The 288,358-nt window shown below is 43.5% G+C and overlaps 2 protein-coding genes across 10 annotated transcripts in view; both read left to right on the forward strand.

Annotated features, from left to right (window-relative positions):
* Positions 1-39,723: 39,723 nt before the first annotated feature.
* tlk2 (tousled-like kinase 2) lies at positions 39,724-176,159 on the forward strand. Of its 8 annotated transcripts, none has more exons than XM_052038450.1 (21): positions 39,724-39,738; positions 68,318-68,400; positions 84,721-84,789; positions 85,607-85,679; positions 87,344-87,387; positions 96,206-96,305; positions 97,232-97,326; positions 101,964-102,056; positions 115,243-115,353; positions 126,690-126,826; positions 128,311-128,463; positions 132,605-132,671; positions 133,852-133,949; positions 135,190-135,271; positions 136,408-136,499; positions 141,605-141,694; positions 143,619-143,788; positions 147,049-147,187; positions 156,214-156,325; positions 157,418-157,525; positions 169,426-176,159. In XM_052038450.1, exons 2-21 carry the CDS (start codon positions 68,320-68,322, stop codon positions 169,591-169,593), a joined length of 2,082 nt encoding a protein of 693 aa, XP_051894410.1. In that variant the 5' UTR covers positions 39,724-39,738; positions 68,318-68,319; the 3' UTR covers positions 169,594-176,159. The 8 variants fall into 8 exon arrangements, with proteins under 8 accessions (XP_051894410.1, XP_051894408.1, XP_051894407.1 ...); XM_052038448.1 differs by having other exon boundaries at positions 39,729-39,738; positions 68,315-68,400; XM_052038447.1 differs by lacking the exon at positions 39,724-39,738 and adding an exon at positions 39,950-40,117 and having other exon boundaries at positions 68,315-68,400.
* Positions 176,160-183,493: 7,334 nt separating this feature from the next.
* mrc2 (mannose receptor, C type 2) overlaps positions 183,494-288,358 on the forward strand; it is a 197,902-nt gene continuing 93,037 nt past the window's right edge. Inside the window, exons 1-12 of one of the 2 annotated variants that reach the window (XM_052038770.1) lie at positions 183,625-183,732; positions 218,017-218,092; positions 236,702-237,073; positions 245,761-245,934; positions 246,916-247,080; positions 252,206-252,319; positions 258,536-258,676; positions 260,725-260,913; positions 265,808-265,962; positions 268,212-268,328; positions 282,935-283,050; positions 285,171-285,316. In XM_052038770.1, coding sequence (XP_051894730.1) covers positions 218,065-218,092; positions 236,702-237,073; positions 245,761-245,934; positions 246,916-247,080; positions 252,206-252,319; positions 258,536-258,676; positions 260,725-260,913; positions 265,808-265,962; positions 268,212-268,328; positions 282,935-283,050; positions 285,171-285,316 — 1,717 coding nt within the window. In that variant the 5' untranslated portion in view covers positions 183,625-183,732; positions 218,017-218,064. Of the gene's footprint in view, positions 183,733-218,016; positions 218,093-236,701; positions 237,074-245,760; positions 245,935-246,915; positions 247,081-252,205; positions 252,320-258,535; positions 258,677-260,724; positions 260,914-265,807; positions 265,963-268,211; positions 268,329-282,934; positions 283,051-285,170; positions 285,317-288,358 lie in introns of both variants that reach the window. The other variant, XM_052038769.1, reaches the window with a different exon arrangement.

Raw genomic sequence — 288,358 nt, forward strand, 5'->3', positions numbered from 1 at the left:
CCTCTCACCTCCCAGCCTCAATTTCTACTTCCATTCCTCTGTCTGCCTATCACCCCTCCTCTCCTGGATCCACCTATCGCCTGCCAGCTCTTGCTTCACCCCTTCCCCTCACCTCTATACTGGCCATCTCCCCTCTATCTTTCAGTCCAGATGAAGGGTCTCGACCCGAGACATCAACTGTCCATTTCCCTCCACAGATGCTGCCCGACCCATTGAGTTTCTCCAGCAGTTTGCTTTTTGCAACATCTCCAACAATACCTGAAGCTCAACAGCAGTTCGGACTGGTGGCACAGTAACTGCCATATGAATGCACCTTCTACATATGGGTTACAATGATGCAAGCAAGATAGCTCACCAACACCCTCAGAGTACTGGGCAATAAATTCCATGTTGCCAGTGGCAACCAGATCTAGGGAATGAGTAATATAATGTGGTATTTTCATTAAATATAAAACATAGAATATGTTATATAGAACATAGAACAGTACAGCACAGAACAAGCCCTTCGGCCCACAATGTTGTGCTGACATAGCTATTCCCTCCTACCTACAGAGTGCCCATATCCCTCTATTTTCCTCTCATTCATGTGCCCATCCAAGCCCTCCTTGAAAGCCCCCAGTGAGTTTGCCTCCACCATCCTATCAGGCAACGCATTCCAGGCATCCACCACTCAGTAAAAAAAATGTACCCCTCACGTCTGTTCTGAACCAACCCCCTCTCACCTTAAATGCATATATTAGTGTGTATAATGCTCTTGCTCTATATCAAACGGTGTTACTCTGTAAAGTACTCTGTTAGAACATTACAGCACAGTACAGGCCCTTCATTGTTATGCCAATATTTTATCCTGCTCTAAAATCTATCTAACCCTTCCCTCCCACATAGCCGCCCATTTCTCTATCATTCATCTGTTTATCTAAGAGTCTCTTAAATGTCCCTAATGTATCTGCCCCCACAACATCTGCCGGCAGTGCATCTCACGCACCCACCGCTCTGTGTAAAAGAACTTACCCCTGACATCCCCCTTATATCTTCCTCCAATCACCTTAAAGTTATGTCCCCTTGCATTTGCCATTGTCGCCATGGGAAGAAGTCTCTGAATGTCCACTCGATCTATGCCTCTTATCATCTTGTACACCTCTATCAAGTCACCTCTCATCCTCCTTTTCTAAAGAGAAAAGCCCTAGCTCACTCAACCTATCCTCATAAGACATGCTCTCCAATCCAGGCAGCATCCTGGTAAATCTCCTCTGCACCCTCTCCAAAACTTCCACATCCTTCCTATAATGAAGTGACCAGAACTGAACACAATACTCCAAATGGGGTCTAACCAGAGTTCTATAGAGCTGCAACATTAACTCAGGGCTCTTGAACTCAATACCCCAACTAATGAAGGCCAACATACCATACGCCTTCTTAACAACACTGTGTTAAGACCTGTGCGGAAACCTTGAGGGATCTATGGACGTGGACCCCAAGATCCTTCTGTTCCTCCACACTGCTAAGAGTGCTGCCATTAACCTTGTATTCTGCCTTCAAATTCGATCTCCCGAAGAATATCACTTCATATTTTTCCAGGTTGAACTCCATCTGCCACTTCTCAGCCCAGCTCTACATCCTATCAACATCCTGTTGTAATCTGCAGCAACCTTTGTATCATCAGCAAACTTACTAACCCACCCTTCCACATCCTAATCCAAGTCATTTATAAAAATCACAAAGAGCGGGGGTCCAAGAACAGATCCGTACGGAACACCACTGGTCACCGACCTCCAGGCAGGATATGTTCCATCTAATACCACCATCTGTCTTCTATGGGTGAGCCAATTCTGAATCCACACAGCCAAGTTTCCCTGGATCCCGTGCCTCCTGACTTTCTGAATGAGCCTTCCATGAGGAACCTTATCAAATGCCTTACTAAAATCCATGTACACCACATCCACTGGTCTACCTTCATCAATGTGCTTTGTCACATCCTCAAAGAATTCAATCAGGCTCGTGAGGCATGACCTGCCCCTCACAAAGCCATGCTGACTGTCCCTAATCGGCCTATGCTTCTCCAAATGCCCATAAATCCTGTCTCTAAGAATCTTCTCCAGTAATTTGCCCACCACTGAAGTAAGACTCACTGGCCTGTAATTCCCAGGGTTATCCCTACTCCCTTTCCTAAACAAAGGAATAACATTTGCCAACCTCCAATCATCTGGCACTACTCTTGTGGCCAGTGAGGATGCAAAGATCATCACCAAAGGCACAGCAATCTCTTCCCTCGCTTCCTGTAATAGCGTTGGATATATCCCGTCCGGCCCTGGTGACTTATCTATCCTAATGTTTTTCAAAAATTCCAGCACATCCTCTGTCCTCACGTCGACATGCCCTAGCATATCAGCCTGTCGTACACCATCCTCACAAACACCAAGGTCTCTCTCTCTGGTGAATACTGAAGCAAAGTATTCATTAAGGACCTCCCCTACCTCTTCTGACTCCAGGCACGTTTCCTCTTTTACCGCTGATTGGTCCAACACTCACTCTAGTCATGATCCTATTCTTCACATAGGTGTAGAGTGCCTTGGGGTTTTCCTTGATCCTACTCGCCAAGGACTTCTCATGCCCCCTTCTAGCTCTGGATGCATCACAGCTTGGTATGGCAACTGCTTTGCCCAGGACCAGAAGAAACTGCAGAGAGTTGTGGACACAGCCCAGCACATCATGGACACCAGCCTCCCCTCCTTGAACTCTGTCTGTACCTCTCGCAGCCTTGGTGAAGCAGCCAGCATAATCAAAGACCCCACCCACCAGGGACATTCTCTCTTCTCTCCTCTCCCATCATGCAGAAGGTACAGGACCCTGAGGGCATGTACCACCAGGCTCAAGGACAGCTTCTATCCCATTGTGATAAGACTATTGAACGGTTCCCTTATACGATGAGATGGACTCTGACCTCACAACCTACCTTGTTGTGACCTTGCACCTTATTGTCTACCTGCACTGCACTTTCTCTGTAGCTGTGACACTTTATTCTGTACTGTTATTGTTTTTACCTGTACTACCTCAATGCACTCTGTACTAATGCAATGTAACTGCACTGTGTAATGAATTGACCTGTATGATCAGTATGCAAGACAAGTTTTTCACTGTACCTCAGTACAAATGACAATAATAAACCAATACCAATTCTAATAAGTTAGTTCTTAAGCTCCCTCCTGGCTATCTTGTAACTCTCCAGAGCCCTGTCTGATCCATGCTTTCTAAACCTCAGGTAGGCTTCTTTCTTCCTCTTGACAAGATATTCTACATCTCTTGTCAACCACGGTTCCTTCACTGTACCATCTTCACAAACCTATCCAGAACCCCATGCAAACAACCACATTTCCGCTGTGCACTTCCCCAAGAACATCTGTTCCCACTTTATGCTCCCAAGTTCCTGCCTAATAGCATCCTAATTCCCCCTCCCCCAGTTAGATACTTTCCGAGATCGTCTGCTCCTATCCCTCTCCAAGGCTATGGTAAAGGTCAAGGAATTATGGTCACATCTCTAAAATGCTCTCCCACTGAGAGATCTGAAACCTGATCAGGCTCATTGCCTAGTGCCAGTTCCAGTATGGCCTCCCCTCTAGTCGGTCTGTCCACATACTGTGTCAGGAATCCTTCCTGGACACACCTGACAAACTCCACCCCATCTATCCCCTTTACACTAAGGACCTGCCAATCAATGTTAGGGAAGTTGAAATCACCCATGACAACAACCCTGTTATTTTTGCCCCTTTCCAAAATCTGCCTCCTGATCTGCTCCTCAGTGTCTCTACCGCTACTGAGGGGTCTGTAGAATACTCCCAATAGAGTGATCACTCCCTTCCTGTTTCTGACTTCCACCCACACTGACTCAGTGGATGATCCCTCCAGGACATCCTCCCTTTCTACAGCTGAGACACCGTCCTTGATCAGCAAAGCTACTCCCCCATCTCTTTTACCTCCGTCCCTGTCCCTTTTGAAACATCTAAATCCCGGAATATCCAGCAGCCATTCCTGCCCTTGCGACATCCAAGTGTCTGTAATGGCCACCACATCATAGTTCCACGTACTTACCCATGTAAGCTCTATTATATAGATCATATTGTTAGTGAACATTTTGCACATGTAAAATAACATGATTTTCTATATCACATTATTTACTAAGAATAAATATCAGGATTCAGAGTCTGCTTGGGAATGGATAGGAAGCTGGTGAAAATAAGGAGACAATTGTTAGAGGCCCCCGATAAATAAACTGGAGATGCTGGAAATCTGAAATAAAATCAGAAAATGCTAAACATGTCACCTGTGGAAAGAGAAACAGTTAATGTTTCATTAATGGAGCCCTTCATTAGAACAGGGAAAGACAGAAAACAAGTTAGTTTTAGGTAGGGGAATGGCTGGGTACAACAAAGGGAATATCTCTGATAGGGTGAGACCAGAAGACTTAAAGTGGCAGCTTATGCGTTATTGTCTCTGTAATGTGTTGCTAATGGTACAGCTGTGGGACATGCCCAGCAGGCTAGACAATACGAAAATGTAAAACAGACCTAAAATGATGATAGGCAGAAAGAAAGGCCAAGTTTCTGAAACTTCTTGAACTCAATATTGAGTCCTGCAGGCTGCAACATGCCCAGACAGAAGATGAGGTGCTGTTCCTCAAGCTTGCAATGGGTCTAATTGTGACAGTGCAGGAGGCCACAGACTGATAGGTCAGTGTGGGAGTGGAGTGATGAATTAGAGTGGCAAGCGATGGCAAGTTCAAAGTTGTCCCTGTGGGTTGAATGCAGATGCTCTGCAAAGTGGTCACCCAATCTGTGTTTGGTTTCTCCAGTGTAGGGGAGGCCACGTTGTGAACACTGAGTGCAGGATACTGGATTGGAAGAAGTACAATAAATCGCTGCTTCATATGGAAAGACTGTTGGGGCCCTGGATGGTGGGAAGGGAAGAAGCCAAAGGACAGGTATTGCACGTATTGCAGTTGGAGGATCCCTGTCGGGCTGATGGTAAGTCTAGAGCTAAAGGCTAAGACCCTATTGACACCCCCGTTGGGTTCATTGCAACTCTAATTTTAATCAATTACTTCAATTCAAAAATTTGAAATGAATCATATTAAGTTTCTGAATCCAAGTAATTCAAGGTTATATTGCATCTGTCAAGCCAATGACAGTGAAAGATCAGTATATATTTCCAAATCCAAGACATGTTTTGACAGGTTTCTATTCAAAATTATGACAAGTCTTGACAAAGTTAGGAAAGAGAATTTGAAAATAAAAATATGAAGTGCTGGAAACACTCAGCAGCCCAGGCAGCATCTGTGGAAAGAGAAACAGTTAACGCTTCAGGTCACAGATCCCTTGACAGACCGGAAAAGAGAAAAAATGATAATTTTAAGGAGATGCTTCCTATCGGCAGAAGGAAGTGCACCAGAGGGGGCAGATTCCAGGTGACTGACAGAAGGACTGGAGTGACTTGAGGAAAACTCCCTCATGTGGTGAGAGGCGGTGGTCTCGAGCTCTCTGTCTGGGAGGGTGGGCAAAGCAGATTACATCCTTGCTAATAGAATGGGGATTAGATAGATGTGTGAGGAAGAAATAACTTCAGGGCTGTGACAGAATGCTGGCGATAAGGACTGGTGGACTCTGTGGGCCAAGTTGCCTTCCAGCTGTGCAGATTCTCTGATCCTAAGCCAGGATGGTGCGTCACTTGGACGGGAACAAATGGAATATCTGAAAGGATGAGACCAGATTGGGACCCATGTCTGCTGCCCTTGTCCTCTTGGATGTAGTTTTGGGAAGTTAATGTGTGTAGTACAGGTGATGGTGCACTGATGCTGGGTGTCTTAGGGAGATGGACTAATCAGGAGCTGCTTTGTCCTGGATGGTGTGGAGCTTCCAGAGCGTTGTAGCTTTTCCTATCGAGACAATCAGAGACTGTACCATCCCACTCCTTGATGGAAAGTCTGTATTTATTCTAATTTGTTACTGTGTTTAAACCAATCTGGGCAAAACAAAGTGATATGAACGGCTGTGTGAGAACTTGTTCTGGGTGTTACTTGAGGCACAGATATTGGGTCGGGTACCAGGGGAACACTGGTGCTTTACATCATGGTGCAATGGGATTTTTACTTAGCTATCTTTCCCTGAGCACCACTGTGCTGCCCTAATACAGTAAAATTCCAATAATCTGCTCACCAACTATTCGGAAATCATAGAATCGTACAGCACAGAAACAGGCTCTTCGGCCCACCAATCCATGCCGACCCTTCTGCCGATCTGCACCATTTGCCTGCATTAGGACGGTATCCTTCTGTGCCTTCCCTTTTTAAGTGTCTGTCTAAATGCCTCTTAAACCTAGTAACCGTATCTGATTCCACCGTCTCCTTGGGCTGCATGTTCCAGGTATCAACCACCCTCTGTGTAAAACACCTGCCCCTCGGATCCTCTTTAGAACTCCTTCCTCTCACCTTAAACCTATGCCCTCTTGTTTTTGATACCCCTACCATTGGAAATAGATTTTGGCTACCCACCCTATCTATGCCGCTCATAATCTTACATACTTCTATCAGGTCACCCCTCAGCCTCCTTCGCTCCAGGGAAAACAAACCCAGCCTATTCAATCTCTCCTCAGACCTAAAGACCTCCAATCCAGGTGACACCCTGGTGAATCTCACCTCTCCAGTGCGACCACATCATACAACCAGAACTGGACCCACTCCAAGTGTGGCCTGACCAACGTTTTTAAAGTTGCAACACCCCAACTCTTATTTGCTACACCCGACCTATGAAGGCATGCATGTCCATGTACCTTCTTCACCACATGTGTGGCCACTTTCAGGGAGCTATGAACGTGGACCCCGAGGTCCCTCTGTTCACCCACATTCATTTATGCCCTACCATTTACTGCACACAGCCTACCCCAAATTTAACTTTCCAAAATGTATTACGTCACACTTGTTGGGATTAAATTCCACCTGCCACCGCTTCGTCCAACTTTCCATCTGATCTGCGTCCTGCTGTGGACTCAGAAAACCCTTCTTGCTAACCACAGCACCACCTTTTCATGCGTAGCGGTTAGCACGACGCTATTGCAGCACCAGAAATCGGGGTTCAATCGCCGTCGCTGTCTGTAAGGAGTTTGTACGTTCTCCGCATGTCTGCATGGGTTTCCTCCGGGTGCTCCGGTTTCCTCCCACATTGCAAAGACGTAAGGGTAGGTTAACATGGGTTTAAATGGGAGGTGTGGACTCATTGAGCCAGAAGGGCCTGTTACCGTGCTTTATAAATAAAGTCTAAAGTACCTCCTACACTCACACTCAAGTCAACAACATGTTTCAGAAATAACAAAGGTCCCAGCACTAATCCGTGCAGTACATCACAAGTCAAAGGCATCCAATCAAAAAACCACCCTTCCACCACCGCTGTCTGCCTCCTATTACCAAGCCAACTGTGGGTCCAATTAGCCAGTTTGCCTTGAATCCCACATGCCTTAACCTTCTGGACCAGCCACCATGTGAGACGTTGTCAGATGCCCTACTAAAGTCCATAAAGACAATATCCACCAGCCTGCCATCATCAATCTCCATTTCACAAGAATAATTTTCTTGTGAACACAATTTTCACAAGAATACACAATTAGAGCAAGAAAAAAGTTCATTTCAGTGCAAAGTGGTTGGTGTTGCTAAACTCTAGTGATGAGGGTTGTGCCGGTTGGTTCAAGAACCAAATGGTTGAAGGGAAGTAGCTGTTCTTGAACCTGATGGTGTGGGACTTCAGGCTTCTGTACCTCCTTCCCGATGGTGGCTACGAGAAGCTGGCATGGGTCAGATGGTGGGGATCTTTGATGATGGACGTTGCCTTCTTGAGGCAGCGCCTCCTGTAGATACTCCCGATGGTGGGGAGGGACGTGCCCGTGATGTATTGGGCTGAGTCCACTACTCTTTGCAGCTTCTTATGTTCCTGCACATTCGAATTGCCGTCCCAGACCATGATGCAACCAGTCAGGATACTTTCAGCAGTTCGCCAGTTCAAGACCTTAACTTGCAGACCACTTCATATTGTTGTTCCACAACTACTTTGAAACTTACAGAATTGTGGTCACTGTTCCCAAAGTGCTCCCCCACCAACACTTCCACCACCTGTCTGGTTTTGTTTCCTAAGATAAGGTCAAGTTGCAACCCCTTCTCCGGTCGCACTCCCTACATACTGTCTCAAAAAACTATCTTGAACGCACCTCACAAGTTCTGCCCCATCTAACCTACTTGCGAACTTGTCAATGTTTGTCATCTGGCTCACCGGGTGCCAATTCTCCCGCTCCCTTTCCCACACCGAGGCCCCAGTTCCCACATCCCTTTCCCCTCACCAGGACCCCAGTTCCAATGTTCCCTTTCAACTTATTTTGGCTTTGTCTCCCCACATTCTCGTTAAACATATCGGGTTTGCTGGAATATTTATTATTCTACTATGCGGCATCTAAATAAAAAAGTGATTTAAAGTTGTATTGTTAATAGGAATAACATCCAATAGTCCAGAAAATCTGCTAGTCCATCACAACAGAAGTCCCGAGCATGGCAGATTAACGGAATTGTACTGTAGCTGTCTACAGAGGAGGTGTGTCCTGGGTTGCTGAGGGAGCTGAGGATGAAGGTTGCAGAGGGCTTGCTGTAATCTTCCACCCTCAATGCACACAGGCAAGGTGCCAGAGCACTGGATGACATCTATAAACAACTTTGTTCAAGTTGCAGTTGGTAGTGCTCCTGCTTCACAACTCCAGCAGCTTGGGTTCGATCCTGACCTCCGCTGCTGTCTGTGTGGAGTTTGCACGTTCTCCCTGTGATCACATGGGTTTCCACCTGGTGCTCTGGTTTCCCCCCACATCCTAGAGGCATGTGGTTGGTAGTACATTGACCCTCGTGTGCAGGTGACTGGTAGAATCTGGAATGAATTGATAGGAATGCAGGCAGAATAAAATGAGATTAGTGTAAATGGGAGCTGGATGGCCGGCACAGACTAAATGGGCCAAAGGGTCTGTTTCAGTGCTGTATGACTGTATGAAATTTGTACAGACGTACGGTGGAGATTATTCTGACTGGTTGCATCACCGCCTGGTATGGAGGCTCCAATGCACAGGATCAAAAGAGGCTGCAGAGGGTTGTAGACTCAGCCAGCTCCGTCATGGGCACAACCCTCCCCACCATCGAGGACATCTTCAAGAGGCGGTGCCTCAGGAAGGCAGCATCCATCATTCTCACCACCCGGGAGATGCCCTCTTCATGTTACTACCATCGGGGAGAAGGTACAGGAGACTGAAGACCCACACTCAATGTTTCAGAAACAGTTTCTTCCCCTCCGCCATCATATTTCTGAACGGTCCATGAATCCATGAACACTGCCTCGTTATTCCTCTTTTGCACTGTCTATTTATTTTTGTAACTTATAGTAATTTTACATCTATGTCTTACACTGTACTGTTGCCACAAAACAATAAATTTCAGACATATGTCAGTGATAATAAACCTGATTCTGATTCTGAACAAGGGAAGAACAAAATAATGTAGTTCTGAGCTGACAAAGGAAAGCCAGCATGGATTTGGTAAAGGCAAGTTGTGTTCGACTTCTCTGATTGGACCTGTTGATAAGGTAGTGAAGAAGGTTGATGAAGGATATGTAGTAGATGTTATCTACATGGATTTTCAAAAGGTGTTTGACAAAATCTGAAAATGAGGCCCATGGAATAGAGAGGTCAGTGGCAACATAGATAAAAATAATCAAATCACATTCAGCAAGCAGAGAGAAGTGACATGAGATTGTTTTTCAGACTGGTGAATGTTTGGCAATGCTGTCCATGAAGGGTTAATGCTGGGATCACAGGTTTTATTAATATAACTTAATGATAGATGTAGGTGCTGTGATGTACAATTTTGACGTTTGCAGACACCGAGCTTGGAAGTGTGGTAAGCAGTAAAGAGGAGTAAACTGCAAGAGGACATGGATAAGCTGGCTGAATGGCAGACAAGAGGCAGCTGAAATTCATTTGAGAGATGTGTGCCCATAGTGTGGAATAAGTCATAAAAACAGGAAATCAAAAACACTCAACAGATCAGGCAGTATCTGTGGAAGGAGAAACCGTTGGCATTTCAGACTGAAGACCTTTTGTGAGGTCTTCAGGTTCCCAGCATCTGCAGTTTTTTAATTTTCATTTATTCTGGAATAAGTTCACCATCACATATTTCTTCAATATGTTTCGATATGTCTCTCACTGCCGTACCAGAACATGTTGAAGAAATGTGTAATGGTGAACCTTTCTGACCTTTCCTCCAATTGCAGCAGGGTATTATTTGGTGCTGCACTCTGACTGCCCCACCAAGAGCCCACCTCTGCTTGCCATACTTGTTCATTGACCTTCATACTCTGGCTTTCTCATGCGGCCTGAACTGCTTCTCTTTGCCTCTCCCCAGTGAGCTGTTGGGATGCCAATCATAATTTTGGTTTTGTTTCAACTGCCACCCCTCCACCCTCTCCTCTGAGCTGGGCTGGAGTGAACGAGTGCATTTGAAGTCTGCCTCACATCAACAGTTAGGATGTGGGATTGTTCAGCTCTCGAATGGAAAATTAGCAAAACAATGATTCATGGTTAAACTTGAACAACCTTGGAAAATTTGTCTGATGTTTCCTTTAGAATGTCTGCAGACCTTGGCAGCACCATTAAGAGCTACACAAGACAGAGGAATCAACGAATGCTTGATACTATTTCACCTTGTGAAGTGTTCAGACATGGAACATGGGTCGAGATCTGTTCTCCAAAACCAATTTTTCAGGAATACCTGTTTTGCAAAAGTCAATCTGGGGCCCCTCAGTTGTACATTCCATTGATGTATATAATCCCACACATCGAACTTCAATTAGAATGACTATCACGAAGGACGATAAAGTTATTATTGCTTTAGTGACGAAAAGCAATCAAACTCTCTGAAGTAGTCTTGTCAACAATTTCTATATCCTTAGGGATGTCTGTGATAGCCTTGTCTGCTCAGTATGCATTGACACAAAAACCTTCAAGATCTTTGACAGTACCTGACCATTGTATGAAGCTTCAGGCATTAGCTTTCATGTTTACAATGCTGTGTTCAAAGTGCATTTCTTCTAAGGTCTGCCTTGTCAAGACAGCGGGGAAGACTGTTCCATACCCCCTCTTCAGACCTTGTTGCTCAGAAGACATTTTAAATCATCAGTTGTAAAACAGTTGCATATCCACATTTGTAAAGTTAGCTGATTGGTCTAATGCTTGAGTGTACATATGGACTCATTTCAGGAATATGTTCTTCTGTGTTGTATCAGTGATTTCTGAAAGATGTCGTCCACTGCAGGGTAAAAGAAAAACATGTTCCCGTACACCAAAATCATTGTCATGGAAACAGACCAACTAGTACCCACTTATACCAATCCTACTCTAATCCCACATTATTCTCCCCACATTTCCATCAACTCCCCCTAGATTCTTCTGCTCACCTACACAATAGGGGCAATATACAGCAGCCAGTTAACATACCAACCTGCACGTCTGTGGGATGTGGGATGCCCAGAGAAAACCCATGCATAGTGTGAACATACAAACTCCACACAGGCAGTGCTTGAGGGCAGAATTGAACTCTGATCGCTGGAGCTGTAGGGCAGAAGCTCTACACACTGCTTCACTGTACCACAGTTTGTGTGTTAGCCTGGATTAAGCAACTGCATGAACCGTAAATTCACCTGCCCAATCAGTCTCCAGTTATCTTTCACTCTGCTTGCCCAATAACATTAGCACTCTGTGAGGTCAGCTATGACTACTGATGATCCTAATGGTTGGCTGTTATAATGCACGGTGCATTGTATGATGGTTTGTATTTGACCCGGTACACTCAGAACTGCACCAGAGTATGTCTTGAAATTAACTGTACTTCCTGTCAAAGGTGGGTGTAGGAACCTCTACCCGTCATAGAACAATCTTGAAGGCATTAGAGGGCATATATTTAAGGTGAGAGGGGATAGATTTAAAGGGAACCTGAGGGGCAACTTTCTCACACAGATGGTGATGGGTATGTGGACCAAGCTGCCGGAGGTGAGTACAATTACAGCGTTTAAAAGACATTTGGTATTGGTATTGGTTTATTATTGTCACTTGTACCGAGGTACAGTGAAAAACTTATCTTGCATACCGATCGTACAGGTCAATTCATTACACAGTGCAGTTACATTGGGTTAGTACAGATTGCATTGATGTAGTACAGGTAAAAACAATAACAGTACAGAGTAAAGTGTCACGGCTACAGAGAAAGTGCAGTGCAATAAGGTGCAAGGTCACCATAAGGTAGATCGTGAGGTCATAGTCCATCTCATCGTATAAGGGAACGGTTCAATAGTCTTATCACAGTGGGGTAGAAGCTGTCCTTAAGTCTGGGTGTACATGGCCTCAGGCTCCTGTATCTTCTACCCAATGGAAGAGGAGAGAAGAGAGAATGACCCGGGTGGGTGGGGCCTTTGATTATGCTGGCTGCTTCACCAAGATAACGAAAGGTAAAGACAGAGTCCAAGGAGGGGAGGCTGGTTTCCGTGATGCACTGGGCTGTGTCCACAACTCTCTGCAGTTTCTTGCGGTCCTGGGCAGAGCAGTTGCCGTACCAAGCCGTGATACATCCAGATAGGATGCTTTCTATGGTGCATCGGTAAAAGTTGGTGAGAGTCAAAGAGGACAAACCAAATTTCTTTAGCCTCCTGAGGAAGTAGAGGCACCAATGAGCTTTCTTGGCCGTGGCATCTACGTGATTTGACCAGAACAAGCTGTTGGTGATGTTCACTCCCAGGAACTTGGAGGTCTCAACCCGCTCGACCTCAGCACAGTTGATGTAGACAGGTGTATGTACACCGCCCCCTTTCCTGAAGTCAATGACCAGCTCTTACATGGATAGGAAAGGTTTAGAGGGATATGGGTCAATGAAGGCAAATGGTAGTAACTCAGGTAGGCACCTTGGTCTGCATGGATGAGTTGGGCCAAAGGGCCTCTTTCCGTGCTGTATAGTTCTATGACTCTATGACAATGATTCAATCTGCTGCTATAACTATATCATCTGTATGCATTTCTACTGACTGATCTGTACTTTTAACTTGAAACCTTGCTGCCTCTTCCACCAGTGGTGTAGAAGCTATACAAGTTTATGTCCACTCTGTCCCAATCACCCTCAGTGTTAAGAAAACTCCCTCTCTGTATTTTCTTGTTGAATAAATTTCCTCTCTGTGAAGGGGTGGTGTTGGCAGCTTCTCTGGTCAGTTGTTTTGGATTTGGATTTACCTGCCATTGCAATCTTTCCCTTTTTCTGACGCGTACAACACTTTGGAGACACAAGAGGCTGCAGATGCTGGAATCTGGGGCAACAAACAATCTGCTGGAGGAACTCAGCGGGTCGAGCAGCATCTGTGGGAGGAAAGAAACTGTCGGCGTTTTGAAATGAAACCCTGCATCAGGACTAATCAGGAAGAAACCTGCGTGCATCTTTCCGGAACGCACTCTTACTGCTGATTCTGACTCGAAGTTACCGCCGTGTTTGTGCCTAGTGTTGGATGAAATTCCCTGCCATTCCCATTGAGGCTGCGAGCTTGCAATCTAGGTCAAAAATAAGATGCTGCATGTCTAACAGTCTGGGCCGAATCTGTTTTTAATTTAAGCCACACACAAACTAATCTCACAGTGCAAGGTTTGGGAATTCACCAACTTTGCAATTTGTGGATAAATCCTTTAATGCTGCAATGTAGTTGCTGACTAATTCTTCCAATCTTTGACTCCACTTGTTGTCTGAGATGACTGGTGGTTGGACTAATCCTTACAATCTCTGCACTACTGTGAATGGCTTTCTGTGGGGCTACCAGTTTTGTAAGCATGCAATGTCTCAGAGTCAATCTGTGTCAAAAGAATTGCCTTCCTACTTCTTGATTGTACATACTCAGTTGCCCACACACCCTGTCTGCAATTCAGCAGCCATTTTGTACCTTTTCCAGTGCAGCACTGCTGGACTTCAGGTCGAGTCTCCTGCTGTTGGTATCTTTGTGCCCTTCACAGTATCACTCACTCAGCCTCTGCCTGAGCACTAGACTCACTGTGCACCCTAAACCCTGGGACTCTCTACCCAACAGCAATGTGTGAGCAACTTCACCAGAAGGACGGCATCACCACCTCCTCAGTTAGGGATGGGCGATGAATGCTGGAAGTGGTCCAACAGCTACTTTTGTAGAACTGCTGAGTAATGCCCTGAATAATCTCAGGAGACTCCAGGAGTTGGTACAGACTAACAACAACTACCACGAGGGGATATAATTTTAAGGTGATTGGAGGAAGGTATAAGGGGGATGTCAGAGAGTGGTGGGTGCGTGGAACGCACTGCCAGCAGAGGTTGTGGGGGCAGATACATTAGGGACATTTAAGAGACTCTTAGATAGACACATGAATGATAGAGAAATGGGCGACTATGTGGGAGGGAAGGGTTAGATAGATCTTAGAGCAGGATAAAAGGTCGGCACAACATTGTGGGCCAAAAGGCCTGTATTGTGCTGTAGTGTTCTATGTGTTTATGTTACTCATATAATGCCATACCAATGTCACGCAGATAATGTCATTACATCACATACATGCTTGACTAGTTTACATATTTACTTCAAGATAAGCTCCTTCCATTTCCCCCTCCTTTCCTGATCCTGCAGTAGAACAGAATAGCCAATTGAAGGTGAAGAAGTTTGATTGGTTCCAGGGTACGGTGTTGGTCCGACTGCCACAAATTGGTAATTGGTTTATTATTGTCACATGTACCGAGGTACAGTGAAAAACATTTTGCATGCCATCCATACAGATTATTTCACAATACAGTACACTGAGGTAGTACAAATGAAAAGCAAGAACAGAATGCAGAATATAGTGTTACAGTTAAAGAGAAAGTGCAGTGCGGGTAGACAATAAGGTGCAATGGCCACGACAAGGTAAATTGTGAGGTCAAGAGTTCATCTTTATTGTACGAGAGGTCTGTTCAAGAGTCTTATGACGCTTTCCATTATGAAATAGGACCTGTTTTAGCTTTAGATGGAGACAGTGAATGAAGAAGTCAAATTTCCATGGTTGGGTTAACATTATAAAGACTTTCCAAAATAGAACTGACTACAGAATTACACTGATTTCATCACGTTCTACGTAGCTCCAGCAAGCATTCGTTGCAGTGCCTGGGGAGAGCTGCATTATCAGAAGTGCCCTTTCAGGTGAATTCAAAAGCTCTCAGCAGAGAATTTGAAGAAGATCAAGGGAGGGTTTCTACCAGTATCCCAACCAATGTTTATACTTTGGTCTAAATCACCAGCATACCTTACCCAGCCACTGTCATTGCCGTTTGCGAGAATGAGTGTAATTTGAGTGCCCATTATAACAGTGACAATACCTTGAAATACTTCCATAGCTGGGTACCATTTGGAACATCCCGAGAAACAAATTCTTTTCCTACATGTTCCCCATCTCTCCCCAACGCTCTCACTCTTTCTGAGCGTCCTTTGTCAGGAAGCACACACATTTGGTACCTTAGAAACAAAATGGTGACTACCAACCGAAACAGCAACAAAGTTAGCTCAACGTTGTCTTCACCCCAGTGGTTTTAATTATTGCCCGTTTTGGCCTTTTAAAAGGGCCCAAGTTGGATAACTGCCAGGAACTCTCTTCCAACTATCATTTCCATTGATGGCAACGTCGGGGGAGATGTGGAAGGACAAACTGATTGACATCGTCCATTTTACATGATTGCCCAGTTAAATTGGTAATTGGTTTATTGTTGTCACGTGAGCCGAGGTACAATGAAAAACTTTGCTTTGCGTGCCATCCATACAGATCATTTCATCACATCAGTACATTGAGGTAGCACAAGGTAAAGCAATAACAGAATGCAGAACATAGTGTTACAGTTACAGAGGAAGTGCAGTGCAGGCAGACAGTAAGGTGTAAGGTCATGATGAGGTAGATTGTGAGGTCAAGAGTCCATCTTATCGTAAAAGAGGTCTGTTCAATAGTCTTATAACAGCTGGATAGAAGCTGTCCTTGAGCCTGGTGGCACGTGCTTTCAGGCTCTTGTATCTTCTGCCTGATGGAAGGGGGGAGAAGAGAGAATGTCTGGGGTGGGAGGGGTCTTTGATTATGTTGGCTGCTTTACCGAGGCAGCAAGAAGTGTAGACAGAGTCCATGGATGGGAGGCTGGTTTTCATGATGGACTGGGCTGTGTCCACAACTCTCTGCAGTTTTTTGCGGTCCTGGGCAGAGCAGCTGCCGTACCGAGTCGTGATACACCCGGATAGAATGCGGATAAGATGCTTTCCATCATTACCCCATACAGGTATCAGCACGAGTCGATGGACAATGGATAGTGATCAGGTGCAAGAACCTTAATGGATTCTACCCGTGCTTCCACCATCCTAGAGCAATGAAGATCACTGGAGCTGAAACAAATGTCAGTCTGCCCTCGGAACTCCTCATGCAGGAGGTACAAAGTTAGGCATTCATCTGACTCAGTGAATCGACCAAAGGTTTGTGCATACTCGACTTGCAGCTGTGTTAGAACTCCTTTTGTTGATTTGCTGTTTCTTTTAATTATTGGAAGAAATAATTTGGGATAGAAGACAATATTTACAAAATATTTTTGCGGGGAGCACAGAACCTAGGATTGCTGGTGACGCACATTTCCAATTGCTGACCAGTTGCCAGACAGAGATGGTGAAAGGTTGCATCTGGGGCAAATAGTGGAGGGAGTGTGGGGAGGGAGGAGATCGGGCGGTGGGTTTGCTTTGAGTAGTTGGGGAAGCTCTGCTGCACCTCCCAGCACAAGGTAGTGATCTAAAAACATCCACCTGCATGAGCTACCTGCTCCTTTCTCTCATTAGTTCCCAGGTCTTTCTCTGTAACTGTAACACTTAATTCTCCATTCTATTTTCCTTTTTGCTACCTCGATATACTTATGGATTGAATGATCTATCTGGATAGCATGCAAACGAAAGCTTTTCTCTGTATTTTGGTACACATGACAACAATAAACTAATACCAATACACTGGGAAATTCATACAGACAATTTAGCTTGGAATGACAGCCTAGAGCTGAACATATCTCTTCATATCTAATTGCAGACTTGTCTCTACGTAATGGGTTACTCCGACTTCCCCATTGAAATTAAGCTGGAAGTTTGTCATTTCTAGCTTCTCCTACCCACTACATGGGAAGGGTTAAAATTTCATCCAATCTGTTCTGCTCAATGTAGCCAACCAAAGAGATTAAGGGCCACTGACAAAGGGAGTGAATGCTGAAAGTTAGATAACCTCTCTGCAAAACCCACTCCCCTGTAATGAGCGTTACACATAATTGAACACAAATGTCAACCAAATCTACATCCCATTTTGGCAGTGTGAAGTCTACATGTGGATTGCATTAAGTACACTTGTAAGAGAGTCTTCATCTAATGCCATGTTATGGAGTTATTTTTCCCCAAATCCCACATCTCCTGCCAGTTGGCCAGCTTCCTATTTTGTCGGTTGACTCCTGTGTGATTACATTTGACTGCAAAGCCTTGTCTGATAATTTTATCCATATTCTGGACCCTACGTACGAGATGCAGACTGTTCATGGTACTGTTAAGCCGCAAGGGAATCCATGATTCAGATATCATCATTGTTGTTTCTACACCCATCCACCCGCCTCAACACTCATGCCTCCCTTGTTGCCTCAATGGTACTGTGACTTTCCAAAGTGCTACTGAGTTGATCAGAGCAGAGAGATATTAAGTTTGATCCCAGGTCTGTGCCAAGTTAGCTTAGCTCAGAGTGGGCAACTACAATTGGTCTCCTGAACATTACTCAGGGGCATCGCTACTAGTCACAGGCCAGGGGCCAGCCAGAGAAGAACTGGAGTGAGGATAGTATTGATATCAACTGCGTTGTCCCACATGGTGGTCAGATGGATTATTTGGGTCCTTCTTTTGGATTCCTGCCATTTTTGAGCCTAGTCCAGTAACAATGTGAAGAGTTTTAAATAAACAGAAGGTGCAACATGAGAGGAGGCAACCGAGGTGGGGCCCACCATTCAGTGTAATGGAGCAGACAATGTGGAGCGGAGTTCTACCATTGGAGCAGTCAGTGTGAGTGAGACCAACTGTTAAGAGTGACAGGTAATGCAATAGTCAGTGTGAGTGAGAAATGGAGCAGTCAAAGTGAGTGGGGCCACTCTTCATCTACATGTAGTGGTCAATGTCAGTAGGCCAACTCTTCAGAGTATTGGACTGAATAAGGATGGTTCACAATCTCTTTGTTCTCCATCTCTCACTTTGCTCTTTTTATTCAATTTAAGAGATATGGATTCCACAGAACTGAAGTCCCCAATCCCTGGAATAAATAAAAGTCTTCTGCACCCTCTCTGTAAAGCCTTTACACCTTCCCTAAAATGTGGCACACAGAACTGGGCGCGCTCCTCCAGTTGTGGCCAGGCCGGTGTGTCACGAAGGTTCACCATGGCTTCCTTGCTCATGTACACTGTGCCTCATTTTATAAGGCTCAGGATCCCATATGCTTTCATAAAACTACTTTTTCAACCTGTACTTCCATTCGACAAACTAAGCACATTTACAAGCAGCCCCCGGGTTATGGAAGGGTTCCATTCCCGAAGATTGTGTAAGCCAATTTATCTGCAAGTCAGAAATGTCCATTGTCTATCTCTACCCATATTGTGTCACCTCTACTTACGCTTCCCATGTTTTCATTTCATTGAATAATCATTGAATAACACTACCCATAATTAAACTAATGGAATATCTACTGTATCCCATCATTAATGAATACCATGAAACATTTTATTATTATTACTACTGGCTTGGAAAATGCTTTAAAAATATGTGAGAGAATTCACATGAAGTCAGATTTCCATAAGTCAGGTCATGAATAATCCGGGGAGCCCCTGTACCCTCTGTTCTTGTACCCCATTCAGAACTGTGCCATCCCATTTATATTCCTTCTTCTCTTTCCTCCTGTTACGAGTCAGGTTGCTATTTGGTGAATGTCCCTTTAAGGCACCTGGACAGTAGAGTAGTAGTGTGTGTGTGTGTGTGTGTGTGTGTGTGTGTGTGTGTGTGTGTGTGTGTGTGTGTGTGTGTGTGGTGTCGTCACGACAGCAAGAAGATAACAACATGCTGATAGTTTTGCTCAGTGAATCGAAGTGAGTCGAGGAGAGAGAGAGAGAGAGAGACTGACTGCTGGTCTCCGAAACAATGGATGAAGAACAATAGCTGTGTCTGTCACTACAATCCATGTATGGATTTTTGGAGCAAACAAGTGGAGTCCACTTTGTCGTTAACCTGTAGTGGGAAACAGGTATCTCTGTGGGCAGCCACGTATCGAATGCCTTCGGGGTGGCAGATACTTCAGAACAAAGCAATGGAGATCATCGGAGATTGAGGTGTCGTATGGGTTCCATCGTGGAACATGTGGATTTCGTAATTTCTCTCTATATTCTCTCTACGTTTTGTCTTCAGTCAGTGGTGGTTTTGCAAAAGCCTTTGCTCACGTTTCACCTTATGACTTGCTGAACTGAACTTTGAGAACTATTCCTGGAGTTAGAGTTTGGGAATTTGCCACACACACACACTTTGAGTTTATTAGTTTTGGAGATTATGTTTGATATCTAACGTTTTTACTTTTCTTATTATTACAAGGCGTTATTAATAAAATAGTTTTTAACACGTACATGACTCGGTGTGTTTCTGTTGTTGCTGGTACGTAACACTCCCTACCAAAAACATAACATTTTACATTGCTCAGACTTAACTTCATTTGACAATGGACCCCACGTGGATGAACAACAAGGGCAGGGCAGGTGTTTAGCTCAAGGTAAGGCCGACCGGCATTCAGTGGTGGAAATGGATGAATCTTCTGGAGTTTTGCCTAATTACCTCTGTGCATTAGGGACTCTAATGCAGAACTCTCCCCTGGGAGATGAGCTAGGTGGGCTATGGTCCATAATGTGATAGATTGAAGATGTTTTGATGCACGGTGAGATCGTTGCCCCCCTTCATTCCCCACTTCCTATCAATGGCCTTCTGGAAGTCCAAATATACCTTCTATTAATAATTTCCTCCTGAAAGAATTCTAGTGGATTTGTGAGGCAAATGCAGAAACTTCCATTCCATTCCCCATGGCACCTGTGCCTTTTCGGTGAGTTTATTAGCATGTGTTGGCCTCAGGAGCTTTCAGTAGGAAGGTTCCTCCCCTGAGTATATATTGTTAGACAGAAGAAGATAATTATGAGGCGGATCAATGTTGTAGCTATTCAAGTTACAACAGCAACAACCACCTGTCTTTATAAAGTGCCTTTAATGTAGCAAAATGTAAAGTTGCTTCACAAGAGTGTTAATAAACAACGTATTGATATCCAACCACTTAAGGAGATATTAAGACAGTCAAAGAGAAGTTTTAAGGTCGACCTTAAATGAGGAGAGAAACAAAGGACCGCAGATGCTGGAATCCAGATGAAAAACACAATGATGCTGGAGGAACTCAGCAGGCCAGGCAGCATCCGTGGAGAAAAGCAGGCGGTCAACGTTTCGGGTCAGGACCCTTCTTCAGGACTGAAGATAGGAAGAGGGGAAGCCCGATATATAGGAGGGAAAAGCAGAGCAGCGATAGGTGGACAAAAGAGGGGAGGCGGGGTGGGCACAGGGTGGTGATAGGTCGATGCAGGTAAGAGACAGTGATGGGCAGGTGCGGGGGAGGAGGGGAGAGCAGATCCACCGGCGGATGGGTCAAAACAATTCTTCTCATCTCCACTGTCTCCTTGTTCTTCAGCCACTTGCTGCCGAGGCTTCACCTGTTGGAACGGAAGAAGAAATGTGCAATTGTGAGGTTGTAGTGAGGTGAACGCAGGAAAAAATGAGCAGTACGTGCTTCCTCCATCTGTAGCTTTGGCGTCAGAAGAGGTCATGGGATGAGGACAAGGTTGGGTATGAGAGGTAGAGCTAGCTATGAGGAGGCCACAATCTTTGAAAGTTTCAGTCCCACTCACTAATGACTGCCAGCACCTCCTTCTCTGTGGTGTAGGTGCATCTCTCCCACTAGGGGGCATCTCCTGCTACTTACAGTTGTGCACCACCTTGTCCTGCAAGGGAGAGGAATGTGCATCGGACATTTGAGTGATGTACTGTCATGATGGAATAACCAACGGTATGGGCAGGCAATGAGATATGGGTATGATGTTTGTGTTAAGTGCGTACAAATACAGGGGAGAATGTTTGGTATGAATCCTGATTGATTGAAATTATTGCTATGTGAATAATGAGAGGTGAATTGTGCAGTGTTGAGGTTTGGTTGGTAAGAGTTGGCATCAAAGATGCAATCACTGACCTTGACCACTCTCATGTCATTGGATTTAGAATGCATCCAGGTCAGGTCCTTGAGACCAAGTTCTTCCCATTTACTCCCACTGCCTTTTGAGCATGTGTCTCAAGGGTTTCCCGGTCAACTTCTCTTGCTTCTCACTTCCAGAGCTTCACAGGCTAAATTACGACTTGAGATTTCACAAATTTCTGCCGAATAGTTCAATTTAATCGAACGTGAGGAAGTGATTTGATCAATGTTTTCACTGTGTTAAGGGGAACTGATAGCTTCACTTTATCTACCCTATTTCTATTGGCTGGGACATCTGGACCAAGGAGCAGTCTACATTTCAGACCAGTCCTTTCAGAAGTGAAGTTAGGACTCCCTTTTAGACCCAAAAGGGCAGGAGTTTGGAATGCTCTTCTAAAAATGGCAGCTGATGTGAGGACATTTGTTTATTTTAAATCTAAGATTGAAAAGTTTTTGTTAATTCTGGGTATTAAGAGATATGGAGGCAAAGGTACTTAGATCACAGTTCAGCCGTAGTGTCACTGAATGCAGGAACAGCCTTAAATAGTTAAACAGCTCACTTCTGCTCCTGTGTCGTCCCTCCTGCCAGGCTCTGATGTACTGGAGCTTGCATTCTTATTGTTTTCATGTGAGGTTCACTCCCCGCCTGACAGCCAAGACCTGCTGCTACCACAATGCACCTTCCAAGGTGCAGGCCAGCTTTAGGAAGTGCAGCCTGGATTCATCCGGTGCAGCAAACGATGCTTCTCGCAGCCTTCTGTAGCCATCAACAGCACGGTTCACCCTGGCTAGACACACAAGTCATTATAATGAGCAGACAGTATGCTGCTTTCATGCTTTGTGTTATTGGGGGTATCAGATTTGGACTCACTAGACTCTCTCCTCAGTTATTGGAGGTCTGCAAGTGGTGAGTGTGTTTTTATACATCTGTCTACTTTGGGGTTGCTCTAAGGTACAATCATTTGGAAGATCAAGGTCACATCTTTTGGACTTACCTTTCATTTAGTACTGGATATTATAGAATTATAGTGCCATGCAACCCTTGGGCCCACTATGTCTATGCTAACCATCAAGCCTTCATCTACACTAAACCCTTGTGTTGGGCACTCCTACCATATTTTTGCTTTTCACATTTAAACAATGCCACATCCTCTCTGCACTGCAGGGCCTCTACTGAAGCAGGCATCCATTCCCTGGATGTACAAAAATAATTCCAATTGTACCATTTAAAAATCTTATTTCCAGCTCCTAGGTGGGCAATCTCAGAGCAAGGTAGAAAAGTAATCTCATAGGAAGTGAGCTCCAGGGATGAGCTGTTTGTTTTAATTTTTTTCTATCTTTGTCTTCCTCTCCCTGGACGTTTAATTTCTGTTGCTTTGGCTGATTTCTTTTCCTTTCTTACATCATCTGCTGTTCTGGTGCCCAGGGGACAGCTTGTTGTGAAACTCCGAAAAATACCCTGTTTGTGCCCTTCAATACAGCTTGGTGTAAATTGATTTTTTAGTTACCTTCATTTTGTGCTGAAAACATTTGCTTCAATTGGAAAAGATGAAATATTCAGAAGATATATCCCCACATTTACTTCAACATTACATTTGTTTGTCCAACATCCTTTAGAAAGAGTGTCGTGTTTACCCATGACACAAGAAATTCTGCAGATGCTGGAATCTGGAGCAATACACAAAAAGTGCTGGAGGAACTCAGCAGGTCAGGCAGCATCCACGGAGGGAAATAAACAGTTGACGTTTCGGGCCGAGACCGTTCATCAGGACTGGGAGGACAGAAGCCAAAATAAGAAGGTGGGGGGACGGGGAGGAGCACGCGCAGGCGGGAGAGAGGTGAGTTCAGGTGATGGGCGAGTCCAGGTGAGAGGGGGAAGGTAGGTGGGTGGGGGAGGGGGAGAAGATGTAATAAGCTGAGAAGTGGTAGGTTTACCCATGTTATCCTATATGTGACTCCAGACTCATGCCATGTGATTGACTCTCAGCCGTCTCGTGAAACAGTTTGGCCAGCCATTAAGGATAAATGCTGACCTTAGCAGTGAAGACTAAAGAAAAGCTTTTATTTTGAAGTCCCGATAATTTAGTGATTGAAGGCACATAGTGATGTCACACAAAGTCATAGAGAATAGGATGTCCTATATATAATCACCAGGTCCAGAAGTGTGGTAGCTATGGAACGTGGGGGTTGGTGGAAACCGTTAGAATATTTTGTGATTACATATCCAGTAAGTGTCTGCAGCTCAAGGAACTTCATCTCAGAGTTGATGAGCTTGAGTCTGAGATTCGGGCACAGCATTGCATCGGGAAGGGGGAAAGTTACCTGCGTATGGTCCTGTTCCAAGAGGCAATCACACTCCTCTGATTTCTTTGATGCATTTATTCAAGGACATAGATGAGCCAGCGTTTAATAGTCCGTCCCTAGTTGCCCTTGAGAAGGCGGTGGTGAGCTGCCTTCTTGAACCATGGCAGGACTGTAAAATTGGTCAGTCAGTCAGGAGGGACAGGAGGATGTGTCTACAGGTGAGATAAGCATGGGGATTCAGAAGCATTATTTGGAGCATTGACCAACATGTATGAAGTTCTAGTGGCCTGTGTGATGAGAGCAGAAACCACAGGGCAGCACAGTGAGTTCACCTACGCGATGTGTCCAAGGACAGGGTTACTTAACCATGAACAAGTAACTCACCGACGCTCAGGACTGATGTGGTAGGCGCAGTGCAGATGGAGTGGTGAAATCCTACCAGAATTCATGATCCTTGTGCCAATCCAGTGGGTGTTAGTGAAGACAGGATTGTGCCCACTGTGTGTTACCATAGCCACAAAGCCCGTGGGTGTTCGCAATCTTAGATCACAGATCAGATGAGGAACTGGACAGATGCCTGCAACCAGCAGCCACAATGCAGCTTGAATCAGCGATTGAAAGTAAAAGTCAAGGTCAATAAAGGTATGTGGGAAACTACTTTGTAATAAGTCATTTAATAAATAAAGCAGAGTGAGTTTATGGAATGAAAAATCCTTATTCTGTTGATAAGGTACCCTCGATTACCCTTGATAAGATATCCTTAGAACAAACACAATTGCTTCACTCACCACCATCTGCTATTCAATATTAATTCCACTGATGATGTCCTGAGGTACTCATCATTGAAGAAAATATGCAATGGTTATTAATGTCTTGGCACAGTGGTATCACTCTACACAAAGCCAACAATCAGTGGGTTCCAGATGCATTCAGTACCGGGCTGACATCTCAGTGAAGTTCTATGCTGTCCTGCACTGATGCAGGTGCTATCTTTTGGATGAAAGATTAGAAAGTGGTTAGTCATATGATTCTTTTGTAGGAAAGCCTCTATTTAGTGCTATCTGACAGCATAATTGGGAAGCAATCGATCAATCCTAAAGACCATTCTTGGCAATGATTACATTTTCCCACCAATTAATCGGCTGTGCAGTGATTCCTTGGGAAAATGATGCTCTGTAGATTAGAACATTTTGATTAGTGGATTCACTACAATGCAGCTCTCACAGATACAGGTTCCAGCTGGGCCACGACAAGAGATGAAGGTCAACAACACTCATGACGCATCGTTCACTACGTAAACACGCTCTGGAAAGGGTGGCATTAATAGACAGCCCCTGCTGTGCTTTAAGGATAATGTCACCTTCATTGTGACCTTTCTGGTGGATGAGACGTTAGTAAAGTGGAAGAATTCCCAGTGAATCGTCATATATTGGGTCTTACATAGTTGAACACTGCTATTGACCATCAATGGGAATGTCTTCAGAGAACCTTGACGAATAGACCACACGTTGGAATGCAGCAGTCTGAAGCCCCCTTCATGGTTCGAAGGTTGGGGACAGCACAACGGCACAGCCGGTAGAGCTGCTGCCTCACAGCTCCAGTGACCTGGGTTCAATCCTGACCTCCGGAGCTGTCTACATGGAGTTTGCACGTTCTCCCTATGACGGCGTGGGTTGTCTCTGGTTTCCTTCCACATCCCAAGGACGTGCGGGTTGGAGGGTTAGTTGGCTGCTGTAAATTGTCCCCAGTGTGCAGGTGAGTGGTAGGAAACAGGGGGAGTTGATTAGGATAGGATTAGTGTAAAAGCAAAGGGTGCATGAAGGTTGTTGAGGGCTCAGTGGATCAAAGAGCCTGTTCCCATGCTGTAAGTCTCTGTGACTCAAGAGCAGATTGATATTGTTACCGTGCAAATGTATTTCCAAATTACATCCCACCATTCTACAACAATATAAACATGAACAACCAGTGATCAATCATGAGGATACCTCCAATAGCAATATTTCTCAGCAACAACTGGTCAGCAGCATGAGTACAAATAGTCGTCACATAATTCATAGAGTCCACCAGGATATGACCTACGATGATCAGTTATAGGGGCTTCCATCACAGAGGTTACTAGGAATGGTTGATTCTTCTGCAAGACAGGAGCATTTGTCTCTTTAATTTTTTATATTAATAAGGGAATGCGGCACCAGACCCCCCCCCCCCCTTTCTGTAATCTAGGATGAAAATCGAAACAAAAACTGCAGATACTAGAAATCTGAAATCAAAGACCAAAATGCCAGAAACACTCAGCAGGTCAGGCAGCATCTGTGGAAAGAGAAATAGAGTCAATGTTTCAGGTTAGAGAGCCTTTGACAGTCATCTAGTGTTAATCTTTTTATTGAAGGAAATATCTCAACAAACGGAGAACATGTTTTTCTGGGGTGCTGCTGGATAATGTCCTGGTTACCATATCATTACTGTGAACAAAACCTTCCTAGCCTTATCTAAGTAGAATAAAAGCAATATAATTTTTAATTAGCATGACAATAAACATTGGAGATGGAAAGGAAGTTTTCTGAGTGTACAGTATTTGTTAATTTACAATCTAGTGCCTGCCCTGTGTGAGTGCCCCACAGCTTAGCCAGCACTCTCTACCACCCCTCTCCTCTTGCCGACACTCACACAGATGGTTGCAGCCAGGTTGCTGGTGGACTACCTCTTCCCTTCACTTGGACGGGTCTGTAATGTTCAAGACAGATGATCAGGATTACCTGTTGTCCGTGATGACATCAGACTGCAATAGTATGCTACATGGAACCACAGTCTGGATGTCTGGCTGTATGCTGAGAGTAAGCCAAGGGTGTAAGTAAACTGCAATGGGCTGTGGTGGTCTATCCATTAAACAGAGATGGAAGCGTTCAGTAGAAATGCATGAACTGGTATGACTGTACTGGTTTGAAATTTATGTTATGTTCATCCCTGGAGTGTGCATATTGCCTGAGAGCCAGTGGAGGGAGGAGCAAATCTAAATTCCTGAGGGATGAGAGAATTGTCAAGCTCCACAACGCCAACAGACCTCTCAGGGGATTGCGGAGACAATACTGTTCTGATCTGCTTTGATCCAAAATGCACTCCGATCATTTCACCCTCCGGACTTGGCCAGGTCTGACTAACATGTCCCACATCCCAGCTGTCTGCTGCCTGATATTTTTTCTTCAGAATACTCCTGTGAGTCAGCTCCCTGCTTCAGCTAAACAGCAAATTGCTTCCAATGGAGACCAGCCACACCCTAGGGGAATGGGCAAGAGAGATGAATTCACAGGTGGCGTCTCTCTGTTCTGGAGAACAGCAAACTGCTCGCAGCTTTACTTGGGTCAGCCTGGCACTGGGACTCCAGATGGGATCCATCTGTGCCTCCATACCAATTTACTGCATAGCCTCCGTGTAATGGGATTACTGCCGGATCTTTGCAAGTAATGGTGTGTCAGCTCCAGAGTGGAAGACTGCTCCTTGGTCCTGCGCAACCTCATGAGAGGAGGGAGGTGGATACATCCACACTCCTTGCCATCTCCTACACTCAGTCAGACCGGTCTGTCAAGGCATTGACCACATCAGACCATGACCCGGCAGCCTTCTCATAAATGCTTTTTGCTGCTGCCACCTCACACCTCCGAGCCTCTGTCACTATCTCCACTCCCCCCTCCTCCACCTGCCCATCACCCCTCCTCACCTGGATCCACCTATCGCTTGCCAGCTCTTGTTCCAGCCCCTCCCCTCCCCTCCCCTATACCTACTATCTCCCCTCTATCTTTCAGTCCAGATGAAGGGTCTCGACCTGAAATGCAAACTGTCCATCCCCCCCCCCCCCGCCCCACTGATGCTGCCTGACCTGCTGAGTTCCTCCATCATTTTGTTTGTTCCTCCAAATTCCAGCATTTGCAGTCTCTTGCGCCTCCCTTTGGTAGTCCCCCTCTGTCTCCTCTGAAGCAGCACATATGTAAGCACTCCTCCACGGAGTGGCCACATCAGATTCCCTGACTTCTCCTGAGGACAGCCCACTGGAGCCAGGTCTCTCTTCCCATCCATCACGCCCCCTAAACGAAGTAGCTCTTAGTGCCGGCAACTTCTTTCTAACTTTTTTCTAGTTCTGATGAAAAATCATCAGCCTGAAACATTAACTCTGTTTTCCTCCCCTAGATGCTGCCTGAACTGCTGAGTATTCAGTGCTTTTAGACCAGAACTGAAAGGTGGTGCCGACTGACGTCAGGTGCATCGTACAAGTCAAGTCAAGTTTATTGTCATTTGCACAAGTACGGTGAGGTACAGGTACAATGAAAAACTTACTTGAAGCAGCATCGCAGTCAGTAGGGTTGTGCAGGTTCAGACAACAGTGTACTCTTTCACCACTTCATTATCAATGATGTCATCCCATTCCTTCTGCTTGAGGTACGGTAGTGTAGCAGTTAGCATGACACTATTACAGCGCCAGCGACCCGGGTTCAATTCCGGCCGTTGTCTGTAAAGAGTTTCTACATTCTCCCCGTGTCGCGTGGGTTTCCTCCAGATGCTCCGGTTTCCTCCCACATTCCAAAACCATACGGGTTAGGAAGTTGTGGGCGTGCTATGTTGGCGCCAAAAGCGTGGCGACACTTATGGGCTGCCCCCCAGAACGCTCTACGCAAAAGATACATTTCACTGTGTGTTTCGATGTACATGTGACTAATAAAGATATCTTATTCTCTTCCTGTGCCAGTGAGTGAACTCGGAGTGGGGTCACAGATCTTAGGATATACTGAAAATGAGAAATAACTTGAGAGGCAGAGGGAAGCTATGTGCACTGTGCAGCTGCAGGAGTCCACGACACGTGCACTGATAAAGATTGATTGGGGTCCTCCATATGAAGAAGGCATATAAAAGACTTGTTTTACCAGAGAGCTTTGTAGCCTCCTCAGCCTAGGCTTGGGCTGCCCTTACATCTGTGAAGCAGAGGATGCTGTCTGCAGTTTATGAGATGCAGTTTCCCTGACCTGGAACTGAAAGGCATCCATTTATTGTGAGCAATTACAGATCCAGATCAATGGCTGCATGTTTGGGGTTTGGTGGGGGGAGATGTGGCGTTGACTGAGTTGGGGGGGGTGTTGTGGGTCAATAACAGTGGAGGAGGGGGTGACTGTGGGTGGGAGTGATGTGATAAGATAAGATAAGATAAGATCAGATCAGATCTTTATTGGTCACATGTACATTGAAGCACACAGTGAAATGCATCTTTTGCGCAGTGTTCTGGGGGCAGCCCGCAAGTGTCACCACGCTTCCGGCGCCAACGTAGCATGCCCACAACTTCCTAATCCATACGTCTTTGGAATGTGGGAGGAATCCCGGAGGAAACCCACGCAGTTATGGGGAGAACATAGAAACTCCTTACAGACCAGCCAGAATTGAACCCAGGTCGCTGGTGCTGTAACAGCGTTACACTAACCGCTACACTACTGCGCCTGTGATGAGTGGGTCAGTAATTGTGGGGGTGATAGGTGGGTTAATATGGGTGACTGAGAGGGTACATGGGGCTTTAACCATGAGGGAGGGGCTGGTGGGGGTATGTGGATCGGGACGGAGGAGTGTAGGGAGGGGAAGGTGCTGAAGGCAACTTCTTTGAGGAGGAGATGCTGAAACTTTCACCTTTACATATGAGGTCACAGTTTTTTCCCAACCTTGCTCCATATCCCTCAGCCTGTCGCTCCTGGAGCTCGGAATTTCAGCCAGCTCCTCGATGACTGCCATTGAGTGTCCCCTGCACACAAGGACCCCCTCTGACTGTGTATCTCATCTATTAATGTCTGCTTATCCCTGTCTGTAAAACAGGGATGGGGGGCAGGGCCAGTGTAAGAAGCTCCCCTGCCTCTCTCCCCTCTCTGCTGGATGTTGGTGCTGCTCGCAAGTGTGTCCCTTTAAGGTCTGAAGCCCGACATGTTTATTGCACAGCTAACTACTGGCAGCTGCTGCGACGTCGGTGTTAAGACCATTGCACTGCTCTGCTCAGAAGTGTTGCTTTGGTGAAACGCATTGTATATTTGTACAACGATCATGGTCCATTCAGTGTGGTAAAACCACAATTATTTAGTTCTGACATGTTTTCTAGGCATTGATTTCTTAAACTCAGAATAACAGAGTTTTTAAAAGCATCATTGCTACAGCTGAGCCAAGGCTAACTCTTCATAAGTTGCCAAAGCACCAGCTGTTTTCTACCAGTTACAGCCTGCTTCTCTTGTACTGTTGCTGGTTTTACATTTGCAAACCGACCACGCAGATTCTGTTTTGGACTCCCACATGGTTATAAAAAGAGAATTTCCATTTATATAGAGTCTTTCATAAATCAGAAATAAAAGCAGAAGAATGCTGGAAATAATCAGCAGGTCAGGCTGCATCTGTGGAAAAAAACTGACAACATCTCAGGTCGAAGTCCTTTCATCAGTTTGATCCAAAATTTGCTCACAGTGTTACGTACCAGCAACAACAGAAACATGAGCCAGGTTTCCACGTTAAAATCTATTTATTAATAACTACTTATAATAATCAGAGAAAATAAAAACGTTAGATATCAGACATTGGCCCCAAAATAACCCGAAGTGTGTGTGTGGCGAGTTCCCAAACCCCAAGTCTAAGAACAGTTCTCAAAGTTCAGTTCAGCAAGTCATGAAGCAAAACGATGAGCAAAGGCTTTTGAAAACCACATTAGGATGTAGAGAGAATGTAGAGAGAAGGTGTTTACGAATTCCACAAGTTCCACGATGGAACCAATACGACGCCTCAATCACCGATGATCTCTATTGTTTAGCTCCGAAGTATCTGCCACACCGAGGGCACTCGATACGTGGCCGCCCACAGATATACCTACTTTCCATTACAGGTTAACGACAAAGTGGACTCCACAGCTTACTCCAAAAATCCGTACATGGATTTTAAAGTGACAGTTGCAACGATTGTTCTTCATCCATAGATACAGAGACTGGCAGTCAGTGCTACCATCTCTCTCTCTCTCTCTCTCTCTCTCTCTCTCTCTCTCTCACAGTAGTCAGATAAAGCCACACATCTTAAGTCATCTTAAAGGGACACTCATCAGGTAGCAACCTGGGCTCATAACAACAGCATTATTCTACAAATAACCATGTGGATAATGTGTTTCCTTTGTTATTGGTGAGAGACTTCAGAGGAGAATTCTCTTGCTTTTCTTCAAAAATTTCTATAAGGGATCTTAAAGTGGGAGTGAAAGTAGATAAGATGGGTATGCAGGATTCTTGAAGACATAAGAGACAGCAGACGCTGGAATGTGTAGCAACAAACAAGGTGCTGGAGGACCTCAGTGGGTGAGGCAGCATCTGTGGAGGGAAATAGATAGTTGATGTTGTGGGTCGCGACACTCCAATTGGACTGGTTTTAAAAGGATCATCGAATGTTTATGATTTGTGGTTGAGATGTAGCTGGGCATAGTGTAGATTTTTAGGCACGTTGCTAGAGGGAAGATATTACAGCCAAGGAAACAGTGCAATAAATACCAGTTCTAAGATGTTTTGAAATCCTCAAAAAATGTATTCCTCCCACCCCAATGGAAGAACATACCTTTCATGTAAAACCAGTTCATGTTTTTATCTCAGTCATCACAATCAGTCCTTAATCAGAGCATAGAACCATAGAACAATACAGCACAATACAGGTCCTTCGGCCCACCATGTTGTGCCGACCTTTAAACCTCACCTAAGACTATCTAACCCCTTCCTCCCACATATCCCTCTATTTTAAATTCCTCCATATGCTTCTCTAGCAATCTCTTGAATTTGACCAATGTACCTGCCTCCACCACCGCCCCGGGCAGCGCATTCCATGCCCCAACCACTCTCTGGGTAAAAAACCTCCCTCTGATATTTCCCTTGAACTTCCCACTTTAAAGCCATGCCCTCTTGTTTTGAGCATTGGTGCCCTGGGAAAGAGGCGCTGGCTGTCCACTCTATCTATTCCTCTTAATATTTTGTACACCTCTATCATGTCTCCCCTCATCCTCCTTCTCTCCAAAGGGTAAAGCCCTAGCTCCCTTAGTCTCTCCTCATAATGCATACTCTCTAAACCAGGCAGCATCCACAGATCCAATGGGAAGCACTGTATTTTGGATATCAAATCTCATCAGAGATATATTTGGGTTGCTTGAGTCACACAGCACAGAAACAAGCCCGTTGGCCCAATGAATCCAATGAGCCCAAGACCCAATAAGCCGATGCCAATCATCCGGCTCTCAGGTGCATAAATCTTAATTACTCCCATTTTATTCCCCCCAGATGCTCCCACTCACCTGTGGCCACCAACCTGCACATCTTTGGGATGTGGGAGGAAACCAGAGCACCCTGGGGGGAAACCCGCACGGTCACAGAGAGAACGTGCAAACTCCACACAGGCAGCACCAGAGGTCAGGACTGAACCTGGGCTGCTGGAGCTGTGAGGCAGCAGCTCTACCAGCTGCATCACAGAGACTTATCAGAATGGAACAGAGCTAAAATGGTTAATTCATCTTGCGCAGGTTGCACACATTTGGCCACATTTAACAATCGACAAAGATATTTAAAGGATTAAGAGGAATTGACAAGGTGGGTAACAAGCAAGTAAAAATGAGGGGCATAAACAAAATCAGGAGGCAACTTTTTACAAAAAGGATCATAGAAATCTGGAGCTCTCCCTCCCTAAGGACTGTGTTAATCAGATGTTTTAAGGTAGGTAGATTTTTATAAGATAAGGGGGCTCAAAGGTTTTAGAGTTGAATCAGTCAAGGATTAAATCAAATGGTAGAGCGGACAAGATGGACTGTGTGGCCTACTATTATTCCTTTGACCCCCCCCCCCCCCCCACCCCCGTCATTGCTTCATCAACCTTTGAGAACAATGCTTTGGTGCCATTGCCGTGACAATAAAACTCAATATTAGCAATTCTCTGTTAATGTTATGGAGCACTTGCCTTCACCAGTTATCTAAATGTATTGTAGAACCATTATCAGTTGCTGCACACACTTGCTTAACAACAACATTGACTGCAAGTAAAAGAGGAATTTTAGAAAAGGACCACAATACCCAAATCACTATGACAATGTTTACATTCTAACAAGTAGCTTGGTCAATGTCAAATACAATGGGATCCACTTTTTGAAAGACACCCTTTCTTCTGTCCTTTGTTCACTGGTCTTCCAGAGCAAGGTCTTGAACAAGTGCTACAAGCTGTCACGTCCTAAGACAGGCGTTGAAGATGGTGTGGCCACTCCAAAGCCTTCACGGCGAAGGGCCACAGTTTAAGGCCCTCCTGCCATTGCATGGTAAGTAGGTGGAATCTGTGTTAATCTCCAGGATATTTGCTCAACTGTTGTATATAAATGATAACTGATGTCATACTAACCTTAAGTGATCAGAATAACATGACTTGTGATGAAAATGTTGATTTGAATGTTCTGTATTATATACATTAGACATTTTTATGAATAAAGCATTCTTGAAATAAAGAAAAGACAGGGTCAATAGAGGATGTTTATGTGGGTCACACACATTGATGTGAAACCAAACCATTGTGCAGCTGAGGTGCAATGCATTCAAGCTTCAGATCTTTCCTTTGGGTTTCTCAACTAAAGACATTGGCTGCAAACTGTCAATAACAACAACTTACATTATATTTTTAGTGTAGTAGAACATCCAAAGGGGCTTCAAAGGAGTCTTTCCACACAACAGTTAACATTGAACCACTTAAGGGAATGTTAGGCTCGCTATCTATAAGCTTTGCCAAGCAGGTAGATTTTAAGCAGCACTTTAAATGAGATAAGAGGAAGAGAGGTTTAGAGAGGGAACACCAAAGCGTAAGAACTTGACAATTGAAGGCACAGCTGCCAATGATTAAATTCAAGGATCTATAAGGTCAGAATTGCTGGAAGACTGGTATCAGAAAGCTGCAGTGCCGGAGCAGGATGGAGAAAGGGAGGGGTGAGATCATGAAGGACTTTGATAACACAGGACTGAATCTTACAACTGTAGTTGTGTTTGACAGTAGGGATAATGGTGAAACATGCATGGTGGCCATTCGATGAGGGGCAGCAGTGTTGGATGGTCATGGATGCACAGAAGCTGGGTGTCTGAGTTATCAACAAAAAGGACGCTGGAGGAACTCAGCAGGTCAGGCAGCATCTGTGGAGGAAAATGGACAGTCAGCGTTTTGGGTTGGGACCCTTCATGTGGACTGCAGAGTTATCATTATTAGGTTAACACATGCATGGATGAGGGGTTTTAGTAGCAGATGAGATGAAATGTGGTTTGTTCTGGAGGTGGATGCAGTCAGTAATGGACTCTATACAGAGTCAGAAGCTCATTGCAGGGTCAAATCTCAAATTGTAGACTCCCTGGTTCAGCCAGGGAGAAGGATAGATTGGTGGCTAAGAAACAGTTAACGTCAGGGATTGAGAATAGTAGTATCAGTCTTCCAGTGATTACTAAACTTCTGCTCATCCAGTACTGGATGTCAGACAAACAACAGGCTAACTTGGAGAGAGGGGAAAGGTGGAAATATTGAGAGAGGTGGTGGTGAGGTCGAACTGCTTGGAAACCAACATTGCAGTTTTACTTGTCACCAAGGGGCAGTGTTTAGATGAGAAATAGAAGGTGCCAAGGAGAGATCCTTGAGTTGAACTGGAGACAATGGGGCAGGTGCGGGAAGAGAAGCCACTGCAGAGGATTCTCTGGCTATGACCGATGACCAGGTAAATAAGGATGGACCCAAGTGAATGCAGTCTCACTCAACTGAATGACAATAGGCTGCAGAGTGGCACAGCCAGCAGAGCTGCTGCCCCACAGCTCCTGCAATCTGCATTCAATCCTGACTTCAGGTGATGTCTATGTGGAGTTTGCATGTTCTCCCTGTGACCACATGGGTTTTCCCTGGCTGCTCTGGTTTCCTCACACATCCCAAAGACGTGTTGGTTAATGGGTTAATTGGCTGCTGTAAATTGCCTCCAGTGTGCAGGCGAGTGGTCGAATCTGGGGGAGTTGATAAGATTGAAAAGTGGAATTAATGTAGGATCAGTGTAAATGGGTGTTTGATGGTTGGCACGGACTCGTTTGGCCGAAGCGCCCGTTTTCATTCTGTACCGCTCTACAACTATAAGCGGTGTATGACAGACCACAGTAAAGTAGATCCAGGATATGACAGGATGGATTACCACTCTCAGAGTCACAGAGGATGTAATTCATGACTTGTGGGAAGAGTCATTTTGACCCATTGGCCAGGATAAAAACAGGACCAGTGGGATTCAATCATGGCATTCTGAGGAAAATGAACAATGTTTTGAGAGGCAACAAGCACATTCAAGGGCATTGGAGAAGAAAGAGAGGATGTTACTTGTGTGGTAATTTTTCTGGACATTTTATATAAAAACATAAAATGCTGTAAGTACTCAGCAAGTTAGACATCATCTGTGGAAATAAAAAACAGAGTAATGCTTCAGGTCGGAGACTCTTTTTCAGAACTGTTTTTGAGGAGGGGGTGATGGTGACATTTTAGGGGTGGCAGTTAAGGAAGAAGTGCTTATAGGGTTCCAGGAAGGGTCAGAGTGGGTCAGAGGCTTGGTGGGAACAGGGTCAAGGGGAAAAATGGGTGTTATGGACAAGATATGTTCAGAGAGATCGTGAGGAAATTTACCATTCATGAATCTCCAGTGCACAAAGGGAGTTATGACTGATCGCTGCATTCATGTCTGACAAGGTTAGAGGATGGCGGGAAAATTGAATCCTGAGATATGTCAGAGAGTTTTTAAAACTATTCCTTTATCTATTTTTTTTCAGGATCTGGGCATCATTGTCAAGATCAGCATTCACTAATTGTCCTTGAGAAGGTGATGTGAGCCACCCTCTTGAACCATTGCAGTCCTTCTGATGAAGGTGCTCCCATGGCACAGCTGCGTAGGGAGTTGCAGGACTTAGGCCCAGTAGTATGAAGGACTGGTAATATAATTCTAGGTCAGGTTAGTATTTGACTTGGAGAGGAACCTGCATTCTTCCTTCTTGGTGGTAGAAGTTGTGGGTTTGGGAGGTGCTGTTGGAATAGCCTGGGTGTGTAACTACAGCGAATTTTGTGGGTAGTGTACACTGCAACCACTGTGCTCCCGTGGTGGAGGGAATGAATCTCTAGGGTGGTGGATGGGCTACCAGTCAAGTGGGGTGATTTGTCCTGGATGGTGTTGACCTTCTTGAGAGTTGTTGGAACTGAACTCGTTCAGGCAAGTGGAGAGTATTCCATTACATACCTGACTTGTGTCTTGTAAATGGAAGAAAGTCTGTGGGGTGTCAGGTGAGTCACTACCCAATGGGATGCTCAGCCTTTGACCTGCTCCCGCAGTCCCAGTATTTATGTGGTTGGTTCAGGTTAATTTCTGATCAATGGTGACCCCAGAACGTTGATAATGGGGGACTTGGTAATGCCATGCCATCGAATAACAGGGGTAAATTGGAAATGGTCATTGCCTGGCACTTTTGTAGCTTATTTACTTGCTACTTATCAGCTCACGCTTGAATGTTATCTAAGTCCTGCTGAATGTGCGTATGGACTGGTTCATTTGCTTAGAAGTTGCATAGGTAATTGATCATTGTGTAATCAACAGTGAATATATGCACTTCTGACCTTACGATGGAAGGAAAGTCAACGATGAAGCAGTTTAAGATCACTGAGACCAGGACACCATCCTGAGAAATTCCCACAGTGATATCCTGGGATTGGGATGATTCACCTCCAACAAGCACAACCATCTCTTCCTTTGTACAAGGCATGACTCCAGTTGCTGGTCTGTTTCCCCCTTGACGTGGTAGTGAGATGAAGACTGTTGCAAATGAATATCTAAGGCAAACCCAATGGACATGCGCAGGGTGTACCAAGAAGGGCACAGTCACTCCCACATGAAGGACACACGCATTTGATTATTTATCTGTAACATTTAAAGCGCCCTTCTGAAAGCGGTCAAATTTAAATGCCTGTGAATGCGCCTGAAATGGGTTGCAGTCCATTAATGGCATCTTCAATGACGACAGTGCTTTGCTATCCAGTCCTTTCCCTGTCATCTCCATAGGGTTGAAGATGATTGACCATGCTATCTTCCATCAGCACCTTCAGTAAATAGGGCCTTGGTTTTAGTAATTTTGCAATCAAATTTTTGGATAACCTGTTAAATGGTTTAATGTCTTCTTAGGTGAATGCTAAAGATCCTAAGGCATGAGTCGGCTAAGAGGAGGGGAGTTCTCTCTTATATTCAAGCCAACATTTACCCTCAACCAATATCACGAAAGCAGGTGTTATGATTATTTGTCTCACTGCTGTTGGTTTTCCTTAACTAGTTGTTAAGCACTTTTGGGCATCCTGCGATCCTAAAAGGTACCATATATAAGTTTATATATAAGTTTTCTCTTTGAATTATCGAGTAATTCACAGCAGTAAAAAAATGCTGGAAATATTCAGCAAGTCAGGCAGCATTTGTGGAGAGAGAAACAAAATTTATGTGTCAGGTTAAAGACCTTTCTTTAGACCTTTCATTTAGATCATTGGTTGGAAACATTGACTCTGTTCCTCTCTCCAGAGATGCTATCTGACTTGCTGAGTATTTCAGTATTTTTTTGTTACTATTTCAGATACCCAACGTCTGCAATTTTTTTTGTCTTCAGGTTCTATATATCAAAAATTATATGAACAACCATGTTATTGCATAGTGTATTCTATTCAATTATTTGGCCCTACATTCAGTTACTGTATGAAATATTAGTAATCTTTGACAATGCTATATTCAGCATATAAGACAATAGAATGTCTCCAATCACTGTACTGTCCAAAACCAAATGGCCAATGGGAAGGATTGGGTTTGAGGATCTGATTAAGATTTGAGTCATTTTTTCTCTGTTTTCTGGTCAAAACGCCATTAAAGATCATAACACCCAGAGCTTTTAAATCTTAAGCATGCATAGTAGAAAATTCCACTGGAAAACCAGTCAATCCTGTTCAAAACCATATGGGTGTCTTTCCAAGCTTTATATCGGAGCTAGCTCGTACTTAGGCACATGAGGCTGCTAAACAAGAACTCATGGTGTTAGAGGCAAGGTACCAGCATAGATAGACAACTGCCTGACTGGCAGAAGGCAGAAAGTGGGGATAAAGGGGTCCTTTTCAGGATCGCTGCTGGTATCTCGTGGAGTTCTGCAGGGGTCAGCGTTGGGACTGTAACCTTTCACTTTATACATTAATGATCTGGATGAAGGAACTGACAGCATTGTAGCTAAGTTTGCACAGGGTACAAAGGTAGGTGGAGGGACAGGTAGTGTTGCGGGGGCAGGGAATCTACAGAAGGACTTGGACAGGTTAGGAGAGTGGGCAAAGAATTGGCAGATGGAATACAGCACAGGGAAGTGTGGGGTCATGCACTTTGGTAGGAAGAATAAAGGTGTAGACTATTTTCTAAATGGGGAGAGAATTCAGAAATCGGAGGTGCAAAGGGACTTGGGAGTCCTAGTTCAGGATTCCCTTAAGGTTAACACAGGTTGAGTCAGAAGTAAGGAAGGCAAATGCAATGTTAGCATTCATTTTGAGAGGACTAGAATATGTGAGCAAGGATGTAATGCTGAGGCTTTATAAGGCATTGGTCGAAGCGCATTTGGAATATTGTGAGCAATTTTGTGCTCTGTATCTAAGGAAAGATGTGCTGGCCCTGGAGAGGGTCCAGAGGAGGTTCACAAGAATATTCGCGGGAATGAAAGGTTTAATGTATGAGAAGCATTTGATGGCTCTGGGTCTGCACTCGATGGAGTTCAGAGGATGAGGAGGGATCTCACTGAAACTTTCTGAATACTGAAAGGCCTGGATAGAGTGGACGTGGAGAGGATAGGATCTGAGGGCACAGCCTCTGAATAAAGGGATGCCCTTTTAAACCTGAGATAAGGGGGAATTTCTTCAGCCAGGGGGTGGTGAATCTGTGGAATTCCTTGCCACAGAGGGCTGCAGAGGCCAAATCATTGGGTGTATTTAAGGCAGAGATTGGTAGGTTCTTGATTGGTAAAGGGGTTAAGGGTTACGGAAAGAAGGCAGGAGAATGGGGTTGAAAAAATCAGCCATGATTGAATGGTGGAGCAGAATCGATGGGCCGAATGGTCTAATTCTGCTCCTATATCTCATGATATTTGGCTTATTTCAAATTATTCATCAAGCCTACGTAACGTAAACTACTGAGAACACTGCAGAAGTATCTCAATTTGCTGTCACAGACATATTTCATTAGTGAGAAAGGGGTTTGAGAACGACATTTGCTCTTGATAAAGACCCATTGAGATGTTCATATCCAAGATTCCTCCTGGAGATTTTAAACTGAGACCCTGACCGCAGTCTGAGGGTTATAAATATCCCATGGGAATACTTGAAAGAACAGATTTTTGCCCAGTATTTATCCTTCAACCTATATCAGTGAAGAATGTTATCTGGTCTTTTTAACATCAGCTTTTGGAAGACCTTGCTGCATATAAATATGCGTTTTCCGCACTCCCAACACCAAACAAATATAGACTTTAATGGCTGCTTGGTCCTTGAGGATGTTCTAAGTTTATGGAAGGTGCTGTCTAAATCAAACCTTCCCTTTTAAGGTGGAGAGAGTGGAGGGAGATTCTCAAAAACCAAAAGACATTGCGTCTGGTTTGTTCACTTCACCCCCCCCCCCCCCCCCCCACCACACACACACACACACACACACACAGATGAAAATTAAGCTGCCTTAAAACCACTTGGGTGGCAACCCTGATACCAAGTCTGAGTTGAAGTGTTCATGTAGTTGCTGAGGCTCATTGACCCCCCCCCAAACCCATGCTGGAAACAGAACCCGAAACAGCCTCACTTCCCTGGCGGTGGAGGAAATCAATTGCAGTAAGTTGTTAATTTGTGCACACAGGGAGCAGATGGCCGAGCAGTGTGTGGGTGAGTGGGGCTGCTCCCCGGGTCAGGGCTCCCGAGGGAGGGGAGGTGGAGGGGAGGTGGAGGGGAGGGGAGGTGGGGGGGGGGGGGGCTGCTGCTGCCTGTGATCTCGCGAGAGGACACACTCGGCTTTATTGTTGATTAACTTTTAATCGGCTCGGCGGCCCCCTCTCCCGGGCCGGGACATCCTCGCTTTAAGAGCCAGGGCTGTTGGGGAGAGGGGGGGGGGGGTACCGCTCCGCTCCGCTCCGGGGGCAGCTTCAGGCCGGATGCGGCGCCGCTCACCCCCCGTAACTCCCGCCGCCCGGGGCTGAGCCTCCTGTCATCAGCCCAGGCCCGCCGCCGTGTGTGGGAGCCGAGCGGGGCCGCCAGCCGGCACCAGGTGAGCGGGGCGGCGAACAGGCCTCGGGGTGGGGGGACGGGGGGTGCCGTGCGGCCGGCCGGCCGGCGGGGCGGCAGCAGGTGTCTGCGGCCGGGTCGGGCCCGTCTCCCCCGGACTCTGAGTGGAAACACCGCCGCCTCCCTGAGGTAACCCTCGGCTCCAGGCCTGAGGCCTGGGGGGGGGGGCTCGGCCGGAGAGGCGGCCGGGGGTTGCGGGCGGTGGGACGGGTGAGGCGGGAGGTGGAGGGGGGGTGATGTTTTATTCCCCCCCCCCCCCGGGACTCGGTCCTTATTTAACCCCCCCCCCCGTTCCCTCCGCTGCCAAATAGTGTCCGCCGACCATGGCAGCGCGCATGCGCTGCCGTCGGGCGGCTGGGGTTCCCGGGAACTGCGCCTGCGCATCGCCGCCTGGCCGAGCGCTGACCGCTCGCCGCATGCGCAGCCGCCTGGCGTGGGGACTGCGCCTGCGCACGAGTCGCAGTGGCAGAACCCTTGCGAAATAGTGAGTTGAATGGGACCTGCTGCTGGGGGCCGGGGCCGGGCCGGGCCGGGCCGGGAGCGGGGCGGGGGCCCGGGGCACAAGCCCTCGGTACAGGAGGCACACTGACTGCGGGGATGCTGTCTGTCCAAACCCTCCCCGAAACTTGTCAAACCCACCCCCCCCCCTCTGTCCCCACCCCCACCTTCTCTCTCCCCTCCCTCCAGTCTGGCTCTACAAAGTAATTTTATCTTTAACGACATCATTATAGATGTAAAGTCTGGCCTACGTGTTGTTAGAGATTCAGTCTTTTTGCGCTTCTATACTTTGTTTGAGTAGGGAAGCCTGGGTTGGACATATCCAGCTTGTTTAAAGTGCACTGTAGATTATGCACAGCCTTGTTTTTTTTAAAATGGAATTAAATGATGAAAGCTGTGCCAACCTTTCAAGGCATACTTTCTCTGTACACTATTTTTAGCTTTCATAATTTGAAGCTTTTAAATGTTGTATAGTAATTAGATGTGGGTATACATTCTGTTTTCATGATTGGTAAGGTGGAGGATTTGATCTGAACATTGCGTGAGCTGCGTGTATATTTTTTTTCAAAAATTCCTTTTGAAATGTTTAAAATTTTGAATTGCTGAATGTAAATTTTTCATATTTCTCGGCTGATTTCACTGATTCAGACCTTGAGATGAATCTTATGCATTTATGAAGGGTTCACCAACTGCTTGTCAGTTACACTGTTAGTTGTGACTTTAATTCTACCAGCAGAAAAGATGGAAGGAAGTCTTAATGCCGATGATGAAAATATGCACAGGGCTAGTTCACAGATATTAATGTCTATAGTCTTAACATTTTTCAGAAGGTGGAAGAGAATAATGAATCAATGCATTTGATATAATTGGTCCAGTGAACTCTATAGGGTATTTGCAGAAATTCATTCAGCATTGGCTTGTGCTTGAATGAATGGGAAATGATTTTCATGTGGAGCTGGAACAGAGTAGCTGATTCAAGCCTTAGAAAGTCGAGATACTAGTCTATTTTTCTCTCCCTTCATTGTCTCATAAAGATATCAGATCTTGTATCTACCTGAGCTATGATATGTTCTGCATGCCTTTTACAATATAGAATGACTCTGACCATAAACGGACTTAATTTTCTATCTATGAGCATTCTTTTAATTCTCTAGATATTTAATATTTTTATGATTTTTTTTGAGCTGCTAAATATTACTCATTCAGGCTTCATATTGTCTGGGTTTTTAACATAATTAATGTGAGGAATCAAATGATTTTTCATAAGTCATTTGCCAAGTGGTATAGAAATTGAATTGAATGGTCTTTTATTATGCTTGGCATGGTCTTGTAATCTTGTTCCTTTTTTTTGTTGAAAGTAAACCAGAATATATTTGGAGCACTTGCTTGTTCATTGGCGTATAAGTTAAGTTTGTTATTTCTTAAGGAACAACTGCTGTTGTGTTCTCTCTCTCTCCTTGTCAAACTTTTCCGAAAATATTGTTTTGACATTTGAAACAAGATGAAGGCTGTTTTATTAAATGGAATAGGTGGAAACGGAGTGAAGAAGTGAATTTTAATCTTGGAGGTTGTGCTTCATATTTTGTCGTGCATTGAGTCAATATATTAAATCTATAATCCAGATTCATCCTGCACCAAAAGTAATCTATAATACAAGTTTTAAACTAATACTTTAGGATATATTTGCTAGTGTTGATTGACATATTGGACTTTGGTATTGAGGTTAGTTATGGTGCATATTTGGAAAGTGTCAAATTTGACTACTTGTTGTTTTGGGTGCACAAAGGAGCTGATGTAATAGAGGATCGTTAATGGGTTTTGACAGATCTTTAGTCCGAACTTGGGCCATGCATTTCAGTGTTATGAGTTGATGTGGGGCTTGCCAAAGATGGTTTCAGGGCTCCAGAGTATGTTCCGAGGCACACAAATGACCCAATGTCTTTGCAAATATTTTCTTCTGAGATGGGGAGATATTGTGTTTTAATTGCATCAAATCCTACTAGTATTAATAATTACAGATTGCTCGATCCTGCTGCTAGAAGGCTTTAGAGAAGTGATGATGTGATAAATATTGGTAAAAGCCTTGTCAAAACTTGCATGTGTTGGTACCTTGAGTCATGTGATCAGGCAGGAAGTTCTAGCAACCCTTGTGGGCATGAATTAAGTGTGTGAAGTATTTTGAATTTTTGTTTTCATCTTTTCCTATAAAGCTGCAAACTGCATTTTCAGAAATATTGCATGTGCTGTTTAAGAGCTTGAAGCTTGTAACCTTAGAGTTCCTGTTATATATGCAGATTAAATACTTTAAAATTTGGGTTAGTGCAGATGTACTATTTTCAAATATAACTTTTGCAACAAAAACTTTCATAGGCTGGAATTTTCTAGTGTTAGAGACTTCAGTGAAGGACCAAAGCCCACTGTTCAAGGCAATGTCAAGGTTGTGGAGATAGGAGAAGGAACATAATGTCCCTTCCTCTCATAGATCGGGTGGAGGGGGAGTGACGTTCTTGACCAAATTACCATGAATGGAGCAAGCTTGATGGCTTGAAAGGCTTTTTTTCCTTCTTAATCAGGATTGTCTGATGTTGCTAAGCGAAGTGTGAATGAAAGTATATAAGGGATCAATACTGTAGGGCAAAATATAATCTTAGCCATTATATTGCAATCCAGTGAAAAATTGAGACCAGTAGGCACCTGGACTTATTCCATTTTTTAAAATATTTATATTTTGGAATCCTACCAGCTTGGACTATAATAGCGCAAAATGTCAAATTTCTAGGATGTGACAGAAGATGAGGCTAGTATCCTAGGATTTTGAAGGTATCTATTGCTGGGAGAGAGGGAAAGTCCTTGTAATTATAGACTGGTCTCCAGAATATCATTAATGGGTAAATCTTTAGAGACCATGATGCTTTTGGACCATGACCAAAAGCTGATGTATGTGAAGCAGAGTATGTTCAATGGAGTTTCTTATTGGGTACAGTATATTGACAAAGAAAATGTGTTGGCTGTGTGAGTATAGATTTTCCGTGATGCGTATATGGGTTGTGATGATGTATTGCTGCATAGGAGGATTGGTGATACCACCAAGGAATGGCAAGTAGGTTAAAATACTGGACAGAATAATGGTTAATAAATGTTTCAGACAGGAGGTGCAGACGTCAGTGTCAGGAACACTGTTCATCACAATGACCTGCACTTAGTTTTAAGGGCATAAGATTAAACTACACAGATGCCACAGAAAAACATAGCTAGCAGAAAGGGTGTCTGAAATACTTGGGTAGGTATCTGATGAAAGGAGAAATGTGTGCGGATGTTGAATGAGGCGACGTGCCCTAACTGACAAAACTTTTTATTTTAAAAAAATTGTTGTGGAGTTGAGGGACAGAAAACAAAAATGTATAAATAAATTGATCATTTGTTGTAATAGAGTTAAGCATTTGGGGTTACTACTAATAGCAGGTTTAAATGAAAAGAGCAGAGAGATGGATCAATCCAAATTATTGGTTAGGCCACAGTTAGAATGTGATGTCTAGCTTTGTGCACATTGTAAAAGGAATCATGTCAAGACCACAGGGGAGGAAATACAGAAGAGATGTTCTAAATGACACCAGGAATGAGGATTTTGCTGCATATGTAAAGAAAATGTTCATCACAAGAGATCTGAGGTGAATATTCCAATTTGAAGGGGTTTTTATGGCGGTAATCCTTTTAATAAAATTGTTTCCACAGTTTAACAAATTGGTAACGGAAGGCAATAGACTTCTTACTTTTGTAAGAACAAAGAGGTATGTAGGAAATTTTTTTTGCTCAGTAGGATTGCGAAGATGCAGAATAACTGACTGTAAACTGGAGCAAGCAGGATTTATAACATCTCTTTTAAGAGAAGTAGATAAATATTTAATAAAGGGAAATTTTAAAGGAGAGTAGGAGAAAAGATCAAAGGAACAGGATTTGGTGGACAGCTCTTTCTTAGTAGGCCCAGCAGCTTCATTCTCTGCTGTAAAATTCTCTGTGATTCTCCTTGGCAATGTTCTATGACAGTGCAGACAGGAAGTGTGTGTCGTCTTAAGATGAAGTAGGGCTCGACAGTGAAGGATGGTTAGACCAGGGCATGAGGTATTATTCAGTCCCTATTTTTTAAATTATCCTTTAACTTTTGAAATGTCTTTGTTTTTCTCCCTCATCACCCTGAGGTTGAATCAATCAGTGCAGACCTGCAGCTAAAACAAATGTTTTTTTTCTCCCCCTTCCATTTTCCCCTCCCCCACCCCACCCTTAGTGTCTTTTAAGGGATAATGCTTTGAACCAGGTTTTGTGTACGTACATGGAATGCAGACCATTAAACCATTCTAACAATCTAATATGAATCTCTGCATCACATCTTTACAAACCGGATGGGAAATGAGTTTTCTTTTTAAACAAAAAATTCAGTGCTCAAAATATGTATCTGATAAATGATTTGAATGATTGTCCTTGGACGGAATATATTCGCATAAAGGCAGATCCACAGCCCCTTTTATAAAATGCTACTTGGGAGTAAGGCTGAAGAGCCTGTTCATTATAAGGTGAGCCTGCTTTGGTTCATAATTCTGAGCTCCACTGTCTTGTTTCTCAAAACTGTACATGTCATTTCTAAAGTCTCCATTTTGGTTAAAGTTGAAGGTCTATTCAATACACAGTGTATACAGGATTGGATGCTTGTCATGGCCATATGCCGTTCTAATGTGTGTATTCAAAGGAACTATTTGCTGTAAGTATGGTGCTTATCTCATGAGAAATAGTGATGTGCATTCCACAGATCATTAGAAGCCCATCTTCACACTGTGGTACTTTGTATGTTTGATACCTGCAAGTTCTGTTTGCAATTCTGTACTATTTTTTATTCTTTTGAAATGTCTCTGCTTCAAATTTGTTATTGTTTTCGAAGTGTTTGGTTACTTTTGAAAATTTGTGGTTTCAAACAAAAGTCTAATTGCTATACCATCTCTGTTTGAAGACCCCAATGGTCAGGCATTGGGTAACAAGTAATTAGTATCTTGTGTTTAATTTTTTTTAATTAGTTTAAGTTGGCATATTTCAAAGTTTGTTATTATTTCCTTCTTGCTTTTGTGTTTCGCCTGAAACCTTTAAGTTACCACCTTTCCTTGTTCCACTTTTGTAGCTGACAGTATTTCTACAATCTTAAGTAACTAAATGAGAACAGAGGCTTTCAGCTGTGCACTGGTGCAAGTTAGTTTGAGTTGTTCCCTTGAGGTAAAAAATCCCAAGTGCATTTTTATTAATTTTAGTGATTTGCATTGTATTATCTTTGAACCCTAACTCCACTCATATCCTGGAGTAAAATTTCATCTAAACTTTTGTGCTGTGCAGGTGTTTTTTTTAAATAATGGTTGTGACATTAGTGCAAATGTCCTTGTTCTCTTTTCCCGTGATGCAAAAGTCTCTAGTGTGTTCATTACATTGAAATTTGTTGCTATTTGTGTGCTTGCTTGTATGCTTAACTACTGCTTTATCCAACCTTAATTTTAGGAAGTGCTTTAGCATTAGATCTGCGTGAGTCTTAATTTTTAAATTGCAATCTACCCAAACAATGGGCTTTTTCTAGTAATGAATTTCCTTGAATCTTCCTCGAATGCTAAACTTTGTGTGTGCGCATTTAATTTTGTTCCATTTTGCTCAATTGTTTAGAATGCTTTTAAATCAACGGCTTCTTTGTCTGGACTTGGGATCCTCGTGGCTTTTTGTGATTTGCAGCAGTGAGCACACTGTTTCTTACTATTTGGAAAGGGTGGATGGTGAGGGTCTTGTTTCCTTCGGGAAAGATGAGCTGCCCAGGTATGAATAGTACAGGAATTGAGGATAAAACTGGGGTTTTGTTAGCTGATGCTCGAACAGCTCCATTCAGGATAAAATAAACCTGGAATGAAAATACAAGCTGCTGTTATTTATTTATTCCATCTTGAAGATGCTCTTCAGTTTGTTGAGATGGTTTTTTTTTTCTTCAATTATGTTTGATACCCTGATGTCGGACTGGGTTAAAGCTGCTCCTGTGAATGCATTTTGTTGATTTGCCTCATTATTCTGTGACTGGAAAACAAACTGGATGCAGCAATTTTAGGTTTAATACAACAGAAAGTCACCATGTCTGGTGTGCTCTGAGAAAGCGACATCTTTAACTGGTCTGTATGCTTTAATAATGACAAAGGACGTGTTGTGTCTTTAATTAGCAAGCAGGGCACACTCCTTGGGTTTGAGTGTATGACCCAACCCAGCTGAAAAAAGTAGTTCCAGAAATGCAACCTGAGCAGATTTTTTTTTGTTGGAAAACTGCAAAGGAAGGGGCTGGAGGAAAAACAAACAGTCTAGCTTCAGAGATTTGAAGTGGGTTGTGTTGGGGTGTGGTGAGAAATCTAGAATAAAAGGCCTAATTGTAGGATGAATGTAATATATATCAAATGTTTAAAAATATAATTGAGTCCAAATGTTAGGATAGAATGAAATTCTGTTCCACTCAGCATGCAGTACATGTGCATTATGTTAAATGTGTAATGTAATACATTTGCTCCATGCCAAAAATTGAGATTCTGTTTTAGAAAGTTCAGTATTCTGCCATTTGATTTTTGAGTTAATACTATAATCCAGTCCTTCGAACATAACACCATCTTATTCTGTGTTTTCTCTGTGTACGTGTAGTGTATCTGATGCCCACTTGTTCTCACTTTTCCTCATACTCCTTCCTGAGTAGACTTGCTTAACCAAGCAAATGCTGTACTAAATGCAGATATTTTGTTTCTTGCTTTTCAATACAGGATCTTAGTTGGGGGATAATTATTTGTATTACACATGATTTTCTCTCCCTTGTGGCAATGTCCATATTTCACAGAAATGAGAGTCCTTTGCAGGACAGTGGCATCAGCTGAATCATTCTACAGTCTTCTCATTTTACACCAAATATTTTGGATGATTCATTGTCTGTTTTTAGATTAAAAGCCATACTCTAGGATGTCCTTGCAGAAACAATGCTGGTATCCTAGTGAATCTCTGAGGGCTGTGCTTATGAATATTCGATGAATGGGGAGAGAAAAGATGTGACATAATCTTGGAAGAGCAGTGCCATCATTCAAGCATATTTTTAGATTACAGCACCACTGAAGATGGGCCTTGAAATATCCCTTTCAGAGCCCTCGGATCCTCCTAATGGTATTCCGAGAGGCATTGCCCACATGGAGAAAAATAAGGTGATCATCTTGAAGTCTGGAACTGCTTGCACGTCCCTTGATAGACACGGATGAGGGCAGCATCTTTCAAAAAAGGCCAGTCTCATCTACATAAAACACTTGTTTAGGAGAGTAGCCATCTTCTGCAGTGAATGGTGGGTTTGTCATTGCCGCTCAACTTTGAAATGGTGTGCTGCAGATAGTAGGCCTCGAGCATAGCAATAACATCCTGCTGCACGGGTTATAACAATGAAGTGGTATTGGGGAATAGCAAGGTACCTGGATTTATTGGATAGTTATCCTCTGATTTGGTGCCTTTTGAAACGCTTTCTGCTGCCATGGCATCTGCTCGTGCTCTCTATCTTAATAGACAAGTATTAAGCAGGGTAACATAATTCTTGAAATGTTCAAATCTTGAAGGTATCAGCACCTTCAGAAGGTAGATCATCTGCCTCTTGTTTTTTCTTGTCCTGTCATAGGATCTCACTTTTTCCTGGATCATCGTCAAAATTGAGAGCGCATGTCATTTGATTCTGATATTCTAACCAAACACAATCCTTTTTCCATTCTCTCCATTAACATATGTCTACCTTTTAAACAGTAATACTCCTCATGTCAGTGGTTTGGTACTAACTGTTATTTTGTCAGCAACATTGGGGATTGTTTGTACTGTCAGTGCAAGATTTAACAATTGGTAAATGTACAATAAACGTTCACCTTTTTCCCTGGTTAATTATATCCAGCTTCATATTAATAGTTATAGCTTGCCGTGATTTCTTGGAGGAGGTGCAGTCCTCAACTGCTAGGGCATTTTGAAGGATACACAAAATGTGGTGAATCATAATAACATGCGGAACACTGCGAACTCGACACAGATGAAATGGCTTGGGAGGAGGTGCAAAATGTATTATGGATGGAGATCAGCAATCTTTTTTGTTATAGCAAAGCTCCATTAATCAAGGATCCGTACCCTAAAGAGCCAATGGTGTTATAGTGAAAATTTGTAAATCCAGGATACCTGCATTCGCAGTTTCCCTGGGTTTGAAACTGCAACCTTTTGACTCTGCAACAAGATTGCTATCAAATTAACATTCTTCCTGTTCACGAGAGACTTTATAGAATGCCTTGCAGTAAATATAAAAGATCACATGGGATTATTTTGCAGAAGAACAGAGGAGTTCTCCTTGCATCCTGGCTGGTATTTATTTTTGTGGTTATCTTGTTGAGCTTCCTTTGTTCCATTTGGTTGCCAAGTTTTCCAGATTACTGTAACTAAACTTCTTAAAGAAGCACCTGTTTAGCTGTAAAAATACTTTGGGGCATTCTGGAATCATGAATATAAACTTCATTTGTAATAATCTGATACCTGCTTTCCTCCAGGATAGTTTAGGTATGGCAAAACATTTGTTAATTTTATGGCGTGAGGGTTTACCTGGGGAGGACAGCATGTACTGCCCTTGCACGAGTAATTAGCTGCCACTTAAAACCACTTCCATGCATCACTAACTCCCACAGCCCAGGTTTTGACCCAACCACAATGAGGGATTATCAATATATTTTCATGTTCTAGGTTCTCTGTTTCTTGACGAACCTGCACCTATAGTTCCTGAACCTGCTGCCTTGTTCTTTGATTTAGAAGGTTCTGTAAAGTTGCCCTGATGCGTAACTGCACAGCATTTTTTACCTGATGCACACTGCAGCAATGGTGTGCTGATGGTAGAGGGAATAAATGATTAACGTGGTAAGTTGCTTTGTTCCTGCAGGAGTATCTTTGAGGCCGTGACAACTGGCCACTAATAACATCAACATTCATCGTTTGTGTGAATTATGCCTCCGCTCAGTGGTTTTCCCCTCAATATCCATTGACTTCGGTTTTACCAGGGCTCCTTGCTACCACACTCAACCAAATACTACCTTGATGCCAAATCAGCCTCTTTCTCTTGCCTCCCCTCTGGAATTCAACCCTTTGTCCATGATTGGACCACAGCTATGAAGAGGTCTGCAGCTGAGAGGTCCTAATGTAAACCTAAACTAGGCACAGATGAGCAGATTATTGTTTGGTAACACTTTTGGTACAATCTTTCTTTAGAAGTGGGTTGTTATGGCAATAATTAGGTTATCCCAGTGTGCTGTAGGTTTTATGGGCATGACATATTTGGACAATTTTCTACTGTGCCAGTAGATGCCAGTGTTGGAACCAAACTGGAACAGTATAGTCAGAGGTGCAGATAATTATAGAGACCAAGTCTTCTCTATTGTAGCCTGTGTCTTCAGCACTCTAGGCCATTTCTTTATTGCATAAAGTGAATTAAATTACGTGGACTGGTTTCTGAGAGAGCAGGAGCTTTTGAAGATGCTGAAATGGATCGTATACTTGAAATTTCTGGTTGAAGTTTGTTTCAAATGCTGCAGCCTTGGCTTAGCTCCTCTGCTATTGTTGAGGACAGAAATGTCCTTGGAGCCTCCTCCACCTCGTGTTAGTTGTTTAATGTCAACCACCACGCCAGAATGTTTGACAGGGCTGAAGAACTTTCATCAGATATGAGCATCTTTGGATCACCTAGCTCTGTGTATGGTATGTTATTTAGCACATGTGTACTCCTGTGTTCTCCAGGCTGGAAGTTTGGTTTTGGGTATATCTTGTATAGCAGCTGGCATGTACATCTACTCATTAAATCAGGTTTGAACGTGCACCTTATGATACATCCTAAGCTGTAGGATATCATTGAAACCTTTACATGGGCAGAGATCAAGTTCTGAATGTTTGTTTTCAAAAAAAAGCATGGCATCTCAATTTATTTTCAACAATAACATTTGCATTTTTAATATTGTATCAAGAGAGTCATTTTTTTTCCATTGTAGTGCAGCTTGAACCATGACATCAGAGCCAAATTAGTGAGGGAGCAGAGCCATTATTTTCCCTCTGAAAAATCATTAAGGCCTGGCGTCTGTATTGCTGACAGTCCCAAATCTATTTTAAAAGGGTTGGATCTGGTTGATATCGTCCTTTCACAGTACATCAACTGCAACTTGCAAGTGTAGTAATTTTATGTTTTAACAAAATTTGCTGCATGTAGATTTCTGCGCAGATGCGACTTTTGTATATAATGACTGTTTTAAGACTTGTGATCCAGGTCATTTAGTTTTCCACCTCGTACATACTTGATATACTGCAGGATACAGTTCCTCTTGTTAAGTGGTAACCATGTGATATTGGTCAGCTCCATTTGCCTGACATAGTCAACTGCTTTTGATAAGTCATGGTGCCTACACGCATGCAATTCTATGTCTACTATTTTGAGAGAAAGAACAATTCTTTGAAACTGCAAGTAATTTCCCTCAGCATGTTTTGGATTCCACATGCTAATTTTGGTCCTGTAATTTTGAAAAAAGGGATTTTGTGAAGTAAATGTGATGCATTCACTCATGAGAAGTGCTTGAGGGTTTGAAATGTTGAAAGGGTTGGTGGTCTTTTTTTAAGAAAGAGACTTGCTGTGTTTTGAACATTACAAAACTTAACCAAGAGATCTTTTCTGAGGTGCTACACATTTTTTAAAAAAAAATCTGTGCTGTCATCAAAATTTGGACAAAAGGATTTCTTTTACACTTAATAAAAACCTATAATTAGTGATACATTCCCAACTGCTGAGTGCAACAGGTAAACATATGTGGTATCTTGTGCTAGATGGTGATATTTAATTCTAAAACTCCATGCTGTTAATTTTGAACCATAATAGTCATCACTCTGTTTAATGTATAGGTGCTTAATCCTTTAATTTAGAGACTGACTGCTTTTAGTAGTCCTACTTTTAAAAGGGCTGTGCCCTAGTAAGCAGTTGACTGTTGAGATCCTAAAGATCTCTTGATGTTTTTCAACCTATGTAACCTTTTTCTCCTGTCTGGTTTGTCTTTTGTATCATTCATATCCTTCAGCTATGAGAGTTGGTGAATGTCCCATTTCAGGCTTTGATCCAGCCTGCGTGGCATGCGTGGTTTTATCTGGAGTATGAAAATTCTTGGTCACCAGTCAATCTCCCTCCCCTTCTTTTGGGAAAGCTTTCCCCTAGTTTCTATTGGGTGTGAGTGCCAATACCATGCTGTAGGGAGAAGTTCTATTTAAGCTAAATTTACAGGCTTATTGTGATGTTCAACTGACTTTGTTTTTTTTAAGATCAGTTTTTTTTTCTGGTGGTCATCTTTGTTACAACTTAATGTGAAGGCTGGTATGAGAAAGGAAATTTGTCTGGCGATGCCATACCTCTCCTGCAACCTATTGTGTTAAGAATAGGCAGTGGAGAGCAATTATAGGTAAGGCAATGTACTTAAATTTGCAAGAACCTTGTCTGTGGCAATTTGAGTTATTAGTGTGGCATTGTTAATTTACATTGTCAACAGCAACACTTCACTCTAATGTTCCAAAGCTCGGTGATCTCTCCAGACACAGCTTAAAGATGTATTCATACTTTGGTTTAATTGTTGGAGGTGTCTCATCCAGTGTCATCCTCAAGCTCCTATCTTGGAAGTGTCGCTGGCCTCCTTACAGAGCAAGTTCTGGGTTTCATTGTGCCGCAGTGCTGAATGAAGATTAGATGTACTTTCCCAACACCCCTCCCCCTAACAGGAAGAGCAAGATTATGCTATTCTAAAGTGTTTCACTTACTGCTGGGATAATTGTCTCTAAATTGCACTTTCTGGAAACCTTGAGAGCAAGAAAAGGAAAGGGAATGCATCTAAAAGCCAGCTCGGCCAGTGCTCCACAGCCAGGAAGTATGGTCGTGATGCAGTTACACAAACCTTTTGTGAGACTGCACCAGAAATACTTGTTTCGGTACCCAAAGAAAGTGCGTACTTGCCGTGGAGTCGGTGCCATGCAGGGTCATGGCGTTGATTCTAAAGGTGAGGGGTTGTCTATTAGGCAGAGAGAGTAAAATTGGCCAGCACTAACTGTTGAAAAATGAGAGCTGATCTTATTGAAGCACAAGATTATTTTTGGGGTTTTTGGACTGGATTCCTTAAGTTGCAGAATCTAGAACTAGAGGGCATACTGTTGGTCAAAGGGAGCAGCCATATAGACGTGAGGAAGAAAAATTCTTTAAATCTTTGGATTCCTCTGTTAGATAGGGCTGTGGATGCTTGGTCATTGAGTATATTCAAGATGAGAGTTTTTTTTGCAGACTGGGAATCAAGGGATCTGGAGGAAATGTGGTTGATGAAGAGGATCAGTCATGATCTTGAGGAGCTGTATTGCCTTCTATTTATAGAGTTATAGAGTCGCACAGCATAGAACGAGGCCATTTGGTGATGTTCTTAAGTCATAAATGGAAAAAGATGACAACCTGGCCCCCTAACTACATGCGTGTTGTTGACAATGTGTCCTGATCATTCGATTATCGAGAACCTTATCTCCACTTAGACACTTGTTTCTGAAGGTGCTTTGAAGCAAATTTTGTATAGCTGGATATTTATTGTAACTGAAGAATGTTCCTATCATGCCAGTATGTTTCACCATGTGATTGGTGCTGTACTCATCGTCCATTGAGACTGCCAATTAACAGTTAATCATAGAAACATTTTTAATCCATTTAACAGATCCAAAAAATTTCTGAATTGTGACTGAATTTCATTAGAAGCTTTAACTTTTAAACACTCTTAAAAGTTGCGAAGGAACGTGGATTGGATTAATTAATATCGGGCAGGGATTTTCCTAATAGTGTTCAATTAGCTTCTGGTTTAAGTCAATCAAAGGCTGGATGACCATCATAAAATGAGAAGTGACTGCACTTCAAAGGTTATTTGGCCAGACATCCTAGTCACTTATCATTTTTTTGTGGTGTCGTGCAGTGCTTTGAGAGCTGAATGGCTGAAATGGTCTGTTTTCAGCGATAGTGATTTGAAGATGTATGTTGGCAGCACACTAGTAATTACATTTATTTAAATAGTTCCATGGATGTTGTTTGAGGCAGTACTGGCCTTCTAATCTTTAGTGCAAATGAAGCATCATCAGCTTCCAAACCTGTCAATATCTCCTTATCCCTAGTATACTCCTGCAGAGACTACAATCTCAATTAACATATAACCTTTGCTTGTAAAATGCACTACATCATGACCCCCCCCCCCCCCCCATGCTTGCCATTGGAGACCCACAAATTCTAGTCCACTCAGTGCCTCAGTTTAAAATCCATTTGTTGGTTTGCGGTTCATCTGTATAACTGCTATATCTCCAGTATCCTGAACCTACCATTGCTCTGGTTTTAGCCAATGATGCATTTTGTTCCTTTTTCATTGGCAGCCACACCTTCAGCTGTGAGGGGTTCCATGCTCAGGATCTTCACCTGAAACTCCTCCACTTCTCCATCTCACCATTGGAGCCATTTCTTTGTCTTTTGATGACCTATGATATTTGTTGGCTCAGTTCTTTCTTCCCATTGTTTCCATGTTTGCATCGTGACTGCCTTTCAATTTAAACGCACGTAGGTGGCTCTCGTTCTTTGGTTGTGCCATTGAACCAGAAAATGAAAATTCAGTTTAATGCATTGTCAGAAGGTATTACTACAGGCAATACAGCTCTCCCTCAGTATTGCATTGATTGGGGAATTGTGATCTTGTAATCAAATTACAGGGCAACAATGCTGCCAATGAGCAAAATGACAGTATTTTCTTTGATCACCCAAATTAAAGATTTCTGTTCTCTGCTAATTTTCTCCTTGATATTGGTTTATTATTGTCACTTGTACTAAGGTACAGTGAAAAACTTGTCTTGCATACCAATCGTACAGGTCAATTCATTACACAGTGCAGTTACATTGAGTTAGTACAGAATCCATTGATGTAGTACAGGTAAAAACAATAACAGTACAGACATTAAAGTGTCACAGCTACAGAGAAAGTGCAGTGCAATAAGGTGCAAGGTCACAACAAGTTAGATCATGAGGTCATAGTCAATCTCATCGTATAAGCTGACCTTTCAATAGTCTTATCACAGTAGGAGAGAAGCTGTCCTTAAGTCTGGTGGTACGTGCCCTCAGGCTCCTGTATCTTCTACCCGATGGAAGAGGAGAGAAGAGAGAGTGACCCCGGTGGGTGGGGTCTTTGATTATGCTGGCTGCTTCACCAAGACAACGAGAGGTAAAGACAGTCCAAGGAGGGGAGGCTGGTGTTCGTGATGCGCTGGGCTGTGTCCACACTTCTGCAGTTTCTTGTGGTCCTGGGCAGAGCAGTTGCCTTACCACGCCGTGGTACATCCAGATAGGATGCTTTCTATGGTGCATTGATAAAAGTTGATGCGTGTCAAAGGGGACAAACTGAATTTCTTTAGCCTCCTGAGGAAGTAGAGGCACTGGTGAGCTTTCTTGGCCATGGCATCTATGTGATTTGACCAGGACAGGCTGTTGGTGATGTTCACTCCCAGGAACTTGAAGCTCTCAACCCTCTCGACCTCAGCACCATTGATGTAGACAGGTGCATGTACACCGCCCCCTTTCCTGAAGTCAATGACCAGCTCTTTTGTTGACATTGAGGGAAAGGTTGTTGTCATGACACCATTCCACTAAGCTCTCTATCTCCTTCCTGTACTGTGACTCATCGTTATTTGAGATACTGCCTACAACGGTGGTATCATCTGCAGACTTGTAGATGGAGTTAGACCAGAATCTGGCCACACAGTCATGAGTGTATAGGGAGTAGAGGTAGAGGGCTGAGTACACAGCCTTGTGGGGCACCAGTGTTGAGAATAATCGTGCCAGAGGTATTGCTGCCTATCCTCACTGATTGTGGTCTGTTGGTTAGAAAGTCAAGGATCCAGTTACAGAGGGAGGTTTTGAGTCCTAGGTCTTGGAGTTTAGTGACAAGCTGGCTTGGGATTATTGTATATGAAAGCAGAGCTGTAGTCAATAAACAATAGTCTAATGTAGGTGTCTTTACTGTCCAGATGCTCCAGAGCTGAGTGTAGGGCCAGGGAGATGGCGTCCGCTGTAAACCTGTTTTGGCGATAGGCAAATTGCAGTGGGTCAAGATTGTCTGGGAGGCTGGAGTTGATGCATGCCACGACCAACCTCTCAAAGCACTTCATGATGGGGGATGTCAGAGCCACTGGTCAGTAGTCATAAAGGCATGAATATGGGGTATTGTTCCATGTGTTCTTGTTTCTTAAGGCAGTCTCTTGGGTTGGATTATGATGCCTCCACTCAAATTTTCTGGGTTCTGAGATTGCTAATGAGGCTGACTGCAGAACTGTTGACTCTCCCCACAGATGGGGCAGGACATGGCTGAAGGAGTGAGCTGGTGGGTAGTTTGGGAGGTATTCTGTTACTTGTGCTGCTTCCGGAGGGCTTCTCTATGCTCCTGGTGCATAACCATTAGGTTCTCAAAACCATCCCGATTGATCCTTCTCCACTTTAAGTTGTCATGAGGTTCCTAAGACAAAATGGGGATGTTGCACTTCAAGGAAGCTTTGAGCATATCCTTGAATCTTTTCTCCATACACCTGATGGTTTCCTCCCAATGCAGCCTGGAATAGTATGTCTGTTTTAGGAGTCGATTCTGGGAATGCAACCAATGTGGTCTGTCCAACAAACATGACTGAGAGTTAATGGGGCCTCAGTGCTGTGGATGTTGGCAGGGAGGGGATGCTGATGCTGGTTTGCTTATCCTTTCACTGAATTTGGAGGATTTTGTAGAGATAGTGTTGGTGGTATTTTTCCAATGTCTTGAGATGTCTGCTGTGGGTAATCCAGGTCTCTGTGAGCTTTTGGGAGGGCAGGGATCACTACTTTTGTGTAGATAATGAGTTTTGTACCAGATCTGAGGACTTGAACTTGAAATACCCCTTCCCTCAATTGACCAAAGGTTGCGTTGTCATTTTGAATGTGGTGGTGAATTTCTTCATTGATTTTTTTTTTCATTTGCTAAGAGGTGGCTCCCAAGATATGGGTAGTAGTCCACTTTTTCCATGGTCTCCTCGTGAATTTTTTATTGTCAACCTGCCCCCAGTGCACCCCATTACCCTTTGACAATAACGTTCCACGTGTACTAATAATTTGGTCATTCTTCACGTGCAAGCTTGGGAGAGAATGTTGGAAAGTTATTGAACTGTTTAAAAAAAACTGTGATTTGCACATAATATTATTTACACTACTGCTTTCAAACAAGTCTTCCATGAACACTGACACAGATTTTCACATCTTCAGTACTAAAATTGGCTGTTAACAGCGTTAAATGTCAGTTGTTCATGGCATCAGTGACTGGAAACTAAAGAGTATTTAAAAATAGCCTTGACTAGTAGGGATGCAGGTTTCTGTTGGTCTGAAATGAGGTGTTAATTTTCAAATCTGCATCATCAGAAATGCTGGAAAGTTTTTCCTTTCCTTATTATCTTGGTCCCTCAAAACTTTAATTGAGGATTTTTTTGTTTACCAAGGGCACGAATATAACATATTATCATAGGTCTAAGCTGTTTAGTGACCTGATTAAGGATACAAAATTTGCAGGTCACCAAATCCACTCTCACCTGGAACTGTGCAAACTGCTGCATAGAAGCTGGCTCCAGATTGATTGACTAAAGTCCTGATCATCACAGGGCATCACAGTTGTTCCACTGAGATGTTCAGAGAACTATGTCACAGTTTAAACTGTCAAAAAGCTTTAAGGATTGTGAAGCTTTATTTGAAAACTAAATATGCTATTAAAAAGGTGAAAGCATAAAGACAAGCAAGGACAAATTAGTGAAATAGTTAAATTAATTAACATATCTTTCAAAAGAAAGCAAATTGCTTTTTATTTTCTTCCCCCTAGCGTTCATCTCCATTTAGATGAATGGATTGGCTGTTCCTGTGCCAGTTTGAAAGGTACCATTTTACCCATTTTAAGTGCTAGGAAATCTGTGGAGGTTTATTCTCCACAACATGACTCCAAAGACACTAAACGAAAAGTGTAATTGTGAATCTCATCAGTCAGTTCTAAGGAAGTTTAGGACTTTAAATTTGTTCCAAGGGTCCTGAAATATGCACAGTGGCATATTAAAAGTAGACTATTCCATGTGGAACTGCTGACTTATCAGAAATTTCAGGCCCATGTGTTTTTTTTTACCCCTACTCTGATGTTCACTCGATCAAATCCCTGTTGTGTGTATGGACTGTTTGGGTCTGGTTTTGGAGTAGTTCCACCCATCCACTTTTCACTTTATCTTTATCAAAGATTGCTCTCCAGGTTTAACCGGCAGTTGCTGTTGTCTCTGTTGAACTGACAGCAAACCAGGAGACTGCATCTTTTATTTGCTGAATGAAATGCAGTGATATTATCAATTATGTGTTGTCAGGATGTTCTGTTTTCTTTTGGGGGGAGGGTCTATATAAAGTGTGCATCTTTGTAAGAGTACAGTAAGTACATTTCTGCCTGGTCCCCACCACTCCCAAAGGGCCGTGTATTTATGGATGAGTTGAATGACCTTGCCCCACCTGCAGCTTATGTTTTAAGTACTTCTTGTACCCGTATGAAAATGATGGATTGTCCCCTCTAGTTCACTGGAAAGAACCCAAGTGTAAAAGCAAGTGTGTGATATGGGAATCTGCCACAGATCTGCAGAGAGAAATTTTCCAAAATGCATAGTTGTAAAAGGAAGCCCCACATTTCTATAATAACAGCAGCAAAATTCCTAACCTGGCTTGACTAATATTGCTTTTAAATGTTTTGAGAGCATGTATGTGAACCAAATCCTGATGCTGTTTCTGCCGCAGGATGCCTTCATCCCAATTATTATTCAGATGAATTTGCAGCCACGCCTTGAGTTTGTCCCAACATCAAAAGTTGTAAGAAATGATGTTACAGAGCTTATAGTTTCTGTTTTAAGTTGGCTCAGAATATCTTTGTGGGGGTGAAGCCCAAACAGTAATAAGGGATTTAAAGTTGGGATAGAAAATTTGACCTTCTTTGATTTTGCCCCTTTTGATTTGCAAAAGTCTGAGTCTTCAGTATTTGATTGAAGTGAGGAAAAATTGCTTCTCTTGCAATTGCAGTACCTGGGGGTAAGTTTGAGTTTCGGATTATGAAGTTGTGGTTTCTTTGTCCTCTCAACTCTAAACTAGATTTCTGACCTCCTGATCATTGTAGCCTGGTTAAATAAAACAAATGCAAGTTTTCTAAAAGAATGCCACACCCATTATTACTCTTCTAGGTGAAGCAAAGATTCACATTCACCTCCAACCTCATCTACAGCATTGGGTGCTCCTGATGTGGACTCTTCTATATTGGGAGACCAAGCACAATGGCTGTCCCAGGCTGCTGGTTGGGAATGCAACTCTGCCTTCAATGCTATCCCAAGCAAACTTGTCACCAAACTCCGAGACCTAAGACTCAACTCCTCCCTCTGTAACTGGATCCTTGACTTTCTAACCAACAGACTGCAATCAGTGAGGATAGGCAGCAATACCTCCGGCACGATTATTCTCAACACTGGTGCCCTACAAGGCTGCGTCCTCAGCCCTCTACTCCCTATACACTCATGACTGTGTGTCCAGATTCTGCTCTAACTCCATCTACAAGTTTGCAGATGATACCACCGTTGTAGGCGGTATTTCAAACAGTGAGTCGGAGTACAGGAAGGAGATAGAGAGCTTAGTGGAATGGTGTCACGACAACAACCTTTCTCTCAATGTCAACAAAACGAAAGAGCTGGTCATTGACTTCAGGAAAGGGGGCGGTGTACATGCACCTGTCTACATCAATAGTGCTGAGGTCAAGAGCTTCCAGTTCCTGGGAGTGAACATCACCAACAGCCTGTCCTGGTCAAATCACATAGATGCCATGGCCAAGAAAGCTCACCAGTGCCTCTACTTCCTCAGGAGGCTAAAGAAATTCAGTTTGTCCCCTTTGACACGCATCAACTTTTATCGATGCACCATAGAAAGCATCCTATCTGGATGCATCACGGCTTGGTATGGCAGCTTCTCTGCCCAGGACCGCAAGAAACTGCAGAGTGTTGTGGACACAGCCCAGCACATCACGAACACCAGCCTCCCCTCCTTGGACTCTGTCTTTACCTCTCACTGTCTTGGTGAAGCAGCCAGCATAATCAAAGGCCCCACCCACCCGGGTCATTCTGTCTTCTATTCCATCGGGTAGAAGATACAGGATCCTGAGGGCATGTACCACCAGACTTAAGGACAGCTTCTACCCCACTGTGATAAGACTATTGAATGGTCCCCTTATAGGATGAGATGAACTATGACCTCACGATCTCCTTGTTGTGACCTTGCACCTTATTGCACTGCACTTTCTCTGTAGCTGTGACACTTTACCCTGTACTGTTATTGTTCTTACCTGTACTACATCAATGCACACTGTACTAACCCAATGTAACTGCACTGTGTAATGAATTGACCAGTATGATCAGTATGCAAGACAAGTTTTTCACTGTACCTCGGTACAAGTGACAATAATATACCAATACCTTCCCATTCCCATACTGCCCTGCCTTCTCCACTGACAGGGTGAAGCCCAACACAAACTAGAGAAACAACACCACCTATTCCACCTGCATCCTGACCCGAAACAATGACAATTCCTTTCCCTCCACAGATGCTGCTTGACCCACTGAGTTCCTCCAGCAGATTGTTGCTCCAGATTCCGGCATCTGCAGTCTCTTGTGTCTCCACGCCCATTATTGATGCTGATGAGCTGAGTTGAATTAACATTAACAATGCCGTTTTGGATGTCTCAACTAAAATAAGCTTAGTGTTCCCCTCCATGTTACTGAAGTCCCCAGCTGAGAATACAAATTTTCTGTAACAGTTTTCAATGCCTGAAGCATTTTCTTAAATTAGCTGAATTGATTAAGCCATTGTTTCTCAAAATCTGCAAAGTTCTAGGTTTTTAAAGCTGCATGTCCAATGTTGCATCTCTTGTCCAATGTTAAATCTCTTCCACTGTTTATTTAGATCATGTGGTGATCTGAATGATAAATAAACCTACCACCTTGGTTCTGTAACCCTTAATATTATGGGAGATTGTTCCGGAGTTCTGGAATCCTTTGGAGAAGGAGTGATTCCTAATATCGTGATTTGAATAAGTTAGCTCTTATTCAGAGATCTTCCCCCACCCCAGAAACTTGTTTATCAAATCCTTGAATTAATTATATCATCCTTTTTATCTATAATCAAAGGAACCTGTCATTTTTATTCTTGTTGTTTTGTTGATAGTGTTCCATTTTAATTAGCAGCATCTGGAAAATTAGTTTAGATTCTTTATCTGGGGCAGAGAAAGATATGGTTGTCATTTTTGCAGCTCATTGAGCACAGTTTCTCAATGTGGGATCTGTAAAGGCAATATAAATCATTTTATAACCATCTCCTATTCAAATGCATTGTTGCCTTTGGTCCATTGAAAGAACCAGGCTTGATGCTGCCTCCACTGCCAACTCCCACAAGGTTGGTTCTCATGAGGTGTGGAGTTGAGTTCCAACACTGAGAATGAGTTTAAGGTTTTATTCATGTATGGGAGAGGATCTGAAGTCTCTCTGGTGAAATTGCATAGCTAAATACATAAAATGAGACTCAGTTAACATAGGGGATAGAAAGAGTAAGGGCCACAAGGAGCAAATCGCTCTAACTATAAATTTAGTTGTATGTTATTCAATGGAAAATTGTCTTGTTTTGTATGAGGAGAAAGTTCTTAGTAACCTGGTTTGCAGCTGAAACCTGTGTATTTGGCAAAGTCTGCTTTTGCTGATTTCTGATGTGTGCAAAACTGTGTCCCCTTCACCCATGACAGTTGTTTGCTGACCTGAATTGGCTTCTGATTGAACACATCCCAGTTTTAAAATACAAATTTCAAATTCCTCCAGTATTCTGATTGTACCTAACTGTGGAATCTTTTCCAGACCTATGATGCTTTGAGCTAATTGCAATTCTCCAGCTTGGGAAGCTTTTGTATTTGTTCCTTTTTGTAATGAGTCCTTTTGTCTGCTGCGGATTAAAGAACTGAAACTGTAAACTCTCAAGTTCTCTCCGTATAGCGTTCTGATTCTGTATCTTTCCTCCTCTTAGTATTTCTTAACCTTCTTTGGCTAAGTTTCTGTTACATTTCCTTGTGTAAAATCTTATTAAAAAAGCTCCCTTTGGCTGTTTCATCATTTGCATTGATGTAGCTGTGATTTGTTAGCTCTAAGTATAGAACTAAATAATATTATGAAATCTTAAACAAAAAAACCCTTTCATCTTGACCCAGAGTGCAGGCCATTTGTGTGCCTTCATTTTGACTATTGACCAGCATGGAAATACTCCAGCTCAGCCAGAATCTGCTTGATATATCTTCCAGCAGCAGTCACAATGGAAATTTTGGCTAAATTTTCTTTTGTCTTGCTTCTGGCTTCGAGGCTCGATGTAGCATTGCATCTCATCCATCTGAGATTTGTCTCTAGGTTTGCCTCTGGACAATGTATTTACAAACTAAGCACAATTCTGAGTCAAAGTTCATTCCTGAACAGCACGGCAGCTGATGTGATCTGTGTTGTAGGTTAGGCTAATAATTAATTTCACTCTTATCAGACCTCTACAATTTATACTTCCTGATTATTTTCTGTGCTGAGATCAAAATGACTAAATGTTTTTGGTGAAATTTGTACAATAATACCTCAAGTATTGGAAAAGTGATTCAGTCTGAAAGGCTTTCAGGTGTTTAAAAGCTAGCTGTATGTAATTCATGGGTTTATTAAATGGAATCATAAGCAAACATCTAATTTTGCAAGAGCAAGGACCAATCCCACAATCAAATTAAAGGAGTAAATAAAAAAAAAATCGGATGTGATTAATTTAATGTTCCTTTTTGGGCAATGTAAACACTCCCATTGAATACATCCCTTTTGAGGTACACCTCCCAGGAGATGCTAATCTGCACCTGAATTTTTTTTATTTGGGGTCAAGCAAAGCAGAGTTGAGCACTGATGTGCACTGGGAATTTCATTGTTTTCCATGAAGCATGTTTCTGTACTATAACCCACTGGCAGCAAGACCCTCGTCTTCATTTAAAAAAAATAAAAACCAGATTCAGATTTTGCTAGAAAATAATCTAGGCTAATGTGAGAGGTTAAATTGAAAGCTTCTGTATATGGTAGGTTGGCATTTAAATGGGTTATGGTGCATGGGGTTACTAAATTAACTAGTGAATGAATTGCAGCTTAGTGAAGTTTAGTTATTGGATTTTAAGTTATCATTTTGTTTTCTGAACTGTGCACTTACTCTAGTCCATCGAGGATTCAGTATGCCAGAGTATTGTTTCTCTTTCAGCAATTCAGAAATCCCACTAGTGGCTTTTTTTTTTGCATTATATTTTTGCTTTGAGTTGATTTAACAAAGCCAATGTTCATTATTTACAGTTGCTATCATTTTGGGATTCTTTTTAAAAGGGAAAAAATAAACTAGGATATCTGCCATGAGAGGTTGTTGAGTTGATAACTTCAAAGGTAATTAGGCAATGATCAATAACTTCACGTTGCTGAGTTTGAAGCTGGGTAATTTATTTGAGGCTTTTGTTTTTATTGCCGGTCAATTTAATTGCTTTTGGTGCAAATGTGATTTTTATGATTTTTTTTTAAACCAAGTATTGCCAGAAGTAGAAATGTCTTTTGAGGGTGTGTTTTTTCCCAGTAGTCATCAAGTTGCCAAGATCAGATCAAAACTGCATATGCTCTGTTCTGTGCTTGAGGTCATTCTCTGTGTGAGAGTAGGAAGGTTAGTTAGTGTTGGCTTCATCCAAATTTTTTTACTGATCTCTCTCGTCTAGGTATCACCTGAAGATGTTTTGACTGCAGGGGTGGGTATGCTTTAACATTGTGGATGAGCAGCTTGTAGCACAGTTGCGGTGATCTAAGTGACACTAGATCTTTTATTTTAAGGTCACAGATCAAACAATTCCTTGGAGTGTTGTCATTAGACATGCTTGTAATTGCGGCTGCCTGTGAAATCCCAAAGTCGGTTGGGGTTGGGAGGGTTGTAACTATAGGTTTCAGATTGTGGGTTAATGAGTAGTTTTTTTCCCCCACACAAGGTTATCTGCAGAAGCATGATAGCCATACAGCATTTTCAATACAGTTTCCCTTTTAATGTACTTGTGGTTGGTTTCTTGCGCACCACTTGTTACATTTGCCAAAGAATGCTTTCTTTAAAGTCTGGAACCCCAAATGACAACTGTGTTGTGAACACTATCTACTATGAATGAGTTAGATAGTCATTGACAAGTTGGTTGGATAGTTCATTTGTATACTCTAGATTGTAAGTAGAAGCTGTTTCCCACCCTGGTCACTTCTCCCTCTGATATGATCCTATCTTCACCTGAACTGAATTTAGCCATCCATCACTGGATTTTAGGACAATCGTCAAACTGTCCTGCTGAAACCATTCACTACTAGATCTTCCATCAGAGGAAAAATGATCTGTGATTCCATCTCTGGTTAACCTGTTCTTTTTAGACACTCCACTCAGATGTTTTTCGTTTATCCCATGTGTTTCCCCCCTCTTGCCCTGAATCTTAATCTCTCATACCATCTCTTCCCTCTTTTTGCCCTGCTCTGCAATTTTTCTTCCCTGGGTTTTCTTGTCCATTAGACTTTTTTTTCCTATAACTTGCAACTTATCCAATTCTGTTTGCTGGTCTTCATGCTAATTGATATTGAACGACTGTAGATTTATTTTCATTTAATGTTCCTCCTAAGTGTGTCAATACTCCAAAAAGGCAGCTTCAGTTGCTCCATCTTTCCAAACTATGACCCTCCACTGCAAGATGCAGCTTCTCTTTTCTCTTGCATGTTTTGACTTGTTTTCTGTTTCTTCCTTAATTTTGTGACCCATTTTCCAACAGATCTCTACTTCAACTTTTATAATCTCTGGTTGTTGCTCATGCCATTCCACCTTCCTACGTCAAAAAAAAAGCTGTAATCAAAATCAGTAAGGAGGTTCTGTGCAATAACCAGATGCCTGCACTGCAAATCTAAGCGTTTGCAAATTCGTATCCCGACATGCAATATGAACATTTGAATTCATCAGTAAATTAAGAAGATAACTTTAGTTATGTTGGTGAATGTGAAGGTGTTGTCTCTTTTACCCATGTTCTCCATCATAACAATTGTCCATTTCCACCTCTAACTTCCACCCAGTAAACTGTCAGGTTTGTGTACATATCTACTTTCTGAGTGCAGTTGCTTCCTCCAGAATGGACAAGTAGTCATGCTTTAATACTGCTTGGTTGGGTCGTGCTGCTGGTGTTCCTCAATATGCTTAATTTGGTACTTATTGCCTCTTTTGCTTTTTGCCGTTGTGTTCCACTTGCTATTTCTCATAAGTACCACTCTGCGGTTGTCTCCTTCATTGTTATATCCCCTGTAAACAATTTGGATACTACTTCATTGAACACATGGTTAATTTATCAAGGTTTTCTTTTGTTCCTCCATTCCCAAGCCTCTAAATAGATCAGAATGATTTGAAAAGAGGAAGTAGGGGAAAACAGCATTTGAATCTGAACCCAGTGATGATTTTTTTGAGTGAAGATTGTAAGGAAAGAGAAACGTACAGAGTTTAAATAGTGGGAATTCACACTTATGGGAAATAGCAAAGAAATAAAAAAGGCAAAGGAACAATGTTTATTTGGTAAATCAAGATTTATTTTGGTTTTTGTAATTGTGCAAAGGTCAACATTCAGGAGGAAACCCCTTGGAATTATTGCTGCTTCAATATTTGTTTGTCCATAAAATTTGCATTACTTGCAATCATTTTGTGGAAACATTTTCTTGAATTTCCTGGTGGATTATGTCAAATTGAGGATGGTGTTCTTTTTGCAGATTTGATTCCAAAGCAGTAGTGCGGTACTTCATTTGGTAGATGGAAAGTAAGGACATGTTTTAGTACTTTCACATGGAACCCATAACCTACTACCAGTTTTCATTTTGATCCTGCAAAACCTCTCAGCCACAGACATCACTAAAACTTTGCTCTGAACACAGCTACAAGAACTGAATTACCAAGAGTTGAGTAACTTTTAACATCAGGGCAGCATTTGAATTTGTGGTATGGAGCCCCAGTAAAATTGAAGTTGAAAACTTGTCAATATCTTGAGTCATACCTAGTAGAAAAGTATGTGGTTATTTAAGGCAAGTCAGCCCAATCCTAGGGCAGTAATGTAGGAATTCCACAAACGATGTCCTAAATCCAACTATTTTCAGTTGTTTTATCAATTATTGTCCTTCTAGTACAAGATGGAAAATGGGTTGTTCACTAATCGTAGTGTTCAATTCTGTTGGCAATTCCTCTAGTCTGTGCCCGTATGCAGCAAAACCTGAAGTACATTTGGGCTAGGTCCACAAGAGGTATAACCATCATCAACGTCTCCATCTCAAACCATCTTGTCATGGCATTCAATGACTTTCGTGCTAAACCTTTCTCCATCAAAAGCTGGTGGTCAATATTCTTCTGAAACTTGAAAGGATTAGCCACATGCACATGCATAGATACTGTGGTTGCAAGAGCATGTTAAAACATAGGTGTGACATGCTTCCTAATTTACCAGTGTCTTGCCACCACTGCATTGCGCGAGTCAGGAATGTGATGGAATGCTTTCCATTTGCCAGGACAAATGCAGCTCCAGCAAGATTTGTGAAACTCGGTACCTTCCAGCACAAAATAGCCCAGTTGATTGGGTCTGAATCCAGCACCCTTAACTTTTAGTCCCTCCCCTGCCCTTCACTCTGGAAACATGCTGGTCCTAAACTCTCCCTCTCTCACTTTTAAGAACCTCCCACTTGCCAGGCATACCTCGGCATACTGCTAAAAGCGTAACTTTCTAGCTAATGCATCAAGATTATCCTTGCTCCAACTTAGGACTTGTTAATGGATCATCTTCACTGTGAAGGCATTGTTTGCTTTAGGTAGAGTCTTGTCCAAATGACACAAAACAACACAACACTTCCTTGATGCTGCACTGTGTACAAATGGAGATGCCAATTTGTTATTGCATTATCATCATACTGGGTGGGTACTTGGTTTTGATATTGATCTTTTATGTTGAGCTCAAAGTATGAGGAAGATCTTACTACAGTCACATTAGTCAAATTCTTGCGGGTGATCCTTGGTATTCTCCTTCTTTTAGGCCTACTTTACATACATCATCTGCTTTTGGTGATCGCAACTATAGTTGAGTTACCTTTCAGTATCTGCAGTTTCCAAGGTACGAGTGCCCTCCTGATATTGATGTACAACTATCCTCATCCTCTACCCCCATTCTCTTTCGTCAGCTTACAATTTTTATTTGGCTACACCCTCCACATCCTTTTAGATTGTCACTTAGCAACATGGAACTCAGTTCTTTGCTCCATTTGTATTGATGCAGTTGTTGCCTGCAATGGTGCTTCTTCCTGCCGTGCCATTCCTTCTGATCCCACCCCCCCCCTTCTATTTCTACATCCGATGCCTTTAGCTACTGTTATATGGAGGAGTGTTCTTTCAGCTGAAAGAGGATGAGGTTTTGTTGCCACTGACTTGACCTGTTGAATTTTCTTTGGGTCTGGAGTCAATGATGTGGATGCCTGGGCTACTTTAGGTTTCTGGTTTTCACAACTGCTCTGTCACCTCTATCCTGCCAGCGTCGGATGGTGATGGAGGAGTCTGGGATGTTAGCTATAAGCTGTCATTCTATGATTAGAAGTGTGACAGGCTGTTGTTCGACTGGACCTGTGGATCAGCTTATCCCATTTTGATGTTCATGAGGAGAACGTTGCAGGACGTGGCTTGGTTATGCCTGGGTTGATGTTGGGTAGTCTGTCTTTAATTTATTGTGTTTTGTCTTTTGATTTGAAGCTGAGTAGTTTGCTAAGCTATTTGAGAGGGAAGTATTGCTGTATCTGATTGCATATAGGCTCGTCTGGTTAAGGGTGGCGGGTCTTGCTTCATTTTAAAAACCCATCTGGTTCACTAATGTCCTCTTTTGACAATTTAGCCATCTCATTGTTGCTTTTACTGATGCTGGCTTGCATTTCAGATTGTTTAATTATATGTATTTAAATTACCCAGCTGCTGTGGTGAGATTTGAACTCTGGGAATAATTAATTCAGTAGTTTGACCACTGGCCTTACTTTGAACTTGCTTTGTTGTTTTATGTACTTTGAGGGGGGGTGGGGGTGGAATTGCAAATAAAGTAGGTTGAGAGTTTCTGCATTCACTGCTCACCTGAGATGCAAAAGTCAGATGCTGGTTCTTGCAACAGGTGTGAAGATGTTATTATGTGTTTACATGGGCACTTTCCATTTTGTTACAAATGTGATGAAGGGAGCTGACTGCAGGAAGTAAGTTCTTGTATTATAGAAGTGAATACTGACAAGGTTTACACTGTAATGTTCATTCCTATTTTTGTAGCCATTTTCCTTATGACGCTAAGTGTTTTCTGTAAGAGTACATATCAACTGAAGTCTTGTGTTCATTCCTCTTCAGTAGAAATGATGGAAGAACTGCACAGTCTCGACCCAAGGCGGCAGGAGCTTCTTGAAGCGAGGTTTACTGGGATGGGAGTCACTAAGGTAAGAGACGGTACCCAGCACTTGAGATTTTGATTAAATGTTGTACTTAAGGAACAGTTTAGAAAATGAGGTAGAATTCCTGGACTGCTGCGTAACACCAAGACTACAGCAGGAGATGAGGTCTAGTAGTACACATCTCCTGTTGAAATTCTTTCTCGTTTATACCTGCTGGTTGTGTTGTTGATTGTTTCAGCTTTTGGGAAGAGCAATGTGAAAGATTCCAATACATTTGCTCCTAAGCCATTACAAGTGCCTTGTAGCTTGGCTGTATTGACTCGAAATTCCATGTTTGTACAGCATTAACTGAGCTTTGCTAGCATGTCAGTCATGATGGTAGGGTTGGCTCTATTTCTCCTCCCTCGGTTCCAGGAAGATTGGTTGATTTAATGTTCCCACCAGCTTTCTTACAATACCTACTCAAAATTGATGTTGGGAGAGTTGTCATCTGCCATCAACAACCAAAATCAGCTCTTTTACTTGAAGCAAAGGGAATGTGCTTTTATTGTGCCATTCACAACATACAGATATCTCAAAGTCAATTAAGAACTTTTGAACTTGAATTGGTGTTTAATAAAGGAAATTAGATGCTACTTATGGTCACCATTTGACACTTATGGTCTCAAAGTAAGCAGCAAATAAAAAGCCTGCAATTTGCTTTGATGAAGATAGAGAAATAATCTCTGTTAAGACACAGGGGATGACTCCACCAAGATAGTGCTGTGGTTTCTTTTTATTCACCTGAAAGGGCTGATTGGTCCTCTCCCTCTGAAAGATTCTGCTTCTGACAATAGTTCTCAGTACAGAACTTCATTATAGCCCCTTGTATACACCAGGTATCAGAGGTTCCTTACCGTATACCCTTGCAAGATTTACCAGCTGCCAGATTACCATTGGCAAGGATGGCATTCAGGAGCTGGTTTCCTGGCCTTGACTGAGGATGACTGTTGTGAAGCTGAGGCAGTTGGAAGGATGTCCAGTAGCTGGGTAAAGCAGCCAGGACTATGCACTAGTTATATTTTGTGAGGCGAGCTACCTGGAAATAAGACTCTTTACTGCTGCTGGGTTTGGCGCAAGGAAAGTTGACTGATGCTGCTGACTCAGCTGGGCTTTCGCCCTACCTAGTGACTACCTTTAGACTGCCTGAGAAGAAGATAAGTACCAGGGTTAGAAAAGGATGGGTGAAGCCTGCCAGACTTGGCCCTACTATTTTCATATGGGGCTGATGAATTTTCTGATGGTGTTTGCCCTCTGGAACTGACACTGAGGGCCAACAGCAGCAATTGCTACCCTGACTGGATGCCAAACTGTTGGAGAATACCAAAGCCTTGTACGACATGACACAATTTCTCTGCTGTGCCTATTAGAAATGGGCTGCATGCTTTCAGGGTTTGGTGGCTTGAGTATATATGAATTGGGATCAGGAGTGGACCACTGCTGACGCTACTGTCTGTATGGAAACACTTGGAGCCAATGGTGGCAGGATCCAGGCTAGAGGACTGTGACAGCAGAGTAATCCTCATGATTAGCTTTGGTGGGTGCAATGCATCTTTAAATGCCTATGAGTGGTGTGTATTAATGGTTTTGGCGTAAGCCTTGTGTGGTTTGTCTTTTGTACAATGACAACCTGAACATTGGTTGTCACTCATTTCTAACTCTTTCATGATTTCCAAGACATGGTGCACGTCTAAAAATGAGACAGACTATGTTCTTGGGTTTTCCCACCACTCCTTTCTCCACCACCCTCCCCTTGCCCCATCCCAAGCTTTTGGCTTTTAAAGGTCAAGGACAATACCTTGGAATGAGTAGAACACCTCAATTGCAAATTGTGACCAATATACCTTGTAACAAAGTAAATACACCCTTTACTAATGGCCCACATCTACAGAACTGCTAATGTCATTGCACAGATAAATATGTTCCTGATTTCTATACCTGTGCATTTGCAACACATGTCAGTAACCCACTGATGCATCTGTCTTTCTGCTCCACCATTGGACCCATTGCAGGGTCTGGGTGCAGAGTTCAGTTGTGTTGAGCCGAGGGGCTAGATGTATTTACATCCTGGCCCATCACTAAATGCTAGGCAAGACCAGCTTATGTAGAATGATCCCCTTCACTTGGACCTGGATTTTAAAAAGATAAGTGGTTCATTTGTTAACAAATCACTTAAATGTGTTTCTTTTGGTAAATTTACTAATACCTTTCTGTTGACTTGTGCAACTTGATTTTTTTTTTGTCCCAGCAGTACCTTGCTAGGTTTGTAATTTTTTTTGGTTTTATTATAACATTGAAACATTTTTTTGTAATGTTGCCAGACTACAACTGTGGTGAGACCAAGGGTTTGCCTTTGAGCCTTGATGTCAGGTAGTGGGAGGAGGAGCTCCAAAAGCATCCTCTATCTCTGTGATGGGGCCCACCATGTGGATGCCAAAGATAAGACTGAAGCATTTGCCACCACGTTCAATCGGAGGTGTTGAGTGAAAGATCCTTCTTGGCTTTCTTCCCAAGATCCCCATTGTTAGAGGAGTCATTCTACAGCCAATGTGATATCGAGCAACAATTGAGAGAACTACAGTAAAAGTGATTATAAGTAGACAACGTCCTAGTTGTTGTACTGAAGGCTTGCACTCCGTAGCAGCTGCATTTCTAGTCAAGGTGCTTTGTAGCTCCACCACTCTCATCAGCCCAACACTGAGCAATTGCACAGGTATGTCTGGTCCACTAAAAGCAAGTCAAATCCAGTCTGGCTAATTACTGCCAAATTGGCTGCTGATAATAATCTGTTAGTGACGGGCAATGTCACTTATTCATCAATTACGTGCTCACTAATGACCAGTTTAGGCTTTATCAGAATCACTTAGCTGCATAGCAATATCAACCTTGGTTCAAGCCAAATTCTAGAAATAAGATGACAGCAACTGTTGCTGACATCAAGGCAGTGTCTGGCTGAGTATGGCATTAGGAACCCCAGTCAAACTGCAGTTGATGGTGGTTGAGGGGAAAAATGGTTGGGATCATAATTGTCTCAAAAGAGGATGGTTTTGGTCATCATCCCAACACCAAGATACACCGCAAGAGTTCCTCAGCTATAGCCTGGTCCCAACCATCTTCAGCTGCCTTATCAATGGCCTTCCATGTATTACGAGGTCAGAAATGGGACTGTTGTGCCAAAGTAAAACAGGATTGTTCGCAGATCTGATAAGAATAAGCCTTGCACACGCAATGCTGCACACAACACACTTTATTGCTAAGTTATAATAAATGATACTTATTTCAGACGCATGCCTGAGCCCATTTAACTACAGCACCCCGTTCCAATCGGTCCGCAGCGTCAGTCGCGACCTCACCTGTGGTGAGCCCAAATATAAGAGACCTCCCCACCAGTGCGCTCACCATGGTCACTTCTCTCCATCCCTACCTGGGTCGATCCTTTGTCCTGGTCGACCCATCACATGACCATTGCCTCGAGCACTGCAAGCTCATGTCTGTAGAGACAGTACCTTGGTTACCTAGCACCCAGGTCACTCTTCCGCCCCCACCCCCCCAAGTACGCTTACATTTGATCACAGTAATTGTTCCTTGCGCTCTCTGGCCGACATTCCAGGATTCTTACTACAGGATGTTTGTTGGTTGTTTCATGTGAGCTCCCATCGTTGGGAAATTAAGCAGGCCATGCAGGCAGAAGAACCAGGCAATATTTAGCCATAGACTGACAAGTGGCCAATAACAATAGCACAAATGCTAGGCAATGACCATCTCCAACAAGAGTGAGTGTAACCCCCTAAGCTTGACAATCAATCTGGAGGTTACTGTTTACCAAAAGCTCAACTGCCACACACATACAATATCTACAAGACAAGGTTAAGAAGCTGGTCATGCCTCATTGAGTCGCTCGCCTCCTGACATCAACTTGCCTGGATAAGTAGAGCTGCTGCTGCTGCCTCACTGCTCCAACAACCCAGGTTCCACCCTGACCTCTGCTGCTGTGTGTCCGAAACCTATATATTCAATATGGGTTTCCCCTGGGTATTCTGGTTTCTTCCCACATCCCAGTGACGTGTGGGTTGGTAGGTTAATTCACCACTGTAAATTTTCTCTTGTTTGCAGTTGAGTGATAGAATCTGGAGAGAACTGATGGGAATATGGAGAGAATAAAATGGGATTAGCATAGAATTAGTATAGCTGGATTGTTGGTGCAGACTCAGTTTCCCTGCTGTTTAACTCTATGACAAGATACTCAACAGCAACCAACAATGCAGCCTACTAGTTGATATCCCACTTACTTTTATAACTATTACTCCTTCCCCAACCAGTGCACCATGGGTGCAGAATGTAATATTCATAAAATGACACTGCAGTTACTTGCCTCTCTTCACTGTGTCCTTATTCACCCTAAGTCCTGTTGACCTTTCAATCCAATGCCTCTGGCCTATGTTGTCAATTGTGCCTCCACTTTAAATTTCTCATCCTAATATCCAGATCCCTCCGTAACTTTTCTCCCAATCTCCTATCTTATACCCTTAGGATATATATTGTTAATTCTGGCTTCTTAAGTATCTTAATAATATTGACCAGAAATACACACATCACTCCAGGTGTGATCTCACCAAGGCCCTGTATAATTGTGATAAGACATCCTTGCTCCTGTGCTTAACCTTTTGCTATGTGCTTAACTGCTTGCTGTACCTACTGTTTGCTTTCCATGACTGTATGAGGACACTTGCTCCAGTACTTAACATTTTGTAATGAAGATCAACATTTCCCAACCTAACACGATTTACGCATACCCTGCCTTTCTGCTTTCCTACCCAAGTGAATTACTTCACATTTATCCATGTGATACTGCATCTGCCATGTATTTCGCCCACTCACTCACCATCTAAATCGCCTTGAAATCACCTTTTTGCAATCTCCTCACAACTAAATCCCACTGTTTTTGTATCATTGGCAAATTTAGAAATGTTTCAGTTTCCTCAGTCAGGTCATTGATATTGCAAATAACAGGGATTGAAGTACTGACTGCTGCAGTCACTGCCTGCCACCCTGAAAAGAGACCATTTGATTCCTGCACAGTTTCCTGTCTGAACCAATTTTCAATTTATTGCCAATATGTTGCCCCTTGTAGCACATTTCAGTTTTGCTCACTAACTTCTCATGTGGGACTTTACCAAAGACCTTTTTCTGAAATCCATTTCTTTGGATTTTAATCTCAAACAACTCCAGTAGGTTTGTCCCTTTCATAAACTCATATCCACTTTGTATTATTCCCATGGTATTTTCTAAGTGCCTTTTCGACACTTGGCATCACTCTCTGGCATTTTCTCTTTTATTGATCACAGGCTGACCAGTCTGTATATCCCTGTTTTCTCTCTCTGTCTTTTTATTCAAATAGTGGGGTTATGGCCTTAATGTCCAGGAGTGAAGGTGACTAAAGGGCATCAGTACTGTTACATCATTAGAGTTCACCTTTAGCTTCTTGTTGGGGTCCTGAGGTGTGCTGCATCTTGGGAATGTTGATTTCAGTAAAGCTGCACCCATTTTGTTTTGGCCTTCATTGCTAATTTTGTATTTGTACTTTGCAGTCTGGTTAGTCTGGATATGCATAGTTTCTCCATGGTTCCAAGAGGGTGAATGGTTCTGATCTGGCTTGATGCTTCAATTGGAGTGGTGTTTTGGCTTCAGTCCTTATTGTGAAGGAAATTTGGTTGCTGTCCAGCAACATAATGGTCATTGTGACATAGTTGAATGTTGAGTGGACAGAGGTTGGATGTACAGTAGACATGATGCCCTCTTGTACAATTGCCTGACATTCAAGTGAGATTAGCACTTAAAGTGCAACCATTGGATAAGATGTTGGAGATTGTAAGCTATTTGCACTTGGCAGCTTTTAAAGTCTTTGGGGAGGTGGATTGATGAGAGTGAAAAATTGCTGATGTTGCAATTTTGGTCGTCTTTTATGTTCTCCCAAAAATTGTGAGTGTCGTAAGCAAGGCCATCCTTGAAGCGGATGGCACCTGCTTTGAGCATGGAAGTTTTGTGAAGGTACTCCCACAATGCTGTTCTACAGGTAGGACTAGGGCAACAAAGAAATGACCATCTGTTTCTAAGCCAGGACAGCATGGGACTTGAAGGGGAACTTGCAAATTGTTAGGGAGGTCTTGATGAAGAAGCTTTAGTGAGCTGCAGTTTGAAATGCATTTTGTAGATTCTGACCATGTGCTGATGTGGAGTGTTAATGTTTAAGGTGATAGAGGCTAATCCGGCAGACTGCTATATCCTAGTATTCACAGTGGGTTTTTCAGCATCTGCCAAGTAAACACAGCCCATGCTGGCCAGGCCTTGGCAGCCCAACCCCCATCAACACCACGTACACCCTGATCCAACCATTCTTCAGCCTCTCGTCTTGTTCAGGAATCTCTATCTCTCTCCCAGTTTAAGTTGTTGCCAAGCACCTGGAACGTTGTTGGGGCTGCATCCATAAGAGTTTTCCCCCTCACTCCTAACACGTGCATTAGGAAGCCAGCATTTGAGTCAATAAGTTCTGCAGTACTGCTTGGTGTAACCACACTGAACAGAGGAATTTGATAACTTGTAGCCTGAGGCTGCTGTTGGCAATAACAACACTATTGAACCACTAATGTTAAATTTCTCCATGCCAAAATCAAAATGCACGAGTCATCCAGCATTGCAGGCAGCATCTGTTTAAATATGCAACTACTGCAGTGTGTTTGAGTATTTTTAAGGTAGAAATAGATCCTTGATCAGCAAGGGGTGAAAGGTTACTGCAGATGGAACGGAATGCCAAAGTAAGGTTGCAGTCAAAACAGTCGTCATCTTAATAAATGATGGAGCATGCTTGAGGGGCAGTGTTCTGAATTCATATGTTTATATTGGTGAAATTGTGCTTTTGAACTTGGAACCTTGCGCAACATCAGATGTTGCGCTGCCAGGTACTATGTGTGGTCCAGTAACGTTTTCTGGCACTAATTATGCATGTGAATAGGAATTATTCCTCTTCCAAGCCCTGGTCTCTGATATACTGTTCAGCTGCCATTGTTTTCAGGTGATTCCCAATTACAATTACAGAGCTCACATTATTTTGAATGGTTTTGCTTTGGGTGGGTTGGTGGGAGATGCTGTGGAGAGTGGTTACTCACTAGTGAAGGTCTGGATTGCTGTTGGCTGGATTTTCTCTTCTGATGCTGACAAACCAAGTATTCCTGTTATCCAGAATTATTTTTTGGCTTTTTATCACTCAAAACGGTGGCTCAATGCTCCTGTTCACCTTCTGGTGATCAACTGAAATGTAGCAGTATCTTGGTTCCTTGCTTACCTGAAGGTGTTGTGGAAAGAAGATTAGGATTAGCTATAACTAATTTATCTTTGATTCTGAATCTATTGCACTCATTTGGTGGTTTGTAAGCAACAGATATCCCATGTTAAAAGAAGTATTACACACAGGACGCTTCCACTCAGTAGGAAATGTCATGACTCCTGTGGACAGCCCCAACAGTGACAGACCTGAACATTGCTCCATAGCCTGGGAATTTGGATGCTTTGCATTAATATTGCTGCCCCGAGTGAGGCATGATGATCATGAGATGGCCAATTAGAGGAACAAGTTAGTGGACTCTCCAACTCCTGGGGAAGCAAACCAGAATAGGATTGCCATCTTTATGGGCTGGGGTTTGCCAACAAGAATGAGCTGGCCTAGCATCTTGATATCTCGGCAACTTCCTCTGTGAGGTAAATGAGCATCTTATGACACACTGGCTCTCTTATGAAGAACTAGCAGGCTGTGGTCATTAGCGCATGGGTCCTTATCCTTGAAGCTAAGGATGTCTTCTACTCTGATCTAGGATGAACCCTGGCCTGCCTCTCAGAGGGAGATGAACTGGTCCTCGTGGATGACATCAATGTTGGGGACTGAAAAACCTCCTGGAAGGCAAGAAGGGAGTAGGGAAAGAGTCATCCTCCTGGCAAAATACTTGGAAGGTGGTCTTGTCAAAACCAATACCCTGTTTTGTCTCAGAATTGAGTCTAAGACCGCTGATTCAGACATTGGCGTCCATTAGATTTATAAGCAATACATCAAAGGGTTATCTGCACCATGATAGGAGCCACTGATTGTTGCACCTGACCACTGCTTAATCCATTCTATTATCTCCTTCAGCCTGGGTCTGAAGCAACTGCTGCAAGAAGGTGAATGTTCAAGATTTCAAGGACTCCAAAGAGAGCTGCTCTCAGACAGCACCTCACACACACAGCCTGAGGACCTTTAATCAATGCTGTTTGGATTGCCATGATGTTTGCCATAATTAACAATTCAAGAGACCTCTTGGATCCTCTACAAGAAAACACCAGGACTGGTTTGATGGAAAAATTGTGGAAAGGTTTGATTGGAAAAAAAGCATAATTTGATTTTTTCCATGAGATCCAGGACTATTTAACCTCAAATGCCAGGCATCTTGGATTGGAACGATGCCTCAAGGTAAAATAAATGGCACTACGGGCACCTGATGATGGAGATTCAACAGAAAACTTATGATCTAAAGAACAGACAATGGGTGGAAAGGGCACAAGAAGAGTCCAGCAACTTGCTGATAACCATGATATGTGTGGATTCCTCAACACCATCTACAGCCCAAACACCCAAGGGTCCAACCAGCTGAGAACCAAGAACGTAAGAGAGTTTATCAAGGATGGAGCAGCATTTAGCATCTGTTGGAAGAAGCACCTCCAAGAACTCCCAACTGACACGAGCATCCTTCACTGTCCCAAAGTAAACTATCCAAGCTAGTCCTGCTGTTTTGCCAGACTGCCAAAAAGCTAAAAAGGTCATAGTCCAACTGCAAAGCCACAAGGCCTTGGGGCCAGGTGTATCTTTTCTGAAGTTCTAAAACCTGATGGAGTAGAACCCAAATTCACAACCTCAATCACACATCTCTGGGAAGAGGACATGCCAGGGGACCTCTCGTGACCATCTTCAAGAGATAAATGCAATTATCATAAGAGGGATTTCCCTCTTGTGTACCCTTCCCAAATTTGTCTGGACTCGAATTCATTTGTATCTTGCATCTCTTACACGAAAGCCTGTAAGCAGTTATCTTAACCAGCAGATCTGCAACAGACCCCATCTCGGCAAGGCTGTATGGTTAGCCCAATGCTTTTCTTGGTTTTTCTCGGTGCATTGCTGTACCTTGCCTGCAGCAAGCTTCCTGCTAGAGTGGAGCTGAGCTACAAGGCCAGTGGAAAACTGTTCAACCTCATCACCTCTGCACTATAACCAAGGGCACTCCTACCGTATTCATCCGGCTGCAGTTCACAGACTGTACTTGCATATGCACACTTTGCAAGTCATTGTTGACTTGTTCACTAGAGTGTACAAGAAAATGGAACTTGCATGACCCTTTTTTCTTTTGCAAATGGTAAGAATATCAACCTGTACTTCACTTCTACAGCAATCTGCCAAAAATATCAAAGGTCTGAGGTGAGAAGACCCTTTCTTAAAAAAAATGAACTGCTTCTCGTATATCCAGAGCCACCTCTTGCCAAAGGAACATAACGATGAAACCTGCCATTGCCTGTGGGGTGACAGCTGAGCCTTTAACTGACTGAGGAGAAGAAGGTTTGAAGCTATGTCATGATGAGATTGCCACATGTTGGAGGAAAGGATTCTGAAAGGGTATTCTGAAAACCTATAAAGAGCATCTCTGGACCACGACTGCTTGGAATGGGAGAAGAACTTCTGGGTTGGTGTTGGGGATCTCGACTCAGTACATTAGAGTCATAGAGCAATGCAGCATGGATACAGGCCCTTCGGCCCAACGAGTCCATGCTGACCATGGTGCCCACCCAGCTAGTTCCAATTTCCTGCGTTCATCCCATATCCCTCCAAGCCTCACCCCTCCATGTACCTATCCAAGTGCTTCTTAAATGATACTATTGTACCTGCCTCAACCACTTCTTCTGGCAGCTCATTCCACCCTCTGCATGAAAATGTTGCCCCTCAGATCCCTTTTAAATCTTTCCCCTCTCACCCTAAACCTATGCCCTCTATTTTTGGACTGCCCTACCCTGGGGAAAAGACTGTTAGCATCCACCTTATCTATGCCTTTCATAATTTTAAACACTTCTCTAAGGTCGCCCCTCATTCTCCTACATTCCGAGGAATGAAGACTTAGCCTGGCCAACCTTTCCTTATAACTCAGGCCCTCTAGTCCTGGCAGCATCCTTGTAAATCTCTGCACTCTTTCCAGTGTAACCACATCTTTTCTATAACAGGGTGACCAAAACTGTGCATAGTACTCCAACTGTGGCCTCACCGGTGACTTGTACAACTGCAACATAATGTCCCAACTCTATGCCCTGACTGATAAAGGTCAGCATGCTAAATGCCTTTTTAATCACCCTGTCTACCTGTGAGGCCACTTTCAATGAACTATGCACTTGTACTCCAAGATCCCTCTGTTCCATTACACTCCCTGGTGCCCTACCATTCATAGTACAAGTCCTACGCTGCTTTGACTTTCCAAAATGCATCTCACACTTACCTGTATTGAAATCCATTTGCCACTCCTCTAACTGATCAAGATCCCCCTGTAATCTGCCATAACCTTCACTATCAACAACACCTAATTTTGTGTCATCTTCAAACTTACTGAGCAAGCCTTGTGCATTCGCATTCAAATCATTTATATAAATAATGAATAACGAGGGTCCCAACACCGACCCCTGCAGCACACCACTAGTCACTGGTGTCCTTTCAGAGAAACAGCCTCCAACCACCACCCTCTGCTTCCTACCTCCTGAGCCAATTTTGAAACCACCTAACTAACTCTCCCTGGATTCCATGGGACCTAACCTAAAATTGAGAGCACACAAGCCCAATGTAAATGGCAGAAGGAGCACACCATTTCCCAAATTATCCACCTGCCTGACCCATCTGTGGCAAAGTCTGCTGATGCCACATGAGCCTCATCAGTCATCTCAAGAACCCAGAGACTTGGAGTGGAAGCAAGTTGTCCTTTACCCTGAATCACAGGGAAAGAAGGAAAAAAGAATTGCTTTCTAATGACAAGTTGCCTTTTGAAAAGGATTGCCAAATATCCACCAAGGATTCCATCTCTCATACAACTATTCAGCAAAACTAACACATTTTGTGGTGATATTCTTTCAGAAAGTTGTTGCAACCCCAGAACAAAAGGGTCTTTTAACTTGAGATGTGGAAATAGTGGTTGTTTATCTGTATTTAAAATTTAGTTTGTGCAATTAAAGTAGGTGATCTACTCTTGTGGAGAAGCAAAGTGATGAGATACTCCATGAAAGGAAGTGACTGCAGTAACAAATTTCAGTTGGTGTTATGCTTATGACTGTAGATTTGTTTTGACTGTTATATAAATATTTTTGACAGCATTTGGACTCTGAAAATGATGGTATTATTCATCCATGGGGAAAAATAAGGTACAGGAAGCTGGAAGATCTCTACATAGGCTTTTTAAAATCTTTTGGCAACTCTGCACAAACTCATCTCCCACAGTCTCGAGGGGGTGGAGGGCTTTCCAAAAGGCTTTGGAGCTTCCCATCATACACCAAATGTTGGTACCTCCAATCGGTGAATGAGAAAAATTGTCCAGGAATCCCGCTTATGAATGTTTAATGATTTTTGAATGGGATTTGTACCTCTTTTTGTGGAGTGGGATGTTGCCAAAGCCCCCATTTTATGTAAATTTCAAAAGGGGTACCTGATCCTTTGAATCAGAATGATACAGAACCTTACAAATCTAGAGCAAGTGGCCTGTAGCTTGGTAAGTTAATGTGAATATCATTAGCTTGCAATCGTAATTTTCTCAAAATCATTCACAGTTTAAAAATTACTCGTGTTCCCTTTGAATTGATTCTTCATGAAGTGAAGAGTCGTAGAGCGATACATCATGGAAACAGGCCTTTCAGCCCATCAAATCTGCACCGGCCATCAACCACCCACATTCTCATCAACCCCACCCCAGGATTCTACTGCTCACCTACACATTAGGGGAAACTTGCTTACCAACTCACACAGCTATGTCTGGAACGTTTGGAGGAAATCTGGACAGTCACAGGGAGATTGTGCAAACTCCACACAGCGACTGAGATCAGGATGGAACCTGGGTATCTGGTGCTGTGAGCCAGTAGCTCTATTAGCTGTGCCACTTTGGAATACTGGAATATTAAAAGTTTCACAGTAGAAGGCTACAAACTGCAAAATGGTAAAATGTACTAAGGGCAACTTTGTACATCATCTGAAGTTCTTGCTATTCAGCCCAAGAGTCTGTGATTCAGAGTTTCTTGTATTAAGAGAAATTGTAACACCTGAACCAAATGTGGCACATTTCCGGTTCACAGAGTCTAAAAATAGCCTAGCAGTAAAATGACAGAGCTTGTAAGAAAATTCTGCCTCAATGAGGCTATTTTGTTCCATTGAGCTGGTGTGCTGTTCTTGGCCCATGTGCCTGGATAGGTAGGCATCCTGCCGCAGTGGAGATGCAAATAACTGGCAGGACTTTTGGTGGGGGGGTGAGGGGTGTTACATCTGTGATTATTAGCACCTTCAGTTTTGGGGGAACGGCCAGCTTTGATTGGTGTCTTCTCCACTACAGCCAACTCCTCAATTTCCTCCTAACTCTACCTCCCGTCCTGAATCCATTTTAGACTGGAATCATTTCTTTCTCAGACATTTGCGGATCTGATCCGTGCACGTTTCAGCAGAATGGAGGCAGTGGCTGGAAGTGGGGTGGTCATGATGCTTAATATGAAAAATCACTGATGGATCGTACGTCAGGGTATGTCCAGGGACTCTGTCCTCTGTAGAAGGGAGGAGATCTCATCAGAACATACAACAATCTTAAAGGACGTAAAAGGTTAGATGCTGGGAAGACATTTTCCTCTGAGAAATCTAGGACCATGAGGCATGGTTTCAGAATAAAGGATAGGGCATTTAGGACTGAGATGGGAGAAATTTCTCCACTTAGAGGTGAATCTTTTGAAATTCCTTACCCCAGAGAGCTGTGGACATTGTCCAGAAATCTGTGTTTTCAATGAATAGACATCAAGGGAGTCAAGGGTTGTGGTGTGAGTGCTGGAAGATAACACTGAGGTAGAATATCAGTAATGATCTTAAAGCTTGAAGGGCTGAATAGCATACTCCTATTTCCTACAAATACAGCCCTGGTGGGATTTTATTCATGGGATTTGAGCATCGCTGGAAAGACCACCATTGCCCAATGCCAGTTGCCTTTTGAGAAGATGGTAGTGAATTGCTGTCTTGAACCACCAAAGTCTGTGATGGTACTTCCATCGGCAGCTTATAATAAAGGACTGGTGATTATACTATGCCAAGATGTACAACTGGTAAGGGAGCTTACAGATGGTATTTCCATATTTTTGCTGTCATTCTCTTTTAGGCATTTCATGACTTGGGAGACACTGATGAAGCATCAGCATGTTGCTGCCGTGCATTTTATCAGTGGTGTACTCTGTAGCCATGGTTTACAGGTTGGTGGTATTGCATGTTTAAGGTGATGAATGTCTGGCAATTAAGCAGGCTCCCTTGGTTGGATGATAACTTTTGAGTGTTGGGGCTACATCTGAAAGGTGCCTTGTAGATGGAGTTGAGTGAATAATATGCTGCTGAATACCCAACCTTTCGACCTGTTCTTGTAGCTTCACCATTTATGTGATTTGTTCCAATTAACTTTCTGGTTGGTGTTATCACCAACACCTCTTCCTCCCCACCCCACAACTCCCCAAAAGAATTGATGGTGGAATACTAAGTGATGGTAAACCTATTGAACCTCGGATGTGGTTACAACCGATGAAGCATACCTTATAGCATAGTAATGTAAGAAATATGGCATTTTTTACACAGCAAGCTCTGACAATGTGTTAACGTTCTAAATAATTTGTTTTAAGTGTTGGTTGGTGGATAAAATTAAGGGCCAATTTGCCTGATTTTCTTTGAAATTGTGCCAAGCAATCTTTTACATCCACTTGAGAAAGTGGTTGATTTGAAAAATGAAACTTTTACTAGTGTAGCGCTGCCTCATTATTGCACTGAAGGGCGAGCCAGGATTTCTGTGTTTAAATCCTTGGACTGAGACTTTAACCCACAACCTTCAGATTCAACAGTGTAAGTCCAACTCGGTGAGTTACAGCTCACCATGCAGCACCCAACATGTTGTTCAGGTGTTGTTGCATAGGCTACTTCATAAGTTTGAGTAACTGTGAATGGAACTGAAGTCTACAATCATCAAAAAATTATCATGTCTGACTTTATTCTGGAGCAAAGGTCATTGATGAACAAAGGTAGTTAGTTGTATTTAGGAATCCTGGAACTGAGATGTCTAGACTCCCCAAAAATTACAACCATCTTCCTCCTTGTGCTGTTTTTCCTCCAGACAGTGAAATTCCTCTTAATTCCAATTACTACTTGCTGCTCCTGGCATATTTTCATGCGTACAAGTCTAGGGTTGGTTCTTGGTAGCGTGGGCAATGTCTGGCGTGAAGTTACAGATTGTGGTTGAATAGAATTCATCAGTACCTTGTGGATACTTTGATTTGAGTTGCTAGATTTATTGTGAATTGCTCCCATTTAGCCTTTGGGGGATGGGGGTTTTTGGGGTGAGGTGGTGCTATGCTCCTCTGTGGGATGGGGGGGAGAGATTGCTACAGAGCTCGGTCTCCTGCATGTAGAAACGTGATTTTTGTCTCCACAAGCACTGTGTAATAGTCATTACTTCACCATTTATAAAGAAATGATATGCTCTGACGTGTATATTGGTGAGGATCGGTTCAAGTAGATTTTTCCTTTTGGGTTGGTTCTCTCAGTGTCCGGTCAAATGAATTTGTCCTTCAGGACTTAACCAGCTTGTTTAGTTATTGTGATGTCTTAATGGAAAAATACACTGTCTGCTTTGCAACTGTGCCTCTTTCAAGTTGTGTTCAATGTGGAGGAATACTGGTTCATCAGGTGAAGGTAGCATGTGGTAATTAGTAGAATGTTCTCTTCATTTTGACATGTTGTCATGGGATCAAGGCCAGTCCCTCTCAACGATATCTTGCTGTGCCTCCACCTCTAGTGTCACCTGGTGCAGGGACAGATCTGGCATAACTGGCGGATGATAATGCTGCATTGCTGTGGGGTGTTAGCTGATGGGTACGATTCCATCAGTGTGCCTGAGAGGCCTTTACCAGAGTAATCTGTGGATCAGTCCTCCCAGATTTTGGCATATGTTCTGTTATGTATGTCTGGAAGCTTGGGCAGGATTGACTGGGCCAAAGGATTATCTGTTGCATCTGGAGCCTGCCTGGTTGTATTCTCACAATACATTTTTCTTGGGTCTTTACAGTTGACTGAAATGCTAGATAATTTCGGAGAGCACTCACGAGTCAACTGCTATGAATCTGCAGTTTTCTTTTTAAATAAGTAAAACTGGATAAGATGAAAAAGGTTTTTTTTCCCCACCATGGGCATTGGGTGCATTGATGCTGTTGAATAATATCTTAATGGCCTCTTCATTTGATCATGTCACGTGGTATTTTGTCGTATTGACATTGTGGAGACCAGCTATAGACAGAATAGCAGACATCTTGTGTGCGTTTGTGTTTTTACTCATGGGTTCCTGTTTTCAGTTTTTGATATGGTTGCAAAGTGTGTTCATAAGAACAAAAAGGAGCAGGAGCAAGCCATCGGGCCCTTCATGCCTGCTGCATCGTTCATTTGATATTTTGGCTCCGTGTCACTTTCCTGCACTGACCCCTTTATCCCTCAACTCCTTTAATATCTAAAGTTCGATCATTCTTTGCCTCCAATGTACTCAGCACCTGGGCCTCCACAGTACTCCTGGGTAGAAAGTTTCAAAGACTCACTACTTCCAGTTAAAGTTGTTACTCTCTGTCTCTGTCCTGAATGACCAACTGCTTATTTTGAGGTAAATATAGAAAATGCTGGAAATACTTGGCAGGTCAGCATCTGTGGAAAGGGAAAGAGTTAACATTTCAGGTCTGAGACCCTTTATTGGAATCCTGAGTGAGAATGAAAAGGGGTCAGGTTCTTTCACCTTTCTAAAAGTAGTGTATTGAAAAGTCTTTAGTGTGAATTTGGACTGGCTGTTAGTTAATTTTCCTATAGTTAATTATTTTATTGCAATTAATATTTCTCATGAACAACATGCATTTGCAACATAATTATTGTAAAATTTTGATTAGCGTTAGATGCACATCGTAATAATGATTATTAAGGGAAGAGAAGAAAAATCGCCATTTTTCTGTTCTTTATTGTAGATGCCAGTAAATGAGTCATCCAACCAGAGCTTGTGTAGCTTGGGATCGCTAAGTGACAAAGAATCAGAGGTTAGTATTGGTACACCGTGGATGATTTATATATGTATTGATTCTTATGTACTAGACAAGCAAAAGGTGCTTAATCTTTGCGACTCTCATTCTCAACAGACTCCAAGAGCACATATTGAATTCTCACATTGCCAAGAAACCAGAGCATATTTCTTGTATACAAATTCAAATTTAAATGGTGATTCCTTTCACTCCAGTGTGATATTGAAATCTCCTGGTCTTATAAATTAAAAGAATCTTGCATGAGTACAATCGAATCCCATCAAGCACAAGGATATCTGTGTGGTGGCTGTGAACTGCAGCTGATATCTGCCTCTCTCTTTTTGGTGCCGTGTGGCTTCTTTTGAAATCTGTTCAGTCAATTTCACCTTAAGGCTGACTGCGGAGCCATTATCTGAAAGGACAGTTGGTGCCAGAGTGAAAAGCATGAGATATGTCCAGCTTCTTCCAGCAGTGGAATGAACTGTTTCTTTCAATGTCTGGCCTCCTTTAACAGAATGAAGCTGTGTTGCATTAGCACTAGCAGATGCTCCTTTGAGAGCAAGTTTCACCCTAAAAATGATTTTTTTTTTCTTCTTAATTATTGATCAGTTGACACTTTTTGGATTCATCCTTGGGAGCTCGATTCAGCTTGTATGTTGAAAGAAAGCAAATCATATGCTGAATTATCTCTTTGTGGTAGTGTTTCCTCTTAACTCTCTTTTCCTTTCTCCAAGAATTTGTGGGATGGCTATCTTTTCTAAAAGCTCATGTAGCTCATTGAAGTTTACAGAACAGGAAAACTTAAGTTTCAAGCATTTTTGTTTTCTTCTCCTAGACACCAGAGAAAAAGCAAAGTGAGCAACGAGGAAGGAAGAGAAAGGCAGATTCTTACAATGATGCCAATCAAGGTCAGTTATTTTACTGCTGGAAGCATTCCTTTAGATATGGCAGTACTCTACTGTTGGAGCTCACTGAGAATGTGCTTCATTTGGAAAATAGTATGGTTCCTGTGAAAGGGATATCAGACATGCATTTTTTTTTGAAGGTGTGTTTGCAATTGGCTGCTCTAAAGCATCCTTCTGCTTGCATTTAAACCACTTTAATTTCTGATCACTATTTAATTGGGATACATTTTTTACATGGGGGCAAAAGCATTTCAGGTGCTGCTTGTTTACATTCATAATTTGTATTTACATACTACTTTTTAAACCGTAAAGAAAATCCAAATGTTCTTCACAGAACTGTGATGAAACAAATATTTAGGGTGCTACCATCTTCAAGACAACTGGGGGAAACCTTTTTAAATACAAGTGGTTATTTAAGTACAGGGAAGGTAATTAGTCAGCCCACTGTGCCTCAGTTGCTGAATGGAGCTAACCAATTAATCCCAGTGTTCTGCTGTTTCCTTACAAAAATCCGAGAACAGTCTTTACCAATGATGTACAGAAATCTTAGCTGTTGAGATTCTTCATGTTACACTGTCCCTTCCTGCAGCCAAAATCTCCACTTAGCAACAAAAGTTGCTCCTGCATTGTCCCTTCTGGAGACTATTAGGTTTGCAATGTCATTTATCAAAAAACTTAGAAGGCTGTGTCTGTCAAGAACAGTACGTGATGTGGATGACCCATGTTTTAACAACATGAACAGAAAGTGAGTCCATCTCCTTAGATGCATTGTATTTTACCTCTCCCCTTCAGTGCTATCCATCATAATGACCATGTGTTGTTCTCATTCCCCAGATCAGAAGGAAAGGAGCTTTAAAGAGTTAAGCACGGGAAATGGGTCCCACAGATGTAGTCCCGTGCCCGATGTGTTGTTAGCAGTATTGAATATCATGATGAGTGGAAACGGGATGCTTCAAACTGCCATCAATTGTGTAATTGAGAGCCCAGTTTTAAAACTGACCACTTCTATGTGGTTTTCCTAATTGTCAGATAATGAAGTCAGACCTGTTGGTTCCATAAGACGATTACTATTTACAGTACTCCTTATGGTCCAGTAGCACTGGCATCTTTCTCAATCCTGGAAAGTAACATTTCAGCTTCTGCCAGTCCCAATACCCAGCTGAATTTGATGGGCCTACTGAGGCCCCTACCTTGAATGTCTTCAGCCTGCCCTCCCTATTACGTTTTCTGCTGTAGACGAGTGCATTTATAATAAACTGCAGTGAAACTCTTATCTGGCACATTTGGGACTTTGAACTGAGAAATTTTCCAAACTATTGGATGTTATTTCTCTTTGTACCCCAACACAATTTTAATTCACTTTTCTGGACATTAGGCAATATTGTATTAAACTTTCCAGAGAATCGGTTATGTTTAAAAGGAGCACAGGAACCAGGGACCCATTGAGTAGAAAGGGAGTGTAACAAATATTACTTAGTGAGCTAGATGCCAAACCAGTGAAATTTCCAAATAGTCGGATAGTGGATTATTGGAGTTTTACTATATCAAGTTATAGCACATTTGTGCAGAGTTTTTTTTTTGTTTCATATTGAGAAGAGTGGAAAATAGATCTTCAACTTTAGGGCATTCTTTTAAATCGTTGCTAATACTTCGTTCTTCCTTTGTAGGCAAAGGCAATCCAAGGGGACATAAAATTAGCGATTACTTTGAGGTAAGCCGCAGAGTTTATTACACCAGGTATATCATTATATTACACTCATTGCTGTATTGGTCACTTGTCAGTATCAGGTTATGATCTGTGTGATCTGCATAAGGCTCATTTATTTCCTGTAACTTGAGCAAGACACTGTATGCAGAGGTAAGACATTCAGGACATAACCTGTTTTAAGGCAAATGCAAAGGATAGGACCATGTGAAAATTTTTATTTGCATGTTAGTGTTTAACTAGTATGAATTAACAATATATATTTTAAAAAATCAGTACAGAATTTTAACCCTTGTGCTGTTGCCAGGTGTGAGGAGACTTCATTCTGTCCAGATTAGTTACCAACTTGTACACTACCTGTGCATCAGGTATTAAAGGTATCCTGTTGTGATTGGTTGATTATTTGGAGTAACTCATTTTAAAGTTGCTCCTTGCATTTGAATAGTGTGTCTGTAAGAACCTCCTACAGCTAAATACCCTCCTTTGTCCAAGATAGTATTTATATAATTTAGTACAGCACATCTATTCTGTACCATTCTTTAATGAGAGAAAACTTTGTTCTCATGACCTCTGTCCAGAGGGTCAACAACTGCCCATTTTGCATTTGAAGCCCATAAGGGACATTTTTCCCCTCCAGTAGGATTTCTGAAGACAAAAGTTTTGAGGTTTTGGAGTAGTTCTGTCCAAGGTTGTCCTTTGTCATCAAAAGTTCACATGATAATACTTGATAATCAAATATCACATTAATCTCAGTATGCTTATGTACAAAAACTACTGAGTAATTTTCCAAAGAGCAAAGGTTTGTTCTCAAAAAAGGAAGTGCACTGCTGATTTGTGTGGTATAGTCAGCTTTCTTCAAATGCAAAACTCTTTCTTTGATCTAAAAGGAATGTGAACTTTAAACATCTCCTCTATGCTCTGAGGAGAGGATGCAGCAGTTTGACTTGGATAAAGGGGCTGAGTGTATTGCAGCCTGATTTATTAATGATACCAATATACAGTGGCATGCAAAAGTTTGGGCCCCCTGGTCAAAATTTCTGTTACTGTGAATAGCTAAGCGAGTAAAAGATGACCTGTTTTCCAAAAGGCATCAAGTTAAAGATGACACATTTCTTTAATATTTTAAGCAAGATTACTTTTTTATTTCCATCTTTTACAGTTTCAAAATAACAAAAAAGGAAAAGGGCCCGAAGCAAAAGTTTGGGCACCCTGCATAGTCAGTACTTAGTAACACCCCCTTTGGCAAGTATCACAGCTTGTAAATACTTTCTGTAGCCAGCTAAGAGTCTTTCAATTCTTGTTTGGGGGATTTTTGCCCATTCTTCCTTGCAAAAGGCTTCTAGTTCTGTGAGACTCTTGGGCCGTCTTGCATGCACTGCTCTTTTGAGGTCTATCCACAGATTTTCAATGATCGGGGGACTGTGAGGGCCATGGCAAAACCTTCAGCTTGTGCCTCTTGAGGTCGTCCATTGTGATTTTTGTGGTGTGTTTAGGATCGTTATCCTGTTGTAGAAGCCATCCTCTTTTCATCTTCAGCTCTTTTACAGACGGTGTGATGTTTGCTTCCAGAATTTGCTGGTATTTAATTGAATTCATTCTTCTCTCTACCAGCGAAATGTTCCCCGTGCCATTGGCTGCAACACAAGTCCAAAGCATGATCGATCCACCCCCGTGCTTAACAGTTGGAGCGGTGTTCCTTTCATGAAATTCTGCACCCTTTTTTCTCCAAACATACCTTTTCTCATTGCAGCCAGAAAGTTCTATTTTAATTTCATCAGTCCACAGGACTTGTTTCCAAAATGTATCAGGCTTGTTTAGATGTTCCTTTGCAAACTTCTGACGCTGAATTTTGTGGTGAGGACGCAGGAAAGTTTGGAGAAAAAAGGGTGCAGAATTTCATGAAGGGAACACCTCTCCAACTGTTAAGCACAGGGGTGGATCGATCATGCTTTGGGCTTGTGTTGCAGCCAATGGCACGGGGAACATTTCACTGGTAGAAGGAAGAATGAATTCAATTAAATACCAGCAAATTCTGGAAGCAAACGTCACACCATCTGTAACAAAAAAAAAGGCTGAAGATGAAAAGAGGATGGCTTCTACAACAGGATAACGATCCTAAACACCTCAAAAATCACAATGGACTACCTCAAGAGGCACAAGCTGAAGGTTTTGCCGTAGCCCTCACAGTCCCCCAACCTAAACATCATCGAAAATCTGTGGATAGACCTCAAAAGAGCAGTGCGTGCAAGACGGCCCAAGAATCTCTCTGAACTAGAAGCCTTCTGCAAGGAAGAATGGGTGAAAATCCCCCAAACAAGAATTGAAAGACTTAGCTGGCCGCAGAAAGCGTTTACAAGCTGTGATACTTGCCAAAGGGGGTGTTACTAAACTTTTGCAGGGTACCCAAAATTTTGCTTCTGGCCCTTTTTCCTTTTTTATTTTGAAACTGTAAAAGACGGAAATAAAAACTAATCGAAAAATATTAAAGAAATGTGTCATCTTTAACTTGATGCCTTTTGGAAATCAGGTCATCTTTTACTCGCTTAGCTATTCACAGTAACAGAAATTTTGACCAGGGGTGCCCAAACTTTTGCATGCCACTGTAGGTGGGAATGCAAGTTGTGAGGAGGGGACACAGGCTGCAAAGAGATTAGTTGAACTAAATGAGTGGGCAAAAATTTGGTAGGTGGAGTATGATGTTGTTACGAAACAGATTCGGGGTCTCGAGGCAAGGACTCTGAACAGTCTTAGAGATTTATTTACAAACGACAAACATGGGGAAAGGGTAACGGGAATAACACGCGCACAGTTTATAGCGGGTGTGGGAAAATCGCAATGGGGTAAAATACACACCCCAACCTAGGTAGGTACAGACAATCAAGGAAAAACAATACGATACCCGCCACCCCTTGACTCAATGCAGGCACTAGGGACATTAAAATGTGCCCAATCATTTTAACAGTGCACACCTCACCAACGATTTCTCCAGTGCCATTTCACAGTGCTCGGCCTGGAGTGAAGCAGGGTGATCCCTCGGAGCAGACAAAGAGAACGAGCCGAGCACATGTGGCACTCTTTGTCTCTTTGTAGTGCTAGAGGCCTGGGGGTGGGGGGTGGTGGCGGGGTGGTCCAGCCCAAGTAATTTAAAAAGGCCAGTGGCCTGGTACCAGCAAGGACTAATCAATTACAAAGTCCAATGGTCAGGTGTGCGCTGATGGGGGCGGGGGGGTGCAAACCTTGATTGGCTGTGGTGTGTCTTCCGACCAGGTAGGGACAGTACTGTTATGTGACAGCCATGACCCTCCACGATACAATCCACCCCTTGGAAGTCACACCACTTGCCAATCATTAAAGGAATACAGTGAAAAGAAAACCCATATATCATTAATAGAAGTCTTACCCTTAACAGACTGATAAATCATGATAACAATTATTTCTAAACTTAAAGCTTTAGCTTAATATACAGCACTAATAAAAGGCAGATGTGCTCTTGATAATCTGGCAAGCACAACATAATATACAGGCAGGAATAACAACAAGAATGAGAGCAGTTTCCCACCATCCCCCCAGAGACCCAAAGAGCCACCAGTTTCCCCATGAGGTGTCGTGCTGGAGGAGCTGGTCCCTTGCTTTTTGAATTTTAGCCACCGAGTCCCAAATGTGAGCAGCCAAGTGGCTGATGTTCCTTGACTCATCAGGGATAAATGTGCAGTACTCCTTACCAATCACTGCACAGGTACCACCATCAGCAACGAGGAAGTAATCCAGGGCCATTCGATTCTGCATGGCGACCATCCTGACAGCCGTCAGCTCTGCCGTCGCTCGAGTCAGGGTGACTTCGGTGTGTTGCAGTGCCACTGCCATTTCGTTGGCCAGTGTCTCGAGCACACTGGTCATCTGGATGACCTCACAGGACAATCGGGCCGTGCCATACTTGGGAAAGGCTATCATCCAAAACCTCTCCGCCTCCATAATGGCCCTTTTGTCCCGGTGGCTGCTGTATGCTGGGTGCTCCCCAAGGTCGTCTAGGGTGTGGATGTAGGGCACCATGAATGCTGGAAAGCAGCAACCGTACCAGCTCGCAGGGAGCCACGGGTAGGCACAGTGGCTGCAAATCCAGTAGGTCCCATTCAAAGTCCAGGGAGCCCCCAGTTTAGCGGCACCATCGGCAGTGGTCACTGGGGCACCCGGGTACCAGTCTTGCCCGCAATCGCTGAGAACCGACTGAAAGGGTGGAACAGTGCTCATTCGGGAGCCTGCACCAGCATTCCTCAGGTCTGCTCACTGACTGTGGAATGACCCTGAGAGTCGGGACTCGGGTGGAGGTCAAATTGTAGGGAGGGAAATACCAGTTCCTGAAACACCCACCCCATCAGGGATCACTGGAGGAAATGTTATGTAGTGGTGGGGTACTGCCATTCGGGATTCCAACCACCGCCCCCCAAACAGATACACCAAAACCCACAGGAGCGAAAAGTTCATTTGAAAATCGTCCAGCGGGATCGGCGTAAGTGGCAAAGCTTTGGGCAGAGACTTGGTCCAGAAACCGAGTGGGACTCTGCATCCTTGGGTCTTCTGCCAGAGGCTCCATTTGGCGACCGTCTCACTGGCCGAGACCTGTAATTCAAAAAGGACACCTGCCTGGTGGGGAGCAGGTGGCAGTGCTTGTTCAACAGCTTGCTTTGCTGTTTCAAAAGCAGCCTGTTGTTCAGGTCCCCATAAGAATGTGGCTTTCTTACAGGAGATTAAACCGTGGCAGATAGTGGGGTTAAGAATACCTAAATCCACCACTGCATACCAAGGCTTGTCTGGGTGGTCCACAGTATCCTCCCCTAGAGTGATTATGTCGGGCACAGCGGCAGCGAGGGGAGGGGGGCAGACTTGTTGAGGTGTCTGTAGTCCACAGTCATGAGCCACGTCCCATTCTTTTTGCAGATGGGACTGTTGAAGGGAGAGGCTGCAGGTCTAACGATGCCCTCCCGCAGTAGGGCTTGGATGGCCTCGGTGATATCTTGGTGTCCCCCTGCACTCTACTGTCAGCTACAGATGACCTTGGAGGGAGGGAGGACAACAACTGTTTCCCATTTGGCTGCCCCAACTACGACTTTAGCCCACGTGGCCCCGAACATAAACTTGCCCCTGTTAGTATTGGAGGGACTGTCCCTTTAAAACATTGATTCCTACATTGCATTCAGGCGAAGCCGCTATCAAAACTGTTACAGGTCAATGAGGTTGGTTCCTGATAGCTGTGCAGATCGTGACTTCCCTCGCAGGTAAGGGGGAACCCCCTAACCCCTCTATTTGCATCTGTGTCCCTTTCCACCCAGTGGGATCGCCCAGGATGATGGTGTGTTGGGCACCCGTGTCGACGAGTGCCATCCACCTCTGTGTGTGTTCCCCCTTCCCCAATGTATAGCTACGGGTATATGTGGTCTCAGGTCTCCCGGATGGGAGAGGGCGATGGAACAAATGCACCAGGGGCCCTGGCCTTCATCCTGTGGGAGGGGGGTGGACGCCTGCCACCCCGTAGGTGAAGGTTCCTGCTGGCGGAGATGGGACATTTCCCGTCTCAGCAGGTCCTGGGGCAGGAGAGACTTTCGAGTGGGGGAGGGACAGAAGCAGTGTTGGCGGGGACAGCCCACGTGGTCCGGAGGTTGGGGGGGCGCCCCCTGTGTTGAGCTTGATCCCAGGGTGGTTGTGGGTTTTCCCCTGGCCAGATTCCTTACTCCCCCCCCCCCCCCCGCGCAAAGCTCTTGCCACAGCACGTAAATGGCGGAGGTCGGGATCCCATCTGTGCTGGCGTGGTACGCCCCTGTGCGCAGCAGGTCCAAGAATAGCCTTTTGCACATAAAACGAGGGGTTGTGTCTTCAGCCCTTGTCTTTACCCTAAGACCTGGGTGGGTGCCCCCTGCTGCAATGTGATGGCATCCCGCATGGTCTTCCCATTAGCCAGTTCCATAAGGAGCAGGACCACCGGCCTCAACTCGGGGCGCGCGGTGGTGACCAGGAATCCCACTAGTGTGCTGGTCACCCTGGTATTTTCTAAAAATGTTGCGATCGCGGGCTCCCTTGTAAATGCCGTCACCAGTGCCCACTCCCTAATGACCCTGGTGCCCTCACTGTGCTCCATTGCGGTCACCCGTATAAATTCCACTCGAAGGGTAGGGTACTGGACCCTCATAGCGGCCACTACCCCATCCCACAGGGTAATGCTGACCCTGATCCCTTCCTGTGGCGCCCGTAGGGTATTGTTGACACACTGCTGGTCGGATAGGCTCCCCAGGGCACTCGCTTCCTGGTGAGAGAGGCTCACGTTGGGGACATCCTCGTCCCACAGTCAGAGCAGCCATGCGGCCAGGTGCTCGCCCAGCCACTGGTGGTACTGATCCGTCAGCTGGGTCAGCTCCTTGGCTGAGAAATCTTTGGTGTCCCTAGTCTTAGACAGACCGTGGACATTTACCCCTGCGGGGGGCCTCATCCTGACTCTCCTCCCTTCTGTGGCGAAACTGGGACCACGTGGTGACAGGTCGAGCATGCAGGGGTTCAGGTGGGTAGGGTGGAGAGCGGGTATGATGGGACCCAGGCTCCTCGGGCACCCCCTCCTCATCATTATCCATCCACATATCCCCATCCCCCAGCCATGCGTCCAGCTTGTTGCCGCGCCGAGCCAGGTCTCGAATTTTGAGTGGGTCTGGCTGCCAGCCAGACCAGCGGGCTGCCTGCGCCTGCTGCATTTGGATCAGCCTTGCAGGTGACCTCGGTACCTCTGGCTTCAAGGTCGTTGGCTCGGGTCTGGGCAGCCTGGACTGCCTCCTGCAGCATACAGCAGTGCTGCTGGAGCACATCTCCTTGTCTTTTTGGAGACACATATCCTGTACCTGGCCAGTAATCCTGACCTGGCGTCTCAGGAGGGAAGCAAACAGCCAGAAGGCACCCCTTTGACTCCCCTTAGCCTTGGGCAACCCTGACCTCTGGAGGAGGGCGACCACGTGGTGCCCCAGTTTCTCACCAGAGGGGGTCTAATGGTTTGCCGTGGTCCGCCAGCATGCTGGCCAAGCTCCCAAATCCCTCGCTCTCATCGGTCCACCCGGGAATCCTATCCTCGGTGCCTGCACTGGCTTTCTTGCCCCCGTTCCAGAACATCCCTCCCCATGCCTGTGTTCAGCCAAGACCTTTTGGGACCCTGCTCGCAGCGCCAATTGTTGTGAAACAGGTTCGGGGTCTCGGGCAAGGACTCTGAACATAGTCTTAGAGATAAATGATTTATTTACGAAAGACAAACGCAGGGAAAGGGTAACGGGAATAACAAACACCCACGCGCACAGTTCATAGCGGGCGTGGGAAAATCGCAACAGGTAAAATACAGACACCCAGACACACGAAACGAGCTAGGTACAGACAATCAAGGAAAAACAATACGATACCCGCCACCCCTTGACTCAGTGCAGGTAAGACTCTGTGCTATTAGGGACACTAACTAAAATGCTCCCTACCCTTTTAACAGTGCACACCTCACCAACAATTCCTCCAGCACCGTTTCACTGTGCTCAGCCTGGAGCGAAGCAGGGTCATCCCTCGGAGCAGACAGAGAGCGAGCCGAGCACATGTGGCACTCTTTATAGTGCTGGGGGGTCCTGTGTGCATCCCTCAAGCACTTGCGTGGAAACAGTTCAGAAAAATTTTAAAGTCTAATCTTGAGATGAATGGATTACTTTAAGAAGGAAGGTTGAGCATATAAAAAATTTAAAAGAATGAGAGGTAGTCTTGAAATGTATGAGATTCTGAAGGGGTTTGATAGGATAGTTGCTGAGAGGATGTTTCCTCTCATTCAGGAATCTAGAACCAGTCAGCTTTGTTTCAGAATACAAGGTTGCCGATTTAATATAAAATTTCTTCCATCAGAGGGTCGCAGATCTTGGAACTCCTCCCGGAACACTATGAAGGGTGTGTCATTGGATGTACTCAAGGCTGAGATAAATTCTCAGACCACAGGGGAGTTGAACATTATGGGATTGGGTAGAAAATTGGTGTGAAGGCCAAGATCAGATTGGCAGTGATCTAAGTGAATGGCAGAGCAGGTTCAATGGGCGTATGACCTCCTGCTTCCATTTCTTATGTTCTTAAATTTTGTAATGAGAAAGAATTCTTGTTACACTTTGGTTAAAAACGATACTTTAGAGGCTGAATAAAATTATCCTAGGTGAACATGTTTCAGACAAAATGAAACTTAAAATTGAAAATTGCCCAAACCTGTTGTTAGCAGGTTCCCAGATCTGCACCCTGCAACATTTAGTAGGACAGACAATAGGCCCATGGAAGCAACACTTGAAGTTCTCCAAGTCGCACTTCACCCTGACACAGGCACATTTTACTGTTCTTTTATCATTGCCAGATTAAATTCTAGAACTTCCTAATTAACAGCACCAATGTAATATTTTAAGGCAGATAATGTTGTTTGAACATCTCATCATTGCTGCAAGCACAGCTAAAGACAGGGAGTAAACGGCAGTGGTCACATATTTGAAACACATTTTTAAATATGTGATTAAATCCAGTAGTGAGCAATGGGTTTCAACAATTCCCTTGGCAATGCTGAGTTTGAAAAGTGATTCAACGTTTCTTGGTGAAGTTGAGAGACCAGCATGTTCTGCACTGATTCAGTGATATTTTATTTCAATTTGTACGGGCAGGTGGACCATAGTTTGTTCATCCCATAATTTGTTTGTTTGTACAGAAAGCAATGGCTGCTACTTTGGTTACTCTGAACCAGCTTGCATTATCTGGTGCCTTGTTGTATCCTAACCAACTATTACCTGTGTTTCAGTTTGCTGGTGGGAATGTCACAGGCACAAGTCCGGGCCGGAGTGTGCCACCTGTAGCTCGATCGTCCCCACAACATTCCTTATCGTATTCGTCACCATCTGTGAGTATTATCTGCTTTATGGGAACTATCTTTAAATTACAACACTGCTCATCTATTAATTTAATGAAACAGCATTTCAACACCATTTAGATAATTGTCCTCTGATTACGACTTAGCATGGTTGCCTTGGGTAGATTTGATATCGAGTAGCTCAAGTTTAAATTAGGAATTACTCACTGGGCTTCCAAGTCTTGTGTGCTGTTTTCCTACTATTAATATTTTCTTACTGAGAAATTGAAATAAAACGAGCAGTGTAAGAACTGGCTGGAGTGCCAAGGAAATGATCCAAAGGAAGGTGCATGGTTAGTAGGAACAGTCAAGTGCCCGGTTTGAGGAAGGGCACTTGTTTGGTGAAACAAGCCGATGTACTGGTTTGTGATTTCACCTCATTAATTGAAATGTTTACTTTCTGGCTAGAGTGTTGTTCATATTCCAGTGGATTTGTGCTCTGGTATAGGAGAGGGAGGAAGTATTGGCAGATGGACAGGAGATCTAAGAGAAAGATGATAACCTGGGGCATAGGATGGATGAAGTAATGAGAGGAGAGAGAGTCAGGGGAGTGAAGTGAGAGGGAAGAGTTGCTGCTGAGCAAAGGAGAGGTGCTTAGATGGTGTAGAGCTTTTATGGAGTAAATGTGCTTTGGAAATTTTCTACCATTTTGGCCAGCACGTGGTAAAGATTAGCTAAGGGTTGTTGATCATCAGAGACCTCGGCTTCTTGGGCACAGGGTTGTTTTTTAGCTTGGTGGAAAGGTGAGATCCACGGGGCAAGGTGCTTTAGGCCCGAGTCCAAAACGAGTCACTATCAATGTAGTAAGCAGTATCTTTTGCTGAAACAAACCCAATTTTCAATCCGCAGTTGAGGGTATTGAAGCTAAAAGGTTTAAGATTTGAAATGATGCATGTTCCTTGTTTTTAACTCCGAGGTTTCAGCATGGCAGCCCGTCATCAGTGGGATCGGCCAACACCGAGCATTCCTGTAATTCACAAAAGATCATTAATGTACAGCATAAGCAATCTCAGGTATGATTTGCATGAAAATTACAAAATCAGAACTGAATTTAGTTTCAGCTCTAAGCTTATCAGTTATATTAAAAATGGAAATGGAATTGTCAAAGGTGCAATGGGATCCAAAGGGGAGGGGTAAAATTGGGTTTGGCTCAGCTCCACCTGTCCATTATTCTCCCCCTCCCACTCTTGTCTGGTTCCACCCATCACCCACCAGTTTCTGTCTCGCCCCTCCTTCATATTTCTACATCCTAACTATTTTCCCTCCTATGCTCTCACTTCTGATGCTGGATCTCAACCTGAAATGTTGACCATTGTTTTGCTTCCACAGGTGCTGCTTAACCCGCTGAGTTCCACAGCCATTTGTTTCTAGCTTAGATACCTTGTTTCAATTTTTAAGAAAGCAAGGGTTATTGGGGATGAGATTAATTTTTGATTTTGCTCATGAGCAGGATGAGCGAGCAAAGGAAACCATCAAAAATTGGCTAAGCTAAAGGCCGACAAATTGCCAGAATCTGACTGGATTCATTTGAGAATGCTGGGGAGAATAGAGGGGACCTGAGAAAATTCTTAGTTCACTTTTTTTTTTTGAGTAAAGGTGTTTGCTGGAGAACACAAGAATGGCCAATGCAATAACTATTATCAAGATGGGTCACAACTGAGGTAATTACAGGATTTGGGGATGGCACAATGTATAAGTTACTAGATCAGTAATCCAAAAACTCCAATTCAAATGCTGCCATAGCAAATTCGGAATTTTAATTTGGGTTATAATCAGTAATTCTAAGAAAAACACAAATCTTACGAATGACCTTCACAAAGCTACCAGATTGTAATTTAAATCCATCTGGTTCACTGATGTCCTTCTGGGAAGGATGTCTGCTGTCCTTGCCCTGCCTGATTCCAGGTCCACAAATAGCAGCTGAGTAATGTTTTCTAAAGGAGCCTCTTGTGCCACTTGGGGACAATTGCGAATGGGCCCAAATCTTGAAAAATTGACTTCTTTAAAATTGATGCAAAATCAGGTAGTAGAGGACATAATTAGAAGCAGCCAACACGGTTCAAAAAGGAAAATTATTTGATAAACAACAGATTTCCTCGAATGTGCATGAAGCTTAAATGTCAAATTGGGAAAAAAATATTGGAGAAAATCATGGGTATGGAATGGTGATGGGTGGGCAAGTTAAGAGAAATTCGTGGTAAACTTAAGAAAACAATATCTTGAAGAGAAGTAGAAGAACAGGGATTAAGGTTAGTTCTCGGATCTAAGTGAATGTGGATTGCAGTGTTCTACAGTAGTCTGTTCAGAGATCATCGCGGAGCTGAAATAGCCTTCAGTGTTGTAAGGAAATATGAAATACAATATGATTGAGTTCAATTTAGTGATCAAAAGAGATAAACTAACATTCTAGTCTACTGAAGTACCTAAAACTCTAGTTCTACTAGGTTTGGATAATACAATGCAATACAGATTGTCCACAGTAACTGAGCAGACTTGAAACACGGGTGAGAAGACAATATATCAGTCAAGAAAAGAATCTGATGTGATACAGAACCAATTTTATAGTCTAAGCTGTAAACGTAGTCTGGCGGTAGGGTGGGGAGAAGATTATGAAAAGCAAAATTTTGTTCAGATTCTGGCAGCTGGGAGAGATGCAATGGAATAGCAAAAGAGAAGGCAAGTACTATTTCCTACTAAAAGAGCATGGAAGCAATCTTACAGGGCTCATCAAAATCAGCCCATAGTTTAGAAATACATTTTGGAAAAAAATATGACCAAGACAGTGTGGGTCTCCTGGAAACCAGTTAACAGTGATCGTGTAAATGAAAATAAGGAAGTGGCAGACACAAGTGAGTTATTATGGAGAATGATCTGTTGAATGTGGAGGCTGGTGGGGTGGAAGGTGAGGACCAGGGAAACTCTGTCCTTATTCTGTCCTGGAGGAAAGGGTTGCAAACTGAGGTGCGGGAAATGGGTGAGATATGGTCAAAGTCTTTGTTAACAATAGTAGAGGGGAAGCCACAGTTTCAGGAAGAAGGAAGATATTTCAGAGGCAAGTCTCATTGGGAGCAAATATAACAGAGATGAAGGAGCTGGAGGATGGAATAGAGTCCTTTCAGGTGGCAGGGTAGGACGAAGAGTCGTCAAGATAGCTGTGGGACTTGGTAGGCTTGTAATCGATGTTAGTAGCTAGCCTATTTCTGGAGATGGAGACAGATCTAGAAAAGGATGAGAAGAATTGGCGATTGACCATGTGAAGCTGAGGGTGGAGTAGAACTTGGCAGCAAAAGTAATGAAATTGTTGAGTTCTGCATGAGTTCTGGAGGCAGCACCATTGCAGTCATCGATGTACCAGGGGAAAAAAAAGTTGGAGTGGGCCTGGGTAAGACTGAAACAACGACTTTTCCACATATCCTACAAAAAAATGGCCATGGCTTGAGTTCATACCTACAGGCTTTTGATCTGAACAAAGTGAGTTCAACTTGAAGAAAAGTTGTTCAACATGAGAACAAGTTCAGGGGGTAATTGGGTATGTTGCTGCAGGGAAACTGGTTGTGCCTCTGCTCCAGGAAGAAGTGGAGGGCCCTCACATCATCCTGATGTGGATAGAGCTGTAAAGGGATTGTACGTCCATGGTAAAGATGAGTCTGTTGGGACCAGGGAATGGGAAACGTCAGTGGTTGAAGGGCGTTAAAGGTGTCATGGATGAATGGGAAGGAACTGGACCAGAGGAGAGAGGATAGAGTGAAGGTAGGAAGAAACAAGTTTGTGGGGCAAGAGCAGGCTGAAACATTAGGTCTGGAAGGACGGTTCTGCTGTATATTTTGGACAGAGATGAAGTGGCTATGTGAGGTTGGGCCACTTTCAGGCTGGAAGCTGCAGAGAAGATCTCCTGGGAAATGAGTTTCCAAGATTGTTTTGTGAGACTGTCCAATGGTGGGGTCGTGATTCAAGAGAGATGAGCAGGTGTCTGAGCACTGATGTCTGGTCTCTGCCTGAAAGGAGTCTGTTCACTAGACCACAACAGCACCACCCTTGTCAGCAGGTTAGATGACTATATCAGGGTTGGTTCTTAGTGAATGGAGTTCTAGAAGTTCAAAGAGGGTAGGTTACTGTGTGAGAGAGGAGTAGAAAAGTCAAGATGGTTAATGTCACATCAGCATATAGCAATGAATAGATCTGGAGAGGGTAAATGGCTAGAGGGAGGTGTCCGGTGGATCAGGAGTACTGAGCTAGGTGAAAAGGTCCACCGTTTGGAGTGATGGACATGAAGGAACGAGCACAGAGCTGGAGATGGTGGCAGAAGGGTTCAGTGTCACGTTGAATTAATTGAAATGGGAACGTAAATGTTTCACTTGGGTGTTGAGTTGTTACTTCATATTAATATTTATATTGGAGAACTACATTAGCATCCAGGGCATCTCAAGGAACTTTGAAAGATATGCATATTTCAGAGAACCTTTGACTAAGGTAATACTATTAAGTAAAATGGCTCTAAATGTTTGTTAAAAAATTGCTGGGTTTGTAATTAAGGATAAAGTGATGGAATACTTCAGCAAATTGCAGAGCCAACAGGGAGATATAATGATGAGGTCATTCCTGACAACATATTTTGTCTAAAGCAGTAAATTTATTTATTTGTCCTTCTAGAGAGCATGATTAAAGTCCTGCATATTTTGTTATATGTAACAAATCACATGAATTGAAATCAGATCATAGACCTTGATAGGAAATTGGCTGCATGCCATGTGAGGGAACTGGGATAGTGGTCAGGCATTTGGAGGGCAACGTGTGACTAATGGTGGTCAGCAAGAATCTTTGTTGATGAAACAATTCACTGTTTACTGATGCTGCAGATGCAGGGATTATAAAACCAGGTATCAATATTTGCTGGTGATTCAGAGATGGGTTAATTGTGAGGAATAAGGACTGAAGCATTCCCATACAGAGGGGAAATGAGGTTAAGCAAAAGGGTTAAAACTGGGCAAATAGATTTCTGCAATGGCAATACAAGGTCCAAAAATTACTGGATAGAGTACTACTATAATGCTTAAAAAGGTAGAAAGTGATGTCAACATGGTCATCAAATGTCATGGAAATATTTAAGCAGTCTAATGGAATGCTTTTATCAAGACGATGGGAGTGTAAGGGCATAGAAATCATGTTACAATTAAGTCCAGGTCTGACCACATCTGGAGTACCGCAAGGGTTTCTGAGTACCGCAAGGGTTTCTGAGTACCGCAAGGGTTTCTGAGTACCACGCCTTGGGGAGATTGGCTTAACCTTGGAGGGATTGCATAGTGTTACCTGAAATGCTGAGTGTCACATTACAGGGAGATATTACACAGACTGGAGTAGCCTTTACTGGAATTTACAAGCTGGAGTGGTGTTTTGATTGAAGTTTTCAAGATAATGTAGGGAACCGATAAGATAAATGGAATTGCTGCCAGGAGGGTTAAGGGGCATGGTCTAAAATAGTATTCGGATATCGTAGGAAAAATTATGAGATTTTTCTAGATAGATAAAATTTTGGAACTCTAACTAAAAGTTGTTGATACTGATTTAGATCATTTTAAATCCGAAATAAATGAATTTTTGTCAACTAGAAGTATAAAATCTTATTAAAGGAAATGGTTTGGTGTGTTTGCAGACAGACTTCACGTTGGAAAAGCTCACTGCCTTGGAAAGCAGCAAAAATTCTGACCTGGAAAAAAAGGAAGGCCGGATTGATGATTTACTACGGGTAAAAGTTTCTTTCAACTAAGCCTGGGTGTTTTGATGTATGAAGATGCAAAGGTGCAGCTTAATATCACGTAACACCTTAGCACAGTACTCACAGCTAACACAAAGGAAATGGTGTCCAAAGAGTCAAAGTAGTTTTTTCATTTTTCACCTTTAATCTGTTTGACCTAATCTAGATCTGTTTATCACGCCTCTTTTGCAAAGTGTTTATGGAGTCTGCACCTTAAGAAGGGCATCATTTGAGGGATTGCATAGATTTACTAATTCTGCTAAATTACTAACACTGATGTAATGGGCTTGAGCATTTAACTACATGAATTTTAAAGTTGTATCCAGTAGTAGTTATAAAGCTAATACACCTTCAAAAACCATGCACTGTGGGTAACACTACAAATGTCCCCCAGGTGCTATAGAAACTGACCTAAAATAGTACCAAAAAAAACCCAATTTTCTACAAAATCACAAGAAACAAACTTCCTTTTGATCCCCCTTCACATTTCTCCATTGGATGGTACTTCAAACCACTCTCATGCCAAGCATGGACGCTGGATTAGATCTAGATTCTGCCTGGTTCATATGCCCCAATGGTCTGCCAAATGGGCCATTTAAAGTGCAGCAGTTTGATTTCTAAGACTGTATTAGGGTACAATCTGATATCTGCCTGTAGAGAGAGCAGTTTATAAATATGCAAAAATGCCATTGAGGTGTAATGCTTGAATACATGAGGTAGGAGATGGCAGTAAATGCACAGATTATTGTCCAATACAGCAGAACTGTGAATGTGCCCTTTGCCTTGTACCCTAATGCAACTTTAGATGTCCAAGAAGGCATGTCATTGAGCCACACGTATCAGCCAGATTTAGATTTGATCCAGAGTTCGTGCTTGGCCTGAGCACATTTGGAAATTCAGTCCAACGGAGAAATATGAAGTTTGTGCAACTAATCAAATGAATGTAATGTCAAAATAATTCATTTCATTTTAAATGTTTGCTGATCAAACTGGATCTGGTTAATTAACCATTTGTATCACAAACTCCACCTATTGATTGTACGGCAATGAATGATTTACACCACCTACTTCACAGAACTATCAGAGTGCCAAGCAAGAGTCTTACCAGCATGCTGCTTGGTATTTTTTTGAGGGAGTTGCTTCACTGAATCTCTTTTTTAACCTCAGTACTGTGCAAGTAATGCTGTTGAATTATGTGTCGCATTTCATGTGTTAATCTAAATAATGTGTGAGAGTACCTGATGCCTCCACTGCCTCATGGAATGTGTTCCAGATTTCAACCATCCTTTGAAATTTTTTCCCCAAATCCCCTCTAACTCTCTTGCCCCTTCCCCTTTCTTGATTTTAGATCCCTCTGCTAAGGGGAAAAGCATCTCCATATCTACCCTATCAATTGTCTTCATAATTTTTAGTGCTTCAGTCTCCTCTCCAAAGAAAATAAACCCAGCCTCTCCTCTTCATTGCAGGCAGTATCCTGATGAATCCCCTCTGCATCCCCTATACTGCAGCCACATCCTTCCTATAACATGATGACCAAAGCTGTACCCAGTACCCCTGCTGTGGCCCAACTATAATGTTTTGTGTAGTTGCACCGTAACCTTTTCGCTCTTAAATTCTGCCTGGGCTAATGAAGGCATGTGTCCCATATGCTTCAATCACTTTGCACTGGTGTCTTTGGGGATCCTTGGACATGTACACGAAGCTTCCTCTGTTCCTTGGTAGTACTTAGTGCTACTGTTCATTGTACTTATTCTAGCTTTATTAAAAGCATGACCTCAGATTATTCAGATGTAAAGTCCATCTGCCACTTCACTGCCCTCCTTAGCAACTGATCAATATCAGTCTGTAGAAAAAGACTACTCACCTCAATATTAAAAACAAGACTCGTCTTTGTGCCCTCTGTGAACTTGATAATCATGCCTTCTACATTTGCAACCAGTTGATTGATGTATATAATAAACGGCAAAGTCCCAGCTCCTATCCCCGTGGTACACCGCTGGTCACAGGCTTCCAATCTTAACTCCTGCTGCAGCAGGATCCAACCTGCATTTCAGGTAATTTTCGTTCTCCATCTTGAAGGTGGTAGACAGGGCAATTATGATTTCATAGCTGACTGCCTGTTCACTGAGTGGCAAAGGAAAGTCCACATAGGCCTGCGAGGGTTCTCAGAGGGATTGCTTTAATGTTGCCTAGTCTCTGATGCTGAAGCCAAATTGACCTGACTATGCTGAAGGTAAACATGCTATCAGAATCTCTTTTAACCCCTGATGTGACTTTCCACTGTTGGAAATGTGAGGATTGCACAAGAGCTTTGATGCTGAGAAACTGATTTGTCCTTGTACTTAATTATTCATTATTCAGTTTGCAAATCTGTGATTGCCAACTCAGATTTCTGGCTCTACTTCAGACAGCAGTGGCCTTTTAGGGGAATTATTGAATTTAGTTGAATTTTGCATCAATCTAGCATGGTCATTAGATATAAAAGCAGGGAGGTTATAGTACAGTTTCATAGAACATTGGTCAGACCACAGCTTGGAGTACTGCTTACAGTTCTGGTCACCACATTAATGGGATGATGTGATTGCACTGGCAGAGAAAATTTCCAAGATTTTGCCTGGAGTGTTTCACTTATGAGGAGAGAACTGCATAAGCTGGGTTTGTTTTCCCTGGAGCGGTGGACTCTAAGAGGGCACCTGATAGAGGCATAGAAAATTGAGGTGCATAGATAGGGCAGATGATGGGAAACCTATCCCCAGAGCAGAGCTATCTAAAATTAGGGGGCTGAGATTTAGGGTCAGGGTAAGAAGTTTAGAGGGGATCTGAGAACTTTGTAACTGAGAGGGTAGTTGAAAGCTGAAATGCACTGCCTGAGTGAACGGTGGAGACAGGTACTCTTTAAAACACTTCAGAAGTATCTAGACCAGAACTTGAATCGCCAATGCATGTAAGGCTATGGACCAAGTGCTGTTGCGATGAGGGCTCGATGACATTTCCAACTCTGGAAGCTATGCGGCTTGGAGGGGAGCTTGCAGTTGATGGTGTCCCTTTGTACTGGTTAGCCTTGCAGCTCAAGGGGTGTTAGATTTGGAAGGTGTTGCTGCGGTGGATTTGCATTCTGAAGTCATGATGCAGTAGTGGTGGAAAAAGTGAGCATTTGAGGAGGAGGATGGGTTCTAGGTGGGATCCAGATGGTTAAATATTGTAGCTGCAGTTCTCTGGGCCATTGGATCATATTCCAGCTTACTCTAGACTTGCCTTGTAGATATGGGGGTCCAAATACAAGTCAGTCTCTTGCTGTAGAACTTTCAGCCTTCAAGTTGCTCTTGTAACTGTTATATGTATATTAAGTTTCTACCCAGTGGTGATTGGGGATTTAGCAACGGTAGCTGATGACAAAGGAAGTTGGCTGGACTTTTTCTTGGTGGAAACAAGTGTGGAAAATAGAGGGCAATAATAGTAGGGTTTCAGTTACCTGGATCCAACTAGTGTAAAAGGGTACAAAGTTCCTAAATTGCATTTGAGAACTTTTACAGCCAGGTTTGTAGGAAGTCCAACAGAACTCTGGATTTAGTTTCAGGGAAGAAGCTGGAAGGGGGTATCAACGAGAGAGAATTCTTGCAGTAATGATAGTAATTCAGCCCTATTTAGCACAGTTCTAGGAACTGGTTTGATTGAGTCCAAGGTAAAAGTTATTTTTTTCACGGGTTAATTCTCTTGCCATCTATTGCAAGCTCAGTCTAGCATGTGTGTCCTACAGGATGCCATCGGCTTAACCACTACCAGTGCTACTGAGGCATTTCTTAGTTATGGTCATCGATGTCCCATACCCAGAATATATTCTGTGCTCCATGTGCCGTTCAACATGGAGGAGTACTGTGGGAGGTCAGCAAGTTTCCTTGCACATATTTGTCCTGATGCTACAAGACTTCAGAGTCAAAACTAAGGATTCCAAGCCAACCCTCCTCCTGAATCAATCTGTCCTACCATTGGGACGAGGCATAAATTAGGAACGGTGATGGAAGAATCTTGGATCTTGAGTTTTGGATTTGCATCTGTTGATTGACTAGTCTATACCCCTTTATATTTTTGGCACATACCCAGATGACTGTGAAGAGGACTAGGCAGGGGTTGTATTGTTTTTGTCAATTCTGGTACCTAATTTGATGTGGGGTAATCTGTCAAATTTTACACTCTTTGTAATGGTGTATAGGAATGAACCACATCGTTGTTGGTCTGGTATCACAAAGAAGCCAGACTGGGATGTTAATTTGCATCTCAGAATGACGTCAGTGACAATAACAACAATCCAGTAATCTCTTGTTATTATTGATTCTAGATTTTATTCCAGAGTTTTGTTTTATTTTATTTGACTTGCTTGAAACTCTGAGGAGGCTGAGAAGAGACCTGATAGAAGTTTATAAAATTATGAGAGGCAGAGATAGAGTAGACGGCCAGTATCTTTTTACCCCAAGATCAAAATCTCTAATAATAGAGGGCATGCATTTAGGTGAGGGGGAAAGTTCAAAGCAGATGTGCGGGCCAAGTTTATTTTTTTTTACATAGGGTGTTTGGCTGCATGTAATGCACTGCTGGGAGTGTTGGAGTCAAATACAATAGAGGCATTTAAGAAGCTCTTAGATGGGTACATGAATATGCAGAGAATGGAGGGATATGGCCCATGTGCAGGCAGAAGGGATTAGGTGTTATTAGCTTCATTAATCCTGCATAACATAGTGGGCTGAAGGGCCTGTTCCTTTGCTGTATAGCTCTGATTCAGGCCTCTGGATTTCTAGTGCAGTAACTTCAACCGCTGACAAACCATAAATTAAAATCAAAAAATGTTGGAATTGCTGTGTTTATGTCCATATGTGAAGGGTAAAATTGAGCTGTATGGTGGTTTGTGGCATTATTGTAGGGCAATTATATTTAATACACTCTGGCTGTTCCATTCAAAAATTTGTATTTATTAATAAAACAGACTATCTTAGAAATATTCAGCAAATGAGGCAGCTCTGGGGATGGGAAGAGAAGAGTTAACATTAGGTTCATGACCTTTCAAAACCAGAAAGTTGGAAATAAATTTTAAAAGGGCAAGGTTTTTGGAGGGGTGGAGTCTGAGTGAGATTGAATGACACATGGTGGCAAAGGTGCCTCATTATCAATTCAGGAGAAGAATCTTGGTTAATTGAATATATAAGAGTATGCCAAGGAGCAGCACCCAAGCTAGTGAAGTTGCAGCAGGGGTCTTGCATAAACAATATGCCAGCCAGTGGTGAAGGAAATGAGGAGGGAAGTAATCTGAAATTGTATTTGACTTTGAGTTTAGTGGATTGGAAACTGAGGTGATGTTTCGTCAAGCTGGCATTTAACTTTCTTGGAGACACTCAGACACACAGATGAGAGTTAAAGTGACAGGCATCCAGAAGCTCAGGGTCACTTCTGTGGGCTGAATGAAGGTGTTTTGCTAAGTTGTCATCTAAAAATGCACAGGATTTCCCTAATGTAGGTGAAACCACATCACGATCATCGAAAGCAGGATTCTTTGGAAAGGAAAGGAAGGGAAGAGATCAAAGGGCAAGTGTGGTAGCTCCTGTAGTTGCATGGGAAGGGGAGTAGAGATGGAAGTGTGGGCCAGAGCATCACAGTCAAAACCTTTTGGAATGATGAAAAGGGAGGGAAAACTCTCATCCTGGGACCCAAGCAAATCCTTCCAGATGAACAAGTGATTTGCTTGTGCTTTGTCAGATTTGATGTTTCATTCAGTGCTTGCATCCAGAAACAAATATAGATTAAGTGACCATTTTCTTCGCATCTGTTCAACCCTTAAGGGTGATGCAGACCTTGCAATTACTACAACTTGCTCTCCTTCTGACCTGTGTCTTTAGCCTCGTACACTATCTAAGAGTTCAAAGTGAGCTTGAGAACAGCAGCTCATCTTCTGACTTGCTACATTACAGCCATCTGGACTCGTATAATTTATATTCTGTACAACACCAAGTTCTACAGGACAGTGAAGAGGAATAAAAAAACATACAAGTCCATGGTAGTGTAAGAGGTGGTCTGTAGTGTTCCACTGCTGAGGTAGGGTTAGGGTTGTGCAGGTCAGTTCAAGAACCCGATGGTTGTAGGAAAATTGCTGTGCCTGAACCTCGTGGAGTGGGACTTCAGTCTTTTGTACATCCTACCTGATAATTACAGAGAGAAGACTAGCGTGACCCAGATGGTGGGATCCTTGGTGGATGCCACCACCTTGAGGCAGTACCTCCTGTTGATACTGTCAATTGTGAGGAAGGCTGTGCCTGTGATGGCCTGGGCTGTGTCCATTTCTCTCTGCAGCCTCCTGTGTTCCGATGTGTTGAAATTGCTGTACCAGGCCATGATATAACCAGTCAGGATACTTCCAACAGTGCATTTGTAGAGGTTTGTTAGAGTATTTGGTGACATGCCAAATCTGAGCTTCTGAGTAAGAATAGGTGCTGATGTGTCACATTCATGATTACATCTATGTGCTGGGCCCAGGACAGGTCATCTGATATTAACACCCAGGAATTTGAAGCAACTTACACTCTTCCCCCTCTGACTCAATAAGAACTGGCACATGGTCTCTTGACTTCCCCTTTCTGAAGTCTTGAATCCAGCAGTTTTAGATAATCCACATTTCATATTCTGTATTCTCACATTAATTTTTTTCCTCCTTTTCTGGTATTTCATGTTTAAATTGCTGCCTCATTTCTGTAACCTTGTATTTGGACATCATCCAGACAGCCCATTACTACCCTGCTACTGCAAGTGCCAATGTCATTTGTCATTCTCTCCTGGTCTGCAGCCTATCAGACCTTTTCCTTTTGTTCTCTCATTGCTTTTTGTTGCAACTTGAAGCTTTTGCCAGTTCTGATGAAAGTCATCAACTCAAAAAGTCAACTGTTTCTCTCAAGATGCTGTCTGATCTCCGATGTGTAACCATCATTTTCTGATTTAACATTTCCAGCATTTTGCTTTGAGATTGTTATATTCATTATTTCCATCAGATGGCACTAGAGTCAGGGCTATTCACCACCGAGTGCCATTAAAATCATTGTGGGACAAAGTGTTCTATGAAACTTGGCAGAAGATGAAAGATCACATGACCAGAAAGAATCTGTTGGAATTTTGGTTTTAGTGGCAGGATGACAACATTTTTTAAATTTCATAGTTGGATAGATGGCATTTTCCATGAATTCCAGTTGAATGAAACCTGAATTGATAAACTTGTTCCTTTGCAAGTTAGTGCACCATGGTTAACTATTTATCATTAATCATGTCTGTGGTTCACTGAAGCTTGCATGTGGTACTTCCCATATTCCTTCATCCCTACTAGAGGTGAAATAATAGACATGTTTGTACAGGTGAATCTCCCTAGTTGGATTTTGTTGTTGAATATAACAAGCAAACACTGGTTAGAGCTGGTACAAGGTCTGTAGGTGTCTTGCACTTCTGACATAACAGAAGGAAGCCATTTAGCCTATGCCAGCTCCCAGGAGAGCAATCCCATTACCCCCTCATTTCCCTGTGCCCCTGCAACTCACGTATCCCCATCAGTAGCCAGTTAACCAAATAGCATGTCTTTGGAACCTGGGAGGAAACCAGAGAACCAAGAAGCCCACACAGTCATGGAGAGTGTGCAGACTCATACAGACAACACCACTAACTGCTGTGCCATCATGCTGCCTTGTAAGGAATATCTTTGAAAAGGATCTAGGATTCATTGTCAAGTAGTATAAGGCATTTCAATTTTTTTAAAAGGTGAGCAAGCAGATGATTTTTTAAATCAGAAACATTCATCTGTTGGTGAACCATTGGAATAAATTTCACAGTCAAAATAATTGTGGATCTTGGTTAATAACTTCATTGGTGTAGCCTCCAGCTGTTCTTTGCTACCAATTTCACATGGTGCATCTCCCCTCCATCTCCAGGGATATCCCTTAAAAGCCTCCAACCACTATCTTGACTGCATCACTGCCTACTCTGCTTCCTGAAAGGGCTCCATTCTCTCTGCCTGAGGTATCTGCACATCAGTGCTGAGTGGTATGGCTTTTTCTTCAGCTGTCATATCCCCTCCACCATTTTTTTTAAACTGTCCTCTCCTGTACACATCCTTTTATCCTTGTTTCCATTTTCCAATCTCTATTAAACAGATCCTCTAATTTCTGCCAACTTCAATATTGCCACCACCATATGCCTTCCCTTCTCAAAGGGACTGTTCTATCTGCCATTCCCAATTTGCTCTTGTTTACACCAATAACTACTTGTCACCCTATGAAATATTTCTGTGCAGTCATGAAAGAGGCAACACCTACCCTTCCACCATCTAGGGATTCAAGCACTCCTTTTGGGTAAAGCAGCAATTCACTTGTCTTACTTCCAATACACTGTACTGCATTTGGTATTCAAAGTCATGTCCTCTGCATTGGGAGAAACAAAACACAGATTGGGTGACCACATTGCAGAACATCTCTGCTCTGTCTGCCAGAGGCTCCAAGCTTCTAGTTGCCTGTCACTTTTTCTCCATCTCACTCTACCCTTGGAACAGAGTAAGCTCAAGGGACAGGACTGTGTCTTTTGACTGGGCATATTACAGCCAACAGGGCTCAACATTGATTACACCAATTTAAGATAACCAGACTTCCCTGGTTCTGAAATGAAATGTTAACATTGCAGGTCAATAATTCACTTTTCTTTCTCCACAGACTGGTTATTTCCAATATTCTTATTAGATTTCCAGCAACTTCATTGTTTGTATCTCAGCTCCAGTATTATTTTCTTTTCCCGTCCTCATTCATTTCCTATTTACATCTCTCCTGACAAATCACCTATTTAATAACCCTTCATTATCCTCAGACCTGGCACCAAGTTGTCATTGTTTCTCAGATTGCTTTCTCTCTCCATGCTTTCCTCTTTTCTGCAACTTAGTGTGTAATGTCCACCTTTCCCTCCCCCATTCCCCCTTCCCCAAACACTGCTCTAGCACTGAATATTTCCAGCATTCCCCCCCCCCCTAGATTTCCAGCATCTGCAGTTTCCTTTTCTGCTTTTCAGCAATTACCTTGATCCATGCTTTTGTCTGAACTAGAAGCCAGCAATAAGCAGTGGCCTCATGCCACTTTTCAGTAAAGAAAAAGTGAAAACATTGAGTCAATTTGGCTTACTGATGGTCTGTGGCTACAGCCAGCTACTTGCTGTTTATGCCTCAATGTCTCAGACTTTCACACAAATCCAAGATCAGACACCAGCCCAGACACTTGTTGAAGAGATGTGGATGCACTTCACATTCAGCCCTTTGGATTCATTTGAAAAATGTCACTGACTCTGTGGGAAAAGGCATTTTCTCAATTTTTTTTTAAAACTGCCTTTGGGCTGTCAAGCATTCTGGTCACTGGATCTTGGGATATAAATTGTTGAGACTTTCACAGTTTGGATATCATAGACTCTCTGCACCCAGACAATTGGGTACAACCAACCAGAAACTGTGGTCCTTCTGTCTGTGCAGCAATCTGGGTCTGTGGTGGTCTGGCCTAGTCTGGTCCAGTCCTCAGGTGGTGAATTGGCCTTTCCCTTTCCAGTTATATTGTTCAGTGTGATGGAATTGGGAGGGGGAAAAAAAAAATCAACCAATTCCTGTATTGATGGTTAAGTGGAAAGCTATAAACACCAGTGCAGGCTCTCTGCAAGGGTATTGAGTTTAGCACCAATAATTGTCAACACCTTGGCTGCTAGGTCAAAATCATGGACAGCAGACAGGATTGAGGTGCTGTGATTGGTGTTGAACAATAGCAAATGGCAGTCCAAGGAGAGAGTTTTGAAAACAATCCTCTTTGCAGAATACTTAAGTGGTGTTAGTTTCAGCATTGCCTCTAAATGTACAGTGGCATGCAAAAGTTTGGGCACCCCAGTCAAGATTTCTGTTACTGCAAATAGCTAAGTAGAAGATGGCCTGATTTCCAAAAGGCAAAGTTAAAGATGACATTTCTTTAATACTTTAAGCAAGGCTACTTTTATTTCCATCTTTTACAGTTTCAAAATAACAAAGGAAAAGGGCCCAAAGCAAAAGTTTGGGCACCCTATGTGGTCAGTACTTAGTAACACCCCCTTTGGCAAGTATCACAGCTTGTAAACACTTTCTGCAGTCAGCTAAGAGTCTTTCAATTGTTTGGGAGATTTTGCTGGTATTTAATTGAATGCATTCTTCCCTCTACCAGTGAAATGTTCCCTGTGCCACTGGCTGCAACACAAGCCTAAAGCATGATCGATCATCAGTTGTTTCCAAAATGCATCAGGTTTGTTTAGATGTTCCTTTGCAAACTTCTGACACCGAATTTTGTGGTGAGGACACAGGAAAGTTAGGAGAAAAAAGGGCGCAGAATTTCACGAAAAGAACACCTCTCCAACTATTAAAACAGTTAAATACCAGCAAATTCTGGAAGCAAACATCACACTGTTTAAACAAAAAAGCTGACAAAGCTGACTACAGAAAGCGTTTACAAGCTGTGATACTTGCCAAAGGGGATGTTATTAAGTACTGACCATGCAGGGTGCCCAAACTTTTGCTTCAGGCCCTTTTCTTTTTATTTTGAAACTGTAAAGATGGAAATAAAAGTAATCTTAAAATATTAAAGAAATGTGTCATCTTTAACTTTGCCTTTTGGAAATCAGGTCATCTTTTACTCACTTAGCTATTCACAGTAACAAATTTTGATCAGGGGTGCCCAAACCTTTGCATGCCGCTGTATGTGTCTATTTCAAAGGCCTGTCAGTACATATATCAGACTTTGGTTAAGGTGGAGTGGTTCTCTGGCAAATGTGAAATGTGAGCAGCATTACACATGCTAAAGGAAAGTTTAAGGATGAGTTAACCTAGTTGTAACATAACTAAAGACTCCTGCTAATTTGGCGTGGATGCAGGTTTCACTCTGGATCTAGGATTTAAAGTTCACTGCTGGTGTTCTGTAGGTCCAAGGGAGGTGTGCGCCTACACGTGTACTCTGGAATTGAGGAAACAAGGTTAGTCGGGCAATCTATGCTTTGCAGAGTTGTCAGCTTATCATGCCAGAAATCCATGAGCACAAAAGAGAAAGTAGTGGTGTAACTTCAACAGCCACAGGTCCAGAAACAAAACCAAGCTTGTCGTGCAGCCCGAACCTGATGTGTTGTACTTTTGAAAGGAGTCCTTTTAAACATGGAATGAGATTCAATTCAAAGGGTGATTTGTTGTGGGCTGAAAGGCAGTAGCCAGGAATATGTAAAGTTCCACTAGTGATACAGGATTACAGATGTACTTCCTAGCACCTTCAGTGACACATGATCTTGACAACCACAGTGTATGTACTAACTTATGGAAAAGGAGCACAGTCTGAAGTTTGGGCAGATGCAAGGCCAGTAACAGTTGGAGAATTGAATGTGCACATGAATTGTGAACAGCCTGACTGTTCTAAGCAACTTGAACTCTGACCATGAACTGTTGCATCTGAGTTACCGAGACCTGGTTCTTCATCACTAATCCTGTTACAATCAAAGTACCAAACAGTGACATGGGTGTGTACTGTTCATGTAAAAATGCTGGTGTTGGGTATCTGCTTTAAGTAAAATGTAAACTTGGATTCATTTAGTACACAAGTTTTAACCACTTTTTTGGGCATGGATACTTTGGGTATATTTTTCTGGTTAAGATCCCTAGGATGTTATGTCACAAACTAAGGTGTGGCAATATCTGTATGGTGGTTACCATTCTGTACATGATGCATGGCATTGAAGTCTTGTTTGTAAAAAAAAACTTAGTTGTAATTAGGAAGGGATATAATGGATGTTTGTCAGAATGCTTATTAGGGCAAGTGCTGTTTACATTTGGAAAATTTTTTCTTTGTTTGGAAGTAGGAAATGTTTTCATTTTTACAAGTATTTCGTAGTATTTTCTAATAAAATTTATCTTAAAGCAAGGAATGTTGATGCTTGAATTTGAATGATTGTAATTATTCTCAATCAGCTAGTAGTATCACCTTTTGATAAATGAGCACCTAGTCTGTCCTGTGCAGAATGTAGTGTGTCATAGTACACTGCTCCAAATTAATGTGATGGGCTACTTCATAATTGGAAAGCAAAGGCATTTATGGAGGAAAGATTCATGTTACTTTTTCAGTAGGTGTCTCTCAGCTGCAAGTCTTCCACAAGTGGCCTCTGTCAGCTCTGTGCCAGTAATTGACAGCTTTTCTGATGAACAGGATTAATGCTATGGACTAGTCATGAGTTCAATTGTGCAGGCTGCATGATTTTTCAGATGTTCAATATGCTGCAGGCACAGAATCAGACTGATGTACTATCATTGATTGGCAGGATACTTTGAGCAGCATGGTGGTGCAGCACATTAGCACTGAACACAGGTTCATGGAGATTGTCTGTGTGGAGTTTGTTCTCCCAGTGACTGGGTTTTTGCCAGGTGCTCTGATTTCCTCCCATGTCTCAAAGATGAGCTGGTTGGGCACTGCATTACCCCAACATAAGTGGCAAAAGGGGAATTGATGGGCATCTGAAAGAGCAAGTTGCAGAGCCACAGGGAAGTGAAGGGGGGAATGGGGTTGCACTGTGGGGAGTGGTGACGACCTGTGTCATGATCAGTAAGTGTGACCTGTCTTTTGCCTGCCTGTCACTAATTTCTTGCTTCTCATTTTGCACCAGTGAATCTCAGCACAAGTTCAAGAAATATCAGCTTGCCATTTAACCAAGCACTTTACAACCTTCTGGACACCTTGGTTCAAGAATTTCAGATGATGATTCTTCTGCCCCCAGACCTTTTAGTTTTTCTTTTATTTGCCCATCCCCACTTTTTTGGGTATTGACTAATGTGTGTAAAAAAAAAAATAGGTTAAGGCTAGATTTAAAGTAAAAATACTGTCCAAAAAAGTTGTGGTGTCTACATTTAAGTCCTTTTTTAGTAGCAGAGTTTACCCAAGAGTTAGGGACCTCTAATCTAATATTGAAAGGCAGCAGTTTTTCCTGCTGCCTTTTCAGCAATAAGATATGTTGCACCTTTTAATGCAGTGAATCATTATGACTTTGCTATTGTTTTGTCATTAACTTTCAGGATAGCGGTTGATGCTGTTTTTTTTGTAACTGTAGCAGTGGCTCATTGATTTTCTTTGTGTTTCAGGCAAATTGTGACTTAAGACGACAAATAGATGAACAGCAGAAAATGCTTGAAAGATACAAAGAACGGTTAAATAAATGCGTGACAATGAGTAAAAAGCTGCTAATAGAAAAGGTACGATGAGCCTTTTATACAAGACTTTTCACATGAAGGTACTGGTCTGTGGGGGAATAATGGAGGAAAATTCTCACATTTACCAACTGTCCTTGACCCATTTTGAAGTAAATGGGGAGAATTTTGATAGTTTGAGATGAATCTGTTTTCTCACCAGCATGGAGGTTGGTTAGGGACACACTGGGGTATGTGGCATCATTTGTTTGCATTAAACCAACCATTTCTATTCTCTCAAAATGGGTAGTGGCAAGTTAAGCTGGTGGGATGCAAAAAAAATACTTGTTTAACAAAGGAGCTGGGTATGTCAACCTGATATCCTAGGAATTAATCACTCACTGAAGTGATTTTTGACCTGTTTTCAGTTAATGTTTGTGGAGCATTGTAACAGTGCTGTCACTTCAAAAGAATTTAGCTGTAAAGTGCTTTGGGGTAAATGGTTGTGGAAGATGCTATGTTGTTAAGTACAAGTATTTCTTGCTTCAGACTTGCACTTATACAGTCTACTACACCCTGAAAGTATTCAAAAAGTGCTTTGTCAATTAATTCTTTACAACAGTGGTCATTGTAATGAAGGAGCTATAGTAGCAGACTCCCACAAACATCAGTGTGATAATGATTAGATAACATTTTTAGTTTGTTGTTTGAGATAAATATTAACCAGAACAGCTAGGTGAACTCTTTTTGCCTTAAGTCATGTCATGGAATACTTTGTATTCCCCCACAGTCAAATGGAACATTGGTCCAATGTCAAATCTAAAAGAGTGCATCTGTCACTGTAGCTTTCCCTCATCATTGCTCTAGGATGGGCAGGCTAAATTTTGCTCAAGACATGGAAGGAAAGTTGAATCTAAAGCCATTGGACCAGAGAGAGATACTGACTTAAATGCTACCTGAATCATGTGGCCACAGATCACTCTCCAAGAAATCCAAAATAATTTTCTGATTCATTGTTTGGGTGATATGGGAACATACAACATTGTGGGCCAAAGGGCTGTAATGATCTGCTGACCTGTTAACCTACTCTAAGATCAATCCATCCATTCCCTCCCACATACCCCTGCATTTTTATATCATCCATGTGCCTATCTAAGTGTCTCTTAAATGTCCCTAAAGTATCTGCCTCTACCAGCACCCCGGCAGTGCATTCCATTGCACCCACCATTGCAGAAAGAAAACTTTTGATATCCCCCTGTACCTTCCCCCAATCACCTTAAATTATGCCCCTTCACGTTAGCCATTTCCACCCTGGGAAAAGGTCTCTAGCTGTCCACTCAATCTCTGCCTCATCATCTTGTACACCTATCAAGTCACCTCTCATCCTCCTCCACTCCAAAGAGAAAAGCCCTCACTTGCTCAACCTATCCTCATAAGATATGCTCTCCAATCCAGGCAGTATCCTGGATAATCTCCTCTGCACCTAGTCTAAAGCTTCCACATCCTTCCTATAATGAGGCAACCAGAACTGAAGACAATATTCCAAGTGTGGTCTAACCAGGGTTTTATAGAGCTGTAATGTTACCTTGCAGCTCTTGAACTCAATCCCCCAACTAATGAAGGCCAACACACCATATGCTTTCCTCAACAACCCTATCAACTTGCCTGACAACCTTGAGGGATCTGTGGACTCAGACCAAGATCCCTCTGTTCCTTCACACTGCTAAGAATCCTGCCATTAACCCTGTATTCTGCCTTCAAATTCAATCTTCCAAAGTGAATCACTTGACACTTTTCCAGGTTGAACTCCATCTGCCACTTCACAGCCCAGCTTTGCATCTTATCAATGTCCTGTTATAATCCTCGACAACCTTAAACACTATCCACAACACCACCAACCTTCATGTCACCTGCAAACTTACTAACCCACCCTTCCACTTCCTCATCCAAGTCATATTTAAAAAGATCAGAGCAAGGATCCCAGAACAGATCCCTGCAGATCACCACTGGTCACTGACCTCCAGGCAGAAATGCTCCATGTACAACCACCCCATTTTATGGGTAAGCCTATTCTGAATCCACACAGCAAAGTTTCCCTGGATCCCATGCCTCCTGACCTTCTGAATGAACTTTCCATGGGGAACCTTGTCAAACACCTTACTAAAGTCCATATACACCACATCCACTATTCTACCCTTAGTGTTTTGTCACATCCTCAAAGAATTCAATCAGGCTTGAGGCATGAACTTCCCCTCAAAGCTATGCTGACTATTGTTAATCAGCCTATGTTTCTCCAAATGCTCAAATCCTGTCCCTAAAAATTTTCCCCAATAACTTGCCCATCACTGAAATAAGAATCACTGGTCTACAATTCCCAGGGTTATCCCTACTCCCTTTCTTGAAAGAAGGAATAACATTTGCCACCCTCCGATCATCTGGTACTACTGCTATGGCCAATGAGGACACAGATCATTGCCAAGGGCTCGTCTCTTCCCTCGCTTCCCATGGTATCCTGGGATATATCCCATCCAGTCCTGGGGACTTGTCTAACCTAATGTTCTTCTAAAATTTCAGCACATCCTCCTTAACATTGACATGTTCTAGCTTATCGGCCTGTTTTATGCTGTCCTTGCAAATGTCAAGGTGTCTCAGGTGAATATTGAAGCAAAGTATTCATTAAGGACCTCCCCTACCTCCTCCAACTCCAGGCACATGTTTGCTCCTGTGTCCTTAATCAGTCCTACCTTCACTCTAGTCATCCTCCTGTTCTTCACATGAAGAGAACATCCTGGGGTTTTCCTTAATCCTACTCACCAAGGCCTCCTTATGCCCCCTTCTAGCTCTCCAAGTCCATTCTTAAGCACCTTCCTGGCTACCTTGTAACTGTCAAGCTCTGTCTGATCCTTGCTCCCCAAAACCTTGAGCAAGCTTCTTTCTTCCTCTTCACTAGATATTCCACATCTCTTGTCAACCATGGTTCCTTCACCCTACCATCCTTTTCCTCCTGCACTGGGATAAACCTATCCAGAACCATATACAAGTGATCTCTAAACAACCTGCACTTTTCCATTGTGTATTTCAGTACATCTGCTCCCAATTTACACTCCCAAGTTCCTACCTAATAGAATCATAATTCCCCCTCCACCAAATACTTTCCCATACATCTACTCCGCTCCTTCTCCAAGGCAAGGGTAAAAGTTGGAGTTGGTCAGTCTCGAATGTTCATCCACAGAGATCTGACACCTGACCAGGTTCATTGCCTAGTACCAGATCAGCCTCTCCTCTAGTCAGCCTGTCTATATATTGTCAGGAATCCTTCCTGGATACACCCAACAAATTCCACCCCATCCAAACCTTTTACACTGAGGTGCCAATCAATTAGCAAAGTTAAATACACATGATACCACCACCGTTGTTATTAAATTTTTTTTATTTACAGCATGGTAACAGGCCCTTCCGGCCCAATGAGTCCGCACTGCCCATTTTAAACCCAAATTAACCTACCCATACATCTTTGCAATGTGGGAGGAAACCAGAGCACCCGGAGGAAACCCACGCAGACACAGGAGAGCATACAAACTCCTTACAGACAGCGATGGGAATTGAACCCCGATTGCTGGCACTGTAATAACATCACGCTAACCGCTACGCTACTGTGCAGTTTTTGCACCTTTCCAAAATCTGCCTCCCAATCTGTCATTACTGGACGGTCTATAGAATACTCCCAATAGTGTGATTGCTCCCTTCCTATTTCTGACCTCTACCCACACTGACTCAGTAGAGAATCCCTCCAGGACATCTTCCCTTTCTGCAGCTGTGATACTATCCCTAATTAGCAATGCCACTACCCCACCTCTTACCTCTCTCCCTATCCCTTTTGAAACATCTAAACCCCAGAACATCCAGCAGCCATCCCTGCCCTTGAGACAGCCAACTTTCTGTAATGGCCACATACTGATCTGTGCTCCAAGTTCATCACCCTTGTTCCTGTCCCTTGCATTAGAATAGACACTTCAACCCATCCAACTAACTGCAATTTTACCTTGTCAACTGCCAATCCTTAGTCTCTCTACAAACTGCCATCAACCTGTACACCAACTGCCCCATCCTCTGACTTGCCCTGTACTACCTCAATACACTAATGAATTGATCTGTATGAGCAGTATGCAAGACAAGTTTTTCACTGTACCTTGGTACAAGTGACAATAATAAACAAATACCATCCCCTACCAAACTAGTTCAAATCCTCCATAACAGCTCTAGCAACCCTGCCTACAGGGATATTGGTCCCCCTCCAGTTAAGGTGTAACTATTTTTTTGTACAGGTCATACCTTTCCCAGAATAGATCCCAATGATCCATAAATCTGAAACCCTGTCTCCGGCACCAATTTCTCAGCTATGCAGACATCTGCCAAATCAATTTATTCTTACCCTCTCTGGTGCATGGCACAGGCAGCAATCCAGAGATTACTACCCTTGAGGTCCTGCTTTTCAGCTTCCTACCTAGTTCCCCATATTCACTTTTCAGGACCTCACCTTTTTTCATACCTACATCATTGATACCAACATGTACCACAACTTCTGCCCACTCACCCTCCCCCTTTTAGAATGCTATGGGCCCTATCTGAGATGTCCCTGACCCTGGCACCTGGGAGGCAACATACCATCTGGGAGTCTCTTTCACATCCAGAATCTCTTGTCTGCTTCCCTAACTTTAGAGTCCCCTATCACTATTGCACTATCTGCCTATTCCCTTCCTCTCTCCTGACAGTCCATCTACCTGCCTCCTGCAACTTTGAACTTAGCTGTAGCTACCTCCCTGTAGCTTTTATCTATCACCCCCCTCGTTCTCCTGTATGAGCTGAAGGTCATCCAGCTACAGCTCCAGTTCCAGTTGCCTAACACTGTCTGTGAGGAGTTGCAGCTGGCTGAATCTCCTGCAGATGTAGCTATCAGGGAGATTTGAGATTTCCCACATCTGGCTGGAAGAACACACCACTGACCTTAGATCCATTGTCACCACTTCAGCTAGGCACTAAGAAACAAAGAAAAGAATTAATAGAAACTTACCTTAGCCTCTTGAGTCAAGGCTTCAGCTTCCCCACTCCAACACTGGCTACTCCAAAAATGACTCCTCCACTTGTCCCAACCTTTTTATTGGTTGTTGCCAATTGGCTAATTTCCCATTCAATTATCACCTAACAATTCGCAGCTGTGCCTCTTGTATTGTCTGGAAATGCCTGGAAAAGAACTGGGTCCTGACACTCACGTCTTTATATGGCTCCCGCTTCTCGCTCCAAGTCATGGCCCTCGCTACCTAGAAAAGCGGAAGCTCGGCTTTTGGTCCTCTCAAAAGTAAGTCTGGGGAATTAATAATGGAAAACAAGATGGCAAATGAGTTAAATGGGTATTTTGCATCAGGCTTCTCCATGGAGAATATACCTATTTTTTTTAAAAAAAAGAGAATGTAGTAGTGTTGGAAGCAGTCCAAAGGAGATTCACCAGGCTCATTCCTAGGATGAGAGGGTTGCACTATCAAGAGAGGCAAGACACGAGGACGTAAGGAAATAGGTGCAAAAGTGGGCCACCAGGCTCTTCGTACCTGTACAGCCATTCCAAAATGATCGTAGCTGATCTATGCTGGATTCGATTCCCCTTCTTTGCCAGTTCCCCATAACTGTCAATTCCTTGATCTTTCAAACACTTATCTATCTCCACCTTAAATATATCTGATGATCTAGCCTCGACCGACCTCGGGTGGGGATGGTGCAGAGAATTCCAGTGATTCACTGCCCTCTGAGAGAAGAAACTTCTACACACCTTTATTTTAAATGGCTGCCCCCTTATTTTATGGCTGTGTCCCCTTGTTTGTGACTCTTCCATTAATGTCAACATCTCAACATCTAGCCTCTCTTGATAGGACAACCCTCTCATCCCTGGGGAATTACCCTGGTGAATCTCCTTTGGGCTCTTTCCAATGTTACTATATCCTTTCTTAGCTGAGGGCCAAAACTGTGTGCAGTATTCCAGGTGTGGCCTCACCAATGCCCTGTACAACTGTAACATAACCTTCCTATTCTTAAACTGTATCTCCTTCGCAATAAGGCCAACATGTTGTTTCCTGCCTGAACTACTTGTTGGACCTGCCTGCTGGCTTTGTGTTTCATTCACTAGAACACCAAGATCTCTCTGAACTTCACTCACTCTCTCCACTTTAGATGATCTGCCTTTCGTTTACTCTTACCAAAGTACGTGACCTCGCACTTCCCCACTTTTAAACTCCATTTGCCAGATTTTCACTCCAACCTATCTATATCCCATTGCAGAATCACAATATCCTCATCACAACGTGCCTTCCACCTATTATCATATCATCGGCAGATTTGGAAACCTTGCGTACCCTTCCTTCCTCCAGGTCATTAATGTAAATAGTAAACAATTGAGGGCCAAGAACCGATCCCTGGGGTACTCCAGCAGTTACATCCCTCCAGCTGGAAAATGACACATTTATGCCAACTGTTTTCTATGTGACGGCCAGTTTTTAATCCATGCTAAGACGCTTCCTCCAGTACCTTGGGCGCTTAATTTATGTGCCAGCCCCTTAAGCGGCACCTTGTCAAATACCTTTAGGAAACCTAAATACACTACATCTCCAGGTATTCCTCTATCGATTCTCCTTGTTACATGCAAAGAATTCAAGCAAAGTTGTCAAACATCATTTACCTTTCTTAAAACCATGTTGACCAGATTTGATTATTTCAGCTCTCCTAAATGATTAGTTATTTCCTTTTTGATTATTGACTCTAGCACCTTGCCAACAATCAATGTTAAACGAACTGGCCTATAATTTCCTGCCTTTTGCCTTCCTTCTTGAACAATGAAGTCACATTGGCTGTTTTCCAATCTTCTGGTACCCTTCCGGATTTTAACAAATTTTGCAAAATTTCAACAATGGGTCCACTATCTCTGCAGCCACTCCCTTTAAAACCCTTGGGTGCAGGTCTTTGGGTCATGGTGATTTGTTCACCTTTAGCCCTGTGGGTTTCTCTACTACTTGATCCCTTGTCTTTGGGATTGTCGTTTTACAAGTTCTGCATTATTACTTGAAGTTAGCTTATCTGTAACCTTCGGGATACTTGCAATGTTCTCAATGGCGAAGACTGATGCAAACAAAACATTAATTTAACAAATCTGCCATTTCTTTGTTTCCTGTTATTAATTTCCCAGCCTCATTCTCTAGAGGTCCCACAGCTACCTTAGTTGTCACCTTCCTATTCGTACATCCCTAGAAACACTTGCTGTTTGTTTTGATGTGGCACACAAGTTCCACTCAAAATCAATTTTCTCCCTTATTGGTTTTTTAGTCTTTCGCTGCTGAGTTCTAAAATCTTCCCAGTCCTCTGGCTACCACTTTTCAATTTAACCTTATCCTTGACCTCCTTTGTTAACCCCAGATTATGCCTTTCTCATGGAATCCCTCTTTTTAAACGGGATAAATTCCTGCTGAGTGTGATGGACCAGCTGTTTAAATATATCACTGTTCATCTACTGGCCTCATTTTACCATATTTTCACAGTCCACCTTTGAAAAATCTATCTTCATACCCCCATTATAATTGTCCTTCATTAAATTGGAGACGGTGGTTTTGGTCCTGTGGTATTCACACTCAAACTGCATTTGGAATTCTGTTTATATCGTGGACACTACCTTGTAGGGAATCTATAACCACAAGATCTCCTGTTAAAGAAACAAAGGACTGCAGATGCTGGAATCTAGATGAAAAACACTATGAAGCTGGAGGAACTCAGCAGGCCAGGCAGCATCCGTGGAGAAAAGCAGGCGGTCAACGTTTCGGGTCAGGACCCTTCTTCAGGACCGGAGATAGGAAAAGGGGAAGCCCATCCCATTGAAACCGCTCTCTCCTTCCCCAGTACTGGTGTCAGTGTCCCATGAATCGGAACCCATCTCTCTCACACCAAGCTTCAAGCCACACGTTTACCTCCCTAATCCTATTTACCCTTTGCCAATTTGCAAATCGCTCGGGTATCTTTCCTCAAGCTCCTCTTACTCCCTCAGCAGGACCTTCTTCCTAGTCCAACCTGTGTCTTTACTACCTACATGGATCCTCCCACTCCAGGTTCTTGGCTAGAGAAGAGATGTCCCTAACCCTAGCACCAGGCAGGCAACATACCTATTGGGACTGTCTGTCTTTACAGCAGAGAACGGGGTCAGTTCCCCTGTGACTACTTTTCTCTTTTCTTGCTGCCAACCCCACCCCTACCCCTGAATGGTTCCCTGTCCCACAATTCTATGGGCAGTTTGCATATCCTCCCTGCAGTCCCCACCATCGTCCACGCAGAGCAAGAAACTTGTACCTGTTGGACAAGGGTAAGGGCTGAGGCTCCTCTGGATTCCTCTACTGGCCTCTTCTGCAATCACACCATCTTGTCCCTGACAATTTGCCAGTTTAGAGGTGGTTAATCTGAAGGGAGTTACTGCCTCCTCTAATACAGTGTGCAGGTAATTCTCCCCCTCCCCGTTCTGTTGCAGTGATTGGACCTCAGATTCCAGCTCATCGATCCTGAGCCGACATTTCTTGAGCAGCCAACGGTCTTTGCAGATAAGGTCACTATTTACCACAGTGGGGTCCACCAGTTCCCACATGTTGCAACACCTTCCCAGCCTTCTTATGAATTAATTGTATTTATTAGTTTAATTAGTTTGTATTAATATTTCACTACTTTAAACATGCAGAACTTTCTTGTTGCACTGATGTGCCCTGATTTGAAACACTTGACCAATCAGAATAGGAGGAGAGAAAAAAAATACTAATCACCTACTTTCTGTCCTGTGACCTCGCACAGAGGCACTCGCAATCAGGAAGGGCCCTGAGTGGTGTTTCTCATATAGACTGAGCAGGTTAGACAATTTGGGTCTGTATTCCTTGGATTTTAGGAGAATGAAGGGTGACCTTATTCAAACACACAAGATCCTAAGGGAGCTCAACAGGGTAAATATTCAGATGTTTCCTCTAGTTGGAGAATTATGAACAAGGGGGAATAGCTACAAATTAAAAAATTATTCTCTCAGAGGCAGTGAATCTCTGGAGTTCTCTCACCCTGAGGGTGATGGAGGCCAGATCATTATATATAATCTTAGGTGAAGATAGATAGATATTTGAAAAATCGAGGAATTGAGGGTTATGGGGAACTGGCACAGAAGAGGCCAGCATATATCAACCATGATCACACTGAATGGGAGGGCAAGCATGAGGGGCCTGGGGGCCTCCTATTGCTCCTATTTTCTTGAATTCTTATAAGTAACATCCCATCAATAGCTGCAGATAGAGAATTGGAAGGAAGGAACTGGGGAAAACTGAAATCATGAGAGAAATAGTACAGAGCAAATGTGGGATCACAAGTCCAGAGATCCTGATGGACTTCATCCTTGGGCCCAAAATAAGTAGCTAGTGTGAATTGATGCATTGGTTTTAAATTCAAAATTCCCTCTATTCAGGGAAGGTTTCATTAGACTGGAAAACAGCAAATATAATTTCTTAATTTAAAAAGATAGAGAGCTGGAGAGCAGCAATCTACAGGATAGGTTAACGTTTGTCATTAGTAAAATGTTAGAAGCTATTTTTAAGGATGGCAGGACATTAAAAAAAAATTCTAAGTAATTGGATAATGCCAGTGCGCTTTTGTGAAAGGGGGCTTATGTTTGATCAATTTATTGGAGTTCTTTGAAAAAGTAACCTGTCTGTGGCTAGAGGATGTACTAAGATTTCTAGAAAGTATTTGATAAGGTGCCATATTAAAGGTTACTGAAGAAAATAGAAGCTCATGATGTACATTGGCCGGTTAACAGGACACAGTAGGTATAAATAGTCAGCAAGAGTGGTGTGCCAAATGTAACCCATGTGCTAGGACTTTAACCTGTTACAGTTTATATAAATGACTTGAATGAAGGAACAGAAAGTATAGTTGCTACATTTTCTGAAGACAAAGATGCGTAGGAAAGTTAGTTGTGAAGAGGGTATATGGAGCCTACACATGGATAGAGATAGGTGAAGTGAATGGGCAAAGGTCTGAATAATGTGGGAAAATGTGAATCAAATCATTTTGGCAGGAGCAGTAAAGCAGCATGTAATCTAAATGGTGAGAAATTGCAAATCTTTGAGAAACGGAGGCACTGAGTGTCCGAGTGCATGATTTGGCAAAAGGCCAGAATGCAGGTACATCAAGTAATTAGGAAAACTAGCAATCTTATTGTTTATTGATAGAGGAATTGAATCTAAAATTAGGGAGGTTGTGCTTCAGTTACATAGGGCATTGGCAGGACCACCTCTGGAGTACTGTGTACGGTATTGGCCTCATTTAAGGAAGGATGTTGGTGTGCAGAAAGCAATTCGAAGAAGGTCTATGGATTATTACCTGGATTGGGAGGGTTGTTTTATGAAGACTGGTTGGATAGGCTGGCTTGTATTCGCTGGAGTTTAGAGTGAGACATTGCTTCCTAAGGGGTCTTGAAAAGAAGGATGTAGAGACAATATTTCCTCTTGTGGAAGAATCTAGAACTAGGAATTGCTACTTAAAGATAGTCACCCATTAAAAGTAGAGATGAGGTCAAAGTTTCTCTCTGGGAGTTGTATGTCTTCGGAACTCTCTTCCTCAAATATCAGTAGAAGCAAAGTCTTTGTGTATTTTTAAGGCAGACAGGTAAATTATTTATAAGCAAAGGGGTCGGAAGGTTATCGTAGATTAAAATGTGGAGTCAAAGTTGCAATCAGATCATCCAAGATCTTATTCAATGGCAGAGCAGTTTTGAGAGGCCATGTGGCCACCTACCGCTCCAAGTTTGTACACTTTTATGTCCGTATGTTTTGAAGTCATTCTCCAAGGAGTTACACAAGACCCAGAGGGTACTCCCAATCTGTCCTGGAGGAAAGAACGTTGTAGATGAGTGATCTTTGACAGAGTGGGGTCCATCATACTGATTCACAAATTAGTTAAATGACGTCATTGAGTTCTTTTTTTGCATGTAGTCTTCTCAAATAAGAGAACATGCCTCCTGTCACTTCCTCTACCTTGTGCCTCTGGCATGGAGGAAATCTGGAAAATGTGCTCCTGGAAAGACGCTTCCTGCACCTCCTGGTGGACAGTGGCAGAAGCAGCAGCAATTCTTGTCCGTCACAATGAGTCACCAAATCTTGGGGTCGGTTTGGAGACAAAAGGAGAGGGAAGAGATCAAATGTAAATAATTGGCAGGTGTTCAGAATTTGAGTTCATCAGTCTTTCCTTCTCTGTAGCCCAGGGACGTCATTCATTCTGAACAGTAAAGTACAAGGAATGGGAATTTAAATGGTTAGTATTTTTGTTAATTCGTGTTTATTCCCACTCAGTCTAAACAAGAGAAGCTTGCCTGTCGAGACAAAAGTATGCAGGATCGACTGCGACTAGGTCACTTCACTACGGTCCGGCACGGAGCCTCCTTCACTGAGCAATGGACAGATGGTTACGCATTTCAGAACCTTATTAAGTAAGTGTTAGCTGTTGGGAGTTGTGACCAATGGATAGTGTGAATTAAATCATGCTCTTCACTTGTAGCACAATCGCAGTTTCATTTTACCAACTTGGTGGAGTGGATGGCTCCCCTAATTTTAATCATATTGGCGTAGCAGGTGGTACTGCTGCCTCTCATTTCTAGGTACCCGGGTTTGATCTTGACCTTGGGTACTGTCTGTGTACAGTTGGCACATTCTCCCCCATCCCAAAGACATGCCGGTAGGTTAATTGGCTACTGTAAATTTTCCCTTGGTGTATGTAAGTGACAAAAGAGTCAAAGTGAAGTTAATGGCGATGTGAGAGAGAACAAGTTGAAGGGATGCAAGGGATGAGGAGAGCGGGAAAGGGGTTGCTCTGCTGTAAGCTGGCATGGACCTGATGGACCACATGACCACCACCTATCATGATAAGCAAGCAAGCAGCAGTTATAGACTAGTTAAGGTCTTCCCTTAATTATTTCTTTGGCAAAATGTTCATTTTCTTTCATGTTATTTTGTTTCATGCCACATTTAACCCAGTGCTTTTGTTGTTCTGGGTTTTTTTTCACCACTATCAGGCCAATGACCTGTGCAATCAGCAGACAAATGGGATTGGTCTTCATTAGTCTCATGACTGCATTCAGCCTTCTGAAATCAAACTGTAAACTCTGTATGGTTGATTGTCGCAGTTTTATTGATTTTAAAACTTTTTCCACATAGTTTTTTTTGCTTTTTATCTGTTTATCACCAAAATAAAATCAATCCCTAATAATAATCCAATGGGGAAAACACCAAACTATAGAAGGCAAGTTATAGAAATGCCGATTTAAGGAGGAAGATGGGAAAATAGTAAATCTTGAAAATTATCATTCAGTAAAAGAGCATTTAGTTAATGGAAGAAGAATAAAGCAACTAGTGAAAAGTAACTGCAAGGATGAGGAGATGATGGCAAACCTTTTAGGGGATGAAAACCAAAAAGAGCAATTGTAGGTAGAAACCATGCTCCTGCCCCACTTTACAACCTTCAGTTACGTTAACTGAAATAGAGTTAAGGCAAGCATCCTCTGCTGATTTTATATTATGTGGATTTTCAAGTATTTGATGGAAGCTCAGACCTGTCTAATGGATAGTGATGTGTGCAGGGGATGGGGTTGAGAGAAGGAGGAGGAGGCATGGTGTGGTATTGTGTATTGGTGTTCAGTAGTGTTGAGAGTGTGCAGGGTCATTGTATGAATGCCATGTATGTGCGGGAGTTGCTTGTAGTCACGTGTATATGGCATGTTATTGCATTTTTAAAGTTGTTGCATTTCATGCATCTAATCTTAAAACATACATGCTCTTTTGTGTACCTGTTTCATTCTAACCTATTAACACGGTTGGATTTGTACAGTAACCCTCACCCACACGTTCTTCCTCTCCCATGGAGTACTCTCACAGTATCAAGTACACCCCTTTTCAAAGCTTTGTAATTTTTGAACAGACAGCAAGAGAGGATAAATACCCAGCGTGAGGAAATTGAGCGACAGAGGAAGCTACTAGCAAAACGAAAGCCAGCAGCCATGTGTCAAATGCCACCTACAAATAATGAACAGAAACAGAGGAAAAACAAAGCAAATGGAGCAGAAAATGAAACGTGAGTCAGGTTGCAAGCAAACTGATTTTTAAAATGACTTTTCAGCTGTGCAGTCAGTCGATCCCAGGCTTCTGTATTTTTATTGACTTCTATTAATATTAGCATCGCTCCATTTGCCTTTTTATATTCATTCATTGGATGTGACCATCATTGGCATGGCCAGCATTTGTTGCCCATCCCGAATTTGCCCCCCCCCCCCCCCCCGAACTGAGTAGCCCAGTAAGCCATTTCAGAGGGCAGTAGTTGACCATGTCGATGAATCCGGAGTGGCATTTATGTTGGAACAGGTAAGGATGCAATATATAAAAAAGGATATTTGTGAAGCAGTTGGATTTCTTTTACAATAGCCTAATAATTCCATGTTCACTGTTATTGATACAGTCTTTTGATTCCAGATTTGTTTAATTACTTGAATTCAAATTCCCCTGCTGTTATAATGCGATTCAAACTTGTGTCAGAATTAGTAGACCAGTGCTTTGATTACTACTACAGTCTGCTGTCATGGTTACTCCACCCACAACATACAGTGCTCTAGCTACATTCAGAGTCTGAACTCTATCCTGACACTTCCGTGAATAAGCCAGACTATGAGGATCCGTGTTGAATGCAGTAAGTTCTAGTAAGCAGGCAGCAGCCTCTAGAGAATATTAACTATATATTCCATCCACTGTTGATGCCTTGGGACATTGTTGGTTTAGAAGTTTTGTTTTATAAATTTTATTGATGCATGGCATTGCACCCAAAATTTTATGGCATGAAAGAATAATTGAAAGTAGCACATTCCCTAAAGGAGGACAGCTTAACTTTATGACATGTCAAATGCAAGATCTAGAGTACAATACCACTGATAAAAGCTGGTGCAGTGCAGATAGACACCAACTTTTGTCAGTGCCATTGTATTCTAGGTCTTGCATTTGACATGTCATAAAGTTAAGCTGTCTTCCTTCAGGGAATGTGCTACTTTAAAACTGACGTTTGGTCCCACTTGCTGTCGTGTTACCTGATCAAGATTTAGACAGTGAGCAAGGTTTTCTGTTAATATATTTACTTAAATCAAATGGTTTTCAATTTAGTTGATGGCTCAGGAAATCTTCCTCCTTTTCCTCCCTCCTCCCTCGCACTTATCAAATCGATGCCGACTGCATTGATGTACCAAACATCTCTGGTGCTTTGTTGTTGGTATTGTGTTGACAGTACACGTGCAGGTTTAAATTTACTGTTTTGATTTTTGGGGAGGGTTTTTATGCATTTGGAAGATAAAGGCATTGTTGCCAATGGCAGCATTTATCGCCCATCTCAAATAGCTCTTGATGGGCAATAGTGAGCTGTGCTTTTGGGCCACTGCAATCCTTCTAGTGAAGATATTCCCTTAGTTGTATAGGATAAGGAATTCCCAGGTTTAGTCCCAATGATAATGAATGAGTAGCAATATATTTCCAAGTCTGGTTGCTATGTGACTTGTCGGGGAACTTGCTGGTGGTGATCTGGCTTTGTACCTGCTGCCCTCCTTCTAAATGGTTGGGGTTGTGAGTTGGGAGGTTCTGTGGAACTACCTCTGTCAAATAACTGCAGTGTATTTTTGATGATTAGCATCACAGCCACGTTGTGCCAATGATAGCAGGGGGATTTTTGTGGGTTTTGTTTGGATTCTAGTTAAGCAGACTGCCTTATCGTGAATGGTGTCAAACTTGAGTGTTGTTGAAACTGCATCCAGGCAATTGCAGGGTATTCCATTACCTGACTGATGAAAAGGCTTTGAGGAGTCGGCCTCTGGGTCTCCGGCTGCAGGAGACCCAGAGGCTGGGCCTACTCTCGCAGTTGCATATTTTGTGGCTGGTGTGACAACAGGATTGTTATTGAAGATCCACCTGGCTCACCAATGTCCTTCAGAGAGGAAATCCTCCACCGTCACTGAGGTGTCTCCAGACCTACCAATGTGTCTGTCTCCTATGTGCAGCCTCTGTTCAGGGGCAGTCAGGGATTTATATTAAATGCTGGCATTACCCATCCTGTGAACAAATGCATTCAATATTTGCCTTGGTTAGACCCTCCACCCCTGGGGGTATTGATGGTAGAGAGGGGCATGTACTAAGTTGGATTAAAAAAATAATTAGATAGCAAAGAGGATTCTGGTTTTACTAATTTGGCACTCTCGTGTTTCTATGTCTGGAGACACAGTATGCTCGTATCTTGTTGTCTGAACCTGTAACATGCAGAAATAAATCTTAAGAGCAGTAACTTACATTGGAGCATTAATTCATAGCATCTCTGAGGTATTTTCCTCACTGAAACAATTGGGCTTTCTTTCCTTGAGGAAGAGGAACAAAAGTAACAACATATTTAAGTATTTGTGAAATAAAATGATTTTGCCCTGAAATTCCTACAGCTTAGATGGAAAGAAATGATGGTGCATTATGATAGAGCCCTATCCCTCTTTTAATGTTGTATAGCACAGAAATGGGCCTTTCGGTGCAGCTCATCCATGTCAACTGTGATACTTAATCCCATTTGCCTGCATTAGGCCCATATCCCTTTACTCCTTTTCTATCCAAGTACCTGTTCAAATGCCTCTTAAATGTTGTAACTGTATTTGCCTCCACCGCTTCCTCCTCCAGCTCATTCCATGTACTCTCCACCCTCAGTGTGAAAAACCTGCCCCTCAGCTCCCATTTAAATTTCTCACTTTAAACCTGTGCCATCTACTTCTAGACTCCCCCAACCTAGGACAAAGAATCTATGTACCCTATCTATGCCTCTCTATGAGATCACCCCTCAGCCTCCTACGTTCCAGTGAAAAAACTCAGCCTATCCAATTTCTCCTTATAAGTAAAGCACTCCATTCTAGGCCACATCCTGGTGAATCTCTTCTGCACTCTCTCTATTGTTACCACATCCTTCCTGTAGTGTGGCGACCAGAATTGTACCTGATACTCCAAGTACAACCTGACCAGTGTTTTGTACAGCTAATCCAATTTCTCCTTATAAGTAAAGCACTCCATTCTAGGCCACATCCTGGTGAATCTCTTCTGCACTCTCTCTATTGCTACCACATCCTTCCTGTAGTGTGGCGACCAGAATTGTACCTGATACTCCAAGTACAACCTGACCAGTGTTTTGTACAGCTACAACATGACCTTCCAACTCATGTACTCAGTGCCTCGGATTATGAAGCCAAGGATACCAGATGCTGCCTTCAATACCTTATCCACCTGTATCACCATTTTCAGGGAGCTATAAACTTGCGCCCCAAGGTCCCTCTGTATATCAATGCTTCTGAGCTCCCTGCCATTTACTCTGTATGTCTTGTTAGTGGTTAACTGCCTACATATTGCCAACACTATTTGCCCTACCTCTGCTCCTTGAGCTTCTAATCGCCCCCTCCCCACAACCACACCCCCACAACCCCCCCCCCCCCCCCCCGCCTGCTCCTGCTCTTCACAATGGACTCATGGCTCCTAGCATAGATTTCCCCAAAATTGGTAATAGAATTCAAAAGCTACAATAATTATTTCAAAGTTTGAATTGTTAGTTTTGATGCTTCTACCTATTCTCAGTTGACTTCAATTGAAAACTTTGTTCTTTCTAAATGTACCCGTGCAATTAATTTAGAAAAATTATACACCTTTTGTTTTTTTTCTAGTAATGCCTAAGAAAGGGTATTTGCCTCATCAAAAATAACCACATTTTCTAACTTGGACTTTGCTTGCACTTGTGGTTATTATCTATGTCAAAGAAGTACAGAAATCGTAGATTTAAATAAAACTGTATTCATTTGGGAAAATAGACGTGTGTGGAATTAGTTTGATTCATTTTTAAAATGATAAATGTGTTCCTATGTAATTTTATTATTGGGATTAAGCTGTCTTTTTCTGTTTGCAATAACTGCTGTCTGAGCAACTCCTGCATGCTTTACTTGAGCTCTTCCATCTGCTAGTTTATTTTTAATGGATCTTTGAGCAAGTTGCAATGCGCATCACTGAACCTGTGAAGGTCGTGAAATGGATTCCTCTGAATGTTTTTAAACCTTAAGCTAGAAGGCGAATTAAGCATTCAATTCAAGACACTCAAGGTTGTGCCCTAATCACTGATGCATAGTTAATCTTAGCACAAATGTGATCATCTGTTTGCTTTTTTTCTGCAGGTTAACTTTAGCAGAATATCATGAACAAGAAGAAATCTTCAAACTAAGATTAGGACATTTAAAAAAGGTTTGTTTAGTCATCGTCCTGTGCCGGAGGTTCATGATGTCTCAAACCAGGATACATAAGGGAATTTCTGCTTGCAAGTTGGATTCAGACAGTTATTTGTGGAGAGACAAACAAGGTTAATGTCTCGGGTCAATGACCTTTCGTCGTTAACACTGTTTCAGTCTCCACAGATGCTGCCTGACTGAGTATTTCCAGCATTTTCTGTTTTATTTTGGATTTCCAGCAACTGCAGTATTTTGCTTTTCAACCAGTTTGTGTTCTTATAGAGAATTATAATCCTTCACTCTCTTTCTATACTAAAGATGCAAACCCTTACCAGAGCATAGATTTATTCCCACTGACAGTACCTCCGGCACCTGAGCCTCAATGATGATTGTAATAGGCATAAGTCCTGTCCACTATGCACATTTTCCAAAGCACCTGAGAACTGCAGCACTGCTAATAGAGCTTGAGAGCTAATGTTGACGTTGGAGGGGAGGGGCGATAGGGGACTACACAGATCTGTTTGGCTCAGTGCTGTGTTTCATCTTAAGCTTAAAATGGGTGACAGCCAGCCTTTGTGGTCTGAGACAGGCTTGTTGGGCAGGTTGATCTTCCCTGCCCGACAGTTTAATGTTTGTGTATAAACAAGCCATTTACTATGTTACTGCAGGCAGAGTATTTTTAACGACACATTAATTAGAAGGAATAGGCTATGTTACCCTTCAGTCGGCTCCCCTATTCAGTAATATCAACTAAGCCTCTGAATCATTTTTCCGTTCTATCCCCAAGGTCCTTGATTCTCTTGCTGCCCTAAAGTTTATTCATCTGTCTTGAATATACACATTAATAGAACATTAAAAAAAATTCTTTGCAACTGTTATTCTGAAGGATACCTAATAGTCACCCATTAAAATCTTCAATTATGTCTGATTCAGTTGTCTTTGAGTGATTAGCAGTCATTGATTTGTAAAATGTATCTGGCTGTATCTTGCATTTAAAGAAAAGAATCTACAATCTCGTTCAAATTATTAGTAAATTTTAAACTGCAATGATTTCAATACTATCTTACTCTTGTTGGGGACTACAGTTGCCTTAAATACTGGCTCCTTTGCCTTAAGTTCAGTTTTCATTGTTCAAAAGGCAATGAGTTGTTTGCTTAAACTGCATTTGCCGTTTATTGAATTTTTCCTTTCTGCAGGAAGAGGCCGAGATACAGGCAGAGCTAGAGCGATTAGAAAGAGTACGCAATTTACACATTAGGGAACTTAAGAGGATACATAATGAAGATAATTCACAGTAAGTTACCAGTATTTCCCTGGCTTTATATGTATGTCTTTCTGTAAAGTACAACTTTACTTGATACAAGTTGTGAGAAATGAACTGATTAGGTTGACAAGAGTTTTGTATCTCCGTATTGAAGTTTTTAAAATTTGAGTGAAATTTCTGTTTAAACTATATCGTGTTTTTTTTTACTCCAAACATACAAAAATACCTCCCACCTTAAGTTCCTTCTCTTTAAGTGTAAAGCATCAAAATGCCATCCATGCCCCTCAAAACTTGTCAGTTGTGAGGAATTGGCCATGTGGGAACATCCACCCTAATGCGGTGTGAAGATTTTAAGGGTTACAGTTGGCTGCTGAGAAATCAGTGCATAATCTCAACAGATAATAATGTGTCCTCTCCATGAATGAAGTGTGTAATTAGAGATTCATAGAAACATTTACTGCACAGTCAAATCCCATGCTAGCCGTGTGAATGTGAAGAGATCATAGCTAATTGGTGGTGGATCATGGAGCAACACACAAAGCTAGAGGAACTCAATTGGGTCATGCAGCATCTGTGGAGGGAAATGGACAGTCAACATTTTGGATTGAGACCCTTAAGTAGGACTGGAAAGAGGGGAGATAGTCAGGGGTGGGGTGGGGGGAAGGGGTAGTGCAAGAGCTGGCAGGTGATCATGGCCAGCATATTTGCTTTTGTTAGGAGTTCTGTCTAAATGACCTTAAACCCAGGAAGCTCGGCACAGTAGCTGTTAGTGTAACGCTATTACAGCACCAATGACCCGGTTCAATTCCCGCCGCTGTCTGTAAGGAGTTTGTATGTTCTCCCCGTGTCTGCGTGGATTTCCTCCGGGTGCTCCGGTTTCCTCCCACATTCCAAAGACGTACGGGTTAGGAGCTGTGGGCGTGCTATGTTGGCGCCGGATGAGTGGCGACACTTGCGGGCTGCCCGCAGCACATTCTCCATAATGCAAAAAGACGCATTTCACTGTGTGTTTCGATGTACATGTGACGAATAAATATCTTAATATCTTCTGAGAATTTGATGCTTGATGCCAGTGTAATTTGGGTATAACCATGATATCCTATTGGTTAACCAAAGATCAAAGTTCATGTTAACTCCAGATTACCAAGCCAGCGGCCATTTGAACCTTGCTGAATGCATATTTATTTAGCATGTCACAAGAAAATATTTGTTCATATGACTTCACCTTCAAATATCTTTAAGATAAATGTCTGAAAATGTTCTCTTGCAGATTTAAAGACCACCCCACGTTAAATGACAGATATTTGCTGCTACATCTTTTGGGAAGAGGAGGTTTTAGTGAAGTGTATAAGGTATGTGCTTCCAGTAAATAAAGTATGAGAAAATTGGTACAGCAAGATTTCACTAAAAAAAATGCACAAAATGTGGAATATTGTTTGGGAGGGAGGAGGGAAGAAATGCTTTCAATTTCAAACAACTGCACAACACGTGTTGAATTCTTTAAATGGGCATGTCAGATTGGAGGCAGACTTCTGCTGTAGACTTACTCAACTATAGACTTGACTCAAACACATTTCACAAGTCCTTTTAGCCAGCAGAGAGGAAACTTGCATCCTTTCATTCTGGGCTGGAATTTTTGTATATTTATCATTTTTATTTTATCTGTTTTGCCACAATTTTAACTTTTACAACCAGTTTCCTCTTTTCATAAATAGCTGAGTGTTGGTTTCATTTTGAAAACAGGTTTGTAGCGCGTTGGAGTGCAAAACCTGTTATCACTGCCCCAGTACCACTGATTTTGCTTTAAGTAGTGAGATGAGACTCTTGATATCGATGGAATTTGTTTTTTTTTAAATTAAGCTTGCAATCTAGCAAGCTATCCTAGTCATAATAGCCATGCTCCATAACAAGAAATATAAAATGTGTAGCTTTACATTAACATCTCTCTATTAGATAGAGGAGTATTGAATGAATTTTATTCTGCATCACTGGTGGTCAAGCAAGAGCTAAGTTGGTGGAATTTTTTAGTTTTTGGGATGTTAAGAGGGGTTAATTTTCAGTCATTTAAATCTATTTTAAAGAAAAAGTAGAAGCAAGTAATTGGGGATAGAAATCAGTTTTCTGATCCTTTTAAACTACACTTAGAACAGATGCCTCCACTCAAAGCTCTCATGGCCTGACCTGTAGTGTCTGTACACTAGATGGGTTTAAGGTACTGCTAGATGCACCAGAGATATAGGAAGAGGGCACTTGATCCAGGTTGCTTACAAACACATTTAAGACTGAGTACAAGATGATCAGTCTAAGAACCAAGAGCCAAGCCCTAATAAGTTCTTGCATAGGTACGTGTATTGACTATGTAGTGAGAATTTTAAAGTGCCTTATGCACTGCATGAAGATGCTTGCTATTAGTTGTTGATGTCATTTATTCAAGTTTTTCCAGTTTAAAAATGGGAAAAAAACCTCTGCTTTAAACCTTTTTCAATAGGCATTCGATTTGCAAGAACAGAGATACGTAGCAGTGAAAATACATCAGTTAAATAAAACCTGGAGGGAGGAAAAGAAAGAGAATTACCACAAGTAAGTACAAGGTTTCTGCCTGAGTATACGTCAGAATTCTGATGGTATCCAAACTTCATCAAATGTAAAACAGCATTGGTATTTCTAATAATACTTTGCCAAGGGCTGTAGTGTATGAGCTTATTTGATGGCGTGTTTGCTGATCCCAGAGATGTGGTTGGTAGTTTAACTGCCCACTGTAGATTCCACCTAGAGTATAATTGAGTAGTCGAATCTAAGGGGAGTTAATGGGAGTGTGGGAAGAATAAAATGGGATTAGTGTAAATGGGTGCTTGATGGGCATGTGGACTTGGTCGGCTGAAGGGCCTGTTTCTGTGTTCTGTCTCTCTGATATTTCTAAAATGGAGTAATGGGATCTCCCCAGTTCCCCTTGTGTGGCGAGCTTGTTGTACTGGAAATCTGTTGTGCTGGAAGTTGTTCACAAAAATAAGACCCTTTTCCAACATAGCTCCAGAAAGCTTCCACAAGCAGCAATGCGACGCAAACAGGTCATCTGTTTTAGAATATTGGCTGAGTGATTCTGAGTACGTTGAGGAGAGCCATCACTACAATAAATCATTCACATCCATGAGCAGGCAGATGGGCTGTTGGTTTCATCTCTCATCTGAAAGCCATTTCTGATTGTACAGCAGTGTCGGTATTCCAGTACTGCACTGGATTATCTCTGATTATGTGCATAAGTTTCTGGAGTGGGACCTGAAACCCACAATCTTTTCACTCTGGCATGAATGTTGCTATTGAGCAACTGAAGAAGGGAATAAAAATGACAAGGCACGCCCCACTAAAAGTTATAGATTGTATGGTTTTGATTGTAGTCCTTTCACTTGCTGTGTATTTACAGCCAAAGATGCTTGAAAGGGTAACTTTTTGGCTCTAAATCCAATAAGAGACCTTTGAAAAACATTATGGTTCATTATACAAAAACCCTTCAATAAAAAAGTTTAGTTGATTCCTTGTTGCTACCTCAGGGTGCCCGAATTGTATTATAACCAGTTACAATTTTAAGTAATTTGTGTTGATTCCATGGAATTGCTTGGTGACAGACTCTCTTTGCTCTCTTCCCACTTTCATAATTAAAAGAGAGCGTGAGAGTTAGACTTTCAGATGTAGAATACTTTTCACAATCTCAGGGTGTTCCAAAGTCAACGAATCACTTTTTTTTAAGGATACCCGCTGTTGTACTTGCTTTCAATATTTATTGGAAATGTGCTCCTTTTTCAAAAATAAATTACAAGATTACATTATGCTGCTTGGAAAGAAATTCAGGCTTTTGACATTCTGAATGCATTGGTTTATTCTCAGTCAAAGTGGGAGCTGATTTTTGGTACAGGCAACCCCCGCATTAGGGTTGTTTGGTAACGGGAATTCACCCCTGCAGAATTCACAAATCGCTATGCTAAAATTTGAGATATGGACTAAAATTCGTGCTCACGGAAATTGTGATTTTAAAAAGTGATTTTTTTTCCCCAACTCTGGTTCCTTGATGCATGTGCAGGTGACACAGCGTTGCGTTACGGAAAATTGTGATATGGAACATTTTCTAGGAACGCAACCCCTCCCCCATAACACGAGGGTTACGTGTGATCGACTAGTGGTTTCTAGAAAATGAGTGTATCTTAACAAATTTAAACATCTTGGCATGTGTCTGCTGCATTGTGATGTACTTTACAGTTTAATTTCTACAACATAGCTGTATTCCCCCAGGCCCAGACAATTAAATTCAAAGCTGTTTTGTTTTACGAGCTGGCAGCTTCTAAAGGATGGAATAATTGCTCAAGCATACTTTCTGAGCTGTTGCTTGAGCAAAAAATGTCTATATTTTTACTTACAAAGGTTTGTAATGTCTTCGATTCTGCATTGGTTTACAACTCACAAAAAAGTTTTTTGGTTCAGAGCTAAGAGGCACATTAAGTCCTTGAATTATTACCAATTACCAGCGGTTAACCTATCATGAACAGCTAAAGAAATTAGATCCATGTGCTTTGGAGTTTCGAAGAACGAGGGGTAATCTTTCTAGAGTCGTAGACCTATACAGCAGGGAAACCAAGCCATTTGGCCCATATCTTTCTAAACCCTTCCTATCCATGTACCTGTCCAAATGCCTTTTTAACTGTCATTGTACCCGCCTCTACAGCTTCCTCTGGCAGCTGTTTCTATATAGGTGCCACCCTCTATATGCAAAAAGTTGCCCCTTGGATCCCCTTTAAATCTTTACCCTCTCACTGTAAGCCAATGGGCTTTAGTTCTGGACTCCCCAACCCTTATGAAAACACTGTGGCTATTGAAACATACGAGATCCTGAGGGGTCTTGACAAGGTGAATGTAGAGATGTTTCCACCAGTGGGATAATCTCAAATAGGTGGACATAAGTACAAGAATAAGGAGCAGTCATTTAAAACTGAGGTGTGTAAGAACTTCTCACAGAAAGTGGTGAATTTTATGAATCTTCTGCCCTCACAGGTTGTGGAGATTAGATCATTGGGGGTATTTGAAGAAGTAGATAAATTTTTGAAAGATCAGGGAATTGAGGGCAGTGAGGAACTGGCACAGAAGAGGGGCTGGGGCAGATGTTGAATGATGGGGCAGTCTTGAGGACTGAGTGGCCTACTATTTTCTTGTCTAGTTCTTTGTTTGACAAGTAGTGGGTTGGGGAAAATTTCATTTAAATGTGCATTTAAATCACCACACAAATTTGCAAAAACTCAGCCAATCTGAGGAAGGGTCCCTGACCCAAAGCGTTGACTGGTTTCTCTTTCCACAGATGCTGCCTGACTGGCTGAGTTCTTCCAGCATTTCTGTTTTGTTTCAGATTCCAGCAACTGCATTTTTAATTGTTTTCTGTGCAGTGAATTCTGGTGTGTGGACAGATAGAGCCTTATTAAAGCCTTATTACATACAGCTGGTGATTAGAGCAATACTTAGAGGATCATATTGATTATTTTCTTGTTTTGCTACCCATATATTCCCCTCTCCCTCTAAACTCCACCCCTGGGAAAATATAACCTTGATTATATATACGAATATTACCAACATGTTCACATTTCCAACTATCCAGTCTCTGGTCTAATATCCATCATTATTTCCAAGCTAACAGTCTGCTAAACCACACCCTCTCCTTTGATGCCTTGATTATATTCCCATCTTCCCTGCTGCCCTGGTTCTGAAAGCAACCTTTACCCAGTTCAACCTTAATGCTAGTTCTAACCCATGTTATGTCTTGTTCTTTAAAAGCCCTGTGTTCATGAGACCTGCTTCCTGTTCTCTTGCTCCTAATTTAACCAAGGTTTTGACCAGCCTGTTTCCCTACGTGAGCCACCATTTTAGTTGGTGCCGCTGATGGTTCCCTTTCCTCTGTTATTGTATTCTCCATTTTTTTCAAAAGCCCAAAGTCTGGTTACCATTTTGGTCTGTAATGGACCCCACTGTTTGTTATGCTCTTTTCTTATCACATATTCATAAAACAATTATGGGTTTTCCTTGCCTACCAATAATTTTACATACACCTTCTTTGCCTTCTCAGTTCCTTTTATAACCACCTTTCAACATAAGCTGTCATAAGCTTCCGACCCTGTGTGTTCCTTAATAACCAAGATGATCTAGATTGGGAATGCTCCCTTTTGAAAGATCTTTAGACCAAACAACCACTTCTCTTCCTTCAACACTTCTCATGGTTCTGACACTGATTTACCTTCATGTAACTGGTTACAATGCACTTTTGCTCGATTGCACTGCAACCTAGTAAAATTGGCTGTAGACGATGTAGAACTTTTGGTACTGGTCTGTCAATGTCCTTTGCATAAATTTGCTGAATCTAACCAAACTATGGTCACTGCTTTCAAATTGCTGTCCGGCAGCCACGCTTTCGACTCGCTCATGCTCATTCTTTCAATCTTTTGGTGTCAGCTTCTTGTTGGGTTTGTTGTATAATAATGAACTGAGTTCTCTTGAATATATTTTAAGAACACCTTTCAAACCTTTTACACTGTCACAGTCACCATTAACGTTTATGTAACTGAAATCATCTACAATTATGGCCTTGTTATTTTTGGATCTCAGAACTTTAGTTGCAAGTTGTTCAATCTCCCTGTGGTAGTTAGTGGTTCTGTAATATGTATTATGGTCCATCCACGGTTTTTATCTAGACCCGGAACAGAAGATTTTGTTACTAAGGAATGTTTTCTGTGGTCATTTATAATTATTTCCACCCCACTCTTTCTGCGCTCCTCTACCCCTTCTCAACTGTTCTATTACACAAGGGATCATGATTAAGGAGAGTTCCTTTATCTTGCATGCGATAATATAATCATCATAACCACATTCAAGCACACAATCTGAAAATAGTGCAAAAAAACTGAGAATAAATTCCACCACTATGCACATATTGGTGGTAATTTGTCCCCTCACACTTAATGTTTTTTTCAGAGAAAGTTGACTCTTTGAACTGCCCTGAAATTAGCTTTTTTGAACAATCATTTGTAAGCTGTTTGGACAATAATCTGTAAACTGTTTGAAAAGAAACCCATCTCCATTTGTGTATTCTAGAATTATTGTAGGGATTCTTGCACAAGATTTCTCAAGCCAGGTCAAAAGGACACACTGCACATTCATTGGTCTAAATACCACAGCTGTTCACATCTGGAGAGCCTATGGAAGCCAACTCTCATCATGTAGTACATCCTTCAATGAATGTTTCTCATAGATGTGCATGTTCCATTTGTTTGGAAAGTTTTGTCGAATAGGTTCATGTGTGCTAACAGTTATATTAACTTTTATTTTCCAGAAAACAATTTTATACCACTTAAAATTTAAGCAACTCAGCCATTGCAATTATTTTGGTAAATCTAAGCAATGTTAAACCTGTACAATTTGCATTATTTTACCATCCATCTAAGATTTCTCATTTTTTTTTGGTTACATTTTGGGTTTGTCAGTGCAGCTTATGGAAGGATGAAATCATGGAGTTTACTTCCTGTTTCTTGATGCATAAAATATCTTAACAATGCAGTTCTGAAAAGGTTAATGGCCATATTATTGGATTGGTTAGATTTTACTACAATAGTCTGAGCAGGTTGCACATTGTCTAATGTTGCTGATTTTGTTTGCAGACATGCCTGCAGAGAGTATAGGATTCACAAGGAGTTGGATCACCCCAGGATAGTCCGACTCTACGATTATTTCTCATTAGATACAGACTCGTAAGTTTCTGTCTTCATTTGTACTGCGTCTTTGTAGAGCTGAAATTGGTAAGGTGTTGCCTTTGGTTAATGTTGTCTTTACCCCTTCCACTGAGGCAATAGCCATGTCAAATTTGTGCAATGTTATGCTTTCTATTTAAAACAAAAAGACATGAATAATTCCCCTGTTGGGTCATCCTGTTGGCATGATTTACTGACAGTGTTCAAGAATGGTCTCATTTTGTACTTCTGAATGCAATGAGTTCTCTGGCCTATGCACACTACAGTATATGAGAGAGGGAAATGTGCGTCCTGTAGCGGTTAGTGTTACTACCTCAGCTTCAGCCCAGGCTTGATCTTGACCTCGCGTGTTGAACCTTCTCTCCATGCTCACAAGAGTTTCCTCTGGATGCTCTGGTTACCTTCCACATCCCAAAGATGTGCTAGTAGGTAAATGGCAACGGTAAATTATTCCTCAGTGTGTGTCAATAGAATCAAAGGGGGGGCGGGGGGGGGGAGGCGGTTGATAGGCATGTGAGAGAGAGAAAGGAATGGGACCAATGGGATTGGTCTTTTGGAGGTCGGCATGAACCCAATTGGCTGATTGATGGCTTCCTGCATCATTTGTAAGCATAAGAAATTAAAAATGTGTCGATACAAGTACAAATGCATCAAGCAGAATTGTAATAGAAATATCATTCCCCCTATTGAAAGTTTTTGAACAAATTACTCTTGCCAAGACGATCTGATCCAACAGATATTTTCATGATATAGTTACTGGCGTTTCAGCTGCCTTGAGCTCAGACTATTTTATTTACGTGCAGTGAGGTATACACATGGGTTAAAAGCATTCCTTAACCTAAATAATGCTTACCTAAGATGTGATTAACTTGCTGGCTCCTTTAATGGATCTTTAAACAAAGCTTACTGTTGGGGAATCTGTTGGAAGGAATAGATCCGACAGCAGATTGATTCCAGCATCTGCAGTCTCTTGTGACTCCATTGAATATTCCAAATTAGTTTAGAATTCCATAATGTTTAACACACTTCATTATTCAGAAAAATGTATGACCCTTGATAAGAGCATGTGAAAAATATTGTGCTGACACCATTTTTTAAACAGCTGTGAAATCTTCATTGCCTTGGTAACTCTCACAGATACAGGAGGACAAATTGCCTTACTTATTTGTCAAAGTTTAAGCAATCTGCTTTAAGGTTCCTTGTTGAATTGACAGAAGTTGCAGAGTTAGTTGCACTTCAGAAGTGCCAGATTATATTAAGTATTCCCTGAAAAGGGGGCTGAGGAAGCCATCCAGATGTAGAGTGAGTACAAAGCAATTTTTGTTGAACCAGCTTCTGCTTAATAGCAATGGGGCAGTTTAATTTGTATGAAAAAATTTCCATAGCTCCTCCAGCAACATGACTTTTCAGCCTTGATAGATATGCCTTCCCAATCTTGCTGAGGTTTGCAATGTTTCTCACTCCCTAGAGATATTTCAAAGATCACCAAGCCAGGCATTGATTACTCATTTCAGTTGAGAAGCAAAGCTTGTGTGAGGAGAGAGAAAACTGGTTGAGGATGACTATATCGTAATTCCATAGCTGTACTGTTTGCTTGAATGTTTAAGTCGCGCACTATCCAGACCGTCAAATGTTTAATGAATCCAACCGTGGGACACAATCTATTGCTTGTCATAATATCTCTAGCTGATCACAGTGGGCAATGAGCAATTTGATAAATGTGTTATCCTGGTGGATAAGGTCAGATTTACAGGTATGGGAAAAGATGGAAAATTTGTTGTGACTGCCCATGCCAAGTAATGCATTTTGTCTTCTATACATAGTGAGATCCAGCTGATTCCAAATGGAAAAAGCAGACAGTTATTTTCAGTGTGTTTAAAAAGAAAGATTTGTGTTGAAGTAATATACTGATCTTATTCCTCAGGTTTTGTACTGTGTTAGAGTACTGTGAAGGCAACGACCTAGATTTCTATCTAAAACAGCACAAGTTAATGTCTGAAAAGGAAGGCCGCTCCATCATCATGCAGGTAGTCAACGCTCTGAAATATCTGAATGAGATCAAACCCCCCATCATCCACTATGACCTCAAGCCAGGTGTGTATTTCTGCTGAAGGTTAATATTGGTAATTGGCATCAAAGTAGTGTATGACTGGGGCATTAGCTTCATAACTGTTTAGTCTAAACACTTTTAAGTTAATTTGTTCCATTTAAATGGCAATATTGCAGCAATTTGTGTAATTATTGTAAAAGGTTCCTAATGTTTGAATAAAATCATTTCTATTGAGCTCTTTGGAAATAAGTGTTGGAAAAAGTTAATATAATTTTTACAAAGATTGTTTTCTATAATTAATCTTTATTTAGATTCCCTGCTGATACAATTTCAAAAATAAGCCCGAGTTGTACTTGCCAGATGCTGCATTTCCAATCTGTTTTATCCATATTTTGTACCCCTTGATTTCCAGTGCAAATGACTATAAAAGTTAGATGAAGACTTCAAATGGAACAGTTTCATCCTGGTGTTGTAGTCATTCCAAGACTCAGGGAAAGACTAGTGTTATGTACCAGCAACAATAGAAACACACTGGGTCATGTATAAGTGTTAGAAACTATTTCATTAATAACTACTTATGATAATAAGAAAGAAAAGTAAAAATGTTAGATATTAAACATTAACCCCAAAACTAAACTTGAAGTGTGTGTGTGTGGCAAATTCCCAAACTCCAAGTCCAGGAATAGTTCACTTCAGCAAGTCATAAGGTGAAATGTGAGCAAAGGCTTTTGCAAAACCACCATTGACTGAAGACAAAATGTAGAGAGAATATAGAGAGAAATTACAAAATCCAAATGTTCCATGATGGAACTCAAACGACACCTCAATCACTGATGATCTCCATTGCTTTGTTCCGAAGTATCTGCCACCCCAAAAGGCATTCAAGATGTGGCCACCCACACAACTACCTGTTTCCCTATACAGGTTAACGACAAAGTGGACTCCACTTGTTTGCTCCAAAAATCCATACATGGATTGTAGTGACACACACAGCTGTTGTTCTTCATCCACTGTTACGGAGACCAGCAGTCAGTCAGTCAGTCAGTCAGTCTCTCTCTCTCTCTCTCTCTCTCTCTCTCTCTCTCTCTCTCTCTCTCTCTCTCTCTCTCTCTCTCTCCCTCTCCCTCCCTCCCTCCCTCCCTCCCTCCCTCCCTCCCTCCCCCTCTCTCCCCCTCTCTCCCCCTCTCTCTCTCTCTCTCTCTCTCTCTCTATCTCTATCTCTCTCTCTCTCTCTCTCTCCGACTCACTGAGCAAAAGCATCAGCATGTTGTAATCTTCCTGCTGTCGTGATGACACCACACACACACACACACACACACACACACTATACTGTACTACGTTTTAAAGGGACATTCACCAAATAGCAACCTGATCGGTAACACTAGGCTGGTGAGGGAAGTTGATAGGATGGGGTGTAGGACCACTTGGATAAACTTCAAAGCACATGCACAAGTCAAATGGTTTTCTATGCTCTACAATTCAGATTGCCCTGGAGCCGTTTCTGATGGGTGTTTGAGCTATCTAATGCTGATAATTTTAATAGGGTGGGTTATGGTGTTTTGGGAAGATGTGCTGGAAATTGCTTGTTCCTGTGATGGAGGAGTTATCTTGTAGGGAAAAGCTGAACAGGATGGGTCTATAATCATTGGAATTCAAAAGAACAAGAGAGAACCTTATTGGAACCTTTGTGCTTTATGAACATGCAAATAAGGAGCAGGATTCCTGATTCAGAATGTTACCTTTATCGAGAAAATTGGAAGTGGTTGAGAGGAGGTGCAAGATGCTGAGGAGTCCAACTACGTGTGGAAAGGATGCTTGAAGAACACAAGACTGGGCTCTTTGTTTGAAAATAAGGGGTTGCCCATTTGAGGCAGTTTTTTTCTCTCAGAGTTGTGAGTCTTTCAGCCCTCTTCAAAGGGTGATGGAAGCAGAGATTTTGAATATTTCTAAGGCAGAGGTAGCTAGATTCTTGAGGAGCACGCGGGTGAGAAGCTACTGTGGGTAGACAAGAACACGAGTTAAAGTTGCAATAGGTCAGCCATGGTCTTGTTAAATTGGGGGTAGGCTCGAGGGGCCAAGAGCCCGCCTCCTGCTCTTTATTTGTATGTTCATACAGCCCTGAGTTTATCTCTTGTTCTTTTCAACTCCAGTGAGTATAGGCCCAGCCTGCTCAGCTTTTCCTTAAATCATTCATGAATATCTTCCAAACTGCTTCCAATGCAAGTCCAGCCTTCCAAACCCAATTGCAGTATGGTCTCACCAGTGCCCTATAAACTTGTATAAATAGGGAAGCTTTGCTATATTCCATTCCCATTGTAATAAATGATCAACATTCCATTACCTTTCTAGTTATTTGGTGTACCTACATGCTGGCCTTCTCTGTTGAAATTCAAATAAATAATTTGAAACATACTGCACCATCCAATTCCTTGTCACCTGCCTTCTGTTACCACAGGGAATCAGAATCATATTTGTTATCTTGCTATAAATTAGAAAATAAATAAATAGTGCAAAAAAAAAGGGAATAGTGAAGTGGTGTTCATGGATCATTCAGAAATCTGATGGCGGAGGGGAAGAAGCTGTCCTTAAATCGTTGAGTGTGGGTCTTCCAGGCTCCTCCTCGATGGTAGTAATGAGAAGAGAGCATGTCCCGAACGGTGAGGGTCCTTAGTGATGGATGCCTCCCTCTTTAGGCACCACCTCTTGAGATGTCCATGAATTTGTAGCCAAGCAAATGGAATGGTCCAAACGTAAGGTACATTTGTGAATAATGAATTTCCTTGCCACTTCAAAATTCAAGGGTTTTTGCCCTATAAAATGTGAATGAAAATGAGCTCTGTCAAAGGGATCATTGAACCTTTACAAGTTGGAATGACATGATGCGTATAAATATTTCATGTGTGGAGAAATGCTGTCATTGAACTTATTAATCTGAACACCTTTGACCCATTTTTCTGAGTTTAAAATTTAAGGACAATCTTTGGCTTATCAAATGCATTTGCCATTTTTCAGATGATGTTGTAGACCTAAAAGAAAAGGTTTAAAATTTCTTCTGGAGGAATGGGTTTGTATGATGTATGAATGGAGTGTGCCAGCACGGTTATCCGTTATGCCTCCTGTGAAGTATTGTGTGCCAGTTTTTTTAGTGGGTGTACTCAATATAGAGTGCACAATAAATAAGAATGTTTTGGAACTTGAAATGTGCGTTGCAGTTGCATGAGCTAGCAGTCACTGTTGGTGCTGCAGCTTTATTATGACATGGGAAACAATTCTTGATCATGTGTGGGATTTTATGCTTTCACAGGTAACATTCTGCTGGTGAACGGGACAGCATGTGGAGAAATAAAAATCACAGATTTTGGATTATCTAAAATCATGGACGATGACAGCTACAATTCAGTGGATGGAATGGAGCTCACGTCACAGGGAGCAGGCACATACTGGTGAGATTCCATGGGGCTGCCTGCTGGCTCATTTCACACAAGCTCAGGTGTTTCCATCTGAAGCCTATTAGACTGAAATCCAATATAAATTGCTTGTAATTTTTTGTTGAACTTGAAATGTCACTTGCAGGTTGCAACTACCCTTCATGTGGTACTGTCTGTAGCAGCATGAACCATGACATCAGGTATCAAAGGGTACAATGGCAAGCTGAAGCCTGAAGAAATCAAACTAAATTATCATCAAGAGGATTAATTGACTTCATGTTGACCTCCTTTTGATTTTTAAAAAAAATTGAAAAACATGTAAATATTTCGTTAGGCATGATTTGAGGTGAGATGCACAGTATCAGTATGGGCTGTAATTTTTAGCAACAGAGTGCGCCAGTCACATGTGACACCGGCTTAGGCTGGAGACTCCTCGCATTCGACTTCTGTGTTCATTTGGTGCCAGGTGCTTCCAAAAAGCTGAACGTGGTACTGAAGGCACTCAAAGGAGTAGCTGAAAGCAAGTCAAATTTTGAGGTTAGGATTTTCACACCCAAGTATACGGTGTACTTAAAGAGAAGTAACTCCTGAGCAAGCTCAAAGGAAGTGTGTTTTGAACCTTAAATCCTGCACTTCCGCAATAAACCTTGTTAGTTATTTAGCAGAAAACATGTTTTGTTTCTAGTTTTGCTGCTTTTTATGCTTAAATCTTTGTAGTTATTTATACTTTTCTCCATGTGGTGTGGCCAATTTTATCCTCCATTTTGGTACTTGAGTGCTGGCAATGATTGCCTCTATTGCCTTAGAAGAGAGGATGGATGCTATGTGATGTTATATGATGCTATGTGCCTTTGATGCTGCTGCAAGTAAGTTTTTCGTTGCACCTGTGCACACATGCACTTGTGCATATGACAATAAGCTTGCCTTTGACTTTGATGTACATGGATGACACCGTCTGTAATTGATGTCATCTAAACAGAGTCACCATAGCCACAGAAGGTTATCCTGCCACCATTTTACTTACCTCCATTTGCTGTATTGGAGTTTTGCTGGACAGCTGCGGTTGTCCACCCTTACTAGTCTTGAAAAGCTGCAAAGGAACGATCTTCTTGAAGTCCATCTTCTATCGCAGTGCTTTTGCTAGGTTATACCGGATTTTGACCCAGTGCTTGTGAAAGAACTGGGATATATGTCCAAGTCAGGATAATGTGGAGTAGAACGTACGTTTTTAATTCTCTTGTCAGGACGTGGGTATCGCAGGCAGGGTCAGCATTTATTGCCCATTCCTAATTGCCCTTGAGGAGGTAGTGATTAGCAGCAGCTTGAACTGCAGCAGTCTTTCTGGTGAAGGTAGCCTCACACTGCTGTAGAGTAGAATTCTAGATTTAGACCCAGTAATGATGTTGGAATAGCAATATTTTGCTGAGTCAAGGTGGTACATGAAGTGGAGGTTAATCTGCAGGTGCTGGTGTACCGAAGCACCTGCTGCTCTTGTCTATCTTGGTGGCAGAGATCAGGGGTTTGGGATGTGTTGTCAGAGTAGTCCAGGCGAGTAACCACAGTCTGCTTTGTAGATGATGCTCGTTGCAACCACTGCAGGCAGTGGTAGGACTGAATAGTGAACAGGTTGCCAAGCAAGCAGGCTACAGAGGTTAGTGGCTTAGTATCCTACAGTGAGTGTCTCACCTCCTGACCATAAACACCTCACAGTTAATTGGCTACTTGTCCACCCCGACCCAAAGTACAGTAACAAACTATTCTATGACCTTCTCTCTTGCAAGTCCATTTATAGTCTTATTTAAAAATCAGTCTTGTGCAATTCAACATTAATACAGTTCAACTTTTTTGTAGGACTGAAAGTGATCTTGTGAAGTATGAACGTTTAAGCTCTGTATGAAATTGTTCAAATGTTTGAGGGTCCATTCCTCTGCATGTGGTATCCGTGCTTATTTTATTTTTTAAAGTTGCACTTCCATCAATGATTTTTGCCATGCCACAGGCCAGAGTAAAGCAGCACATATCTTTGAAAGGACCATGTTGCATCCAGTTCACTACTGATTTGTCTCCCTGCTGTACCTTGGGAAAGGTTTCTGGCTTAAGAACTTCTGTGAGATTATGGCTCTGAAGTTAGCAACTTCCGGAATGCTGCACATGTATATTGGTGACTGCTGTGCAGAACAAGCGCGACTCCAAGCTTCCAGTTGTCTATCACTTTAATTCTCCATCCCACTTCCATTCTAACCTCTGTCTTTGGCCTCGTACACTGCTCCAGTGAAGCCAACATAAGTTCAAGATCTTCCATCTTGGCACTTTGCATTCCTCAGGACTTGATACTGAATTCAACAATTTCAAATCATCAGACTTTACCTTTTGCGCTAGAACTGGCCATTTCAGATGCAAGGTCATCTACCTGTAACATTAACTCAGTTCTATTCTCTCACTCATGCTGCCTAATCAGCTGAGTTTTTACAGCATTCTTTTTAATTTCACATAGCAGCGACTGTGTTTTGCTCTCTCAGTTCCAGCATTTTTTCCTCCCACTCGCTCTCATTCATCTTCCTCTCTTTACAGTCCTTCAGACAAATAAGCTATGGTTAAACGGGTGTCATTTCCCTCTCCTGGACTGTGCCAGAACCAACTGTGACATGGACAGTCTCAGTCTCCACCCTATCGCAGACGTTCCCTTTGTTTGCTTAGTTGAGCAGACAGTCCACAGTGTATGTTCGTGTTTTTGATTCCAGTAGGTGGAGTGAGCATGTTTTGTGCAGTGTGTAGGATTTAAGCAGCTGTTGTGTACATGCGTATGGATACAGTGGACAGCATGTAGGTGTGTGTGTAATAAGTACAGTGCACTTGTCCATTGATTGCTTTGAGTAAAACACATAGTTTGTGTACAATATATGCAGAGGTACAATGGAGAGTTAATGGGTAGTGTCACAAACCAGCAACAAAAGAAACACACTGAGCATGATTCAGTGTTAAAGACTATTTTATTAATCACTACTTATGATAATACGTAAAATAAAAGTAAAAATGTTAGTATGTTAGAATTCAAAAATGTTAAACCTCGAACGTTAACCCCAAAACTAAACTCTTCGTGTGTGTGTGTGTGGCAAAGTCCAAAACTCCCAGTTCCGGAATGGTTCTTAAAGTTCAGTTCCGCAAGCCATAAGGTGAAACATGAGCAAGGGCTTCTTCAACAACCACCGTTGTCTGAAGATAAGATGTTGATGTAGAAAAACATAGAGAGTACATACGAAATCCAAATGTTCCACGATGGAACCCAAACGACACTTCAGTGTTTACTCGGTAGTGACTTCCTCACCCCGAAAAGCATCCGAACCGTGGTCGTCCACACACAAATACCTGTTTCCTTCTACAGGTCAGCAACAAAGTGAACTCCACCGGATTTCTTCCAACTTCCATACATGGATTTCAGTGGCAAACACAGTTATTGTTTCTCATCCATCGATAGAGAAAACAAGCAGGCTGGTGTCTCTCTCCCTTCTCTCTCTCTCTTTCTCCTTCTTCTAACTTCTTCAACAACGTCATTACGTCCTTTATCTTCTATTGACGTAAGCACGCCCCACACACACATACACACACACTCTCTCTCTTAAAGGGACTTTCACTGAGTCCGTAACACCTCCCACCTAAAAAAAAATTTTCCCAAGAAAATTTTAACCGCGCATACAGTTAGTAATGTTAATAATTATCATGCTACACAACTACAGACTATCAGATTAGTACAGATACATGTTTCCCATTTAACATCAGGAAAGACAATCAGCAATCACATTATCTTTGCCTTTAATGTGAGTTATCATGAGATCAAACTCTTGCAAAATTAAACTCCAGTTTAACAGCCTTCTGTTCTTGTTTTTGACTCGGCTCAGAAACACCAATGGGTTATGATCTGTATACACAGTCAATGGTTTCTGAGCGGTGCAAACATATACACTGAAATGTTGCAAGGCTAAAACAAGCGACAGTAATTCTTTCTCTATGGTGGAATAATTCTTTTGATGCTCATTAAATTTCTTTGAAAAGTAAGCTACAGGATGGTCAATATCATCAAGGTCACCCTTCTGCAACAACACAGCTCCTGCAGCTTCATCACTGGCATCTACTGCTAATGAAAATGGCTTTTCAAAGTCAGGTGTTTTGAGCACAGGATGGTAGCATAAAATGGCTTTCAGCTTATCAAATGCTTCTTGACAAGAATCTGTCCAAACAAACTTTACTCCCTTCTTCAGAAGATTAGTTAGGGGAAGAGCAATATCAGCAAAATTTTTACAAAATTTTCGGTAATATCCAACCATTCCCAAAAATCTTCTAACAGTCCTCGTACCTGTGGGAATAGGGAACTCAGATATTGCTTGAACTTTTGCCTGAACAGGAGCTTGCTTGCCTTGACCTACAACATAACCAAGATACGTCACAGTGGCATGGCCAAATTCACTTTTAGCCAAGTTAACTGTAAGGTTAGCCTTGGAAAGTCTTTCAAACAACCTTTCTAACGCAGAGATGTGATCTTCCCAAGTATCATTCCCAGTCACTAAGTCGTCAATGTAGGCATCTGTATGTTTTAACCCATGAATCACTGAATTAATCATTCTTTGAAATGTTGCCGGAGCATTTTTCATTCCAAATGGCAAAACATTGTATTCATACAATCCAGAAGGGGTTACGAAGGCTGAAATCTCCCTTCCTCTATCTGTTAATGGGACACACCAGTACCCTTTTAATAGGTCAATCTTTGTAAGAAATTTTGCCTTTCCCACTCTATCTATGCAATCATCCACCCTGGGAATAGGGTAAGCATCTGACTTCGTTACAGCATTCACTTTCCTGTAATCTGTGCAAAATCTAACAGTTCCATCAGGTTTGGGTACAATAACACAGGGCGAACTCCAATTTGAAGTAGAATATCTAATAATATCATTTTCCAACATGTATTTTATTTCCTGATCAACAAGTTTACTTTTTTCCACATTCATTCGATATGGGTGTTGTTTGATTGGTTTTGCATCCCCAACATCAACATCATGGGTAATTATCGATGTTCTGTTTGGAACATCTGGGAACAGATTTTTAAATTTTTAAATTTTAAAATTAATTCTCTCATCTGTTGTTTTTGTGAAACTTGTAAATGGTCCAACTTCGTTTCAAGGTTCTCCAGGATATTTTGGTTTTTTAGTTTTGATGGAACAATATTTGGTCTAAATTGGCCTTCCTCAACATCAACATCAGGCATTCTAGAAACAACCTTTACATCATCCACCAAGGCCACAACTGAATCCCTCTCATAATAAGGCTTTAGCATGTTTACATGACAGAGTTGTGTTTTCTTGCATCTATCTGGTGTTTTGATTATATATGTTAGATCAGTCACTCGAGATTCAATAACATAGGGTCCAGAAAAACGAGATTGCAAGGGATTATTTTGGCTAGGGAAAAATACCAACACCTTTTGCCCCACTGCGAATGTCCTAGGCCGAGCACGTCTATCAAAATATGTCTTCATTCTTATCTGGCTTGTTTTCAGATTCTCTCTCGCTAGCTGGCAGACTCTCTCCAACCGAGTTTTAAATTTTTGGACATGGGGAGGTCTCCATTTCCTCATTAACACTCCATTTTTGACATAGTATCCAATTGGCACTTTTTTAATCTCCTCACATGAGAGTGCTTTTTCTTTCAATTCTGTTAACTCAGGGTCCTTTGTCTGTTCCACCATAAAATCCTTCCTTGACAAAGACAAATCTTTAAATTCAGGCTCACTATAAGGATGTTGATCCTCCAGTGAAGACAGAAAAGTCTCAGATAAGGCATCATAATTTTCTTCCTGTTTAGGACTGTCACAAGGAACCACATCAGACTGCACCGGACTGTCTGTCTTGGCTAATTCTCTAGCTCTAGCTCGAGTCACCGCACATGATGGGTAAACATCTGGATCATTCTCAGACTCATCAATCCTTGGTTTGGTTGTTAACCGTACCACAGGAACAATTTCTCCATCTGCAAGGTCATTTCCCAATAACAAAGAAACTCCTTCCACTGGCAACCTAGGTCTTATCCCTATCTCGACTGGTCCTTCTACGAACTTTGACTTTAAAATCACCCTGTGAAAAGGGACAGACGTGGTCTCACCTGTAACGCCTCGTACTAGATTTACTTCACCAGTGTCACTTTCTTCACCAAAATTTAAAACACTGTCCAGCAAGAGAGATTGATTAGCCCCAGTATCTCTAAGAATTTTCACTGGCACCTGGGGTGACTCATCATTCAGTGAAACAAAACCCTCTGATACATACGAACGGAATTCCTTTCTCACCTCTTCCAACTTTTCCGCTTTTACCTCTTGCAAGGACTGATCTTTAACAGCATCTCCTAAACCTTTTTGATTTTTAATTGCCTGAAAGCAAGCATTGGGCCCAGCTTCCTTTTTCTTCAAAAGGGCACAATTAGATATCACGTGGCCAGGTTTCCTACAGTAATAACAAGTACGCTCAACAGGTTTCTCCAGCCCTGGCTTCTTTTCATCTTTTCCTTTTTGATTACCTCCCAATTTAATCTCTGGTTTACCTGGATTGTCCTTGTAACTCTTTTGAAAGGTTTTAGGTTGTCCCCATTTGGATTTATGGGTTAAAGCATAATCATCTGCCAACCTAGCAGTTTCTTGTAAAGTTTCCACTGCCTTTTCATTTAAATATGTTGTTAATTCAGCTGGAACACATCTTTTAAAGTCCTCCACCAGTATCAATTCTTTCAATTTATCATAATCCCCATCTACATTTTTAGCCAGGCACCATCGTTCAAAACATATTTTCTTTCCATTGGCAAATTCCATATAAGTCTGATCTGTAGATTTCCTCAAGTCTCTGAATTTTTGTCTATAAGCCTCAGGGACCAATTCATAGGCCTTCAAAATAGCTTGTTTTACCTTGGTATAATCAGCTGCATCCTCAGCAGACAAAGCAGAATAAGCTTTTTGAGCTTTACCTTTAATCACACTCTGTACCATAAGAGCCCATCCTTTCCTTGGCCAAGTTGAACTCACAGCAACCTTTTCAAAATGTTGGAAATACTGATCAACCTGATCTTCCTCAAAAGGAGGGACTAATCGAACCTCCCTGCTGGCTAAAAACCCATCATCAGAATCAGATTCCAAACTCTTTCGCTTCATTTTTAACTCATGCTGCCTCTGTTTTTCCTTCTCCTCTCTATCCAGCTCCATCCTCCTCAATTCCATCTGCTTCATTGCTAGATCAGCCTCTATCTTCATCCGAGTTAGCTCTCGTTCAGCCTCTAATTTCTTTTGTTCTCGTTCAGCCTCTATCTTTAACTGGGTTTGTTCTCGTTCAGCCTCTATCTTTGCCAGCTGCACCTGTGCCTCAGAAATTGCTATTTCACTTCCAGGAAACTGTTTTAACACTTCCTCCTCAAACACCTTCTTTTCCACATAATGGCCAGCTATCAGTCTCTGAATATCTGCCTTCCTCATAGACTGCTTTACTTCTGTAAGGTTTAGCCTTGTAGCAATCTTTATCAAATCATCCTTTTTCGCCACCTCCAATCCCTTTTGGCTTGGTGACTCCAAAAATGCCTTAATATCCATTGCTGCTGGTTTCCACACACACAAGCCAATTAAAAAGAATTTATCAGACCTCCCTCAAAAATCTTTGGATTGAATCCCGAACAAATCTCGTCAATCTGGGGTACAATCCCAGACGACACTCGTTAACCTTGGGAACTATCCCGGACGAATCTTGTTAACCTTGGGAACGATCCCGGACGAGCCCCCAATTTTGTCACAAACCAGCAACAAAAGAAACACACTGAGCATGATTCAGTGTTAAAAACTATTTTATTAATCACTACTTATGATAATACGTAAAATAAAAGTAAAAATGTTAGTATGTTAGAATTCAAAAATGTTAAACCTCGAACGTTAATCCCAAAACTAAACTCTTCGTGTGTGTGTGGCAAAGTCCAAAACTCCCAGTTCCGGAATGGTTCTTAAAGTTCAGTTCCGCAAGCCATAAGGTGAAACATGAGCAAGGGCTTCTTCAACAACCACCGTTGTCTGAAGATAAGATGTTGATGTAGAAAAACATAGAGAGTACATACGAAATCCAAATGTTCCACGATGGAACCCAAACGACACTTCAGTGTTTACTCGGTAGTGACTTCCTCACCCCGAAAAGCATCCGAACCGTGGTCGTCCACACACAAATACCTGTTTCCTTCTACAGGTCAGCAACAAAGTGAACTCCACCGGATTTCTTCCAACTTCCATACATGGATTTCAGTGGCAAACACAGTTATTGTTTCTCATCCATCGATAGAGAAAACAAGCAGGCTGGTGTCTCTCTCCCTTCTCTCTCTCTTTCTCCTTCTTCTTCTTCTAACTTCTTCAACAACGTCATTACGTCCTTTATCTTCTATTGACGTAAGCACGCCCCACACACACATACACACACACTCTCTCTCTTAAAGGGACTTTCACTGAGTCCGTAACAATAGCTTTTAAATAGGTGTGTAACAGACAAAGTGTGTATAGTTTGTAAGTGTAGGAATGTATTTGGAGATGAGGGTGTGTTAGTGTGTTGACCACTTTGTATCCACATACTTCATATGCACAATGAGCAGTTTATAAAAAATGTTAAGTGCAGATGCTTTTATTTTTGGTTTTGCATTTATAGGGATACGTTACGATGGGGCATTTAGACTTTCCCCTTCTATGTCACCAGCAATTACTGATCTTTAATGATTTTTTTGAGGATGGATTACTTTGAAGCTAGCTGAAAATTGGGACACAGTGAATTTTGCTTTTGATTGACCTTTTTCCCATAACACCCTGAAGTCTTTTTTTTATCCCAGTTGATCTTTTGTTGAAAGACTAGTGTCAACTGGTAGAAGTATTCAAGTTTTATTTTGTGTTCTTCTATGGTAGTCATTTAGCACATTGAGCTTGTCTAATGTTTGTATCACTGAAGCAGGAATTGTAGTTCAAAGTACTCTAACATTTCTCTCATTAGGTATTTGCCTCCTGAATGCTTTGTGGTTGGGAAAGAGCCTCCTAAGATATCCAATAAGGTAGATGTTTGGTCTGTGGGAGTTATCTTCTATCAATGTCTGTATGGACGCAAGGTAACTTCTAGTTGTATGTTTTTTGCTTTAAAAATGTTTCACAGAACAAATTTTCAGTTCCATTGTTGTTTTGTATACTTGACATCACCTTGTGGGTCAAGATAAAAACTAACCTTGAAATCTGGGACTGTCACAAACTAATCTGTCACAAACTAATTGAAATCTGTCACAAACTAATTCTTTTTACATTAATCAGGAAAAAAGATTGGGCTTCTTTGCATACATGAAATGCAACATGGCTAAATCCTGAAGATGAGGCATTGCATAAATACAATCTTCATTCTTTTCCTCTTTTTCCTTTCCTTCATTCCTTCCCCTGCCTTTGCTTCCCCAGTACCTCCCAATACTGTACCCCTGTGATCATATGATTATGGACTTGTGGCAGCTAGTACACCTTTGTTATACACAGACCTGTGCCCATGAATACTATATCACAGTGTTATACACTGCCAAACCAGTATCTATCAGTAGTGTGCCCTGGTCTTAGTAACAGAAAAGCACTATGACTGCCAGTATAGTTTTCATTGCCTAGGGCTGATGTGGCTCTGGAATTGGCCCTGAAGACCAACGTGTGTCCCTGGTCCCAGAAGTCCTGGTGCCAGGTCAGAATTTGTTGGGCTCTGGGCAGTGGTGGATGCTGGGGGGTTGGAGGGGTGCGTGGTGGAGTAGGGAGGGAGAAGGTCAATTCCAGCTGCAGTCTCCTTGGTGCTTCTGGTCATTTGCACTTATACTCCCTGTGATCTGCCTGGTGATATCGTCAGCCATTCCTTTTAAGGTGTCAGGGCTGACCTGGGAACTCATGGGTATGTCCCATAACCTCTTGGTTTTATGGGAAAATTGCTACTTTGTATTAAAGTTCAATGGGTCAGCTGATTTTCTACTTGGATGAAGGAAGTCCCATGCCATTCAGAACTGTTGGCAACTTTAAGTTCCCTCAATAGGGCGTTTTTTTTCCCCCCAATATCTCAATCAAGAATGAGGAAGAAGGGTACATTAAGAATTCCCTAACTTTCAAACTTGTAGTCCATAGACTGAAATATACCATCTGCTGTTTTGATCTCCGGTGCTCACCTTTTCTTCTCCATTCCACAGCCATTTGGTCACAACCAGTCCCAACAGGACATTCTACAGGAAAACACAATTTTGAAAGCCACAGAGGTGCAGTTCCCTCAGAAGCCGGTGAACAGCGCAGAAGCTAAGGTGAGGTTATGCAGCTAAAGGCATGTGGCAACTAGTAACAATGTTGGTTTCAAGCCACCTGTTCCTTGCATTTTATTTTATTCACTAAATAACCAATTTTAAATTCAACCAACAGTTTTGTTGCAGTTGCTGGAAGTATCTTCAGCCTTGATGTCATGGGATGTGTGTGTTTGTGATCTTCTAGGCAATGACCCTTTTTTTCCCTACAAAGCAGAATCAGTTGTGTGCATCTCCTGCACCACCCTCAATAGCTGGGTGTAGGATTGACATTTTTTTTTAAAAAACTGACAGTGGCTGTTCCCTGATGAGGGGAGAGAAGAAGATGTCTGGTGGTGGGTGAAGAGAAAGGCTTCTCTGCAGAGACTCTATTTTCCCGATATTTGCCTCCAAGAAAAATGTCAGTCTTGTTATCTAGCTGTTACGCAAGGCCAAGTAGTTAATCGGGCATTTAACTTTTGGACATATGTAACTGAAACTGCAAATCTACCTTGAATTCGGTTGCTGCCTCATCTCTGGTTCAGGTTCCCTAAAGTTCCTGTTGAAATCATTGATTTACCACACAGATTGCAGCAATTCAAGTAGGCCCAGTGTCAACACAATGGCAACTAGAAGTGGCCAGTAAAAGGCCATTTCTAGCCAGGATAAATTTATCACTTATCTCCAAGATAAATTTAGAAAATGTCAGAATTGTAGCTTTCGTAAATATTTCATTGCAAGTTGTGATTATTCAGTTGGAGGCATCATCTTTCACGTGTCTTAGTAGATCTTATTTATTGACACTCAGGCATATTCATTTCCAGAAGGAAGCACAGAATAACAATCCAGTCAGGAGATGCAGTAGCAGGTAAAGAGAGTTAGTTGAAGGGATGACCTTTGTGGTTTTTAGTTGAATATTGGCATCCCTGTGTGTTCTAGCTGATCATTTGGGTATGTCTGCTATGGCAATGGGGAGTCTGTGGTGTAAGTGAAATAACCATAAAATGTTTTCTCTCAGTTTGTCAGCTTCCAAGGTGTATTCCTGCAGTATTTGGTTTTCCCTAATAAAGTGTTAATATCTTTGTATGCTCATTCCACTCTTACCTTTAAAACACTAACTGATCAACTTTATTGAACAATCTGGTTTCATTTTAATTGAAAGGGAAAAATTTCCTGTAGGTAGCCGTTTATATATGCTTAGCCCAATCCTCAGTCCTGTCCTTGTGCTAGAGGCATCAGTTAGCAAGATTCAAAGTATTGGTATTGGTTTATTATTGTCACTTGTACCCAGGTACAGTGGAAAAACTTATCTTGCATACCGATCGTACAGGTCAATTCATTACACAGTGCAGTTACATTGGGTTAGTACAGAGTGCATTGATGTAGTACAGGGAAAAACAATAACAGTACTGAGTAAAGTGTCACAGCTACAGAGAAAGTGCAGTGCAATAAGGTGCAAGGTCACCATAAGGCAGATCATGAGGTCATAGTCCATCTCATCCTATAAGGCAACCATTCAATAGTCCTATCACCATGGGATAGAAGCTGTCTTTAAGTCTGGTGGTATGTGCCCTCAGGCTCCTGTATCTTCTACCTGATGGAAGAGGGGAAAAGAGAGAATGTCCCGGGTGGGTGGGATCTTTGATTATGCTGGCTGCTTCACCAAGACAACGAAAGGTAAAGACAGTCCAAGGAGGGGAGGCTGGTGTCCGTGATGCGCTGGGCTGCATCCACAACTCTCTGCAGTCTCTTGTGGTCCTGGGCAGAGCAGTTGCTGTACCAAGCCGTGATACGTCCAGATAGGATGCTCTCTGTGGTGCATCGATAAAAGTTGATGAGTGTCAAAGGGGACAAAGCGAATTTCTTTAGCCTCCTGAGGAAGTAGAGGCACTGGTGAGCTTTCTTGGCTGTGGCATCTACGTGATTTGACCAGGACAGGCTGTTGGTGATATTCACTCCCAGGAACTTGAAGCTCTCAACCCTCTCGACCTCAGCACCATTTATGTAGACAGGTGCATGTACACTGCCCCCTTTCCTGAAGTCAATGACCAGCTCTTTTGTTTTGTTGACATTGAGGGAAAGGTTGTTGTCATGACACCATTCCACTAAGCTCTCTATCTCCTTCCTGTACTGTGACTCATTGCTGTTTGAGATACGGCCTACAACGGTGGTGTCATCTGCAAACTTGTAGATGGAGTTAGAGCAGAATCTGGCCACAGAGTCATGAGTGTATAGGGAGTAGAGTAGAGGGCTGAGGACGCAGCCTTGTGGGGCACCAGTGTTGAGAATAGTCGTGCCGGAGGTATTGCTGCCTATCCTCACTGATTGCAGTCTGTTGGTTAGAAAGTCAAGGATCCAGATACAGAGGGAGGTGTTGAGTCCTAGGTCTCAGAGTTTGGTGACAAGTTTGCTTGGCATTACTGTATTGAAGGCAGAGCTGTAGTCAATAAACAATAGTCTAAGGTAGGTGTCTTTACTGTCCAGATGCTCCAGAGCTGAGTGTAGGGCCAGGGAGATGGCATCCGCTGTAGACCTGTTTTGGCGATAGGTGAATTGCAGTGGGTCGAGATTGTCTGGGAGGCTGGAGTTGATGTGTGCCACGACCAGCCTCTCAAAGCACTTCATGATGGTGGATGTCAGAGCCACTGGTCGGTAGTCAGTGAGGCATGTTACCTTGCTTTTCTTCGGTACTGGGATGATAGTGGTCTTCTTAAAACAAATGGGAACATGAGATTGAAGCAGGGAGAGGTTAAGTATGTCCGCAAGTACTTCTGCCAGCTGATCAGCACAAGATCTGAGCACACGGCCAGGGACACCATCTGGGCCAGATGCTTTCCTCGTGTTCACTCTCCGGAAGACTGATCTTACATCCTCAACAGTGACTACGGGCTCAGTTGCATTGGAGGCTGTCAGGGTGGGTGGTGACAATCCACTTCCCTTCTGTTCAAAATGCACATAGAATGCGTTAGAAGGGCCGAATGGCCTGTTTTCTGTGCTGTAGTTTTCTATGGTTTCATCAGGAAGGGATGCGCTGTTGTTAACTATGCAGCCCGACTTCGTCTTGTAGCCTGTTATGGCATGTAAACCCTGCCATAACTGACGGCTGGTCTGGGATTCTATTTTGAGTCGGTATTGCCTCTTGGCATCCCTGATAGCTTTCCAAAGGTCATATCTCAATTTCTTGTACAGATCAGGATCACCAGATTTGTGTGCAGCAGTCCTCGACTTCAGTAGGGAGTGGATCTCCTGGTTCATCCATGGTTTCCTGTTTGGGAACACCCATATTGACCTCTTTGGTACACAGTCCTCAACACACTTGCTGATAAAGTCTGTGATGGTGGTGGCATACTCATCAAGGCTGGCAGCTGAGTCTTTGAACATGGACCAGTCCACTGTCTCAAAGCAGTCACGTAGGAGCTCATCTGCTTCCTCAGACCAGCACTGCACGACTCTCTGTACCGGATCCTCCCGTTTCAGTTTCTCTTTGTATGTAGGGAGAAGGAGCACAGCCTGGTGCTCTGATTTCCCAAAGTGAGGAAGAGGGGTCAACGTCATTTAGGCAAGGTTCAAATTCCTCCTTATATTCGTGGGTCCCAATGGTGATGGTGAGGAAGTTTATATTTATGGAATGAACAAAAGATCATTTGAGATCAATATAATTGAATTTCAAGAATCATTTCAAAACACTTTGCTTGCGTCCTGATCAACAATGCAGATACAATTACAAGATATAAATGGCATTTGGACAGGTACTTGGATAGGAAGTGAGTAGAGGGAATCGAGCCTAATGCGGGCATATGGGATTAGTGTAAACGGGCATCACCGTTGGCATGGATGAGTTGGGCCGAAGGGCCTCCCTCTGTGCTGTGCAACTCTTGACTCAAATGCCAGTAGTGTAGAGTAAACTGAGAACAGTTTGGGGAAGCAGCAATGGATGAGCAAACATTGATAATGAGTGAAAAGGAAGAATATACATTAGTGTGGGACATGCATTAAAATAAAATGAGCTTTTTTCAACGGTATAAAAAATATACAATGAGCCTACAGCTAAACTTACCAGTTTAGAAGGCAAATGTTTTGATGCCCTTAATTACAAATGGGTTGAAGTACAAGAGTAAGTTTTTTTCTGCATTTGTATAGGGCTTTATAACCACATCTGGAGCCTTTGTACCAAAGGAAGGCTATATGGTGCAGTGTTAATGCACTAGATTGGATCCTAAGATTAATTGGTTACTCTGAGGGGTAATTGAGTAATGTTGCCCTATACTCACTGGAGTTCAAAGGATAAGAGAGATCTCATTGAAAAAGAGTAAATGTTGATGGACTGTTTCCCCAGGCTGTGGAGTGTTAAACTAGGGAGTAATGTCTCAGGATTAAGGTTCAGATTTAGGAATGAGAAGAGAAGAATCTCTGTTTTATTCAATAGGTCTTTGGAATTCTCTGTGGATCTCAGTTGCTGAATATGTTTAGTACATTGATAAGAGTCTTGTAAATTAAGAGAATCAAATGATGTGTTAGGTGGCAGCAAAGTAAACCTGAGCTACAGGATCAGTCATGACATTGGCAGAACAAAGTACAAGGTCACAAAGCCCACTGCCATTTCATTATATTCTAAATTTGCACATTAACTTTTTTTTGATGTTGTCTTCAACATGGTTGGGTTATACTAATCATCTCGAAGATTAACTATGGGTTGGTTTGTTACATGGTCTTGATCGATTTTTACTGTTTTGCGAGATCCCGCTGTTATAATATTGTACTCTGGTCAGGTAGTTAAGATCAGATAAGATCTTTATTAGTCATGTGTACATCGAAACACACAGTGAAGTACATCTTTTGCGTAGTGATTTTTGGGGGGGCAGCCCGCAAGTGTCGCCGCGCTTCCGGCGCCAACATAGCATGCCCATAACCTCCTAACCTGTATGTCTTTGGAATGTGGGAGGAAACCGGAGAACCCGGAGGAAACCCACACAGACACTGGGAGAACATACAAACTCCTTACAGACAGTGGCCGGATTTGAACCCGGGTCACTGGCACTGTAAAGCATTATGCTAACCACTATGCTACCGTGCCTGCCAGTTCAAATGCCACATCTGAAATTGTACAGATTTCTGCAAAGTTTCACTGCATAAATCTGTGCCAAAATTTCTGCAGCGTGATATTTATTTATCTCTTTAGTACTTTTTGATGCATTATTCTAGTTGGAACCCAGACATAACTAATCCAGGCAGTTTTTTGGGAATTAAATCTTGCATAGACTTATTAAAAGACTATGTGTGGCAAACCACATTAAGTATAATCCACTCTACCTGTTTATAATGCTCTAGGGTATCTGGATCAGTATACACAATAGTTCTTTTTTTGACATAATAATTGTTTTTTATAAATTTTAACCATACTGAGATGAGGTGAATGTGATGATGGGTTTGAAGGTTAGACCTGGATTAGTAGAGATAAAACTGGCTGGTTGTGTAATGTGTAACAATAGTTTTGGTGATTTGTATGGGTTATGGTCCAGGATTCAGTAATTTATTCTTCCTCCATGAAAGTGATTAGGGCATAAGTGAATTTAAACATTGAAATTTATTGGACAGAAGAAAGCAATTTGGTCCAATTTTTTTTCTTTTTTTTCCCAGCATGTGTTTGTTTTAAATTAAAATCTGCGAGGAAAGGAGCAGATTCTCATAACATATCAGTTATGTTTGGGCAGAGTGACGATTCAAATAAAATATTGATGGTAGCTCTGTACAAAGAAGGGCCAATATCTGGTCCTTCTGCAGCTTGGCACTGACAAATGTTTCCATAGCAAGATTTTTTCAGAATTGGTGCTGGCACCAGAAAGATTTGTCATGGCATAAAAGATGCAAAGAGCAATAACCTATGCCCTTTAAAGCTGGATCATCTGAACAATGATAGCTTGGTGCCTTATTTGAACTTGGAAAGGTTAGCGCTGCATTGACCCACAAAAATCATTGGTTTATATGTGCTGCATATAAACTGGTCATTCTTATTTCGACTTTATCTACGTTACATAAGTTGGCTGGAATGCATGTCCTTTTTTTGTATAAATAAAGGATCTTGGTGCAAGTTCAACTGGGTTTTCTGTAGAGTTTATCTTTTGTGGAGTAAAACAGATTAGGGAACTGAACCAAAAGCTGTCTTGCCGAGAACCATCATGTTCCTCTTTGGTGAAATTCAATGAGTGCATATAGAACTGCAGGTCATGAGACAGTTTTGCACTGGGAAGTACAGGACAGTGGGAGACTATTGTCGTTTCTTGAAGCAAACAGCTGAGCAGACCTCCAGAGAGCAACTGATTAAACTCAACCCTGGAGACACCTACAACAGAAACAGATTGGTAATGGTGGACCTGTCCTGGCTTGTTCTCTTTAGATCATCAGGTTGTCCAGGTTCTATTCACAGAGGTTCAATGGAAATACTGCCCAACAAAATCTTTAATGGGATGAAAGCCTAGACGATGTACTGTGGTGCTAGCATTGGCTACCTGGTATTTCTGATCAAGGTTTTGTGAATGAAGGTGTTTTAATGGATTTTATCAGCCAACTTGCACTGAAGAGAGAGTGGTTGACATAACTGCTACAGAATTGGCCTTGGTTTTTTAAAAATATGTAAATTCATAAAAGATTTCCTAAGCAAACTTTAAATTGTAGTAAACTAATTGATAATTGGACAATAAAGAAAACCGAAAAGCTGTAAAGGAAGTACAACAGATATGCAAAAGCCACAAATAAGAAATTGTTACAAGATGAAATTGGTTAATTTCATCTTTAACTTGGGAAATGGTAGGACCACTCAAGGATAAAGGAGGGAACATGCGCTTGGAGGTGGAGGATGTCTGGAGGGGTATGGGCTGGGGGCAGGTAGATGGGACTAGCAGAATAATGTTTCGGCACAGACTAGAAGGGCCGAATGGCCTGTTTTCTGTGCTGTAGTTTTCTATGGTTCTATGTGGGCAAGGTCCTAAGTGAATACTTTGTGTCGGTATTTACCAAGGAGAAGGTAGTGGAGGATAGTGAGATCATTGTGGAGCGTACTAATACGCTAGGGCATTTTGAGATGAAGGAAGAGGTGGTGTTGGGTCTCTTGAAGCACATTAAAGTGGATAAATACCCAGGGTCTGATGGAATATACCCCAAGTTATTGAGAGAGGCAAGAGATAAGATTTCTGGAGCCTTGGCCAAGATCTTTGTGTCCTCTCTAGCTACAGACAAGTAGCTAATGTTCCGTTGTTTAAGAAGGGAAATAGGGCTAATCCTGGAAATTATAGACCGGTGAGTCTCACATCAGTAGTAGGGAAGTTATTGGAGAGGACTCTTAGGGATAAGATTTATGAGCATTTGGAGATATAGCTTGATTAGGGACAGTCAGCATGGCTTTGTGGGGCAAGTCTTGTCTTACTAACTTGATTATTTTTGAGGAGGTGACAAAAGTGATTGAGGGTAGAGCTGTGGATGTTGTCTACATGGATTGTAAGGCTCATCCAGAAGATTGAGATGCGTGGGATCCACGGTGACTTGGCTGTTTGGATTCTGAATTGACTTGCCCATAGAAGAAAGAGGGTAGTGGTCATTGGGACTTATTCTAGCTGGAGGTCTGTGACTACTGGTGTTCTGCAGTGATCCACACTATGACCTCTGCTGTTTGTGATGTATATAAATGACTTAAATGAAAACATGGGTGGGTTAGTAAGTTACAGATGATACAAAGATCGGTGGCATTGTGGATAGTGTAGAAGACTGCCAAAGGATACGGTGGGATTAAATCAGTTGCAGATACAAGATATGGGCAGAGAAGTGGCTGGTGGAGTTTAATCTGGCCAAGTGGGAGTTGTTGCACTTTGGGACATCAAATGTAAAGGGACAGGACACAGTTAATGGAAGGACTCTTAACAGTGTTGATGTACAGAGGGATCTTGGGGTCCAAGTCCATAGCTCCCTGAAAGTGGATGCAGGGTAGTAAAGAAGGCATATCGCATGCTTGCCTTTATTAGTCAAGGTATTGAGTTTGAGTCAGGAAGTTGCGTTGCAGCTTTATAAAACTCTGATGTGGCCGTATCTGGAGTATTCAGTTCTGGTCGCCTCATTAGAGGAGGGATGTGGAGGTTTTGGAGAGGGTGCAGAAGAGGTTTACCAGGATGCTGCCTGGATTAGAGGGAAGGTACTATGAGGAGAGTTTGGACAAACTTGCGTTGTTTTCTCTGGAGCAGCGGAAGCTGAGGGGAGACTGAATAGAAGTTTATAAGAATATGTGAGGCATAGACAGAGTAGGCAGCCAGTATCTTCCCAGGATTGAAATGCCTGATACTAGAGGGCATGCATGCATTTAAGGTGAGAGGGGGTAAGTTCAAAGGAGATGTGTGGGGCAAGTTTTGTCCCCAGAGAGTGGTGGGCGCTTGGAATGTGCTACCAGGGGTGGTAATGGAGGCAAATACGATAGAGGCATTTAAGAGGCTCTTAGGTAGGCACATGAATGTGCAGAGAATGGAAGGGATATGGACCATTTGCAGGCAGAAGGGACTAGTTTGGTAGGCTTTTAATTACTAGTTTAATTAGCTCGGTACAACATCGTGGGCCAAAGGCCCTGATCCTATGTTGTACTGTTCTATGTTTAATGCATGATTTTCAGAACGTAATTATAAATAATGGACAGTCCACAACATCGTTTTTTAATCTATATATTAAACATCTTGAATGTGTCCTGTCAATTTAATCGCTGCCAGTAAAGAACCTGACAACTTCTACAGTGACAAAATGGGACAATCACTGTTTTCAAGTGTCAAAATCTGCCTCCCCTCGTAGCCACTGTTCCTTTGCTGCAATGGCTGGTTCAACCATCTGTCCTCAGTGTCCAGACCCTGCTTCTCCAAAGACATTACATTTCTAAAACCCCTTGAGCACAAATTGCACCTGCCACAGAACAGACACACAGCAGGCAGTCTTCACGGTGGGGAGGCAGGTACTGTTTTGTCCGTGAGATGGAGACTGTGGGGGGAATAAAGCTGTGACAGTCATACAAGGATCAGTGTTAAATCTACATTAACACTTGTGTAACCAGTTCACTCCCCTTCCTTCCTCTTGTACCCTGCCACAGCTCCTTGCCTCCAAATTCTCCTGTGCAGCCTCTAATTGACACTCAATTATGCTTTCCTTGGCCTGACTTCACACTTGGTCTTGATTGTGGCGCCAACTCCCTTGTTACCGCTCGAGCTTCTGCGTGCTCTTTCTCCATTCAAGCCCTGCACGTGTAATCTCCCTCTCCAGTTTGAACCATGCTTGCACACTCCCCTCCTCCTACCCCCTCCCTTGAGCTCTGTGCATATACTCACCCTCCCTCTAGTACCGTATACCCTGCATTACTACAGTTCGGGTAACGGAAATTCGCTCTTGCAGAATTCACAAATCACTACCAAAAATCTGAGATACAGAATAAAAATTGGCTCTAACAGAATTTAAGTGGGGGGAAAAATAACTAAATACAGAATGTGAAAGAAACACATTTTTACCAACTTTTGTCGAGGGTTCGCATTATGGAAAATTACAATATGGACAGTTTTCTAAGAATGCATAATGCAGGGATGCACTGTAGTTTTTTACTTTTATCAATTTTTCCTATTGTCTCTCTTTATTTGCAGACTTTATCTTCTTATTTAATAAATCACCTTTGTTCTTCCTCAGTCCTGTCCTTCTAATAATCCCACTCTCTATCCTTAATCCCTGCGTTTCTGGATTTACCATACTGAAAATTTATTTAAACTATGACATGTTCTATATTTCTTTAATGCATTTTATTGCCTAATTAGCTGTAAGCAATATGAGAGATCTACTTGTATAAATGACTTGAAGCAACCACGGTTGAGAAAGGATTTGGTCAGGGATGGAGGTGGGACAAAGTGATAATTTTCAGAGAGCTGCTGATGGGCAATGATTATCTCCCTATCTACAGGAGGAGGGTGGCATTTTTAACAAATATTTCTTCTCGGTGTTTACTGAGGAGAAGATCATGTTTGCTCAAGAGATAAAGGAAACAAGTGGAGATGTTTAGGAGGGAATTCATATTACCAGGGAGGAGGTATGTGCAGCCTTGCAGCACATTTGGGTGGATAAATCCCTAGGGCCTGACCGAGTGCATCCTCGGACTTTGTGGGAGGCTAGAGGAGAAATTGCAGAGGCCCTTGTGGAGATATTTACTTCATCGTTAGCCACTGGTGAAGTTCCCAAAGAATGGAAAGTGGCTAATGTTCCATTATTTAAGAAGGGTAACAAGGACAAACCAGGGAATTATAGGCTGGTCAGCCTGACATTAGTGGTGGGGAAGTTACTGGAAGGAATTCTGAGGGACAAGATCTACCAGCATTTAAAGTCTGATTAGGAGGAGTCAGCATGGCTTTATGCGTGGAAAGTCATGCTTGACGAACCTTTTAGAGTTTTTTTTTGAAGAGGTAACCAAAAAGGTGGATGAGGGGTGGGCAGTGGATGTTGTCTATTTGGACTTTAGCAAGGCCTTCGACAAGGTCCCACATGATAGGCTGGTCTGGAAGGTTAGGTCCCATGGAATCCAGGGAGAGCTAGTTAGGTGGATTCAAAATTGGCTCGGAGGTAGGAAGCAGAGGATGGTGATTGAGGGTTGTTTCTCTGAATGGAGGCCGATGACTAGTGGTGTGCCGCAGGGGTCGACGTTGGGACCCTTGTTATTCGTTACTCATATAAGTGATTTGGATGCGAATGCACAAGGCTTGATCAGTAAGTTTGTGGATGACACGGAATTAGGAGGTGTTGATAGTGAAGAAGATTACGGGGGATTCTTGATCAGTTGGGGAAGTGGCTGAGGAGTGGCAAATGGATTTCAATACAGATAGGTGTGAGATAATGCATTTTGGAAAGTCAAACCAGCGTAGGACTTGTACTATGAATGGTAGGGCACTAGGGAGTGTAATGGAACAGAGGGACCAAGGAGTACTAGTGTATAGTTTGCTGAAAGCAGCGTCACAGGTAGACAGGGTGGTGAAAAAGGCATTTGGCACACTGATCTTCATCAGTCAGGGCACTGAGTATAGGAACTGGGACGTTATGTTCTAGTTGTATAAGTCATTGGTGAGACCACATTTGGAGTATACAGTTTTGGTCACCCTGTTACAGAAAAGTCATGGTTAAATTGGAAAGAGTGCAGAGATTTACGAGGATGTTGCCAGGACTAGAGGGCCTGAATTAGAGGAAGAAGTTGCCCAGGCAAGGTCTTCCTTGGAATGCAGGAGAATGAGGGGGGCGACCTTTATAGAAGTGTTTAAAATTATGAGAGGCATAGATAAAGTGGATGGTAACAGTCTTTTCCTAAGGGTAGGGGGGGTCCAAGACTAGGGGGCATAGATTTAGGGTGAGGGGGGAAAGGTTTAAAAGGGACCTGAGGGGCAACTTTTTCATGCAGCATATGGATCGAGCTGCCAGAGGAAGTGGTTGAGGCAGGTACAATAGCATCATTTAACAAGCACTTGGATAGGTACCTGGAGGGGCGGGGCTTAGAGGGATATGGGCTGAATGCAGGAAATTGGGACTAGCTGGGTGGCTAACTTGGTCGGCATGGACTCGTTGGGCTGAAGGGCCTGTATCCGTGCTGTATTACTCTATGCCTCTAATAGCCACTTTCTGCAGAGTGACATTCAGGTTTCATGAGCAGTATTTCCTTGCTTTTCAACAATCCCAAATGATTGGCTCTTCATCTAGTTGTTCAAGTTACTATAAGTTTATTTAGTTCCTTGGCACTAAACTCGATACTTCAAAAAAAAATATTGTTAGCCATTTTTGACGTACATTCCTGCCAGTATTACATTCACCAGGTACTCGTATGGAGACAATTCTGTACTTTTATTGCATTTGCAGAAACTAATCGTTCCCTTATTCTGCTGCAGGCATTTATCCGTCGCTGTCTGGCATATCGTAAGGAGGACCGGATAGATGTTCAACAACTTGCCAGTGACCCATACTTGATGCCTCATATTAGGAAGTCAGTGTCCAGTACCAGTCCAGGTGTAGTCGCATCAACATCTGGATCATCAAGTAACAGCACTTCAAACTGAGCATGCAGACTATCCACGTGATAGTACGTTGAAGAAAAGGAGTACAGAATCCGTGCTGGTGATGATTTGTACCAGGTGTTTTCTCCGTATGTCCACCTGTGGGGAAGAACGTCCTCGCGGATTCTCCGAAGAGAGATGGACAGAGACTGCGTTGATCCAGGCAGAAAGCAAGGAGGCGATGTCAGAGGCTACGAATCACGGACCATAACTGGTGGCTGCTAATGAAAAGGACAATGATGAGAATCTGCATCCCGCTCCCATGTCCCTTGGCAGTAGCACAACCTTGAACTGAAAGTGGCTTTGTGCTGGAAGAGAGTGAACAAGATGGAGGGGGGGGGGGGGGGGTTTACTTTTTAAATGTCCTTCCTCTACACCCACTCCCATCCCATCCCCCACATCCACCCATCACCTACCCAATTCCCCACACCAAATAATACAAATTGGGAAAGGGGACTTCGGGTTGAGCATAAGCGACACACTGGGGATTGGACTGCTCCACAGTTTTTGAGACTGCCTGTTGGTGGCAGTGGTGTTCTTTGAGTTTGTTATTGAATACAGTTCTATTGGTCTTTTTAAAAAAAACCTTTTCTCTTTCTCCCTTGCCCACTGCTCCCTCCCATCTCACTCGCGCGCGCACACACACACACACACACACACACACACACCTCTCTCCATTTCCTTTCAGTTCTAGTTTCCGACGCTTTTTCTATGCTGCTTTTTCTTCCACTGTTCTTCCTGTGGTACTTTATTTTCTGCTTGGGTGGATATAGTTGAGACACAAACAACACTAAGACTTTGAAGGATCTGCAGCAAAATAAATACTTTGCCGTGCAGACATCTGCTTTTTCAGTTTTTCTCTTTTACATCTTTGCAGTGTTTTTTAATATCCCTCTTGTTCACCCATGCCCTTCTCCAGTTTTTGCTGATCTTTCTTTCAGAAGATGCATATGTTGGTTCCCAACTTGTTTAGTGCGTTCAGTACAGGAGAGGAGCACACTCTTTGTGGTCAAGCATTGGTTTTCACCTGAATTATTTATATTTGGGGGGCGGGGGGGGTGGGGTGGGGGAAAGTAACTGAGGAAAAGCAGATGTCTGACTTTAACAAGACTAGTTGTATTACCTTTTTAAGTAGTAAGCCTTTCAGGGTTTGTTTGTTAATGGTTCAAGATTAGTGGATATTTTTTAAAATAAAATGCTGAGTGGTCTAACTCTGAACAACAAATGCTAATTTATTAATTGGCAGCATAGTATCCTTTCCCACAAATGCATTGACCAGTTGTTGAGTAACCAAATAACAGTTAAACTGATAACTACATAGCTCTGAGTTGTTGGTCAGAGTTTGGTGAAATCTTATCAGACCCCATACTGGGGCAATGGTTGAATGTAATTGGTCAGATGTATTTAAAATCCTTGCCTCCTATCCACAATAGTCTGACAATACATTTCTGAGTATATTCCACAATATAATGCTGAATATTTCTTTTTACTCTGAACTTGAGGAAGGGGAACCAAAAGTGTGAATCTCTGATTTTAAAAAAATAACTTGCAGCATAAAATTAAAATGTGGCAACAGCTACTCTGAATGTTACAGCTCAGAGGGAACACATTTGGCTTGTGTTGTGATGCCCAGTCTTTTATTTGAGTAGTTTCTAAATTTAAAAAAAATTCTTTGTCTTTGCTTTTAGTAAAGTATACTTTATTGAAGTATAAGCACGATCAGGGTGTTGGTGTATTATATACACTGAGCCCAGGGCTCAAACTCAGTGCCCCACCAGTTACATGTTATTGGCCAGATAGTCCCGATCCTCATCATCATTGGGCTTCACCCAAAGATATTTCAGCTTCCTATATTTAACAGTCAAATCCTCTAATCCAAGTCCAGTATAAACAAAAGATACGGAGACTAGCGGGGACATCTTAAAATCTTAAACTTAATAATGGAGAAGGGGATCTGGACTTCCAATGTAGGTACTCCATGACCTCCATCCTGTATCCTTGCATAAAATATCCCATTATTAACACAGCTCGAAGACTTTTTAAAAAGAATACTCCTCACACTGCTAGTGGTTTCATCCATCTTGAGGGTGTTTTGGGAGGCTTCATTTAAAATTAGGGAGTAATAAAAATGAAGGATCACAAGTACTGTTTAAAAAAAAAATTCCAATTTTTGAATCGACCTTAATCTTGCCTTCATAACATTTTGTGACCACAGCAAGTTTATTAAACCAATACTACCCAGAACATCTGATTCAGGGGTTGATCTTCACACCTAAATATTTCTGTAGCTCTCTGGGTAGAGGGCATGTTTGCAAAATACACTAAATCATACTTTATTTACTGTACAGTGCAAACACTGTACAGCAGTGAGCAAATTGTGCACTTGTATGTAGGAGGTGTTGATCCTGAGTGGGGCTGGAGGGAAGAGCTATATTCCACTCCTCCCTCCCCCTCTCCCTCTCTCTTTCTTGCTCTCTTTCTCTTTTCCTTGCTCACTTGCACACTCCCTTTCTTGCTCTCTTTTGCTCCCTCATCGCTCTCGAGCCTCATCTCTAGCTCTCTTGTCATGCCTATCCATCTTTCTTTAATTTGCAATTCACTTGCCTTCGTGCTTTTTCCCTCTGACTGCCTGTGTTGTTCGTTACATTGCAAGTGTGCTGTTTGTCCCTTTTCTCAAGTAGTACATTATTGTTCATCCTGCACCCCCACTAGAACATTTGATTAATAAATTTGTGGAGCTCATGAACTAACCAGTGGGTTGCCAAGCACAAAATGTGTCTTCATCACCTGGTATCATTTTGCTCTTTCCCCTCCCATTTCCTTATGGAGCCTCCTTTTATCAATATGGTGGATTTGACCAAAATGATAAAAGATCAAGAATGCAAAACAAAACATTACTTCTAATATTTTGTTTTGCATTCTTGATCTTTTATTAAAACTGCGTGATTTCATGATGTTTTCAGAATGAGTTAAAGTGAGAAGGTTGCACTTTCTGAGTTGGCTTTGATTTCAGTTGAGAAAAGAAGCAAATGTTGATGAAACTGTGGTTCAGTAGCAAAACTAAATTGCAGCTAACTCTGGAAAATGTGCAGGGAATTCAGATAGTGATCTGACAAAACAGTGTGGTAGCATCTGCTTCATGATATAGGTGCGGGGGAAGTGCAGTTTTTCAAAAACTCGGCAGAGTAGCCCGGTACCTCGCGTGAAAGGATTTTGCATCAAGTGATATTTCCTCCTATTGAGCAGTCCTGAAAAGAAAGCAGAATGTTAACATTGCAAATGATCAGATATTGAAACTGGTCAACGCCTTTTAGGGATTCATCTCGTATGCACTTTTTTCCAAAAATAGTAAATAATTGCTTGTGAGTACTAGACTTAAGATTCACTGGAAAACAAAGTTTTAATATCCGAGAGCATCTTCTCAATTTTAAGGAAATTCTTGAAATGTCATCGCTAACAGCTGTTGAAAAGTCTTTATTTAACCGGTGGAATTAGGTTAAATTAATTTGGATCAATTAATGAAATGTGCTCCTATTTCTGCACCTCCTCTCCCCAAAAGTTCTAGTACCACAGAAGTGTATTTTTTTTTATTTTCGTCCGTCTAGAAATTGGGATATTTTGTCATTAGGTGCTGTCCTTTCAAAGGCAATGATCCCATAATATCAAGGATGAGAAAAGCAATGGGGGTTGAAGTGTTACTTGCAAATTGGCTGAGTAAAACAAAATAGAAAATGTTATCAGTAAGTCTAAAGCTAGCTTCAGATTTAGAAGCAGTATTCTTGTGCGTAACCATTATTTGGTCTCTGAATGGAAGGAAAATGCAGTCAATCAGTTGTTGATGTGCAGTAACCAGCCCAAAATTTACAACTGACTTAAAGTGTCTTGAATTAACAACTGACTTAAAGTGTCTTGAATTAACAACACTGGAGTTGTTGTGTGTGCTGTTTCTTAAATTTGGCTTTTATACTGATTTTTGTTGAAGGATTGTTGCAAGTTCTCGTACTTCAATGCCAGTGGTATGCAATTTGATGACCTGCTTTAATCGTTTCAAAAAACTGATTAAATTGCTCAGGTTTCCTTTTTTCAAATGGTTGTCTGAGTTTGTACTGAAACAAAAGTAGAAAATAGTAAATGAAAATCAAAAAAAGCTGCAGATTCTGGAAATCCTGAAATAAAAACAAAATGCTGGAAACACTCAGCAGGTCAGGCAATGTCTTCGCTAATTGGCTCCAGTATTTTCTGCTTTTATTTCAAATATCAGAGTACATACGGGTTATGTTATGGTTGGAAATGTTGTTACCCTGAAGGAGAGGCTGTGAAAATCAGTAGCAAGTTTGGTAGTATGCAGCCAGAGGGACTATTTTGCACAGAGCACTGTGTTCGCAGTTGACAGTGGTGTCTTGAAGCAGCAGCCCCTTCCAGGAGGAGTAATTTGTAACTGCGGTCATTGGTCTGAGTCTCATGGGGCTGCATTTTAATTTCTCAAGTTTAGAAGTGGTTCTGCCTATTGGGGTTGGGGCATTCTGAAGAGTCTGTGTACTGACCTTTAGTCGAAAGACCAAGTGAAGGTGTGTTATCTTGACTCCTTGTCCAAAGACCAAGAGAGTGCAGCGCAAGCTGTAAGAGTTGCTTTCTTTATCCAGTGCATCGATGAACTGCTTGGGGAAATTTGTTCTGCCCGGTGACCACTAATCCAACGGGCAATGCAGGTTTTGTCAGTATGAATAATGAGCACCAACAGTTCATAACAAACGACGTGTGTTTTTTTTCTCCCAGAAGGAATGGCACTGCAAATATTAATGCTCAAAAGGGAGAGTTGCCTTAGAGTGATCTGGCTGGGAGTGATGTCTGTATTGAACATCTGCAGTATTTTTCTTGCGTTGAACAACATTATATGGACATTTTAACGAAGCGAGTAACAGTTTTGATCATCAGTGTATCTGACAATTAATACAACATCAGAAATGGAAAATAGCATAAGTTTGCAAGCTGCTCCTTTTCTGAGGCTGGACGAAGGAGGGAACAGGTGATATTGTGAGAGAGTTGGGGAGAGGTGGTGTCACATGCTGTCACTGAGAAATCTTCACACATACTAAATACAGATTAGTTAACTGTGTTCATAGTTTGGCCAGTGATCTTTGTCAGCCTTTGAGTTTCATCAGATAAGTCTTGCTCTGGGGGTGATCGGCAGAACAGAACAGCAGCCACCTTGCTAGCCCAGGTTAGGATTATTCATACTTTACCTCACGTGTAAGATTTTTCTTTCTGACCCCCCACCCCAAACTATAAAGGTGTGTAATCCATTCCAAGCCTTGAAATCATCGCTCACCTAAACGTTAGAGAAAGTTGCTATTTAGCATATTTCTGATGAATCCTTAAGTGGTATGCAGTTGTTGCAATTCAAGCATTTAAACAAATCTTCAGAAAAAACATTATCTTGTACCTTTTTGAATGTGCAAATCAGAGCTTATTTTCAAAGGGAGGAGATCTCCATAGTAACAACAGTTCTGCTTGTTCATGTGCCAATAAATATCAAAAGTGTTAGATGTTCTTTCAATTCATGACTTTTGTAGTGAATTTCATTGCAGCTTGAGAACTCTTTAGCAGGTTGTAAAAGTTGATCCATTTCATGTATCAATTGTGATATTTGGATTAGCTGCACTCTGTGACAGCTCCATAACACTGAGTTTTTGGTGCGTTTCAGTTGCTCTCCAGCAAGTTGGATCAGATGGATTTTTTCCCTTAAATGCTTTTACAAAAAAAGTGACCTAGTGTACATTTTGATAAATCAGTTTTTTTGAACCCCACAGTTTTCCAATGCAGATCAATTTATTGAAAAACCTGTTTGGTTAATTCCTTTAAACGTGCGAGTTAGTTTTTCCATTTGGAATTTTGTTGATCCCAGTTAGTGTGCTGCACACAAGCAATCTTTGGGCAATTTCTCCTTTCCATGTTGCCCTTCTCCCCCTCCCCCCTCCAACCACTACATCCCACAGCTAAATCACTCGGTGGCATCCCTCTGTGGCCGAGTGTCATTCAGCAGTTCCGCGTGCAGGAATTTGAGTTTTAGTGTTCCTTTCAGTTTCTTTCATTGCAGCTAGTTAAAACACTGTGAATAACTCCTGGTTTGGTAAACGTTCAGACCAGCTTATTTCTCCCTGTGGTTCCTCTTTCCAACAGTTCTGTTTTTTTTAAAAAAGAAAGAAATTTGTACAAATGCCTCTATTTAACTGTATACTGTAGTGGTATGATGACAAATCTGATTTCAACTGTGTGAGCCTCTTCTAGACAACAGCTTTACTTTAATGTACAAAAGAAATGAAATAAAATGAAGGGGTGAAGTTAAACCGGTACGGATATTTTCTTTTGAATCAAAAGGAAGGTACCGCGGAGCCCCTGTAAGTATGTGTCACTGTGAAATACATGCTTGGCTAATAACCCAGTCTGTTGACAAGGGTTGCTGTGTATATTTCAATAAATTGTATTGCTTTGTGCAGATACCAAACTGCTAGATGTCCATTGATAGCTGCTGAAGTGTAGAAATTGTTTCTTTTATTCATCTGCTAATAAATTGAATCTCATAAAAAAAAAGATTAATGTCCTGGAAAATATTATTTTCTTGTCTCTGAAATACAATTGTAGCCTGGAGGGCCTTGGGTCCTTTTGCTTTGACTGGGAATTGGGTAACATAGCAGTTAAAATATGACTGTTCTAGGTACGTGTCCAAGCAAAGCCCAAATATTCCAATGTGGTTATTGGGGAATGTAAACCGAAACAACAGCATGGCCAAGCTCTTTATGGATGGACTTGCCATGTGGTCTGTGCATTCAGTGTGTCGCCATGCAAGAAGGTAACTTGGGGCTCACTTGCTAGTTAAATAAAATACAACAAAAAAAAATTGGTTCAAAAAACGTGAAGAAAACGCTAATTTTTGAAGATTGTGAATTTGTATCAGTCCACCACCCCTCATGTTTTACTTGACCTTGAAACCTCATTGGACTTTATAGCCAACGTTACTTTCTCTTTGCTTAGTTCTGTTGAAGGAAACATGGCACTCAGTCTGTGTACAGCAGAGTCCGATGCACAGCAATGACCAAATAATCTGCTGCTTATGTTGCTTGAGGGATGAATATTGGCCAGAACACACACAACTGATCTCATGACTGAGACTGGTTGTAACAAAGCCAAAAAGCTACTTGACATGCATTTGTTTTCAACAAACATGAGCCTGTTTCCATTTCAGGTACCAGTGCAAGGTATCAGGTATTTCAGGTATCAGGGCAAGGTTTGGCCCAGTGGAATATCATAGCTCCCCCACACCAGCAATTTGCTTCGTGTCTAACTGCACCAAGAACGAAAGAAATGGGAGCAAGAGTTGGCCATTTGGCCCTTTGCTCCTGCTTGGCTATTCAATATTCACTCCACAACCATTCACGTGCTCCACCACAAGACACAGCAGCAGCAGTTTGCACCATCTGCAGGATACACTGCAGCAACTCGCCATGACTCCTTAGACAGCACCTTCCAAACCCATGACCTCTACCAGCTAGAAGGCCAAGCACAGCAAAAGCATAGGGAACACCACAGTCTGGAAGTTGCCCTCCAAGCCACACACCATCCTGACTTGGAAATATTTATCGTCGCTGGGTCAAAATCCTGTAACTCTCTCCTTAACAGCATTGTGGGTATACCGACACTGCAAGGACTGCAATGGTTCAAGAAGGCAGCTCACCACCGCCTTCCCGAGGGTAACTAGGGATGAACAATTAAATGCTGGCTCGGCCCGTGAAGCCCACATTTCTTGAATGAATATATTTTTTTAAAAAATATGATCATGGCTGATCTTTTACCTTGGAGCAACTTTTCTGCGCAAACCCCATACATATCCCTTGATTCTCTTAATATCCAAAGACCCACCAATGTAGATTTATTTCAAATTTCCTACACTTGCCTTCCTGTGGCCTCTAATGTGTTTGGTGATTATTGCTAAACTAGGGACATCTTTGCTGAACCCACACCATGGATTGTGATTGCCCCAGTTTATGTCACTTGGGACCTTCGTAACCAACAAAGACGACTTCTTTTCCATCAGTGAGGACTGTATTCAAACCCATGTTCCAAAACTGAAAGATGATTTTTGCTTTTGATTGATGCAGTTACCCCTGCAGTAAATTATGAAGCTGTAAACTTTGCACACTCAGCACATTCCTGTGGCCTGATGGTTTGGCCGTCGAAGCCTGTAATGTGGTCTAATAAAGTCCTTATGTTCTATAATCACTTACTAACAATGAAATTTCAGACTCAAGTTCCTAAGCAACAACACCAGAATCTGTGATATCAATATTCTGAGAAGTGATGGGATGGATTTGAAATCTGCACGTGTCCCAAGGCTAAGTGGTTAGCATCAATGGGTCTCCAAAAGACAAAAGGTTTGGATATCCCTGATCATAAGAGTAACATCAAGTATCAACAACCTGCTTCTGTCCCTGAATAACTTTTTTTGGCTCATTTTCTTTCATTTATGTCTGCAAGTTAATTCAGTTGTTTAGATTTGAGACATGTAATAGCGTATTTGGCAAGAAACCAGAGGATCCATAGGAAAGCAAAGGCAAACACGAACCTCTGTGTTTATTTTCTGATGTGTCCTAATCCACGTTATTTATCAAATTTTTTAAAAATGAATTTCTTCAACTGAGCCTCCCATCTTAATCATTATATTTTCAGCTTTACAAGCAGTTATTTATTGAATCAGAATTATCATCTCATGTTGAACATTTATGTTTTGGTAATGATTTTCCACATGAATTGCAGCAATTGCTTGTAGATATTTTAAACGTTACTAAACAGATTTGGCGTGTTTTCTTTGTGTATTAATAGGTACCAGGTTACCAAGGGCACTTTGATTATCCCACTGCACATTGGAGTGCACATAATCTAGTGCAGTCTCACTCATCCTGACTGATTTCCATCCCCTACTTGCTTCTTTCTGGGTATCCTATTCCACTTTAGATACATTAGGGCCGACTTTCTGTCCTTTTGTATTGCTGAGACCTCCTAAGACCTCCGGAGAAAGTCATAGTTCACACATTGGTCACAGCTGAGATCTGAACTCCGGGCTGCAGCCAGTGTGTCACGTTAATGTTAGTCACTGGCTTCTGGCTTTGTCTCTGTTTCCTTTCCATGAATTGAACCCAACCTTTGACTTTGTGTTTATCAGACATCAAGTCCTGGCTGGATCTGTTCTTGCTGCCAACCAGTCCAACTGGTGATCTCCCTAGGAAAGGGAATATCTCCTCCTTCATAAACAGTGAACCTGTTTGCCCTGCTATCCTGCCGTGTACCGTTACAGTTCTGCGTTCACATTCTTATGAAAGCCTAGAAATCTTCAGTTGTATCTCTGAGGCATAAGCTCCTGCTTCAATACTTAGCACTTTTCTCTACCCTCCTGTAGATTGTACATATAGTGGAAAACCTGTGTAACCCTTCCACATACAACTGGTGTCATTTTGCCAGCATCAAAACTGAACAAAGGACACCTGAGAGTCAAGTTAGAAGAGTGCCATAACATTTCTGACCTTTGATCTTTTAGATGAAAATGAATTTAAACATCTCCAGTGCTAAAATTCCCAACATTCTACATCAGAGTAATTGGTGGAAAGAATTAAAGGAGAGAATGGGTTAAGCTGTGCTGTGTATCTGAGGGTTCTTGATGAGACTAATCACTGGACTTCAAATGGGTTACTGGTTCAGTTATTTTTACAAAGACAACCCCAGTAACTGTAGCCCCATTTATAATGGCATTAGTAATGGTGCAGAATGAGTGAATGGTCAGGGATACACTGCATGACTATTTGGAGAGTCCATCTGCAGTATATACAGTTACAGAAAAGATTGTCTTTTTAAAGCAATTTTAAGTTAGTGTAGTGGTTAGCGTAACGCTATCACAGCACCAGCAACCCAGGTTCAATTCCAGCCACTATCTGTAAGGAATCTGTACGTTCTCCCCGTGTCTGCGTGGGTTTCCTCCGGGTGCTCCGGTTTCCTCCCACATTCCAAAGACGTACGGGTTAGGAAGTTGTGGGCATGCTGTGTTGGCGCCGGAAGCGTGGCGACACTTGCGGGCTGCCCCCAGAACGCCCTAGGCAAAAAGATGTATTTTACTGTGTGTTTTGATGTACATGTGACTAATAAAGATATCTTAAATTAATAGATTAGGCTAAACTCTCCTCCCTGAATGATTGGAGGGGTTTTGAAAAGATCCCGAATAAAGAGCTTCTCTACAAGCTGGGATTAGTGGAATCAGCACCTGCTTCTGGCAACCTGTTCCAAAGATGGATTGCCCTGTGAAAGAAAGAAATGTTCTTGGCCACCCAATGTAGGTTGAAGGTTACATAGAACATAAATATATCCCTTTATGGTGTCTGGTCGCAAACACAACCTTGATTCTGTTGTATTTTACCGATTATAATAGAATTAAAGAAAAAGAGACCCTTGGTATTCAGAAACAAAGTGCAGTGCTCCTGCAATGGGAAAGTAGAAATGACCTCTTCAAAGGTCTGTGTTACGGCATTGTGGACTGTTCTGAAATATCTTGCTGTGTCAGAAGAAGTTTGTCAGAAAGCAGAGCAGGTCATACAGACTCTTAACTGGCAGGGAGAGTTATAATGCAGCAATGACCAGGAATCCCACATCACAGACCGTTTAATTCTCTGCCCACGCTGATTTATCTGTCCTTTGTCTTCTCCATAGTCCCAATTTTCAAGCACTTTATTTTTCCGTTTAGCACTTTACAGCTTTCCAAATTTAATTCTGAGTTCAACAACTTCAGATTATAACCACCAGTCGCACTACTTCCCATCGATAGCTTTCGGTTATGAGTCCTATCTTTTGTCTCTTTACTGGATCCATAGAATCCCACTTCCTTGTTCCATCGTTGCTAATGGCATGTCACCTCCACTTCCTCCGACCACCAACCTTCCCTTCAGAATCACTGACCGATATGTCATGAAATTTGTTGTTTTGCGGCAGCAGTACGGTGCAGAGACATAAAATTACTATAAATTACAAAATAATGGGGAAAAATGAAATAACAAAGTAGTGTTCATGGACTGTTCAGAAATCTGATGGCAGAGGGGAAGAAGCTGTTCCTATATCATGAGTGTGGGTCTTCAGGCTCCTGTACCTCCTCCCCAACGGTAGTGGTGAGAAGAGGGCATGTACCGGATGGTGAGGGTCCTTAGTGATGGATGCCGCCTTCTTGAGGCTCCGCCTCTTGAAGATGTCCTCGATGGTGGGGAGGGTTGTGCCCGTGATGGAGCTGGCTGAGTCAAAAACCGTCTGCAGCCTCTTGTGATCCTGTGCATTGGAGCCTCCATATCAGGCAGCGATGCAACCAGTCAGAATGCTCTCCACCGGACATCTATAGAAACCTGCAAGAATCTTTGGTGACGTACCAAATCTCATCAAACTGATGTGCCTTCTTCATGATTGCATCAATGTGTTAGGCCCAGGATAGATCGTCTGAGATGTTGACATCCAGGAACATGAAGCTGCTCACCCTTTCCACCGCTGACCCGTCAATGAGGACTGGTGAGTGTTCTTCTGACTTCCCCTTCCTGAAGTCCACAATCAACTCTTTGGTCTTGCTGATGCCGAGTGCGAGGTTGTTGTTGCAACACCACTCAACCAACCGATCTATCTCACTCCTGTACACCTCCTCGTCGTCTTTTTGCACTTTCCTCTTCCCAGCTACCCGCTACATGTTTTCCTGTTCTTCCCAATCTTTCCCAGTTCTGCTGGAAGGTCATCAACCAAAAACTAAATTCTGTTCCTTTCTCCAAAGATGCTGTCGAACCTGCTGAATACTTCCAACATTTTTGGATATATAGGGAGTTAATAGTAACCTAAAGCTTGATGGAAGAGTTAGTTTTAATAAGGATTTAAAAGGAATGAGACAGGAAGCTAATTATTAGGAGTTAGGGGCCTTGGCACTGGTGAGAATCAGGGACAAGAGACACAGGGAGTACAGACATCTCCAGGAGGTGGGGGGTGGGGGGGTGGTGTTAAAGGAGGTTTCAAGACTGCACATGGAGGTCATGAAAATCAGAATTAGAAGTTATATCTAATATTTTCCAGATTGGAAGCCAGGCTAGGTCAGTCAGTGCAGGAGTGATGGGTGAATGGGACTTGGGGGAGACCTGGTACAGGGGCAGCAGAGTTTTGGATGGACTTCAAATAAATTGGAATAACTGTCTCTAGGAGCAGCAAAGGCACAGGTGAGGGGATTAGCAACAGATGAACCGAGGCAGGGGCAGGAGACGGGAGTAGGTAGTTCCCGTCGTGAAGAGCTCATCAGTCGGATGCACGTGTCTGGGACAGAGGAACAGGAAAGTGGTTGGGAGGAGAAGGGACAGAACGATGGGTGGTTGGGAGGGAGAGACGAGATGGTATGAAGAGATAGGGAGAGCAAGTGGGGGGCACGAGTGGGTGGAGGAGATGAGACAGAGGTACAACTGAGGACAAACAATGGGAAAAGCAGGAAAGAGTTATTTTAGTAATTTTAAAGACTGTCCCAGAAACCAACAGGCAGTATCAGCTAGTGGAGACACACGAGACTGCAGATGCCGGAACCTGGAGCAACAATCTGCTGGAGGAACTCAGGGGGTCGAACAGCATCTGTGGGAGGAAAGGAATTGCCAACATTTTGGGTTGAAACCCTGCATCAGGACTGAGAGTGGAGAGGTGACGTGGCCGGTGTAAAGAGGAGAGGGGAGTATCAGCAAGTTCGTGGCCTGTGGTGTTATTTCAGTATTTTTGCTGAAACACACTTTGTTTTGAGGTGTGATACACTGTCTGCCATCAGTTGCCACAGTCACCAGGACAATTGGCACACTTTGTCATCAGTCTCACTGAAGTGAGAGCTTGGTGCCAACCTGTGTCTGTCTCAGGAGATACTGCACTTGCACTCAACTTCAACACACCTGTTGAGGGCTGGTGTTTAGGGCCCTGAAATGGCACTGAGCATTGGTAGCTCAGAACGGGCACAGTTGAAATCAGGTAGTAAAGTGGTGAAAGGTCTTCGACCTGAAATATTGACTCTGTTTCCTTTCCATAGATGCTGCCTGACCTGTTGAGCGTTTCCTGCATTTTTCTTTTGTTTTTGTTTCAGATTTGCAACATCTGAGCTCTTTTCCAGGTAGTAAATTGTTCTTGGAGGTTTTTATTACCTATTTAAATATTTTGTTTTCTATGTATCTCTCCCTCTCAATGCAATATTTGCTCTTGTCACTTCTCATTGGGTACCTCTTGTATCTAGTTTGACTGTAATTCCTGCAGAAATTATACGACCCGGTGAGCGTGGAGAAGAATTAAACTCTCGGCGTCTGCCACAAGGTGTCCTGCTCCGATTAATTCTGGCTCCTGGTTTCTGCCCAGTACAAACTCCCATGTCTTTGTGGTTCATCTTTGCAGATACACCGTGGGTTCCAGAAACACGTTACCCCACCAATGGCCAGCACTTCAGTAAAGTCTGAACTCTGCTGAGATAAAACTTTTCCATGGCCATAGTGTTAAGAAATGTTGTCTTCCCGCCTGTCTAATGCAGGTGAAGCTGTGGCTCTGACCTGGGCGTTTTATCCGAGTGGGAAGCCCCTCCCTAGCTGACCACACAAGTGACTACAAGAAAGAGAGAGCGGGAGGGTGCACATTTCCCCCAGTCACCCCAATGCTATCAAACACAGCGGATGCAACGTGTGGGATAATTTGTTGCCAGTGCTGGGACATTTTGACTCCCATCTCACACAGCTGATGGACGTGAATTGCCATTATTTCCTATTGAAAACAGATTTTGCAATTTTTATTTAGGGGGGGGGGAATTTGCAAGGCAAGTTTTTATAAAAAAAATTGTTGTGAAAAGAATCTGCCTAGGTGCCTGCAGTGTGAGTGGGCTGAGGAGCGGCGCACTGCTGCTGCTGACGCACGCCGCTCCTCTCCGCTCCGCTCTCAGCCCGCAGTCAGTCGGAGCCCCGCACCGGACCCGCACCCCAGCTCCCCCGCCAGCCATGGGCACCCGGCCCCGCTGCCACCCCCCGCTCGCCGCTCTCTGCCTGCTGCTGGTCGCGGGGTCGCGCTCGGCGACTTCAGGTAAGGGGGAGGGAAGGGAAGGGTGTGTGTGGGGTAGGGGGGCAAAGTTTCCATTCAGACTGCGGACCGTCCGCCGCCCGGCTAACGGGGAGCGGGGGCACAGGGCTGGCTGCAGCCCGCTGGCGGGAGGCGTCCCTCACCCCCCCCCCCCATCTCCCGGGGTGGAGGGTCTGGTCCCCCACAGCCGCATTTCGGAACCTTTGGTCCTTATTTTTCTGCGGGATGAGGTCGGTTTAATGGCTGTAAACGCCGCAGAAGGAATTCCTGAACTGAATGAAAACAGATGTTTTTTTGTGTGTGACGAGGGGGGAAGGGAAGAGATACTTTTTGGGGGGTGATTTACTGAGGGAGTCTTGCAGAAGGTGCTTTGTGTAACCCCCCCCCCCCCGTCCTTCATTCAGCCTCTGGTGGTGCACCCCCCCCCTCCTTTAAAGGGGAGGGAGGGGGTGAAGTCGGAGGGCAGTAATGATTGGGCGGCATTGTGTGTCCTGTACAACTGGGTTCTTCCCATTCCCGGAGGTGGGGACCACCACCCCCCCCCCCCCACTTTGGTGGGGGGGGGTGGTTTAGTGGAATCTTGGTGCCCGTTGATCTAAAACTTCTCTGGTCTTTTGCCGTGTCAAGGGGGACACTGCTGTCTAGCTCAAAACTGGCAATGCTCGGATTATTTAAGGTGACGGGATGCAAACTGCCAGCACTCTTTATTTCCATTTTCTGGATATAAATCAGCTGGTACGTCTTGTGAGTGTCCAGCTGGAAATCCCAAACCCAAGTAGGAAATGCTGGAGATACTCAGCAGGTCAGGCAGCATCCGTGGAGAGAGAGAAACAAGAGTTGCCGTTTCAGGTCAACAACCTTTCATCAGGACCTGAATTCTGGTGAAGGGTTTCCCAGGTAAGTGCAAAGCCTTGCCCTTTGCAGGATGTAGATTGCATTCTGTTGTGGGGTCAACCACCTGACAGGGAGTCAATAAAGACAAGAGAAACTGTGTATGTTTATACAGCGCCCTTCCTTGGGATGCCCCAGCGCGTATTCAGCCAATGCTTTAGGTTTGTAGTTACTATTGCAATGTAGGAAACAGCAGCCAAATGGTGCAGAGCAAGCTTCCACACACAGCAGTGTGATAGTGACCAGATAATATATTTCTTTAGTCATGTCAATGAGGAACAAATATTGGCCAGGACAACAGCTCAAACTCCCTGCTTCTCTTTGAATTCACTTGAGGGAGTAGTCAGAGGCCTGAGTTTAACTGTTTTCCCAAACTTTTTTTGTTTTTACACCCAGCTTCAGTGTGTGTTTATCTTTTACTCTCTTTCCCTGCCCCCCCACCCCCACAATTCTTCACCAATTATAAACATTGCATTCATTTGTATAATAATGCCCCATCCCTGCTACTTGGGGCAAAAGAACTTTCCTACAGTCTTTCCGAAGACCTACAGTCTAGAGCGTTTTGAAGCCAGGATCCTGTCACAATAGTTTACTTCCACTGGGATGAGGAATGGTTGCTGATCAGGCTGTGGTCTCGGTGGATCTTGCCAGCTGAGGATTGAAGCAGTGTTGCACATAGTGTGATTGTCATCTCGTCAGTTGTGACGGGGGTAATTGCAGATGAGGAGATCTTTTGGCCCACTTGTTGTTGCATAAAATGCTGCACTCTTGCAGGCATGTGTGCACACAGAGTACCCACGTGTGTGCCCACACACACGTATCCCATGTGCATGCACACTCTTACTCATTAGAAGTTGAAGCAGAAATGGGTATTGCAACCCCATTCCAACTGCCTTATCCTTGGTTCCTCCAAGTTCCAAAAAGCTATTGGCACCTTAAATACACCCAGTGACTGCGCCCCCACAGACCTCTGGGGAGAGGATTCCAAAGGTTCACTTCTTTCCTTGACTGTCGATCATTGTCCTAGTTTTAATCTAGTTCCGTCTTCTATCTCAGCTTGCCTGTCGCACCTTTCTAACGGGCTTGAAATTTAAGGTTCCAGCTTTTGGGTTGGAGAATGTCGCCATTGGATACAATAGGAAATTTGTCAGATTATGATCACTTTTTCCCAATGAATCCTTGACCATGAGATTACTAATTAACCCTGTCTTGTCACATGAGGCAAGATTTTTAAAAAAAACCTGTTCCCTGGTTGGTTAAGTATAAGTGAACCTCTTGAAGCCCCATTTATGAATTTGAGCTCTCCACTCCCCTCGCCAGCTCAGGAGTTACTGGACAAGGTCATTCCATTCAGTTGGATAACATCTGATTCTGGTCACTTCATTCCATGCCCCCTCAATTTTCTTATCCAGCAGACATCTGTCAATTTTTGCTCTAAGTTGGAATTGGTTTATTATTGTCACTTGTACTGAGGTACGGTGAAAAACTTGTCTTGCATACTGTCCATACAGGTCAATTCATTACATAGTGCATTGAGGTAGTGCAACATGCAGAATAAAGTGTAACAGTTATGGACAAAGTGCAGTGCAGGTAGACAATAAGATGCAAGATCATAACGAGGTAGATTGAGAGGTCAAGAGTCTGTCTTATTGTACTAGGGAACTGTTCAATAGTCTTATAACAGTGGGATAGAAGTTGGGCCCTGGCATTGATAGCATTTTGGGAAGAGAGGTCCAGATGATTTTGAAGATGAGTGTTCAAGATTTCCCACTGATTGTGATTCCAGGAATTGGGCTCCCAGTTCTTTGATTTGGCAACTAAAAATTTGCTCTTTAAAGGAAGATTTGACCTCCGTAGCTGGCTCTTGCAATACTTTGTGTTTAACGGTAATTTGTCTTGAGTGTAACTGAGGGCACACACAAAACTTGCAGTCTGACAAGAGGGGTGTGTACATGCTATGGCGTGAAAGGGGTGTGTGTGCTTATGGTGAGGAGTGTGGGGGAGGCCACGTAACCAAGGCGCAGAGCACAAGTAGTTCTGTGGAACGGGACGGGTAACCTGAGATACCAACAGCTGGTTAACAAGTTACTAGTGACCTAGTTTGACGGCTACTTCAGTCTAGATCACAGACTCAGGGCAACTCCTATGGGGTTTTAATGTCCCCTCAGGAGGTAAATAGTTAAATTTATTTTATATCAGAAACAAATTCAGGTGAAAACAAATCACTTTGACTTTTGGCCCTTGGAATGGTTCTGCCGTTCTCTGAGATTAAAATCTTCACTCCCTCAGCTTGCCTTGTTTCTCCGGCACTTTGTACTGCTGCCAACCAAAAATCTATCGATCTCAGTTCTGGAACCTGCACTCCCCTCAGCTATAACACTTCTCAGGGATGGGAGAGTTGAAGACTTTCAGTATCCTTTAAGATTTAAAAAAAAGTGCTTTTGGCTTCTCTGTTCTTTCATTGATATAAACTCCGTTAAGCCATCCTGAAACTTCACTTAGAACAATACAAGTCTAGATGACCTGATAGAGGTATATAAGATCAGGAAGGGCCTAAACAGGGTGAAAGGACATAGTCTTTTTCCCAGGGAGGGGGTGCTAAAAACAAGAGGGCATAGGTTTAAGATCAGAGGCAAGGGATTTAAAAGGGACGTCGGGGGCAGCTTCTTCACGCAAAGGGTGGTGCGTATTTGGAATGAGCTGCCAAAAATAGTGGTTGAGGCGGGCACTTTAGCAACATTTAAAAGCCATTTTGATAAGTACATGGATAGGAGAGGTTTAGAGGGCTGTGGGCCAAATGCGGGCAGATGGGACTAGCTTGCTGGGCAACATAGTCAACGTGGACTAGTTGAGCCAAAGGACTGTTTTCATGCTGTATGATTGTATGATGCAATCTTCCTTGTAAGTTAGCAGTTTTAGCCAGCGTAAGATGCTGGAAGCAAGTGCTCTCTCGACATTTGATGAGTATCCAGATGAGCACTTGAATCGGCAACACATATGGGCCAAGAGTTGGTAAATGGAATCAGTATACTAGGTACGTGGTGACCAAAAAAGATACGGTGATTCAAAAGACCTTTGAGATACTGATTGCTTTGGCCTGCACCGTTTCCAGGACCAACAATCCACCCATATGCGGGGAGTCTTGATCAGGACATTGGCATCTGGACATCAACTAAGCTCTGTAGAACATGCCACCCTGTTGAGATGAAGGTTAATGTCCCCTTTGCTTTCTAACTTCCTATTATACCCGTGCTTCAGTTTTTAATGAGTTCTGCACTTGTGCTTCACATCTCTCTTCCTGCACCGTTCCAGTTTCTTCACCATTTTGTATGTATTTTGCTCTGCCTGCCTCGAGTTCAAAGGTGAAGAAGTCACATATTCACACTTTCCCACATTGAACACCATCTGCCACATTTTTACACACTGATGTAATCTATCCATGTTGGAATTGTATCCTATTAAAGATGGAAGTAAATTTCTGATGAAACTAAGTATAAACTCAAAATTGTACAGGATTAAAATCATCTGGTTGACTAAACCAGAACTAATTGATTTCCATGGTCTTTGGACAGATGTTTGGAACTGCCCAAAGCTGTAAGGCTTCTCCTTAACACGTGTACATCAGATCATTTAGAGACGCCTACAATTTTCACTGGAAGGCCTGGGTGGAAAATAGCACTGAGTTTCCCGCCAACACAGAAAACAGATCATGGTAGTAAGATATTTATTTTCCTGCTGGAGGTGTGGAGCAGGAGTGGTCTACTGGACCCCATGAGGAAAGCTTGAGAACTCCCTCAGACCACCTAGAGTTAAAACTCAACCCTGGTCTCCATGTTGGAGCAGTGAGCTGCACAGACAGTGGTTTTTTTTGAACATAATGGGAGGAGAATGCGGGTGGTCAGACCTAAATTTAGAAGTTGCCTACGTCACAGGCTCAAACTAAAAAAAAACAATTAAAAATTCTTCCACAGACTTTAAAACTAAGCCTCTAGTCCCAATGGTAGGCTAAAGCCCAAGTCTTCTGTAGTGACCCACTCTGGGCAGTGCCTGCTGCTGGTGATATCTGTCACCATCTCACAATCCATGTCTACAATGACCACCTGTACCCAGAAAATGAGCTGCTAAAACTGATGTGATTCCTATTGGTGATGGAGTAGGCCATTTAGTCCCCTGAATCTCTACCAACATTCAATAAGTTTGAGGGTTTTCAGTGACCAAAGTCTCTCCCCTGGCCTTTACTCAATATCCCTTTATATATAAATAAAAAGATCTGTCGGTCTTCCATTTAAAATAAATGAACAACTCGGCATCATCTGCAGAAGAGAGTTCTGAACTTTTACCACCTTTGCACAGTATTTGCTGAGAAATTTGACTCTTAACTCCTGGGCTGTTTCCTTACATTCCATCCCATCTCCTCCCTGTCATCCCCTGGTCCTGGGCAAAAACTCATCCAGTAGAATTAGTGTTCTGTATCTACTTTATCCATTCCCTTTAACCAAATCAAATCACCCCATAACCTTACAAATTGTACGGAATACAGCCCTGTTTTGGGTCGAGTCATTTTACCATTGGAATCAACTATCTGGTAAATCTGCGCAGCACTCTCTCTCCAAAGGTAATGCGTATCCTCTCCTGAGGTACGTGTAGCCCAGGTGTGATCAAACTCTGACCTTGTAGTAGTCCTGCTGCCACCTTGTATTCTACTATTCTGGATACGTTGATCAGATCTCCAAAGTATTTTGGTTATTTTCTGCTCTCAAACTTGATATTTTAGGAATCAGTGCGCGTGGACGCTTTTCACCATTTAGACGCTCCTCTGATTTATTGGTTTTGGGTCCAAAGCTGGTTACCTCACACTTGTTCATGTATTAAAGTCAAATTGCCATAGTTTAGTCCATTCACTTAGTCAATTAGTTTCTTTAATTCTTACTTCCATCTATTACTACTTGCAATACCTTTCTTGTTTGTAATTTCAGCAAACTTGGAAATGTGGCTGTTATTCCAATTATCCAATGCACATCCTCTTACTGCAGGCCCAACACAGATTATTGTGACCCACCAGGAGCTTCCTACCCTATGAGTACCTGTCCATCCTATTCTCTCTGTTGTTGTGCAGCCAGTTTGCGGACCACGCTATGACGTGCCTTCAGTTCCACGAGCAACTTGCAAGAGCCTCTGAATGCCCTGATAGACATAAATATTCCCCTTTCAAGTACTTTAGTCGCTTAATGAAAGCCAACATAGGTCCCCAGCAGTCAGAACCTGGAATAAAGAAATAGCAAAACAATTAATGGAACGTTTCGGGTCTGCCTTCACAAAGGAGAACACAAAAATCCCCTTCCAAAAATGTGAGGGGAGACAAGGGTGCAGAGTGAGTGAGGGAGAGATTGAATAAGGACGTGGTGTGAGGGAAATTAATTGAGTTATATGCAGATAAATTCCCAGAGTCTGACAGTCTACATGACAGAGTACTGGAGGAAGTCATCTTCCAAAATTCCTAGACTCTAGAGCAATTCCTACAGATTGTAAGCAGAGGGAAAAAAAAACAGGAAATTACAGACCAATAAGCCAAAACATCAGCTATAAATGATGCAATAACAGAGCAGTTGGAAAGCACTTGGTTAGCATGGTTAACCAATCTACTGGAGGCTTGAAAGATGTAGCTCCTTAAATCTGTGCACTGATGACAGAGGGGATGGAAGAAAACAGGCCAGAAGTTGGAGTCAAATCTCTCAGCAAACACTGTGCCGAAGTGGTAAAAGCTCAGAACTCCCTTCTGCAGTTGATGCTGAGTTGTTCATTTAATTTAAATGGGAGACCGACAGATCTTTATTAACCAAAGATATGAATGGATATTGGGTGAAGATGAGGGAGGACGAGAGGATGTGGTGTATTTGGATGTGCAGAAAGCTTTTCACACGAGGCTAGTGTGCAAAGTAAAAGCACGCGGGGTTTGGGGTGATATACTGGCAAGAGTTGAGTATTGGTTGACAGGAATGGAAAAATAGGAATAAATAATAGGTTCATTTTCTGGGAGGGAGATGATGACCAGTCTGTTGCTGCAGAGGTCAGTGTTTGAGGCCCCTGTTGTTCACAACTCACTGATCTGGGTGGGGGGACTAAATGTAACACCTCAAAGTTTGCAGACAGTGCAGAGCTGGTGGTGGGAGGAGTATGAGCTGTGAGGATGCAAAAAGACTCCAATGTAATTTGGACAAGTAGACAAACACAGGGCAGATGTATAAATGCAAGGTCATCCACTTTAAATCTTAACAACAGAAAGCCAGATTATACCAGAGTGGTGATGGATTGGGTGAAGGGAGGATGCAACCAGACCTGGGTGTCCTTTTATATCAGTCGCTGAAAGCAAGCGTTCAGGTGCAGCAAGCATCCAGGAAGGTAAATGGTGCATTGGCCTTCATTGCAAAAGGATGTCTGTGCAGAAGCACAAATGTCTTGCTGCAACTGTAACGGTCTTTAGTAGGACCCCATCTGGACTTCTGTGTCCAGTTTTGGTCTTGTTATCTGAGGAAGAATGTTGATGGCCCTGGAAGGAACACAGCAAAGGGTTCACTAGACTGGTTCCTGGGATGGCAAGCTGATCCACGAGGAGGTATTGGATCGGTTCACTAGAGTGTAACTCGTAGAGATTTAAAGGGACTCGGCCGACTAGGTACAAAGATGTTCCCAATGGCTGTAGAGTCTAGATCCAGAGGTCACAACCTTAGGATGAGGAGTATGCCATTTAGAATCAAGATCGGGCAAAATTTCTTCACCCATAGGGTGATGACTCTGTGGAATTCTCCACTGACAGAAAGCAGTGAAGTGCATGTTATTAAACATATTCAAGCAGGAGGTGGATATGTTAATGCCTTCAGGATCAAGCGACATGGGGAAGAGGCAGGAACGAGGTACTGGACGGTATGACCAGTCACAATGGGGTTAAGTGTCGGAGCAGGGTGAATGGTTGAATGTGCCTGCACCTGTTCTCTGGGTATGTACTTTCTGGAAATTCAATCTGTTTCATCAACATGCTGGAGGCTTTACAAATTCCATGCTGGCCCCCTCCGATCAGCTGAGGTTTCTGGAGCCATTCAGTCACTCTGCCCTTGATTATATTGTCTCGAAGTTTCCCAACTACAGATGTGGGATGAGCTGGTTTATAATCCTTCCGTTCCCTCTTTAGCCTTTCCTCAATGGCAGAAAAATGTGCAGTTTTCCAAACTAAAGGCATCGTGATGAGATCATTGTGAGAATTATAGTTTATGCATCTGCTGTATTGTCACCTGATTCCTTTTAAACTGTGGTATGGAAGTCAACTCACCTTGGGAATTTATCACTCTTAAATCCCATTATTTTTGTCATTGATAATATTTGGCATAATCTAATTTTCCTTTGTCCCTTTCTGATTTTGCATTGGTTTCCTTGTGTTGATTCAATAATGAGGCAAAGTAATAAATCAGCATGCTCGCTAAGTCCTTCCTTTCATTGATAAATCACTCTCACCATTTTTCAAAGGGACCTCCTTGCTCCTAAAAAAAAATTTAATTTTTCAACTGAGTTTTTTTTTGAGGGGGTGACTAAGAAGGCAGTGCAGTAGACATGGTTTACATGGACTTCAGTAAGGTTTTTGACAAAGTCCTGCATGGTAGGTTGGGCCAGAAAATTAAGGCACAAGGAATCCAGTTGGCAAGCTGGACGCAAAGTTAGTTGGCTGATAGGCAGAGGGTAGTGGTGTACTGCAGGAGTCAGTGATGGGACCTCTGTTGTTTGTAATTGTGTATATTAATGGCTTGGATGAGAATGTAGGTGGTCTGATGAGTAAGTTTGTGGGCAATAGGAGAATGCTGGAGTTGTAGATAGTGAAAAAGGTTGTGCAAGGATACAAAGGGACAGGGATCAGTTGGAAGGTCGGGTGCAGCGATAGTGAATGGAATTTAATCCAGACAAGTGTGAAGTAATTACAGTTAGCGAAGTCAAATTCTGGTAGGGCACGCAGAGTAGTGGCAGTGACGTGGCAGTGGCAGGGACAGAGTAGTGGTGCGGATGGAGCCATTCATCCCAATAGTCCATGCTAGCTCAGTGCAGGAGCAGTCCAGCGAGACCTGCTCTCCCATCGTCTCTCCATTGCACCAAACTCAAACATATGTTGCAGTTGAAGCTGTGTCCACAGCCTCCCTGCAAACCCTCCACAACTCCAGTTGCTTTTTTTACAAATTACGTTCATCTTTCATCTTCTCGAGTAGGGCAGTGACCTTAGCATTGAGGTACAGCAGGACCTTGTGGTGCAATCCATAGCTCTCTGAAAGTGATGATATAGGTGGATAGGGCAATGAAAAAGGCATTTGGTACGCTTGCCTTCATAGGCCGAGGCTTTGAATATAGAAGTTGGGCGGTTCTGTTGCAGCGGTATTAAACGTTGGTTAGACAGCATTTCAAGTATTGTGTGTGGTTCTGTTTGTAACGTTACAGGGAGGATGTGGTAGCAATAGAGGGAGTGCAGAACTGATTCACCAAGATGTTGCCTGAAATAGAGAACTAGTTGTAAGGAGAGATTGGATAGGCTGGGATTGGAATTGGTTTATTATTGTCACATGTACTGAGGTACAGTGAAAAATTTGTCTTGCATACTGTTCATACAGATGAATTCATTACACAGTGCATCGAGATGTATAAGATAAGATATCTTTATTAGTCACATGTATATTGAAACACACAGTAAAATGGATCTTTGCGTAGTGTTCTGGGGGCAGCCCGCAAGTGTCGCCATGCTTCCGGCGCCAACATAGCATGCCCGCAACTTCCTAACCCATGTGTCTTTGGAATGTGGGAGGAAACCGGAGCACCCGGAGGAAACCCACGCAAACACGTACAAACTCCTTACAGACAGTGGCCGGAATTGAAGCCGGGTCCCTAGCACTGTAATAGCGTTATGTTAACTGCTATATTACCGTGCCTGCCCTGGTAAAACAATAAACGATAAGGTAAAACAATAACAGAATGCAGAGTAAAGTGTCACAGCTACAGGGAAAGTGCAGACAGACAATAAGGTCAGGATGGACAAGTTGAGCCGAAAGAGCCTATTTCTGTGCTGTATGAACTATGATTCTATGATCCCTATCAGGCTTTTTGTAGTTCACACACACGAGACAGCAGATGCTGGAATCTGGAGCAACAAACAATCTGCTGGAGGAACTCAGCGGGTCGGGCAGTGTTTGTTGGTGGGGGGGGGGGGGGGGGTGCCGGGGGAGTAAGGAATTGTTGGTGTTTCGGGTTGAAACCCTGCATTAGGTCCTGGTGCATGATTTCAACCTGAAACGTCGACAATTCCTTGCCCCACTCCCCCCCCCCCCCCCCCCCCGCCCCCCTACAGATGCTGCTTGACCCGCTGAGTTCCTCCAGCAGATTGTTTGGTGCTTTTTGTAGTTTCCCTTCTCATAGCTTTACTGTGTCAGCTTCGCAGAATGACAAAGGGCTACAGCACGGATGGAGCCATTCATCCCAATAGTCCATGCTAGCTCAGTGCAGGAGCAGTCCAGCGAGACCTGCTCTCCCATCATCTCTCCATTGCACCAAACTCAAACATATGTTGCAGTTGAAGCTGTGTCCACAGCCTTCCTGCAAACCCTCCACAACTCCAGTTGCTTTTTTACTAATCACATTCATCTTTCATCTTCTAGTTTTTGATCTTCTACCAGTGGCAACAGTCTCTCTGTCTACTCTTGGAACCTTAGAACTCCTGGTTGATAAAGAGCAATGTGTCGTTATTGTCTACTAGCCCCCTCCATGTCATGGCTTTTAAAGTAAAAATCCAAGTACTTTTTCATGTGATGAGATCTCTGCCTCCATCATCCTTTCAGGCAGTGAGGTTGACACCCCCACTATCATCTGCTGGAAGTTTTTCTGCAATGTCCTTCTACTTTTAACAATTGCTTTGCCTTATGGTTTTTGAGCCTTCTACTGAGGGCAATAGGGCCTTCCTAGTAACCATAAACACCTCCACTGCCTCTGAAAGTAGAAAGCAACCCCAGTGCATCCAACCTTTCCTCATCGCTCGCCTTGCCCTGGCACCATCCTTGGAACTTTCCAATGGAATCAAATCTTCACTTAATCTGCTGACTGGCCTGCAGTTCTCCAGCTGTGCTCCGTTTGTGTCTTGTGTAGTTTGAGCAGAACCTCCCTGATGTTATATTCTGTGGCATGGCTGATAAACGAAATCACCCCTTGTACTTTCTTAACCACCTCTTTAATCTGTGTTGCTTTATTTCAGGATCTGTGGACATAATTTCCAAGGTCCTTCTGTTGCTCTACACCACTCAGCATCCTCCCAGTTATTGTATCTTCTCTGGTCTTGTTGCACCTCTCCAGTACGTTAGCTTCTCTGGATTAAATTCCATTTGCCACTTTTCTGACCAACTGACCAGACTACCTGTACCTTCCTACAATCTGAAGCTTTCCTTCTCATTGTTAACCATGCCAACCTACCAATTCTTTTATACCCACTATATTTAAGTCTAAATTATTAATTAGAAAGAAAGGGGCAGAGTACTGAGCTCTGGAGTCCCAGCAGTAACAACCTTTCCGTCTCAAAACTCCCAACAGCCTTTACCCCTGCAGGAAGTGAAGGGTACAAAAACAGCTCACTGCAGGAAGTGGTTTTTGTTCCCATTTGTCCCTCTGACCCCAAGGAGTTTAACTTTTCTGACCAGCCTGCCATGTGTGACCTTGTCAAAAACCTTGCTAAAATCCACGCAGATCACATCAAATGCATCTCTGCTGTTTCTAGACCTTTCATGATTTGAAGTACCTCTTGATCTTCTCTAGTCCCCCTGAGGGCACGTACCACCAGACTTAAGGACAGCTTCTACCCCACTGTGATAAGACTATTGAACGGTTCTCTTATACGATGAGATGGACTCCGACCTCACGATTTACCTTGTTGTGACCTTGCACCTTATTGCACTGCACTTTCTCTGTAGCTGTGACACTTTACTCTGTACTGTTATTGTTTTTACCTGTACTACCTCAATGCACTCTGTACTAACTCAATGTAACTGCACTGTGTAATGAATTGCCCTGTACGATCGGTTTGCAAGACAAGTCTTTCACTGTACCTCAGTACAAGTGACAATAATAAACCAATACCAATACCAAGTAACTGCAGCTTCTGCAGTCTTTCTGCAGAGCTGAAGTCCCTCACCGCTACCATCATTCTGCACCCTCTCCGGGGCCTTGACATCTTTTGAAAAGTTTGGGGCCAGGAGCTGGACACAATACTCCAACCAAACTATTGTTTCATAAAAAAAAGTCGACCACAATTTTATTCTTCTTCTTCTGTGTTCCCCTATAAAATTCAGTGCCAAGATCCTGTATGTTTTCTTGCCCTGTCACAGTCAACTGGATAGATTGATGTGCCCCCAGAGTGGCATTTTTTGAATTGCAATACAAAATAATGGATGCCTCTTCTCTCTTCCTGTTGATCTGTCTTACTGGATTCTCACGTGTTATCTACTGGACATCTGTCATAAGGACTTTTTCTTGGTTTACTTTACTCTTGACCTCTTTGGCCATCCAAGGACCTCTGCCTTTAATTGTCCTATCTTTCTCCCTTGAGGGAATGTACCTTGGCTGTATCTGAATCATCTCCTCAAAGGCTGACCATTGCTCAATTTTTGTTGTTCTTTATATCCTAGTCATTAGAATCTAGCTAACTTTTGCATGCTTTCTCTTTTAGTTTCATGTTGTTGTTTACCTCTTTAGTTGGAGACACGCGGGACTTCAGATGCTGGAAATCTGGAGCAACGCACACAAACTGCTGGAGATACTCAGCAGGTCAGGCAGCATCCGTGGAGGGAAATGAACAGTCGACGTTTCAGGCCAAGACCCTTCATCCTGATGCTGCGTGACCTGCTGAGTTCCTCCACCATTTTGTGTGTGCTGCTACCTCTTTAGTTGACTGTGGCTGTCTCTTTCATGTGACGTAGAACTCTTGCACCTTTTGGATTCTAGATTGATTCAGTATCAAGCTCTATTAAACTTTAAATATTGAACTTTTTTTGAAAACCTGCCATTCTTCTTTTGTCATTTTCCTAGTTTTCTAAGGACCATGGAAATAAAAAAAAACTGCAGATGCTGGAAACTTAAAATAAAAACAGAAAATTCTGGAAACACTCAGTAGCATAGGCAGCATCCATGGAGAGAAATAGTCAACGTTTCGGGTCTTCACACTCAAATCTAGAATTTTGGTTATTTCATCTTTTTCTGTTTCAAATACAATATTGAACCTGATCATTTAATAATCAATACGAGATAAATGTTCAAGGCAATTAACTAAGGCTAGTGCAGTGCTTATTATTAACTGTCAAACATGTGATTACAGAAAACATGGCAAAGAAAGTTGTGACCTTGCTGAAACAACTTGGATATGAAAATAATAAAATTCAATCAAACCTACAGTGTCCTTGCTTCATGGATGGCTAATCTCTCTATGTTTATGTACTCTGCTTCAAGAAGCCATTACTGAGCCCTGATGAAGGGTCACGACCCACAATGTCAACTGTTTATTTCCCTCCATAGATGCTGCCTGACCTGCTGAGTTCCTCCAGCATTTTGTGTGTGTTGTTCCAGATTCCAGTGTCCACAGAATCTCTTGTGAAGCTATTACTTGGTTTGGCCTTTCTTCAAACCTGGTTCTGAACCTTGTGCATCAGCACGCTACTGTGGGGTGGGGTCTCAGATTTAGAACCCGCTGTATGGTGCCTCGCGTGAGAATGCTAACACTTGTGTCGATAATGGGTTTATCAAGCAGGAGGACGTGTAACTGTATTGCATGCTGATCATTGTCAGCACAGACATTCACACAACACCCTATACTTTCAATGATGTACAGGTTCTCCCTGGGTTGCAAACACCCGACTTATGGACCTCTCATGCGAGCATTTGGATGGGGATAGACTTGCTGGCTGCTGCGTGGCTGCAGGCATCTTCTGCCGGGCGGGACCACTCAGGGGCTAGGTGGAGTCGAGCAGAGCTGGGAGCACTGAGCAGACTTGCTCACTCACTGTCAGTGGGGCCGGCTCCCTTCCTGTTATAGAGTGGCCGGCTTGTCTTTCAGTTGTCTTGCCCTGTGTTCGTGTTGACAACCACCCCCTGTGCAAAGAAATACTTTCTACCTGGTGCCAGCCCCGAACCTGCCCCTCTGACCTTCTGTCACGCCATCCCGTTCCTGCCCAAAGAAAACCTGGAAGTCCTTGACTAGTCATTGAATGGTCAGAGTCTGCGAGGTGCCCGTCTTTCTCATACCCTGTTGCACTCTTCCCCTCCTCCCTCTTGTCTCCTCACTTCTATCCTTCCCCCTCCACACTCCCTTCACTCTGTTTACTCACTCCCTTGCCCCAGTGTCCCCTTCGGCTGCCTCGCCCAACCCTCTCTCCATGTTCCCTTGGGTTGTGTGCAGACTCCGGAGAGAACAGGGATGCGATGGCTGGTTTAACATTTCAGCGGATACATTCCTGTTCACCTTTATACCTGTTCACACCGAGTCCCAGCATGAGTTAGCTGCCTGTCCCACAAAGCTTTTGGCACTCGCTGTCTTCAAAACGGATAAAAAATATGCCTTTCCAGCCACATCACTGTGTATCAGTGCGACCGCAACATCCTGTGTAATATCCGGAACTAATGCATCTTTTGGATCTCATCTGTGTGAGTTGAGTGACAACTGGCCAATTGCTCCACCGTGTATTTCTCCCAAGAATTTCAATGGAAGTAAACTCTGGAGGAGATGCAGGTGATAATGACCTCTTTTACACTGCCACCTGTAGTCTGAGACCAAGGCTGTGAGCATGTGGTGCGTACACTTGCCTGAAGCTGGCATACTAGTTTGAAATGAAACGTTTATGAAGAACGTTATCTCCACCGGTGATGGGATGAGTGGGATATTTTGCAGTGATCACACCCACAGGGCAGGTGGTCAGCCTGGGTGAAATAGTGTCAGCTCAGTGTATGTGTCACCCTAACCTCGGCTTGGAGTATGTCTGCAACACCTGACATCTGCCTGACAGGCCTTCTGGGCTAATCCAACAGAGCGCTCTTGGATTATCTAGTCACTGACATTTCACAGACGTTGCTGGACCCAGGAGCAGCCACAACTGGAATGCAGCTGTACAATTTCTCCCTTGAAACCTGAATGCTGTACACTTCACGTTATATGTTTCCTAATGTTGTTTGGGCCATCGTTGTGGCTGAATTCATAGCAGGCTACGTGGAACTGAGTACTGCAAATCAGAAAGATCCATCTTTGACGTCTGGCTGCTATTGAGCGTGTTAATTGTGTCTGACAGTGTTGCACGCAGTTACTATCCACGTTGGCAAGTGGAAGACTGTGTTTGTAGTGTGAGCCTGCTCCAGTACTTCTCTCTCTTGCACGCATTTAATGTGATAAAAGGATCGGGAGGAAATATTTTCTCTCTGAAGTCCAGAACTAGGTCAAATAAACATGAATTTAGAGCCATTTTGGAATAATGTAGGCAAGTATTTTATCCCCCACGTGGTATAGTGGAAAACTGGAACTGCGAACATTTTAAATTGAGGCCAGTAGTGTTTTAGGTGAGGGTTCCAAGCATCATGGAATAAAGCTGGTTAAGTGTTATTGAGGTACAGATTAGGAGGAACTTCCTAATAGAGGAGCATCCCTATCCTTGACCATGGTGGAACCCAGCACAGAGATGCCAAAGACTAAAGCATCTACGACCAGGTGCCAGTGGATGATCCATCTTGTCATTTTCTGGTGATCTCCATCATCAGAGCAGTCAGTCGACACACACTTGATCCATGTGTTATAAAGTAATAGGTGAGAGCATTGAATGCAGCAAAGGTTGAGGGACTAGATAACATCCCATCTGTAGTACTGAAAGCCTGAACTCCACAGCCAACAGCACTTCTAGCCAAGCTTTCTGACTACAGTTATAATGCTGGCATCTACACTTGACACTCGTCATGCACATCATTTAACTGGTCATTTATCTCACTCTGAAATCTCGCTGTGTTCAAAGGTGTTCTGTTCTCCCACAAAGCATCCATTCCAGTTGAGGAACTTTGCCACAACACACACAAAATGCTGAAGGAACTCAGCAGGTCAGGCAGCATCTATGGAGGGAAACAAACAGTCGATGTTTCGGGTCGAGACCCTTCATCAGGACTGGAAAGGAAGAGGGCAGAAGCCGGAATAAAAAGGGGGGGTGTGGGACACAAGCTGGCAGGTGATGGGGGGGAGGGGGGTGAAAGGTTATGATGTGAGAAGCTGAGAGGTGATGGGTGGAAGAGGCAAAGGGCTGAAGGAGGAGGAATCTGGTCAGAGAGGACTGTTTACATCCCTCCATGGATGCTGCCTGACCTGCTGAGTTTCTCCAGCATTTTCTGTATGTTGCTCCAGATTCCAGCATCTGCAGAATCTTTCGTGTCTCCGAGGTATTTTGCCCATTTTTAAGAGATGGTCAGGATGCATGTGCGTAAAGTCTGGCTCGTTACCTTACAGGACCTACTCTAATGGTAGACGTGCTCAATTGTTTAGCCCAGAATTTATCTGACCAGTTCAAAGAACGTCATAGCTTATGAAGCTCAACTTTGCTATTGCAAGTACATCAATAATAACAGGTAGATAATAAATTGGAAATGGGACTCTTGTTGTTTCCACTCCTGTTCAGAAGTGGTTAGTGGCATGGGTCGGTGCTTGCTCACACACCAATTCTCTTGTACCCTGGACCTAATGCCCACGCTTGCTCTGTGAACCTAAGCTCAGTTCATTTCACCGTGAGAGAGAGACATTACATTCGTTATGTGTTCATCATTGGTTGTGGCCAACAAGGCTGGCCAGGGTTTGAACCCAACACTGTGACTGTGTTCTGTATAACTAATTCAGTCATCATCAAGAGGAACTCAAAATGCAGTTTGTAACCACATATTGTGTCAGGTTTAAACCTCTCCGTTGGAAATAGAGTTCGTCCTGGTAGCCTGACAGCCAATAATTATCCGTTGGTGTAAAGAAATTTAATTGTCTCTAAAAATAAATCTGCTCATCACTGTCTTGTTGTTTGTGGATCTTACTGCATGTAAATTGATGGTTGCATTCCTATTTCGTGGAAGTAACTGTGCTTCTAAAGTGCTCCACTGGTTGTAAAGTCTGATGTTTTGTGATCATGGAAGCCCTGGAATGATGCAAGTGTTTTGCCTTTAGCTGGATCTCTTTAGGTTTTTTGTCTCTTTGAGCGACGCTCCCCAGTACCTGTTCTTCTGCTGCATCTTTTCCGGTTTCTGTGTGAGTGTGTTCAGGCAGCTCTCTGATTTCCCTCTCTCCCTCCTTGTGTAACAAAAACACAAATGTGGGCACGGGGCAGACTCTCGTGTGATGTGGCAAGACTTCAGTGAAGTTCACCATCATGAAAAGCAAAAACTTGCAGATGCTGGGAAATCTGACCTACAAACTGGAGATACACAGCAGGTCAGGCAGCATCTGTGGAGAAAGAAACGGAGTTAGAGCTTCAGAGCAGTGACCTCTTTGACAATGTTGATTCTGTTTCTCTCTCCACAGATACTGCTGAACTCTTAAGAATTTTCAGCATTTTCTATATTTTCATTGTTGTGAAGCCCCTCCAAATCAACCAATAAGAAGGCTTGCCCACTTTATTACAGGCAAATACAATACAGCTTTTTTCCCTAATTTTCACCTGCTCCCCTTCTGAAGGCACCATGCAAGTTCAGTGACTGTTCCTTCACCTCGGATGGGGTCCCAAACACTTCTCTCTGGTGAAGTGGTGATTTATGTATACTACTTCTAGGCTTGGCAGGCCAAACCCAGACTGGTGGTTGGTCTGCTGGACAGCTCTGTTGAGTCCACAAGGCTGCTCAGAGCTTTTGGTGCTCTGCCCCTGTCTGATCTCAGCCCTCTGCATCCTGCGCCGTTACACTGACACTGAATGGTAGCTTCACCCTCCAGAGTACACCTTAACCCTCCAGGCTCAACACTGAAGGCCATTCTCTCAGATTATAACCAACAACATTTGAGGAGTGTCTAGAGAAGGACTTGAATCACCAAGGTATAGAAGGCTATGGAGCAAGTGCTGGTAAATGGGATTGGTATAGATGGGTATTTGATGGTCAGTGTGGACATGGTAGGATGTTCTGTGCTGTAAGATTACATGACCACTGTTTTTCCAACATCAGCTATTGATACAAATTAGGCTAGTGCCATTCACATCTCAGACCCAACTTCTGTTCACGTCCACTCTCTTTCCTCCCCACCCCCAGCTCGTTACTATCCATTGCTCTACCAGCCCTTTATCGGTTTGTTTCCCACCATCGACATGTCACGCACCTTCCCTTTCTTCCACCCCACCTGCCCTCCTCCTGCACTTGCATAAATCCTGTTGCAACCCTGGCATTGTCCACTCTGAGGACTTAACAGACTTCTCTCTGCTTTGATCTCCAGTGATCCTACTTCCCTGCTAAACATGTCCTTGGTATCTGGACTTTGCACTGATTTGTTTGCTCCCTCTTCTCTCCAGAGATTCACGAATGGAGGGAGAATCTTTGTTTAAAACATTTTTCACTCATCACAGCCAGGTTGACCAAAATGTTTTCCCTTGACAGCTATGTAGCAAGGTTGGCAGGTTAACATGAGACGAAGGTGCTCAGTGACAAGGCTGGGGGAGGCTGAAATCCTGCCACGTGGGTGTATGTAGAATGGGGATTAAAAAGGTGGCCAACTAGGAGAATAAAGTATTAAATCTCGTTTTGTACAGTGAGTTGATTGATCTTGTTGTGTTAAGGGGGGAGTGATCGTAATATAAAGCTATACATTGAGTTTGAAAGTGATGTACTGTAGTTCAGTCCAAAGCTAGGTTAGTAAATCTAAACAAAGGAAACCATGAAGGTAAGAGGGGAGAGCTGGCTGCAGTTGACGGGAAAATGCATTGAAAGGTGTGACGTTGACTAGCATTGAAGGAAATACTGCACGACTTCCGGTAAAAGTATATTCCTTTGAGACACAAAAACCCAAAGGGAAAAGTGGGCCATCCATGCTGAAAGGAGAAACTAAAGGGAGTGTTAATCCCAAAGAGGGGGCTGATAACATTGCCAGAAGTATCAGGAGGCCTGAGAATTGTGAGCATTTTAAAACTCGGCAAAGGGAGAACCAAGAAATTAGTAAAGAAAGGCATAGACTATGAGAGTAAACTGGGAGCAAACATCAAAGTGGATTCTGTGGTATGTAAAAAGGAAAAGAAAGGGCAAACGTGGACCCCTTAAAGACTGCGACAGAAGTTGTAATGGGGAATAAAGAGATGGGAAAATTAAATAGCTACTTTGTGAGTGTTTTCATTGGAAGAAAACACAAAAAAAAAACGTCTGCCAGAAGTTCCAGAGGACAAAAGGTGGAGCAAGAATGCGGAAATAACTAATAGTGGGAAAAGGGTTCTAGGGAACTTGGTGAGAGTAAAAGCCAGTAAATCCCAAATCCACCCAATCCCCAGTCTTGGAAGGAGAGGTGGCTTTCGAGGTAGTGACCTCTATAGATTCTGGAATTGTTCCTGTGGATTGGAGGGTAGCAAATGTTGACCCCACTGTTGGAAAGAGGAAATGGGGAACTACTGGTGGAGAAGGTGCTGGAGTCTGTAGTGAAGGATGTAATAACAAAATAGCTTGAAAAGAATAACAGGATTGAACAGAATCAGCATAGCTTTATGAAAGGAAAATCACGTTTGACTGATCTACTGGAGTTCTTTAATGACTAGTAAAGTAGAAAAGGGAGAACAAATGGATGTGGTTTGTTTAGATTTTCAGGTGGCTTTTGATGAAGCCCCACACAAGGTTGGCCTATAAGATTAGAGCACATGGATTGGACTGAATATACAGACGTGAATTGAGAATTGGTTAATGGACAGTGAGCAAGGAGTAGGAATAGCGGTGCCTTTCTCACAGGTTGTGACTAGTTGGGGTACTGTAGGATTCAGTACTTGGCCCCCAGCTATTCGCAAGGTATGTCAATAATTTGGCTAAGAGAATCAAATTTCATATTTCCAATTTGTTACAAAACAAGGTGAGGTTGTGAGTTGGGTGAGTGAGATATTGGATAGTGCTGATGTTCAAAGGAATCAAGTTGTCCTTGTACACAAGTCACAGAAAGCCAACGTGCAGGGATTAGGCAGGCAATTGGTATGTTGGACTTCAGTAAGAGAGGATTTAAGTACCTATGTCTTATTGTGATTATATGGGACCTTGGAGTATTGAGTATTAGGACCTCTTGCCCAAAAAAGGATCTACTTGCCTTAGTGAGAGTGCAGCGAAGATTCACTAGATTGGTTCCAGGATTGGCCAGAGAGCTGAATGAGGAGAGGTTGAGTAGACCAGGGCTGTATTCTCAAGAATTTAGAGGAATGAGAAGAGATAGCATTGAAACTTGTATAATTCCTAGAGGGCTCCACTGGTTAGATGCAGGGCAGATGGTTCTCCTGGCTGAGGAATCTGAAAGCAGGTCTTGATCTTGGATTGAGGCCTTTTAGGATTGAGATGAAGGTGATGAATGTTTGGAATTCTCTGCCCTGAAGGCCTGTGGAGGCTCAGTCATTGAATTCATTCAGAACAGATTTCTGGATTTTTAGAGAATCAAGTGATCTGCAGACAAGGGAAGGAAATGGTGCTGAAGTAGAAGATAGATTTGATCTTGTTGAATGGTGGAGCCAGCTCGAAGCTCCAATTTCATACATTCTTATTCCTTCTGCAACATTCGTTTCCCCTTTTCCATTTTCTCCTCCCTCTTAACTGACGTGAGTTGGAGTTTGTTTGACCTCCCCTTGTGGGACTATGAATTACATGAGGAATGGCTTGAGATGTTTTCAGTCATTCTCCAGCTTGGCAGTGGGCACCACCTCCCCCGCCTCTGGCACGGTTGGGGGGAGTGAGCGCGCTGCCTCGGTGAGGTTACTTGGTCTGATCAGCACAAATTGTAACTAAGCAGAAGTAAAAGGAAAATGAAGACGTTGCTTTGGAACCTCGCCATGTGTGTCTGGCGCAGTTCCACTCCCCTTTTGGATTTGGACCACAGGAGACCAGCTCCAAGTGGAGTAAAAGAAGCCAAATCATTCAGATGTTGGAAGTCTGAAGTAAAATGCTGGAAGCATTTGAGGCTGGGCCACATCTGTAGGGAAGGAAATGAAGTTAACATTTCAGGTTTATGTGCTTTCTGGAAAATGCTCCAGGTAGAAGCTTCAACGCAAGTATTGAGGCCTGGAAGTGGGGCAAGAACATGGAAGAAAAATAGGAAGTCTGTGATGAGATGAGGGATAGAAAATAATGAACTGACAGAAATGAAGACAGTATGAGGCTAACGTAAGTGCTATTGGCAAAACTGAAAGCTAGATCAAGGGAAGGTGTAAATGTTTACAGAAGGGTAACAGAAGCAAGGCAGGGAAGCTTCCTACAGCCCGGGAATGTGGTATCTGTGTGGCTTTTCCTGTTTCTTTTAGCTTTTCCAGAACCTGCACCTTGTAGGAAAATAAACTGTGAATGTTGTAAGTGTGACATTAATCTACCCATGGCAAGACGGGGATTAATCAAAAATAGTCGGCATGATTTTGTTCAGGGGAGATCCTGTCTGACCAATTTGACTGAATTTTTCAAAAAAGGTAAAAAATGAATCGATGAGGGCAGAGTGGTTGGTGTAGTTTATATGGACTTCAGTAAGGCCTTTGAAAAGGTCCCAAATGAGAGACTGGTCCGAAATGTTAGAGCCCAGGGGATCCATATCAAGTTGGCAAATTGGACCTGATTGATAACAGGAGGCAGAGGGTGATGGTGGGACAATATCTCGGTGATTAGAAGCCCATGATCAGCGGTGTACCACAGGGATCAGTGCTGGGACCTTTGCTGTTGGTTATATGGATAAACAATTTGGATATGAATGCAGGCAGTATCATTATTAAATTTGCCGGTGGCATGAAAATTGGTGGTGGTGCTGATGGCGTGGAGGATAATTGTAGTCTACAGCATGATATCGATGGTTTCCAAAGATGGGCAGAGCAATGGCAGACAGAACTTAATCCTGATAAGTTCACGGTGGTGCACTTTGGGAGGACTAATAAGGTTAAGGCATAAACAATGAATTGTAAGGTCATAGGAGTACTGAGGATCAGAGAGACCTTGATGTACAATTCCAAGGATCCCTGAAGATGGCAGCACAGGTAGATAGGGTGGTGAAGAAGGCATATTGGAAATTTGGCTTCGTTAGCCAGAGTACAGAATATAAGAGCAGGGAGGTTATTGTAGAACTTTATAAAACATTGGTTACACAACAGCTGAGTACTGTGTATAATTCTGGTTGCCATACTATACGGAGGAGGTGATTGCACTGGAGATGGTGAAGAGGAGATTTACTGGGACGTTGCCTGGGATGGAGTATTTCATTTATGAAGAGAAGCAGGATAGGCTGGGTTTGTTTCCTCGGGACACTGACCTAGACCCAACCATCTTCAGCTGCTTCATCAATGACTCTTCCTTTGTCACAAGGTCAGAAGTGGGGATGTTTGCTGATGGTTGCACAACGTTCAGTTCCATTCACAACTGACAAGAACACAAGAAAATAGGAGCTGGAGTAGACCCCCTGACCCCTCAGGCCTGATTTGCCATTCAATACGACCAAATGAAGCAGCCCATACCCTCGTGCAGCAAGACCCAGATAACAGTCAGGCAATGATTGTCTCCAGCAAGAGAGGATCTAACCACCCACCCTTGACATTCGGTGCTGTTACCAAATCCTGCAACATCAATATCATGAAGGGGACATCACTGACAAGAAACATAACTGGGACAGCCACATGATTACTGTGGCTACAAGGACAATGTCAGAAGCTGGGTATCCTGCGGTGAGTGATTGACCTCCTGACACACCAAAGCCTTTCCACCATCCACAAGGCACAAATCAGGAATATGATAGAATTCCCTCCACTTGCCTGGATGCAAGTGCCAGCAACTGTCAAGGAAGTCGACACTATCCAAGGAAAAAGCACCCACTCGACTGGCACCTCATCCACTGCACTAAATGTTCATTCTCTCCAGCACTAGTGCAGAGTGGCTGAAGTGTGCACCATCCACAAAATGCACTGCAGTTACTCACCGAAGCTACTCTTACCCCTGTAAACACAGAACCTCTACCGACAAGGATGACAAGGGCAGCAGGTGCCTAGGAATACCACTACCTCCAGATTACCTTCTTAGTCACTCACCAACTTGACTTGGAATTGTATTGCCAGTCCTTCATCGTCACCGGATCTACATTCTGGAATTCCCCAACGGTACTGTGGGAGGAACTTCATTGGAAGGATTGCAGGAGTTCAAGAAGGCTGCTCACCAGCACCTTTGCGAGGACATTCAAGGATGCGTAATAAATGCTGGCCTTGGCTCCTCAAAATCTATATTTTAAAAAAAGGAGGAATTGAATACAAAAGTTGGGGGGTTTTGTATAAATTACAAAGGGTATTGGTGAGACCTTGTCCATACTCGTTCTTCAAAGTACTGAGCTTTCATTTTATGCAGCAAACTCTGACAAATAATGACCAAATCTTCTGGTTTGTCTTGTGATATTGGTTGAGGGCAAGAGAGAGAACTCCACTGTTGAATTGCTGTGATATTTGTGTCCAACTGAGCAGACAGAAATACCACCAGGTTAGCCTTGGAGGAGTGCATTGGAGTAGAGTATGAAATACTGTGTTGGAGAGGACTTTGCAGATTTTTTTCTTTTACATTTTTCATGGGAGTTTAAAATTGTTGTCAGCAAAGGCCAAGTGATACCTTGTTCTTCACACTGTCAGTATGCAAAGAATGAAAGTCTCAGCTGTTTGGAACCCGTAATAAATCAGCTACCAGTTCCATGAAATAAAAACAGAGTTCTCGAAACATTCGGCAGGTCAGGCAGCATTTGCAGAGAGAAAAACAAAATTGATGTTTCAGACCAAAGACCTTTCAACAGAACAGGCAAAGGGAGAAAATAGGTGTGCTTTAAATTGCAGAGAGGGGAAGAGGTGGATAGAACAGAGAATGTCTGTAGTGGTGCGGAGACAGAGGTTGTCCCGGTGACGCAATTGCTTTTGGTGCAGTCTAGGACCGGGAAATGATGCTCATTAACCATAGATGATCTGTCTGGAGGAGTGTAAAAAGAGGAAGATGACTGGGGGCAGGTGAGAGGGAAAACCAGTGCTGGAAATGCAAAATAAAAGAGAATGCTGAAAGTACCCAGCAGCTCAGGTGGCATCTGTGGAGAGAGAACCTGAGTTGGTGTAACGGGTGGATGATCTTGCATCAGAACTGACCAGGAAAGGCTGCTTATCTGAGGTGGTTGAATTCAACATCAAGTGCCGAAGCCTGCAGTGTACCCAGGTGAAAGGTGAGATGCTGATACATGAGCTTGTTGGGTATTGATGGAACAATGTAGGAGGCTGAAGACAAAAAGCTCAGAGTGAGAATGGATGGATACTGAAAAATGATGGGTGACTGGAAGCTTGGGGTCGCCCTTGCAGACTGAATGGAGGTGTTCTGCAAAACAATCAATCACTTCTGATTCTCTGAAGCTGATGTGGTCACATTTCGAGAACAGACAAGAGCCAGAGAAATCGAGACACAGTAAATAGTGTCTGCGGCTGGTGTAAAGCTCTTCAGCTCGAGAATAGTGAATCTTTGAAATCTCTACCTATTAAGGCTGCAGAGGCTCCACCCCTGAGAATATTCAAGTCTGAGACTGATCGATTTTTCGATATTGAGGGAGTCAAGAGAGCAGGAGTTAGTGCAGGAAGGTGACAGAGATCAAAGATCAGTTGTAATCTTGAATGACAGGACAGGGATGAGTGGCTGACTACCTGATTCATGTGGTACAAGCTTCAAGTTTAACAAAGAAATTGCATCACCAGAATCTGCCTTAAATTTTGGGATGTACAACTGTACATTCCCAACTGGACAGTTGTACAATGTGAGTGTTGCCCAGACTTGTCTCAATTTGTTTGCTTTTTTTTTAAAATGACTGGGAACTTGCATCTCCAAGGTATTTGGAACACCTGGCTGAGAGCATTGGAATCTGGCCATTCCCAGTTGGATGTGGCTCACGTCACCTTCTGTTAGCGCCTCTGTGGTGAGGATAGTGATGATCCTTCCAACAGAGCTGCTCTTGCTTCCGTCAGTACGTTCCAACAATGTACTCAACAGCAGTGCCTGCAATCCATTGCCACCCACCAAGGGGTATAGAGCAAGGAAATGCGGGGAGTAATCAGTTGGCCAGGTAGGGAAGAGGGAAGCCGTTAATGTTTCAGGTGGATGCTCCTTCATCAGAACCCTCCTCACAGGCATTTCCTTTGGTTTAATGTTTATAGTTCCCCGCATTTCAGCTTCATGAATTCAGCTGTTGTAAGCAAGATAAAGTAAGATCTTTATTAGTCACAAGTACATCGAAACACACAGTGAGATGCATCTTTGCATAGTGTTCTGGGGGCAGCCTGCAAGTGTCGCCACGCTTCTGGCGCCAACATAGCATGCCCACGACCTCCTAACCCATACGTCTTTGGAATGTGGGAGGAAACTGGAGCACCTGGAGGAAACCCACGCAGACACGGGGAGAACGTACAAACTCCTTACAGACAGCGACAGGAATTGAACCCGGGTCTCTGGCGCTGTAATAGCGTTACACTAACCGCTACACTACCGTGCCTGCCAGGTAGCATTATAGGGACATTATGGATCTGATATCACCTCCTAGAACCCTCTGATCTTTGCACCCATCTACCCTGGATCTCCTGATCATCCGTGAATTTAATTCCAACACAAATGATGCGTGCACCTTCAGTTGCTATACTTAAATTCTGAGATTCCTTGTCAATGTACTGTGCCCTCTTTCCGCCTTTAAAGTCACTCCCTAAAACCTAAATTCTCACCTGGTCTAACATCTTGTGTGGCGCCCTGTCAAATTTAGTTAACTCTCCTCTGAAGCACCTCAGGATGTTTAGTTTTGGTAATGATGCTGTATAAATCCATGTTGTTGTGTTGTCTGGTGTATTATTTAACAGGAAGGGAACCATTGCTGCTCCCAGCCGACTGGTTCGCCGGTGTTCTATCGCGGTGTTCCACTGGGTTAGACGAATGTGGCAGAACCATGCTCATCCTCTAGTCACCTAGGAGATTTCTGAGTGGAAGAGTGTCTGCTTGAGTACGAAAATTGTGTTGTTAGCCAAGGTTTTGCATTTCCCCAGTCCCTCTGGTTTGTCCACAAGTGCTCTGCAGACAAAATGGCAGTCGGCAGAGGGAGGATCCACCACCCATGTGGGGACCTGTCTGTTTCACTGTTACACCTGAACCAAGAAGTGCTCTGATTGAGATTGGAAGAGGATCAGTGTTAGATCAGGTTTCTTATTCTGCGCAGTCGCGAAAGGAGGAGTCAAAGGAACTTGCATGTTTTCCAGCTTTTATGAACTCAAAATGTCCCAAGTAACTTTACAGGCAGCAGAGTGCTTTTGAAGTATAATTGCTGATAAAGTGTGAGGATTGTAGCATCCACTTCTGCATAACGAGGTTTGGTAAAGTTTACATTGTGGTTAGCTTAAGGATGAATACAGCTGTGATATCAGTAGATCTCCTGAACTTCGCCATGGAGCTATGGGATTGTTTGTATCTACACGACATAAGGCAGATCCTCTGTTGCAGATCCTTGTCTGAACGACAGCGCTTCCGATAGTACAGCCCTTCCATGGTGTTGCCTGACTCTGAAACACGCGTGCCATCCACTCAGCTCTGTTCGGCTTCATTTCCTGCTCTGCATCCTCTGCAGGTGTCCAGCAGGTCTGAAGGGCAGCATGCTCATCTCTATTGGCCAGTACCCCTCAACAAAATGGAAACCACGCTGTACACTGGTGCCTGGGTCAGACTTGTTTCAGACCAGTGTAGTGTGGAGTGTCTGTAATGTTGGTTCAACGTGGATCTTTGCTGGAGATTGTTGGGTCCTCTCTGTTCGTCTTGGTACGGGAAGCAAGTAATGCCAGCATTTATCTTCCATTCCTTGTTCAATAGAGTGATCACCTTTAGAGGGTAGATACAAGGTACCTGTGGGATTTGAGTCCTTTCTAGGCCATGTTGGACTAGGCTGGCTGGTTTCTTTTCCAACTTGAATGGGGTTTAGCTTTTAACAATTATTGGACAGTGTGCTGACGTTTACTGATATCCACTCTTCATTTCCAGGTTTTATTACTGAGTTCATATTTTAGAACTGTCACGGTGGCATTTGAACACATAAACTTTGGATTGTTAATTTAGATGGTCGGAGTTCACTTTCCACAAGAACATTAGACTTAGAAGCAGGAGGAGACATCTCATCCCCTCATGCCCACTCCACTCTTTAATAAGATCATTTTACCTCAGCACCATTTTCCTGTACTCACCCCATATCCCTGGATTCCCTGAATATCTGAAAATCTGCTTGGAGGTTTAAGCCAGACAGATTTTCACTAATGACTAATCGGGATCTTAACATACTCCAGTGGTTCAAGAAGGTAACTCAACATCACTATTACCCCTGGGGCAATTACAGATGGGCAGTAAATCCAGGTCTTGAAAACGATGCCCACGTCCTCTAAATGGATATGTAAAAAAAATAATTTCTTGCATTAAAGTGTCCACTGTTCAAACTTCTTAATGTGGAATCTTAAGCTTTCTGTGTGGAAAACTGTGCAGCTGGAGTCGGGTTTCACGTGTAGATTTACAAACTGTAAAAGCCTTATTTTAGATCAGCTGAGTTTGCTTTTTTATTTTTTGGCAAGGTGAACTTTGGGGTCCGCTAGTTCTATTTTGGTCGAAAGGCCCTTGCATTACAGTGTGGAATGTTGTAGCTTTGCCATCTGTTCCAGTGGAGACCCAAGTTTATGTGTCTCAAACAATATTTTGATTCTCCTGAGGCAGATACTCTCGTAAGTCAGTTTAAAGAAAGGACTGAGTAGGGTGGTGAAACAGAACTGAACATGTTGTCCACTGCTGCTGTTATGTAATAGATCTGGCATAGTTCAAAGCTCAATGAACTTATTTCACAACTGCATCTTAAGTAATTCTAAATGGGTTCCAGTTGACAGCGAGGGTGCAGCAAATAAACTGCTGGAGGAACTCAGCGGGTCAGGCAGCATCTGTGGAGGGAAATAGACGGTTGAAGTTTTGGGTCGAGACCCTTCATCTGGACTGAAAGATAGAGGAAGATAGGCAGTATAAAGAGGTGCGGGAAGGCAAGGAGCAAGAGCTGGCGAGTGGTAGGTGGGTCCAGGTGAGGAGGGGTGATAGGCAGGTGGAGGGGAGAATGAAATAGCGACAGGGGCTGGGAGTTGCCAGGTGGAGGCAACAAAGGGCTGAAGATGATGGAATCTGATCGGAGGGGAAGGTGGAGCCTGGAGTAAAGTGAGGGAGGTGGGGAGGGCAGATGGGAACTGTGGTGGGGGGGGGGGGGGGATGGTGAAAGGACCCAATGGGAGGTGTGTGTGGGTGGTGGGCAGATGGGGAGGGTGGAGGAGGGGAAAGAAACGGAGATGGAGGGCTCGGTGGGTGTAGGTGGAACTGGGTCGATCAGGGGGAGAAGGGTGCAGCTCCATACCGTCCTTGATGTTTCTTAAATGTTATCGCAGGTATTTGCGGCTCCTATGATGCATTGGTCCCAAGACCATAAGACATGGGAGCAGAATTAGGCCATTTGGCCCTTCGAGTCTGCTCCACTGTTCCATCATGGCTGATTTATTTTTCCCTCTCAACCCCATTCTCCTGCCTTCTCCCCGTAACCTTTGACGCCCTCACTAATCAAGCACCTATCAACCTGCACTTTAAATATACCCAATGACTTGGCCTCCACAGTCGTCTGTGGCAATGAATTCCGCAGATTCACCACCCTCTGGCTAAAGAAATTCCTCCTCATCTCTGTTCTAAAGGGACGTCCTATTCTGAGGCTGTGCCCTCTGGTCCTAGACTCTCCCACTACTGGAGTACTTACCTACCGGAGGCTGAAGTACTTTTGTTCATCCTGACTGTACTTGGCCCCCTAACCCAAGTGACAAGATGATACCAAATGGCATGAGAGATGTGGCCCCAACGTTTACAGGACAGGGTTTCCAAGCAGAGCAGTTATAGCCATGGGGTGTCCAAATTCTAGATTTGCTGCTGTTCTGCACAGAGGTTGCAAAGGTTATACAGCAGGGAAACAGGCCATTCGGCCCACTGAGTGCACACTGACTATCAACCACCCATTAGCACTCATCCCATTTGATTCTCCGTACATTCCCATCTTCTCTCCTAGATTCTACCACTCGCCTGCTGACTGCAGACAACTTCCAATGGTCAATTAACCTACTGACCAGCATAGAGTTAGAAAACATTAGAACTGATCTCAAGGTATTGAAGCTTATTTACAATGCAGGACCGTATCCCGGAGTCATCCTGTACAGTAAGAATGTCCAGAAACCCCTGGAAGTGGAAATGTGTTGTTCTGTCAATTGAAAAGAAACCTGGAGTGCTTGAGAGCTGGGAAAAGGTACCACTGTAAACTGACTTCAAACCAACATGACCACTGGTTTTATTGAACAATGAAGTATAGTGCTAAGGCACAAGAAATTCTGTGGATGCTGAAATCTGGAACAATACACAAAAAGTGCTGGAGGAACTCAGTAGGTCAGGCAGCGTCCATGGGGGGGGGGGAAATGAACCATTGATGTTTTGGGCTGAGAGCCTTCATCAGGACTGGAAGGGAAGAGGGCAGAAGCCAGAATAAGAAGGTGGAGGGAGGGGGAAGAGCACACGCAGGCAGGTCAGCAGAGATCATGGAAGGGGAACAGTGAGAGAGGGTCTCACAGAACTCCCTTCAAAGAGAGGAAGAAAACTTCTTCAGGGTAGACATCCCTGGAACAGACTTCGCTTCGATGCTGCTTAATGTATTTTGTATTATTCGTGGAGACACTTCCCTCTGTTATCCTGGATAATCGAGATTCAACTGTAGTTTATAATTTTAAAAAAAATTGACCTCCTGGGAGTGAGTGGATGATCGCTCCCATTTTCGGATCAGTCGTTACAGGAAGCGGGTAGCTTCAAGGGGGCTGGGTTCAGGTTTATGCATTTTTTCACTTTAGTATCCTGTCTAACCTGACCACACTATAGATGGCGTTTAAAATGACCCTCTGTATGCACCATACTTATATTATGAAGTGTCCCATGCAGTTCAGCAGTAGGACCGGCCCTGTGAACCAGAAGGTTGTGGCTTTGTGTTCCAGTTCAAGAGTAAAACCTGGACCGATTACTCTGGTGCACGACTGAGGGAATGCCCCACTGTCAGAAGTACCAACTTTCTGACATAACATTAAAAACAATGACCCATCAGGCTCCCCAGAGGATGTGAAAGATCCCTTGGCAGGACCTTGAAAAAGAAAAGGAGTTCTTCTCAGTGTCCTGACCAACTTTTATCTCAATCAAAATCACTAAATTAACTCATTGTTGTTCCTGGGACCTTGCAGTACCCAGAGGTTTTTATCAGGAGGAATTTCTTTAGGATGTTCTGGGGTATTGTAAGGTGTTAAGTAAACACATTTTGTTGTCCATCTGCCCTGCAGAGCTGAAGTATTTGTGGTTTGAAATAAAAACAGAAAATGCTGGAAACACTCAGTGGGTCAGGCAGCATCTGTGGGGAGACACACAGAGTTAATGTTTCAGGTCATGAGAACACAAGAAGATAATTGGTGCCATCTTCAGAATCAGCAGTTTGCTATGTTCTCCCACTTACTTGTACACCAGCGACATCTGAATGCAGTGTTTGGCTGCCTGTTATCCTTTCCTTGAGCCTCCAGCCCTCTGCCATTTGCTTGCCCCTCACTCACCCCTCACTTGCCTGCCCCTCGTTGCTGTTTGCAAATGACACTTCCAGCTCTTCAACTGCCACCGCTCCAGATGCACATGCATCTGGGTTATCCAATCAGCCATAACCGGTGAGACTGCCAGTAATGGGAAGGGTAAGGTAAATAGCTGCACCATAGCCAACAGCTTGGGAAGGGAGAAACAGCAGCAGTGTTGTATGTGGGCTGCCTGCTTTGTTTTGTTAGGGCAGGCACGGTAGTGTAGCAGTTAACGTAATGCTATTACAGCACCAGCAACCCGGGTTCAATTCCGACTGCTGTCTGTAAGGAGTTTGTACGTTCTCCCTGTGTCTGCATGGGTTTCCTCCCACATTCCAAAGACATACGGGTTAGGAAGTTGTGGGCATGCCAAAGATGCATCTCGCCGTGTGTTTCGATGTATATGTGACTAATTAAAGTTATCTTTCATTCATTCATTTCTTGGGACTTGGGCATGGCTGACAGTTATTGGCCATCCATAATACCACTTGAGAAGGTGGTGGTGAGCTGCCTCCTTGAAACGCTGTGGTGGGAAGGTGCCCCCACAGAACTGTTTTGGGCCCAGTGACAGTGAAGGACTGGTGGGTTCTGGTTCAAGAGGCACTGACTCCCTTACCGGGGAAAGTGGGAGCTGTGCCATTGCGATGGTGTACATCTGAACCACGCTGGATCAGGGTTCTAGCAAACCCCATACCTTGAAGTACAGAGGATTTTAAACCAAACAGCGCAGACAAGGCATCAAAGTGGGAATGATGTGGAAAATCAAAGAGCAGATGCAAGACTAGAGATTAATATGGGAAGAGTTAAAGATATTGACAGGAAGGGATAGAGAGAATCAATCAATAGATAAGGCTGGAGGTAACAAAAATAATAAAAGGACAAAGCTGAAGGTCCTGTATCTGAAGGTGCATAGTGTTCAAAAGAAAACAGTTGAACTGAGAGCACAAATAGAAAAATGTGATCTAATAGTTATTGCAGAGACATTGGCTGCATGTCAGCATAGACTGGGAGCTGAATGTTGAAGGCTACGTGGCATTGAGGAAGGACAGGAAGCTGGCGAGAGGTGGAGGAGTGGCTCTGTAATTAATGGTGGTCTCAGCACAATGGAGGAGGGTGATCTGAGCTCAGGAAACCAGGATGTAGCAGCAGCTGAGATGGGGATAGGAAATAGCAAAGGCAAGAAATCATTTGCGGAAATTGTTTGCGAATCCCTCCTAACAGTAACCACATGGTAGGACAGAGTCTGAGGGAAGAAATACTGGGAGGTTGTCAAGGTCTGGGAAAATATGGGCAAAGGAAGCTTGGATGAATTTCTTGAGTGTGTTTGGAATTTTCTTAAAACAGTATGTTTCTGATCCAATCAGGGAGCCAGACTGTACCAGGCCTGGTATAGTGTGACAAGATAGGCGGAATTAATGATCTCAAAATGAAGGCACCCCAAAGTGATGATCATAATCTGATTGAATTTTACATTCGGTTTGAAGGGGAGAAACAAAAGTCCATTCCAGCATTTTAAACTTAACTCAAGGCGTGGTGAGGACATAAAACAGAGTAGCTACACTGTCCCAGGGAGCTGGGTGAAATGCAGTGCAGATATTTAAGGGTATGTTTTGGAATATGCAGAAAAGAGGCATTCCAATGGAAAGAAAAAATTCCAAGGAGAGAATCCACCATCTGTGGTTAACTACGAAAGTTAAAGATAGCATCAAACGAAGAAAAAGCAGATAGTTGCGCAATGGAGTGATCGGAGACGGGAAGGGGTGGGTCACAGGTCAGAAGGTTGGACAGAATATGTATATTTAAAAAAAAGCAAAGAATGATTAATAAGGAAGCAAAATATGTAAGGTTGGGATAAAGCTGGCCACAAATGTAGAAACAGATGGTAAGAATTTCTATAAATGCTTTAAGATGAAAAGAATGAATGGAGTGAGTGTTGGTCTTGTAGTAAATGGATCTGGAGAATTAGTAATGGAAAATGAAGAAATGGCAGATGAATTAACAGGGTATTTTGCATCATGATAAAGGATAGAAGTAACATGGCAGAAATAGCTGCAAATCGGGAATTGAGGGGGGAGAGGAAGTTACAATCACCAGAGAAGTGGTACTGAGCAAATTGTTCGAACTGTGGGCTGATGAGTCTCTGGCTTCTGGTAGGCTTCATCCCTGGATTTTAGAGGAAATGCCCAGTGAGAAAGTTGATGCATTGGTTTTAATTTTCCAGAATTCTCTAGATTCATGGAAGGTTCCATTAGATTGGGAGATAAAATGAATATAACCTCCTTAATCTGGCAAAATCAACATAGTTTTGCAAAATGGAATGACGTTTGATCAAATTATTGGCGTTCTTGGGAGAAGGAACGTGCTGTGGATAATTGGAAAACAGTGGGTGGATCTTGAGATGGCATATCACAAAGTGCCACATCAGAGGCTTTTGATGAAAATAAAAGCTCATGATGCAGGAGGTAACTTTTCGGTGCGGGTAGAAGGCTGATGGGCAAAAGAAAATAGTAGATGTTGAATGTGTCCATTTCCAGTTGGCAAATGTAATGGGTGGTGTACCACAGGGATTTATGCAGGGGCCTCAACCTTTTACAGTTCATATAAATGACCTGGAGGAAGACATGGAGAATATCAGTGCTAAATTTGCTGATGACACTTTGATAGGAAAATAAGAGGACATAACCCATCTATATCCACTTGCAGCCTTGTTAAGTCAGTGGGCAAAAATGTGGCAAATGGAGCACAATGAGGGATCATATAAACGTGTTCATTTCGGTAGGAAAAGTAAAAAAAAACAGCATATAATCTAAGTGCTGAGAGAATGCAGAGGTCTGAAATGCAGAGGGATCTGCTGCCAAGGTGGTGATTTGCAAAAGGTTTTTATGCAGGTAGAGCAAGCAAATAGGAAAGCTAACAGAATGTTATAATGACATATTTATAATATAATTTATAATACATGTATACTCACTGGTTTCCAATTGGGTGTATTTGTATTATACATATTATAGATGTGTCATTATAACATTCTGTTAGTTTTTCTATTTATTTGCTCTACCTGCTTGACAGGGTGAATGTGAGAAGTTGTTTTCCTCTGGTGAGAGAATTTAGAAATGGGTGTCGCTGTTTAAAAATAAGGCAGAGATATTTGTTTCCCTTGGAGGGTAATGAGTCTATGGAACTCTGCTTCCACCTTTTGAGAAAGAGAATCTTTCAATATTTTTAAAGCAGATGAGCAAGTGGCTATTGCAGGTAGGTGGGAATGAAGAGTTACAATCAGATCAGCCATGATCCTATTAAATAACAGACCCAGGCACAAGGTGGTACTCCTGCTCCTTATTCCTATGTATTGGCGCCGGAAGCGTGGCAACACTTGCGGGCTGTCCCCAGAACACTCTACGCAAAATGATGCATTTCACTGTGTTTTTCGATGTACATGTGACTAATAAATCTTATCTTGTGTATTTCCAAGTTGGAATGCTGGCAGCTCAAGAGGGAACCTGCAGGGAGTGGTGTTTCCATGCACCTGGTTCTCTTTGTCCTTGGAGGTAAGAGCTGGAAGGATTGGGAGGTTGTGTCAGCAGCCTGGGTGAGTAACTACAGTGCATTTTGTAGACGGTGCACACTGCAGCCACTGTAGTGGAGGGAATAAATGTTTAGGATGGTGGATTGAGTACTGAATAGGTAGTTGCTTTGTCTTGGATGGTGTCAAATCTCATGAGTGTTGTTGGAACTGCAGTTTTTCAGGCAAGTGGCAGATACTCCGTCATATTCCTGACTTGTGCCTTGTAGATGGTGAAGGAAATGAGTTACTGGTCACAGGATACCCAGGCTCTGCCCTGCTCTCACAGCTACAGTATGTGTATGCTAGTCCAGCTGAGTGTTTTGTCAGTGATGCAAATGCCAATGAATGTCAAGGGTTGATGGTTGGAGTTGGTTATTGTCTGGGCATATTGTGGCATAAATTTTACTTGCCTTTTATTTATCTGAAACATTCCCTCTGTTTCAATTATGAGTAACCTTCTCAGTAATACACTTTGCACGGTTGCTGTCCAGTGATGCAGTCGTCCAGTTGAAGAGGTACTTTGAAACTCCTTGCTGCTGCCTGTAGGAGGGATGCCCGGAGTGTGGGCTCACACTGTGAGTAAACGATGAGGTAGCTTGTCGAATGAGTAATCAGCTGAGGCCAACCATGGATCTTCAGCCTGCTTGTCCAAAGCTGGCTGTTTGCGATCCCTTTGTGAGCATTATATCTCTCCGCTGTTGTACTCTGGTCAGTTCAGCCTGCACACTAGTTCCCTGATGTCTGTTCATGAAGGAGGGAAGTCTTAAATGGAACTCAGTTGGTGAAAAGTAGCATAGCAATAATAAATAAGCAACAAGATTTTGGAGTACATGGACACTAATCCTTAAAAGTGGCACTGCAAATTCATAAGGTAGTTAAAAAGCATTAGAATTATTTAGATTTATAAGGAGAGGTATAGAAGGATTGGGCAGCAGAGTGGTGCAGCTAGGAGAACTGCCTTGCAGCTCCAGAGACCCTGACTTCTGGTGCTGTCTGTGGAGTTTGCATGTTCTTCCTGTGACTATGTGGGTTTCCTCTGGGTGCCCCAGTTTGCTCTGATGTCCAAAACCCTGTTGGTTGGTGGGTTAAATGACTGCTGCAAATTCTCCCTAGGTGAGTGCAAGAATCTGTGCGTAGTTGATGGGAATGGGTGAGAACAGAATGTACTTAAGGTAGAATTAGTGTAGATGGGTGTTTGATTGGCGTGGACTCTAGGCTGAAGGGCCGGTTTCTGTGTTGTATAGCGATGACTCTATGAGAATGTAGATGTACCTGGAAACCTCACCAGGGAGCCGAGCTTGAGACTGCAGGATCTCGTTGGTTCATGCGAAGTTCCTGCAGCATGTTCACCTTCTGACGCTGAAGCTTTATAAATCCATTATCTGGTCCCCGCAAGATTGGGGGCACTTCTGGGCAACACACCTTGGGGAAGTGGCAGAGATTTACCAGGATGTTTCCAGGAGACAATGTGGAAGGCAGTTCTCTCCCCATTGGAACAAAAATGAGGGAGCGGCCAGATGAGGATCTCAAGAACATTTTTGTTTTAAGGGAAATGTGGGTCAATAACCTGAGGCTAAGGTTCAAAATCATTAGCAAAGGATTGAGGAAGAGATGAGGAGAATCCCTTTCACTGCTGTCAGATACTGAAAGCTGGTTTGAGCAGGTAGCTGATTCCATTAAATAATTTGAGAAGGATCTGGACAGATACTTGAAGATGAGAGACTTGGCTAAAAGTAGTGGAAGTGTGGGACAAAGCACAACTGCCCTTTTTCAGGGCCAGAAGGTAAACAAAGGGCCGAATGGCTTCCTTCAGTGCTGTACGTTTCTGTGATTTTCACAGGGCTTGCTTTTATATGCACTCTTTCACAACCTGAAGCTACGAGAGACGTGCAGTCTCCCTGGCCTCTCGGTGAGGTCCACCTCGGCTCCATTCTCCTGCCTTGTGCCCATACCTCTAGATTTTATTACTGTCCAATAACCCATGGAATATACTCTGCTCAGCATCCATAGCCGTTCGGGGGTAGAGGATTCCAAAGAGTTGCAGCCCTCCACGAAGAAGTGTCTTCTCCTCTCAGTCGTAAACAATGCACTCTGTATTCTGAGACAGGCACCTTGCTCTAGATGCTCCAGTCATGTGCAAGAACGTCGACTCTGTTGAGCTTTCCAAAAATTGTAAAAATCAAAACAGAAACTGCCGCAAATATTCAGTGGGTCAGGCAGCATCGGCGGAGAGAGAAACCGAGTCAACACTTCAGGCTGATGACCTGTCAGACAAGAAGTCATTGACTCGAGATATGAATTCTCTTTCAGTGCCTGACTCCCAACTATTTTTAGATATTCTGTTCTCTGTTTTTGTTTTACATCTCTAGCATTTGCAATTTTTTGCTGCTTAATTTCCAAAACCTTTCTCTGTTGTAATAAGCTTTTGATATCCCAGCCACTGAAGCACTCTTGAACTGCAGCTGCTGTGGCAACAGTCTGTTCTGAACCTTTACTGGTGGGTCTGCCTGTCATCAGCAAGGTTACTTCAAGATTTATGTTAACACATAAACTGCAATGTAATTAGATCTAATAGCCTCCAGAAACAAACACAAGATATTTTAGCATGAGAGATTTGGGAAAGAAATGTTAAGTTGTCCTTAACTTTCTCTTCCATTCACTCTCTCTCGCTCCCTCTCTGCTGTTAGCCCGGACATGTATTGAAGAAAGCTTCAGACAGGCTTCCTGAACCACGCGCGGGTGATTGCAGAAACTCTGAGAACTTTGGCCTTGTGGACATGTTTGAAGAACCTTTGTAGCTTTAAGTCAAACATATCTGCCACTGTGTGGGTTGATTTGAACATGTGCCCACGCTGTGCTGTATCGAAATCTCGTCCTACTTTGGCCTGCTTTTCTTTATTAAAACAAGTCGTGTCCTGTTCTACAGTGCTTTTGCATTGCTGCAGGTCTGTTGTGGAAGCAGGATCGTGGATGTTTGTCAGTCCCTCCGTGTTTACACCACTGAACCCAGCTCGTGTTATCCCGGTGGCAGAATCGCTGACTCTCAGTTTTGCTTTTGAGATAAGGGAGGTGAAGGAACAGGCATTGTCATTGCGTAAACCAAGCACAAGGTGAAGTTAGTCTAGCTTTACCTACACCAACAAGCATGAATGGAGTGATGCCAGAGAAGGGGATTCAGTCCCACACTTACCTGTGTCACTGTCCAATGATGCTTGTCAGAGAGGTGGCTTGAAATTTTTTTTTCCTTTGTTATTCCTTCTTCCTTCATGAAATGCTTAATGTCCCCTGAGAAATTAGAATTTAAAACACAAAAAAAATTCAAACCATCTCCTAAACTGGGCATGCAGAATGGGAAGGTTTATTCTCTCTCTCTCTCTCTCACCTGGGGGGCTGGATGATTCAGCCCTTTCTAACATCACTTTCTCTTCAACCTGCAAGTCCGGTTGGATGAGCCTTAAAGAATCTCCGTCCACATCCAACTATCACATGCCATCCATGCTTTCTGCCTCTCCAAATGTCACCAATCCTACACCTCATTTGGTCAGACTGTGCTCATTAATGTTGGTTTCATGGTGTAGTGAAATCAACACTTGCCCTGCATTCATCCTTGGCCAGCATGGTTTCTTGGGGCAGCACACAAGATGCCGGAGGAACTTGGTGGGTCTGAGTCTGCAGTCTCTTGTGTTTCCTCTTTGGTTTTCTGATGTGGGTAAATGTAGGTTTGTTGCCTGGTATTTGTGTACATTAACTTTTGGTGTGATAGGCTGCAGTGTCAGGACAGGGCGGTGTTTCAGGTTGAACAGTTGCTGAGAACGAGGATGACTATGTTTATCTAATACTAGAATTGATTCTGTTGCTGCGGTAACTGGATCTGGAATGTGGCAGTCTATGGACAAGAGAGAGTCTCTGCAGACTACATCAGATAAGAGATCATTTTTGACAGTATAACCAGAGAGCAGGGATGGTGGGTCATGTTTGAGTACTGGGACAGACACGGGAGTGTATCAACTGGTGTTCATTGTTTCTGTGATCATGTTACGTCTGTTTGCAATGATATGTAGTGCCTGAGCGATGTTTTACTATGTTGCTGCTGCTCTGTGAATGCAAGTCATGAGTCAGCAGAGTTTGAGATTAGGCTTCCTGCCAAGGATTGGCATTCTTTGTAGGTGAGCCTGCTTTGATCCAAGCATTGAACTTTACCTTATACCTAAAGATTGTACAGACAAGGATTGGTTAATGCAAACTCCTCAGATGCTGGCAACCGCTCCAGACTTTCTGACTGACCCATTTTCTCAACACTTCAGTAACTGCATTTAGTTTAGACAAGGGATGGTCCAACTTACTCCATTCAGGATGGTGGTATCGCTGTCTTGCTTTGATGTGGTATAATGTGATCTTCATGTATTGGTGCTCTGCATGGTTCTTCCCAACAACACCCCCCACCGCCTCGGTTTGCTTATGGATCCCTGGCATCTGTTTCATGACATTTTGATGCTTGGAGTGATTGCTGAATTCTCTAAATAATCTCTTTATTGAAAAAAAATCAAGAAGCAAGTCTGTGCACATTGTGGATATGCCCATTGGCAAATTTGTGGAAAGGTTTGCTGGCAGCTGGAAGGGCAGTTGGTTGGTTGCCATCGTTGCAACGCCCACACTTGTTCCTGTGGGAAGTTGCTGATTTCCCAGTAGGAATGGGAAAAGCCATAAACTGGCCCGGAGGAGGCAGGTGAATCTTGGACGGAAGACCTGAATCAGAATGTTGTTCTTGCTCTGACTATGGTATGACTGGCGTGGCTGCACCTGTACCTCTAGGTGGGAATGTTGTGGGATGGCGATACAGTTCGAGTACTGACCGAAGAGTGAACTCTGAACACCAACTTTGGAAAAGTACCTCACAGACAAATAGTTTTAAAGCTAAACCACTTTGTTCAAGTAACTGGGACAAGTTCATGCAGCCTTTTGAGTTCTAGAATCATAGAATGGTTACAGACAGAAAGAGGCCATTTGACCCATCGTATCTGTCCTGACTCTCTACCAGTGCAAATTACTATTTCCACCTATTTCCCCCCAGCCCCTTAATAACATCAGAAAATTTCCTCCACTATATATTTATCCAGTTCCCTCTTGAAGACCTCAATGGAACCTGCCTCCACCACATTTATAGTGTGTGCCAGATTCCAACCAAGTGCTTCATTTAAAAAAAATTCTCATATCGCCCTTAACTCTCTTTATTTTCTACCTGTGACCTTCAAGAATTCTGCCCCTCCACCAACAACTCTCTCATTATCCACTCTGTCCTGACCCTTCATTTTATAGACTTCTATCAGATCTCTCCTCAGTCTTCTCTTCGAAGGAAACAAGTCTCGGCCTCTCTAATCTGCCCTTGTAATTGTGGTCCCCTCATTCCCAGGAACCATTCACAAACATCTCCTTTGGACACTCTAATCTTCTGCTTGGTGATTAGCCCATAGCACCCAATGTGTTGTGTTATGGTTGATATCGTCCTCCTCGCTGAGAAGAACTGCCCTTATTCCCTCCACTGCCAATGCATAGTCACTGTTACTTCAACAGCACCTCCCAAACCCGCGACCCCATGACCAAAAGGACGAGCAGCAATGCAGGGGACACCACCACCTGCAGGTTCCCTGTATTGCTGGGTGTAAACCCTGGAGCTCCCTACCCAACCGCATGATGGGGTTCTCGTCACCAGAAGAACCGTAACCAGCCGTGATTAAGGTGACTCGCCACCATCTTCTCAATTAGAACAATAAGTGCTGGAGTTATCAGTGACGCCCTAATCCCAGAAAAATGAATAATTTGGGGGTGGGGAATGTAATGGGCTTCTCCTGATATTAGGAGATCTGTCCCATGCCCTGACCAAAGGGCATCCTTTGTCCCAATTATCCGTGCTTGATATGTGTGCTACATCAGAGCATGGCTGCAGTCCTTGGACAGTTTTGTAGAGCAGTAAGGAGCATGTTCACAGTGTAGCCGGGGGAGTCGGTGTGCTCAGTGGCCACTTCTGTGTTGCAGAGGATTGCCAAAGAACAACATTGTCTGTAGGACAATCGCCACCTCGGCTGCCCCCCGACCACCTTCATGGTGGGTATCAGCTGAATCAACTCCTTGTCTGACCTCCTGAGCAGAGTGGCTTTGGCTGGCCACCTCACCCTGGGGAGCAGAAGCCTGAGCAAGGAAGAGCTGTCTGCTCTCTGGTGGGGATCATCCAGTCTCTCCATGGGTCATGAAACAGGTCTCACAATTATCGGTCCCTTTATGCCCTCGTTTCTTCTCCAGTTCCACATCTCCTTCCATACTGGCTCCTGAGCATGGATCAAGATGACAGCTCAAATACCAGGGAATTGTAAGTCAGCAGGTCTCTGGACTTCCTGTAACAGCAGTCTGTAACCTCGCTCTGATATAGTACTAGGAACAACAGCTGCATGTCAGGAGAAGCTAAATGTTATCTTGTCAACGTTTCAGGTTGAAGGTCCTTCAACAGAACTGGGAAAGAGATGTAAAACACATGTAGGGTGAAGGGGGGATGGATAGGATGATAGGGTGAGGCTAGGGTTGCCATGGCGAAGGATTGTAGGAGTCATTGGGTTAATGGGGACATTTCAAGGGTGATGACATAGACAAAAGAACATAATGTTCTGCAGCAGGCTTGGGACATTCCCAGCCGGTCTAACTGTACTAATGGGGCGAGGAAAAACTGAACCAATATTACATTTGGGGCTTGCAGCTGAAATGGCCAGTCCTGACACAGACAGAGAAAGTGAGTCGGTTGTTATTGAGTCCAGAGGGCTGCAGTGTGGCCATAAGGAAGATGAGGTGTTGTTCCTCAAGGTTACGTTGGGTCTTCTTATAACAGTACAGGAGGACTCGGTCAGAGTGGGATCGAGAATTAAAAAGGCAGGCAAGAGGAAGCTCGAGATCGCTCCTGCAGACTGAATGCCAGTGCTCTGCAAAGCAATCACCCAATCACCAGTGTAGAGGGACCAACTGCAGCCTGAACGTTATCCTGCCAGATCATTAGTGAGAGGTGAGAATGGACTGATAGCAGCACAAGGACGTTGTATATCTGGGACTGGAGCAAGGTATTGGAGTGGGTTCTTGTGAGGCAGTGTTTATGAAATTGGTGCATTCAGCTCCAGCAGACTTATTACTGAATTACAAATCCCAAAGGAGAAGAAAATCTCAGTGTTGATCAGGCTGTGCTATGAATTATAAATGTTTTATATTGTTGCTACAATTTTTAAATTAATGAACATTGAATTCAATGTGGTCCTGTTGTGGAACACTTCCTTATTCATTGAACATTAAAGAATCCCAAGTCAAAATGAGATCCCTTTGGTAAGCACGGAGCTGCCAGGCACCTCTCACCCACTTCCTCAACAGCACGCCAATTATTCACATTTTGTCTGTTTATTAATATTTACATACACACATTCACACACAAAACTGCCCCTGAAAAATAGTAGCCTAATTTTTTCACTTTTTCTATCTGGTCATCTGAAATACTGCTTTTTATAGGACGTGCGCCTAGTCTTAGGTATAGAAAGATCCCATGGCATAATTTTGAAGAGGAATAGTGGTCCAATGTTAATTCCTTATAATATCATAGCTTACAACATCAGCTTGAATTTTGAGGCAAATCTACGTCATCCCAAGATGCTGCTTCAGAATGCTATCAGACAACTGGGCTGCAGGTGTCCAATACGAAGGGAATTCCTGGCTCTGGCTATAGGCAGCCAGAGGCTTGGCTCCCAAAGGCAAAGTGATTACAACTGGGGTTGAACAAGAAGGTTTCAGGGCTGTCGGAGATGACAGTGCAAAGGCTGAGAAACGATTTGAAAGCAACGGTGAAAAATTGAGGCGTTGCTGAACCAGAATCCAACAAGTATAGAGATGATGGATGAATGGGATGGTGTGTTTCAATGTGGACAGCGGAGGTTTGGATGTCCCCATGTTTACAGAGACTAGAACGAAGGGAGATCGGCCAGAAGCGGAGTGGAAATTTCCAAAGTTCTAGACGAGGAAAGCATAACTGAGGGTTTCAGCACCAAATGAGCTGACCCAGGGTCAGTGCCAGACAACGTTGGAGGGGGAGGTGGGACTAGCATGGCATGGCCATTGAAACCCAGGGTCATGGCATCAAGGTTGTAAGCAACCTGTTTCCTTTCTTACTCATCTGCCACAGAGAGAGGGCCAGGAAATGGCGTTTGTGGCCGGAGTGAAGATGATGTTCTCAGCCTTGTTAATATTTAGGAGGAACAAACTTCGGGGCTGCAGAGTGGCACAGCGAGTAGACCAATTGCTTCATGACTCTGTGACCCGGGTTCATTCCTGACCTCCGCTGATCTGTGTGGAGTTTGCACGTTCTCCCTGTGATCATGTGGGTTTTCTCCGAGTGCTCCAGTTTCCTCCCACATCCCACGGGTTGGTAGGTTAATTGGCTACTGTAAATTACCCCTTATGTATGGGTGCTTGGTGGAATCTAGGGACGTTTGATGGGAATGTGGGGAGAATAAGATGGGAAGGTGTAGGATTGGCGTAAGTGGATGCTTAATAGTTTTATTCATACGATGCTAGTTGGTGGACAAGCACACTGACAATTTAGAAGTGGGAGGACTTGAGGTAAGTAGTGGTAGGGTCATCGGTGGGGTCTATGTGGAAACTGACACTCTCATCAGAAAGGCACTACTTAAATGAACAGAAGGAGCGGATGAAGGATAAATCTTTGGGGGTTGCCGTAGGAAATGGGAAGAAAATCTTTTGCAGTGACTCTCTCGTTACAACTAGATAAATAAAAGTAGGGCTAAGTCATTGTGGGCTCGGCCTGTTTGCAGTGGTAGGGAGGTGTTGCAGGACAATATGGTCAGTGTGGAGGCTAAAATGGTCAACCTGATGGAGAAGGGAGATGGATCACCTTGACCACAGTCACACAGGATGTCATTGGTAACTTTGGCAGGAATTGTTTGTCACTGCAGAGAGGCCAGAAACCCATCTGGAGGAATTCAAACAAGTCGTGTTTGGAAAAATGGATAGAGACTCAGAAGGCTCGAATTATTCAAGGATTCCAGACAGGAAAGGGAGATTGGAGATGATTCTCTCGTTACAACTAGATAAATGGTGGTTTGTAGGGATTAAGAAGTCAAGGTATTTTATTTACGAGGAGAGATGAGTACGGCAGACGTGAAGGAAAGGGGCCAGTATCTGAGGAGAGGACTGTTACAACATCAGCTAATGTTGGAGTCAGGAAGGGAAGTTATGTGGTCAGTGGTTTGTAGGGAACAAATGCAGAGGGCAGAGCAGGGGTCACATGGGCAAGGTAATTACCACAGTACCGTGAGGTCCTGTGGTTCCTACAATAAGGGCGACGCATCTCGAGGGATTTGCTGACTGTTGTTTGCTGCACTGAGATAATGAAATGATCTATCTGAGTTCAAATTTTTCAGATACAAAAAGGAAAATTGTGCAGAAGTTGAAGGGCCTGCTTCCATGCTACATGTCTCCATGACTTTGACTCGAAGATTGCTAAGTGTTTACTAAGATGATGGTCCTCTAAATAAAGGGATTTAAAACTAGCCAGATCTACTATATTTTTGTGTTTTTTGCTTGAGGTTTTTTTGGAACATGTAATTACAGGGATCGTTCACACTGACAGCCTGTGTGTTTCCTGCCCACATAATGGCCCTTTCTGGAATCTATGGCAATTACCTCATGAAGGGACATACCAGTTGCTTGGTTGAGAGTTGGGGAAAAATCCATCTTGTTGCTCATTCCCATCCACTCCCTTTCTCACAGTCAGCATGGGAACAGGCCCTTCAGCCCATCGTCCTCACTGACCATCGAGCACCCAGTTACACTAATCCCATTTTATCCCCTCCAGATTCCCATCAGCTTCGCCCCCCCCCCCTCCCCCCCAGATTCTATTACCCACCTAACACACTAGGGGCAATTTACAGTGGCCAAGTAATACTACTAACCCACACGTATTTGGGATGTGCGAGGAAACCTTTGCAGTCACTATGTGAATGTGAAAACTCCACACATTCGGCACTGGAGGTCAGAACTAAACCCAGAACTTTGGAGCTGAAGCAACACTGCTGCCATTCTCAAGGGACCATTTAGTTATTTCTAAAGCACTACTGAATTGTCTATTATGAGGGCCTTTCAGTCAAACTGATCCCTTAGTTTCTAATACTGTTCATTTGAAAAACAATCCCGGGTTCACTCACCTTCCTCATTGTTAAACATGTTCTATATTCCTTTAGTTTCCATCATTGGTTCCTGAGCACTTTGTAAGTTCTATGGTGATCTGTTCCGCCCCATCCACTGTCAAAAGAAACCTTGCTTGCGAACATTTTGTTAACCTGTTTTCTGATGTCTTTTGTTAACAGCAATGTTTGTTGATAAGATCAGATCACACTTTCCTTCTCCAGAGAGCATTAATGAATGTTCGTTACTTTCTTACAACCTAATAGCTCGGCAGTTACTGTTATTGATTCAGTGGAATTTAAATTTGCCAGTTCCACTTTTGAACTCTTTCCTGGATTATTTGTTCCACTCCCTGAATTCCTAATGGTGATATGACTTGATTGGTGAATGTCATTGCAGCCTTGCACAGTGTTCAAGAGGTTTATTGGGACCTGATGTTTCAACTGCGGGGCTGCAGGAAGGGTGTGGTGCAGGTTAAAACTGGGAAAAGTTTCATCTGCTGTGACCCTTAAATTGAGCTTTTGCAAACAAAAACTACTAACGTCATTGTGTTGTCAGACCCTCAACTACAGTTACCTCCGGGTTGTTCACCCATCCCAAGTGGGACTGCAGTGAGGGCATCTGGAATAATTTCTTCTAATAGCTTCACTGGAGAGGGTTTCAGAGCTGAAAGAGTGGTCCTGCACTCGGTGTACCGATGGTCTTGTATTGAAAGGAGACATCACATATTCCTGTGGTTTCTCGTCCCATTAATATTCTCCTAACCAACAGCACCTAATTTGTAGCACAATTTGAGTACCTTTTAATCCTGTAATTTTCAGTCTTTCTTTGTTTAAAAAAAATCACTTCTACTGAATGGTGAATTCCTTATGTTCTGGGAAGGGCCAAAATATTCTGAGCGGGATTGACATTGTCGATGTCAAGAGGTTGTTTCTTCAGGCCAGAGAGCTTAGAACTCGGGAGAGTAGTCTCTGGATAAAGGGACTCCTGTAATTTATCCCTTTAATATAGAATAAAAGAATCAAAGCAATGGTGTGTGTGGGGGTGGGGGTGTGTGTGGGGGTGGGGGTGTGTGTGTGTGTGTGTGTGTGTGTGAGAGAGAGATTTACAGGGGTGCAGGGAAACAAGAGGAGGAGTATGGGACTGCTTGTCTGTGAGCCAGCATGGGTCATATGGGCTGAATGGCCTCCTCCCATGACATTATTTAAGAAAATAGGATCATCCATTTAAGACTGATGTGAGGAGAAATTTCTTTATGCTGAGGACAATGAGTCTCGGGAATCGCTACCTGGGAGAGCTGTGTGTGTTTGGTTACTGAGTTGACTCACAACTGTGATGGATAGAATCATAGACACCAATAGAGATAAGGGTACGTGGATCAGGTGGAAAGTGGATGAGGCTCTTAATCAGCTGTGACATTCAATGGCGGAGCAGGTTTAAGGGACTGAACGTCCCTCGCCTGCCTGTGTCAGTATCCCAAGAACAGTGCTTTGAGTCTGCATCATTCATGGCTGATGTATGTCATCCATTTAACTCCACTGGTCCTTTTCTCTATCCTGAAATATCTTTGCCTATGAAATACCAATGCATCTTTTCATTTAACCTCTCCCCCTACCCCCTGCCTCCCCTTTGGGAAGAAAGCATCAGATTTTATTGCCCCTTGTAAACTGAAACCAGATTTTAGCTCTGGAAAATCAAAAACCCTGCAGATGCTGGAAATCTAAAAACTGAAATTGCTGGAATTACTCAGCAGGTCGGGCTGCATCTGTGGGAAGAGAAACCGAGGTCATGTCTCAGGTCAAAGACCCTTCGTCAGAACTCGGTTGAAGGACCTTCAATCTGAAACATAAGCTGTTTCTCTTCCAGCAGTTGTAACCTGATCTGCTGAGCACTTCCAGCATTTTCTGCATCTGTTTAGTTTTTGCCCTGCAGCAATTGTTGAAAGAATCTAATCACAAGCAAAAACTTTAGACTCCAATTGTAAACCATTTTGGTTACAAGCTTCTAGACCACACAGACTCGAGTAAAGCACCACTCGCCAATTAAAGCAAATCAGAAACTTGCCCTTCACCTGACACCCACTGTCTTTCTGAGATTTCATCTGATGGGATCTTTTACAATTTTACAACTGCTTTTCCCGGCCAATAGAATCCCAGCTGACTTGGCCAAATAGACCTTTGACGCGATGTAGTGATGCACCCAAGAAAAACTTTGGAAAATTTCTTCATAACAGGCTATTTAAAACTTAAGGCAAAACTCTGGAATAGATGGGAATTGGCAGAGGATTAGAAAGAAGCAAGTACTTATTGGAGGCACCATGTTGGGGTGGGTATGAAGTATTGAGTGAGTGGCTTCGAGGCCAGGGTTGGAACCATTTCCTTCTCCATTAGTTGTTTTCAAAAACTCTGCAAATTGGGAAAATTTGCACTTGAAGCCAAACTGGGAGGCAGGAACTACAAATGTATTAGACTAATTATGTAAATGAAAGAGAAGTAGGGCATTAAATATAAAGTGTGTGTTGCATGTATGCCTTGAATAACGCTGAAGGAGATCTAGAGATTTTGGTAGATTCTCAACCTATCTAATCGCTGTACTCCTGAGTAACAGGCCACTCATCTCTTTCAGAGTAACAGTAGAGTACAAGTCATGGGAAGCCGTGCTTTCATTGGATGGAGTTGTATTGGAGGTTGGAAGAGTGCCAATCAAAATCCATCCAATCAAATATTGAAGATTCAGTTTACTTTCCAGAGGCTGCAGGAACATGGGATGCCATGAAGTTAGATATGTAAGATGACCAGTGACAGGAGTATGGGGTTGGATAGTTGGAGATGGAAGGTCATGCTTGTAGTCTCTGGGAACACATCCTCTACAGTTGGCAGCACCAGGAGCCTACGACCTCTAGCAACACAAAGGAATCTTCAGGAGAAGCCTCAACAAAATGCCTCCAAATTAGTGGGTGCAGGGCAAAGACAAACAGACAGGATGTAAGATGTGTCAACTGGATCAAAATCAAGTATGGCTTCAAAAGGTGCATAGTCTTCTCCTCCTGCTCAGCCATTTGCTGCATTTATTACATGTGGTATATTAAAACTCACAGATCCGATTCATGTGATGCAGCACTGGAGAGTGACATCATTTGGAAGATAAGTATTGGGCAGAACTTGGGAGAAGTGCCATACTTTGGAAAAGTATCAGGGGATCTCTTAAATCTACTGGAAAGTATAGACAGAATCTTAGTTCAATATTACTTTAAAAAGATGGCATCTCCAACAGTGCAGCACTCCCTCAGTACTGCAGTGGAGAATCAATCTGGACTTGTGGTTGGAGAGAAAGGGGAATAAAGTAACCCACGTGAGCAGTGTTTCATTTCTTCTCGCACGCTGCCCCTCAGTGAGGAGGAAACTAGAGCGCTTCAGAGCTGCCTGCATCTGACTGTTGTGCCTATTCCCCTTTTAAAGTCGTATAGCACAGAAACGGGCCATTCAGCCTACTGTGTCCATGCTGACCATTGTACTAGTCCCATTTAAAGTAGAGTTGCGTGGGGTGGGAACCAGAGTGACAGGGCAGCAAATGGGGTGGCTGTGGGGAAAGTAGATGTTAAGTCTACAAGCAAAGACCAGTCAACTGGTTGATGAGCACGGTGGGACCAATGTCCTGAGACGTGTCTGTTTCAATGTGAGGAGTATTGTAGACAAGGCAGATGAACTTCAAGCATGGATCGGCACGTGGAATTATGATGTTGTAGCCATTAGTGAGACTAGGTTGGATGAGGAGCAGGATTGGCAGCTCACTGTTCTGGGGTTCTGAGATTTTAGACGTGATAGAGAGGGAGGTATTGAAGGGGGAGGGGTGGCATTACTCATCAGGGAAAATGTCACGGCCGTGTTCAGAGAGGACATAATGGAGGGCTCGTCTACTGAGGCAATATGGGTGCAACTGAGGAATAAGAAAGGGATGACCACGTTAATGGGGCTATATTATAGATCTCCCAATGGTCAGTGGGATTTAGAGGAACAAGTTTGTAGAGAGAGAGAGAGAGCTGACAATTGCAAGAAAAATAAGGTTGTGATAGTAGGTGATTTTAACTTTCCACATATTGACTGGGACTCCCCTACTATGAAAGGATTGGATGGGATAGAGTTTGTCAAATGTGTTCAGGAAAGTTTCCTTAATCAACATGTACAGTCCCGACTAAAGAGACCGTGATACTGGTTCTCCTCTTGGGGAACGAGACAGAGCAGGTGACAGAAGTGTGTGTAGGGAAACACTTCGGATCTAGTGATCATAATTCCATTAGTTTCAAGACAATTATGGGGAAGGGTAGGACTGGTCCTCTGGTTGAGATTCTAAATTGGAGTAAGGCCAATTTTGACGGCATCAGAAGGGATCTGGCAGGCGTGGATTGGGATAGGCTGTTTTCCAGCAAAGAAATTTTGGTAAGTGGGAGGCTTTCAGAAGCGAAATACTGAGAGTACAGAATCTGTATATTGCTCTTAGAATAAAAGGCAAGGCTAACAGGTTTAGGGAACCTTTGTTATCGAGGGATATTGAGGCCCTGGTAAAGAAAAATGTGAAAAACACTATGATACCGGAGGAACTCAGCAGGCCAGGCAGCATCCGTGGAGATAATCAGTTTCAGGTCTGGACCCTTTTATATCATGACCCTGCAGCATGCACAACCTCATCTTCACCATGGACGTCCAGTCGCTATATGCTTCCACTCCCCATTGTGACGGCCTCACTGCCCTCTGCTTCTTTCTTGACCAGAGACAGAACCAGTCCCCTTCTACCAACGGTCTCCTCCACCTGGCTGAACTTGTCCTCACCATAAACAACTTCACTTTCGATTCGTCTCCCTTTCTACAGACCGTGGACATGGCTGTGGGCACTCACATGGACCCCAGCTATGCCTGCCTCTTTGTTGGCTACGTTGAATAGTCTCTGTTCCAAGCCTACTCCGGCCCCAATCCTCAACTCTTTCTCCGCTATATCGACGACTGCATTGGCGTCACCTCTTGTACCCGTGCGGAACTCGACAGTTTCATAAATTTCACCTCAAATTTTCACCCCGCTCTCCAATTCACTTGGACTATCTCTGACACCTCTCTCTCCTTAATCTTTCCATCTCAGGAGATTCCTTATCCACCGACATCTTCTACAAACCCACTGACGCCCACAGTGACCTCGATTACAGCTCCTCCCACCCTGTCTCTTGCAAGGACGAGATCCCTTTTTATCAATTTCTCCGCCTCCGCCGCATGTGCTCCCACGATGAGGCTTTCCACTCCGGGACATCCGAGATGTCCGACTTCTTTTCTAACCGTGGCTTCCCCCCAGCTGTGGTCGAGAGAGCTCGCACCCGTATCTCTGCCGTTTCCCACACCTCTGCTCTCACCCCCACCCCTCCCAGATCCAACAGGGATAGGGTCCCTCTCGTCCTAACATTTCATCCTGCCAGCCTATGTATTCAACACATCATTCTCCGCCACTTCTGCCATCTCCAGCGGGACCCCACTACCAAGCACATCTTCCCCTCCCCACCTCTTTCTGCCTTTCGCAGGGAACGCTCTCTCCGAAACTTCCTAGTTCACTTCCTTCCCCCACATCCCACCCCAGCCAATCCCGCTCTCCCACCTGAGAACTTGCTGCCTGGCCTGCTGAGCTCCTCCAGCAACATCGTGTTTTTCATCTAGGTTCCAGCATCTGCAGTCCTTTGTTTCTCAAGGTGTCTCATATCAGGTAGAGGCAGTTAGGATCAAATGAAGCACCTGAAGAGTATAAGAAATGCAAGAGAACACGAGAGAGAGATCAGGAAGGCGAAAAGGGGACCCAAGGTTGCTCTGGCAGATAGGGTGAAAGAGAATCCCAAGGGTTTCTATAGCTGTATGAAGAGCAAAAGGGTAGAAAGTGACAAAATTGGTCCTCTTGAAGGTCAGTAAGGTCATCTATGCATGGAGCTGAGAGAGATGGGGGAGACCTTAAATTAATTTTATGCATCCATATTTACTCTGGAGGCAGAACTGAGGAAAAAGAGTAGTGAGGTTATGGACTACAGAATTACAGAAGAGGAGGTGCTGGCTGTCTTGAGACGAGTAAAGGTGAATGAATCCCCAGGGCCTGACAAGGTGTCCCCTCGGACCTTGTGGGAGGCTAGTGCAGAAATTACAGGGGCCCTGGCAGAGATATTCAAAACTTCCTTAGCCAAGGATGAGGTACTGGAGGATAGCTGATGTTGTTCAAGAGAGGTTCTAAGAATAAGCCAGGAAATTACAGGCCGGTGAGCCTGATGTCAGTCGTGGGTATTTTATTGGAAGGCATGCTAAGGGATAGGATATATAAGGGCCTGATTAGGAATAGTTAACATTGCTTTGTGCGTGGTAGGTCATGGCTAACCAATCCTATAGAATTTTTTTGAGGAGAATACCAAGAAGGTCGATGAGGGAAAGGCAGTGGACGTTGTCTACATGGACTTTAGTGAGGCCTTTGACAAAGTCCCGCAGGGGAGGCTGCTCCAGAAGGTTAAGTTGCTTGGCATTCAGGATGAAGTAGCCAATCGGATTCAAAATTGGCTTAGCGGGAGAAACCAGAGAGTGGTAGTAGATGGTTGTCTCTCTGACTGGAGGCCTGTGACTAGTGGTGTGCCACAGGGGTCGGTGTTAGGTCCGTTGTTGTTTATCATCCATATTAATGATTTGGATAATGTGGTAAACTGGATCGACCAATTTGTGGATGACACCAAGATTGGGGGCGTAGTGGACAATGAAGAAGGCCAGCAAAGCTTGCAAAGTGATCTGGACCAGCTGGGAAAATGGGCTGAGAAATGGCAGATGAAATTTAATGCAGGCAAGTGTGAAGTGTTGCACTTTGGGAGGCCAAACCAGGGTAGGACTTGCACAGTGAATGGTAGGGCTCTGATGTGTGTGGTAGAACAGAGGGACCTGGGAATACAGGTCCATAGTTCCTTGAAAGTGGCATCACAGGTAGATAGGGTTGTAAAGAGAACTTTTGGCACTTTGGCCTTCATAAATCAGGGCACTGAGTACAGGAGTTGGGATGATATGTTGAAGTTGTACAATACGTTGGTGAGGCCGAATTTAGAGCATTGTGTGCAGTTCTGGTCACCGACCTACAGGAAAGATATCAGTAAGCTTGAAAGAGTGCAGAGAAAATTTACACAGTGTTGCCAGAACGAGGATCTGAGTTATAGGGAAAGGATGAACAAATTAGGACTTTATTCCCTGGAGCGCAGGAGAATGAGGGGAGATCTTATAGAGGTGTACAAAATTATGACGGGTATAGATAGGGTGAATGCATGCAGGCTTTTTCCCCTAAGGTTGGGTGAGTCTAGAACTGGAGGACATAGTTTTAGGGTGAAGGGTGAAATATATAAGGGGAATCTGAGGGGGAACTTCTTCACTCAGAGGGTGGTACGAGTGTGGAACGAGCTGGCAGCTGAAGTGGTAGATGTGGGTTCAGTTGTAGCATTTAAGAGAGGTTTGGATAGGTACATGGATGGGAGCGGTTGGGAGGGATGTGGTCCGGGTGCAGGTAGATGGGACCAGGCAGAAGATCAGGTGGGCATGGACTAGATGGGCTGAAGAGCCTGTTTCTGTGCTGTGGTACTCTATTTACCTACATTTGCTCCATAGCCTGCTTGTCTAGATGCTGCTTAAATATTATGAGAGCATCTGTCTCCTCCACCACCCCAGGTAGCACGTTCCAGATTCCAACCACTGTGTGGAAAAAAATTCCTCCACTAATGCCCTTTTAACCTACCTCTCACCTTAAACCCATGCCCTCTTGTTTTAGGCAACCCCGCCATGGGTAGAGGATTCTCGCCATCTACCCTATCTATCCCCTGGTAATTTTGTATAAACTGTATCACTGGATCCCACACCTCTGCACATTGTGTACACTGCCCTGGGCAATGTGCTGTTCAAAAGTGTAGACTTGAAAACTGGCTATTGGCAAGTTTGTTTTGTATGTACTATTACTGTAGTAAAATATCCAAAAGTTCCAAAGGGGAGTTATCAAATCAAGTCTGAATCGAGCTAGTTATTGAGATACTGAGAAGCAGCTTAAGCAGAAATGGAGTGAATTCCAGAGCTTGAAGCCTTGACAGCCGAGATAATCCAGTGTCAGTCGGCTTCTGAGGAATAGATGCTTGCAGGGGAAGTATATGCATGTTTTACCTGCTTGTAGCTAACAAAAATGTTTGGACCCCAAGCCAGGCATGAAGTTTAAGATAATAAATTTGAGGTCTATTTCCCACAGCTTTATGTTGTTGCAGTCTGGGTTAATATAGTTGAATGTTGGTTCCTCACACAGGCTCTCTGTTTAGTTTTAATGACATATTTCTGATTTGCAGATACCAGTGTATTCCTGATGTACAGTGAGAAAGCAAGGAGTTGCCTGGAGAGCCGAGGTTCCAGTGTAGGACTGGCCCTGGCCTGTAATGAGAGCTCCAGCAACCAGCAATGGAAGTGGGTGTCCAGGCTGCGTCTCTTCAACCTCGGATCCGAGCAGTGCCTGAGCACTCAGAGGAAGAATGAGACCGTGTCTGTCCTGGGTATGACGGAGTGTGACCAGGAGTCCGCCCAGATGCGATGGCATTGTAACAATCTAGGCAGTCAGCTCAACGGCATCCTGAATCTGCAGCCTGAAGCCAGCACCCCAGAGCCTGAGGGCCTGTGGAGGATCTACAACACCGACGAGGACCTATGCTCTCGACCATATCATGGTAAGGTCTAAATTCCTCAGTACTCCTTAATACCACATGAGTGACTTTTGTTTAGTATTTGGATTTGAATGAACTTCTGACTTCGAGACAATTGGTTAATCCAGCCTCCTTACAGTGACAAAGTTTCTGGATCTTTTAAGCCCACAGCCTCCCTCTCCCCAGATGATAGGATACCTGTTGAGAAAGTGAATTTGATGGACAGCACTTCAGGTTAACCAACTGAAGGCCACAGAATAAAAGGAACTGCGGCAGCTAGGACGGAAAATTGGCTAAGCCAACTGGTGAAGTGTTGTTTTTCAGAGTGGAGGGAAGCATACAGTGTTTCCCCACTGTTTTCCTTAATATAGAAAATTTGGACTTGGCTGCAGAGGCCACAGTTTCCAAAATTGATGCAGAACTTGGGGGTGTAATGAACTATGAGGAAAGTAATAAACTTCAAGTAGATGTAAAAAGGTTTGTGGAATGGGCAGATAGGTAGCAGATGAAATTTAATGCTGAGAAATTTGGCAGAAAAGATGAAAAATGGCACTGAAGACTAGAGGACACAATTCCAGACTGAGCTCAGGGACACAGAAATCTCGGGATGTACGTACCCAGTTTGTTGCAAGTAAACAGGGCAAATTGAGAAAGTGGTTTTAAAAAAAAGCATACAGGTCCCTGGGCTTTGTTTATAAAAGAGGCACCGAGTACAAGAGCGAAGAAGTCCTGATAAATCTTTATAAAACACTGGTCTGGTCACACCTGGAGTACTGTGTTCAGTCCTGGCTGCTGCACTCTAGGAAAGATGGGAGAGCTTTGAGGAGGGTGCAGAAGAGATTTGCCAAAATGATTCTGGAGATAAGGAACTTTAGTTATGTGGGCAGATCAAAAAAGCTAGTGCTGTTCTCCTTGGAATTAAGATCCCATTGAGGTATTTAAAATCAAACCAGATAGAAGGGACAAACTAGATAAAGGAAACTGTTTCCGTTGGCAGAAAGGTCAAGAACTAGGAGGGACAGAATGAGGGTGAATGGCAATAGAACTGAAAGTGAGGAGAAACTTTTTTACACAGTGAGCAGTTAGGTTGTGGAGGAGGCAGGTTCAATTCTAACATTCAACAGGGACCAAGATAATTATCTGAAAGGAAAGGATTCCCATAGATGTTGGGAGAGGATAGGAGGGTGGGTGTAGTGGACTGCTGTTGCATAGAGCTGGTACAGACTTGATGGGCCATATGGCCTCTTTCCATGCTGTAGCCATTGTGTGATCCTGTGAAGTTCGAGGTGGTTTCAGTGCAGCAACTGGTTTACTGGTTTAAGTGACCTGTAGCATTTCAATAAGCAGGTTGTTCAAAGATCAACACATTGCAATGGAAATGATCACATTATTTTTGAATGAATTCCTTCAATGTTTATCTGACTTTCAAGAATAAAGGGTGATGTATATTTTGTTTGATGATCCTCTTGAAAGCATTGGCCTGCAAGAGGGACTGTGATGGACAGTTCCACCAAATGCTGCCTAATTATTAACCTAATGAATGTCTCCAATCCGAATATTTTTGAAAGGTTTTTGTTTACTTGTATATTGACCCGATCACATGAACCATGAGGACACTTATAAAGATTGGGGAATATTAATAGATTGTCAGGGGAAACTTGCAAAAATCTAGAAAAGGCAGATGGGCAAGTGATTTTACAAGTATATAAAAATGTAGAGAGTGTCTAAAGAAAATGTTGGTCTCTTAGAGGGTGAGACTGGGGAACTAATAATGGGAATTAGAGAAATGGCAGCAATTCTAAATAATTACCTTGGGTCAGCCTTCAGTAGAAGACACTGAAACATCACAATAACGGTAATCAAGAGCTATGGGGAGAACGGAAGTTGAAACAATCTCTATACTAGGAGGAAAAGTACTGGCAAACTAATAGAAACATAGAAAAGCTACAGCACAATTCAGGCCCTTCAGCCCACAAAGCTGTACCGAACATGTCCCTACCCTAGAAATTACTAGGCTTACCCATTGCCCTCTATTTTTCTCAGCTCCATGTACCTATCCAACAGTCTCTTAAAAGACCCTGTCGTATCTGCCTCCACCACCGTTTCGGCAGCCCATTCCACGCACTCACCACTCTCTGAGTAAAAAAATTTACCCCTGACATCTCCTCTACCTACTCCCCAGCACCTTAAACCTATGTCCTCTTATGGCCACCATTTCAGCCCTGGGGAAAAGCTTCTGACTATCTACCCGATCAATACCTCTCATCATCTTATATACCTCTATCAGGTCCCCCCTCATCCTCTGTCGCTCCAAGGAGAAAAGGCCGAGTTCCCTCAACCTGCTTTCATAAGGCATGTCCTGCATTACAGGCAGCATCCTTGTAAATCTCCTCTGCACCCTTTCTATGGCTTCCAAATCCTTCCTGTAGTGAGGTGACCAGAACTGAGCACAGTACTCCAAGTGGGGTTAGACCAGGGACCTATATAGCTGCAACAATACCTCACAGCTCCTGAGTTCAATTCCCCAATTGATGAAGGACTATACACCATATGCCTTCTTAACCACAGAGTCAACCTGCGCAGCCACTTTGAGCGTCCTATGGACTCGGACCCCAAGATCCCTCTGATCCTCCACACTGCCAAGAGTCCTACCATTAATACTATATTCTGCCATCATATTTGACCTACCAAAATGAACCACTTCACACTTATCTGGGTGGAACTGCATCTGCCACTTCTCAGCCCAACTTTGCATCCTATCTATGTCCCTCTGTAACCTCTGACAGCCCTCCAAACTATCCACAACACCCCCAACCTTTGTGTCATCCGCAAACTTACTGACCCACCCCTCCACTTCCTCATCCAGGTCATTTATAAAAGTCCCAAAGAACAAGGGTCCCAGTACAGATCCCTGAGGTACACCACTAGTCACCGATCTCCACACAGAATACGACCCTTCAACAACCACTCTTTGCCTTCTGTGAGCCAGCCAGTTCTGGATCCACACTGCAATATCCCCTTGGATCCCATGCCTCCTTACTTTCTCAATAAGCCTTGCATGGGGTACCTTATCAAATGCCTTGCTGAAATCCATATACGTTACACCTACTGCTCTCCCTTCATCGATGTGTTTAGTCACATCCTCAAAAAGTTCAATCAGGCTCGTAAGGCAGGACCTGCCCTTGACAAAGCCATGCTGACTATTCCTAATCATATTATACCTCTCCAAATATTCATAAATCTTGCCTCTCAGGATCTTCTCCATTAGCTTACCAACCACTGAGGTAAGACTCACTGGTCTATAATTTCCTGGGCTATCCCTACTCCCTTTCTTGAATAATGGAACAACATCCGCAACCCTCCAATCTTCCGGAACCTCTCCCGTCTCCATCGACGATGCAAAGATCATCGTCAGAGGCTCCGCAATCTCTTCCCTCACCTCCCACAGCAGCCTGGGGTACATCTCATCCGGTCCCGGTGACTTATCCAACTTGATGCTTTCCAAAAGTTTCAGTACCTCCTCTTTCCTAATATCTACCTGGTCAAGCTTTTCAGCCCACTGCAAGTCCCCACTATAATCCCCCAGATCTTTTTCCATAGTGAATACTGACATAAAGTATTCATTAAGTACTTCCGGTATTTCTTCCAGATCCATACACACCTTCCCACTGCTGCACTTGATAGGCCGTATTCCTTCGCATCTTATCCTCTTGCTTTTCACATACTTGTAGAATGCCTTGGGGTTTTCCTTAATCCTGCCCGCCAAGGCCTTCTCATGTCTCCTTCTGGCTCTCCTAATCTCCTTAAGCTCCTTCCTATTAGCCTTATACTCTTCCAGATCTCTAATATTACCTAGCTCTTTGTACCTTTCGTAAGCTTTTCTTTTCCTTTTGACTAGATTTATTTTAGCCTTTGTACACCGCGGTTCCTGTATCCTCTCGTGACTCCCCTGTTTCATTGGAACATGCCTATGCAGAACTCCACACAAATATCCCCTGAATATTTGCCACATTTCTTCCGTACTTTTACCTGAGAACATCTGTTCCCAATTTAATCTTCCAATTTCCTGCCTGAGAGCCTCATAATTCCCTTTACTCCAAGTAAACGCCTTTCTAGTCTGTCTGTTCCTATCTCTCTCCAGTGCTAACGTAAAGGAGATAGAATTATGATCACTATCACCAAAATGTTCACCCACTGACAGATCTGACACCTGACCAGGTTCATTTCCCAATATCAAATCAAGTACAGCCTCTCCTCTTGTAGTCCTATCTACATATTGTGTCAAGAATCCTTCCTGAACACACTTAACAAACTCCACCCCATCCAAACCCCTCACTGTCTGGAGATGCCAATCGATGTTTGGGAAATTAAAATCCCCCATCACAACAACTCTGTTATTCTCACACCTTTCCAGGATCTGCTTCCCTATCTGCTCCTCAATATCCCTGTTACTATTGGGTGACCTATATATATAAAAAAACACCCAGTAAAGTTATTGACCCCTTCCTGTTCCTAACCTCCACTCACAGAGACTCTGTAGACAGTCCCTCCACAACGTCCACCTTTTCTGTAGCCGCGACACTATCTCTGATCAACAGTGCCACTCCCCCACCTCTTTTGCCTCCCTCCCTGTCCTTTCTGAAACATCTAAAACCTGGCACTTGAAGCAACAATTCCAGTCCCTGAGCCATCCAAGTCTCCGTAATGGCCACCACATCATTAGCTCCAAGTATTGATCCAAGCTCTAAGCTCATCCACCTTGTTCACAATACTCCTTGCGTTAAAATAGACACATCTCAAACCTGTCTGAGCACATCCCTTCTCTATCACCTGCCTATCGTACCTACTACTAGCTTTCTCTACTTGAGAGCCAAACACCTCTTCCCCCGTCTCTCCAGTTCGGATCCCACGCCCCCCCCCAACAATTTTAGTTTAAACTCCCCCCCAGTAGCCTTAGCAAACCTCCCCACCAGGATATTGGTCCCCCTGGAATTCAAGTGGAACCCTGGACCTCTTGGCTCGCTTCCTTGGGTCATAAAGGAAGTGGTTGCAGAGATAATAGTTGTATTGGCTGTAATCCAGAAAAATTCCATGGATTCTGGAGAGGTCCTAGACGATTGGAAAACTGCCATTATTTAAAGGGTGACGGAATGCAGGAAGTAATCGGCCTAACATCTGTCATTGGAAAAGTGCTGGAATCTATTATTAAGGAGTCAATAGTATGATATTTAGAAAATGATGAGACAGTCAAATAAAGACAATACAGAGTTATGAAAGGAAATTTGTTTTTGGCAAATTTACTAGAATTCTTCAAGGATACAACAAACTCTGTGGATAAAGGGAATCTCCAGAAAACACTTGAAAGGTGTCACATAGAAGGTTATCACACAAGATGAGAACACATGTGCTTGGGGGTTAATATTATTGGCATGGATAGGGGAGTGGCTGACTAATGGAAAACAGAGTTGGGATAAATGGATCATTCTTCCAATGGCAGTCAGTAACTATTGAGGTATCACAGGGATCAGTGTTGGGATCTTAACTATTTGTTACCTATATTAATGACTTGGATGAAGGAATCAAATGTACTGCAGCCAGATTTGCTGATGATTCAGAGATAGGTGGGTTATGAGGAGGACACAAAGAGCCTCCAAAGGGATATGGATAGGTTAGGGGAATTGGCAAGAAGTTGGCAGGTGGAATATAATGTGGGAAATGTGAGGTTAAGCTCTTTGGAAGGAAGAATGAAAAAGCAAATTATTATTTAAACTGAGTGACACTCAAAAATATTATGATACAAATGGATCTGGAGGGTCTTGGTGTATGAAGCACAAAAGGTTAGCATGCAAGTACATTGAGTAATTAGGAAAGCTAATGGAATGATGGCCTTTATTGCTTAATGAAGAGAGGTTTTGATGCATTGATGAGACTGTACCTGAAATTCTGTGTACAGTTTTGGCTTCCATATCTAAAGACATGTTGCATTGGAGGCCTGCAGAGAAGGTTCACTAGGTTTATTACTGGAATGAAGGGTTTGACACATGAAGAAAGATTGAGTGTCTTGGAGTAAGGGAATGAGAGGTGATCTTATTGAAGCATAAAAGGTTCTGAGGGAGAGTGACAGGGTGGATGCTGAAAGGATTTTTCCTGAGGGGGTAAAGTTTTGAAATAAAGGGTTGCCTATTTAAGCGAGAGATTAAAAATTTCTGCCAGAAGTTTATGAATCTTTGGAGCCCTCTACCTGAGAGAGCTGTAGCGGTGGAGTCATTGAATGTATTCAAGGTGAGAAGTGACAGCCATTTAAATTGCGAGGGAGCCAAGGAGCATGGGGAGAGAACGGAAAAGTGGTGTGGATGACAAGATTGGATCGTCCAAGATCTTATTAAAGGTACAGCAGGCTCAAATGGCCAAGTGGACCACTCTAGCTCCTTTTTATTATATATGCTTATGTTCTTATGTGATAGTGATAATTTTATATGGTGTTGTGTAAAACTGGTTCTACCTTCACCCCATTTCAACCAAAAATATATAACACAACCATTGTTGATCTCTCAATTGTATGCTGTTTGATGTATGACCTTGTATGTGAATTAATCGTAGAAATAATTTGCAAGCTTCACATCCAGTCAATAGGAAACTATACAGGAGGCTATTTCCTTCCAGGATTCCATCACTCCATATTTAAATTATCCATACCAGCTGATTAAATCACAGACTTACAATTTTCAGATTTTAACTCTTATGTTAATATGTAGTCTTGAGTATTATTTTTGGAAAGCTGTTGTATCATTATAAACAGAGCTACAACAATAAATGAGGCATTTCTGTTTGTGATCCTGGTGGTAACCAAGGCCCAGGCTGATTTTTCCAGTGATTTTTTTTTCTTGTGACTTCTATCTCAGCTGAGGAACGATTGAGAAAATCCATTATTCGATCTGACAACCTGTTCTAAGGTTTCTTGGGCATCGGCAATGAGATACACAGCACCAGTGGTACAAGTGTTTATCAGATGCCTGTCATGTTTAAAGGCTAATTAATTCTTTCTGGGAAAAGTCCTTGGTGATTGGCTAAGTGATTAAAGCACTTTCTGATCTTTGTCCAATCAGAAAAGTTCAGTTTTTCTGGATACTTCAATCAAAAATCATCAAATGATTTTTCTAATAATCAAATAATTTTCTATGTTTTTTTTAAATTTTCTAAATGTCTTCCTCTAACTTCCACTAACACTCAAGCCTCCGCACATCTTTATTCACTTACTGGGTTAAGATAGGCTGCCAATATTTCACAAGACCAAATAGCCACACCGTAAAACACATCATCCTAAGCATTCAACTGCATAAAATAGTCTTTTGAAAATGAGTATTTTGCCCCAGAACAAAACGTTAAAATCACTTCATTCCAGAAATTCATCCAGCGTGAATCGCCCTTTCACCTCTGAAACCATTTCCACATCAGTCATGCACAGAATGACATCATTACCCATTGTAACCCACCTTTAGGGACCTTCTGGGGGAACTTGGGCCACACTGTACAAGAAGTGACCATCATTGTCCCTCCAGAGACAGCAATGCGCCGATACATTGGGATCCTTGAAAGGCAAGCTCCTTATTTGCCTTTCATCCTTGTGACCCACCTCACACCAAGAACTGTATCCTGCACCCACACTATTTGCCATCCCCATTCACCATCACTGCTCTACAACCACACAGTCACTCTTGGTGGCCCTCAAGGGCCAAACCCTGAATCCTTGAACCATGAAAGCTCCCAATATCCTAGTGCTCCAAAATCCCAGCATCTGCCCAATCCTCCCAAACCCCAGTAGCTCTTGCAATCTTCCCAAACCCCAATGCACCCTTCCCCTAACCCTCTAATCCTCTCAGATCCCAGCACTTCCAATCTTCTGATGCTCCTGACTGCCTGATTATTCCCCCACCATAGCCCCTCTGATCCTTATGACCACTGAATCCCATGATCCCCCAATGCAGACATCTATCTTCAGCACCCCATCTACCTCATGGTTACTGGCTGCAATCTTCAGTCAATATCCTCAACTTCTTTCCAATCCTTTTCCCCGCCCTCAGGCCTGGATCATTCTCCTCCACCTTCGACTACAGTAGAGGCCCCAGTCATTCTCCCTTCTCCCCTCAGCTCTCCATGAGGTATCTTTGGGTGAACCTTGGAGTCGATGTATGTTCCACATGGCAATAACAGAACACAGGAGCTTCGTGCTTGCTTTATTCAACCCTAACAGCAAGGAACGCACTACATATGGCTCGCGTCAGATGTATATTTACAAGTACTAGTGATATCATTACATCTTCTGAACACAACACATTACATATAGTATGAAAGTACACTAGACTGCTCTCCCTCTTTACAGAAAATGCATGTAAACACTTCCTACAGGTATAAGCAATGAATACAGGTTCAGCCTGTTGACTAGTTTCCTTGGTCAGCTTGACCTCCTCAGCTGTGTCTGACGTTGTACACAGGCAGAAGAACTTGTTGATTTGACTCACTGCTGCGCTGTGACTCATTACAGTAGTTAACTCCGTACTGAACTAAGGTCCATGCTTCGAGGACTGCGTGATGCAGTGATGGTTAAACAACGAAACCATCTCGATCCCTTGCAGGAGAAGTCGTTCTGTGAGCATCTTGTCTGTGTAAATTTGTGCAGCCCATTTAAACTCAATGTATTATGTTTCCTTTAGAGATCTACACCATCCAGGGGAACTCCCACGGGAAGCCCTGCACCATCCCGTTCATGTATGACAGCCAGTGGTTCCATGACTGCACCACCATTGGGCGAGAGGATGGCCACCTCTGGTGTGCAACAACGGTGGACTACGGCAAAGATGAACGATGGGGGTTCTGTCCCATCGCAAGTGAGTGAGCTTCTGTGTGTAAGGAGGAAACTCTCTCTGCGCTCTGCCACACAGTCTGATCTCTGTCTTTTTCCCTCTCTCTGGTGGGAAGCTATTTTACATTCCCTGTGAGAGTTGAGAAGGTTCACTGCAGGGTTTCCAGTTGGACCATCTTTAGATCTCCTCTGACAGTTTGACAAATCTTGTAATGTGAAACTTTCTTCAAACTCTTAGCAGTTTACCTGGGGCCATGTAGATTTATGACTCTGAAGAAATTTGAAGTGATTTATAGTTTGCTTTTTATGTCATTTCTATTAGGTGCAAATGCGAATCTTAGGGTGCAACTGATTTATTTCAGAGATTTCATGCAAGGAAACCTCAAAATGCATACTATGTGTTAGAGGTCTGTAGTGTCTGAGACATGTGCCAGAGAATGATTTTATGGTTGGACACCCAAGCTTGCGAGAATCGTAATCCAAACCACGCCAAAGGAAGATTTACGGTTCTCTCCTGTTATTGGTTGCGGAGTTGAGAGGCCCTGCACTGCCTCTGGGCAGCTGTGGAGATTCAGGCTGGCCTTCTGCTGGAAAGTCTGTGAGAGTTTGTGGATGTTACACAAGGACAGTGTTAGGTTTGGCTCACTGGCTCTGACTGACCTGCCAAGATTGGCACACAAAGAATGACCAATTGTGTGAGGTGGGAGCTGGCACCACTGAGTGAGCACCCGAAAGTGAGTCACCGCCTGTGAGAGACAGTGAAGCAAGATTGGGAAAGGAGAATAAAGGCTTTGTGCCCACTTTCACCCACAAGGGTTCTTAAAGGCTCTGTGTAGTTCCTTGTGCAACATTTACAGGTAACTTTGGCATGATTCAGCCCACCACATCCAAGGCCTTGTATATTCCATCGGGATCTGCACCTCCCAACATTACTGTCATTAAAGCATGAATTGTATAAGACTCTTGGATCTCTGAACTTTCAGTAACAATCTTTCTCTGCCTGTAGGTGACGACTGTGAGACCTTCTGGGACAGGGACCCACTGACCAACAGCTGCTACCAGTTCAACTTCCAGTCTACTCTTTCATGGAGTGAGGCTCGTACCAGCTGCCAGCAACAGAGTTCCGACCTCCTCAGCATCACCGAACTTCACGAGCAGACCTACATTAACGGTACGACAACGACACGTGCCCACCACTCCTCTGCCAGTCATGAGATTCAGGGTTCGAGTCCCAGCCCAGGATTTAAACACATAATCTAGACTCCCAATGCAGCACAGAACACAAGCAAATGGAATCAGGAATTGGCCACCAGACACCTCAAGCCTGCCCTGCAATTCAGTATGATCATGGCTGATCTGTGCTGGCCTCAACTCCTCTTCTGTGCCAAATCTCCATATTTGGAGATTTGGAAATTTCCAAATCTTATATTCGCCTTGCCTTGATCTTTCAAATACTTATCTATCTCCATCTTAAATGTATCCAACGGTCCGGCCTCCACCACCCTCGGGGGCAGAGAACTCCAGAGATCCACCACCTTCCGAGAGAAGAAATTTGTTTGCCTCTCAGTTTTAAGTGACTGTTCCCTTATTTTGTAGCTCTGCACCGTAACTCTCCCAAGAAGATAAAAATTAGGGTCTTTTACCCCCTTGAGCTTGTTTCACCATTCATAAGATCACGGCTGATGAAGTGTCCCGAAGAAGGGTCCTGACTCAAAGTTGACCACCTACTTTTCTCCACGGTTGCTGCCTGGCCTGCTGAGTTCCTCCAGCATCATAGTGTTTTTCATAAGATCACGGCTGTTCTGATTGTAACTTCAAATGTGCATCCCCAACTACCTTCTGAAATTTTTCATTCCCTTGCTTGTCACATTTCTATCAATGTTGCACACATTCAACATTGCACACATTCGAAAATTCTAGATCCACTGCTCTTTGAGAAAGCGAATTCCAAAGACCCACAACCCTCAGGGAAAACATTTTGCCTCATCTCTGTATTAGCTGGGTGGACCCTTATTTTTAAACAGTGACCCCCAGTTCTGTGAAATGGTAAATTGGTTTATTATTGTAAAATGTACCGAGGTACAGCAGAAAAACTTTGTTTTGCACGCCATCCATACAGATCACTTCATCACATCAGTACATTGAGGTAGTACAAGGGAAAAGCAATAATAGAATGCAGAATGGGGATATAAGAGACCTGCAGTTGCCGGAAATCTGGAGCAATGAACACAAAATGTAGGAAGAACTCAGCAGGTCAGGGAACATCTATGGAGGGAAGGGAAATATTGACTGCTCAGTTTCCTCCATAGATGCTGCCTGACCAACAAAATGCAGAATAAAGTGTTACAGTTACAGAGAAAGTGCAGTGCAGGAATTCTTAGAGTCATAGAATTTAGATTTAAAAGAGTAGAACGATTATAATAGAAGTAATGAGTAGATCCGCACAAGAGGAAGCGTCCCCTCCACATCCACCCTGACAAGACCCCTGAAGACCTAGGGCTTCAGTCAAGTCCCCCCTCATTCTTCTGGACTCCAGCTGCTCTGACTTGTTCTTCTCGAGGGCACCTTAAACCATGCTTTCTGTGGCCGTCTCTGACCAAACAATTGGGACGTTGCTGTTGACAATGGCGTTCTTCTTGGTGCCCTTCCACCTTTGGTCAATATTGATTAAAACAGGTGCTTTGGCCATTTATGTTGTGCTGTTTATACTTTGACTGCTGCAATTGCCACAGTGGTTATCCTTCAGAGAAGTGGTTTGGGCTGTGCGGGACGTGCTAACTAATTACGAGTTCTTTTTCACTCCCCCTCCCTCTTTTACTTTCTGCAGTGTATGGAGTCCGTCGTAGCTGCAGGTAATAGTTAGAATTACAAATGGATTATATAGCACAGATGAAAGCGAGAACTTAAATTTAACAACAGCTGTTGGATGCAATGCAGCTACAAAGCCAGCAAATTACTTTTGAAGCAAAGTCATTGTTGTTTTGAAGAGATGCATGGTAGCTTATCTGCGCAAGTTTAAACTCTTCCTGTTACTGCCAATCTATTGACCTAATCAAATAATCCAAGACCTCTGGACCAGAATGCACCAAAATAAATGGCAGGAATAGGGTGGGAGGTGAGGCTGGGGCAGTGGGAGAGAGAGAGAAGGATTATGATGTTAGAAACGACATTTCTGGCAGTGTGCATGTTGGAATTTTGCAGGCAGTTGGCTTAGAGAGCGGAATGTTGGTCCAAGATCACTTAGCTGTTGACCCTGCACCTCGCAGAGGTCATCCAATCCCCTTACTGTAATGTCAGCACCTGTTTCCAACACGTTATGTAAATCGGAGGTGCCAGCACAGGTCGCTTCTATTAGAGATATTGTGGTATCTTTTCCCACAGCTCTCGCTGCAGTATTTGTGTATGTTTTTTATGTTTTCTTTTCCACGCTGTTGGTCACATGACCTGCCAGCTCTGGGATTCCAGGGGAGGGGGTTAAGCCAGAGCCCGGGGGGGGGGGGGGGGGGTAACTCCTCCTCCTAACGTTTTGCCTCAGCCTAAGCTGGAATGTTCCCATGTTGTGAGTCACTTCCTTTGGCAGAAGCCTGAGAGCAAAGTCTGGCAGAAGCTACCGAGACAGCAGAGTTTCTGCTCCAAGTGCCTGCAGTTGATCCCTTGGTTCGTTTTAGTTTGAAACAACCGTCAATGATAGAGGAATGGGGGACCAGAGACACAGCCACTATCAACATTTTAATATTGTGTGTAAGAGCCACTAACCTGAACACCCTTGTCCCTAAACATGTGCTGAGTCTGCATTTCCCAACCCAAGGGATCCATTAGTCATGTTGTATTCAAGAAAAAGTGTGATGGATTTTCAGATATTAAGGCTATCGAGGGATGTGGGGTTAGTGCAGGAAAGTGGAGCTGTGTTAAAGATCAAAGGTAGGGCTGAATGGCCTGGTCTTCTGATATCATTATGTTCACCCGTTTGATTTCTGAGTGGGTTTAGTGATATCATCTTAAGTGGGATTTTGTTTCCCACATGTAACATTTGCCAAGGTTTCCATCAGTGTCGAACTCTGTCCCTCTAGCCCTGAGACCCCCACCACCTCCTCAACCTTCCCTCTGTCAGCTGAGGCCACACAACTTGCAGCAGAAATGAGAAGGGTACACTCACAGCTGAGTGTGGAAACTGTGAAATAGTTAATCTGACCACAAGTTGGCATGAAAATGATGGAGTTTAAGATTGTGATAAAAGGGTACTTAAAAATCACGGTAGAGTCACAGTGGCTTTATGAAAGGAAAATCATATTTGACAAATCTGATGGAGTTTTATTGAGGACATAACAGCCGGTGGATTGGGGAGAACCAGTGGAGGTAGTACATCTGGATGAGGTACCTCACAAATAGTTTAAAAATAAATGCTCACTGTATTGGGGTTCAGGGGACACAAAAGTTGGCAGATGGAGTGTAGTGAGGAAAAATGTCAGGTTGTTCAATTTGATAGGAACAGTTTCTCTGGAAAAAAAAATTGTGATAAACTTGTATATGTTATGGTACAGGAGGATCAGAGGAAGCTCCTTCAGCCAATGCAGAAAGGGAATAAATAGACACAGCAAGCAGTTAGGAAGCTAAGTGGTTTGTTGTCCTTGACAACCATATGAAAGGCATGCTGCAGTTGTACGGGGCTTAAGTAGGTCCACACCTGGAGTTTTCTTCTCAGTACTCATTGAAGGTGTCATTGCAGTGTGGGTGGGTGAGGCAGCTTCTTGTGAGGATGGATTGTAATGTTCATTTACTGTTGAATTCACTGCCACCTCGCTACCAAGAATGCCAAACTTGGAGGAGTTTGTCATCCTCTGGAGGGATTTCTGTTTACCTGTTTTGGCTCGTTCACCCCAGTGGTTTCTGTTTCCTTCTTGCCTTCCATGAGGGTAAATGCTGGAAGACAATCATCTCAAGGTGAGGGGTTGACCATTTAGCCTGAGATGAGGAGAACAATTTACTCAGTTGTAATTTTTTTGGAACTCTCTACCTCAGAGGGTGGTGGATGCTCAAGTCGTGAGTTTGTTTAGAGTTGAGCTCAATAGACTTTTAAACATTCTGGGGATTAAAGGATATGAGTATTTGGTGGGAAGATAGACATGAGCTAGAGGATCATTTTTGACCTTTTGAGTTGCAGTGCAGGCCCTGTTTCTAAATATTCTGTTCCGAAGTTCTTTAGTTACAATGACCCCATTTTCCTCAGCCTACCTTAGTCCCAGGCCTTTTCTAAAGCAACTTCAAATCGGGTCACTTGTTTCAAATTCAGATACAAATATACCTTGATATAGGCAGAAGGTATTTAGTTCTATTCGAGTAATAATCTGGAGTTCAAATCCCACCATTATAACTAAAGAATTAGGATTTGAATTTGGTTTTCTTTTTAAAAATCTGAAAATGCAAAATTGGTCTTGGGTAAAGTGACACAGCTTTACACTGTCATTAAAAGCCTAATGTGCAAAAGGAAAGCTGCCATTTACCCACTCTGGGCTGTATATGAGGCCTGTGCTGTGTCAACTTGATTGATTCTTAATCTCCATCAGAAGGTCCAGTGGTTCAAAAGGAAGGTCTTTTCACCATCTTCCCAAGGGTAACTGGAGATGGACAATGAATGCTGGCATTCCCAGTAACACCCAACTCCTGGGAATAAATAAAAAAAAACAATTGACTGCAATCTAATGCATGGTTAGTGAGTTGTGCAGGAAGAACCACGGCAGAGAATTAATTCACTGAAACCTGGAATGCATAAGATGTAGAAGCAGAAGTAGGCCATTTGGCCCATCAGGTCTTCTCTGCCATTCAATCATGGCTGATTTTGTTTTTCCTCAACCCCATTCTCCAGCCTTCTTTCCGTAACCCTTAACCCCCTTACCAATCAAGAACCTATCAATCTCTGCCTTAAATAGACCCAATGACCCAGCCTCCACAGCCCTCTGTGGCAACGAATTCCACAGATTCATCACCCTCTGGCTGAAGAAATTCCTCCTCATCTCGGTATTAAAAGGACGTCCCTTTATTCTGAGGCTGTGTCCTCGGATCCTAGACTCTCCTACTGATGGAACCATCCTCTCCACATCCACTCTATCCAGGCCTTTCAGTATCTGATAGGGCTCAATGAAACCCCACCCCCCCATCCTTCTGAACTCCATCGAGTACAGGCCCAGAGACATCAAGCACTCAAACACTGCATGATCAGTCTACAGTGATGATGTTCCAGATTAGCTGCTGTTAATCTAGGCAACATTTTTATGCTGTGATGTTATTTCTTTTTCTAGGCCTCTTGACTGGCTATAGTGCAACTCTTTGGATTGGCCTGAACGATCTGGACGTTGATGGTGGCTGGCAGTGGTCTGATGGGTCCCCACTGAAGTACCTCAACTGGGAGAGTGGTAATCAGTTTTAAATAATTGAGTAGTTCTTTTCTGCCTTTAGCACAACTCTCTTCCACAATCAACTCATCAGGTTACAGCCTAGGTTCATTGTGTACTTTCTGACGTTAAAGTTGCTATATTAATGCAATTTCATCCTCGAGACCACGTTATCTTCGAGATGGTCTGAGCAAGTTTGCCAGGCTGTATTGCTCCCTCCAAAATAAAGCCGAAAAGGCTGGAAATACTCAGCAGGTCAGGCGATAGCTGTGGAGAGAGAAACAGAATTAACATTGCAGATGATCAGCAATTCAAGGATTCCAAAGACGTACGGGTTAGGAAGTTGTGGGCGCGTTATGTTGGCGCCGGAAGCACGGCGACACTTGCGGGCTGCCCTCAGAACACTCAATGCAAAAGATGCATTTCACTGTGTGTTTCGATGTACACGTGATTAATGAAGATATCTTACATTTTCAGCATCCACATTTTGTTTCCTTCTGGTTAATTCTGATAACTATTCACCTTCTCCCAATTCTGCTTCCTCCAGGCATATTTGTGTTGTTCACTAATCATCCTCATCCACTGTCACTTCTTTCCTCTGCTGCCATCCACCCTGTCACAGGCTTTTCTTTATGCCCTTTCTCCCTCTCCCACTATCCCTGTATTATAAAGCTTGTTTTTATCTCTAACTTCTCCCAATTCTGATGAAGGGCCGTTGGTTGCAACGTTAATCCTGGGAAGCTGCTGACAGACGAGCTGAATATTTTCAGCAAATTTTGTTTGATTTCACATTTTCCAGCATCTGCAGCATTTTATTTCCTCACACTTCACCCTGCACGTGGACTGCAGCTGTCAGTCTGTACTGTCTTCCAAGTACTCTACCTCCCAATTGAATAGAAAAACATGCAAAATGGGAATCATATGGATGGAATACTGACTTAAAAATGTGGTCTAAATAACGCCCATGACCCGAAATTTCCTTATGATGTGTAAGGAGGCCTTTGAGCCCCTGGAGTCTATGCTGGCTCACAGAGCAATCCCATTCCCCCACTGATTTTCTTTGTAACTCATTCTTCCCACATTTCCCATCAAATCCACCCTGATTCTCTCACACTTGGGGTAATTTACAGTAGCCAGTTAACCAACTAGCCAGTACGTCTGTGGGATGTGGGAGGAATGACGGGTCACGGTCACATGGTCAGAGGGAGACAGCGCAGGAGGTCGTGACTGAACCCACTTTGCTGGAATTGAGGGGCAGCTGTTCCGTCGGCTATGCCTCTTTGTCACCCCTGACCTCAGCAAGGATCTGCATAGCTCCTGCCACACTCTAGGAGCCACACGAAGTACTGCTTCGTCGAGCACCTTCGCTCCGTCCGCTGCGACAGCCAGGATCTCCCGGTGGCCACCCACTTCAATTCCACATCCCATTCCCACACTGACATGTCTGTCCACGGCCTCCTCTACTGCCACGGTGAGGCCAGACGCAGGTTGGAGGAGCAACACCTCATATTCTGTCTTGGTGGTCTCCAACCTGACGGCATCAACATCGATTCCTCTAACTTCCGTTAACCCCTCCTCTCTGTTTTGCTCCCCGCTCCCTTTGTTTTCCCTCATTCCTGTGGCCCCCTCAACCCTTCACTTTCCCTTCTCCTGCCCTCGTGACCTGCCCATCACCTCCCTCTGGTTCCCCACCTCCTTCCCTTTTATTCCATGGTCTACTGTCCTATCAGATTCCTTCTTTGGCCCTTCGCCTCTTCCACTTATCGCCTCCCAGTTTCTCACATCACTCCCTTTCATCCCCCCTTCCCCACCCACCTACCTTCCCCCTCGCACCTGGACTCACCTATCACCTGCCAGCTTGTGCTCCTCCCCCTCCCCTGACCTTTTTATTCTGACCTCTGCCCTCTTCCTTTCCAATCCTGAAACATCAACTGTTTATTTCCCTCCATAGGCGCTGCCTGACCTGCTGAGTTCCTCAGACATTTTGTGTGTGTTACACTATAGGAACCTGTGCTTTCAGACACACCTTGTGGCTTTGCCTTTGAAATGGGTATCAGTGTTACACAAGCAGATCAGCTGTGAGTTCAGAAATGTTCCTAAAACAATTCGCTGTCACCATTTTTCATTTGGTCTTCTCTCACTTTTTCTTTCCGTCTCTCACTTTCCCTTTATCTATCTCTCATTTCTTTCATCTCTTTTCCTTTCTCTTAGTCCCTTTCTCTGCCACTCACTTTCTCTTCCCCCTCCGACTGTGATTTCCTCCTTAGTCTGCCTTCCCTCATTTATTCTTGTTGAAGTTGTGAGCTGAGCCAGTCACAACCTCAGCTCGATGCTCACTTTCCAAACGGAACTCACTGGGAAGCTGCCAAACTTTGGCAGATTTTATTCTTCTCCCCTGGTCAAGTGATGACTTTTTTTTATTTGATCTAACCTCGTGTAGGTGAGTAGTAGAATCTGGGTGGAGTTGATGGGAATGTGGAAAGAATGTGTTATAGGGAAAATTAGCAGGGTAGGAGGATTGCTCTGTGAGCTGGCATAGACTGCATGAGCCAAATGGCTCCCTAAGTCATAAGCAAATACAGAAATTTTTGGATCAGGGTACATAGATGTTATTTAGATCACATTTTTAGGTCTGTATTCAATCCTTATAGTTCCTATATTTCATGATTTTCTATTTACTTGGGAAGTAGAGTGCTTGGAATGTGATATCAAATGACTGACTTTGGCTCAGAGATCCTTGCAGCTGAGGTTTCATTTAAGGACTGCCCTAAGGTTTTGTTCGTTTTCTTCTATGCTGTAACTTTCTTGTGTGGACAGTGTTGGAAAGACTGATGTCTAGAAGTTGGATTGCACCTTTTTTTTAGTGTACTAGTAATGTTCTGTTTCCCCACCAAACATCTAAAACTATCAAAAAAAAAGCTTGAAACAGCAGCAAGAGAAAAACAAACTGCTGGAGGAACTCAGCAGGTCAGGCAGCATCTGTGGAGGCAAAGGGATGGTCAGTGTTTGGGGTCAAGATCCTGCATCAAGGCACGAAACATTGACCGTCCCTTTGCCTTCACAGACTCTGCTTGACTCTCTGTGTTCCTCCAGCAGTTTGTTCTTTGCTCCAGATCCTAGTATCTGCAGTCTCGTGTCTCCCTTGAAACATCCGAAGGTTGTATTACACCTAGAAATGTGCGATAGAATGAAAGCTGCGTGATTGTAAATAGAACCTCACCGAATTTCCTCGCCTCTCTTGACACTTCACTGCACCTCAGCCAGGACTCTGTCAGCTCTGGACAGCGCACTCCCCAGGACAGTCAGACAGCAGCAGCAGATCCTTTGACCATCATGGAGGAGACAGAAGCTTTGGGCAACAGGGAGAGAGTTCCCACCAAGGGTCCTGGTCAATGAGGTACATGTAAGGAGGAAGATCCTGTATGCTGAGGTGATAAGGGAGTGAGGCAAGAGGTCCACCAGTGGAAGAGACTGGCAGAAGGTGCGAAAGTCCCCACACAATGCAGCAGTGGTGAATTGTGTCACGAGGTAGTTCAATGGGGTCTGCACACACCACCGTTCACATCGGCAGAGTGAAGACGCTCAGGAAATGTATTTTATGAAGATGTCTAAGTTCATTAAGTGAGGCACCACTCATCAGGATGTATAGATGTGAAAGTCATTGAAGTGACTGGAGGAGGAATTTGTGCGCTATACTCAGTACAGTGGACCTGAACAGCATAAGAGGAGGCATTTTGTGTCATTTGTGCTAATTAAGTGTGCTGCTGTGGCACTACCACCTCTAACCTTGTGGTCTGGCTTATCCATCACTCTACCATTACTATCAAGCCAGAAGATCCACCCTGGTTCAGTGAGGAATGGAGCAGGACATACTTTTAAAAAAAAAAGAGGTGTGAGTCTGGTAAAGCTACAACACAGGACAACCTGCAAGGTCATAGTCTCACAGCAACACACCTGATTGAGTTTCTGCAATCCTACCACATTTAGTCGTGAATGGTGGACAATTAAAAAGCTGACAGGAGGAGGAGGAGGCTCCAAGAATATCCCCATCCTCAGTGATGGCAGGGCCCAGCATGCGAGTGCTAAAGTGAAGGCTGAAGCAACAATGTTCAGCCAGAGGTGCTGAATAGATAATCCACGTGGGCTTCTTCTGAGATCCTCACCACAACTTAAACTCGTCCTCAGCCAACTCAGCTTGCTCGGTGTGACGTCCTGAAATGGCTGGGAGCACCTGGTGGAGCAGGAGCGATGGGACTAGACAACTCTTGGCTGTTGTACAGAAGGCCTGTGTTCTAGGACTAGCTGTGTCTCTAGCTCTGATGTTCCGCTGCCATTACAGCTCTGACAATGTAGAAAATTGCCCTGTTCACAAAATGGCAGTCGGGTCCAATCCAACAAATTACCGCCCGATCAGGCTACCTTGAATCCAGCATAGTCACGGGCATCGAACAAAAATCACTTCAATGGGTTTGATTCATGGAGGAAGATGATTGTGGGTTGTTGGTGATCATAATCTCTGCCCCAGGACACCGCTGCAGGAATTCTTCTCGGCAGAGACCTTGGCACAACCATCGTCAGCTGTCTCACCAATGACCTTCCTTCATCAGAAGGCCAGAAATCTGGATGTTTGCTGCTGATTTGTTCGATGTACAGTTCCATTCACAGTTCCTAAGCAAATAAAGAAGCTCCTGCCTGAACATAGCAAGACCCAGACAACATTCAGCCACGGATTAATAAATAGGAGGTATCATTTACAACACAAAAGTGGCACCATCTCCAACCATATAGCCTTGGCATTGAATCCCAGCCCCCCACCCCCCACCAACAATACCCTGGGAGTCACTATTGACCAGAAACTCAACTGGACCAACCGCATAAATACCATGGAGCAAGAGCAGGGCAGAGGGTGGTAACCATGCAGTGAATAACTCACCACCTGACTCTCCAAAGCTGTTCCACTATCTACAAAGCTCATCAGAAACATGAGAGACATCCCTCCACTTGCCAGAATGAGTGTAGCTCTGAGGAGGAGAATGAGGGAACTTGACACCATCCAGGAAAAAGTATCACAGAACTCCCTCCACAGTGGGAGAACCTTCACCAGAAGGACTGCACCAGTTCAAGCAGGTGGCTCACCATCACCTTCTTGAGGACATTTAGGAATGGGCAATAACTGCTGGCCTCGCCAGCACCGCCCAGTCCCAGGAAACGAATAAAATAGGTTGTTCATTGGAGAGGTCTGGGTAGGATGTAGTGTTTCTGAAGGCTCTGTGGGTGATCGACATATCATCTCCTCCTCTGTGCCCAACCCATTTTGATAGCCAGTGATCATGATGCTCCCTGTCATGTGTAGCAACCTCTGAAAGGGTGTGAACTGCCTCCTGAAGCTGCCTGTACAAGATTGCCGATATCAGCAGCGTCTACCTTTTTAAATAGCAAGAAAACCAAACATCGAGCAAAATGTGTGCCAAGTTCTGCTGAGACTTCCATGGCGGTTGTATCGTGGAGCTTTGATCTCCAGTTTATGTTGGTATGGGTACTTTGTGAATAGCAATAATATTTATTTTTCCAGATCAGGCATGCTGATGTGGGCAGCAGAGTGGTGCAGCTTGTAGAGAGTGAAGGTACAGGAAATCTCGATCTTCACATTCAAAGTGCTGCCAATGCTGGGGTCACTTGGAAAATTTAACACTGCGATTGATGGATTATTCTTAGGCAAGAATAAGCAGCGAGGCTGGCAGAGATGCAGCTGTGGCCTCTTTGCTCCAGTAACCCGGGTGGATTCATGACCTCGGGTGGGATCTGTGTGGAGTTTGCACGTGCTCCTTGTGCCCACATGGGATTTCCCCAGGTGCTCCGGTTTCCTGAAATGTCCCAAAGGTGTGTGAGTTGGTAGATTAATTAGCCTCTGTAAATTACCCCTTGAGTGTTGGAACTGATGGGAGAATAGGTTACAGGCAGAATTAGTGGGAGATTGGGATTGCTCTGTTAGTCGGAATTGACTCAATTCTATGTTGTAAAGAAATATGAAATCTGAAACTGTTGTTATTTCACCCACAAATGATCTCCGGCACAATGCACTCTAGATAAAGTCAAAATTAGATCATATGTTGCCTAAAAATTGGGGTTGAATTTGTATGTGGCCGCAGCATAAACTGACAGGAGACCTGGTCTTGGCCTAAGCCAGGTCCAACATTAATATAGCCTCCTAACTTCTTCCCTTTCTCCCTCTGGTAGATCAGCCAGTGAACTCATTGGAGGAAAACTGCGGAGTTATCCGGACTGAGTCTTCGGGAAGGTGGCAGAACAAAGACTGTGGCATCGCTAGGCCATACGTCTGCAAGAAGAAGCCAAAATCCATCAATCCTGTGACCACAGGTAGGGAATTAACCAAGTGTCCTAGCTCCCTAATTAACACAGAATCCCTGTACCATGTTGGGAAATAATTGGCTTATCCTGCTGAGGAAAGTTTCTGTAGAACAAACCCGCCCTTCATCCTATCAGTTGCTAGCAGCCTGACACTGAGTACTGAGGCTGCAGTGCCAATGAAGAATAAAACTGTAGACATACTTCCAAAATGTGCGTGGGATCTAGAATTAGAAGCCCACTGGTGATGGAGGCTGGGGGTACATTAGAGGAACGGTAGATTAGGTGGGATGATGGAGCCAGGGCTTGTAGAATGGTCATGGTTTCAAAAGAAGCCAGGAGATGATGTGGCCAAGGATCTTTGGAGGGGGCCAAGTGCTATTGAGAAGCAGATCAGGTCAGTAGAACAGATCTTCTGTTTGAGTAATAGAACCATCAAGGAAGCTCCTAATTATCCACTGTGCGCTGAACTTAAGCCACACTTGTGGGTAGATTTAAGTGTTGTTTATGTCCCTGATCTGGCAGGAATTTGCAGTAGATTATAGCTCATTCTGATTAAAAGCAGATGATATTTTAGCAGTGCCTCAGTAAAAATAGGCTGTCCTGAACTAACCCAGCCAGAGGAGCCTTGAGCTGTGAGAGGGCTTGAGGGATCCTTGGCGTGTGCTGACCAAAGGTGATTATGTTTGCTTCCTCTGTGAGTAACTGCGGTGCTCACCGAGACCCTGAGATCATTGGGTTGGGAGATGCTTCCTGTTCTTTGTTGTGTCACATTAAACTTGGAAGAGGAATAGGTTTAAAGCAAGATTGTCCCGACTCTAGTTTCCTCCTCTCTTCAATACAACAGTGTCTTTGCTTCTGAAAGAGCTTAGTTAGGTTTGGAAGAGGAATAATCCTCATTCAAAAACAGGGAGACAAAGAGCTAAAATGAGAGCTGGGCCATTCAAGAAGGAAATCAGAAAATAACTTTTTATGCAAGGGGAAATGGAAATCTCAAACTCCGTCCCTGAAAGGATGTGAGGTTGAAGTAACTGACATTGTCGAGACAGAGATTGATCCATTAATCTGGAGCAAAAACAAAACAAACTGCTGGAGGAACTCAGTGGGTCAGGCAGCATCTGTGGAGGCAGAGGGATGGTCAACGTTTCGGGACGAGACCCTGCGTCAGGACTGAGGGTGAAGAGTGGAGGTGGCCAGTATAAAGAGGTGAGAGGGAGGGGGCAAGGCAGGGGCTGGCAGGCGATAGGTGGAGCCGGGTGAGGAGGGAGATACTAGGTAGATGGATCCAGGTGGGGGAGGGTGGGTGGAGTTGGGAGGCAGCAGCTGGTGGGTGGTAGGTGCAGACAGATGGGTAGATGGAGCTGGGATGGGTTGGAGGCTAGAAGATGATTAGTGGAGACACAAGAGGCTGTAGATGCTGGAGTCTGGGAAGTAAGGAAGATGATACGTGGAACTAGATAAGGGAACGATGATGGAAATAATAGGCAGATGGAACCGGTTGGGGGAGGTGATAGGAGACCCAGTGGGATTGAGAAGGTATTTGAAAGGTCTTCCAAACCTAATTAAGCTCTTTTAGAAGCAAAGACACTGTTGTAATGAAGAGAGATGGAAATTAGAGTCAAGACAATCTTGCTTTAAACCTATTCCTCTTCCAAATTTCATGGGATATGGAACAAAGCCAGGCAGGTAGATGGAGTTGAGATGCAATTTGGGTGGTAGGTAAACCTTAGTCTGACAGGGGCTGAATGGCCTTTGTTCTAGGAGCTTGGCTACAACCATTGTGAATATTGGATTAAAGCAAAATTGTTTTAACTCTGGTTTCCTTATTTCTTCATTACAACAGTGTCTTTGCTTCTAAAAGAGCTTAATTGGCTGCAAGGCACTTTGGCACATCCTGAGGCATGAAAGGCGCTATATAAATACAACTTTTTATTTATTTCACACCACATGACTAAATTCTTCCAAGTACCTTAAATTGACTATGTGCATAAGAATTAAAGTCTGAGTTCTACTGACCACCTCTTTCTAGTCGAGGAACTAACCGTGTATTTCTCTTCTAGATACCTGCGCCAATCGGACAACCAAGTGTGAACTGGGCTGGTTGAAATTTCAATGCAATTGTTACCGGCTGAGTAAAGAGAGTAAGAGCTGGCAGGAATCCCAGAAGAGCTGCATGAGGTCTGAGGGAAACCTGGTCAGCATCCACCATCTAGCTGAGCTGGAATTCATCCTCACCCAGGTCAAGCAAGGTACGGCTGCAGTACTTGTGAAAGGCAGGGATGCTGAGAGCATCTTTCAGGAGAGCTTCTTTCCTTCCAGGAAAAAGAAACCCAACTAGTGACTTCTGCTTGTGTAACACAAGGAGTTTTGTTGTGGTCAACAATGGAGAAGTTGATGTTGAAGTTGGTCACACTGTATGGCATGATCTGTCTTTGGGTCTGATACTGGGCTCCTCTGCTGCCAAGGTCCTGTTCAATAGCTTGGCCTTGCATGAACCTGTGCTTGACATTTGCAATGCTTGTTTAATCAGTGAGGCAGCTAACCTCTAAACCTAATCGGTTTTAGGGTCATTGAGTAAAGCCACATGTCCCAGTGTCATTACGTTTCTGCCTCTCGCCAAGCTTAAGCCTGAAAGCCAACTGCATAGCAGTAGGTACTGGGTTCTGCTCTGGGCTCTGTCTCTACTTATAGCTGACAAGTGAGCTGTCCTGACCCAGGCTGCAGGTTGGATGTTAGTCCCCCATCATCATTCTGTTTGATTCTCATCCCTTGCTGCCCATCACTGCATCTGACACTAGGAGACTGTTCAGAGGGCCAAAGAATAAATCAATGGGAGTCTGAGTTGTTCTCGTGAAGGCAACAGAAGAGGACTGGTCTATTGGTGAATGATGCTCTGAGATTCCTTCTGAGAAAACTGGTGTTATAGGAAGCATCAGAGAGGGGGATTTAAACTGGAAATAAATGTATGACACTACATCCAATTTCATGGATATTTGTTAACTCATTGCATCTGATGTACCTTTCAGACTTGTGCCCACTGTCATAACCCTACAGTTACATTTGAGCTCAAACCAGCTTGTCCGGTGGCCATCACACTGTGGAATTTCTCCCAGCATCAAAGGAACATTCAATCCTTCAAGATTGTTCTGACATTCAGTCAGATAATGGCTGATCCACATCTTGGTTCTGTAACTCCTTAGCTAACAAAATCCACTCGTGTCACTCCACTTGCAGTGACCCTGAGCCTCTTTTAGTAAGCTTTCTTTTAGTAAAGAAAGGCTTTCTTTTTTTTAAAAAAAACCATCCCTGAACATCCCAGCTCTAATTGAAAAACACGATGATGCTGGAGGAACTCAGCAGGCCAGGCAGCATTCGTGGAGAAAAGCAGGCGGTCAACGTTGCGGGTCAGGATCCTTCTTCAGGACTGAAGATAGGAAAAGGGGAAGCCCCAATATATAGGAGGGAAAAGCAGAGCAGCAATAGGTGGACAAAAGAGGGGAGGTGGGGTGGGCACAGGGTGGTGATAGGTAGATGCAGGTAAGAGATGGTGATAGGCAGGTGTGGGGGAGGAGGGGAGAGCAGATCCTCCGGGGGATGGGCCAAAGGTAAGAATAGAAAAGAAAAAAGGGGCTAGGAAGGGGAAGAAGAGAAGAAGCGTGGAGGGGTGTCTGTGTCCTGAAGAAGGGTCCTGACCTGAAACGTTGACCGCCTGCTTTTCTCCAAGGATGCTGCCTGGCCTGCTGAGTTCCTCCAGCATCAGAGTGTTTTTCATCTAGATTCCAGCATCTGCCGTCCTTTGTTTCTTTAGCCCAGCTCTAATTTTAAAGGTGTGCCCGCTGAAAGAAACTGGCCTAGAGATTTAATTGTATAGCCCAGTTTTTCAGCATAATACATCCAAAAATTGACTTTACCAGGAGTGGAGTGTGTGAGAAGCCGTTTCTGGGCTACTTGACATCATTCCGATAATTCAACCAGGAAATTTCCAGAGTGATTCTCCTTGTAGGCTTTGACTTCATTCCTGTGCAACTTTTGAAGCATCATGGGGGAAGATGGATCAGGTTGCCCTCGGACCAGCCACCACTGGGACCCTAAAAGGTTAAATACCAAATTTACTTGGATCCTTTTGGCCAATTTTCCTTCTCCACTCACTCTCCATACCCACCCATCACTGCCATTCTTCCCCCCCACCCCACCTCAATCTTTCGCAGCCCAGGCCCTGACCTCCAATTCCCAACCCACCCAACACGGTGTTTTTTCTGTCTTCTGAACATCCCGATGGATTAACTTTGAAGTGTTTGGGAAGTAAACATGGCAGTTAAGTTAGAGAATGTGAGAGATTGTAAGCAGCAGAGAACGCAATGACTGATTGATCTGTTTTTGTAGAGTTGGCCAAGGATTGAGTGTTTTTCCAAGACACACAGCTTCAGCCACCAGGGCTCAATCCTGACCTTGGGTGCAGTTGGTGTGGATCTTGCATGTACTCCCTGTAACCATGCGGGTTTCCTCTGAGTGCTCCAGTTTCCTCCCACGTCCCGTAGACATACGAGTTGGTAGGGTGAATTGCCCCCAGTGTGTGGGTGAGTGGTAGAATTGGGGGGGGGCGGGGGGGGGGGGGGTGGTGGGGATGGAAGAGTTGATGACAATGTATGGAGAGGAATTAGCATGGATGGTCAGTGCAGGCTGTATGGCCTAATTCCATGCTGGATGACTCTACAGTTCTCTGACAGTGAGAGATCTACTCTTTAGAAATTGGCATGGAAGTGTGATGTTTTCCTGATCAGGCAATTCTCACCTGAAAAACAGCAGGTCCAACTGTGCAGCTCCCCTTCAGTACTACACTCGTCAAGTCTAGATCATCTGCTTGGTCCTGGGACGGGGTTTCAACTCACGACCTCAGGAGTGAGACTGCTACCGATTGCCAGGCTGACTCTTCAAAAACCTTCCTGCATCCCGGTCACAGGGTGGGGTCTCCTTTCAACAATCTCCAGAGAGTTGGACCCTGGCAAAGAATTTCCATATTTTTGTGCAGCTACTGTTTGACATCTTACAGTCCCAGTCCAGTATCAGCTCACATTTAAAGCATTTATGCCTCTGTTTAAGTTTCTTCATGACCTCATTCTTAAATTCCCTGCAAATTCTTCTGTCCCTCAACTTTGAGATCCTTGAGCTCCTCCAGTTCTAGTCTCTGGCAAATTCCCATTTTTTTTTCCCAATTGGCAGCCATGGTTTCAGCTGTCTGGGCTGTGAGGCACCTTTGGTAGCTTAGCTGCACAGGGAGGAAGGAGAAAGGTCGAGGGAGTGATAGTTATAGAAAATTGCATAGTTAAACTGACCCTTCAGAAGGGTTCTGATGAAGAGCCTTTGACCAGAAACATTAACTCTTTTCCTCTTTGCCCAGTTGCTGCCTGACCTGCTGAGTGTTCCCTGAACCTCCTTGCTGCCCTTCCTTCATAGAACACAGCTTAGAACAGTACAGCACCAGAACAGGCCTTTCGGCCCACAATGTCTATGCTGACCATGATGCCAATTTATGCATCTGCCTGCACATGGTCTATATCCCTCCATTCCCTGCCCATTCATATGACTGTCTAAATGCCTGCTAAACATTGCTATTGGATCTACTTCCACTGCTTACCCTGAGGGGTACCTTCCAGGCACCTATCACTCTGTTCAAAACAAAAACTTGCCTCGTAAATCTCCTTTAAGCTTCCCCTTCTTACCTTGAAATTTGACATTTCTACCTTGGGGAAAAGACTCTGATTATCTACCCTACCTGAGCCTCTCATAATTTTATATACTTCTATCAGGTCACCCCTCAGCCACTGACGCTCCAAAGAAAACAATCCAAGTTTATCCAACCTCTCCTTATAGCTAATACTCTCCAATCCAGGCAACATCCTGGTGAACCTCTTCTGCACCCTCTCCAAAGCCTCCACGTTGTCCTGTAATGCAGCGACCAGAACTGCACTCCATACTCCAAATGTGGTCAAACTAAAGTTTTATACAGCTGCAGCATAACTTCCTAACCTTTATACTCAATGCCCCACCGATGAAGGCAACTATGCCGTACACCACATTCCTTTAAAAACTCCTTAAAACTTAACATTTTGACCAGGTTTTTAGTCATTTTTGTCCTAATATCTCCTTTATAAGTGAGTCAGATTTTGTTTGGTGGCCTTAAGTGAAGAGCCCTGACAGGTTTTACAACATTATAGGTGCTATATTAATGCAGTTTGTTGCTGATATAGTTAATTATAATAAACAGCTGGTTGGTGAATCTGTGTTCAAGTTAACTTCAGTGCAAGTGTAATAAGCTGTTGGTGTGCTCAGGCACCTAAGGCAGCTCTGCCCTTGTTGCACGAGGCTAGCTTGTCGCTCAGTGCAGGACGATTTACTGTGTTATAACTGTTTTGTGCCATGTGCTAACATCTGGTTGGGGGCAGGAGTCTATCTGCAGTCACCCTGAAGAGCAAGTACAGGGGTTGCATACGATGGACAGAATCTTATTGCTTGAATAAAAAACATTTCCAGATTCTGGACCTTTGAAAGCTCCTTCACCTGAGTTCGGATAAGCTTTTGAAGCTTCTTGCCCTGCAGTGTCTTTCTACAAAACATAATAATTATGGCTGCCAGCTGTTGTAAGTCACAGTATTGTAACTATAAATTCTTAAACATTGCTGCTGTGCTAAAGGACAGAATACAGGGAACAGGTGGTGACTTGTCAGTGAGCCTTCTGTCTATTAACTCTTCAACCTCTCTTTTTGTCCCACCTTCCTTTTCTGTCCTGCTAGTTCCACCGTGGCCCTTGTCACCCTGAACTAGTCCTTTCTCGGTTCCTCTGAGCTGCAGATGCACTTGATCTAGATTGAAAGTCGTAAAGACGCAGGTGCTGGAGATCAGATATAAAAACAGAAAATGCTGGAAACACTCAGCAGGTCAGGCAGCATCTGTGGAAAGAGAAAAATAGTTGATGTTTCTGGTGAGAGAACCTTCATCAGAACCCTTGTGTGTGTCTGTGCTGCCTGCAGTATGGTTCACCCGATCACACAGTCACAGACATGTACCCGTAGGCTCATGAGACCTGCAGTTTAGCTGGTGTTAGCTTCTTTCCTCAGCTCCCTAAACGTGTCTTTCTTGCTGCAGATGTCGAGAAGTTGTGGATTGGCCTCAATGATATCAAGCATCAGATGAACTTCGAGTGGTCGGATGGAAGTCCAGTTCGGTTCACCTACTGGCATCCCTTTGAGCCCAACAACTCTGCAAGCAGCCAAGAGGACTGCATCATTCTCTGGGGCTCGGTAAGTGATGGTCACGCATCAGGAGATAAAAGGGCCAGAACAGAACTTAGAATTTTTTTGGGATTTTTGCCTCACTCAGAATGGTTAGTGAGGATATTCGGAAACCCTGTCCTCCTCCACTGTGGGTTAGAGCATATGCCATGTTGTGTAATCCATGCACTAACTTAACTGATTTCAGCAAGGAACAGTGGTCAGGCCAGACAACTGGGATCAACATTCCCGAGCTAGAGGAAGGTAAGACGGTGTTCACCAGGTTTGAAGAAGTTGAATAAAGTAGATAGAGAGAAACTGCTTACGGTAGCAAAAGGGTTGGTAACCTGAGGACACTGATTTAAGATACCAGGAAAATCACTAAGGGGAAAAGCATGCTTTAGACAGCATTTTGTCATCTGGAACGCTCTGCCTGAGAAGCTGATGAAAGTAGATCCAGTAGCAACTTGAAAAGGAAGAATTTTTATGGTAACAGGGAAAGTGTAGGAATAGTGGGACTTTTTGGGCAGCTCTTTTGAAGCACTGGTGTGATTCCTTGGCTTCATTCTATGATTCTGGCGACTGAAGGATCCAAAGTCTGTCCGTGTGGTTAAGAAAGCAGATACCTAGGGAACTGGACCCTAAATTGAGCCACTGTCTTCAGGAGGTACAGCAATGGAGAAGGAAAAGTAGTGGGGAAGAAATACTGATAGTGGGCTGAGTGTATAGAGCAAGCTTCACTTTACACTCAGCACCAGAGCACTACGATCATTGTTCAGGTTAATCAAGAAGAAAGATTCCTAACACTTTGAGCTTCAAGATTTGTTGCAGTTTAGAAATACTCCTTCTGGCTATAATGCATTATGAAGGATTTCCTTGCTTAGGATACGGGACGTGCTTTCTGGATATAACGAAGTGTAGGACATTCCCTTCCCAAAGATAATGGACCACAGGGGATACTCTATTCGGGCTTAATGCAGCACTGAGTTAACCCATCTTGAGCTCCCAGTTGCAAGCCATTTCAATTCCCTTCCTCATTCCCACACTAACCTATCTGTCCTCAGCCTCCTCCACTGCCAGAGTGAGGCCAAACTAGAGAAACAGCGCCTCATATTCTGCCCGGGTAGTGTACAATGTAGTGGCATGAACATCGAATTCTCCAATTTCAGGTAACCCACATCTCTTCTGTTCCTTCCCCCCCCTGCCCCCCCCCCCCCCCCCCGACCATCTATCTCTACCTACCACCCACCAGCTGCTGTCTCTCAACTCCACCCCTCTCCCCCTCCTGGCTCCATCTGCCCACTGTCTCCCTCCTCACCTGGTTCTACCTATCGCCTGCCAGCCCTTGCCTCATCCCTCCATCTCACCTCTTCGTGCTGACTATCTCCCCTCTTCACTCTCAGTCTTGACCTGAAACATCGACAACTCCTTTGCCTCCACAGATGCTGCCTGACCCGCCAAGTTCCTGCGGCAGTTTGTTCTTGGCTCCAAATCCCAGCATCTCCGGTCTCTATCTCCACAGGGTTAACCTAGATACGACAGGGAACAGGGAACACCCTCTCTAGAAACTGTGTCTTCTAGTTGGATATGGTTTTCAGGGTATGATGCATTTCATGGGAAAGCCTTTCTGGATTTATTGCAACATGGGGAACACCATTTCTAGGTAAGACAGGATTTAAAGGATTCTCTTTCTGGGAATGATGAAATAGCCTTTCTGGATATAATGCAGCAGAGGGAAAACCCTTTCCAGAAATGACATAGGGCACTGATACTATTTCTGGGTCTGGTGTTCTATTGGGGTATCCTCTCTGGATATGGTGTGATGTAAGAGATCATCTTAGGTGATCCCTTGGGAAGACTTGCTTCCAATCCAGATCTGTGAGTTCTGAGGTGACTGATCAGGACAATGTGGGACCCACAAAGTTTGCCCCAGGTGAGGTAGGGAGGTGGCTAGTTTAGGAGATGGTGTTCTGTTTGCTCTCTGTGCATGGACTCAAGGTTCTCGGTGGATCCTGAATGCACCTTCTCCACTTCGAGTGAATGGTCCGAGGCCAGGGATATTTTAGGCTCAGTCTGAGGTCTTGATCTTTCAGACAGCCAAAGGCATTTAATCCTCGCTGATTTATTTCCTGATTTTTGTTAATCTGACACACTGTTAAGTGGCATGTTGGTCAGTTGAGTTGTGCATCTGAGCATGACGCTCTGTGCTATTGTTCCAGTGCATTGTACGTGGTCCTCCGTAAACACTGCATTGCACCTTTATCTCTTTCCTGAACCAGGAGGGTCGCTGGAAAGATGGTCCCTGCAACTCCATGATGCCTGCTATCTGCAAGAAACCCGGCTACTTCTCCACAAAGGAAGAGGAGGTGTTGGAGGACAACCTCGGCTGTGCAAAGGTCGGTTAACTGGCACTATTCCCAACTAATCCAAAGTCAAAATGCACTTAGTGTTACTCTGCAGAGCCTTGATTCGTTAGAACCCTTGTGCACCTCCAGCATGTGCTCCCAGGCTTTAAAAAAAACATCTGCTCAGGCTGCGCGTTGCTGTGTCAGGTCCCTGGCATGAACCCCCGCCTGTGCTGCCACTTCCCCAGCAATAAAACGGTGATTTCGTTGCCACAGGGCAGAGTGTGGGGTGAACCACCAAGGTGATATGTGGGGGCTGCCCGTGAAGGCTGGTGTTAGGTGAGAAAGGGCGACCCCTCAGCGCTGTGATGCAGATCTCGGGTGCGCCCTGGACAACACGGTGACTGCGGGTTTTTGCTGGTGGTTGCCTGCTATTGGGCTTCTTACCCAGAGAAATCTCTGGGCTGGGACAGCTGTCCAGTCAGACAGGGAGAGGGGGACTTGGCAGCCTCTGTCAGAGCCAACTGGAGACCCGGGTGGACTGTCAACACACAGAGCAGGAGATTCCAGTCACCCCCTCCCCCAGTGCCCACAGTTACCATGCCAACCAGCCTGACCCCCACAGCTCAGCATCACTTGCTCCAGCCCACTCAACAGCAGCCCTCACAGGCAACCCCTCCACGGCGAGGAGAATCACGGCTGGATTCTCACCAGCTTCCCAGCACAGCAACACTGTCCGTCACACGTCTCTCTGTGTATCTGATGTTGTAGTGACCCCCTTCAGTGCTGGTTCCAGTAACGTGCTTGTTTCTAGAAAACCATTCCTGAGCACTAAGCAAGGTTCCAGTGCACAGCTGAAGCCGGAAAATTTAAACATAAAAAATGCTGTGGATACTCAACAGCTCAAGCAGCATCTGTGGAGATGCTTCATGTCCAACGACCTTGTATAACTGATCTTACTGGCCTGTTACATTATCTGTGATTCACTTTCCACCTGACCTGATTATTTTCAGCACTTGCTGTTTTTGTTTGACTGTTCCCAGGTAAAGATTGCTTGGGAGGTGTACGGTTGTGTCCCATTCTCTCTGTTCCTTTTCGTTTCCTCCTGTCCTTTCCCTTATTCCTTTCTCTCTCTCCTGCTCCATATTAGTGTCTGACTCCTTCTGGTAAAAAAATACCTTTCCTTTTCCCCACACCCTCTCCCAGTGGTCCGTGTTCTCCTTCACGCTCCCTCTCTCTTGGGCTGTGCGCCTCTCTTCTTCCTCTCTATGTCCTTTCAGATCTGTGATTATTATGCAAGTGGCTGTTCAGTCTTTGTCATTTTCCCAACACCAGCTTTTGCCCTGGTAGCAAGACAATGAACAGCTTCGCAGCTTCAAACGGAGCCCAAGCTGTGAAGGCAAGAGACAGGTGCATGGCGGAACCAGGCTCGAGGCAGTCCGGGTCTCGGGGGGATCCAAATGTGAAATGAGGCTGGTTCATTGGTGGTCCGGATGTGGAAGCCACATCTCGGGGTGTGGGAATAACTTTGTGCAAGGAAGAACCACCAACAGAAAGGGGAGCATAAAGGAAGGATAGAATACCAGGGTTAGCCAGATGTGGGTAGAGGAAGGGCAGGATGTGGGATTGGAGGGGTAGGGGGCTCGTGGGCTCCCAGTCTGTTTCTGAAATTGAAGCTTTTATAATCTGTGCCCTGGAAGATTTGGATCAGTCAGTTCCCGAGCACAGGAATGGAACCGCTGTTTGTGCTGTCAAGGCAGAACTGGAGAGTGGTTTGGCAGATCTCGGACCCTGGTGGGCACAGCAAACAGAGGCTGGGAGCTGCAGGAGACACAAGGGCTCAGCCTGACGTCTGTGGCACTGCACTTTACCTGGTCGATCTGCTCCTGAAGCTTCATTTCCCACGATCAGTTCTCGGTGTTCTTGCAGCTACTTTTTCTGGATGCTTCCTCCCTCCCCAGAGACCTCAACATCCCACGGAATAGCAGCCTGCAACTTCCCATGTGTGGCCACATGTTAAGGAGAGAGCACGCAACTGTGCCAGACGGTGCTATACAAATGAAGTGCTGCACCACTGGAAGTGCTATCCTTGGATATTAAACCCCAGGGCCCTGTTCAAGCAAGAGCAGAGAAACCAACCAACATTCAAGCTACTGCTGTTTAAGGGAGCCTGTTGTGTGTGCATTGGATGTTGTGTTTCAAAAGTACCTCGTAGGTGGTAAACAGCTTTGAAATTTCCTGAGGTAATGTAAGGGGCTATGGAATCGCATGTCTTTGCTTTATTGGACCAGTGGCCATTGCAGAACAGTGTCAGGGAATTGTATGCCTCGGTGCTGCCCTGGGCAGGTTTGCTCTTCACCATTGCTGTGTAGATTTCACTGAACCTGTCGGTAATAGAACCATAGAACACTACAGCACAGAAATTAGGCCATTCGGCCCTTCTAGTCTGTGCCGAAACCTTATTCCGCTAGTCCCATTTACCTGCATCCAGTCCATAACCCTCCAGACCTCTCCCATCCATGTATCTATCCAATTTATTCTTAAAACCTAAGAGTGAGCCCGCATTTACCACATCAGATGGCAGCCCATTCCACACTCCCACCACTCCCTGAGTGAAGAAGTTCCCCGTAAACCTTTCCTAATCAGAGGATGAGTGAGAGATTTCCTCAATCCAGGAACGAATACGATTCTCAGATGAAGTATTCTGACCTTCCAATAGCGAGCAGGATAATTCCATGTTCCAGTGCCCCTTGCATTAGTTGTGTTTGGTATTGCAAGTCAGTGTTTCTGCATTAATACTGGAGGGAGGGAGGGTTCAGGACTCCGCAATGGGTAGTTCCAGTGATAGGATCTGTGCAGGAACTGCAATTCCTTTGTGGAACCAGTTGTGTCCAAAACCAGCAGCAGCTGTGTTTGGGGGCCAGATCAAAGTGGTAGTTCTTTGTGACTCTGAATCTCCAGTAAGAGAGCAACACGCATAATAGGGATCATTATCCCCCTGCCCGTAAACTCGACACCTGACCTCCAAGTGACACGCTCGTTGTGACCTTGCTCCAAACAGACGCTGCTCACAGAGGGAGTGAATCTCAGCCTGAAGCCTTTGTCTATGACAGTGGAGTTTACAGACATGGGAGGTGATATGGAGATCACGAGAGCGAGTAATTGCATTGTATTTTGTAGATGGCGCACACTCCAGCCACGGAGTGATGGTGGCGGAGGGAATGAAAGTTTAGTGGTGGATGGGCTGCCAGTCACAAAGGCTGATTTGCCCTGGATGGTATCAAGCATCTTCACTGTAGTTGGAGCCCAACTCATCACACTCCTAACTTGTGCCTTCTAGGTTGTAGAAAGAATTTGGGGTGTCGGGAGGTGAGTCATTGCCAAAGGATATCCAGTCTCTGATGTTCTGTTGTAGCCACGGTACTTGTGTGGCTGGTCTTGTTGAATTTCTAGTCACTGGTGACTCCCAGGATACTGATGATGACTCAACGGAGATTGTAATACCACTGAATATCCAGGGTAAGTGATTGGATTCTCTCTGGGAGGAAGATTTTGCCTGGCACTTTTATGGTCCGAATGTCCTAATATTATCTTGGTCTTGCTGCATTGAGATTGATTTGCTAAGGAGTTACAAATGGAACTAAACATTGTTCAGTCACCAATGAATCTCCCCACATTACTGATGAAGTAGCTGAAGATGGTTGAGTCTAGGATACTGTTTTGAGGAGCTCCTGCAGTGGTATTCTGGGGTTGGGATGACTGACTTCCAACGACCACAACCATCTTGCTTTGGATAAGGTATGACTTCAACCAGTGGAGCTTTATCCCTTTGCTCATTGACTTCAGTTTTACCAGGGCTTCTCGATGCCACACTCAGTCAAATGCTGCCTTGATGTCCTGGTCTGCACTGGGAATGGTGCATGGACCCACGCTAGGAGTGTCAAACAGTTGCTGTGTTTCACCTTCCTGCTGGCCTTGGGTGTGAGCCTCAGTTATTGAACATATTGGCAGATGCTTCTTGAACTGTCATGCATTTAAGACTTAACAGTGTTCGATTGGTCTGATGAGAACCTACTTTTCCTCCAGATTGGAGCCAGTTAAAATCAATGAAACTCAGGATTTGTTTCCTGCAACTTGACCAGGGTCCCGACCGCTGAGATTCTAGGGTGGTTTTCCCAGCGTTATCTGACAATCATTGAGAGAAAAATGGAGCAGGAGTAATCCCCGACGCTGTCTGTCAGGTGTTTGTATGTTCTCCCCGTGTCTGCGTGGGTTTCCTCCAGGTTCTCTGGTTTCCTCCCACATTCCAAAGATGTATGGGTTAGGAAGTTGTGGGCATGCTATGTTGGTGCCGGAAGCGTGGTGACACTTGCGGGCTCCCCCAGAACACTATGCAAAAAGATGTATTTCACTGTGTGTTTCGATGTACATGTGACTAATAAAGGTATCTTATCTTAGGAGTACACCTTTCAGCCCCTCAAGTTTGCTCCACCATTCAGTACTATTACGGCTCAATGCCATATTCCTGCACTTTTATCTTTTTTGATGCTTTTGTGTCAAAAATCTATTTATCACCTTCTTAGACCTATTCAGTGCATTGGCCTCCATAGACCTCTGTGTGGTAGCAAATTTGGGAGGTTCACCACCTTCTGGATGAGGTATTTTCTCCTCTCCTCAGACCTAAATATCTTATCCATATTCTAAGACTGTAATCACTGGCTATAGACCACCCTCCACCCCAGCTGTGGAAAGCATCGTGTTTGTCAAGTCCTTCAGAATTTTGTTTGTTTCTACAAGATCCCCTCCTTGTTCTTCCAAACTCTAAGGAACACAGACCTGGTTGACCCAATCTCTCACATGGCAGTGCTGTCGTCCCAGGAATCAGACGGTAAACTTCTGCTGTGCTCCCTCATTGGCAAGTATATCCTGCCTTGGGTAAGGAGGTCAAAACTGTGCACAATACTCCAGGTATCGTCTCACCAAGGTCCTGTATGATCGTAGTATGACATTCCAGTCCCTGTATTCGAAACTTCATGCCTGACCAACAGACCACGTGCTGTCTTGCTCCTTGCTTCACCTGCGTGTTTGCATTCGGTGAAAAAAGACACCCAAGTAGCTTTGTACATCATCATTTCCCAACATATCCCCATTTAAGTAATACTTTGCCTTTCTGTATTTGCTTCCAAAGTAGATAACTGTGCAGTTATCCACAATATGCTGCATCTGTCATGTGTTTGGACACTAGTCAGCACTTGCCACCTCAAAAAAAAGACTCAATTTTTTTCCAGCTCTTGTTTTGTCTGTCAACTAATTTTCATTGCATGCAGGTGTGTTATGCCCAATCCAGTGTGCATTAATTTGCACCTCTTATGTGGGTCATAGTCATACAGCAAGGAAACAGGCCATTCAGCCCGTCATGTCCATGCCAACCAGTGGTATTGAACTGTATTAATACCACTGGTATTAACCTGTATTGATCCCACCTTCCAGCACTTGGTCCATAGCCACCTATACTGAGGCGATTCAAGTGCTCAACTACATGCTTCTTAAGTTCTTTCAGCCACTCTGCTTCCACTGCTCTCTCTGGCAATGCATTCCAGGTACTCGTCATTAAGGTCCCCCTCTAAATCTGCTACCTCTTACCCTAAATTTGTGTCTTAGTTTTATTCACCTCTGATAAGGGGAAAAGTTTCCTGCCGTGTACCCTACCCTACCTCTCATAGTTTTATACATCTCAATCTTAACCCCCACCACTCCAGGGAAAACAGACCCAGCCTCCTCTTCCTCTCCTCATAAATGAAAGGCTCCACCCTAGCTAACATCCTGGTGAGTCTCCTCTGCACCCTCTCCAGCACCGTCACACCTTTGCTCCTCATCTTATCCTCATTGTATCAAGGGCCTCCGACAATCCAGAACACCACAGCTACCTTTGCCTCTCTGGCTTGTCCGATTCCTCCTGGAAAGACTGACTCAGAGCTGTGAATTTCAGAATCAGATTTATTATCACTGGCTTGTATGATGTGAAATTTGTTGTTTTGCAGCAGCAGTACAGTGCAAAGACATAAAATTACTAGAAATTACAAAATAAGTAAATAGTGTGGGGGGAAAAAAAGGAATAACAGAATTTTTGGAATTTGCTACCACAGTGGGTTGTGGCAGTACAGTTGCTTAGATGAAGTGCACGTGAATTAAGGGATGTGATGGTAGTGTGGAAAGGTGAACTTGTGCTGGACAATTGTCTGTGATTGTATTGAATGACAAAGCAGGCTCAAAGCATAATGAACTGATGGTTCTTCTGGTGGCCTCTTTCCACAGTCCAACCCAGTGAGCTGGCGGTTTACCCACTGGGCTTCTCAAGTCCGAGGTCCTCCCTCTCCTCACTCAACATCCAGGTCTCGTGTCCACGTGCTACTTTCACTCAATTATCCATGCAACATTGGTAACCTTCAATAAAGTCCTTAATTGATGTCCACACTTGATTTCCTTTCTTCATATCCACAGTTAAAATCTACAAATGGTGTCTATAGTCACTGCTTTCTCTCAGTCTGTCTGTTTCTGGCCTGTTGTCTATGAAGCCACTTCGCTCAATGAAGTTTGTTTTTCCAGAGTTAGCCTCTTATCATCAGTCAGTGATGATAAAGATATGCCCATACAAAAATAATTTAATCAGCTGCTTAATTGGGTGTCAGCTTGGTCTTTTGCTCAAAACAGTGATCAACCTGTGCAACTATTTGAGAAAGTGGTACAACTTTGTGTTTTCTTACACAAATTGGTTACTCACAACAGTGACATACAATTAGCTTATCTTTTAATTTCTTTATGGTTTTATTTTTTACATTTGCTTTTTCTAACCTGTCAGACCCAGTCAACACACAAGCCTCATGGGCTGCACCATGGCAGCAACTAAAAGTTATTAAAGAGCAGCCCAAGTTGTCACTTTGCCTCTCTCTCGCCTTTCCCCATGGAGAAGCTCTTGACCTCTGCCTTGCGCCTGACCTGAAGTCAGGAACTAAAGGGTGAGAGCACCGAGGTATCAAAGGACTGAGCCACCTTGTCAGATACAGCATTTCATTTAATAGGCAATACAAAATTCAAAACCCTTGGCCTTGCCTTTCTTTCGGTTTAGGATTGCTCTATCAACATCCAAGCCCATTGCTTGTCTCCATTCAAGTACCCAAATTTACAAACCAAAGGACCCAAAGTCTTAACAAATTACATAATTCAATGACTAAATATAATCTTTTGGGATTCAAGCAAGCCTGAATTGATGATAGTGTCTGCCTTAAAGAGAAATGAAGAAACCTCCTGTGTTGAAATTCTCCACTGCAGAGAGATTGACATATCCAAGAGTTAACAACCCAAGTGAAGTTAGTTTTGGCAACTTCTGTGAAGTTCTCAGTGAACGTGTTCCACAGATGTGGGCTTGTCATACCATTCCATATTTCCTTCTGACATAAGAGGCTATTTCAGCTCATTGAGTCTCTGCTGCTCTCTAATTTTCCCTGGAACCTATCCTCCCTACATTCCTATCAATTCTCGCCAGATTCCACCACTCACCGCTACATGGAGGCAATTTGCAGTGATCAATTAACCTCCAAACCTTCTGCTCAACAATATCAATAACTTTTATATAACGTCTTTAATTTAGTACAACCTCTCAAATCACTCAAAGGAATATATTTGGCTAGAATCTGACCTGGAGCCACATAAAGAAATTGTTTAATCAGAGGATTAAACAATTGGATGGAGGTTGGAATCATAAAAGTTGATAGCTTCATGACTTCAACACTTCCCACCCACTGTTTCTCTGCAAAGTCTCTGAGGCAATATATGACTGGTTTGGAATACATGAGGGATCCCAGTGCAGAAAATATGAGGGGCCCTGGGGCAGTGTATGTGAAGGCCCCATGGTAAAGTACACAAAGCAGTCCCAGGACTCACTGACAATCTACTTTCGTTGTCATTAGAAACAGCAAGCACATACTTAGAATTCACCATCCATTTGAAACCTAATCTTGCCATGGAGCCTTGTCTGCTTCCTCGGTCACGTATTGCAGCCCTCTACACTAGTGGACATTCAGTTGGCCAACGGGACCTGATAATGGAGGCCCACTACTACTCTGCAGCCAAGAAAAATGAGTGATCAAGTTCCTCTGTGCCTTTGTCCCTCATGACCTCTGAGACCTCCTCTAGCCCTCAACCCACTGGAATCCCTGTGCTCTTTCAGTTCTGGCCTCCTCTTCCGCCCTGATTATCTTCACACCCTCACTGGCTGCTTTGTCTGCAGCTGCCGAGAAACTTTCTCCTTAAACCTCTCCATCCTTCTCTTTGTCTTCAAACCACACCTTAAAACCCAATTCCTTTGGTGACGCCATATCTCCTAATATGGCTGATTGTTGTTGGATTTGTTTGGTCAGCCCTTGTGTTAAGCGATGAAACCACATTGAAAGTGCCATATAAGCACAACTTCTTGTTGTAAACTTGTTAAAAGTGAATCGGACCTGGGAGAGAGAAATAAATTTACAGAGCCACCTCAATTGGCTTGCAAATGCATCCACATTATACCTCATATCTTATAACAATGACTGCACGTCAAAGTGCATTCGGATGGCTGGAGATCATAAAAGACATTAAAAATCCTGTCCTTTTTATTCTGGTTATTTCTTGAATAGCTTGTGAAGAGGGTGTGCTGGTTGAATATTCTTCAATTCTTTCTCACTGAGAATTAAATGGGCTTTCCCTTCTCACTGTTGAACCTGACCCCCCCCCCCCCAACACCCTAAGGGATACAGTTCTGTTTTGAGTTGCTCATCTAACATTTAAGAGGACGTTCAATCGCCCAAGTGTGAAATGGCATATTTATAAGTGAAATTATTTCACTTGGCAGTGGCCTTTATGAAACCACTACTTACCTACTTTGGGTTGAAATACATTAATCAAATGTTCAAACTCCCTCTAGGCCAACAACCTTGCTGCCTGTGTGCATTCCTTTTGTTACTTTTCCACACTCACTATGGACCAGTAATAACCTGAATTCATCAAGTTCTGAGTGCAAGAGGCATTGATGTTCAGGATTTTAGAAATATTTTTCAAATTCCAAAGTTATTTTAGTTGAGAATTAGTCAACTGCTTTGCTGTTTCTTGACACCCTAACGAATTGAAGAGGGGAAATAAAAATCAGTCTTTTACTCTTAAGATTTTCCCAGAACGAAACAAAGTTTCCACGACGATGAGAGGTGAAGGTGCTAAGCAGAAACCTCGGAGGCAGAATGTTTTTGAGTAAAAAAAAATTTGTGGGCTTGGAAAGGTTTCTGCTTCCAGAAGTGAATTCCGCTGATAGCTGAGTGCTGATTGGTTCAGACAAACTTGGAAGGAGACAATCTAAAGATTAGGCTGGAAAAGTTGGCCAAATCTCCCCAGGCAAAATAGTGGAGTTGAGGAAATTGTAATCCTGAAAGTCCATTACCTTGTACCCTGGCAGTTGACAGTTATACCAAAAGACTGAAATCTACTGTATAAAATGACTCTTCCTCACATCAGTGTTGAACAGGGAGATTTTTCACCCCTCTCAAAAAGATTGGGTGGAACGATATTTTTACCACCTTCTGGCTCGTGACTTAAATGAAGAGGAGAAGCCAATGTCATTTCTCAAGGTGCTTTATGGTTTCTTTTGTATTTTTCCTATTCCTATATGTTCTCTGGTAGAACAGATATAAATTAGTTAATCCAATCATGAGACTCCTATAATTCCTTCCTGTTGATGTCATAAGGTTATAGATAGAACAAATGATTTTGTCACATTTAGTTCATCAGCAACCCTCTTGTCTCAAGGTCAGAAGATTGTGAATCCAATCCCCACTTCAGAGACTTGAGTGTGTAATTTCAGCTGATGCTTCCAGTGCAATGCTGAGGTGGTTCTGCACTCTTGGAGATGCTGTCTTTCGGATGAGGCCCTGTTTTTCCTTTCAGACAGGTGTGAAGGATTTCACAGCACTATTCCCTGAAGAACTGGTGGATTCTCTCTTGTATCCTGGCTAATATTTGTATCTTAACCAATACCTAAAAAAGGTTATCTGATCATCATGGAACCATGCCATGTAAATTGGTTTATTATTGTCACATGTACTGAGGTACAGTGAGAAACTTCGTTTTGCATGCCATCCATACAGATCATTTCATCACATCAGTGCATTGAGGTAGTACAAGGGAAAACAATAACAGAATGCAGAATGAAAGGTTACAGTTACAAAGAAAGTGCAGTGCAGGCAGACAATAAGGTGTAAGGGCCATAACAAGGTAGATTGAGAGGTTAAGAGTATACACTGTGTTGCAAAGTGTCTTGAAACAGCCTGATATCATGGAAGTTACTATATAAAAGGAAGATTTTTATCCTTTAGTTTTTTTTAAACCTGGAAACCAGTGTTTAGTCTAATGTCCTGGGATCATGTCGCCTCTCACGGCTCTGCCTTAGATAACCTATTGTCATTGCAGAGATGACCCATGTTGGCTTTCCTGGACCTACTCTCTGCTCACGTTGTTCCACTGTGTTTGGTGCTGACTTTCAATCTTTTGTTAAATGTGCCAATTTAGCACAGCAATTTGTTACAGTGACATTCATTCAGCATTTGATGTGAAAGCCTTTGTACAGTATTACCTGCCCTAGAAGAGAAAAGGGTATTGTAATGCAGGACAAGAAGCAGAGCCACGCTACACATATTGAGCCTTTACCAACCTTCAGACTTTGCCCCTTTCGACCGACTTCCAATTTCAGAGGCAGAGAGGACAATCTCGCCAGTCCGTGGGTGCCACTGAGACTTCTTCTGCATGAGATCTCACACATTGCCACGACGATGAGAGGTGAAGGTGCTAAGCACAAACCTTGGAGGCAGAATGTTTTTGAGTGAAAAAAAAATTGTGGGCTTGGAAAGGTTTCAGCTTCCAGAAGTGAATTCTACTGATAGCTGAGTGCTGATTGGTTCAGACAAATTTGGAAGGAGACAATCTTAAAATTCGGCTGGAAAAGTTGGCCAAATCTCTCCAGGCAAAATAATGGAGTTGAGGAAATAGTAATCCTGAAAACCTCATTACCTTTTACTCTCCTGTTTGGCACTGACTTGTGTTCTGGGAGAGATTGCATTGGGATGGGCAAGTTCAGAGGTAAAGTGATCTCTATTTGTCCTTGATGATTCCAGGCTGACTCAGGTACATCTGTGGATTACTCCATTGCTCCTTTAACATAGGCTGTTCCAACGCCATGTGAAGATTAGATATCTTTATTGGTCACACGTACATCGAAACACACAGTGAAATGCATCTTTTGTGTAGAGTGTTCTGGGGGCAGCCTGCAAGTGTCGCCACACTTCCAGTGCCAACATAGCACGCCCACAACTTCCTAACCCGTACGTCTTTGGAATGTGGGAGGAAACCGGAGCACCCGGAGGAAAACCATGCAGACACGGGGAGAATGTACAAACTCCTTACAGACAGCGGCCAGAATTGAACCCGGGTCACTGGTGCTGTAATAGCGTTACGCTAACCGTTATGCTACCGCGCCTGCCCTGCATGAACAGTGGCAGAGCAAAGACCCGGGGCATTGCACAAAACAGGGTTGTTTCCACTCTGGAAAATAAGGTGGTATTTGTTTTATCGGGGGCAGATTACACTTTAAATGAGAGGTTTCCCAAAGTCTTCCCCTTGACAGAGCCTCTTTAAAGTTATTAGATTAAAAGCCTCGGTGAGCAGGAACAAGGTGTTTCACTCACACCAATGGTCGTGACGTTGTGAAGTTGGCAGTAAGGGGTGGAAAGTGGAAACAAAGGCAGAAAGGGAGAGGGTCAAGTGTTTCTGGATGTTTTAATTGTTGAAAAGGCTCAGCTGTACCATTAGTGGAAGGTCTTCAAAGGATTGTACAGTGGCAGCAGGATAAGAATGAGCTAAGAAGAATATCAGTGTGAAACTTGAGAACAATAACCAAAACCATAACAACCCAAGGCTTTAAATGACCCCCTCCCACCCCAAAAGTCTCCTCAAAACACTAAACAAATTCAAAGTGGACAGTGACATGAAATGAAGGGTGTCTTATCATCAGCCTCGTACATACTGGACCCGATATTCTGCTCACTTCATCGAACGTCAAACAGCTGTAAAATGAGACTCTCCCTCTGTATTTAATGCTTATCATTCAAGGCGAGGTTTCACTCAGTTGTCATAGGTTGGAGATTCTACAAAGTAAATACATAAATCCATTTCCAAATCCAGTATTTGTAAAGCAGCAACCATCGGCTTCCTTCTAATCAAGTTGTTAGTACCTGATCGGCTGGTAGGGCAATTGCAGGAAGAAGTATACTTATCGCTGTTCCTCCCTGCCCAACTGGTACACTTGAATTAACTAAATGGCTAATTAACAAAGTTATTATGCTTCTGTCACGTCTACAGCAGGCACTTTTAGTCGGTGTTTAATTGGCTTTGGATAGGGTCAGAGTTATGGCTGAGCACTAAGGTCGTGAGTTTTTTACAACTGGGAAATGCCAGGAGTTGAACAGGGATGTCGTCAACGTAGGTCGTTTCCTTTCTGACTGCTAAAGCCCATACACATTTGGCATCTTATTTGAAAACGAGTGTGGTTGGTCCTTTGAGTTCTCCTCCTGCTGCCAAAGAGCCCAATAAACTCGTGCTTTAGCCATTTGATTTAGGTGCCATAGCTGACAGGAGGTGCGAAATTACCTCCTGCATTGTGTTAACTGTGCCACAGATTTCCTTTGGTCTTTCACATACCTTTTAGATAATAGGGATCACTGTCAGACCCAAGGATATTTGATGCACATCTGGGCATGGAAACCTACAGAACAGCTGGAAGTTCGATGTTTGTACATGGCTGTCGGGGTGAACAATAGAACCATACAGCACAAAACAGGCCTTTCGGCCCACCATGTTGTGCCGTCCATCAAACCACCCTCACACTATCTAACCCTTTCCTCCCGCATATCCCATTTTCTCACATTCCTCCATGTGCCTATCCAACAAACTCTTGAACCTGTCCAATGTATCTGCGTCCACCACCACCCCAGGCAGTGCATTCCATGCACCAACCACTCTCTGGGTGAAAAACCTCCCCCTGACATCTCCCCTGAACCTCCCACCCATAACCTTAAAGCCATGCCCTCTCGTCTTAAGCATTGGTGCCCTGGGAAGGAGGCGCTGGCTGTCTACTCTACCTGTTCCTCTCAATATTTTATATACCTCTATCATGTCTCCTCTCATCCTCCTCCTTTCCAGTGAATAAAGCCCTAGCACCTTAAGCCTTTCCTCATATTCCATATGCTCTAATCCAGACAGCATCCTGGTAAATCTTCTCTGCACCCTCTCCAACGCCTCCACATCCTTCCTATAATGCGGTGACCAGAACTACCAGGTGATGTAGATTAGGATCATGACTTCCAGGTAGAAGTGGAAACAACTTCAGTGAGATGGAGTGGTGTTGGTTGTCCTTTTAATTCGTATAAACACTGCCCATCTCCTGCAGTGACCTCTCCATCAGGCAGCTTGTACCACTCAACCACTTTGCCCCAATTCCGAGTTACTTTTTCAATGTCCTTTTAGTTCACAGGCACGTGGTGTCGTCCCGAAATCAATTTCCCTATCCGTCTGCTGTAAATAACACAGTGCCACGAGGTCAATTCGAACAAATACCTTTATTAGCAGTGCACCGCTAGGAGAATTCTCTTCAGCACTCACTAAGAGTCGCTTCCCGAGTTCTCTCAGTACAAAGGGGTAGACAGAGATTTATACAGGTATTGTCACGCACACTTTAATGAGTCAGGTGCCGGAGTTCTTGGTTGAGCAGGAAACGGACAAAGGGCTACTGCAGATGGACAAAGAGCAGCCTCACACCACAGGTTCAGCTAATCATTTTGCAATCGGGTGAGACAAAGGCAGGTATCACCTTCATTGTTTGAGACAGCCTTCCCATTTCCCGTTAAGATTGACCATCATCTCCATAGTCAAGCATAATGGGAATCCAATTAAGTTCCAGACACAGCAATTACCACACAGCACCCAGCCCAGGTAAGCAGTGGTGTGGCTGTTCTGGCCTGACGGACACTTTTTAAATCAGTATTTCGAGCAGCCATAATTCTCATCCGTCTTAAGATATCAATACAGTTATAGTTTATTAATCCTACACCACCTCAGTGGGGCCTGCTCACAGACACTGTTGAGTGAAGGGAGATCATGATCTCTAACGGGTACTGCTGGGGACCCTTCTTCCGAACCATCCAGTGCATAATGCAGCAGAATGGGTTACTGTTTATTTTGAGACAGGATATTCTTTTCATATCAGGCAAGTTTCATCTGCAAGATGTGCAAGGAATCTGCCCAGTGCCTGAATTACAAGAGCTACCCTGGCTGCAACTATCACAGCGTTAAGTACCAGCCGTTTAGTTCTGGTGTAATTTCTTCATCAAAACTTGTGGATCCTTAATAAATATATTCAAGACTGAGGTTGACAGGTTTTTGTAGATTAGGGGTTGGGGCAGGAAATTTGATATAGAAATTCAGGCTGAGTAACTGATTGGCAGAACAGGCTCAGGGGGGTGTATAGTCCACTCCTCACTCTTGTTTTCAGGTCTTCCCTAACGTGTACTTTCCCCCCTCACCAGGGCTGGAGGTTACATGGCTCTTCTTGCTATTTTGTGGGTGAGGAATCGGTGACATTTGATGAAGCCTTGAAGAAATGCACAGATCAAAGGTCAACCCTGGTGACCATCCTGAACAGGTACATGGGAATTCACACAATGATCGGCATCAACCTGGGGAGAAGGGGCCTTAGCCTTACTGTAGTGAGTGTCCTGAAGAGCATTGGGACAAGCATGTAGACCTCCCATTCACTCTGTCCTCTCTTGTGTAGGCCACAGTGAATCAGTGACACTGGAGCTCTTTAGTTAATAGGCAGGATTGTGTTGAATCCACCTTTGTATTGGCTGCTCACCCTTGCTTACCTGGACTAGATGTGGAGGGATGATCCTGGTGACCCCACTCTCGGCTGAGGTGAAGCAGCAGAGTGCGAAGGCTCTGTCCCTGAACACCCTACCAGCTTCCACCAACAGGTAAAGTTGGTGGGCATATGTTGGGGAAGGTTGAGGGAGCTTTAGCTTCTATCAAAGCTGGGAGACTTTCCTTTGAAGATACTTAAAAATTGTGAACAGTTATGTAATTTTTTTAAATGAAGAGATCGTTAATTAAAAATACATTAAAATACTTACAAATCAAAAAAAAGTAGAACTACAGTAATTTTAAAAAAAACTTCTATTTCCACTTCCGGCCAAGAGTCCCACTGCAATGAGTCTCGAACCAGTGTGATTGGCTTTAGGATTAAGGAGGCTGATTCTCCAGGGAAATGCTGGGATATCCCAGCAAGACTGGGATCTGCTGCTGCACTAACTCCAAGACTTCTCGGTGTGGAAATGACTCAGGGTTGCAGTTTCCTCTTGAAATTACCAGCACAGTTCACACCTCGTCCAGAGGGTCTCCTTTCCCAGTGCCCAAAAATCAGGGGTCTGTTTTGTTCTGAATGCCTTGTCTTTTGTTGGAAGCTGTCAGGGCCTCTGTACTGTGCTGCCTGAGGCTTACTCACCACCCAGGCTTGTCATAGAACAGCTCCCAGGTGTAGCTAGTCACCAGCAGAGTCCCTCCACATCTGGCCCTGGTGAGTAGAGGCAAGCAACCACACAGGCTGGATTCAACACTTTAAAAATTGAAATACATTCCAGTTGACCTTGTAAGTAGGAGGAAATGAATGAATCGTTTGTGATTTGCTAAAATTAAACATTTGCCATTTCAGTCTGCAGTGTCAGGATCAAACACTCCGTCAGTACAACATTAGCTGGCACAAGTCACATCTTTAATGTGCTAAATATCCTGAGACGCTTCTCAGGAGTGTCACCAAATAAACTGACTTCCAGTTACCGAAGGAGATATTAGAACGTAACCAAAAGTTGTAAGATGCAGATGGGGAAGCAGGGAGACGGGAAGCTTTGGGGTAGGAATTCCAGAAATCGGGGTCCAAGCAGTTGAAGTCACGTCTGTAATTGATGGGGCATTGAAAGTCAACGATGATCCAGAGATCATAACTGGAGCAGTGCCGAGATCTTGGTTGTAGGAGGCTCGAGAGTATGGAAGCGGCAAGGCCATGGTGGGCCTTGGGAAAAAAAATTAGGCTTTGTCAGATGAAGAAATATAGGTCATCAAATGCAGAGTAAAGCTCTCTCTGTTCTTGTCCATCGAGCAGAACCCTTGTTTCTAAAATGAGGAGGCCCAAGGGTGACCAGTTAGAGTGAGCAGGAACTATCAAGTCCAGATTCCTGGCCACTTGCATCTGTTCCAGCTGTTGAGAATAACACCATGTAGTCTTCCAGATCAGCAAGCCCAGTGTTGCTGAGATGGCAATTGATTCACGAAACTATGACTGTAAAACATTGAGTTGGTTCCCACGTACTGGAGATGGGTGACCCTTTGGGTAAGTTCAGGTAATGGGGTAGGGGGAAGGATGCTTCGAATACAAGCCTCCTCCCTCTGTTGGCTTAAACTCCCTTCCAGTCTCCCATGCTCAGCCCCACCCTCCCACAGTCCTTATTGGTTGGGAGTTGGGGTTTGCAGACAGTCCCTTGTGGAGGTCCTGTAACCAGGTAGTGGGCTATTGCAGCTGATGGAGCTGTTCTTCAGTCTGAGTGAGCTGGCCAGGACTGAGGGAGGCTGAGACAGTTGCCTAGGACTGTTTAGGTATCCAGAGGATAAAAAAGCTGATGAGGGCCTCTTCCTGTTCTTCCAAAGCCATCTCCTCTTCAAGTTTAAATCTCGGTCTTTAATTGTCCTGATTTTCTTTGCTTCTCCTGTTAGATTTGAGCAGTCGTTTATCATCAGCCTCATCCTCGGTCGCTCTGGTAACTTCTGGACGAGTCTACAGGATGCCAACCACCCAGGGGCCTTCCAGTGGATGGGAGGTGACACTGTCTCCTTCACCAACTGGAATCGAAACCAGCCAGGTAACAGCGCAGCAGCGTTAATTCTGCAGCTCAGGCAGGGACTTTCAATTCAGCTACCTTGGATTTAACAGGATAGGTTGGAGCATGTCACCAGACAGCTGGAGAGCAGCTTTCGAACACATCCTTCCCCGCACACACCCACACCTTGTCAATAATGTGGAGAAATTGTAGAAGAAATTACTGGCACAGTTTTTAAAGCGCTATTATTGAAATAATTCTGATCAGAAGATCTGTTTCTGAGAAATTTCCACACAGTCAGCCTCAAACTTGAATCTCCGATACAAGAACGAGGGAGGGTGATGGGCCTTAGGTGATCCTCCTTTATATCGGCCTATGCTCAGTCCTGTGATCAGACCGACACCAGTCAGATGATATTTTCAGAATGGCCCAGTGATGTTGAAAACAAAGTGCAATAAAAAAGTTAAATCCACATGTAAACTAAAATCTCTGTACAGTCTGAGCTGGGGACTAACTAGTAAAGGTGAGAACTTGCATTCATATAAAGTCATGTCACATTTTATACACTTGAGGAACTGGCTTTAAGGGCTAAGGGCCCAGAACTGGAAGGTGGGATTAAGCTGGGTGGCTCTTTTCCTACTGACACATGCACAATGGGCCAAAGGGTCTTCCCCGTGTCATAAATTTTCTGTGGTTGGGTGAAGTAACCCAAAGTCTTTCATGCACAATGAACGCCTTAGAAGTTTAGTCAATGCTGTTGGGGAACGGAAAGAAATGAGTTTACAATTTATCCGACAATGTTCATGATCTCGGCATCTGCTAAAGCACTTTACAGTCAATGAAATACTTCCTTGAAGGGAGTCATTGTTGTAATGTAGGAAATGCGGCAGTCAGTTGTGCACATTAAACTCCCATGAGCAACACTGGGATGGTGATCAGGTGAGTTCTTATTGGCCAGGAGATCTGGGATAATCAAAATAAAAAGTGTTTGGATATTCAACATGTCAGGCAGCATCTGTGGGGAGAAAACAGCTGATGTTTCAGATCAATGACCAGGGATAACTGTCCTCCTCTGAAATAATGCCATGAGATCTTTAAGCCCATCTGCAAATGTAGAACTGAGCTTCCTTTTAAAATAGAAAGATGGCAACTCTGACAGTGCAGCACTCCCTCAGTACCACACTTGGAGTGCCAGCCTTGAGTGTGTGTGTACTCATCAGTCAGGGGCAGGGACGCATGTACAGCCTTCTGACACAAACTGAAGGAGAAAGTAAAATTTGTGGAGAAAGAGATTGAATGCTTATTGTCTCCTGTGAGATTGCCTGGACAGACAGCAGTGAATCTGGACTAACTGGGATTTTGCACAGTGATATGTAGCACATCTGGAATTGATATCAGGAACCAAAACAAGGAAATGAATGTGCAGTGTGAATGGATGGCTGTCTGTGTGTAATTACTGTGGCCTTCAGTTTTAACTGCTGTAGTTTTCAGACTTTGCAGCTCTTTTATAATGTGGCTTTGTTCTGTAATGGGCAATACAACAAAACCTAGGCAAGTTAAAAGATTCAGCTGCACTGTGAGAGCGGCTAAGCCCTCAGACTGACGTTTCACTCGGGTTTGGCTCACGTCATCAGGTTTTTTTCTGCCTCCATTCATCAAACCCAGCCAAACGAACATCAAAGGTTTTGTTTTTTTTTCCCCCCGACCTCAGATTTTGAACTTGGCTATCCCACATCAAAACCTGTGAGACTGGCACTTATTGCCCATTCCTTACTGGCCCTCGAAAACGCTGCTTGTTCTCGTTGCGGTTGGAGGCAATTGAGTGGTTTGCCAAGCTGGTTCAGGGTTCACCAAATCGGAGTCGCACGAGGACACGCAGGCTTCCTTCAATAAAGGATAACCATGGGTTTGGACAACAGTGCAGCGGTTTCTTTGTCAGTTTTATTGATGCTGTCTTTGAACATCCAAATTATTACAATTCAATTTCTCAAACTGCTGATGGGGTATACGAGTCTGAGCTTGTTATAGGGACCTCAGGACTACCAGTCCAGCAATGTAACTGCAGTAAAACTCCACTAATCTGGCACACTCAGGACTTGGTTGCTGGACTGGCAGATTTTCCAGACTATTGGATGTCATTCTGTTAATATTCCAACACACTTCTAACTTTTTGTTTAGATAAGATAAAATTTCTTTATTAGTCACATGTACATCAAAACACACAGTGAAATGCTCCATTACTGAGAATGTTCTGGGGGCAGCCTGTAAGTGTCGCCACTCTTCCGGCGACAACATAGTGTGCCCACAACTTCCTAACCCGTACGTCTTTGGAATGTGGGAGGAAGCCAGAGCACCCGGAGGAAACCCACACAGACACAGGGAGAACATACAAACTCCTCACAGACAGTGGCCGGAATTGAACCTGGGTCACTGGCGCTGTAATAGCGTTACACTAACCGCTACACGACTGTGCCGCCCCTACACAGTAGATTAATAAATATTCCAATGAACCCAGTAAGTTTGAAGGGAACATGGGAAACAAAGCCCTGGGAAGTTTTGAGGGAGCATAGGGAACAGGACCAAGTGAGTTTCAAGAGAGCTTAGGAAGCGAGTCCCCAGTACTTGCTTCCCAAGGGAGGGCAATAATGTGGGAACTTGTGCCCCGGTGAGCTGAAGGAAGTGTGGGCCCCAGAAAGTGGGAAGAATGTGGGAACCCTGCGCCCAGGTGAGTGGAAGTAAGCACAGGAACCTGGGCCCCAGTGAGTGGAAAGAGAGCACAGGAACTGGGGCCCCAGTGAGTGGGAAGAGAGCGCAGGAACTGGGGCAACAGTGAACAGAAGGGGTGTGGGAATCAGCACCCAGTGGGCAACGTACCGAACCATCAGGGTTTCCAAATAGTCGGATAATGGGCTATCGGAAATTTATTGTACAACCCTACTGATAGGGTTAGTCAGAAAGTTCTGCCTTTGAAAGAGTGTTCCCAACATGTGCTTTAATTTTGCAGCTGACCCACATTCCCACATGGTAATTGTTTTATTCTTGTCACATGTACTGAGGTACAGCGAAAAACTTTGTTTTGCACGC

This window comes from Pristis pectinata, chromosome 25, assembly GCF_009764475.1.
Source record: "Pristis pectinata isolate sPriPec2 chromosome 25, sPriPec2.1.pri, whole genome shotgun sequence".
NCBI lineage: Eukaryota > Metazoa > Chordata > Chondrichthyes > Rhinopristiformes > Pristidae > Pristis > Pristis pectinata.

What these genes read in the sequence shown, in the direction of transcription:
- tlk2 (XM_052038450.1), top strand. Translation starts at nt 68,320, where the DNA reads ATGATGGAAGAACTGCACAGTCTCGACCCAAGGCGGCAGGAGCTTCTT. An exon ending in AAAAGCTGCTAATAGAAAAG is followed by an intron (nt 115,354 to 126,689) that starts GTACGATGAGCC and finishes ATTCCCACTCAG; the next exon opens with TCTAAACAAGAGAAGCTTGC. An exon ending in GATTAGGACATTTAAAAAAG is followed by an intron (nt 132,672 to 133,851) that starts GTTTGTTTAGTC and finishes TCCTTTCTGCAG; the next exon opens with GAAGAGGCCGAGATACAGGC.